At 45.3% G+C, this 288,358-nt stretch overlaps 6 protein-coding genes across 9 annotated transcripts in view; 4 read left to right on the forward strand and 2 right to left on the reverse strand.

Moving 5' to 3' along the window:
- Positions 1-1,147: 1,147 nt before the first annotated feature.
- LOC131266421 (thyrotroph embryonic factor) lies at positions 1,148-124,226 on the forward strand. The gene is made up of 6 exons (XM_058268936.1): positions 1,148-1,362; positions 1,488-2,540; positions 121,931-122,094; positions 123,116-123,350; positions 123,725-123,963; positions 124,035-124,226. The coding sequence occupies exons 2-6, from the start codon at positions 2,438-2,440 to the stop codon at positions 124,119-124,121; spliced, it is 828 nt and encodes a 275-aa protein (XP_058124919.1). The 5' UTR covers positions 1,148-1,362; positions 1,488-2,437; the 3' UTR covers positions 124,122-124,226.
- Positions 124,227-133,999: 9,773 nt separating this feature from the next.
- Positions 134,000-137,904, forward strand: LOC131263056 (uncharacterized). Of its 4 annotated transcripts, XR_009178240.1 has the most exons (6): positions 134,000-134,246; positions 136,008-136,159; positions 136,224-136,300; positions 136,384-136,522; positions 136,586-136,783; positions 136,884-137,005. XR_009178240.1 is itself a non-coding variant. In XM_058265190.1 (4 exons), exons 2-4 carry the CDS (start codon positions 136,914-136,916, stop codon positions 137,599-137,601), a joined length of 540 nt encoding a protein of 179 aa, XP_058121173.1. In that variant the 5' UTR covers positions 134,004-134,246; positions 136,887-136,913; the 3' UTR covers positions 137,602-137,904. The 4 variants fall into 4 exon arrangements, 3 of the variants coding, with proteins under 3 accessions (XP_058121173.1, XP_058121172.1, XP_058121174.1); XM_058265190.1 differs by lacking the exons at positions 136,008-136,159; positions 136,224-136,300; positions 136,384-136,522; positions 136,586-136,783 and adding exons at positions 137,093-137,329; positions 137,408-137,904 and having other exon boundaries at positions 134,004-134,246; positions 136,887-137,022; XM_058265189.1 differs by lacking the exons at positions 136,008-136,159; positions 136,224-136,300; positions 136,384-136,522; positions 136,586-136,783 and adding exons at positions 137,093-137,329; positions 137,408-137,904 and having other exon boundaries at positions 134,005-134,246; positions 136,884-137,022.
- On the forward strand, positions 134,920-135,848 carry LOC131263057 (uncharacterized). The gene is made up of 3 exons (XM_058265193.1): positions 134,920-135,349; positions 135,424-135,500; positions 135,619-135,848. Exons 1-3 carry the CDS (start codon positions 135,238-135,240, stop codon positions 135,769-135,771), a joined length of 342 nt encoding a protein of 113 aa, XP_058121176.1. The 5' UTR covers positions 134,920-135,237; the 3' UTR covers positions 135,772-135,848.
- Positions 137,905-205,984: 68,080 nt separating the features above from the next.
- LOC131266455 (phospholipid-transporting ATPase ABCA3-like) lies at positions 205,985-211,784 on the reverse strand. Its single transcript, XM_058268987.1, has 10 exons — positions 211,565-211,784; positions 211,304-211,503; positions 210,974-211,234; positions 210,602-210,856; positions 210,396-210,528; positions 208,944-210,321; positions 208,771-208,856; positions 208,341-208,705; positions 206,412-208,276; positions 205,985-206,341 (listed from the first exon to the last, which is right to left on the reverse strand). The coding sequence occupies exons 1-10, from the start codon at positions 211,782-211,784 to the stop codon at positions 206,161-206,163; spliced, it is 4,944 nt and encodes a 1,647-aa protein (XP_058124970.1). The 3' UTR covers positions 205,985-206,160.
- Positions 211,785-214,337: 2,553 nt separating this feature from the next.
- On the reverse strand, positions 214,338-219,749 carry LOC131266454 (phospholipid-transporting ATPase ABCA3-like). The gene is made up of 6 exons (XM_058268985.1): positions 218,796-219,749; positions 217,200-218,713; positions 217,067-217,140; positions 216,641-216,993; positions 214,685-216,573; positions 214,338-214,615 (listed from the first exon to the last, which is right to left on the reverse strand). Exons 1-6 carry the CDS (start codon positions 219,747-219,749, stop codon positions 214,435-214,437), a joined length of 4,965 nt encoding a protein of 1,654 aa, XP_058124968.1. The 3' UTR covers positions 214,338-214,434.
- Positions 219,750-246,611: 26,862 nt separating this feature from the next.
- The window catches only part of LOC131265247 (uncharacterized), a 42,145-nt gene continuing 398 nt past the window's right edge, over positions 246,612-288,358 (forward strand). The window contains exons 1-10 of the mRNA XM_058267508.1: positions 246,612-247,252; positions 271,810-271,861; positions 281,472-281,801; positions 283,858-284,080; positions 284,166-284,593; positions 284,681-285,627; positions 285,688-285,850; positions 285,964-286,070; positions 286,157-286,404; positions 287,086-288,358. The exon at positions 287,086-288,358 is cut by the window's right edge and continues 398 nt beyond it. Of these exons, the coding sequence (XP_058123491.1) occupies positions 246,612-247,252; positions 271,810-271,861; positions 281,472-281,801; positions 283,858-284,080; positions 284,166-284,593; positions 284,681-285,627; positions 285,688-285,850; positions 285,964-286,070; positions 286,157-286,404; positions 287,086-288,233 (4,287 nt within the window). The 3' untranslated portion in view covers positions 288,234-288,358. The remainder of the gene's footprint in view (positions 247,253-271,809; positions 271,862-281,471; positions 281,802-283,857; positions 284,081-284,165; positions 284,594-284,680; positions 285,628-285,687; positions 285,851-285,963; positions 286,071-286,156; positions 286,405-287,085) is intronic.

Genomic DNA, 288,358 nt, shown 5'->3' on the forward strand with positions numbered 1-288,358 from the left:
GTGAACGTCACGTGTATGTGTGGTCCTCACTCAAACCGTGGGTACCTCGCGGATCTCCATCTCGCGAGTTCGCGCGCGCGACCTCGCGTTTCTGGTTCTGACGGGTCGTCATTTCGAGTAACACAGTCCCCGGTGGAGCACAGTGCGAGTTCGTTCTCATTTTTCCTTCCAAGCAGGGTGGTTTGGTGTGTCCGTGTGTTCGTGCGTACTTCTCGGTTCGGGCGGATGTGTGCGATTTTCTTTACCACCCCAACCCACCCCGTTTTAGTAGCCCGCGCGAGATAGCAAGAAGTGCAGTGCACGTGAGCATTTTTAACTCACACCAAGGGGGAAAGAAATCCAAAGTGGAAAACTTTTAATTAATCAAGGACTAGGGCGGGAAAAAAACCCATAAAAACGTACAGATAAACATATTGTGATTATTTTCAACAGTTTGATATAATAAATCAGAGAGTAAAATTGCGAGTAAATCAGGAAAGAAAACTGGTGTTGTCCCGTGATCAAAGCAAACACCGAGCGTACCGAAACACTCAGCCTACTTCGAACGCTACAGCTGAACCAAAACTGCTCGTCTCTAGAAAGTGCTCGAAACGGTGCTCGAACGGTGTGTGTCAAAACAAAACGCGCTGGGCGGGAGAAGGATTCTGTGGGAAACTAGGTAGGATTCTGTAGGAAAACTCTTCCCCCGCGAGCATCGGAAAACCCGATGGTGTGAGTGCGTGTGTATGGGAAAGAGAGAGAGAGAAAGAAAGAAAGCGAGAGAGGGAGTGCGAGTGTGAGTGAGAATAGATTTGTCGGTCGGTATCGTGCGCGCGGTTCAGTTGAAGCTCGAGTGCAAAGGCACCAGTAAGCAATAGGCCGCGGCACGGTGTTAAAGGATATTTTTTTCAAAACACCCATCAGATTGGTCGGTTTCGGGAAAAGTCACCTTCTTTCGCATCCACGTTCGTTTGGGTACGCGAAAAAGTGAAAAGTGAAAACGTTGCACGCTAAGGGGAAAAAGGAAGCTTGCAGCAATTGTAAATTGTTGAGTTTTTCCCGGTCGTACTCGTCGTTCGCGAGCCCCGTCGAAGTGACCGCTCACCTGTCCGAAACACCTTTTTCTCAGCCGGCAGCTAAGCCGATCAGATGACACCGGTAAAGGGCTTTTGGGACTGGGAGTACTTCTAGACCAACGGCCAACAGCACCGAACTCCCCGAATTCCCCCATTTTCCGCTCGCGAAAGGAAAGAAAAGTATCCGCGAAAACGGAGCAGGCGTTGCGTGTGTGTGTGTGTCTGTGTACGAACGTGTGTCCTTCGAACAGGCCCAGCCGAATTTATCGTCCGTGTTGCGTTCGCCTTAAGCCACGCTCCGGGAAAGGTATATCTAAGGAAAGGGATGAAAATTAGCGAATAAGAAAACAAACCATCCTCGTGTGCTTACCGATTTGTGTTTGTATTGTTTTTTCTTCTTCTCACCTGCCCTCCCCCCCCAACAACGTTTAGCCGACCGAGGTTGTTACAGTGCGATGGATTATTCGGCCCCGTTGCTCGTCGATCATTCCGGTTGATTGCTGAAACAGTGCTGAATTGTGACGTCCCTGGCGCGTCCCTGTTGATGGTTCGGTTGTGAGCACGCGAATGCGTGTGTTTGTGTCGTGTGTGTTTTGTGTGCTTTGGCTGTGAGCCGGTGCGTATGTGTGTCGGTGAGCGTGCGTGCGTGCGTGCTGGAGAGGAATAGAAATCTCCCTCAACCTCCCCAACTGTAACCCGACGATTGTTGTCCTGCCCCGGAGTGTGAATGTGTCAGTGCCACCACCACCACCACGCACGGCACGCGACTTGAGAATCCACCCGATGTCCCCGAGGGTCCCTGAAGCGCCCCGTCAATGTGCCCGGTACTGCGGCCCCGTGAGGCGTGAGGGTGTGCAGCAAGCAAAAGAAAGCAATATCAAATCAAAAGCTCCACCAGCGGCAAACGTCTGCGATCTGAGATAAGTGAACGGGTCCGGGAAAGCCCCCGAGCGCGGAAGAAAGAAATATAACCGAAGGATAACCCTACGCAAGATTGAAACAAGTGTCCTAGCGCAAACGACGCGCAACCCCCGGAAAACAAGTGCAATACACCGAGAGCAAGTTGGAAAGGAAGCGAAGCAGTTACAAGTTACAAGCGAAAGCAAAAGCAAAAGCAAAAAAAAAATATCATAATTAAGGCACCCGTGTTGAAATAGTTCGTTAAGCGTTCGTTAAAGCCCCGCGCCCGTTTGGCGTTTGTTTGTTAGTAAGTTTTGAGGCCACTCGAAAAAGGTGCGAAAACGGCAGCAAAAATAGAGCTGCCCGTTGTGAAAGCGTCCGACGTCCCGCTGTTCTCGTGGACGCCGCAACAACAGCGCGGGCTACTGGCCACCGCGGAAGCATCACCAGCAGCAGCAGCAGCAGCAACAACGGCAGCAATCATGAGCGATCGGGATCGAGCGTCACCGACGTTGATCGAGACGGGATTAAAGACGCTGATAGGAGGGCGCGATAACAACTATCCGCTGATAAGCGGGACGAATGGTAAGTGTTGCTGGAAAGGCTCGTGCTCTTATTCCTACCAACAACGGAGCAGTGTGGGTCTCTGAATATAGCAGAAAAAATATGTTAAGAGTGATTAAGAAAAAACAAATAAGTGTACTGACTGAGGCTACTGGGCTGATAAGTGCGGGGAAGCAGCCACGATAGATAGGGATTGTTGCATTGCGGTGGTCATTCCTGAACTTTGTGAGGTTATGCGCTCCACGTGGGAATGCTCTTTGGTGTTTTGTGTCTCTCCTAATGGTTTGCAGAAGGCTTATTTATTATCGGGCGTCATAGCAAAGGTGTGAGAGTCGCGGTTCGAGGTTCAAATCCCACTGGTTCTCGTACAAAGCTAGTATCCAGAGAAGGCCATGCTAATATCTTAGTCGCATTTCTTGGTGCTCTTTAGTCGTGAAATTAAATTCAAATCATTCGGTGAAACGTTATACAAAAGTCGTAAAGACATTGATGTGGCTCCCGCTAATTTTACTTCTGGAAAAAAGCTCTACCAGATAATATAGATAATGTTTTGTCACTCTATTTGTTGCGTCTTTTTACCAGTTGAACGCTTGTTGCCTCTGAAGGCAGCGGAAGTGAAAGTGAAAAAGTTTAGTTTAGCAATTCGGAGTTCGGTTTATATTGTCAAAAAAGAGAACAATAATGACAGAGTTTAATCTTGGTTGGTTGTTTAAAAGTTTGTTTTTAAAAATTGTATCAAGCTGGAAACATTTATTCAATAATCAATCTACCAAAAACAATATATGAAATTTTTGGCAGGGGTAATCTATTCAATATTGCTGCCTTTGTAGTCTTGAAGACTCGGGAAGAGTTCTGGTAACGCACCCTTAAGAACTCAAGCATGAAGATGCGTGGTTCAAAGAATATTTATTCTATAATTAAAAGATTCTTTCAATATAACTTAAAACAAGCGGGAACCTCGACAAGCTAGAAGGAAATCGTAGCTCTTAGTTCCTTTCGTTCGGTTCTGAGAAAGTCTTGACTATCATAAACACAATAAACTAACTAACTTTCACCAAGCTTAAATTTATAACTGTACAAAGTGTAGAACATACTTTGAAACACAATCGACTAACCTCTTCGGTGCCATCAATGAACATTTGTTCCCATTTCCCGCTCCAGTTTGGGTGTAGTTTTTCTTTCTGCGTACAACGCCCGACACCGACCTGTTCAAACCGCAATTACGGATAGTACAACCGTTGAGGAAGGATGGATACACACCCCGTACGCATCCCCTTGGCCTCGATTAGCGGGCCATCGAGCGAACCGCCGGTCCTGTCCTCGGGGCAGGACATCCACCGAATTAAGGTTACCGTGGCAAACCGTCGGCCTCGCGTTGCCCGGGTTTTAGACCACCGTAAAAGGTGAGCCCGAGGAATCGATTTCGATCGATCCTGACGCAAGCCAGGGAGTCGTTTTTTTTTTCTTTCCTCTAGTCGAGTCGAGCCGAGTGGACACAAGTGCTTTTTGGAAGATTAATCAATTTTTGCAAATGAAAATTGAAATTTGATCAGTTGGAATGGGTGGAGGGGGATGACGGGGAAGGATGTGACACAACAAATTAGGATAGCTTTTGGGAGGATGATGCGGGTGCGTTATGTTCTAATTTGGGGGCGGCAAGAGCTTAAGCCGAGCGCCATCGAATGCATTTAGTGCTAAAGCATTTCGGATTGGAAATACTTTTTCAATTGGACAAAGGAGTTTTACCAAAAAATGTTGCTGCAACGACAAACTAATATTGCCATCTTTGTACGTAGATTCTGCTCAAACGAATCTGTGATAAATTTCCAATTGATTGGCAATCATTCGGAAATGATTATAAAGCTCCAGCGCTGGATTGAGATCTCGCCGCCACATTTTAAGACGCGCTCCAAATTGAAACGATACTAAAATAATAAATCAGCGCAATTGAAAGCCAAACGGTTCCATCGACGCCGCGCACAATCCGGAGCCGGAAAGTGGCTTGGTGGGTTAGGTTATCTTTATCCCGGTGGTTTAATGTTTCATCTTTTCCAAACTCCCCGGAGAAGAATGATTATTTTCTATCATTTTTAATGGACCCCATTTGCGCCCCGGGAAAATACCACACCCGGGGAAGCGAAAAAGATTCCTCAAGTACCGTCCGGGGTTGGCTTCGGCACGTTCGGATTAAACCGAGGGTGAAGAAAAGCGGAAAAGACTGCAAAATATCAACGAACTGCTTCCGCGAATCAATAAAAGTCGTCTTCTCCGTCGAAAGCCACCGTCTCAGCCGAGCGTTCAACAAGGGCTTGGGGGTTGGCCGCGACTCAAGGGCGCGAGGGCTTACTGTGGGATGACGTGGTGTGTTTGTTTTACGATCTCATCCCGGAGTGTCGATGTTGAGTGGCGAAGTCCCGAGCCTTCCGAGGGGACTCAAGCTGTAACAAGCTGTAAGAAAGTGGCTCCGAAAAAGGGGGTCGGGAGTGGGGAATAAAATGTCGGCAAAGTCACTGCCACGGTTGGAACGGGTGCCAAGGACGATGGAAAATCCTTCGCCCTAAGAGCGAGAGTGTATGTGTGTGTTGGAATGAGTGTTTTTTTTTTCGCAGAGTAAAATCTAGTAACAAGTCCAAACGAAACATCCCGTTGGGATCAATAACAACCCTCCTCTGCTGGAGTGAACCCTCCCGGATTATTTTTTCTTCTCAAGTATTCCATCCCCTAGAATAAACAGCCCCCGCGGATAGTCCGCGATATCAGTCGGGGAAATAAAGAAACGGAAAAACGGAAAAGAACATTCGAAGAAATCCCACAAAATCACCAATCGACTTGCCGCACCAGAAGTGCGAGTGGTGGAGGAGGAGGGGTGTGCTTATCCGAACGATGGCCAACCAACCGTCACAGGGTGACTCCAACCTCAATGGAAACTCCCCGCGGTGGTCAACTACCCCCCAGAATGAACCGGTTTGGACTATTCCGATAATTACCTGTCGTAATCGGTTTCGATAGACAGCCGAACGGACGGGCGGACGGACGACTCGACGGTGGGGAGAGGTGCGGCAGGATTTGTTGTGGGCGGAACTGAATGACCAGACTGGTGGCAGGGACCTGGGGGGAGGGTGGTGAAAATCGATTCTACGAAGCATCGATCGGTAACGAGTACACGATTCCATTCACGATTTCCAGAAGCAGCGCGACGGTTGACCCGTTTTTCTTGCCCGCCCTCTCCTTTGCCCCCTGGTCCCGGACACGGTGTGCAATACAGATGCACAATCGAAATGACACACTGTCATCCTGTGTTCGGTGGGATGTACCAGCTCGGACAATGTCGGTGTAATGTCGAAGCCGAGTGCGTTTGTTCACCGTTTTGTGTGTTCCGTGTTTTGTTCACCTGAGGGGAAAACCTCATCAGGGGGAAGGGGGAGGGGGCGAGGAAGTGATAGCGCTAATAAAGGGTTGTATGCGACAAAATCGCCCGCAGCTCGAGAAATCTCCCACCCTTCCCGGCGGGGGTGGGTCAGTCAGATGGGGGGATGCGTTATGCGAAAGTGTGAGAGAACACAGGGACATCACAGAAGTCAACATCATGCGGGGAACATAACGACCGGGAACGGGAGAACTAGAGCCGGTGGAGGTGCGCAAAAATAATGGATGTGTGGGAAAGCCACCAGGTTGACTTTAGGCACAGTGGGATGTTGTTAGGAGACCAGCTTGCAAGCATAACTTTTTGCGTCCTAAACTTAATTCTAAAGTCATTTTTTTAAATTACAACACATTTTGCATAAGGTTGTGTGAGGTAAACAAAATTAAGTTGATATATTTTATGGAAGGAGGAACCCTGTGTAGACTAAATCCAAGAGTTGGAGATAATTTTTAAAATTCATTAAAATTGAAAACGGCTTTTCCAGATCTCAAATAATAGTGACTTTTTTGCACAAGTTGGTTTTGTAGATGAGGCTTAACTAATGTTTTTTTTTACCATTCTTTTTCATTTTACCATTTTTAAAGATACCTTTTGCCAGTTTAGGATTATCTCATTATAGGATCAATTCCTGGACTTATTTTAATCAGGAATAAACAGTATAACAGTTTGGATGAACGCCAACGACTTTACCGCAATTTGGAGATAAATTTTAAAATTCATTAAAATTGAAAACGGCTTTTGCAGATCTGAAATCGTAACTTTTTTGTACAAGTTGAATTTGTAGATGACGCTTAGCTAATGTATTTTTTACCATTCCAATTAATTTTAAAATATACCCTTTTCTAGTTTAGAATAATCTTATTAAAGGGTCTATTGCCAAACTTATTTTAATCAGGATTAAACAGAACGACACTTTGGATGAACGCCAACGACTTTACCAAATTTGCTACGCAACTCGGTAAATCTCCGTGTATTTTATATTATGAGTTCCAAAGACGACATCGACTGTAGCATATGAAAATAATATGTGTCTTTCCTCCAACGGTCACTCACTCCGTACCGCAGTGCGTTTTCCCTCAGTCGGATGACATTTATGCACGTGCAGGTATCCGTCGGATGCGCTCTCGCATGGCCGGGCAACGCTAATAATGCGCAACGTGTGCGCCATCGCCCTCATATCTCCCTCCCCTTTCTTTTCCTCATCGTTATCATCATCATCATCATCATCATCATTGTGAGACCGGCCGTTCTGGCTGTCGGCACACTGTCTCCTGCTGGCGTATTCCCTCAGAAGAGGGCCACAAAACGGCCATTGCCAACGCCATCATCATCGGGTTAAGCGTAATTACTGTGCACTATCATTATGTCATTTTATTACACAGTCTCCCTCCGCCCCCCGCCACCCCAAAGGGAGCTCCCTCTCGGAAGGAAAAAATGCATCGGATAGCAGATACTCCGGCGCAATAGAAACGACCTCGTTGGCTAAGGGCTGCAACAATTCGCCGGGTGGTGTTTTTTTGTTGCCCACCCTTTTGTTGTGTTGGTGCTGCTCCGAACGAGCGAGCTCGTGATGATGACGGTCGCGTGCTGTGTAATTTCCACCCCAACGCCACCCTTCCACCAGCTTCCGTTGGAGTTTCCTTCTGGTCGATTTGTTTCGCAAACAGAAAACATCGGTCCGCCCGGCCCAAACCGGGGGAGGAGGCCCCGGTGTGTGGGGAGGGGGAAAGGTACGCGTGGGCGTTGGTTATTTTTATCGAAGAGAATTTTCTCATCGTCCCTCCCCCAACCCGCAGCACTCTGTCCCCGGTTCCGCCTCGTTCCGGTGGGGAAAATTCGTAAACATCGCTTAATGTTCCAGTGCACTATCAAATTTTCTTTTACAGTGTCCAATGCAATGGGTGTGGGGGGGGGGGGGGGGGTGAGGCAAATTTTTTTTTCTCTTGGTCCTCTTGCCCTCCGGTGGGCAAAAATCCCATTTGCTCCACTGCACTTCATCCGAAAATGGGGGGCCCAGAGGAGGCGTGTGTTTGCGTGCGTGCAAATGAGACACCCCCGGGTGGTGATGGTGGTGTGCAATTTTACGCTTTGTTTAACAATATCGCACCATCGACCAATCGAAAGGGAGGACGGGGTTGCGGGGGTGAGCATGGGAAAACCCAACCGTCGCTGTGGGTGGGTGTAAATTTGGGATTTGGGGTGTTTTCCGGAGGAAGGCGAAAAGAAACATCCAAACACAGTGGTTTTTAGCTCTCCGAACATGAGCACGCAGGTTTGGATAATACGTTGCGTGTGTTTTTTGTACTGGACTGTTTTACATTTTTCCAGCCTCCGGTTGAGAATTTCCCCCCACGGAGGGGAAAGAGGTTTGTTTGGTAAATTTATCCATCAAAAATCTGCCGCCAATTAGCGCCGAGGGAAACATTGTATTTAGGCCATTTGTTTTACGGTAAAAGATAAAAAAAATGTTTCTGTTAGTGTTTTCTACTTAAATGCCCAAACCAAGCTAGTCAGTTTTTCTCTCAAAAACATCGAATAAGTTGTTCCGCAAGCTAATTTCGCCCGAAACCGTTTTACGCTATCGTTGTACAATGTTGATGGACCAAACGGGCGGCGATCGGAAGAATTTTCAAGTAAGATTTAACGATGCACCAGCAGCAGCATCGTCGGTTGTTTATGAAGTGGGAAGATTGGAATTAGTTTTGGAAAAAGTCCAAACTGCTAACAGCGACGGGGGGGTCCCGTCCATCAGTGCAACCGTCCGTCGCACCGTGAGGGTAGTGAATTTTCAGAGCCGGAGATTATCTTTAGTGCGGGCTATTAGCAGCTGGTGTCAGTTTGAGCGTTATTTCGTGAACAAATGCCGCCCCGTGGATGTGTTGTTTTTGCAAAACGGTTATGCTAGCTGGCGTTTAAATGGGTGCAGTATTTGTTGGTCGTTAAAGTTGGGACGTGTTGTGGAAGCGATGCTGGCCACTGATCACTCCGGTGGTGCACCGAACGATGAGCGAGTTCCTGCTGTTCACACTCGAACAGGGGAAATTTATGGTTCACCCGAAAGTGTACAAAACTATTTTTAACTCCTTGAACTTGCAGAGCACATCAAGCAACATTTTGGTAGAATTTATGAGTTGAATACTTTTATATACTAATTTCTCGTTTCATGATGAAAGTGAGTGATGAAAGCAATTCATCTAAACAGGAGAAATAGAAAGTCAGTAATTGAAACTTGATACAATAACTGACAAACAATTGATTTAGTAAAAATAGGCCCTAGGAAAGACAAAATGGCCAATAAAACAACTTAAAATACTCATGAGTAAAATACCGAAGAACCTCGACTAATATCATATTCCAGTTTCATATTTATTATACCAAAATGTCTACTGATTTAGTTTTCATCAAATCTATTTGTCTTTGTTTAGTTTTATGTAATCCTCTAACTTTTATATGTTTTATCTAATCATCTAACTTTTGTATGTTTTATCTAATCATCTAACTTTGTTAAATTTTTATTTATTTAATCCTCACACCATCGTTATGGTTTCTGAATCTTCTTGATTAGTTTTATCTAAGCATCTAACTTTTGCATGTTTCATCTAATTATCTAACTTGTGCATGTTTTATCTAATCATCTAACCTTTGTATGTTTTACTTAATCATCTTTGTTAATTTTTTATTTATTTTATGCTTACACCATCGTAATGGTTGCTGAAAATTATGTATTTCATACACTAAGGAGAAATGAGTACAAGGCGATAAAATGAGCAGCACTTCCTAAACCGAGCACTGTCTGAGACGAGCACGGTTATGCCAATTGACCTCGTTTCAGGTTCCTGTTTCATTTTCCCTCAGCAGACTATCAGACCAGACAGACAGACTTTCTTCCAGACTGCTCCAAAGCGAGGTGTGGTAAGGAAAGCGAGACGTTCGACAGCCTTTCTTGTTGCACGCGCTGGTTTCCAACGATGGCTCTAGGCACAGTAATGGACACAATAATCGAATCGATTGTCAACGAAGCACTAGGATCGAATCATGGAATGCAAGCCGATGATTGGAAGAGAAACGTTTCAGGGTAGACAATTTGAAGGGTGCTCGAATGGAAGAAAGGCAATAGGACTAGGCTTCTCCAACTCTCCAACTGCGTCGGATTGGGGTTTGTTTGCTCGGTGGTGGGAATTGAGACTCGATTGGTTATCACCGAGATTTAAACACCGTTTCAGATTGACTCACTTTAGGATGTTCCCACGCGGAAAACCGATATCACCGCATGGTCTTCTGCTTTTTCGGACGAATTGTTGAAATATTTACGCTTCTGCAGCCGAGATCTAAACAAACATGGCTGACGCACGGCCCCCGTCGAAGCCGTTCAAAAACTGTTCGGGGCGATGGTGAATGGAGCTGGAACTTCGATCAGGGGCAGCAGATTGATACTTCTACTTCTATCGGTGGAGTAGTCTTTCGCGAGCTTGAAATAGTGGAGCGAACAAAGCAAAGGTCGCCGTGAGCTGATCTAGCGTGCGCGTTCCTTTCGGTTCCTTCGCAACGAGGTCGTCCTACGGGTTTTTCTTTTAACGACTCTCGGCGTGCAAGTGCCGAGATGGTGATATGATGGGGCACGTACGCGATCGGTTGCCTCGCCGCTTATCACTAACGATCCGTGCGCGCAAAACCGCGACCACCGAAGCAATGCGCAGTAGTGGAATAAATTAGAAGAATAAACAGTAAACAGTGCTGAACCGGAAAGTGGCAGCATTTATTGAATACCTTCTAAAAAAATATAAAAAAAAACATGAGAGTATGGATGTTTCTCCATGTTTAACTAAGAACGCGAACGACTTGATAATAAATGCAAAAAAGTGTTCGAGTGCTATTATTTCTATATGTTAAAAGTTATGCGAGTTAAGCGCTGGAGTTAGTTGACAATAGTATGGCTACATACATACCATAACTCCTTGGTATTTTTCCTCCTCCCTTGTCACACTGTCAGCAGTAAGATGCGAAACCCGTTGCCGCGTGCCAGTAGTTTACACCTCCTCGGGGCCCGGCCCGGCTCGGGCTGCGTCCTCCGGATGTGGCGAATGTTACTTAATAATAATTCCGCCGCACGACGTTCGCATGCGCTCCACCGAGATGCTGCGCAGTAACGGACAACGATTGCGCCATACCGCGACCGAGGGGCATGGTCCGGTACGCGAGGATGAAATTATTATCTCATCGTATCTCGTACACAAACAAACGCTCCTCAACGCGAGCTTCTGCTTTTTTCAACGCGGAGGTCCGCTTTTCGAAGCCCTTGAGTGGGGCATTCGCTCTGCATTTGGAGCGCGGATGTGTGAAAAAAGGATGTTGTTTTTCTGGGTTTCTTTCCACCGGTACCACGTGATTCTGCACTTGACACTGAAAGACACGATTGAAATTCCATTGGCGTTCGTGAGCGCGCGGGGGCGTGAATGTGAATGTGAGGCGCGCGAGCGGCCGCGAGACGTTTTACGATCGGAACGTAAACGTGTTTAACAGTCAAACGTGTTGTCGACCGTTCTACAGGCCTTGTGTGTGAGGGGGGGAAAAACCCGTCCAGAAGTCCCCAAAATACCCGTCCCGTGCTCCGTGGCGTGGCCTTACGTGGCGGACAGTTTGATGGGGTCGTTGGCGTTCCCGGTTTTTGGCGGGAGACGTCGGTTGCTGGCCGCGAAGTCGGCGCGTAGCAATAAACCAAACCGATTTTCATCGACCGATGTTTTTCCGTTGGCAAACCCACTCCCTCGGGGCGGACACTAATTAGAAGCAATTCGGCCACAAACGGGGCCGAAACGGGGTTCGCGTCGCAGATTGCGATGCATCTGATTTGGTGATTTATGGTGCAACAAAACATTGTGCCGAATGCGTTACCAGGGACCGCAGTTTAATTGTGTGTTGTGGGGAGAGGCCTTTGATTCGTTTCTTGTGGAATGGAACCGAGCGAGGACGATCTCGAGTTTAGTGTGACATTTAAAATTGAAAAAATCCCGCCTGGACACCTGTTGGATGATGGGGCAAGATTTTTAATCTTTATGCTATCATATTTTGACCGATCATTTCTGTCTGTCTCGGACCAACATGTACTTATGCCTCGCACAATTTTTCAAGCTGTCACAACCGTTTTATCCATACTGCGTTTATTACTTATTTAAGGTGTTCAGTTTCATGTTTACATTATTTTTTTTTTAATGGTTTAAATTACGTTGAGATCTTGATTTATGATCACCGTCCGTGTATATTTTTGATTAAAGTTAAGCTTTGCAAACATGTTTCTTAGGCATGAGAATAGGTTTTTAACTATATCTCACGTCTGGAAACTTCATACTTTTTTAATTAATTACGATTTTCTATCGTCATACATTGGTTTGTTTGTTTGCATTCAGTAATGACATATAAAGTCAACTCGCACGTATAAACAGTCACAACAGAGTTTCTTTTCAGAGAGCGTGGTGAGATGATTTTGATCTTTCTTTTCAACAACAAGAAAACTAATACCATATTTGTCGTTAAAAACAACAAATTTGCTTAGCTTTGGTATCTATGAACTTTTTGATATTTACAGAGCACGGCACCTATAAAATAAACAATAAAGATTTGTAGTTAAAAACCAAATATTTTCAACAGTTGGGGCATACAACTTTCCCAAAAATGTTTAACCGAGGTTGCTAGTATGTTATATTTTCCGAAATTGCTAATTTGAACACTTTCGGCGCTGAAGAGTTAACACATTTTGCGATGGCGAACTCCAACCGCGTTCGGGCACGGTACCAAAACTAACAACATTCCGGCCGTGTTTACTTTCGGCAGTTGGTTTGTCATTTAGCTTCCCTGCTGGTCTTTGATTATTTGATTAGATATTGATGCATTGGTGGGTTTTGCAGCGATGATGATGATGGCATCGAAAACCGGTCGCTCGATGTGAGTTTTATTGATCTAATTTCCAACGCAAACATCCCATGTTTATGAACCTACGAAAGTTGACTAGCTGCTAGTAGGATGTTAACAACTTTTGATCATGTGCTTGTCAGTCATCGGAAACGGTGGAAAGGAGTAAGTTGCGAGGACGATACTTCAATTTATGCTATTTTAATACAAAAGTTGATGAATAGTTTGAAATGGTTCACTTAACGAACAAGTACGCTTGTCATGCCGTTGAAAATAAACCAGTGGTAAAATAATGGAAGCAGCTATATTTATTTTACGTAATAGAATTTCCTGCCGTCACCGGTGGGATTCCCGTTTTTCATGACATTTTGCTTCGAAAGCGACACTTTGTGCGGGAAGTGAACCCGCGTACGGCCGGTACCTTCCGCAAACATTGGCCTCCCTTCTTCCCGGCGCGCTGAGGACAAAGTTAAATTGACTTAATAGTTTTTTCCCGTCGTTTGAAAATAGTCGTACAGCGAGATAGAGATCTTGCGAGAGGGATGGGGTTTGGGATTTTTTCTTCCTCCCCTCCTCGATCCCGCTATATAAATCTTCGCTACACAAATCCGTTACAACAGTCAACAAAGTAGGCGATGGTAGGAGGAAAAACGATTCTACCAGCGGTTGGCTCCGAGCTTCGCTTGGCGACGTTCAGGGAACGGACGCAAACAGTCTAGGAAGTCAGACTTACCCCATGATGGCGCACCTGCCCGAGGTCGTCCGTCCGGGAAAAAGGACGATACATTTGAGCACTCATTTCATCCTTATCTTGACACGAGTTAAGTTAACCAAACTTGTCCGCTTGCTTTCCCCCCATCCCGTTCGAGGGGTACTATCCCCATCTTCCTGTTCGAAATCAGGCGGAAGGCGTCGTCCCAGCTCGTGGTGTGGATTTTAACCGGTAAATAAAGGTAAACCCCTGGCACGGTAAACATTCCCTACGAATATGATGCGAACGATACAGAAACGGGCGAGATTGGAGTAAGGCCAAACGTAACTTTCTTAAGCAGCAGCAGCAGCACCGATAAGCACCGGGTCGAGGAAAATAGTTCAGGTGGAATTTTTAACGTCGTTCTGGATGGCGAAGGGGGAAATGTTCTGGAAGATTCTCTGCCTTTGACGGAGAAAGGCAATGGTTGGGATGGAGGGGGTTGGGATAATGATGGTTTGCTAATCGCATACGGGTACACGAACGAACGAAGACTCAACCATGATGGTAGCATTATGATGTTGCTACTAAATTCGCTCCTTCGCTTCCCTGGTACTTGGGCCACGTTGGTCTCGTTCCTTCCACCACGAGGTTGTTTCTTGCCACTCACCAGTAGTGATGGGTTCTCGAAACCACACCCACCGCCCGGAACCGCTTCCGAGCATCTTTAAACCGGCTCCGATTCCGGCATAGTAAAACTCACGATTCCGTCCGGAACCGTCCGGAGCCGTCCGGAGTAGTGATGAACCTATCGGGTTGGAGCGATCCGTAAGCGACCCGGAGCGGTTCGGGTCGTATTTCTGACTCCAACGACTCCGGGTCGACCAGTAGGTGCAGCTGCCCATGTGCGAGTTCGACCCGTTGGTTCGGGTCAACCCGAACTCGTTGCACCTACGGGTCGGAATCGATTCTTCGAGGGACGGACTCGATTCCGGGTTGATCCGTGAAAGGAATCGTAAGACTCATCACTAGTCCGGAACCGTCCGGAGCCGCCAGTCGGCAGCTGGAGCCGGCTCTGGACGGCTCCGAACGGCTCCGGACGGCTCCGGCTCCAATCGGTTACGGCTGCCGACTAGCGGCTACGGTAGGTTCCGGACGGTTCCTGACGGCTCCGGACGGCTCCGGACGGCTCCGGTTCCGGTCGGTTCCGGCTGCCGACTAGCGGCTCCGGACGGTTCCGGACGGCTCCGACGGCTCCGGACGGCTCCGACGGCTCCAACGGCTCCGGACGGCTCCGACGGCTCCGACGGCTCCGGCAGCCGACTAGCGGCTCCGGACGGTTCCGAGCCGCTTCCGATATTGGTGGAGTTATTCGGAAGCGGTTCCGATTTTTTGTCGAATTTACCCATCACTACTCGCCAGGGAATGTTATTGTGGGTTCAACCGACGCCACCGGAACCGGACGACCCCGTCCACCCCGGGGACGAATGATGGCATTCGTCCTTTTTCGATGAAAGATTGAACGAGCAAAAGGTAGTAGCTACGCTGTTGAGAACGCTATATGCAGCAGGAAGCAGGAGATGATGGCCTCCGAGCGCCAGTTTGTGAGCCCATCCCCCCCCGCCCCGGATGGTTTATTTATTCCTGTGGCTTGTCCGAAGCTGTGTCGACCATACCTTTTTCGTACCCTTCGAAAGCGATGGGCTCAACGGTAGGCTATATTTTTCCCCCTTAGACGCCTGCACTTGGAAAGCTCGTCCCCCCGGTTCTCGGCAGGGAAAGTCTCGAAAGCGAAAGTCAAGAAGGCACATGCCATGCATGCGTGCATAATGTTGCCCTTATTGTTCGCAAACGTAATACATCGACGGGTTCCCGGGGGCCGGTGGCTAGAATAGAAAGCGCTTCATTACGTTCCGGCTCCCACTTCACCCCCGCGCGAGACCGCTTCCCCCGAGATCGTGCGCTTTTCGATTCATTTTCTTTTCGCCCTTTCCGCGTCTTATCTTGGTGCACCGGTGGTTCTGGATGGGTCGAACATTCCACTCGGGGGGATGATCGAGTCCTCCGCCAGCGGACGTGGTCGTGAAAGGTCATCCAACCGTCGTCCGGGATCCGGCTCGGATCGAGCGCCCGATAAGGAACGAGGAAGGTCAGAAACAACGGGAGACTTCGAACTATACTTAACCTGAATATTGTTCGCCCCCCCGTGCCGGCAAACTTTTCCACCCTCGCACCCCTCAGGGAAAACCCGGTTCTTATTCACGAGCCTTTGGGAGTTATTGTTACGTTTCGAAACGAAAAATCAAACCCGAGAGAGAGAGTGAGAGAAAGAGTAATAAAAAAGGAGGATTGTTTGGGAAAACTAAAATCAAGGAAAGATAAAACGAAAAGCAGAAACACTCTATTACACCTGTACGCCTACGGTGTGCTGCATGCACGAATGCAATGACGGTGCACTCGGTGACCCCAGGGACGAGGTGAAACAGAACATCGTCGCGGGATTTGGGGATGTTATACTATTTCCTAGGGTTTTTTGCGCTTTGTATTTCGTCTCAGCCCAGGACGAAAGGCACATTATCCTTCCGATGCTCGTCACGAAGAAAGGAGGCCACAGCCTATGTACACAACGCTGGAACCCAAACTCGCAGGCGGTGGGAAAAAAATATCGAACCGAAAACGTACTCGCCGGTTTCTGTTTTCCCGATTTTTGTTTTTTTTCGTGAGTGACGTTTTTCCGGTGGCAAAACTGGGGTGCAATTCAAAGGAAATGTATTGTAACAAGGGAAGGTGATTTTTCATTCGACGGTGTTTTGCGGAAATCGTAGGTGCACAAAATGGCGAAACGAGCTTGCGAGAGGGAAAATAGGGACATTATGGAGGGTTTTAAAAAATACCCCAACTTTCCCCGTGAAGTACTTTTTTACGATTTCACAGCCAAGATGTTCAAAATAGTGTTTGTTAAAATTAAATGAGTAGAAAAAGCTCCATTAAAAATGTATTTATGATGATAAAGATGCCTTTGCAACATTGGATATTTTTTAAAGAGAACCCGCTTTAAACCCGTTTTAGAATAATTAATGAATGTTTTTCCTTGCTTTCCCTCTGTGAAGCAGGCGTCTTGCAAGGAATCAAATAGTGGGGGTGGAGGAGGAAAAAGAAAACCGTGACAAAGTTGTCACGACTGTTGGGCGGTGGAACAAAGTGAACAGCCAAAAACGGATTCGTCCTCACGGTATTGGTTTGTCCCTGGGCACCACTGTGACACATGACACGAATCTTTGTTTTATTTTTTTGTCACCGACGACGATTGCTCCTCGGCAACAACGGTGGTAACAACACACACAAACCCAACGGTGGCACTACCCCGGATGCCGCCAACACCAACGAGCCTGGGGTAGTGCGAGGACGAAGCGCTGTGATGAGTTGGGCGTGCTTGACGAGTCGAACGAGTCGAGAGGAGAGAGTAGAGGAACTGCAAAAAAAAAAGAAAAAAAAATACAGGAAAAAACAAAGAAAAAAAAACCCCAACCCAACAACGGACTAACACCGTTCCGTGCCGATGTGTTTCGAACGAAAGAAAAAATAGACGTCGACAGAAATCTCCTTTCGAACGGCTTTTGACTGACACATCGACATCGACACGAGGCCGAACGTGTGTATTGTCTCGATTTTTTCCTTCTGCTCCTGTGTAACGGGGGGAGGAAAAACAAAACAATCACCAAATAGGAAAAGAAGCGCCAAACTCACCGCTCAGGGTCCCGAGTTTTCCTTTGCCGGAAACCCGCTTCCCGGTCCCCCGAACCGAGGTCCCATGGACGAGTTTTTAATGGTAAATACAGATTTAAAATTAGCGAATGCAAGCTAATGTGAAAATTGTTACCATTGGTTTTTCGAGAACTTTCGGTCGGATTGGAAAGGAATCGATGCGAACGCCAACAGCCGATGCAGCCACCAAAATCGAACGAAGAAGTGTTGCTCTTCAGAAAAAAAAAAATACAAACACCAATAGAAGTCGTCGGTGTTTGGGTTCTGCGGTTCGTTCCTTGCCAAAGCGGAAGCAAGCCAATACGAGAGATGGGATGGTGGTGTCCCCTCGTGCCAAGGTGCTAATGAGCGTTTTATGAGAAAACATGTTGTCTACACTAATCGACATGAGGAATGTTGACAAAACACGCTCCAGGGCACGGAAATGGCGCTTCGGACGATTGTGGTTTCAACTTATGCTCGTATGGTGTTTTCTGTTGTTTCGTGCAACGAAGAAGTAACGTTTGTGTGACTGGGTTCTGTCCCCTTCTCTTTGATGTTATAAAATCTCTACTAGAAGAGACATTTGGGTGATAGAAATCTAGCATAATTGGTGCAACATTTAGTCTTAACCTAAGTATATCACTTGAATATCATATTATGGGGAAATATTTGAATCTTTGCTAGTCTCTCTGAATATGTCTCTGTAATAATTATGACAATATCTGCTATTGTAAGTTAATTTTAAAAGCAAAGAGTTTATAATAGTGGTTTTTATACGTTCAACCATATAGTGTGTGGTCAAAACTGGTTGAAAAGGTTAAGTTAAAATGGAGTAGTTTAATGCAATCCAATGTCAATAGACGTGCCTTCATCTAACGAGGGTTTTTCCACAAAAATGTTACTAAGCAGTTTCAAAATGTATGCTTTACTGTTTCACGACCAAGGGAAATATTTTTCCCATCTACAAAACTCGTTATTGTTTGTTCAACTATTATCAAAAAGATACTTTTGAAACGAAACATCAAAGAAAACATTATGTCAAAGGCTGAACTATCAAAATTAATTGCTCCAAAACCAAACCATTCGTGCGTTCAACCAACCACAACAACTTAGTATTTGGAAAGTTTATTAGACTTGATGAATTTATTATTTTCTTTTGGAAATGACTACGATCTTTTTTTTAGATTTTTCAGTATGTAATTTTTATCGGAAAGCAAATAAAATAAATTCCGATATAATAATTATACACGTCATTTATTTACTTTTATGGTTCATAAGGAAAAATATTTCCTATGAAATCCAAAAAACCTACACATACTGCTAGGTTTTTCTGATGATATTATCTTATTATTACCACAAATAGCTAAAATATTGTGTTTTTTGCCAATTTTAGTCTTGAATAGCTTATGGTACTGAAAGGGTAAATGGAGCTGCTAAGGAGAAGTGACTACTTGTTGATGAGAATTTTAAAACTAAATGCGATTACTGTGCATGCATTATGTTTCGATTGGTGCATGAACAAATAAAAGATGTTTTTCTCACTTTCCACAGGTTGATGAAATGTGTTTGCACTAAAGACTGGCGAAACTATTCATATGTTTTTTCCCGTTTCTTGAAGAACGTTTAGCTACTCTCGTTCTTTATTTTTCCCCAATTCCGCTCTCACTGGGGCACGATATCACGTTTGTGTCACATCGTTTGTTGATTTAATTACACCTGTCAGCAACCCGCTACCCTCTCCCGTCTTTTTGGGACTTGCATAATCACGATCAGTCCATTCAAAAACCCCCCTTCCGACCCGGTGGCGGACCATTGGTGACGTGCGGGATTCGGTGATAAATGATGAGATTCTTGAGATTTGTTACACGTCTTGCTCGCCCATCCAATCAGAAAGGGCGGGCCGTTCGCACAAATGCCCCCGGTGTAGTAACGGGGCCCGGAAGGCCCGGTCCCCATTTCGTCCGCTTTCGTCGGCAACGGCACAATAATGAACCAGCCAGCGTACGCCTTTTGCGATGACGCTCCGCTTTTACGAGTGCGTAAAAAGAAGCAATAGGGCTTGATTGAGGAATTCTTCTTCCCACTTGTTTGGTGCTCGGTGCAACGGGGCGAGATGCCCGCCCGTTGGGTGTGAGATAAATGTATCATGGGGACACACACACAAGTGTTCGTTGTTTGGCGGAAAGTGTGCGGCATGCTGCGGAAGGAGCAGGGAGTTGTTGTTCAATCAATTTTTAGTATCGTCTAATGGAAGAATTGGAATGCCCTTCGAAGATGGTGGACAACATTTCACGGTCGGAAGGGGGGGTGAGGTGGGTGATTGTCTTATTTGAGTACGCTTCCGGGGTGTTCGTGTGACATGGTTACGGTTTACTTTGGTCGTGCCTAAAATATGGATTCACATGAATCTAATTTAGTTATGGACTGCAAAAAATTTCCCTCCTTCGGGAAGATCCTTTGAACACAAGAAAAACTCATAATTACTGTAGTATTTTCTTTAAAATGCTCACCATTTAAAATCGTCTTCAACAACGACCTTTGAAAATGCAATCAGGTCACAAGTATAGCATTAGTGTGAAGAGCGTTCAAATCTATCCGTTACCGATGTTACAATGGCTTCAACCTGTAATTGACCGCTAAATAGCGCCCGCGATAAGACGTAGCTTAGGTATGACACGATGACGCAAGGACGTGGTGCGGGCAAATAAGAAATGTAATTTTCTCGTTGTGCAAACATGGCGCTTGTCGTGTGTGCAGTGTGGCTTTTTCCTGCTTCCATCATCTTTTTCACACACCACTGGTAATAGGTTTGTTTGCCGATGACTGCTGGAGCTTAATAAAAAAAAAACGGTTTCCGTTTGCATCGGCCTGGAACGCCTTTTAACCCGCTCTCGTATGCTACATTCATACACACATACACACGCATACAGATAAGGACAAATCGTTCTCCCCGCGGAGACAATCAATCCACAATATCAGCCCAGATCTTCTTACGGCGATAAGTGAGTGTCACATAGACCCCCTTTACCAACCCCGCCCTGCCTTCTTGCCACCCTCAGCCTGAGAGGAGACAATTAGCAATAAACTATAATTGATTTATATTTCAAACCATCGCTAGAAGTGGAACACAATCTCCCCTGTCCCGGGTGTGCTTATGCTACTACTATGGGCCACCCCGCAACCCTCCCCAATCATATCTCGCACCGGCACGGCACGGTGGACGGTATTTTGATGGATCGATGCTGGGTGGCGTCCACACCAACCAAGTGGCCCCCGGGACTCGAGTGCAGGCTTTCAGACGCTGCTCGAGTGATTGATAACGACCGATTGGTTGTCGCCCCGGTACAGGCTCGAAAGCCATTTATCAACATTTCACAGGCCCATATTTCTTGCGTGGCGTTTACTTTTCTCGAAGTGCAGTAAATATTGGAGAAATCGGTTTACCTTTTCAATTAATTGTTGCTTCGTTCTGCGGGCTGTGCTATATTTAAGAGCTTGCATGGGTTGGGTGCCATTTGTTTGCTACCTCTTCTCCTTCCTTCTCTCGTCCTCGTAGGACCTCATATCGTTTCTGTTTACCAATGCTTCTATAATATGGATTTTACCTGTACAGGTCGAGAACAAACGTTGTATGGGAGGCTTAGTAAAGTGATAATTGCAGATAGAGGTACTTGTTGTTTGGTATTACTTTCGAGATTGTGAACATGGCAACGATGGATGTAAACACACACAAACTGCTCAAGGAATTGGAAGTACAATTCAATGTAAAAGGCATTGATTTATTTTTTTTATGGCACGACATCCCCTAGTGGGACACCGAAGAGAGTTTCCTTGGTCCGAAAAAGACGGTTATTCCGGAGGGTGCCAGACTCGAATTTCGATCCCACACCTGTGGCATGGTGTTTCCTGGCGCTACCGCTGCGCCATGGGCACCCCCGAGGCATTCATTAGTTGAATATAAGTATAAACAATACGACGCGTTCTAAAAGAGCTTTAAGATCAGCTTGTATCATTGAAAAACATATTTATGAACAACAATTAATGAAAGCATTGTAGTTCAATCTGCAAACTTTGTGTCATGTGAAATATTCTGATGGACCTAAAATGAAGACTGACTTTTATTTATTTTGAGAGGTGTACTAGTATGTTCTATGTTTCATTAGAATAATTATTTGCGACTGTATTTTTCACATATCGTTTGTGCAATAACAAACACAACAAATCAAAACCAGAATTATAGTATTTATTTTGAGTTTTTAATAGTTTAGAGAAAATAAATGAGTAAAGTAGAATCATTTTTTATTTAATATCATTTAAATTTTATTTAAATTAAAAAAAATTATCAGTCCGGTTCGATCTTTTACTAGGTTGACTAAAATAATACCACAAACTCGTTACACGTGATTGATTCGAACCACTTGCTCCATGTTCCTCTCAACCAATTAAGCGAAACTTTCCATACGACCATGGTTCGCTAAGCACTATGAGCAACGAAAGGTCAGAGTTTAGTTAATTCTGACTGCCAGCTGCACATTACGTGTTCTAAACATTGCCACTAGCGATCGCTTTCACGGGTGAAAAGAATTTCTTCCGCTAATTCCTCCGCCGGCGGTGCGATGCAAGAAGAGGTTAAGCATCTACCTCATCCCCATGCGAGCATGGGGTGGCCCAACGACGGCTGTCGATCGTTTTCCCGTGCGCTAGGAATAGAAATCGATGAGGTTGTGGCAGTCAATTGAGGGAAAAAAAAAGCTGACCCAAAGGGTTGGGAAGACGTACGATACGGCAAACTTGTTTGATCGACTTGAAGCAAAGAAAAAGGGCGGTTCGTGATCGCGCGATTTGGGCGTACGCCGAGTTTGATGCCGCAAGATCAGTGGGTGGGGAAGGGGTAGGGGAGGAGGCGGGGTGGCTGATTTTTTTAATCGTTTCGATTGTTTGCTTTTGTAAGATCGAGTAAGATCGATGGACTTGACGGAGTTCCAACTGCTCGCGACTATCATCGAAGGAAATCGACTTTTGGCTAACGGGCGTGTGCTTCCCGCATCCCCCCCCCCCCCTTCCCCCTCTTCGTTCTCAATCATTTTCCCTCCGTTTGGGGTTTCGGTTCGAGAGCGATCGATCGGAAAACGAGCGGCTTGGATGAGTTTAAACTGACTGCTTCGGGTGTATAAATAGTACTGACCTATGTGCGAAGGGATGCTGGATGTATGGGTGATCCATGAGGTGCGGTTACTGGGAGGGCGTGTGGGTGTGCATGTGTGTGTGTGCGCGAATAGATTGAATCATTTGGCGTTCGGTGCCGGCGGTACGGTTCGCTGCAAGCGTTTGATGCAGAGCACTTAACCGTGCATGATGCCATACAGCGTGCGGGAGATGGCCAGTGAAAACCGTGAAAAACCAGATCGAACTCGGTCCCACTTGAGATGGAGACGCCTGGTCGTTGTGGCGCGCCGTGTGGACATACGCAACGCGATGTTGCGATAAACATTTCAACATCGAGCTGGCATCTGCATGGGTTCACCATTTCCACATATTATGCTGCCGAGGTTTTGGAGTTCAACAGTTGGCATGCGTTATTTATGCAATTTCAACCATTTCGTCTTTGAAATGACGGTTAAATTATGATCTTGATGTTGAAAAGCCTTTCAGGGAAGATATTAAGTTTTCAATGGGAAGAAAAATATTCAAACCCAAATAATATTGCAATTTAATTCACTTTAAATGGTCTAAAAAAAGATACCCCAATCAATAAACAAACCGATTTGTAGCCATTTAGATAATTTACTTAAATATTCATTGCTGCTTGAAACAAACCTTCGGTTCGAATGAATCCTTTGGTAAATTAATCTTACTAAAGAAGTATTTGACCGGGAAGTACCTCCGTGACGCACAATAGCATCATCCAATCAAAAGCAACCGGATCAGGCCATCCCGAGGAAAAGGAGCCAAGCTCCGAGGAAACTCTCGTTCGACCTCTCAAACACTTTCGGTTACAAACGATTGTTCGAGACTGAAATTGATTGATTGCTTCCCATCAGTCTCGAGCTCTCGGGAAAGGGAAAAACTCGATCAACTGTAAGTGAGATATCGAACCGGAAAAGCCGCCGACCGTCTTCAGCAGTGTATTCGGCGGAGCGGTATACTTTGTTGTGTATATTTCTCTTGCAGAATTCCTTCCCGCTTTTTTCCGGTTTGCCGGAGGTGAAATCCGCAGACGCTGGTTGAAGTAATAAATAAAACGCTAAATACTTCCAGTTCGAGCGTGTCGTCCAGTTTGGAAAATCCTATCCTTCAATGTCCGGCCCGGGAGAATGGTGCAGTAACACCACCGCACCCGTTGCGGCTTTTACTGCCCCCGTCCATGAACCCCGGACACTGTGGCGAGATGCTCAGGCGCTGAACTGTCAGAAAAATAAATCGAAATGTCATTTCCAATTGCTTGAAACTCTTTTCGTTGCCAGTTTTGTTTGTTTTTCCCTTTTTCCCAAAAAGCATCGGATTTACCGCTTTGCGGGTCTCTCTGGTTGTGAGAAAAAACGTCAAATCGGAGGGCGATCGGAATGTAGGGGGACAAATGTTGCACTAGAAGGAGAGGGCAGAGCAAAGGCATTCGGTAAGAAACCGTCTCGGGGCAGCCATCGGTGGACGTCTTGGAGGATGATTTATGGTTGTTGGCGCATCTTGGGAAAGACATGGCGCTTATCTTCGGATGAGATGCGTCCGGAGATTTCTCCACAAGTGCGTTTAAGAAACTATCCTTCTTACTTTGTGTCATCAGAACCGCGAGGCGTCGGAATACTTCAGTGAAATCAACCAAAATGTTGAATAACAAAGCAACGATCAAATAAACAAAATAAGTTCACAGTCTTTGAAATATCTTCCGAGTTTCTCGGCCAAGAACAAAATTGTTATGTTTAATTCTGCCGTGCAGATGATTTTATGTAATTTACCGTCGACTGTTGTAAAGCCTGGAAAACAAAAAGAGGATAAGAAAGTTAAATTATCCACCACAAACGTTGAAAAGTACAATAAAAGATTACTGCAAGTGAATAAAACCAGTGATTGATGGCTACAATGGAACATGAAGCAAACGAAATTTGTCACAAGAAAACCCCCGCCATTGACGTCATCAAAATGTGCCAGCTGAGCCGATGGCAATGGAAAGTGTTCTGCAAGCGATCAAATTTTCATTCAAATTTGAAGTGAGCAATTTGCAGGAAAATGATATTTATTACTACGACTGTAACCCGATTGTCTTGCGACCGGCATTCAAAATGTCCGTGGCTCAATATTCAGTAGCATTGTCGGCTTCCAACAAATCGATGAATCGATGAACCGTTCCGGATGCCCTTTCGCGACGACTGATCGCTGACTCGCGGACCGACTCCATTACAAATCGATGTAATTTATTGGCAATTATGTGCCATTATTTCATTACAGACACGACGGGGGTTTGGAAAATGTCCCGGACCGGAGGGGGGTTGGCTAACAAACCGTTCGCAACCGTGCCTTTGGTTTGCTTGTCCGTTAGTTTGTTTGCCCGGATTGGGCCCGGTTCGACCATCAATCGGGGGGAATCGTACCGTTCGTTGAAAAGGATAAAATTGAAAGGATTGTAATGTGACTTGTTTAAACCACGGTGGGAGTTTAGTGAGGACGGCAGGGAAATAATCAATGTGATTGAGAGGGTTGAAATTAATGATCCTGATATGGTTTGTGCATTTGAAACCCTCTTCTGTACTGAAAATATACTAGAGATAATTCCGTTAAATAAAGGAAGGCTATCGACAATTTTCTTTCACTTTCTTTCGGGAAAAATCTTTCACTGAACAGTAAACTAGAGTTCTCAAATATTAGGGATGTTGTAAACTACAATTTTATCTATGAAATAGGTCATAAAATTGTGTTGGGGTTGCTTGAAAATTCTCCCTTCGCTCACGTGTTCCATGGGCTTATTTTTGCAGAGGTTAAATGTTTATTACCCAAAATATGTACCCTAATGTTGCCCTCCGATCATGATGCGGGAACTTTAGCATAGCTTCCCTGCAAAAATCCAACCAGAACCTGCATCTCGCAACATGTGAAACTCCCTCACCCAAGAGAGGGGCAAAATGTGTGCGCGGAAGCTTTTGGGGGCAGGAAAATTTATGGCGTTCTTATGTTTGGCTAGCGGCTGATAATGCTGCCATCGTGCGTGGGTGGTTATGCTGCGAGCAGCAGCCGATTATATGTTTCATCACCGCGGTTGCTTACACACCCCCCCATCCGGCGGAGTTCCGGATCCTTTTTGAAGGATCCACGCACGATGCCGCAAGCGAGATGCCAAACGATTACAAATTATCGTACCTATTTGTCGTCTAATTTATCGTGCAGTAGCTAATGAAGCTGTCGTCTTGGCGCTTATCGTGCTTTTCGGGGCGGGCCGTTGTTGGATCAGCGGTTTTATTGGTTTCGAGCGTCGGTTGTTAGTTTGACGGGGAGTGGTCAACTGGTGTATGTTTGCGAGCAGATTTATAACGGGGCCAATTTGGTGGTAAAGCCCTTAATCGCTCATAAGAACGTTTATCATCGATTACATCGAACAATGTCCTTACGTTAATTTGCCTTTCTTTCTCTCTTTTCTTTCAGGTAAGCGTCTATAAAAATACAAAACAATGTTAGAATAATGTGGCAGTTTAAGGTACTGTATAAAATATGTCCCATCAAATGCACAACGTAAAGATTAACACACCACTCGTATGTAATATGTATGCGGTGCTTGACGTGAAGAAGTGGTCACTCAATCTTCCACCAATGCAAATGCCCCTTACCGCCGCTAATAATTGTAGACATCTCGTGCAGCAAGTAAGTGCATTTACTGCCGGCATGGTATGGCGAACAGCTACCGTCAAAGTAAATCCATCATCAGCTTGAAGTGCGAGTGCTAAAAATATAGGAAAACCCATGCTCGCTGCGTACATCAAAAAACCACAAGATGAGGCAGCAGAAACATACATCGTCGCCCTGCGAGCCTCGGTACTGATGCTAATGTGACTTTCCACGGTGAAATTTACCAGACGTGATGCATGAATCATGCAATACCCGGTGGGGGGAGGGAAAAGGGAGGGTCGAGGTGGCCGACGTACCGAAAGCCAAGTGGCTTTGGCCAGCTGCCGTCGTTCGCATGGCCGTCATTATTATTTCCATGCTCTCTCTCTCTCTCCCCTCCCCTCCACCCCATTCAGCCTCCCGCGGGGAGAAAGCTAAAGCGTAACGGAGTCCGTGTCGGTCGGTGCGCCGTTTTTCCTGGTTCGATTTTTCCCCCGCCCCGATTGGGCGCCTGTCAAGTGGTTGTCCGGTCGGTCGGTCGAAGTTGAAGAATGGCACGCGGTTTTTTTTTTGCGAGCGATTTTTCACGGCGCGTTTTTCCTAGCGTCCCCAGGCCCCGTTCAGCTTCCGATCGGCGCCCAAAGTCGGGCAGCGAAAGTATAAATATATCAATGTTGCTGTCATGTTGCCGCTCTGCGGCTTATCCGAATGGCCCGGTGGAATGTTCGGACCCGTCTGTCAGTCACCCGGTGTCGAAAGAATAGTCCGGTGGGTTATTTTTTTTATCTTTCCTTCACTTCTCCGCCTCTAAAACTCTCGCTTGGGTGGTAGTTGTGTCGCCGGTTTCTTGCAAATGGTAGGCAAACATAATAATTGGTTTTCAAATTGGTCATTTGGCAGGATTGATTTGTCACAAAGGGGGTGGGTCGTTAAATGATCTACGATTTCTTTTGGAGTTCGTTTGCGAACGGGGAAAGTCATTAGCGCACATTTCAAGTACATTTTTTACTTTAGACCTTTTCGTTAGCCTTGAATGGGGAATATCAATAGAAAATAAGATATTTAATTGAACATATTTTTAATACCGTTCGTTTTTATTCTGGAAATGACCTCACACTTCGATGCGATCAAGCAATCAACGGTGGTTGAAAGATTTATATTTTCTAATGCTCGAATTCCTTTGCAAAACAAAACACAACCCACACTATGTTAACCCGGGCTGTGTTTGTTGTATTCCATTTGCTCCAGCTTTTCGCAAGTGGGGAAAACCCCGCCGAGGGGCGGGGTTGCTGTGGGGGAGCAAGTTGCTGACAAGTGGATCGCATCCCACCCGATAGTTCTTCACCTTAAGAACTGCACCGGACAGTGGGGTGAAAACGGGAAAAAAAATGGCCCGATTCGTTACGGTGTGAAAAATGAAGTTGTTTGGCGAGGATCGAGCACGATCGTGACCCGTGTTTTCCACACGCCCCCCGCCCACTATTCCGTCTGCCTTTTGCACCTTAAGCCCTCACGAGCGCGCGGGTGTTGGTTTCGTCTCGTTCGCTTCGGCGTGGAAAACGGGTACGCTTCACCTAACGACGACCATGATTTATGATGCGACATTTTTATGCGCTAGCGCTCCGAAGCCCTCAACCAGCGGGTGTTCGGTGTTTTATTTTTTCCTCACGATAAATGCACGGCGGAACGGAGCGCGATCGAGAAGAGGCCGCCATTGGGGATTCGGCGACTTATAATATGTATTTCTAGACCGGAATGAATTTCATTAAAGCTGTCGGTTGCACGTGGCCTGTTCGCGTCAGAAAACTATTCCGATTCCGAACGGTATTCACAAGGCTTTGTGAGGCGGTTTCGAATGACATTGGAAAGGACAACCTATATTAACAACCCTTGAAATTGGTGGGTGTTTGCTTTCCGGAGCTAATGAAATGTTTATTGGTGGTGGGTGGTGGAAATTAGTCCTAGCATAATGAACCGGTGCGTTAAAAAAACGAATGAACAAAACGCACATTCCAAGGTGGTATTATTGCTCCATCGGCTCAAAGTCTTACAGAACCCAATTGGTGCGTGTTCGAAACGAATCGTTCGACGATGGAAAATATTTTGAAAGACAATATTTTCCCTAAACAATTATCTCTCCATTAAACCATCGGAGGAAATGCAGCTGAGCTCTTATTTTTCAGTGCCATGATTGAATTTTCTTTCTTCTCCTTTTTTATGCTCCCCGATGGCCGGAAATCCATTACTGCATCCATTCGCTTTCGGTGGCTTCAGGGCACACGATCGACATTGTGATGAAAACGAATAACATATCCCCAACAATCGGGATTTCCATTAACATTTCTGCAAAACGTGTCTAGCTGAAAAATGGTTGCAAACTCACCGAACAGCTGCTTTTCAATAACCCCGTGCGTGATTGATTGATACTTTTGCAATTTATCCATTCGTCCCAACAATTTCCATCACCAATTGGCAATGATGTGGCGGTTACAATGTTGAAAGCCAAGCCGTGTCGTGTCAGTGGAGCTTACCATCAATTTTCATTAATGTAATTTAACATCTTGCAGTATCGATTCGTTCGTTTTCTTCTTTGGGCGTAAATCCGACCGATCAATTAGACGAAGCTTGCAGCTGCACCAACAAAGTCAGCACACACTGCAGCTCGATGGTTTGGCTGTCGAAACTGTTTTTTGAACGAATGTTGCTTCGGTAAGATTACCAGGGATGTTTTCGTTCAGTTGTATGTGTGCTGGTAAGATGACAAGACGAGTGCAATAATTTAAAACCTTTTTTAAAAATAGGTTCAACCACCGAAACAGGCACGTCGAAATTGTTTCCACTCATCCAACGTTTCATTTTGCGGTTTTCAGAATAAAATAAAAACTTTATGAGCGAAATGAAAACATATCTTTTTAATGCGACATTGTGTGCTATGTCCCTGCAGTTACATCTCTTTTGCCAAGCACAAATTTTCTCATAATGAAAAGGATGTTCCGATGAGGAAGAGAAAACTTTCCATATGCATTTACATTCAATTGTGCTCTCCCTTCGTTCTCTTCATTTAGTTGGATCGCGGCGCTTGAAGAGAAAATTATAATTTCCTTCAAGAAGTTACTCGTCCCAGGGAAAGAGAACGCATTGAGGTCGGGAAATTTGTTGTGATTACATTTGCTTTTGCCGCAATGCCGTTGCCAAATCTGTCGAAGCAGCAATCGGATCGCCGTAAGGAGGAAAATGGGAAAACATTATTCCAAACAGCTAGGCGGGTTTCTTTTTTCTTCTGTAGTACATGGTTCCTCGTCGTCTCCAGGTTTTGCGTCCACGCCGATATACCAACCGTGTACATCCGGAATGCATCAGCTAATGCTCGAAGAATCCCATGGAAGCACGAAGCTTTTTTCCTGTGTTTGATTATTGGGCAGGTTTTTCCTCGCGCAGAATTTTTCCCCCCTGATGATTCGTTTTTTTTTGCCACGTGAGATGCAGCATTTTTCCATCGACGCGGGCTGCATTCGTTTGTTGCACGAGCGGGTGGATGGATCAAAGTGTGTCCTCGGGGGTGCTTGGGGGTTTGGCTGAAAATACTGCTGAGTTATGAAGGTTATTTCTTCACGTCCGAAGCGAACCGGCAAACAGCAGGAAGTGGCGTGGATGTGGCCACCGCTTACGGCTGATGTGGCACAAACAAAAATGTAAACTGTAACACGGCTTTTTGGCGCAAGGCCAGCGATTCGGGATTCGAATGGGGGAAAAAGCTTTTCCCATCCCTTTTCTCGATGCTTCAATCGCTCTTTCTCTCTCTTACTTTGTATTCTTCTACACTACTCCCACCAAACCGATCCACTGCCAACCATCGGCAGCATCGTTATCGTACGTCGATCGGTTCGCAAGCAGGAAAAACGAACTCTCGGGACATGCATTTGAATGGAAGAAACTACAAGCAAAAGCAGTCCGAGCGCAAGCGAGACGGCCAGCGGAAGTATTTGAAATAAAGAAAAACGATCGCCACCACTCCACTCTCAACGAGCAGCTTTTTGGCAACGGTTTCGGGGGGGGGGGAATGCCTTGGAATGCATGCCGGGTCTGGGCCTTCCTTCCCCCCTTTAAGCGCTCCTTACTTTCTCCAGCCTTTTTCGCTCGAAACGTTTACCGGAGATCTCTGCCGGATTGGAGCGAGAGATAAATTCTGTAGCTTGTTATTTTTATTTTGTCGTCTCCTTTCTACCACATCCTACCAGGACGGTGGTGGACACATTTGATTGAATTCCGTGACAACTATCGTGAAGTTTACGGGAACATAAAACCCAATGGCATGAAAGTGGCAAATCGGTTTGGTTTAGATGGTGAGCGCACGAAGGTCGTCGCAAGTGGAGGGGTTTTTATTATTTCGAATGCAAAAGCAATAGCTATGAAGTGGTATTGCGATGGAATATGTAGTTGCCGAAGCAAAATGTTATTTTGAAGATTATCTTGTTTAAAATTTAATTAAGTTATGAACTCGTTGTTGTTCAGGTGTGAAGGAAAAATGTCAATTTACTAGAGTTGTGTAAATCTGATTCACATTCATGAATCCGAATGAATCTCAGCCTTATATCGGATTCATGAATCTTTCGTCGAGAGATGCAAAGTCACCAGCGAAAAATGGGTTGAGGGACCCCCTTTTTTTGTCGCATTATCCACGCCTATGAAAGAATCGGGGAGATTCGTGAAAGATCTATGAAAGATTCATGGAGATTCATTAAGGTTTCGAAAGATTAATTAAGCTTTGAAGATTCGAATTCGCAAAGATTCATGAATCCATCGGAATGAATCTTAGATGATAGATTCATATGAATGAATCTCGCCAAAAGATTCATTAAGCACAACACTACAGTTTACATATTTTATCATAGCATAGTAATATTCGAGTATTTTAAATGCAATACCTAAAATGGTTAAATGAAAGTTAAAAAAAACACATAAAAAAACATAGCAACCAATACCGAGCTAGAAATAGTATTTATAAACGAATTTATGCGGTAATAATGAAATAGTTTTCATTTTCAACAAAAAGGATTTACAGGGTTTCTACTGAGAGCAATCATCTGTCATCGATTAATCATCACCAAACATACGATGTGCTTTAGTTGAACGAGTGGTTAAAGGAATTTTTAACAGCAATGTGAGTGTTTGAAATGCGTTAAGTCTTTCCGCGCAATCCACGAAAGAAGAAAGCAGGCAGGGGCCAAAAACATGTTGTTAACCGAGTGACGTCCTCGCTGATGAATTGCAAATGTCAAACAATGCCTTGCCACGCTCGGTTCTTTAGCCCATTATTTGGGTATAATCATAAAAATACTTTTTATTACATCAAATATCACGGTGTGCGTTCTTGTGTTCGTTCGCTCTTGCACGAACCACCCGTTGTTCACGTGCTGGTACCGTCTTCATTTTTGTTTTTGTACTCGAACTCATATAAATCCTTTATCGCTCGATCGAGAATCGGAGAAATCCCCGCATACAAGCGCAATGTGATGTGCATTGTACATGCCTAAATGGTGCTTTGAATCCTGCGGTCTCCTCGTGGAGCTCGGAGCCGAAGTGCCGATACACTGCCAGTGCGCAGTCAATCAGTCGGGCTTCGAGTCACTTAGTCTCGAGTCTTGCGGCTGAGTCGTCGCTGTTTGCTGGCACTGGTCGCGGTGGAGTGGGTTAAATTTAGCCGCGTTTAAATTTAGTTTAGTGGTATTTTACTTGCAACGTTCAAATTTAGCGCTCCCGCTCGTTACTTTTCCTCCCCCCCGAGCAGCATAGGATCCTTCAGAGTCGGTGATCGGATCTGGACTTGCAGGGGAGAAACTGGCACTGTGGGGACGAAGTGTGTAAGCGGATTGTGTGTATCACTGTCATGAATGATGGAAAACGCACCACATTTTCAGAAGTAAAAATTAATTCATTGCATGCCCACTCTTTGAGATTGGCTCACATTAACACGGCAGGAAATAAGCTTCAGATTTCATTACCCCACCACCAAGCGCTGCCAGGCGCTCAAGGCGCAACAGTGTGTATCCTTTATCGTACGCGGTGGATCAGGCTCTCGGAAAGGCCTTTGCCTTTTTTCTGCTAACGCTCGCAAAAGCCGTCGATAAGATCATATGGCGAAAATGCTTACGTTTCGGAGGAAGCACACCAAAACCAAAATGTGTGTGCCGGTCTACGGCGGGCAGGTCCAGGGGGGTGGGTGGGTGGGCAGCATATTTCCCCAACTGTCGTCATCTCGATCCACGTGATCCACACCGCTTGGTCTGACGTGTTCGCCAACAGCGAGCTCACGCTAACTCGCTAACGCTCGGAAAAGTTCTTCCACCGCGGTCCGGCCGCTTCCTCTAAATGTTCTAAGACGCTCGGAGGAAAAACCAGAGGTGGGGGCGGTGCCGAAGAAAATTGTATATACCATGAACCCTTCATGCTGTCGCTGCTGCCAGCTTCGTCCGGTGCGTGTACGTCATCGGGTTTCGGGTGCGTTGAGGTTCCTTGCGACAAATCCAACCGCTTAAGGGTGGGAAGGTTGGCCAGCGGCAAAACGAGACGTTCGACAACGTCTTCGGTTTGGCTTCTATCCTTCTTTTTCACCCCCAACGCATAAACAAATACACTATCCCTGACTCTTTCTAGCGTTCAGCGACGCAACGAGTGGCGTACGAACGTGGCGAAGAAGCGTTTCTCGACATTTCATTAAGTTGCCGAAAATAAAATCTTTTCTTCGACCGCCACACCGTGTGTCGGTTGTGTCTCCCCTGTCCCCCTCCGGGGCCCCGGGCAGGGAGGCACATTTTCCGAGCGCCGACTAATGGTAGTAACGGTGACGGGTGGCTGCCGCTTTTCCTCCTCCCGACCAACCGGGTAGAATCTCCTTTTGAAACGGGGAAAACGCGCTGCAACCTCCTGGTTGTTCTGGCGGCATCGAGTGGCTGTATTCGATCGATCCGGACAGCGTACAGGTGCACTATGGGTCGATTGTGGTGGAGAGAAAGGAACTTTTTAAAGGCGAAAATGGGTTTCTACAGCAAAGAAAAAACATAGTAAGATGATATTATTTCTTAAACATCATACTTCACTCAGCATTGAAAGAAACTCAAAAAAGTTTACATGAAAATCTATACATTTAAAGAAAATATTAAATAAAGTGACAAGTTGGATAGGTCCACCATGATTTTCAACGAGCATTCGAGGGCAACCTTTTCCATTTTCCGTTTATTTAAATTTAAATTTTCTTGTTATGTCGAAAATGTACCCACATTGGCCGAATGTGCGATCGCAGGAGACAACCATAGGTTTTTACTGGACTTTTCCTACACGTTCGGCACTCGTATTACCTCATGGAACGAGTTGGACCGAACCGAATTGGACCATTAGTGATGCAAAATGTGAGACATTTTCAGCTAGAGCCGGCAACAAGAGCCTGGCCTTTTCCCATCCTCTCAAGTTTTCGCTATATATGTAGGCATGTGTGCGGGTGTTTTTTTTTATTTTTTTCAAGTCTCTTCGTTGTTTTCCGTGCTTCATTCAGCTATCACATTTCTCTGGGATGGCGCTGGTAAAACAATACGGTATGGACTCGGTGGAGCATTCGATTATTTTTAGACTTCATTGAAAAGCAACCGTTTTCTAGGTTCTATATTAAAAGGCACGAAGAGTGTTAAGTACTTCGTCAATTAACAAAATGTTTGGAAATAAGCCAAGTAGTTTTATGGAAATATCAAATCCAATTTTAGTATTATAATTAAAACATACGAGACAATTAAAACAAACGTTTTAATCAAAATATACTGCATAGTTGAAATTGTACTATACATTTTGTATATTTTGACATATTTTGTTTTTCATCATGTTTAACGGAATTCAGCCTGTCTAGCGTTCTGTTCAGCCTATTTTATTTTTTCTCCCATGCAACTAGTCAATGGAGCTGTAACGGGGTAACTAAAAATGTGAACATGGTCAATTTAAATTGCGACAAAAACATGATGACAAATTAACTTAAGGAAACCAGTCACCCAACTGGTTAAGGAAAATGACAAAAAAGGAAACCTAGCTTTGTTATGTATCCATTTTCATATAGGCTCTTGGTTGAATTGTTTTGTGGGGGTTTGAAGATTGCAAAGCATACCTTTTCGATTATTTTTATTTGTTGTTGCAAAGATCGATAAATTATTTGGTATCTACCAATTGTTACAACAATTAACTCCTTCAGATGCTTTTAAAATTAAGAATGATACATTTCTTCAGTTTCGTAAAGTTAAAAAGTGGTCGTCCTAGAACACACGCAAATACAGACTGGATAATACGCATTTGCAAGTTTAAGTTTTGCTTTTGGTGCAATCACGATCAAATTCTGCTATTTAAAAGTCGTCTTTTGGTGTGGAGTTGTACCAATGAATCAACAATTTCCGTAGCATCCGTTCGGAAAACATAATTTGTCATCGAATGCCCGCGCACTGTGCCCAATGGTTTGTAAGCTCCCCCCGAGGACGAGTGTGCTGGAAGTGTGCTCGCAGACGAGCAAAAACGTATTGGTAGTTACATTCGTTTTGGGAAGTTCAACATGAAAGGCAAACATTCTTTAAAGATTTGTTTTTCCTTTTTCGTTCCAAAATGTGAACCGGACTGCTGGTAGGAAGGAGAGAAAACAAACTGCCTGGTGGAACTGAAACATGACACCGAAAGATGCGCCGATCGACAGCTAAACTATATCCATTAAAAAGAAAGTTATGACGATCTCTTTTTGCTCGAAAAGTCAGCTCCGGAGGTTTTTGCACGCCCGCCATGCACCGAATTTCTTCACATGCTCCGTGGGGTTTGACAGTTTTCCAAACTAATTTAAATTGAAAACACATTTTCGTCGCTCGACTATTGGGGATCATGATTTGGGAAGCTGTTCCTGCCCAAGCCGGTTTTTTTTTTCATTTTATCCATACTCTTCACCACGAGCTTCAGTTCGGTTCGAGTAAATTTTGCCATAAACTTGTCTCGTTCGGTGTGTTTTTGCAAACACTTTTTGGTGCCTCAAAGAAGCATGCTCTACGAAGCTGATCGAGAGAAAAACTGATCAGAAGGAAGATAACTCATACAACGAAACAAGCCCTCACGGGTGAGTGTGTGCTTTTGGCAATAAATAACTTTTCCGGCGATAGTGGGAGTGTTCTTTTGCCCGGCTGGAAAGCGATGTCGGAGGATTATTTTATTTTTCCTCTTTAGATCTTCCAAAACGCTGAAAACGAGCCAGATGTTTGCCAAAGACGCCTGCAAGTCTCGGTGTTTGGTAGTTTTTTTTGTTTAGCCTTATGACTTGCCTGGCTTGGGAGCGTAGAAAAATATGTTGGTATATGTCACCTAGCGCTTAAGAAGCATCATCCTTTTTTACAAAACAAACCCGGATAAAAATAAGAAATACCGAGACAGAGGGAAGAAAATTCAACGAGCTCTGACCAAAGATAAACTTTGACAAGCCAGCTCCACCTTTACCGTATAAATTGATACTGTGCCTATGATGTGTTGATCGGGTATCGGAGAAACTATGACGGTCATGTTTTTCGGATAATAATCCTCCGGGAAGATCTATCAGTATAGTTTCTGTCTTCACCTCGGTTTGGCGAGTGGGAGTGGGTTTAATTTAAAGTTGCATGATTTAGGTTTATAAAAGTGAACTTTGACTTTCACTAGGATTGTCGGTGGTTGTTTAGGTTGATATACGTAGCAGGAGGATAATTTATATCAGTGTTTTAAGATCACTTTCTAGCATTGATTTGTTTGTTTTATGATTTTGGGTTTAAACGATTTTATTTTCCTATGAATATTGGATTTGATTTAAGGTTTAAACCTCCAACTTTCAGCTTTTCCAAAACACATACAAATCATAAATAAAACCACTCAAAACGTTTTTGTCTCACAAAAGTACACATTGTGTTTAAGATTTTGGGGAAAACAAGGTGGTTACTCCGAAGGGGATTTATAGGGCGCATTTTATGACAGGAACATTCGAGCACAACAATTTTGATTGTGTCATAAAAATAAATTTACTTTCTTGTGCCTCTCCCTGGACAATGAGAATGTACTGTTCTCCTTTTTTTCCTTTTAGGTATTGTATCGCCAAACTTCACGTGACTACCACAGAAGAACCCCTTATAACCCTTGATCGCCTGTCAGTTCCTCTTTCTTTCGTTCTCTTATCCCGTACCCGATAACCGAGCCAACTTGTGTCAGGCCAAAGGCTTGCTGCAGACATCCTAGAGGCCTTTTTGAATGTAGTTGCAGCTTGTCCGTGGGTTGGGGAGGGAGGAAATCCCACCGCGATTGCACGAAAATGAATCTTGATAATGTCCGACCACAGCAATTTACGAGTCCACCCTTTCGCTCGAGGGGTGCAATGCTGTACGAAAGAACGGGTACGACGCAGATGGTTTTATCGTTCGCCTCGCGTTTGCTTATTTAGCTGGTTCGGTTGTTTTTCTTTCTTGCCTAATTTCACTCCCACGACGGGGGAGTGGGAAAAACAAAAGCCCAAGGAAAAGCACAACGGCCACCACCGAAGTAGGGTTATGTTTTTTGTTTGGGCGTCGTTTTGGTGGCTATTTAGTTCGGTATTAGTGAATGTGAAAACGAGGGGAATACAGAGAATGCCTGCGGTCGCTTAAAGTACGTCGTAAAAATTTACACTACTCACCAGAGAAAATTCGCCAGTTGAAACAATGCTGACAAAATGTAAAACATTTGAAACTGTGGTAGGAAAAAAATGGGGCAACAATTACATTCGTTTTGCGAAAAGTAGTGCACTTTTCCTTTGGCGAACAGGGTTCGATTGCAGATGACTTCGGGAAATCCGAAAGAAATCCTTCGTTTGGCTGAGGAGGAGAAAAAAAAACCACGGCTCGTTTGGTTCGAAAATTGCTTGCATATTGATCTGCTTCCTGATTTCCTCCCCAGCTCGGTTCGGGGTTTCCCCGTCTGCCGACGAACTCCAAACTTCGCAACCGCCGCGCGCCAAATCACCAAAACGTGCGGAATGGAATCGAACTCGAACGGACGTGAGCTTCGGTGCGGATTTGGAAAATTACACGTCTCATTAATTTTTCGTTGCGGCCCCTTCCGCCAAGCCGATGCAGTTCGACCGGAATGTGCAACGGGACGACGACTGCAGCGACATCGGCGTAGGGCAACCGCTAGCTCGGATAATGGCTCTCTTCTGGCCTCTGGTAGACTTTTGGAGCGGGTGGACCGCGGTGTTGTGGTTAAGGACAAGTCGGTATGGCAACGAAAGAAAGGCAAGTAAAATGTACGAATTGAACGAACGTGCCACCGTCCGCTGCAAATGCGAATGGCATTTTTGCGCGCAACGACCCAACCGAACACTTTGTGTTGCTGCAATGCATCAAATTTGCAAACGTATCGAACGAATCGATTACGCTGAAATTTTTGGTAGCCGTTTCGAAAAATCATTGCTTGCTGCAAGATGCCATACTGTATTACTTAGCTGATGGTTAGAACACTTAGTTCCGGCTTATGAGTGTTTCCTTGAAAAGTGTATTTAAATTCAACAACTTTTATGTTAACAAAATGGCTTACAAGTTTTAGTAAATGCTTCATAAAATTCTCCTGTACTGGAGAAGAAAAACAATGATTTTGATTTTCGCTATTAGAGACGATATTTCAATCATTTTACCATGCGATGTTTTGGTTAGGGTTTTCACTTAGGGTAAGTGCTCATACAGTGGTGCTAGTACCAATAGTGGATGTAGTGGAATAAAATTCTAACTCTACGACGAAATAAATAGAATGGAGATATTTGTTCTTCTATGAAATGCTCTTTGATCTTCGGCGGAGTGTTCAAAAGATGAACGATCCCATTCCGTAAAAAATGAAGTCTCCAAAATTAATATTTTCCGAACAGGTTTTACTAATATGCTGGATTTCTTAAGAATTTATCAGGTATGCCATGATTTTCTTAAGGCTATAAATCACTGCAAAATGCATTGTTTTATGAGAGGTCTATGAGGCCAATGCATTGATCTATGACCAAGACAATGCATTAGCCTATGAATATTTTGGTTGTTCTGTTTTAAATATGCTTCAAAAATAAGTCACAGTCAAAATATGTTCAGTCAGTTCCAAGTACTACCACCGCTATAGTAACACGATACTACAACTATAGGAACCATACCACCATTATAGGAGCAACCAACTCGGAAGATATATTCGTTTTTTTTCGTTTATTTTTAAAGGCTTACGGTGAAATAGGTGTTTCCAGAAGAAAAGTCGTGTTCCGATCATAATTGGTACAAATATGTAAAATATTGTGTTCTTAACACTTCTAAATTACATCATATTGTTGGTAACATTACTAAGTGCACCACTATTGGTACCGTTACCCTGCAACTTCTACATTCTTAAATTCAACACAAAAATACTCTTAAAAAATATTTGATATGCTTTAGAAAGTAATCTTTGAATAATTTTTATATAGAAACAAATTTTTGACTATATTAGACAAAAAACTGTTTAACTATCGAATGAAACTTTTATAGTTTATTTTCATATTAACATTGTTAAAGAGAACGTTCTAGTGCCAACAACTCTGTTGGAACCTCCACAAAAATTCTATCGCATACTGCCTACGAGCCGTAGAATCATTTTTCATAGCCCGAGGCGACAGCCGCAATGTGTTCGCTGTGTGTTCATTAATTAATAATTAATATCATTGTTACACATTGTAATAATTGCTCCACCTTATGCTACGGCGCGAAAGTTTCTTCACAGCAAAAAAAAAAAAAACACAAGAGAATATATAACACACGGGGAGCTCCTGGGTTGGCCTATTGTGCGCGTCGCTCTTTTCCCTCCCCCTTCCCAAACACCGGTCGCATAATTTAAGTGGTCCTTTTCGGTGGCGTTCGGTCGAAGCAGCTGCTCGCGGGGCCGTAAAGCTGGGCCAGGATTTTCATAATAAAAATAATAAATTATGCTGCGAGGTGCGACCCCAGGCCGGTCATTCTTTTGGGGCGTTTTGGGGCGTCGACGTGTCGGTTTTCATCGAGATAAGTAAATTTCTACCGGTCAGTTGTGGTTGTACATTTTGCTTTTCTGTGCGCATTTGTTTGTACAGGTTTTTGGCGCTCGAATGTCGAGGAGGTAAACAGCACGAATTTTATCGGTCTTGATGAGATTTTCTTATCGAGAGTGACATTTGCTAAAGGATTTTCGTGAATGAGCAGCAAGGCAATACGCATAATTACACTTATCTCGAATTATGCTTGAAGGTGGACAGATGATCTCCGAGTGGAGAATCATTTTTAATAATTAGCGACCGCTTAATTGGCCAAATGTGTTCCTTCCGTACCGCGTACCACCGCAGACAGGTAAATGGATCTGTCTGGTCGGCCTATGCACCTCATGGTTTCGCAAAGAATATAAATAGAAAATCATTCAAGGTGCGTTCTCTCGTAGGCAACCGCATCTTTCTTCAATTGGACCCATCATTCTCTTTGCAGATATTTTTTTTGCGGTTTTTAAATGCTCCCTTAACCTTTCGATTTGCATCTGCGCTTACGGTTAAGCCCGAATAAACTTCATCCCTCGGCATTAGAGGAATGCTCGATCCACAATGTGAGGCATTTTGCCGTCGCAAGCAAGCCGACATGGTCCATTAAGCCGATTTACATGCTGTTTTGTTGCCTTCTCGGGGCGGAAGATCCATCTGTGTTCCCATCTGCTTGGCGTAAGGTATGCGGTCCTTATCCACGAGTGACATCGAGCGCGTCATATGTTCAGCTGGTTTTATTATTTTTAACCATGCTCGTGACGCGCTTTCTGTGCGAGTGTGGTCGTAAAAAAAACCACTTCTTCCACGAATGATTCTTGAATGAATAAAAAACAACAACTGTCGTACGAAATGAATGAAACAAGTCGTATTTGATTATTCGTGAGCTGCTTCGAACAGATCGTAGAAAAAATAGGAACCTCTTTCGCATCATCGGATTATTGAAATCACGTTCCCTGGCGTGGATCCAAAGCGAGATTCTACTGAATCCATCGAAGGAAAAGCTCAAGGATTTTTCTCTACTAATAATCGAAATTTTTACATTGGACATAATTATTTCACAACAATCTTTCCAAATTATTTACCTAGAGGATTTTCCTCCCCGAAAACCCCCATCGAATGGCGATCATTTAGACGATATTACCCTACAGTTTCTTTCGCCGCTTGGAAAACAACATTTAATTCCGTTTCGCGTTGAGTTTGCTCGACTGTTTTCAATTACAAGTTATAATTTCATTCAATTTTCCCTAAACGTTCACCCGTCATTTACTTCGATAGGCTTCCACCCGGCGCACGATGATGGTAATACTGATACCAACGACGATGACGATGGGTGGTGGTTGGGTATTGATTTTTCTACACCCCATACCACTCCATTTCTTGTCGCATCTAGATCCTTCTTTACCCACGTTTGATACAAAGCAAAAAGGAAAGCGACAGATTCCGGTTTTTATTTTCTTGTCAAGTCAGCAAACATCACTTGGAGCCAAAGCGAAAGGTAGGTGGGTGCGTTCGTCCGCCCGTCCTAATTAGTTAACTTTTAATTTGCAGATAAATTTTGTCTCTGTTAGTTTTACTACTTTCCCGGTGGGAAAGGAAAATGAGAAAGGCAGGAAGAAAAGTAAAGTAAAGCGCGAAAGTAATGGAGACTTGGTAACTTTTTCGACTCTTTGTCGCTAGTTTGGCGTGCATCAGTTCTGATGAGACGGGAAAAAATCGCAAGGAAGCGTGATATCGGATTGGATAGAACCGATGCTGCTGTCTTTTTGTCGTGTCCTTTTTCTTTCCTCTATTTAATCTCCTGCCAACTATAGGTGTAGCTGAAGTGTGAGGTTCGCTTGAGGCTTACTTACTTACAATCACGTCGGGAGTGTGGCAGACGGTTGCCCTGGAGCAGCCGCAGGGAAATCCAATTTCGATTTTGGTTCATTTGCTGCTCCACAAAATTAACATTCGTTTGCCGTTTTATTTTCTCCCCCCCCTTTTTTGCGTGACGCTTTCCCTCTATATCTCTTGGCGCTGTTCGAAGGATCTAGTGATCCGAACATGGCCAGAGGTCCGGTACGAACCTCTCAATATCATCCCATAGACCCGTCGGTTTTCCTAAGAAGATCGTAAAAAGCCGATGTAGGTGAGCCCTTCCGACGTTTTATCCATTGTGATTTTCTATTTCGCACGTTCCCGAAAGTGCGCCGGACAGGGAGGAGAGGACAAAGAGGACCTAACCGTACGCAAAACGGTGGCAAATCGTTGCAGTATTTTGGCGACCGATGGGGGAGGGCCGTGGCATGGAGAGGGCCCTTTTCAACTTCGTGTCAGTTCGGCCTGAGTGCACGCCGAAAAAAGGACACCGTTCCGTAAGGATTAATTAACCGGGCTTATTTTTATTAAATTATCCTTGTATAAAACCAAGCTTATGACCGGATCAGCAATGCCCGGGAGGGGGGCAGACGACGACGTAGAAAAGTGGTCCTCTTCTGTTCTTCCACTGCGGCGGTAGGGCTTTTCCTTGTTTCGCAATGCCGTACCGCAGCTTTCTGCAGTGGCAGCAACAGGGATCCGCCGACCCTCCGATGGGATCGGTGCGATAATGAATCGGAATGAAATGAGTCAGCACCGGAAGCCAGCGCACTTCGGCTGGCGTGAGGGGAAAAGGATGGGCACGGCCGAGGATTCGCGCGGTAATGATTTCGCGGGTGAAAAGTAGGTGAAAAGCGAATGAATGAACAACTCCGGTCTGTGTGGTACGAAACTCCCAAGATTAAATCTGTATGAAGCAGAAAGGGGGCAATATTAGGAGGACGAATAAATTTGGCGTTTCCGTAGATTTGAATAAGCGAAAAACATCTGACCAACCTTCGAATGGAAATAAATCTATTAAAAGCATCTTCTCCTGGAGGAATGGTTGGGAAACTTCAAACACGCGCTATCGTTCTGCACAATTATTCAAACGGGGACTTCTGCAATGGACATGTATATGAAACTGCTGATTAAAAGATCTGATTCCAGATAATACAGCCGTTATCGTTAATTAGCGGTATTGTTGAAATGAAAAATCTTCAAAGCCACAAAGTGAAAAAAAATCAAAGTCACTTCATTCATTCGTGAATTCCATTTCGTTTAAGCAAGAACGACCGTAAAAGCTTGCCAGCAACTTTGCTTTACATACTTCACCTTGAGGAATGTAGTTATGGTTTGGTGTAGTTAATGTTGTCGATTTCCGCTCGAACAATGATGGAAATTTTTATTTTGCGAATGTCATCATGCATCACAACGTACTTGGTACTCGTTGGTTGCTAGAGTTGATCGTTTGTTTTTTCATGCAAACAAGAGGTTATTTGTCATGAAGTCAGACATTCTGCTTAGATTCCCTACGATGATAGCTTATGATTTTTCACGGTCACTGCCTACGAGCATTGGTAGCCTGTTTGTTTGATGGTTTTGACTTGGTTATTTTTCCCCTTTCACCGTTAAATGAAATGACATACGACGCTTAGTTATTGTAACGAGTTTGATTGAATTACCCTAGAAGGCATTGTACTTGTATAGTTTAAGGACGAGTTATTTTATCGATCGACATTGGGGATGTTTCGTTGAACAAATATACTCTAAGTGACGTTTTCGGTAAAAGAAATGTTTATTTTCATGTTGTTCTTGCATATGAACATAAGATTCTACACCAAACAACATACTGGTGTAATTGAATGATTCAATTTCCCAAACAATTGAATTTCCTTATTAGGTTTTAATAGAGTTTCAACAAATGGATTTTTAGTATGTATGAAAAAAAAATGTAGATACCATTCCTGAAATGATGTTGCTCATTTCAACGACGACAAGGATTCGCCTATCGATTGGGCGTATATAGTTGTCGGTCGACACCTTCTTGTCACTATAAAAGAAAAATAAAACACCGCGCGAACCAAAGGGCGGAGAAAAACAATACTAAATCGATGTCAGCATAAATTAGACAAAGCGTCCAAGCGTTTCGGGGACCACAAACGGGCAAAAAGGACACGAACGTGATAGAATGTTTCGCTTCGAATGTTCACCAGCGTTGCGCCATCTCGGCCAGGGGGACAAAAGGAACGCATTTCTTCTCTTACCGCCCTCCCCCTCCCATTGGGGCTGTGGATTGGATTTTCCAGCGCCAACGCCGGAGCGGCGAACAATGTTTAACTTAATGTTTGCCCATCAACGAACAGCCAACCATACCAGAAAAGTGATTGGAGAAAACCAAAACAAAAAAAACAAACTTTGGAAAAGTTATTCGAAAGCGATAGCACCACTATTGAGGGCCATAAAAAGCTAATCAATGGTTTGATATGAGATGGAAAATAGAATGGGGCTCGACATTACGAGCGCGATCATTGCGGAGGAAATTCAGATCGCATGCTGCGCATACTGATGAGAACGGTGCGGTTTTTCCTCCGGGTTTTATGGTTGACTGTGACGGTGTTTTATACTTTATTTCAAAATGGCTTCCGGTACGGCGTGTAGTTACGGGGGTTTTGCAAGGAAAGAAATTAGCCCACGGTCATGTGGTGCACGCTCATTTTATGATGTCACTTTCATGTGGCTCATAAATATTGGCCCCGATGGAAATGTCGAGCTCTTTTTCACAAAGGCACAGTTGACAGACAAATTACAAGATGAATGAAGCGGAAGTGTGTTAGTGTAAGAATTGCTTTAAAATAAAACCACCATGTAAATTCTAGAAAAATATTTACAACTCACTTTTTAAAAAACAATAAAATAATAACAAGTTTTCAAAAACAATAAAACACCAAAGATAAATTGATAAAAATAAAAAAGATGGCTACAATTAAAATATTTTTAACATACCGAAAGTGGTGGATATATGTTTTCCTAATAAATGTTCTTCTCTAACTCACTCGAGCTCATATCTTTTTGCCTCTCGCGCTGTAAACCGACAGCCGGCTCCATGCTCGCCTTTCCAACGGAAATAGATCATCGGTACGGAATGGTGTTTGCCAACCGTGCACCTTCGGTTAGCAGCCTATATCAAATTAAATTATAAATTCGTGGCATCAGCACTCCGTAACGTGGGGCAACCGTCTTCGCAGTCGGACCGGCGTTAAGGGCGGCGATGCCATCGTAGAGTTTTTCCCTTCTTTGACTCCTTCTCTCTCACTGTCGATCGGCCATCGGAAGGTGATGCAGGACGTAGGCAAAATCCCAAACAAACAGACGCGCGAACGAACCGGTCCGCCGGCGCCGTGGATCGTGAAGAAAAGCCGGCTCCGGAAAAGCAAATCCCCTCAAGAAGCGTGAGCATAAGAAACCACCCAAGACGGTCCAGGTTTTTCGGCGTCAGCGAGGTCCTCAAAAAAAAAACAGTGGGGTGGGTGAAAAATAATGATGTTACTAGTTCTAGTTCACTTTTTCGCCGGTCGGGTTCGGGGCTCCGGCATCGAGGGCTTTTGACTGTTTGTCTTCCAACCGACCGGTAGCTGACGACATTCCGGTGGATTGGGATAAAACAACTGGCGTGGCAACGGAGGAAACCAACCAAAATGAACGAGACGAAAACAAACACACTCCGCTTTCGATATGAGAGCAGAAGAAATAGACACGCACACACACAAAATAAATATATCCAAAGGGATGTCGAACGTGGCACACGAACGGATCACAAACGGGAAGTGCTAATTGGAATGTACACATTTTGCCAGTCCTCAACCAATAAAAACCTCTACCAATATTCCTTCCGATGACATTCAACATTCGAACGACGAAGGCCGAGTTAGAAACATGGAAAAGCGTAGGAAAAAAAAACGGAACAAATTATGACTCGTTCCGTCGATCTTCGCCGGGCGTGAGTGCAAGCCTGAACGATCCCCTTTCGGGTGCGTTTCATCGGTAGGAGCAAGATTTCCCGCCAGCGCGCCGAACCAGCAAAGAAACCAAGAAGCAACAGTTCGAGCGATCCGGTGGAAACAACGATCGCATGGCGGAACGAAAAAGTTTGCCACTTAGCCGGGGAATCCAATTTTCACACCTTGGCGAGTCGGTAAACAGTCGGTCACGCGAGCGGTACGGCTGGCGGTACGGCGATGCCGGTTAGATGAAGCGCGGGAGATTCTTCGGCAAAGGTGCGAAGCATAGCAATTGACCGAGCGAATCTTTCGCATGAAGTGCAAGTTGTGCAAGAAGTGGCCCGAGTGCATTGCAATTTCATTATTTATGGCCCCACTGTTCGGGATGCGGTGCATGTTTTTACTCACTTCGAGTGGTGGAACGGAGGCTGCGAAAAAGTTTAACTGGTATGGAATCTTCATTTAGAAAAGAAAATTCTAGTTCCGTTTGGCACGTTTGTTGGTTGTCTTCTGAAATTACCTACAATTTATATAGCGATTTCGCTAGGATTCACGATCTGCTAAGCTGTTTGAGTCGATTTTTAAAAAGTATGTGAAAATAGTGCTATTACATGTTCATGTAATTTTTTTCTAAGAATTGCCCAACAATCATATTTATTTTTTGTGAAACTAATGAGTATCATTAACACGTAGACTGCCAAGCGTTTTTAGCACACTTTTTTAGAACAATATTTTTTAATATAACTTGTTTACATATAACATTCAATAAACCAACGATTTTTGAAGGCTAAGCAAAAACTTAGTTTCCCAAAAAATTGATATAAAATATTAAATTTAATTTTTATGTTGCGTTTTCATTTATTTATGGGTCAAAAACTTTTTAGAACTGATTTTTGCTGTCACCCACTTTTGGGTGACATGACAGTTAACGTGTTAATACTTTTTTTTGTATCGTTTTTTGTGCACTTGTTTCGAAGTTTTCGCCATTTTTAAACGCAAAACAAGCTTTGCATAATTTAGCAAGCACTGGTAAGTGGTTTATATTGGAGCATTAATAGAATGAACCAGTTTTAAATTCATCTCTGAACAATGGCAGCTCACAGTCACTTCCTTTTCCAACGTTTTGTATCCGTTGAAATTCATCAGCTTTTTCTTCGATCCAACATGATGGGCTGGCCTGTTTGCCGCCCATCCATTTTCCAATTTCACTGAACAAACGCGCGACATCCCCGCGGGAGTTGTGAAATGGGCGAAGCGAAAGGAACAAAATCGACATTAAATCGAAAACGTAAATCCTCTACATTTTACTATCCCCCGTACCGTCGTTTGACATATTTCTGCCCGAGTCAGGAGTATCGTTTAAGGCACTTTATAGCTGCCGCCCGCGGGCTCCACTCCCCGATTCCATTTCCCGTGTTCCGAGCACGGATTTGCTCGGTTTTGTCTTTGCGCTCGGCTGGTTGACCGGTTTTGAGGGAAAATCCGAAAAAAATCCGCCGACGTCGTCGTCGTCGACGTCGTTGGGCGCAGTTTGGTTTTAGTTTCGTGGCGCCGCGCGAACGGTGAACCATTCGCTTGAGTTGGGGCAATTTTTCTCGATTGTTGTTGATACGAGGCAATAACAATAAAATTTACATACCGGTCTTCAGGCCCGCGAGCACGGGATTTTCTGTGGAAGTATCAGGGGTGATTGGAAAACAGGGGACTGAGTGATTCCCTTTGACTAGGGTGGGTTGCTTAGTTTGTCGTTTTTCCATTTCTTTTTTATTTCCCTTGAGAAAATTCAAGATTGCATACGAAGAAACTTATTTTACAGTTTTGTATAATCTTAAAGTTTTCCTAAAATATAATTCGCAATTAAAAGGCATGAATAAAATCTAAAGCTACAATTTAATCTTCCTTCATTACCAAGTTGATCTGACCTGTTCTCACTAAAGTAAGACAAAACTTCTGACATTTCTTACTGCATTCGAAAGCAGGGCATTAAATAAGCCATTCCTGTTGACCACAAAATATTCCAGTTTCTTCCACTTGAGACCGAAGATACTTTGCTTGAACGTGCCTTACGACTCTCACAGCAAGTTCAGGGGAAAAAGACCACACGTGGCAAAGTGCCTCAACTTCGAGAGGCAGAACTGCCCCGGAGTAAAAAACCCCCGATTGGGTCGGAACTTCCTGGTCAGCAAGTCGTCCACCGAGGGTGGGCTAACTATTAACAACCCACTTTGATTTTCCAATCTCTTGCCCCACGGGAGACCGAATGGAATGTTTATGACTTCTGATTTCCGGCCGAGGGACGGTAAATAGTTTTCGACCCCTCGACGGACCATCTGATTTTATGGCTATTATATTTCAATTAAACTTTTCCTATCGACCGTATTCGTTTGGATTCTCACAGGAGTTTGCGGATTGGTGGATAAGGATGTGTTTTGGTTGGTGTTTTACGAACCCAGGTGTGTATGTGTACCAGTCTTTCGTATGAAAAACAAGAGTACATTAGAACATCCGTGCATCCTTTGGATTGGTAAATATGAAAGGGTCCCTACGCAGAATCGAAAAAAGGATCACACGCAAGCTTCCGGTCCAATTTCTTCCGCTGCCCTTTTGTGACGTAGGGTTAGTTTTGATTAATATTGATGGTTACCTGCGGTCTTTTTATGTCAAATTTAGGGAGGGTTTTATGACAGGTTCCAAAGCTCTGACCGCAGGCGGAAGCTATGGTATGGGCACTAATGGAAGGAAATGTAATATGAGAGAATTTTTATAGTTTATTTTAGTTTTTATAACAATCTTTATCAATCCCACCTGAAATCAGATAAGAAAAATATTGTTTTCAATGGATTACTTCAGTGTATTGTTTGTGTTATTGGCGTGGTGCATGTTTTTTTGGTATGTTGAATTATTTATACCAAAAGAGAATTTTTTGTTTTGCAAGCCTTGTTGCAACGGGTTAGTTTTAATATCGAATGCTATATCCTTTATAAACTAAAGTTTTCAACTTTAAAAACCATCCGTGTTTGAAGCAAATGTTTAACCCAAATATTTATAAATTGTTTTTATTTTGTTTATTTACAGGTAAGCACGACATTCACAGGGATCAATCAATCGTTATGCAGTATACTTTGACACTTCATTTTTGTGTTTGGTAAGGTAGATATTATTTTAAATCCATTCAAAGTGCAAATCGGACATGAATCATTATCATGTATATAATAATTCGTGAACCGAAAACACAATCGGACGTAATGTGAGTGGACGAAAATAAAAAACAAAACAAGTTTTTCTTTGATCAGTTTCACGTGCCGAGCGTGTTCGTTGGCCAAGGGAAAAGCAAATAGTTTTCCCAGTGGAGGACAACAACCAAGACAACGCGCGACTACCGTCACTGTGCTCATGATATTTGAGGCAAATTTATTGGGGGAGAAGCTATAATGGCGTGTGCGTGTGTGCGCGAGCATCTTCCCTTATTTGCGTCCCATAACATAACGGTCAACAACACGCAGAGGTTGGGAAAGTGTATTAAAAAAGAGCCAAAATAAACCACAATAAACTCCTACTCACTCAAAACGACATTCTAGTAGTGAAGAAGAGATATATAGAGAAAAGGGAAGGACCAGAGAAGCTATAAATCCCGTGGCCAAAATGATCGCCTGAGGCGTGGACGCTACGTGTCACAATGGATGAAAATTAAGTGGTCCGTAAAATTCGTCAGTAGATCTTTACTCAATGAGTGTTTGTGTGTTATTCACCTTGATGAGTTTAGTCTGCTGTTCGATGTCTATCATCATCTTTTTTATTTTTACATTTTGTGGTAGCTGAAGAAAACAACAACACACTATTTTTGTTTCGAAAATCTATTGTTTGTGTTGTTATGTGTACTATTGTTAGTGATCTATACAATTTTGTATTACACTATATCAGAATGAACTCGAAATTGTAATGCTTTGATACTCACCCTTCTTCAGAAATTCATGAGAACAATTTCTAAAACCATACGCCAAGCAGTTTTGAATCCAATCTCATTCGAATCAAGTTGCTTATGCTACCGGTATGAACACACCATCGGCCATTTGTGGCATATCGATGAAATCCTCTCAAAACAGTGCACGTGAAAGGTTTTGTAAATAATCAATGGTATCGGTCAATGGGGAGATACGACGGTACCTTTCTACCTATTTCACCTTTCCATCCTGCAATCTTTTAAATGGATTCGTTTGTTGGTTGGCTGAGATTGGGCAATGGGCGGAAAATCGTTCAAAAGACAATGAATGATGCAAAACTCGTCCAACTGATGAATAATTTCGGCATGGAAACGGGGGAACGTTTATGGGAAAATTGTTTAAAATTTGAATGTGACAGAAGAACAAACCAAATAGCAGAAATGTTCACAACCAAACAAAAATACATTTTGAGATGAATATTTTCAAAATTTTCTAAAAGTTAAATTCCTTCCCGAAGCTACTACGCACACAGCCTCAAACACACACACTCGGTATTCACAATATGGTAGCATGTAAAATCTTGAAAGCACTTCAGTGGAAGCGAAACTTTTCCAACCCGAATGCCTTATCGCTGGAAAGGAAGCCGTGCAGTCTTCCGGGAAACTGGTATCCGTTCAAATATGTAGGTCACATGCAATCATTCTAATACACACCTCCTCTCCCCTCGGAGGAGGCGAGCCAGGCATATCGTTTTCAGCGCCAGTTTTCAAACAGAAAAGCATGAACGACTTTCTCATCCCGAACAGTGCCAATTGTCTATACATCATTTTAATTTTTTATACTTTGGGTTGCGAACATCTCCGAGTGGTGGAAAGATGGCGTAGCGAGGAAAGTGAGTAGAGCGCTTACGATAGTTTCGCATGGAAACATCGATACCGATGCGGGGTGGGCGTGAAAAGAGCCAACAAAAAAAAATTAAGAAAACCCAACCCGAACGAAAGATGAAAGATGGCAAACGTCTCGAGGAAAAATCGCACCCAAAAACCCTGGTTGGCACCAGGCTGGCAAAAGGATTTGTGCTGACTTTTGGGTGCTCCCGGCAATATTTTGCCTGGGATCGGAAGTAAAGACATCCGATTCGCACTTTTCAATCCACCCACGCTTCCGTCGGCGTTATCTCTTCCGGCCCGCAGAAACCCCCCGTAGACGTGGGAAGATATCGCAGAAACTATTGCAAATAAATGGCAAAACGGAGGCAGCGATGGTGGCCGAAAGAAAATACAATTCATATGTGGAATGGATTTCATAGTCACGCGGAAGCACGTGAAGATACGCCGTGTGATATCCCTCGGGTTGGCCGTTTTAGTGGCAACTTTTAACGGTGGATTGAAGCGACGATTGAGCGATTGAATGACGTTCGGATTTCCAAGAAGTGAAGTCTCGGGGTTTGTATAGTTTCATTCATTTTTAACGCCTTAAGAAAAACGTTTTGCGCGTTTTCAATATGCATTATTGGATACTGTTTATCATCTTGAATAATATGACATACTGTAACATGATTGACCAGTTATGCTATCACAAAAATTCTACAAAAATGAAATTTTGATACTAAATTTGTTTTCACCGGATCCTGCAAAACACGACGTTTCGAAACTGAAGTAATACTCAATAATTGCTTGGAGCAAATAATGCTTCATTGGCATACGCTCAGCACCGAAGGAGAGCCACGCACTCTTATTTATTACCTTTCTAAAAACCTATCCACCTTGCCGTGAGAGTACATTCTTATTTTCCCAACGATGTACGATAACGAAAATTTATTTGCCTCTGGGTCGCACTTCGTCTGCGATGAAGTGAGCTCACAACATAAAAGTCGTGCGCGGGCGTTTATGTCCCGATACTTTTGCGGCGGTTTTAAAGCACTCGGTACGGCGAGTGGGGCATGTTTGTTGCCTTCCCAGCTCTGGTGGGCGCTTTTTTGTTAGAGTGCTTTTTCATCTATTCGAAACACTTCATCCGTGAGAAAGTGTGTGCATTTCATTTTGTACTCGGTCGTGAAATTAATGTTTCTTTATTGAATTATCATAACGGGCACATTAGGGGAATTTATATTCGTTAGAGCGTAACGTGTTACGAATTGGACGGTGGTGGTGGTGGTGGTGTTGGTGGTGAGGACCTTCGTATTCGTCCTGTGGGAGCCGTCAGACATCGTTTTTTCCGTCGATGAAGATGTCCTAGGTTCACTCATATGAACCTTAAACAACCTCATACAGTTTGAGAGGTTTACGTACATTTGATTACACGACTAAAAGTTTATATATTTATTACGTTAATAATAATGGTTCTCCAACATATGTTTAAGCCGATACATTGGCACGCTTCATTTGCAAATCATAATGCCGAGCACGTACTACCACCTGAAGCATGCGTTTGTATTTCGCATTCATAATTGTCATGGAAACCGTTACACTCTCGAATTTCCCACACACATTTATGGGATGTGTTTTTGTTTCTCTTTTGACGTCATTTAACCGTAAACAGGAATCGTGCAAGTTAGGGATGAACTTTTGACATCTCTTTTGAGCGCTGGTTTTCGTCTATTTTTGGGCAGCTGAGGCTCTGGGATCCATTTTGCCACCATATTCAATATGTATTCAAATGAAGTAATACCAGAATCGCAAGTATTCACCCACGTACTATTGGAGCTAACACTTTTGCTTCTATTTTTCACTAGATGTAAAGAACAGAAAGGAGTAGTACAAGTCACGCTTCGAAAGCTGACTAGGATTATCTTTCGGGCAGTTTTTAAGTTAAAAAATTCCTCGTTCTAAAATTCGGTGAACCAACCAACCAACCTTCCCACCCCATCTTGATTTGTTATCCTTCTGTCTCCTCCAGTCGACTCGTGTCACCGAACCGCTAGGTTGACAAGGAAACGGGCCGCTCTCCTAACCCGCGACGCTCCATGAATAAATTCTATCTGTTTGACTCGAGAGCTGAATATTAAGCAGTAAGCAAGCAAGCAAGCACCACCGGAGATTCTGTTTTTCTTTTTCCCCTTCCCTTTCGCCGGGCGCACACGCTTGCACCACGAGTTGCAATCTGGTCCATTTGAATACTAATACGCGATATGATGGTTTCCTGGGACTCGCCTTTATTTCATCCAATCTACTGGCTTCCTAGCGGGCTCGTCTCCCACCCACCCCCTGTTCTCCCTCCCCCCGTGAGTCATGATTATGCTGATGATGTTGATGTTGCAGTTGCATCCCCTCTTTGCCATTAGCTCCCGTGCAATCGTTTCAAGATCAGCAGTTTTCTTCGACTCCGTGAGGCAATTGCGCGCGGTTTCAAGTATGACGAAACGTCGGCAATTGTGCTCTGGCGTTACGAAGTGTCGCGTGATGGTGGAAAATTTATGCAACCCCGCACGAGCTGGGAAAGATGAATGTCCCAGCTAGTTTCCTTTTTATTGCACTTGGATACATTGGATGTTTGTAAGAAATACAAGAGCTTTTCATCCATGTATGCTTTTAAAAAACTTGGCTTTTGAGGTATATTGATTGTTTTGAAATGACTTTTTACGACAATGGTAAAAGTAAGTTTTTAGAAATTATTCTGAATTGAATTGAATGAAAAATAAGCAGTGTTATACATTACTTTAAATGTTGAAACCATTATTATATTTGCATTATTTACTATTACGAACAAGTTTTTAGTGGCCAACAAATGCAATTATTGTTGATCGTCAAAGACCGAAGAGTTTTCAATTTAAAAACATTACAATTTGTGTTTTCACTTTGGTTTTGTAAGCTGTCTCAACGGCTTTAGTTTGCTTCATAGATAACTCTTACGATAGCTCGAAGACGTATTTAGTACTTTTGAATAGTCGCCACTTGTTGGCGCCAGACACAAAAAAAGAACTCAAGAAGGTCTCTTCAGAGAACAGAGAATATTGCAATCAGTTGATAAGTTCAGTAAGGAGTGAAAATTTGCCACCACAAACAAATGCGGATAGTTCACCGTCTGAACGATGCATCATAAGCCAGGGACACATACGCACATTAATGTACCCCGATTGCAAATTGACTTTCCCATCGGCAAACGTTGCACAAATTTGGGAACGTGAACATTAGCACGATGTCAACAGTAAAAAGACGGGAGCGAAGCAAAACATAATAATGTATGGAAGAGAAATTTTACGATCGTGATGTCTCGGCTAGTTGTTGCTTCACGTCTACCGAGCAACAACCGTGGAACGTGGTCGACTAAAAACACAAAATGAACCCATCCGGGCACGTACCGTCGTGACAAAAAAAAAAGTGAGTGGCAGAAGGAATCTTTGGAGGAAAACAATCGGGCAAAAACAAAATGTCCCCGAACAAAGGGGAGCAGCAAAGGGGGTCGACAACATCGGCATGCTGATTAGAATCGCTTGGATCAATAAAAAAGATCCCCATCTGCCCGATGCGCCCGGTCGGATGCTGTTGCGGTCGATTTTTCCTCCGAGCTGGTTGCCAACCGGTCCCTCGATTGGTTCGGAAGCGGGACCGACATTAGGACTAAACCGACACCGTTATCCGCCGATCCAAATCATAATCCGTATCCGATCTTCTTCGAGGTTTCCCCGCGGAGAGCAGATCGTTCCGGGCGCACCGAACAACTACTTGTGGCGCGCTGGCGGGAAAGTGTTTTCCACCGTTCCGATGGTGATAGTAGGAGAACGAGAGAGAAAAGAAAGGAAACCATACCACACCAAAGATGTCGACGGAAAGACACCACAAGGGCACATGCGAACGTCGAAGGTCTTTCATACACTTTTTTGCTTCGCTTTTCGCTACATTTCCGTTTTACGAGAATAATTTTCCCCCGTTCCGCTGGCATCGGGGACTGGGAAGGGACGGAGCTGCTCGGGCTTCGTCACATCTCGTACGCTGTCGTTGTAATGGGTATTACGTTACGGTTGTTAGAGATCAACGGTTGGATCATTGGTCGAGTGCGTTCAACTCAAACGAAAAGCACATAAATGTAATGGTTTCTTATTGAAAAGTGGCGAACAAAGGGACGTGGCGGGAAAGGAGAACCGATGTATCGGAGAGCATCATGCTTTCAGCAGAGAGCAGTTTGCTTCCAGAAAAAGAACCACCAGCAACGTTGATCTCCGAGCTGCCGAGCGTTCCTCAAACCAACGAACCGTGGTACGACATCCTTTAAATCCTTTTGCATTTTCCCCTTTTGCTCGCTCCAATCCGATCGGATCCATAAACAGTTCATTGAATCTTTGTGGTGGGGGATTTATCAGGCAGTTACGTTCGTTCGTATTTCGGTCATAAAATGTACGTCCGCGGTGTTGATGTGGAATAGTTTTCCATTCGAAATGGTATGGTTGAAGTTAAGAGATGAGTTTCGCAATGGAAGGTAGTGATACTGTCCAATTTGAAACATTCAACTTTGCTCTCAAGTAGATAAAATATTCTCTTTTGAACAGGATAATAAAAACAGAATGTTTCAAACAGCAACAAAAAAATCTCTCTTTAGCTTTACCGCGCCACGGTTGCGGACGTGCATAGGTGGGAAATCCACTTAAAGCGACCTTTTTTTCGGCTGGGGAAGGTAGAAACAAACAACTATTTGAGTTTACAGTTTCATCGCGGCCGAAAAAAAAAAACACCCGCCCCAAAAGCTGACCATATGGTGCTGGGTGCCGTTACCCGAAATTGTGCTGAGGTTTGCGAATGTAAAAAGTGTAGCACCCTTCACCGGTGCGAAGGGGCGGTGGGGTGGGGGGAGGGCAAGAGTGAAGGGTAAACTATTTGTTTCACCTGGATTGAAATGGTATGCCAGCATCTCTTAGTGCGCCGGGCGGCGATTCTAGTCACGATCTTCCACAAACGTTACGTGAATCTCGGGAGCCGTTGTTGGAAGTTAAAAGACCTCCGTGCTCCCGTGTTCCAAAGGGAGCGCACCTTGGTACGGGACCCTTTTCCATTGGATCTTCAGATTTTGAAAGCGGAATTAAGCGAAGGTCGGTTCATCTCCCGAAGAATGAGAGAAAGAGAGACCATAAGGGTCGGGTAAGATTTATGCCGAATTAAAATTCTGCAGTGGTAATAAGCACGTTTCAATTACACTCATCTCACGCTACTGGCACTGGATGGGGTGGTAGTTATGGAGAGGAGCGCCCTTAGAGGGTGGGACCTATCGACCGAGGTTAGCGTGCGCAAGCGGGACAGAAGCGAGTGCGTCGTTTCCGTCTAATTAAAGTTAAACTGTTCACTTCCGCCGAGGGTTTCGGTCGGGCAGGTCGTGTTCTAGCCGTTGCGCAAGTCCCGTCCCGGGTGGCCGCCGGTTCCCTACGTGCCATTCCCAGGTGGTCGGCAAAGGGAACACCCTGATTGGACGTAAAATCGATTGCTACCGCATGGGAGCTGGCATGTCGTGAAGGCTAACCGAAACGTTCGAAGGGAGTTGTATCGTTCTTGGGTGGGTGGAGTATGGAAGATATGCTAATTGATTTCCACCGTGCTACATTCAAAGATTCAATAAGTGGTGGAAAAAGGGGTGCGCGAAGGAGGTCAGCACACGAAATGCCAGCTTGCCTGCTCTGTTTAGATTCGGTGCCGATGGCCAATTATCATTTTGCCTGCAGCAAAACGAACGAACGCAACTTACCCCAACCTCTCCCGGCCGTACGAACGAATTTTGTAATTGAAGCACAGGAAAGTTTTTCACATACCCATAAACAACACTGGCGCTGGGTCAGTGGGAAAGCCATACAAACACACCTCCTCCTCGGCAACCAGCGTGGGAGGAAAGGGCGTACGATTTTCCGATCGATGGATAATTACCTGTTAGGTTAGCTAATGATCTGTTTCTGCGTCCGTGTGGGTTTTGTTACTCATCCGATCGGGCCGACCTCCTCTGGCCGTGGAAGATGGAAAAAGTTTAATTGAGTTTCACCACGTTCGGTGAACGCTGTCTTCACCTGCACGATGAGAAGGATGTTTGTTGTTCAGATTTTTATACTGCGGTGTTTTTTGCCTGCATTTTCTTCGCATTCTCATTGTTTCCTTGAGGAACGTGATGGTGTTTTTTATCGTTTTGGACTGTTGTTTTGTTTTGGACCTAGCTTGATGAAGTAAGCTAGTTTTTGTAGATTTTATTTATATCTTTTAAATTTAGCTGAATTTAGCGCTTTTCTCGTTTTAATCATGCAATTATATTATAAAATTATCCATTATCCTGTTATTCGACAAAATAACAGTCAATCGTACACAGCACGGACTACGATCGAAAAATATTCGTTCGACGCTCAGTTAAAAATGAAGTATTTACATGAAGTAGACGATTGTTTCTTTTCAAATGAAGTCATTGGTAATCATTTCAATAATTATACAAAATGATAAGAAATTTAAAAAAAAAATACTAATAGGATCCTCAGAAAAGTAATCAACAATCATTTTTAAATAAGAACCCTCAAATGTACGAATTCGTTGAAAATCGTCAAAAACCTCGCGGAGTTCATTTCGTTCATATTCAAAATGGCAAGTAAAATGTACATATTTAAAAGGAGGTGAGTGAAACTTTTTGCCGCGTTTTTTCACTCGATTCGAACGAATTTCTTAGATCTTAGTCCGTGCTGTACACGAATATAAAATGCTACAATATCTGTTTTTATAATATTTTAATGAGATAGTTAATTTGATACAGTTTTGATATGGTAATTTCAGAAAAAGTTGCTAGTTTCTTGCAAAAATCTAAAAAATAACTTATCCCACCAACCTTATAATTTTTTTTTTACATGTTTTGTATGATAATCCTTCGACTGTTATACAAAGAAAAAAAACCTTTTTGTTGCTGTTGCATGTTGTTATTCAACACCGGCATGAATGAACTCTTAACTTTTAATTCATAATTTCATCACACTCTCGTCACGGTGATGCCGTTCCTCCTTCGGGTGTTGGAAAAACTTCCCTGGAAACGCTTCTGACCTCCAGGGGGCGGCAAAATTACCCCCGGGGTAAGGCCACTTCATAATTTGTTTCTTCAACCGAACCGCAAGAAAAGTGTGCCATTCGGCAGTTCGCAAACATTCAAGGGCAGCATTTTTGTTACGTACAGCCCCTTATCTTTCGTGCCCACCGACGATGTGGGAGGCTTCGGCTCTACACTCTGCCCTCATAAAACACTCAGCACGTCATACTTCTCGTTTCCGAAATGCGCCCCCAGGCCCATCTGGTGGATATTTTCACTGGCCCCGGAAATATATCCAGCGAAAAACTCGGCGAAAGTTCCGCCTTCGGGTGGCCGCTTTCAATGCTGTGAAAATTCTTCTTGCTCACGTGACGCCCGGTGTCTTGTTTCGTTTGTTTCCTTTCGTTTTGTGTTTTTTTTTCGGTTGCTTGTTATCATCCAACTCGCTGTGAGATTCGCTTGCGGGTAGGATTTCCTCCGCAAGGAAGGAGCCTAAACAAAAAGGCAGCACGCGTCACCAAATTTCTAAGCAACATAATGAAAGCCGGCGTTGGCGAGTGAAACTTTAGAAATCTTTGCTCCATCTTCCCCATCAAGTTGACAAGTGGCCGTGGAAAGCGGCAAGGAAATGCGACCGCCCCGAACTCTGATACGTCCGGAACACAAAACCGACCAGGCGCCTCCATTGCACCGGGCGTCTCCATTGCGAGCGGGCGTCGAGTTTGAAACAGCTTCCCACAGCACCGGTGCGTTTTTGTATGCCGGGGCTCAGTGGCCGGAAAATCTCGCAGGTTCAAGAGAAAACGTGCTCGCCACCACAATTATGTAGCGTGAGGAAAACGGACTGGTGGCACGGAAACGGGCATACGGACGGCTCCGGGTGAGAAAACAGATACCGGCGATTCAGCAACAGGAAAACCTCGGTTAGGCTCGTCCCATTTTGTAGGTCGTCCGCTTCGCCGAAGGTCTCCATTTGTGTGGGGCAATAAACACGGCGCGCGGACTGGATCTCTCTTCAGTTTCACGCGAGCGGATGTGCGCTGGAGTGCTTTCATTCGACGATTTTGAGCCCACCGGAATGCTGCCACCCCACCGTTGGACTACCCCGAAAGCGAGCGTGAAACCTTCTTTTGCAAGGCGGCGCCAGATGTGAATTCACAACCCGCTACCATTACGACGTTGTACCCTTACGACCATTACACAGTCTTCGCCTTGCGCGGTGAAATTCTACCCCAACCGAACCGGCACCGGGTTTCCGAGCCGTCGAGGGTGGATTTGTTTTCATTTTCCCACGATTTTCCACCCGTAAACCATTCTCGCCGCCGTGAACGAAGGAGTATCATTTTTCAAACCCCAAATTGCGAAACGCAGCATACTTTTAGAAATCCTGTTCATCGTCTTCTTTGCCGATCGTCGTCGTTGTCGTCGTCGTCGTCGTCAGCGTCGTTGAGGATTCACTTGATGGTAATTTCCTCGACAACGTCATCCACTGGGTGGGCCATATTTGTCCTGGTTGGCTTAGTGCGGGTACTATTTATCTCGTTGGAAAGCACCGCAGTTTCCAGCACGGGTGGGGCACTGCAGTGGCTTCATTGTTTTCCGAGAGGGCATAAAGGACCGGCATCGTAATGGATGACTGTATGTGCTCCACTGCAACAAGCTGCACTGGAAGGAAAATCAGCATGAGAAAGCATATTTTTATGCACTCATTTGAATGATATCAGCCACATTATTTTCACAGGCATAACCATGACGGTTTGTAAGGTAATATAAATTCAATATTGTCTGTTTCACTCACCGTATTTAATTTGTTAATTAACATCGTCTAGAATGGAATATTTACACTTGTGTGTAAAATGTGATTTAATTTTATATCTTAATTTATAACAATAATCACGTGATGAAAATCACAATCCGAGCCTCACAGACGTTGCTCGCTGTAAACAACGCGCAGGCTACTCGTGGGTTCATGTTTTTTCACCAGGCAGCTCACGTGGCATGCGAAAGATAGCGTCATTTCACGGACTATACCCGCTGGCGAAAGCACTTCATTTGCAAGCAAGTCGGCAGTCGGAAGCAATAAAAAATTAGATGAAACTTAAAACTGGAACCAAATCCGGTGAGGCGGTAAATTTTATAAGCGGTATCGTAAAACCGAGTAAAAAGTTTATCAGTTCACTCGGGTAAGGGCTGGCGCTGCGCTTTGAAGCACGAGCAAAAACGTAAAATGGGTGTAATTTCTTGCTCCGGGAAGATGTTGATCCGGTTCGTACGGATGTATACAGTTTTAGCCAGTGTGGGTGCGGGCAACAATCAAAATGGATCGTGAAAATATTTTTGGCTTTAGTGCGCAACATTAATGCGAGGTGGATCATTCTAATTAGAATTTGTGTCCTATACACTACGGAATGACGTTGATTCATGTTTATTACACTCTATTAAAATGGTGGAGATTTTTTAGCCAGATGTTTTAGTAGATTGCCTTGTTATTTTTTGGTACTGTATGCAGTTTAGGTCACAAAATCAATCGAATAAAATATCATAATTATTTTATATAAATACGCCAATGAAAAAATCTTTCAAGCTCAAATGAAAATTGTGATAGTTTTAATTAAATTTACAAAGAATAAACTGCGTACGTTTTTACAAAAAAACGAATTATTTTCGAGAAATAAAAAGTAAATACTATCTTGATTAAAAATGTTGTGAAATTTAGTCATACGTTATTCATTTTGTGGACTCAAATACCAACAAGAAAAGTTCATTATAAGCACTTTCAAGCCCATTCGTTTGGCTCGGAGATTATTTTTATTTAGTTTTTGTCACTCTTTTCCATGAAATTCAATTTAAATTCACCAGCTGCTACTAACATTGGCGCAGGTGCATGGAAATAGATCGTTCACACGTCCTTCGTGGCTCTCTATGCTTCTAGGTGAAGCAGAAAAAAAACATAATATCCCTCCAGCACGACGTGCATGAGGAGGTTAATTTTATTGTCATTAATTTAATTAAACTTCACTATTACTCACCCTTACGGGGCTCATGTGTGCTGTAGCATTTGTGCCTGGGATGTCTGGTTGGTGGCTTTTAAAAGCGCGAAAAAAGTATTAAAGCAAGCAGACAAAAAAGATAAATGGTTGGGCGGAAGCTGTGACCTTCGCATTTGGCGGTTATATCCCGCGTGTAAACCAATGTTCGACTACGCCATAGGAAGCGAGTGATGAATATTGTAATTGTGGTTTTCTATGGAGTATACAAGGTGCTCTACAACAGCCATCGAGGTTCTGTTTTATTATCGATGTATTGTAAATGAAATTGTTTGTGGGAAGGTATAATTTGTTTGCAATCAATTAATCGATAAACATTACACATAGAACCGTAATCGAAATAATATGTGCTCCAAGCTATTTTTTCTCTTTTTAATATGTAATCATCGCAAATAATTTTCCCCTTCACCTTTTTATTCGATGATTGTTTCAAAAATGTTCTGGTTAGTAATTAATTTCCAATCAATGGAGACGCCTGGTGGTTCATACAACACATTTAATTTGTTTAATTCTGTGAAGCATTACTTTCGTTGTTTATGTGTATATTTTTACACAAACAGCTTCATCATTATTGCAACCGTCCGGTTGACGGATGTGCTGAAAGAGAAGAGTGTACAATTTTGACGAGCTTCCACCTTTTGCCACCTTGTTGCTATCCCTCCGGCTCGGATTTGCCGACGTCGTCGCGCCGACTGCTGGGTACCTTCTTCGGTAGCATTCGAACTTAAAAATAGTTCCCCCCCTTAACCTCTTCCTCCCCGTTGCGGGAGTGAGCGAAATCGTTCACCGCTGGGTGACATTTGAAAAGTCGATAGTACATTTAAAACGCGTACGAACGAATGCCAACGAATGCGAGAAAAACAAGGAGTAAAAGCAAGGAGAACCATCCTCCAACAAAACTGTCCGTCACCGAAGGCCAGCCCAGAGATCGCGATGGAGCGTAATGAGTGTGTGTTTGTGTGTGTTTGCACGAGAAGAATGTTCACTCACGTGCCGTGAGTCATGAAGGATTTTGGGAAGCATTTGTGGACTAGCTCCTCTTGTTACTGCAGACGGAGGGAAAATGCAGTTGGAAGGTGGGAATATTATTGAAAGGAATATTTCATGTGCTTGTGGTGACATAACTTCCCACCCTCCCCGAACCTAGCAAACCCACCACCGCTGGGCAACAATCGTCTAACGGGTGGTCAACCATTTATCATCATTAATCACGCTTCGTGCTCTAAGCACCGCTTCGGGGTTTTCGCCACAAACCACTCCGATCGAACCATTTGCTCCTTGCCCCCCCCCCCCCCCCACCCCTCGATTTTCCTCTAAGAAGACATCAACTGTAATAAAAGCAACTCGCTGTCACCATAAGCGGCGAGCTTCGAAGTTGCACATTGTATCGCCCCAAAGATTCTCCACTATCGGTTGCAACGGGAAAGGTGATGCTGATGATGATGATGATGCATCGAGAACGTGCAGTCCGGAAGAGGGGGTGTTTCATGGGAACCCCGGGGGTGGCGTGTGCCTCCGATAGCACAGTGTAATTCATTAGGTGTCATAGTGCTGGCATCACGTACCTAAACATAAACACACCTCCAGGAACCGTGTGTTATGTTTACCCTTTCACACGACGCCCGGTTGACCTTTGCGGCCGATCATGGATCAAGAGGCGGCGAAGAGTTGCGGGAAACCTGCCGGTGGCCTAGCGTCGGTTCACCCAGCGTCGGGGCAAGTAATTGGCGATTAATGTCGCACAGCTGTCGCCCGTCGATGGAATGGCGAAACAGAATTTTACACCAGCGAGCGTCGTGAATTGAATCATTTACCGGAGCATTCAACTGTGACGTTTTATATGGCTTTTCATAATAACTTTTGTTATTTATATTCAAATGAATATTTTATTTACTTGTTTTTCGTCTCATGTTTTGGAGTGATTTATGGATCAACTAAAGTGCTTTAAATATGCAACCTTTATTGTAGTGCTCTAAAGTGTTATTAAATTATCCTCCTGCTCGTACGGTAACGGCCATTGCAGTGCGTGTCGCCTTGGGTTAATTTTCCTTTTTCACGTTCACCCAGAGCAGATGTTCTAAACACTGCAGTAACGACCCGTTTCGTGCCGGTAATGGTTCATTAGAACGAGCCAGACCGAAGTTTGTCACTGGGTGGATGCCAATTGAGGGTGAATTTTGTCCACACACAACCCTCGCCTTCCACACACACACTCACTCACATTAGTTACATAGAGGTTTTTTTTCTGACGAACGCCAAAGTAAGCGTGACCCACGACGAGGCGTGCAACCTATCCTTTATCCCGTTTCGTCTGGCGTGTCCAGTGACTATCGCAACAGAACCGGTGAGCCATTGAGTTTGTAAAACTCTTTTCCACCGCACCGATAGCGTTTGCTATTTGTAGCCAAACGCCTTCATTCTATGCGAGATCGTATCGCGAGGTGTTGCTCCATAAAATTGGTCATTTGGGAGCGATAGAAAATTTATATCGCCCTCACGATAGGATCACTCGTTGGTCATCTAGCGTATGAGTGTGTGGCAAAAGGCTCCAGCACGAGGTCCGTCAGTACCCGGATCGAACCACACGCTCGTGAAAGACCGGTTGAACGCATGGGTGGTCGAGAGATAAGCGAAAGTTTTAGATTAAACCTTCATTTATGACCGACCTCAAGCGGGTGCCTCAAATGGGACACAAACTTGAGTGGAGTTACCTTTTTTATGGCCAGTGTTATGCTTTCAATTACTCTCCCAACGGCTTGTTAATGTGTATTGAAACTTATTGAAAGGAAGTTTTGAAACATATTTTTCAAATCATTATTTCAAGACGTCAAATCGCTTTTCAAAAGCGAATCGTTATGATCACGTTTCACGGTAATCCAGAGATGATTAAGTTGTTTATCAAACACTCGTTAACGAAACCTCTGCTAGCGCTGGATATCCTGCTGGAAAGTGTCACAAAAAGTGAACCATGATTAGGGGCTTGCCATGTGTCTCCAACCCGACGTACGAACGCACCTCATACGCGGGTCCCCATTTCCTTGCGTTATCATTTTGTCTCATCGGAAAACATTATTCAACCTCGCTTGATGAATGTGATGGTAAATTCGTCACAGCTTCAAAACTTCCGACTCGATGTGCGGAAAGCAATCTATCTATTTTAGGGGAGAAAAAAAGGAAAAAAGGAATATTTAAGGACATTTTCAAGACACATTGGTCCACCGCAAGCGGATGGTTTAGGATGGCGGAGCGGAGACAGATTGGTCGTGTTTGAGCCTCGCAAATAAGGGTTAAGCATTGACGAAGGTTGGCACTTGGAAAGATTGATTCGTCTTTAAGACGTGTTGATCAATTGATTATCGTGGTAAATTCCTCACCATTTTCCGGGGAGCGGTTTAGAGATTGTTTTAGGTAATTGCCTATGAAACTTTATGATTCAGGGAATTTTAACATATTTTTCCTTTTCCTCCTCATTTCAGGTAAGAGCCTTTGGGTTTGCCGGTGGATAAATTAAAACTTTCTGAGTAAGTTTGGCGAAACAATATAAAAAGAGAAGAGTTTAGAAATGTGGTTATTTTAAAATCAACTGCGTTTTGAAGGTACGAGAATGATATTCACTTACGGTATACACAATATTAAAACAGATCAAAAGTACTTTAAGTTTGGGTAAACATTTACAAAATGATTAAAGTCTGTCCCTTCACGTGCTTGTGAAAACCTATTTGAGTTGTATGTGAGTGGCGAAAAAACCACGAGAAAAAACAATTAGAAGAAAACTGCGACAGCAAAGAAAAACAAACGAACCTTGCTCCACTCGTACGGTAACCTTCAAATCATCACTCACACACGTTAAACTCATGGTTTGTTAGTGAGTTTACTATTGAGTTGGATGAAAATGGAGCATTGACATGCCTTGTTTGCTTTTAGTGCGCCTTATTTGGCGAGTTTTAGTGCATGACCGAGCAAACGAAAACGTGAAGTTTAATCTGGTATTAAATGCAAAAGCTTAAGCGATATTTTTGATAAGTTTCGTTTAATGTGTTTTGAATTGACACAGCTTAAGCCTTTGTACATAGTTGGACGGTGTTTTAACGTCAGTAGTTAAAACATGTTAAAACGTCAAAAAGTATTTGGCTACTTAATTTTACTTCTTTTTAAATTCATCCAGTTTACACCCAGGATTATTTTGCTAAGTTGACAAATTGGCCTATAAACTCAACTCTGAAACTTATAGGAATCGCTCTTCACGTCCTCTCAAAAAGGCATCCTTCTGTGGTTGGGGATTCGCCTTTCTTTCGTCCTGAAGACTGAACAGGGCTGCTGTAGTTGAAGTGTGCCTAAAGCGATGCGCTCTTTTTGAGAGTTTCTGCTGCGATTCCGTACATTCTTGTGTAGAAAATTCTCCATCGAATACTTGCATGTTTCATTTCGCCCTTGGGCCAGGAATAGTAACAACCCGCGGTCGATGTTCCAGCCATACGATTAGCTAGTTCAATCTTAACGGTTTCGAAGGCAACAACGCTAGTAACGCTTGATTATCTTCCATCCTACATAGAATGCATCTGCTAAGTCCCCTTCCCGGCCTTTGGTAGCAGCTGGTGTAACTGTTTAAAATTTCAGCCTTAGCAACAGTCACCAAATGGGTTTACGATTCGCTGCCGTAGGGAATGTTGGTTCTCTGTTCCATTTTGGAAGCAACGGTTGCAAGAAACCCCGCTCGTATTTATAGACAACCGATCGTAAGGCCGTGCAAATTGTGCATCATCCATCAACCGTTGGACCTTCCGTTAGAAATGCGAACCAACATTGTGCGGAATTTGTTGGCACGGACCGCGGACATGTTGACAAATGAGTGGAAGCAGTCGCGAAAAGTTTAAAAACGTGTACTTTAACTGGCACCTTTTCTAAACAACTTCACGGTTTGGTTTTGTTTGAAAACAAAACTAAAGCCTGTCTCATAGTAAATTGAGCCAAAGAAAGCGCGCTACTGTGGCGCCTCTAGTAGCGTCAGCCGGAAACTAATATTTTTAGTAGTATTAGTGAACAGTAACAATCAAGTTGTGCAAGTTTCAGATCTGTACTATTGTTTTTCGCTAAATGCCGTATAATGGAAATTGAACGACCCAAAATAAATCCGCACAAATAACTGGAGCGCCGGTGGACAGATTGGCAAGGCCTGGAATCCATAATAAAAGCAAAGAAAAATTTCAAGTATTTTTCTTTTGTACAGTTATACATAAGGTTTGTTATAAAAGTAGGTTTTTACTTTTTGCGTGTTCCCTGTTCTTAAAAATTCACGTACTTCTTTTTAGCCTATTTTTCGACCTGCCATTATTCCAAGGTTGTCTTGGAGTGGTACTGGACCAATAAGAACACTTGGTACCAAAACCAAATTTCCCAGAGTTTCACCCCATCGAAAAAATCTGGGCAATCACAAAACTTCGTCTTAGACAAAGTGGTGAAACAGTTACAGATGTTCTTGGCAAGAGGAAGTTAACGGAGGTTGCGAAAACGGTGTCCCGATCCATGACATGGGCGTTAATCCAGGAAACAAAAACAAAATACGTGAATTTAAAAGAACAGGGAACACGTAAATAGTAAAAACATATTTTTATAACAAACCTCATATAAAACTGTACGAAAGAAAAATACTTGTCATTTTTCTGTTTTTTATTTTAGTGGGTTCCCGGTATATTCAATTTGCTCATTTGCCTTGGTGCTACAGTATTTTGTGCGGATTTATTTTTGGTCGTTCAATTTCCATTATACGGCATTTAGCGAAAAACAATAGTACAGGTCTGAAACTTTCACAACTTCATTGTTACTATTCACTAATACTACTAAAAATATTAGTTTCCGGCTGACGCTTCTAGAGGCGCCACAGTAGCGCGCTTTCTTTGGCTCAATTTACTATGAGACAGGCTTTAGAATCATTAAAACCGGTTGACTAAAACGAATAATAATGTTATGGAAATTATCAACGTCATGTGACTTATTTTTAATCATCCCTCATAATGCGACTGTCAGTTCATCCATATGCTCTTTGTTTTATGGTTAAGTTAATCTGCTTCTCCCGGTCGTAAAACATATTCCTACTGTCGATAAGTAGGGGGTAAATAAAAACTTATTTGCACTTCACACCGGCAACATATGAATAATAGAGCTTGTTGTTAGTTTACCCTGATTAGTAAATCATTTTATAGTACGGCATTCCATTTGCCAAGTGTTTGTCTACCAGAGTGCTTTGAAGGCATCATTTGTCATCGACCCCGTTTTTTTTATCACACTTCCCTGCAATGCGTTGACACTGCGACATGATGAGCCTCGTTTCCAGCGTCCCCATCTTGGAATGCGTTTTCTAAGCATCAATTTTAAGACGACCAAAAAAAACCGGGTTCCCCAGTGCGTGGTACACAGGCAAAGTGTAGCCCACGGTACCTTCACCTTCGCCGGCGATAAGATTAGATTACATTGCGCACCCGGGACGACGGAGCGACGCGCCTTAACCTTCGCTCGGTGCGTCATGTGAGTGTTTTGGGCCGCGCTTTGGATTTGATAACGAGCTGCACGTTCGCTCGGTGGAATTTGGCAGTTGATTTTATTCGTTTCTCGTTAAATGTGACATTATTTATTTTTTTCAAAGTAAAAATTAGTCTAGAGGAATTCCTTTGCTCGACCAATTCCTTAAATGAGCGACCCTTTATTAAATGGCAGGTGTTTCCTATGCCAAATCTAAACGCTGCCAAGCAAAGTGCTGGTGTCTGGTCAGCTGCAGACTATTTTATCTTTGGCTCACCGAGCGCAACGCGCATGTGACTTAGTTTATGTGGATAAAAACAGGAAGAACCTCGTGACTGTTAAATAAACACGTGGTCACAGTGTTTATTCAACTTACAACTTACTTAGAAAATATAAAAAGGAAAACAATTATATTTTGTTTCAAATATAAAAAAGGGAAATATTAAACTGGCATGTTTGACACATAAAGACAATTCAAACACTTGAAAATAAATCAAGCATAAAATAAATTTGCTGACAACAAAACACTGTCCGTTTTCTGAGCAGACCAATTCGTCGTTTTTCCTACAAAGTCGATTGGTAGAATTGATTTTTTCCCTTCGTTCGATTATAGTTGGATGTTGAACTTGTATGTAACGCAAAACTAACTTCGGTCCGCCTTGTTCGGAAACTCCAGCTTTGCGGTGCGGCACTGCGGCACTCGGTAGTCGGTGCCGGTTCCGGCATGAGTCATCACTAAATGCGCCAAAATACGGCGTAACATCTGGCCGAAAATGTCACTCCGTGCGGACAGGCGGAAAATTCGCCCGTTCATCCTGCGCGGTCCACCAAATATTTCGATGTAATGTCCATGTTCGGGGCGCGAAGGTCGGGGGGGGGCGGGGGTGGTAAACTTCATTACCTTTGAGTCGTGTTCTTTCTAGCTCGTGTGTGTGTGTGTGGATGTGTTTCTTTTTTGTCGTTTTGGGCTTTACGACAGCTATTCCGACCAGTTCCGCAGTGACGTACACGCGGCGTAGGAGTTGGAACGTCCGTCAGTTCGAGCGGAAAGAGAGAAAGAATGCCACGTTCTAGAACTTCCATCGGTGGGTGGGCCGGGAAACTGGGAGCGCCACGTGAAAAGCCGACTATGACGTCATTTGGAGCGAACTTATTCCTGCCTACCGTTGCATTATTGAAACCGTGGTCTGAGTTTCTCCTGGCGTAGGTCCTGCGTCCGTCGAGGCTCGATGGTTTTGCTTGTGTGTGCAGCTTTCGTTCTTACTCATTTCCTCTCCATTGGCAATTTTATTTGATTACAACCGATAGTCGAATCCAACTTGTGCGAGAGTGAGCGAGAAGGCAGGTCGAAAAGAAAAGCGAGAAACAATTTTGTCTCCGAACCTTATTTACATTTACCATCGCACACACACTTTCGGCCACTTTTGAGTGGCTTTTGGGGACCCTTCAAGCGTCGAACTGTAGCAGTGCGCCCCAAAAGGACATCCTGACGTTCGACACGACGGTCCTCTGGGGAAATTTCCTTGACCTTCCGTTACATCGTCCCTTCTGAGGGTTCAAAAAATGATCCGGAATCTCAGCGCCCTGAGGAGCCCTTCCCGGGTTCACCTTTAATCATGTGGTAGTGGGCCGAAGGGTGGAGGCACATATACATAATTTTATGACCTTACCGACATCATAAAAATGCAAATGAAACGACCATGGGCACGTGCGAGCGCAAAGCGAGGGAGAAAAATGTGAGCAAGGATGTCGAAATCATGGAAAAGCGGGAGAAGTACCATCGAGCACAACTGCACGAAAGCCACCATTTATTATTCTCTTTTTGAAAGGGGAACAGCTGAGGCAGAGACTGGCAAGGGAAGACACAGCTTTACGAGAGGCTCGTAAAGTTGTTTTGGTAGCTTGTTTATTTCTTCCCAAGGTGTGTGAGTGTGTTTGCCCGAAGATTTGAGGATTTTTTCCTTATGTTTATGTTTCATTCCGCCCACGCAAACAATATTGCTCCTCGGAAATACAGAGAACGGAGCATGAGTGCCTTAGAAGACTTTAGGCTTTCAGGCAGGTCTGTCTCGAGAGCTTTTATGCCAATCATGATATCCTTTCCAGCGTTATAGTCATCTCAACACCAACACATGCGAATGTGTACCCATTCTCTCTGGGCGTGCGCATTCTGTTCGGCGCTGAGTCCCGCTGGGGAGGCAAAATTCGAGGAGTTGAGTACTTTTTGTTTTGACGTTTGCTTGGAACTGAGACGAGTTTAGTGGAAACTCCCTTAAGCTGGATTTGTATTGTGATTGAAACCCGTTGAGCATCAAGCAATATTTGAACGGTTACAAATTTAACGATTACTGTAAAATTCTACAGTATTTCTAAATTCCCTGTAAGATAGACAACCATTTGTTTCATAGAACGATTTCTATGAATTTGAATTAATATATGTGAATAAGTATATAGAAAAGTTGTAAATGACTCAAAATAAGTTCGTTGAATGAGCAATAGTGGACCAAAATTCAATGCTTGAGGTGAACTATAATTGTTTGTTCGATAACAATATTCCCACAATGAATGGGTTTTAGTTTCGGGAAGCATCGTAACATTTTGTGCAAATTGTGAAGTATATTTTCAAAGTAAGTGAAAGAAATCGAAAAATAAAGTGACAAATGATTTTTTCAATTGTGAATTTCATGTTTGTTGTCATAACATCATTTTATTTAGATTGTTACTTCCAGTCAGTGATCCACTTTGGGATCTCGTTTCAAATTACTTTCAACATGCTTAATCAAGAGATTTGCGCTAATTGAAAAATATAAGAACAAGTAAGAGAAAAGAATCGAAAAATGAAGTGACAAATGATTTTTCCAATTGTGAATTTCATGTTTGTTGTCATAACATCATTCTGAAGAAACAATTTAATTAGATTGTTACTTTCATTCAGTGATCCACTTTGGGATCTCGTTTCAAATTACTTTCAACATGCTTAATCAAGAGATATGCGCTAATTGAGTGGTCAGCTCCTGGAGAAGAAATCTCTTCGCTACACCGGCCTGCACTGGAAGTTCCACTTTGCCTAATTCACAACCCGGTGGTGAAATGTTGATTGTCGTCCACCGCCTAACCTTTGAACGGCTTACGCATGCCCAGCCCGTTGCCGGCGCTGAGTGCGGTGCAAGTCAAACAGCCACAATCTCGCCAAAGGATGCCTCACACCCTGGTGCGAACACGGCGAACCAACGCAGGAACCCACTCGAAGCCCTGGTAACGCGCTTCCTATTTTGCACACATCGCGCTCCAACATCGAGCACCCGACGCGTTGCTAGGGGCGGCCCTCGAGTTTGGAGGCTCGACTTTGACGTCGTTGGGGCTTGGGATGCGAGAATCAGTCAGGTCGATTTTCGTCATCACGCAAGGACTAAGGCGGACGGGCAGTTTTGTTTGTTTGCCGGCGAAGTTTACCGGAAAGATTAGCAGACCCCGGGACCAACCGTTGGCCGACGGGCTGCAGGGAAGCAGCCAACCGCATGTTGTGCGTAGCGAATGGTGCGATGTTTGCGCATCACCACTAGCATCAATGCCAGACGGATGACCGGACAGAGCGTGGAGCATCACGTGAACGGCATCCGTTTCGCCGCCGGCTTATCAGTGACGTGTGATAATTTCGGACATCGGATGACGCCGCCCGGTTTTGCCGGCTCGGGAGTCTCGTTACCTTGGGCACCGGTAGGAGGTCATGATCCGCCGGGGGAAGGAACCCCGGGGGGGTGTACGGGTGTGATTAGAAACCGAAAAGCGTTTACCATTAGAAAAAAATAAACTCCCATATTGCATGGTCATCGCGAGACCTCGAGCGAGATAAGAAAGCGAAAGTGAATGATTGGGGGCTTCGCATTTTAGGTGGACCTGGAAACAATCTCATGAACCATATGGACTAAACAAGCCGAGCATGGGTTGGCAAGCTGAGAATGGAATACTTCGGGAGGGTGGGGTGAGAAGAGGGCTGCAAATCAATCGCAACCGAAAGCAACAAACGGAAGAGATGACTGAAAAATATCGTTTGTTTCATCATCAAAAGCTCTTAGTTTGGGTTCCCTTTATTCATTCATTCCTCCGATCATTGCTAAGTTTCAAAACAAAGTTACAGTAAATTAGCTAGTAAAATTACTAAAATATATTTTTAATTGCACTAGTTTTTTGTTTGTTTTGTGAACGATATTTATAGTTGAAAACATTCACCGCAAATTGTACCTTTTGCCGGTATTTTTATGCAGTTACAATTTTAGTTCCAATAGTCTTAGTAAGTTAGTTTTTAGCTCAGTTTATCAATGAAATAATCAACGGACATGAAATAATGAATGGACAGCATTCTCTATGGCAGCGGACAAATTTATTGAGTACTATATACATTAATATAGTATGATTTTTTTATGAAAATAAGAAGCTAAAGCAATTCACAATTGCTGTTTCACCAAAAATCGATTAGTTTCTTAACGAAAAAAATCTTCCTAACCGTTATGAGCTGTCCTTCTTCCCGCTTATTGATGGTAGGTGTAACTTTATGGAACAAATTGGCTACCTGAATGCGCTGATTCACCCAAGTTTCACCCAGAGCAAGGCTTAGCTGTAAAACCATTGAAATGGCGGGGAGCGGGTCGAAATAATGCAGTTTTTTCGCGTCCCCCGTTTTTTTTTGCTTCCAAACAAGCTACCCCTTCGAAACCGGATAAGGTTGCACTTTTTTTAATTTTATTTTTAACCACATCCGTGTTTCTTCTTGTCATTGCGATTATGTCATAAATCATCTTTCAAGGTGTGCCAGTAAGTCGGTGTGTTTGTTATCGGGGACAGAGTTCGTTGATACCGAACGGGGAAAAACTGAACCGGAATGGAAGAATTAAATTCAGATACTTGTTTCCATATGTGGAAAGGCGGAACTGACTCATTTTTAAATATTCAGCATGAAGCATTTAATTTTAAAATTAAGTTGAAAATATTATTTTTACTCTAACACACACAAATCATAATCACACAACTATAATCAAAAACATAACCAAGGACTGTAATCCAACTTTATATGTTTGAAGAAATATCTCTTAAATAGTTTTCCTCTTTTCACATTTTATCAAACTACTGCTTCACAGCGGTCAGTTTTGCATTCTTATAGTAACTTTCTCGGAAAATAGTGGATCGATATTAGTCGCAGTTGGGACTTCCAAGAAAGCCCCCCCGCCACTAATACAGGAGCCATTTGGGAGGTTCGTTTTTCCTCCGCGGCACATAAATCAAACATACAAATGTTTCCCCTCTTCCAGCCCACTTCAATTCCAAATTGCTCCGCAAGGGCGCTGCCCGATGCCCGACATCGGAAGAGTGTGGCATAAATGCAAAAGATTTTCCTTGTTTTCCCTACCGGTTTACTGCTTTGCCTCCGTGTATCCAGCGCCGGTCGAGGTAAAACTTCTAAACATCAATCTCTCCCTGGAGAGTTGGGAAAAAAGAAACCGTTCGTGGTCGCCTTTTCATTCCCTTTTGTTTCGTCCTTGTTCCTACGCCTTGCGGTCCGTTTCCCGAGCACTGTGCGCCGAATGATTCGATTGAAGTACCATTGAAAGTTTGCTTTCTTGATCCGATTCATCCCATTTTTTTCCCTCTGAAAGAGCATAGAAAACACAGGTATGCTGCTAGCTTCTAGAAACTCGTGTGTAGCGGCTTTTCGACAGGGCATCGATGCCGCCCCAACTCAATCGATGCGATACAAAGTGAACAGAGAAACACATTTCCTTTGACTCGCTCGCGGTGGCGAATGACGTATCACAACTTTCAATCGCAGATCTCAAGGGACAAAGATTCTCTGTGCCGGGCCAGCAATCGTGGAGGCAGGAAAATCACAGAGAAAAGGCGAATCACGTGGCCGGTACATGGGGCCGAAGTTGTGCATTAACACTTTCAACGTGTTTTCAACGTTCGACATACCGACGGACGCACGAACACATTGGCACTAAGCAATTGGTCCTATGTCACGTGGCAAGGCATGATGAATTTTCCTGCATCAAGGACCCGACAGTGGTCCTGTGAAGGAAAAGTTTACTGTGTTTTTGCTTTGTAGAACAGGAGAATAAACTGAAACAGTTCCATGCAAAGAAGCAATCATGGCATTGCCAGAACGGTATCACCGAAAAAGTACAAGCACCTGCTGTAAAACAACCGTTTCTTCCAGTCCTGAACATGTTTGTTGTTTTTTTTATAGCATACATTCATAAAACCGACCGTGTTCGTCATAAATATCAGTTTCCGTAATGTTTTGCACCAGTTCAGATGGAAAACGGTTCGTTTGAAAAGGAAATGCGCGGCAAAATGTGGCGCCATCTAGCGTTATGTTTAACGAACTTTATTGCTTTCGCCAAAATGTATGCAACTTTTGTGCGAAAACCGGTCCACCAACAACCGGTTTACCGATTGAGTACACGGTTTTCCGTTTTTGAAAAAGAAAACCTGTTTCAGAAAAAATTAAAACTGTTTTATTGAAGTAGAAGATCGCATTGTTTTTTTAACGTATTCTAATGAATGAACCATAACTTAATGTTAACATAACATTTAAACACTATCAAACATGTTTAGATCCCTGAGAGTATATTTTATATAAAACATATAATATAAATGGAAATAAAAATATGTTAACTTTTCCAGCGAGTTTTTAAATCGACTATGCAGTAAGAATACTTTTATACGCGTAAATTAGTCTAGTAGTATGAGAAAAACCGCGAATACAATATATTGAATTCTCAAAACTCGAGCAAATCTTTGTTCCAAAATTATTCCCCAAAACACTCCGCCTAGGAATATATTTTAAAATTTCACTTTTCATGCAGTGAACCATACGTCGGTGAGAAGATTCGAGGCGGAAAAGGGTTGCACGGTACTGCTATCTCGTGTTGGACTGCGACAGAGCGACCAAACCGCGTCGTGCACGTGTTCGGCAAACGTGACACGGCTGTCCGTTGACGCGCAAAGGGGCTGCCATGTACAGATGTACGGGGTGTACGTTTCTCATTGCATTTCAGCAAAAAACGAGGTGGAAGATACTCTCGATGAAATGCTGGCGCTGGGGAAGCACAGCTAGAGATTCGATCTGTTGAATGTTGTGGAGTGTTTGTGGGTGTCGGTGTGTTTTTCCGTCCGGATGTGCGAATTGTATTTCCATCCGGCAAACGAGTTTGGGAGCCTTTGTTTCTTTGATTAACCCAAACCTACACCCTTGAAGGAAAAGGGGTTGTCGAACGAGGGCTTCAGGTGAAAACAACATCATTTCCTCACGATTACCCTACGCTTGTGTGATTTTGGACCATTTTTGGAAATTTGTCAAGCAGATTTTTTAATTTTGATAAATGTTTCTTACTTTAAGCGTACCTTTTTGGCACAATTCAAGAAAAGAACAAATTTTTTTTAGGTTTCAGTTACATGAGCCAATGGAATCACGCTTCTCGGTATGGCCTCTCCACGACGTTTGTCACCGGAACGTGTCGATTTGAATTTCAACCGGCGTCGACGCCAATTGTCATTCGAATAGTGATAGAAACAGTGAATCCAGTGTTAATGGAGCGATAGAGATAGAGAGAAAGGCGTGTTGCATTAGTTATGCCATATATGAGAGATGAGCAAATGAATGGGAAGATGCTTATACAGTACACGATCAAATGAAGATGTTCCAGTTTCGGAGTATTGGGGAAAATCCCTACAATTGAAATACTCCCGTTCATCAGAAATTCTCACCCACATGGTTCAGTTAGAGTTTTTCTTGGTCGCCCTTAACCAGTTGTTGGGACTGTTTAAGCAAAAATTAAAGTCTATCTAAAAACCTGATGAATTTTCCACAGCTTCTATGAGAAAAAAGAAAAAAAACATATTGAAAAGAAAACATATGTTGTGAACATGATATGTGTTAAAACAAATTCTATTCAATATACATTTGCAAACTAAATCTACCAAATACTAGAAATAGACAGTACGTAAATTATTTTTATTCGTATTCTGTTTAACTTACTTTAGGACTCTAAATACAAAAAAGGATGTACACTCATAAATTTTGACATTAACTAAGGGATCAACGAATTTAGCACATTTAAGGACTTGAAAAGCAAAACAATTGTTTGATTGACTCTACTTGTTTGAATTTTCACAGAACAAAGATGTAAACACTAATTTTAACATTTTAATTTAAAACGCCAAATAATCTAATAAGAAAACTATTTTCTATTTTACTTTTCAGGTAAGTGTCAACTCTGTGATACGACCCATCAGAAGCTGGTGCCGTTCAGTTTTGTCTTCTGTCGTGAGTACTAAAACCTAACCAATTGTGTTACTGCTAAAGTGAATTTTAATTCTCACCCTTCAGTAGTAAAAAGTGTGTACAGTGTTTGTGTGTCAAAGTGAAATTGTCATTCGTATCCCTTCCTGTCAATCGTTAACGAAACGTCTTGGACGTGAAGTTGCTATTCTTATTTAAAATTTTCATCAACAGTTACTCTACTTTGTGAGCGAAGCCATTAAACATTTTGGCTACCGAACGCTACCCGTTCGAACAAAACATCAAACGTAAAGTTGGAATTTTTGTGGTTCGTACAATTTTGTATCGCCTACAAACAAATTGTTCTTTCAGTTGTCTCAAATGAACGACGAATTGAAGTTGGGGCGCAAATTGTACAAATAACTCAGCTCAACACGGTTGAACCACAATTTTCTTAAATATCGACACGACAAAGGCATCTCGCTGCAATTGAAACCATTTCAAGCTCGTGCAGTTCTGTCGCTTCGCCGTTCCGACGACTTCATTATCTTCGCGAGGTTCAAACATTTTCCTTTCGCCTGCTGCAAGCGTTTCGTATCGCGCAATATGTTTGCATCCTTTCCACGTTGGATCACGCCGTTTGTAGTGAATTAAACAATGTATCATGCCCTTTTTCAAATATGTCAATTTACCACCGCATCGCTCCTTGCGAGATATGCTTTGTGAAAACCGGCGAGCCTAAATTACTCTTCGCTCGAAAGCGGGTTCAATTTTCGTTCCAGGATTTAATCAGCCAGGAATAGCTGCCCGAAGCCGGGGGGGGGCACCCCACCCCCTCTCAGGTGTATTTCCACCGAGAAAAGCCTGCCTGGGTGCTGCCAATTGCAGAATCCGTCCCCACGTCCTATCCACCACCCCATCGCACATCCCCGGCTGTGGAGAGAATAACGGGCAAAAACCGACTCCCCAGCGGGCACGTTGCCGGGAGTGCGTTTCCGTGCGTTCTCTGGCCGATGATGACGGCATGCGGAGGGGAAGGGGGGTGGAAAAAATGAATATAAATTCACCGGCAACAAACACCGGCGACGCCACAAACATTCGCCAACGCGACGCGAGAGAAAAGATGCAACAGATGGGGCGCTGTGGAGGGCGGGTGGCGGGCGCTGGGGTTTGAGAAAACATGGATTGCCACGTGCATTTCGCATATATATATAAACATACTTTCCGATTGTAATATCAGCACACTGTCAGTTGCGCACCAACACCAGCAAACCGGAGCCGTTCGTCATTCGCGTTCGGTTGCGTTCGTTTCCTCCACTCGATGAAGAAAACGCTAGATCGTGTCTTGGTCCGCGTGACACGAACAAACGTTCCGATGGGGGAGGGTATCCCTAACACCGCGGTTCGTTCCTTCCCGTTGCCCTGCCCTTCCCCTTTTTCTGCCCCATGCATTAAACAATTCCACCCGATGGAGGCGGATGGTGGCTGATGGAGCTCGCTTGAAGTGTGCCGTCTAGTCGCGAACGCAAACGCGTCTGACTAACGTGACCCACCGCTCCTGTTCCGCCCCAAACCCTCTTCCGGCTTTCCCTTAGAGAGAGAGATAAATAGAAAGAGAGAGAGGAGGAACATAGATCAACCCGATTCGCGTTCGGCGTCGAGGCGTTCGGTGCCGTGGCCAGCAGTTGAAACCGAGCTTTCGAGGCGCATATAGTTAGTAGGTGGTGTTCGGTCAGTTTTTCTGTGTGTGTGTGCGGACCAAGAATTACCAAGGGGCAGGGTATTACTGGCCAGGACGAACCAACGTACGCCGGGGAAGCCCTGGGAAGGAATAATTTTATTTCCGTCACCTTCCGGTCCCTCGCCGGTGCTTCAACCTTTCAAGCGACGCACGCGGCAAAGTTGCTCGCAAAATGTGCTTCTCCAGAGGGGGGAGGGGCAGGCTAAGGAATCGTTAATTTTGCTAGCCCCCTAGCTTGGGTCACATTTTCACCAGCATGAGCCATGAGGTTTCGTATCCTGGCGTACCGTGCAGCTGCAGACTTTTTCGCCGAGCTGCGTGCCAGGAACGTGCTTTTCCGCCTAGCTGTTCCCCGATCCAAACACACATACACACACACACACACACACCCGTATGAAGCACAGGATAGCCGCTGGAAGAGCAGCGGCTTGGATGCGATCGGCACAGTTTCACTCCGGAAGTGTACGCTGACGGTTGCAGGTTTTTCCTGATCGAGCTCAAATCCTTCTCGAGTGACGCAGTTCATTCTGGCTCTGGTGGCTTGAAGTCGGGTAGTGGTAGAAAAAAAAAAACTGGTAGTCCCCCAGTACCGGTAACCAGTGTGTGTGCGTGTGTGTGGAAATTGTGGGAGGATTTCATGGTTCTCAAAAAATTGATTGAAACAGTGTATTGTGTGTATTTTTCTGTCCGGGGAAAATAGAGGCAACAGGTGAATTGGAGTGAACCGGTTAGGCCGGCACGAAGCCCAAAATCATCCTTCGGTAAACGAGTATAGTTCTCCAACCTTTTCCCCTATCTTCACTTTGTATAATCACAAATAAAAATGATTTTAATTAGTATTAGTTTATTTAAAAATTCGCTGCAATGCATTAATGCAACAGGATAAAAACAAGTAATTTAAAATTTGGAAAAGCTCTTGGAGGCAAGTAGAAAGCTATTTTTCAGAACCCCTTCAGTTCCTTCCACCCGGCGATCCCAAACATCCCGGGTTTTCCACCCTCTTGTGTGTGTTTCCCCTTTTCTGGCGTTTTTGTTCCGTACAATTACAGCTTTTAAAACCATTAGCAAATTCGAGCGTGTTTGAGGCGAACAGACAGTCGGGTCATCCCTTACTAATGCCAAAAAACCCGAAAGGACAAACAGTTCCCGCGGAAAACACATATTTATTGTCGTCCGATTACTCTACTAGTGTGAACGCTTAGTGACAAACGAAACGGTGAAGTGTTAACTGAACAGCAAGGAAATTAGAAAACCAGTGTGTGCATAACATAAACGCAGAGCAGCTGGTCGGAGGGAAATAACATTTTTCCCAAAATACAACCAAGAGTTGGTGAGAAGCCGCTGGGATCGATACCATCGTTTTGGTCTGCGGGGAAGCATCCGGTGTTGAGTGCTGTACCAGCGACGTGGTGTACCGGAAGGCGTGCGGAAAATGAACGGAAGTGATCATCAGGTGTCCTTTTTCTGCCAAAAGTTGCAATCGTGGTGCAACGGGCCAATACTGAGTCCGGTGAATCGCTAATTCGCGCTGAACGAAACGAACCGATAGCGAAAGATTGCCAGCGGAGACCATTTTGTGGAGGATAGTTTCTCAGAACCGTTGTGTGTGTGTGTATTTGTGTGACACAGAAGGAAATGGGAACTGAAGCGGGGTGCGGAAACTACTACAGTGAGCCACCGCCTGGACCGAGTGCGTCCGCAATGGCAGGTTACTACCAGATGTCCTCCGATGAGAGTGGACCGCCACGCAATGAGGCGTCCCTTACGGATGAGGAGCTTGGCCAGTCGACCGTTTCCGTCTCGGACTGCGACACGGATCTGGAGATGCATCAGTCTGGCCAACAGCAGCAGCAGCACCAGCAACGATCACATCAGCATCAGCAGCAACACCATATGCAGCACCAGCATGCACATCAACATCATGGCGACTCGAATGGGCGCACGAACCCTTGGGTTCTTTCACAACAACAGCAGCAGCAACAGCAGCAACAACAGCAGCAGCAACAACAACAGCAGCTCCAAAACCACATCACAAACCTGTCCAATGCTACCGTCTCGGGTGGTTCTACACCCACCGGAGGTCCACCTTCCGGTCCGGGTGATCCGGCTTCCGGTGGCCGCGGATCGAACGGAAACGGTTGGTCCTTTCCCAACTACCAGCGTATGTACAACGACAATACGTACAGCATCGCGGTGGCCGCCGCAGCTGCTGCCAATAACCAGACTCAGCATAATGGTGGCAACTCACAGCAGCAACAAGGGCCACAACAACATCCGCAACATGCGCTGCCGGGCCCATCCCAGCATCATACCCCGGCTCAGCAGCAACAACAGTCACCACAACAACAACCACAGCAGCAGCAGCAGCAGCAGCAGCAGTTGCAGCAACAGCATCAACAACAGCACGTACACCTGAACAACGCTCCCCAACAGCATCAGCAACAGCAACAGCAGCAGCAACAACAACAGCAGCGGCAGCAACAAACCGTGACACAATCTCAGCAGCAGCAGCAGCAGCAGCAACAACATCACCAACATCAGCAACAGCACTCGCTGCAACATCCTTCGAATGGTCTCACGGCAGCGGCGGTAGCGGCCGCAGCAGCAGCCGGCCATCTTGGCAAGCGGTTTTACTATCAAGGTCAGTGGACAACCGTTCCGATGTGTTCCCGAATTTTTGGATCAGTCGAACAACATCGTTCGTTCTGCACAACAGCAGAAATCAAATGGAACAGAAACATGATTGAACAAACTTGAGCCCAGCTTGTTTGCAAGTTTGCGCAGAAAGCTTACAAGTTTGCGCAGCGAGCTTTCATGCCAATTCAAGTACAGGGTGGTTCACAAAACAAGTGCATTGCTTGGCGACGAATTTATTGTTTATTGGAATTGATTGCAATTCTGTATTGTATTTGTATTAGATGACTTTTACAAAAAAAACATAAAGAAATTATTCATGATTTTTAGGAAACTCTAGCCGGATTGATTCAAAGTCCAACTTTCAACACAAATGTTTGAAATATAAGATTTACAAACAGATTGGGAAAGTTCAATCCACAAACTGTCAATTTTACTACATGGCAATAAATGAACCAAATATTGGCTTCAGTGGCCTTTTCCTCATTCGCTTGTGCACATATGTTTGTGTGACCCATTGGAAGGGAAGGAGCAAAGGTTCACAAATCACAGTTAATGAACTGGTCACGCACCAAAAATCCGAGCCTGTCCCAGCTCGGACCGGTTTCCGAACTAATTTGATCTGAATTTCACCACACACACACAAACAGTGCCGAGTGGAGTGGAGTAGGTAGGGGTAGGTAGGGGAAAATAGGTGACCAGGACCTAAAAGCGGAAGCAAGAAGGGAATCTTGGATCGATCGATTCCTGTCCTCAGGGAGTAGCGATACTCCCATCGGGCGAGGGAGGAAGGAATTATAATTTGATTAAATGAAAATGTTGGTAGCTGATCGCGTGAAAAGCACCGAGTTTTACGCCCACCTGTGGTGAGCTAAACGTTTCGGTAATTTGGTTAATCGAATCGTTAAACGTATGGAGCTTAAAAGTCAACCTGTCCCATGAGGTTCTCGAGTGGTGAGGGCGAGCTGACCGACTTTGTGGTTTTTCTGTTCAATATTATTTAATAAAACACTTTTCCTGCCCACTATCAATGAAAATAAGATAAAAATCAAGGCACAGATAGGATGACCACCTTCCGGACTGTCTACAGTTCGAATGCCGTAAATGTTTGTCTTTGCACTGGTTCGAGTACTTTGGCTACCATTGACGTATTGAAACATTTACAGCTATCGTGTTCAACTTATCGGTCATATCGGTATCCCAAAGAGCGGGTCAAGAGCGTAACGAGAAGTGCCACTGAAAGTGATGGTATTGGGTTGCAAAAAGCAATACATAAGTCTATAATTTGTAAGATATAAATATTGAAGGAAAATGCTTGAAATCTACAAAGGAAGAGAAGGATGAACATTAGAATTGTGAACTGAGAAAAACAAATGAATCTTTATGTACACATCTTTCAAATTGCATTTGAAAATTACTCTTTTCCATTTCTTTCATGGAACATCTTGGACAAATCTCAGAAAAAACAGAGTTCTAAGGTTTTTCGGAAAAAGTGAAAAAAAGATAAACGATTCTGCACAGAATCATCTGCTTCTGGATGCATCTTCACGCCTCAAGCGAAGACGAGCGTCGTGATCAACCGGGTGCAAAGGCCCGAGAACGCAATGGAAACGCGGTTGCAGATATAAAAATTTATAAATATGCTAATCAGCGATAAGCAGCGAGCGATCGGATCGGATGCCGGTGCGAGATTGAGCGGAAACGAGCGTCTGCCCGATGAGTAGTGGCGAGTCTATTTGATATTGATTCTAATAGGGGTTTTATGTTTGGGTCAGGCGCAAAGAGGAAGCAAAGAGGAACCGGGATGTTGCACTTGGAGGCAATTGTTTTCAACTCAAAGAAATTACATCTCTCACACACACTGGTACCCTTGCACGCCGATGGCAGCATGCACTTGCCAGCTGGTTGGGTTCGAGAAGAATTTACGGAATTTAACAACCGACGGGTCGTCTGGACCATCCATGCTACCGCTTATACTCGGCCGAGTGTCATCGAAAGGGAGCGAGGGAAAAAGACATCCCTCAAGCATAAAATATACCAGGGGGCTTGGGGAAGTTTGGGAGGAAGACAATCGTGCTCACTCACAATCAAACTAAATATTCTAATGCCACGAATGTGCTAAGTAAGTACGGGTAATAAATGGCCCGAGTGTTTGCCGACGGCGTAGCGCAATAACGATGAATTATTTATCATCTCGGAAGGACGATAGATTGCTGGATCTTGCTGGCTTTTGCACATTAGCTTTAAAATTAATCAAAACTGATCACCGGTGACAGTGGCGACTTAGGACTTTATTTATTAGATTTGATAAAAAAAAACGAATTGTAAAAAATAAAGGAATTTAAATAATCCGATACTCGATGTTGGAAGTAATGTTTTATTAAAACATTTTACTGTTAAAATATGTTTTTTTTTTGAAGACAAAACTAATTCTTTAATTAAATAATCTTTCGCTAGAACTCAAGAATAATTTCACATGATTCTATACCGGATTTCGATCGCCAGGTAAAGGTCAAAGGGTGCGGCCGAAAAGTGCAACAGGCATCCGATGGCAATGCTTCACTAATGCCGTACGTCATTTAAGCCTGTAATGTCGACGGTCTTGCGAAGGGTATTTAAAACCGAGTCCCAATCCTATGGCGTCAACATACAATCGACCAAAGTAAAATCGTTAGGGGCGAACCGCGTGCGGAAAATCGCTTCCGCACGCCAGCAGGAAGCGAACCCGGCCGCTCCGGGAGCATCCCTTTGTGTAGTTCGGTATTTACGCCGTAGGAAGCGCGTTCGAGGGAGGGGAGGACACCGGAGGGAAGTTAATGCGCCTGGGACACCGCTGGACACGTGACGATGGCCACGGTGACCGTGGGAGGCCTTTAAGCCAATTGGCAACAGGATCAACCGAATGGAGGGAAAAACGAGCAACACGGGGAAGGCACGGGGAAGCGAGGAGAGGTAGAATTTGTGACCAATAGAAACCCGGGACACACACACACACGCACGAGCACCTCACTTATGGCACAACAACTCCGATGATAATCCAATTAGCGGAGGAAAATAATAATCAGTTCGAACAATGTTGTTGGGGTGGGGGTTTTCCTGGGGGGTGCAGAGGAGGGGGGAAGGTCGGAAAAAACGGCCCTACCATTTGATGGGCAGCCTTACGGACGATTCACTTCCTGGGTCCCGGTGCGGAGAAAGTCGTCACAGATCGATATGGTAAATATGTTGTGGGTTGTCATGTGGAATTGAAACTCGTTAAATATTTTTCAAATGAAAATCTTCCACTGGCCATATTGGAAACAAATAAATGATAAACCAATTAACGCCCTTCAGAGTGGTTTCCAAGAATAAAAAACGCTAAAAGGACAGTGGTCCAAGTCATATTTGTTTGAAGTTGAAAGTTGAAGCTTTTTTCCTATTTCATAATTAACAAGAACGAACATCAAATAACCATATAGTTCAAAGCAACAGATTAACATAAGCATACTTCTTTTATCCATTAAGCTGTAGAATAAAGTAATTTTATGTTATGTCAGTTTGAACACTTTGATACTTTTATAGGAAAAGAAAACTTTGAAACCCAACTATAATTTTATAATAATTAGACCTTTTTAGACTAAGAAGATTTATCTCTTCGTCATCATTTATTTAAAACAGACATTCAACTTGGTTAATCTAACATGAATAAAACAAATTTAATTCTATTCGAAATTTCAAACACAAAACGTGATTTGTGGCGTATTTTGCGAACAATTTCTACGGTATTCATCCGTGGGCAATTTGTTTATCTTCCATCAAACAACTTGATGATTTATTAGCTCATGATCTATAGAAATCGGATGCCGAAAGTTTCTCTTTCGATTGATCCGGGTGATCCGACATATTTCATTTCTAGCTAATATTAGGATGTTTTTCCTAACCAGGATGATTTTATTCAATTACAACTGAACTATTGTCAATAGAGTTGAGATATTTGACTAATTAAACAAAAGCACAACGAAGTGCGAGTGACAGAAACATCGCGAAAACACTTAGACTAGTTAAACGGAGTGAAAAATAAAAGTAAGGTTCCGTAACAAGCCAAACATTGGAGGTCAATTAAACCGTTTTATCCTTTTCTTGTTCGCGCAAATGGCCTCGCACACACAGCACGTGCCACGCAAATGCTCTCAAACACCTCTCAAATGCCCATCCCCTCCCCCAGCCTCATCCTCTTTCTCTTCGTTCACATCTCCATCCTCTTTTTTCGACAAAAAAAAAATAAAAATAAAGAAACGACCAAACTGGAACCCAAACGTCGCAGACAAACGCGGTGATCTCCCAGACGCTGGAACCCTCCGTGTCTGCCTTTTCGGTGGTGGGCCCGCGATTCGAAACAACTTTCGATTTCGTTTTGTAAAAGTGAAATTTTCGACCATCCGCGCGCGGCCCTTCCCTCTCCCCCGCCAAAAACTCCACCAAACATGGCAGCGGTGAACGAATTTCGGCGGTTTCTCTTTCCTCTTCCTCGGTCGGGTTTTTGGCTGGTTTGAAGCTAGGGCTGTTTTTTCGGCGCTCAGCTGCTTACATTTCGACGCCGACCACGACGTATGATGCTTTTTCATTTACGCTCGCGCGAATTTGGTTTTTGCTTTCCTCTTTCTCACTATGTGCGTGAGTTTTTTTTCCTCGATTTTCCTGTCTGCTTGTTTGTATATACCGGGTGGAGGGTGAGTTCTTTTTACGGAGGCTTTTTTTCGGGAGACTCTGAAATCTCCACCTCGCAGACGCGGGCCGGAAGAGGCCGCGAAAGCGAGCCCACCACAAAGAGAGTGCGCCGAAGCAAAGTTCGCTGGTTCCGCGGCGATTGCACGGCGATGAAGAGATTTTAATTGACTTATTACCTGCGTCCAATCATTGGCCCTCACACCGGTCCGGACAGCGAGACGCTTTTCTTCCCAAAAATTTTCCTCCTTCTCTTGCTTCAGTCTGGCATTTTTCCGGCCCTGTCTCGCCATTTTTCGGCTTCAGTGAGATCCATCGACTGCCTTAAGTTCGGTGTGTATCCAAAGACAATGTTGCGTAGTCTATAGGAACCTTTTCCAACGGTCAAAAATGTCGAATAACCCCCCCGCTGGCTGGTATTTGGGACCTTTGGCCCCTTCTCTCATCTCCTAAACCGACACAAAAATCCATTACAACAGTTGAGGGCGTCCATTCGGCGAGGTCTTCCTTCCCCGCGGTCGGATGTAATTGCCCAAAAGCCACGAGCTCGCCGCGCCGATTCGCGCTGATTGATGACGGATGATCGGATCGATCGGCCATTCACCTCCAGCGCAGCCGAGCCGGAGCGAGGCAAAGAAAGAAAAGCGCCAGCCCAGACCGTACCGTTTCGGTGAGGAAATGATCATTTCCTTCGCACGATTTGATGCGTTTCCGTCCGCGAGCAGGGAGAGGGATGCGAAGGGAGGGTGGTTAAATTGGGGAATCTGCCGGAAAGGTGAGTGAACTGTCTTCGGCTGGACATAGGTTTTCCATTAAATCGAAAATCGTCTCCGTCTGCCGGCACATTCCGTCGGTGTCGGGTTGAGATTTAAAATTAAAGAGTTTCTCATTGTAGCAAACCCGAGAAGAAGAAAATCTATGATATATTTGAAATCTAATTTTTTTCTTTTGGAAAACACACGTGCACTGCGATTTCAATAAAGCTCACAGGAAAGTTTTCCGATAGACATTATTGACAATTCAACTCATAAGTACCGTCTTAAGGATCCTCGTGGAAACTCGCCCAAACCCGAAAAGCACGTTGACGAACCACAAAATCCACGTGTCGAAGGTAAAGCCCTTACTCGGGTGGCTTCCGTTATTTTCCACCGAAACCGTACGAACAGTACCCGATACCATTCACTTTCTTCCGGGCGTGAGCGTTTTGTTTCGCGCAGAGATTGCCCGTTTCTTCGCCCTTCGCCTTCGCAGACGGTAGGAAATCTCAGCCGAAATCGAAAAGAAAAAGGGCCCCTTCGAAACGAGCCCTCCCAGGTAGTACCACAAATCGAGCCCTTCGAGTGGAACTGTGTTGATCTTTATCTTCCCGGCAATAAAGCGCCTGCTTGGATGCTAAGCAACGGTTTCCGTTTGCGATTGCTTTCGAACGATTAATCAATCTCGGAATCGATTCGTTCACTGATTGGGGTGTATCGGTTTTCGAAAGGCTCGGAAACCGGGAACGCATTAGGGGGCCGTTCTTCAGATGAGGTTACTAAGATGCGCCTCAATTACAAACTACGTGCAACGAAAAGAAGTGATGTTTTTATCAAGCAAAGTACAATATTCAAAAGGAATACCAAAAAAAACCACCCATCTTTAGCTGATGTAGCTGAACAAAACAAATCACATATGCGGATGGCACAACCTCTTGGCCCTACCGATGACCCCGTGTGACCAATCTCACACCTCTCCCAGATAAATACCAGCCTGGGGAATGATTTTCCGATTTTATGGCCCTTTTACCCCGCTGGATAAGCAACGTCAATCCAATTACCATCCATCAAACGGCTGAACTCAAAAAAAAAGGCCACCAATACCAGTATCATCCTCACTAGAAAACATCAATCAAAAACTGCTCGCCCGTTCGGAATCCCTTTCGGATGGGATGGGATCAAGAGCTCGCAAAGTGATGATTTGGTACATCATTTGTTCGACATCGATATTGCACTTTGCTATTTTGCCTCTCTCGGTTTTCGGCGGAGTGGATAGAACTTGTCCGGTGACTTCAACGATGGGTTCGAGATGTTATCGGGTGGTGCTTTTTTACGCTCTGCAAACAGTAATTCAAAGACAAACAAAAAACGATGCGTGAAGAGGAAACCCCAGATAACATTCGACAGGGGAAAACATATTTGTAAAGTACTTCACCCGACAGCAAAATTCGTATCGATAGGAAGAAGAACGGTACAAGGCGGAAAAGTCCCATTTCCCTAAAGTCCTACACACACAGCCGGTGCGGAAGTGTACGAAGAAAATGAAACCACCGCTGCGGGGAAGGAAAACAAACCGCAGGCCAAAGAAGGCAAGGTAAAAAAACACCCAACCTAACGCTACAAACGCGCGCGCGGTGGAAGGAACAAGAGAGAAAGCGGTTCGGTTGCGGTTGCGTAACGGCTCAAATGCGTTTTTCGCTCGGTCGGCCGGTTGGCATGAGGAAAATGCCACCCCTAATGGAGGGAACACCGCAGCCACCGTTCGAACGCACGCAACGTGTGGTGGTGTCCACTCTTTGCCTTCGGACGGACGGAAACGGGCGAACGCGGATTAGTTGCGCGGCGAGGAAAATACTGGAAATTTTCACAGCCCTACTGACTGAGAGATGGGTAAGGAAACGGTACAAACGGAATGGGCACAAGGACGCGTGGAAAGGGAAAACTTCATTGGGTGCCTTATGAAGTGGATCATCACCACGTTTGGTGATAGTGTTGTTAAGCCTATAGCCTAGATGCGGAAGGACGAGCGAGCAGAAAGCAGCTGTATTCTAATTAGATTAATTTTAACATTGGCGTCGTGGACAAGGAGTATCTTGTTGTCCAACATATTCTGGTACGTTTTGTAGGAAAAAATCATTTAGTTTTAAGACGTTTTAGAGTACATTTTCAGTTGGTTTTTCGGGTGTTAAATGGATGCATTGTTAATTTTCTTTAATGATCTTACACAGAATCAGAAGTAAAATCAGAAAGCCTTTGAGCTTCATCTGAATCTGGGTGTTCCAAATCAAGGAACTAGTAGAAGTCCTACAGCTTTATCAAACTGATAGAAGACATTCAACCTTAACACAAGAATCCAAATTGGGGTCATTTTGACCCCAACGCAATTTTTGATATTAATATCCCTATAACCCATGAATATATTTTCGATCTTTGAGGCCAATTTATGACGTCAATATTATTTTATTTTTTAAATGTCCCTCAACATACTATCTTTTTAGCGCACACTTTTTTTTTGCATTTCCATTGCCGATTTTGAATAAGTAAAAGCTGAAAAAACTCAATTTCGACCTTTTTAGCTGTACACCGAGATAGCGAAATGATGAAGAAATGCATCGAAAACCCAAAAATGTCAAAAGATATTCAACAAATATACTAAAAAGTAACAGTTTAAGTTATAGTGTTTTATAAATAGGGGTCAAAATGACCCCTAAAAAGCATTCGGACAAGTTTCCAAAGCAATGTATTCTAGTGTTAAACTCCAGCAACTGCCGACTAGACAACTAACAAGTATTACATTTCCACTGATCCACCGGAATTAACGAGTGGAAAGCTGGTAGTAGGGAGGAAGTGACCGCATCACAGTGTTGGTCATTTTAGGTTTTTTACTTCGGGTTCCCAATTCTCCTCTCCCCTTCGATGCCTCGGCGAGAGTGGATTGTGGTAAAATTACGACGGCTTGAAAATACTTACTTCCTCGTAAATCGCTCCCGTCATGGCAATTTGCATTTTCCGAACAGAAGATCATTGGTGGACCTCCACAAAAGAAATGTATTCGCGAGTGGTAAAGAGAGATAGAGAGGATTAGTAGGCTCGGTTTTAGGGGAAAAAAACTTTCATTACACTTACACACACCCAGGGTGAACCTTCCCGGGAATGCCAAGCTGTAGCAAACCGTTTTGAATGCGTCCGATCCTCGAGTCATGGATTCACGAGACGAGCTCAACGGAGAGCAGTGGACGTGTTCAGACGCCAACTCTCGCGTCCGGAGCGTCTCGCGTGGCAAGAAAAAGGCAGCTCCAAACTTACCCTGTTGGGTACCGGAGATGCTGCTTGGAGCCTTTCTCCTTCGCGGCGGCCACTTTCGGTTTCGTTTCGTGTTCGTTTCCGACCGGGGCAGGGTCGGTGCCGGCTATCTCCCTCTCGTGGGAAGGCCATCCATTTCCTTCCCGTGGTTCCCGTGGTTCCGTACGGTTGCCCTTTCATTCGGCAGCTTACCATTATTTTTGTGCATTTTCCAACGGGGTCGTGAGAGTGTCACTGCGCCGTTTCAAAGTGCGCTCCTCCTCCTCCAGTAAATGTCAATGCACAAACACACACGGATCCATCCACGGTCTGGAAGCGATCGATTGCAATCGGGATCGGGAGTGTTTTTTTTTTTGCCGATGCCTCCGAAGGGCATCTGAATGTCGCGCGCGATTGTGGAGGCTAAAGGGTGTGTGCTTTCTTCTGGTGGGGCGTTTTGTTTGGGAATGGTTTGTGCAATTTATTAATTGCCATCATCAAGAGTATCAAGAGTTCAAACTAAGATGTTTAATGGGAATGTCTTATACACATTTGAGTCTCTGGTTAAGAGGAAGATTTAGATGATTTTATTGAAGAAACGACGGTGTTCGAACGAACGAAGAAACGAAAAACCATTAGACGATGCTAATTGAAGTGACAGCCGTTCGGCGAGTCGTACTCCTGACTTCCACCATGCTCCAGCACCAAGCGGCAGCGTTTGATCAATTCTGTTGCGCAAAACATGCAAATGCATCTCGCGCGACCCACGCGTACTCGCGCCGACTCGCCTTTGCTGCAAAAGTGCAGCTGCATTTTGCGGATTTTTATGACTCCCCAAGGGGGAACGGGAGCACCCCCGGGGGGTGTGGTGAGGGGTCCTGCCAACGAATGGTCTCGGCGTCTCGGTGTCTTAAAGCACCGCAGCTACCGTTGCTCGCCTTCGCCACCCCCCCCCCCCCCCCCCTTCCACCCGCGCCGAGATGCATTCGACCGCGAGATCCGCCCGGTTGCCCTTGAACGGCGCTGCTCAGGGGGGCGGCTGTCGCTGTTCGTCGTCCGTGTATCCCTATCCTAGAACTTGATCTTGAAACTGTGCCAGAACCCTCGCACGCACACACACACATTCACAAGCTGACGTTCTGTTCCGCTGCGTTCGGTGTGTTCTTCGCGAGCGCCTTAATTGCGCGCGGCGTCGATCGGTCGCTGCGGTTCCGTTTCGGCCCTATGACACACAGAGGGAGAGGTCCATCCGTCAGTCAGTCAGTCAGTGTGTCGGGTGGGGGGGATTTGCCGCACATACGGTGGAGGCGCATGCATACCAGTGCAACCGATAACGCAGTCACTCGCGCTGTACACAACGCGTGATCGTGTTGATCGTGGAATTATTTCCCGTAGGCGATACAGTACGTTTCAAATAATGCTATGTAATATTGGAAGGGACGTTGCATTAAAGGGTAAATTGATAACACATTTCGGGGATACCTGATTTTAAATCAATAATAATATTTTAGGTGCACTTTTTCTAGCTATCATAAGTGAAAATAGGAATCGATACAAACAACACAAGAAGATCGATATTTTTACGATTATTTTAATGGTAAAAAATCACCATTTTATAGCAAAATTGTCTGTCAATTGAAACTGTATTGATTGATGTTGATGGTGAAATTGCTTACCGACTGTAGTGCAATCAGTACTGACCATTTCCATTCGGTTTCGTTCTTTAAAACATTCGTTTGAGTACGTCGGGAATGTTTTTAAGAAATTTGATACAATTTTCCTTAATTCTTACCTGTCAACAGTTTTGCTTCAACTTATTCTCACACTGCTTAAGGCAATGCAAAATCTATCATCAACTTTTACGAAGCCAATAGTCATTGTAAAATGCTTCTTGGTTGCAATAAGAAATGAAACTAAAACAACTTGTTATGTTGTTGTGATTGATTGGAAAAACAGAGAAAAACAATATTATTTGATTCCTCCTCTATGCGCTAGTCACGATGCACTATTCCACGATCGTTTCAATGGCGGCTCGTCGCCGATCTCATCCCTCACCCCCTTTGCCGACCCTTCAGCTACACTATTTTTCATTTCCGACCCCCTTCAACCCCTACACAAGAAAGGGTAATGAAGCCAAGGGTGGAAAGAAGGGGGAATGTAAATGAAGTCTTCTCTTTTCAGGCACTCCCACCCAAACCCCTCCTCGATCGGTCGTGCATCGATCGTGCGATGGTGTTCGTGAGTTAGGGCAGTGGATAGATAATGGATGCTGTGGAAAAAAAAGCTATAGGGCACTTGTTGGATAAGGGATGAAGCGGTGGACAATGAAGGTACTTGTAAAGCCCCTTCCGATTCCGAGCGATAGTTGTGGGAGTCTTTATCTCTCCATTGGTGTGTGTGTGGTAATTAGTCGATCCACTGTAGCTATCTTCTACACTCTTATTTTCATCTTTGGAATTGCAATAAAAACACCCCGGTAGTTCTTCTATCAACTAAGCAGCTTGTAACAACCCTTGGTTGGTGGATGTGAATGTGTTCGTAAGGGCTGGTGGTCGCTTACTCATCTTCCGCCACTAAGCAAACCGCTTCGATGGTGGTGTGACGGTGTTAGAGCACACCCTTTGGCGTCTTTTTTCTCACCTTTCCACCACCACCCTTTGGTCGGCCACCCCGCATTTCGATTGCAAATAAAAGTATAAATAGATAGCTTGATAGTGCACCTCGAGCGACCTGTTGCGCCGATAAAACGCGACGGTCGCATAGTACACGCCGCTTAGAACGTGCCAGCTTGAATTGCTTGCGATCGGTGGAGAACCGGCTCGAGCTGCTGCCCCCCGGGAGACGCCAAACGGACCGCCGGTTTATGGATGAAGCCCGCGAAACCCCACGTCACACGGTGGGTCAATAAAATTGTAATTTCCTCTACGGGATCGCTCTGAAAGCGGGAGCGATTAACGATCAATAAGCTACATTTATTGATCACATTTCGCGCGGTGATTTAGATGGGTCTGGTCACTCGCTCGGCCAACGATAAACGATGTTCAAAAGTCGCTACTAAAATGGTCAATTTACCTTGCAGGGATTTCTTTGGCTGCTGTTTTAATAACATTATTTGTTTGAATGTGTTTCCGATGCAAACTCAAAGCAATTAATGTTTAAACAGGTTGCTCGTTAATTACCACCTAATAAAATAAAGAAAATCCACCGTTTTTAAGGTAAGGTGTTCCAAGCAATCGCAAAGAAAGGTTTGCAGAAATATATTTCTAGAAGTTTTTGTATCCTACAGTTCATTTTTCCATTACTTTGAACTGCAATTCGTTTTCACATTACTTGGACAATATTCAAAATGGTTGAATTGAAATCATAAATCGAAATTAAATTGAAATCACTATTGTAATTTACTACGAATGAAATGAGAAGTGATTTTACTGATAAATTACATGATATGATTAAAATCAGTTTTATCATTATCCGCAGAAGAAACAAGACCATCAAATCTTCGGCTTGTTCAAGAGTTGTTCTTGAGTTTGCTAATTTGAAGCATGTTTATGTTAAGCGATAGAATTGCCTTTATTATAGCTTCAGAAAAGTTAAATTAAAATGGTTTTATGCTCAAGATTGAAACACAGTTTACCATATTACTTTTCCTCGTTTTTGTCCAATTATTGTTAGACTTGAGAACCACTTATTTAGAGCCTCGCATGTCACGTGGCTTTGTCAGTAATAGAACATCATCCATCTCTTTTGCTAATGGGAGTGTCCTTCCATCGTAATCCCTGGAGCGATGATCCTAGATCAAATGATTTTCTTTACAGTTTTCCTATTCCCATGCTGGGTAGGAATGAGAAAGATTTACCCATCAGTGGAGTACTTCTATTTCCCGCCTCCTCTCCAAGCCCGGTTCAATCCATCGGAATCGGAAAGACTGAAAAACGCCAGCAGCCGATGCGCATGTCCATTCCCTTAGCTTTTCTGTCCATTATCAGTGAAAATTTTCCGCCGATACACCGGGCGGTTTATCTGCGCAGGCGGTGAGGCGCAAAGAACTATACGCGAATCCCGCGTGAGCCGGGAGGGCCCGAACCTTCACACAACCGTCACGAGAACGCCAGTTCCATGCCGTACGCCGAACGATACACGCGCGCACTTCCACGTTTGGACGCAACATCGATTGTCTTTCTAGAGTGGTGCGTCCCGGTTTCGTGCGTGCGTGCCCAATAGTGTGTGTGTGTTTGCGTTAGTGTTGCCTTCCCTTGCGGGTCTTCTTGCATCACGTAATATACCCCACGGGCTAGCAAACGGTGCGCGCCATGTGTGTTACGGATTTTCCTATTGTTTTGCGCTTCTCGTTCCATTCGCTTCCTCCTCTATTACTCGCTCTTCATTTCCTTCCAGTCCCACTCCGCTCCTTCCCCCTTCGGTATACCACCTACCATTTTCTCGAGACATTCCGCTAAAACGCTTCCGGCAGCGCCAGCTTCGATCGTGCCGTTGTGTTTACCATCGGTCTGCATGGTCTCCTGCAACTCTCTGCCCGAGCGGTGGGAGGAGGGAAGAAAGGCGCTTCGTTGAGGGGGTTGGAAAGAAAGTAAAAGTGTTTCGCTGTATCCCGTACTCCGCTTCGGTCCTCTAGCCTCCCGGAAAACACCTTTTTCACCCTGCCGAGTGTGGTGGTGTGCGTTACGGGAGAGCTTTTTTCGGGGCCGAAGGCGCCTCCATTCGGTTCGCTGCCATTTTGCAGAGCCCACGTTGAGCTTTGATTTTCCACCGAGCGGCCAGGGCTGTCCATAAGGGGGTGGGGGGACTGTAAACCCATCACGAGGGTGGGAGAAAACGGTGGCAGCCGGAAAGAGACCACCAACCTGCAACCCTCGTTATACTCTTCCCGTACGCTCGTCGCCTACTTTCACTCGCTATAGGCGCGCGCGCTCGAGTTTCCGAATGCCGCTGACGGTGTGTGTGTGTGTGTACGAGCGGTCGTGTTCACTTCCGCATGGTGAAAGGGGTTGCAGAAATGCGACTGCCAAAACGGGAGAAAAACCGACGATGGCGAAAGAGACCGAAAGAGCCCGAGTTGTGGACTCCGCTTTGGACCGCATCTGCCTCGTGGAAAGGTTCGCCGTCACCGAAAGAGTGAAAGTGATCGGCGAAAAGTGGCCGAACGGAGAGTGAGAGTAACTGCACAAACACACAGCGGGCGAACCCTGGAGTCTCGGGGATTATGCCTTTTTTTTCTTTCCCCCTTGTGCTTTTTGGCTTTTTGGCGGGGGATTCGCGTGACGACGCAGCGACGAACCCCCGAACCGTTCGAAGAAAGCCCCGTTGCGAGCGTTGATGGTGGCCGCGCTGGGCTTACTCTTCGTTCCGAGGTCGATCGTGCGCGATCGCTGTGTCGCTCCGCGTCCGTTTTTTCCCGTGTGTGTAGTGCGTGTCCCGCCCGAATTCTGTCCGCTGCTGCTGCCGCACCCGCGTGTACCCGAACCCGGTTCCGGTTCCACCGCCGAACGTGTGGATGTGGGTTAGTTCCTGGTTCTTGGGAGAACCTCGCGGGAGGTCTACAGAATAAACAGTCTCCTGGAAAAGTTTACTTAGACTCAGTGCTATACTGGGGCCGGGATTTTGGAAGTACCCCCCGTCCAGAGGGACTCGCAATTCTTGTTCAACCCGGTCAATTTATTGCATGCCGCTAGCGAGTGATCGGTAGTATATGCGCCGATGCACTAATTGGGAGCATACTAGCACACCCGATCCCGGGCGTGTGTCTGTGTTTTTCTCGGTCCGTTGCAGCTGGTTGAGTGTCGCATCTATCGGCCCCCGGCAGTACCCGGACTACTCGAGGCGAGTGTTTGCCGCTCTAGGGTTTTAGTGAACAGTGCGCACGCTCGTACCCTCCCAGTGTCGCGCGTCCCGTGGGAAGAGATCCGCGTAGTAGTAGTTCGTGCCGAGCCGAGTTCTGCCTCTAGTAGTCTCTCCACTCCGTTGCGGGATATTCGATACTACACCCCACTCAGTGCACATCTAACATTGGAGCGGTCTAGTCTACCCCCGGGGAGTAGGCCCGTAAAAGTGTACCGTACCCGCGAAACCAGCGCACCGTCACCTTAGAGAATCTCAATCTCGCGCGCGTTGACTTTGTCCAGAATCAGAATCTTCGCAAACGTTCGGTGGTTTTGTGGAGTTTGTGGCACACAACTTTGGCACATGGCCACCGGTGCTCGTGTGAATGGTTAGCGGTTTGTGCGGTGGCATTAGAGAACAGTGCCCCCGTCCCGTCTCCCATCCCCTACCATCTGTTGCAAACGCAAAACAACGCACCCCGCGTGATTGGGAGGGAGCGCTGGGTGGAAGAACGCGACCCGCAACGCATGGGATAGCACGTACAAGGTCAGCACCGGCCCGGCGAGCGGTATCGTCGAGGTTTTTGCATTTACATACGCCAGTTGCAGTGCCGCGAGAACGTAGACCGAAAGCTAAACAAATCCACCACTGAGGGGCGAAAAAAAAGGAAGGAACACGGGCCGCGGTGTGGCGACTCCACTCCAGCTGTGCGGTGGATTGGCGAGTGTTGTCTAGAATCTTGGAAAGCTTGGAAGCACCCGGTCGTGGCGCTTGGTGTGAGTGGAGCTTCCGCTGGAGCCGCTTTTTCCGGAACTGGATCTAATCTGCGATCGGTGCGAAGATCACGGTGATCAGTGAGTTCACTCCTTTGCGGTTACCGTTCAGTTTACTTTTCGGCCTACTCCTGGATAGCGAGGCATTAACCGGTGTCTATATAGTCCAACCGGTGGACAAGAATTTTGTGACTCCGTATTGAGCCGGTTTCCTAATTAGTCCTCCGTGCTAAAAGGTGTCGCGTCCATCTCCAACGGTTTTGTGCAGGCACTCCTCTGCAGTTTGCATCAGCGCCGCGAGGTTCTCAGATGTCTCTGCTCGTGGTTCCGACCGGTCCCGACGTTGCTGCGGTCGTGCCCACCCGCGCCCCCTTCGATCTGTGAAGCGTTCTTCAATCCAATTTCCCTCTCGCCACTCATTTCATCTTTCCTGTTTGTTTTGTTTTTTGTTTCTTTCTTCCTACTTGTAACTTCTTCTACCTGCGTCCCTACAACGCAACATTAGACCAACCCACACAGGCCAAACCCCTCCCCCTTCCTCGCCCTTAACGGTGAGGCACAGTGACAGAGTGAAGAGTGAAGCACGGGACGACCCGAACGACTCGGAAGCCGTCAATTAATATGGCGTGAATTGGTCGCGACGGGTCATAAGAAGGATAGATACAGCGAAAAAAAATTTAAGTCGATGTCTACCGCCATCATGGAGTGGCCGTGTTTGCTATGGTAGTGCTCCAGGTAGTGAATTGTGGCCTGGTGTGTTTCACAACTAGCGTGAGTTTCCCAGTGTGAGGTGTTTTTGGTTTTCCGTTCGATTTGTGCGCGTTGCTTACCCGGAGTTATCGGTGTTGAGAGGGAAGGAAAATTCGTGCATACACCCGCGCCAGGGCAGTGTAAAGAAATTATCCAACCAAGAGCCAGAGGAGGAGGTGACGAAGTACGACGAGGGAAGAAGTCGGAGATAAACGAAGCGAAGGATCACCGGAGAGTCCTCCGACGAGTTTGGTGAAAGCGCACACAAAACAAAACAAGCCCGAGCAGGGCGACCGTGTTGGGAAAGGATAAAACCCCACGAAAAGTGATTGAACGCGGTTCATTGAAAGTGAAAAGTTTTGCGAAAAAGAAAACCAATTCAATCCGCTGAAGCGACTTAAAGTCCGTGGAAGAAACTCTTCCCGTTTTTTTGAAAACCGTTTTGCACAAAGGGGATCAAACTTTGGGTAAAAAAACAAACTCTCTTCGGAGTCCGGAAAGCAACGAAAATGAACATGGAATTCCAACCCTTGCCCCCGGTGTCCACCATGAACATCGGGCCCCCGACGCCGTCCCCATCGCCCCACATTCAGATCCTCTCGAACGGGCCGAACGGCACCGGTGTTGGGGGTGGAGGTGGAGGTGGTGGTGGCGGTGGTGGAGGTGGCCATCCGGGCATGGGAGGCCCCGGGAACGGGGTGCACAGCCAGCTGCTCGGATCGATGCCCCCGCCCAGTATCCTGCCGATCGGGATGCCCCTGCAGCAGGTCGTCCACAACCTGCAGCATCTGACCAACGTTGGCGGGCTGGGCGGAATGGGTGGCAATCCACAGCAGCAACAGCATCAGCAGCAGCAGCAGCAGCAGCAACAACAACACCAACAGCACCAACAGCAGCAGCAGCAGCAACAGCAAACGCACCAGAACCTTCTCACCAGCAACACTCCGGGAGCGAACGGGTTGACCGGGATCCATCATGGAGGCACCGGCAACCTGCCACCCACCTCCCAGCTGCTGCAGGCGATCCATCAGAACACTGCCAATGGCAACAACGGTCCCAACAACAACAACAACAATAACAACAACACCATTAACCTGAACACCAACAACGGCGCGCCGAACGGGAACGGTAACAATAACAACAACACGATCACGCAGTATCAGGTGCAGCAGCTCTGGAGACACCACGCGTATCTAAACGGTAATGTGCTTCGTTTCGGGAGAGGGCTCCATCGTTCGGTATTGGTTTTTGGGAACCATATTCTTCATTGGTCCTTCTTGGATGCACCATTAATAGCGATTACTTTCTGGGGGTTTAAAATCTTCTAAGTGGGAAAAGGGATTTTATACACTCTGGATAACCTCGTCTGGCTCAATAACCATCTGTTATTCTATTTTATATTTACTGTATTGAACATTGAAAAAGTTTCCAAAATAGATTAAACACTCCATGAGATCTTCGTGGACTGATTATCCTCATACTCAAAATGCAATATTTGGTTTGAATTAATTTTGCATACTTCAGTTTGGTTGTCAGGATGTTTAATATGTTGAAAGATGTTGAACATCTGATTTTATGAATATCAGTGTGATGGTCAACAGTGTGGAAAGTTCAGTTTCTAATCCTGCTCCACATTGATTCCTACTCGTTACAAGAAAAAGCGCAGCGGCACTGGATAATGTTCTTCATAATTTCGTAAAAGATTGAGTGAACTCTTCTCTTTTCTGAACTGAACTGAACTTCTTTATTTCCAAATGTTTTGTGATGGTCAAAGAGGAAACAATTTTCAATTTTATACATTTTATGGACAAAACAACGATTTATTTATAACGAATAGTCTAGGTGCAACTTGATTATATTAAATTTTTAATTCGGTTTTTTAAGCATCTTTGACAGATATGTTTAGATAATCTTTGAGAAACCCATTTTTGAGTTGAAAAGCTTTTATAAATTCAATTGATTTGAGTCTAGTATTGTGCATATATTTGAGTAATGACAAAAGTATTGAATATAAACGTTAATATTAACGTCGATATCTGACGAAATTTATCCTCCGGAATTGACTTCAAACGTCGAACGTTCAAACAAACGTGACCTGAACCTTTCGAATCATTTATAAACCACATTACGGCCATATTTCATGACTTTCAAATCCTCTTCCACACATTCCAAACCACATTCCACACCACGCAACCCTCCGCCGGCGGGAACTGGCAACAAATTCTGCAAATTCGCAAAAATTCCGACCCCGCCGACGTCGTTACGGTGCGGAAAAAGTTTCCCTCCATTACGGCCCTAATGTCCCGCGCCGGATCGGCCGGTTCGTTTTCTTTGTCCGGTCCGTTTTAGAACCCGGCGTGGTCAATTTCACCCACGGCGGCCGTTCATCGACGAGGTGCTTTGCTATTAATCAAGCACGGCAAGGGGTCGCCAATCCGTCCTCGTAGGAATGTTTCCGTGTTTTCCGTCCGGTTCGAGGGTTCGTTTCCTAGCGTGCCATCGTTCACCCAGGTCTCCCGGGTCCAAGCTCGATTCGATTGAGCAACCGCCCGGAGCCGCCTTGGGGCGTTTGAAAGAGTGGCGTTGCCAAAATAAAAGCAGCGAAATACAAGCGTCTTGCCCGTGCGACAACATTCAAACCACTTCGGGTTGGTTAGGTCTCCGGGTTACCGGCCAAGGGGGAGGTGGGAGGAAAACTTTCCTTTTCACTTTAGTTCCTCGTCGGTTGTCGTCGTGGTTCAAGGGGTGGTTACCGAAAAAAAAAATCAACACACACCACAAACTGGATGATCGAACGATCGAACGCCGTGCGTCTGGGTGTGTGCGCGTTCATATTTTTGCGCCATAATACGCACCGGCACACACATGTATGCACCCTCCTGGGACCGGTTTTTCGGGCAAAGTTTCGACGCGCGCGCGCTCGCACTTTTAGGGAACGGCAGATTTCCAATCCCAACCCGGGTAGGATCGGTCCCGGACACACACTCCGGGGTTGGTACTTTCTTTAAGCCGAAGCGAAAGATTTAGATTTTATGCAGAAGCGTTAACCAAAGACCGGGAGGGAATTCCCGATTCGACAATTGGACGGTATTCGAAGGGAGAAATAAACTAATAAACGGATAAACGAGTGCACTAGTTTTCCGGCCAGAAGAGTATTGGTACGAAAACTAAAACCTTTTAAGACTTTCCGGATTTAAAAGCACTTGCCCGTGTTCCGCTTCGTTTAACGTTCACCGTCTTCGAAAAAGGAAGCGATTCCGTTTTTTAATGCGGTGCGTTTTTCGTTTTGATAACAAAACAGGGGGTGAAAAAAAGTTTTTTTATTCGCCCAATTCGTCTACCCTCCCCCTCCCCCTCGTGAGGCTTCAAAGATGCCACGATCGCCAGACACGCTTCCATCTTTCTCACTTTCATTTACGCAGCGTGCGTTTCGGGCGAGGGAAATGCGTTGGTTTTGTTCGTCGGTTTTTTGTTTTTTTTTTGAAACTCTATGTACGAGAGGGTTAAATTTTTTTTCTTTTTTTCTCTTTTTTACCTCGCCTGTCTGTGTCGTTTTTGAGACACTCCAGTCTCCAAAGATTAACTCTCCAAAAAACCAGTTTTCCGCACCGTTGCACGATTTCGAATCCGGGCGGGCGCGCGCGCTGACTCCTTCCGGCCGCCGGCGAGGTCGCCGGCCATTTCTCTCCAACCCTTTTTGGCGACCGTGCGTCGCACGTGGGGTTCCATCGGAGATAGGAAAGTTTGTCTGAGCGTGCGTGCGTATTATTTTTTTTTTTACTTCTTTTCCCCAGCCTGCGTCCGTCTGGTTGTGCGTAAATTTTATTGCATTATTTTTCTTTTTCCCTGTTTTCGGCCGCCTGATTTTGGTTAGTTTTTTCTCGCTCTATCGCTAGCCCGACTCCTATTTTTGTCCTTCTCCCTATCACTCTTCTTTTTTGTCTCGGCTGTTGGCTGCTTCAGATCCACCTTCATTTTCTTTTCGTTGCGTTTCTTCCGCGCTGGGGATTTCGACGCTGTTCGGAGAGAGATTTTGATTCGTTTACGCACTTTTTCCTCCTCCTTTCCGAGATGGCCTTTTGCTGGCTTGGCTGTCGCACACCCGGAATCTACCGGTGTGAGCTAATTAATGTTTGAATTAAAAATGATAGAAAGTGAAACCGTTTTTTTGTGTGTATATGTCTGCTTCCTTCATCTCTACCCATGATTAGATGGAGGAATTTTTTCCACTTAATATTTTTTTTACGCTCATTTCTTTCCAATTTTTGTCTATCGAATGGAAGTGTGGGCGAGAAGTTTTTGTAACGTAGAAAAATAAACCTCACGGCTGACATTTCGAGGCTCGATCAGCTGATCGGAGATTCTTCCGGGGTTTCTTATCAACAAAAATGATTTGTTTCCACTGCTTGTTCAATTTGGTGTTCCTCTTCATTTTACCTCTCTCTCTACCTGGTTGGATGAAAAATGGATTCCGAAATGTCAAACCACCCGATGACAGCCATTCGGACGCAACGACACAAGGAACCGCGTCCGGGCCTGAAAAGCGCGGTGAGAAAGTGTGAAGATGCGAAAGAAAATCGATGACCTTCGATCTTCGGACCGAGGAGATCGCCGAGGTCAGCCGGGCCGCGGTGCTGAAGTGCTGGCTCCTTGGCGAAACACATTCCCATAGCCATACTCCTTCGATGAGGCCTTCCGGAAGGTGTTGTCATCGGATGTGCGCCCTCGCACGACGCGGAAGATGCTTTCGATCGGGCCCGCGGCCTTATGGATTATTGATGGGAGAAAGTTTTTCGTGGAGGTCCGTTTCTCTGTCCCAGGAACTGCCACGCAATCGCCGGCCGAAAAGATGGCAAAAATCACGACAACCGCAGGCGCCTTGGAGGAGTTAAATTTTTCCGTTATTATGCTCGTTCGGGTTGCTATTAAATGGACGATACCATAAATGCATCCAGGCGCATAAAAGTGACTGGGTGGAATTAAATCTTAATAAAATTGCAACACTCGTTGGTAGTAAATGTTAACGTCTAATTAATTTATGGCGCACACTTCGAAAAGCTCCTAAAAACCCAAGTTCGCTATGCGTCACCGACCCAATTTAACTGATTCCGGAACCATCTTCCAATCCCACCGCGTGACACAAATTAGTCATTATTGCATGCTTTCCCATTCTCTTACCATCGTACCTTGCCTCATGACTGATTCGCACGTCCTTAGTCACGTAAATCGGTTCAACACGATCCGGTCCACGCAACGGAAACCGATCCGTCCCCGTCTTTCCACCGGTCTGCATATGTTAATCACTTTTTAAGTGATGCACCGACGGTGCGCACTTGCGGTTTTGCATTCCTGGCCACCTCTTTTGGGCACGATTAGAGCCTACATATTTTCTACCTGCCGGTAATTTTGTTATCAACCCTTCGCCACCTTGAGATGAGAACGGTATGCATTCTTTTAACAATTTTAGAAGGTGCTGCTTGAAGAAAACCGGAGTTCCGATCGGAGGAAACAGAACTGGACGGACCCACGGGAGTGCGCGCCGGGAGACAAATTAGTGACCGCTTGTTAAATACCGCCCTCCCATCGCGTTGCATCGTAATTATCATTGTGCCATTCCGTTCCCGGCGCAACTGCACCGCGTTGCGAGTGTATGCGAGTGTGTGTCTTTTGCTTATTGTTTCGTGCGTTCTTGAAACGCTCGCCGCCCCGGTCCCACTCGAGCCTGTCCGCTTGTCGTGTCTTGAGAGGCGAAACAAACCAACGTCAAAGCACAAACAAACGGTCCGGGTTCGCTTTTTTTTTTTGCGCGCAAAAGCCCTTCAAGAGACATCCGAAGCCGACTAAACAACGGAAGGAAAAATAAATAAGCTCGCCTCGGCGTACACGCCAACGAGGAACGACGTTAATCACCCCATACCACCCGCGATGGGGTGGGGTGAGGGGAGGGAGTTGGGCACCAATATCGGGCCCGTTGGCACTTGAAAATCTCACACACCGAACACCGATCGTCGTCGTCTCCCCAAACGTCACCATGTTTCGTGTTTCTTCCTCCTCCCTGGCATGGGAGACTTTTCGCCGTCCCGGGGGGAAGCTAGTTGGGGGAGCTTTTTTCCATAATTTTCCTTCGACCGATTAACAACAACAGAAAAAAAAGGGAGAAGAAAAATAAAACAAACCTTCCCCGTGCACTGCTTCCGTTGCGTGGTGCACTTTTGTTTTCTTATACCATTTCCTCCCAGTGTGTGTCTTTTCCGTGTGCACGGTGCTCATCAACATATGAGGAGGTAAAATACACCAAAAAAAAAAACCCTACCACGACACCCTCAGTCGAAAAACGGTATAAATATTCTCCTCGTCTCGAGCTGTTTTCTCGTCAACATTTTCTTTTCCACTTGCTTGTTGCTAGTTTGTCCCGGCAGCAAAACGTTTTTCAAGTACCGCGGCGGAGGTGTGTATTGTTTTTCGACGAGTTTGTTTTACGTTTTCTGGTCGACTCAACAACAGAGAAAAAAAACATACACACACACACGCATCACAAGTGGAGGAAATGGCGAGGGCCGAGGGCATGGAAATTGCATGCAATGTTGGCTTTTCCCGGGCGCCTCATTTCCACCTTCCCCGAGCGAACACTTCCTGCTGGCGGGAGGAAATGAGCTGAGGTTTTTTTCACTTTTTTTCCTTTCCATCACCTCACCCGACCCTTCCCGGGCCGCCGTGTTGGCCTCGGGCTCGTTACATCATTCGAGGTTCGTCGTCTTGTCGCGGCTGGAAAAGAGTATGTGCGGCGTACGTGCGTGCGTGCGTGCGTGCCGTTTGAGGTACGGTGCTACGGTGGTTTGTTTGCTTGTTTACACGCGGCTTTGAGGTTGGTTTTTACCAAATCTCTTGCCTTCGTACCCACGCGGAGGTGATGGTGCTGGTGAAAGGTGACAATTTTTCAAACACAGAAACACAACTGTCGGAGGGAGGGAGAAATTGGGGAGACCGGAAGTAGCATTTGTGTATTTCTTCTGCGCTTTTCTAGCGAAACAAAAATATTACTGTTGAAATTACCAACTCAATTGAACATTCTTTTAAAACCGTTCGATGTACCATTTTGGTAGCATTTCTAAGAAACACTGAGCTGTTCTTGCAAGATATTAAAACATATACCAAAAACCTCATTCAGATAGTATTCTATTTATTTTCAAAAAAATTTATGTTTATTTCTGAAAACACAAAGAACGAAAAGTCAAGAACGATGCGAAATCGAGAAACGTGATCATTGAGAAAACTCAGAAAAAGAAACGATGTCCCTTTAAAAATGTTCTGAAAGTGCGTGAAGTTTTCCCAGGACGTGCCGAATTTTAAAAAATCAGCTCAGCATAAACTGCAACACCAAAAAGGCTTCATAGCCCATTGTAGAACATTAATAAAGGGACTGATGGCAAAAAAAGGTAACGCTAAGATGATCCTCTGTTTTCGTACGTGAGTTGGGATCACGCACGGTCATGCTAGAGTTTGCGCACGAAATGCTGTTCTACTTGACCAACGAACTTGCAAAAAGAAATGCTTCAAAACATAGCACGTTCGCGTTGAACTGCCAAGCACAACGGAGTAAGGAAAAAGAAATGGCAGTCATGAAAGTAAGAATGATTTTCCCCAGGGCAGCGGAAGACTCGTGTTTATCATTTTGCACTCATCTTTTGTTCACTCCTTCTCTTCATCCGAGCTACTATTACACTACTGCATCCAGTGGACTGAAAGCCTGCTATAGAAAGGGTTCGTCGCTGGAGGACCATTCAGGTCTTTCGTTATTTCTTCCTCGCTCGCCCAAATGAGAACTGCACGATCTGTAAACAAATGCCGCGTTGTTTGCATCCTGTATCGATGCTGACTTCAGGCCTTCTTCCTCCTCCTCCTCTCTCCCTCTGTCCCTCTCTCTTTCACCGCAACGATTGAGTAACGCCATTTCGTCGCTCGTTCCACGGCAAGAAAACCGCGATCGCCACGATGATGGTTTCGATTTCGCCGCGTCGCTGGTCGGGCCGTTTCCACCGATTATCGATGCTTTTTCATCGCCAATCGTGTGCAGCTTCCGCGTTTGCGCTTCGACATTTCGATCCAAACGCCTTGCCTTGCCGAAGCAGCGGATTCTCTCTTTTTCCGGTGGATCATCCAACACCGATTTCCATTCGGCCGTACAGTAGGGGGAACTTATCTTTCGATTAGGAAGCTCCTCAACGCTGCCACGATAAAAGAAGAAATAAATTCACAAAATCAGCAAGTCTCCCGGGATGATTGAATGCATTGGCATGTATTCCGCATGCTCGGTTGTAATTGAACGGAGAATTCGTCTTCTTGCGCACCTCTTTCTTCATCTAGTCTTAATTCGATTGCGGTTTCGCGATAGGGAAGGAAACTATCATCCTTGCCTACTGGGTTGCCGTGCGGAGGGCACGAAGGGCTCGTAAGTCGTGGCACAATCTGCCCGAAACATGCGCCACGGAATTCGTGAATTTGCGATCAAGCGACGAACTTTTCGCGGGAAGCGAACTTTCGCGAAAGGCATCGGGTAAAAGGCCATTGTTTTTAGCGCGAATGTATTTTCAGCAACACACAACAAAAAACAAAGGTTTGGAAAACGGCAATCATTCATCAACATCGTGGGATTGATTATTTGCAGACGATAATTTGAAGCCTATGCCTTTTCCTATCATCGTTCCTCGAGCCTAGAGCCCGCATTGATCGCTTTTTAATGAGTCGTCTTGCGCCAACATGATTGCACGTGCACGCTGGAATGCACAGGACGGAAGGAAATGGTTTTTCGATATCTTCCTAATGGGAAAACTACTTCATTCACGTGTCCCCCTACCGTTCGTCGACATCAGAAAACAACGGACGGTCCTTTTGCTGGGCAACCTGCTCAAATTTCATCACATTTCGGAAATCACCTGAGCGATCGTAAACCGATTCCGGGCACGAAATGGGAACGGTAAAATCAAATTTATGGAACAAACTTTCCCTCGGCGAATGTTGGTAATGGATCCGCTTCTTCCGCCTTCAGCACGCAGCCCCCGATGACTAACCCGAAAGCCGCCTCCCGATTAGGTGCCCCTGAATGGGCGCCCGAGTGCGTCATCCTGTAGGTGATGCAATGTTGATGTAACGAATGAAATGTGAAATTGGTGAAATGTGGTGTTCGCGCAAAAGAATATTTTTCGGCACGAGAAAGCAAGATTGATACCACAATGCTAAGATAAGCGAACTTCTAAAAGCTTAAATGCCACTCACAGAGATTTTTTGGTGTATTTTGCATGACGTGGAAATTTTCTTTTTCATTTTCGATAGCAAAAGCCCCCCAGACAAGGTTTTTCAAACCCTTTCGAGGATCTTTTCCTCATACTTCGCCCGTCGATCGAGCAAAAACCACTTTCAAAAATTACTTTCTTCAGGTTCGGAATGAAAAAAGTCCCCTTGTCGAATGATTTATTTTCCCTCCCGCAGGACCTTTCTCGATTTGCCGTCATCTCGCGTTCCTTTCTGGCGGTCCAGTTGTTCTTTTTCCCGTTGCCGTTCGTTGTTTGTTTTCTTTGCGCTCGCCCGCATGTCTACGTGACCGGAAGAAACGTTTGTGTGGGGTCCGCGGTTTTGTTCCAGTTTTTCTCGCTTTGCATTGGGGCGTGCGCTCGAATGCAGGACGCGCTACGGATCCGGCCCTGGTTCACTTATGCGAAACACTTATCACCTTTCACGTTCGATCGATCGGCTTTCGTCGAACCTACTTTTACCAACACGTCGTTGTCGTCGTTGTCGTCGTTGTCGTCTTCGAACACGAGTTACTTTCGCGGTAGAAAGCGAGAGTTTTGTTTTGCTTTTTCCCTCCACCCTCCCCGGGTTCCTCCAAGATACACACCAGTGCGAGGTGTGTATGGGCAAGACACGAGCATACATGCGATCATGTGTACTCCGGGCTCCATTTTTGATTTTTTTTTTCGCGCACACATCGATCGATCGTTTGTTTGACGATCGATGATGGATCGATGTTACGTGCGTTACGTAACGCGGTGGGGTGGGCTATGAGCGCTAACGGCGGGCGGAAAATAGAAACATCGATGCATGCATGTTTTCCTGTGCGTCGCCAGACACATGGATACGTTGGGCCGTGCCGCATAAATCTACTCCATTGACTGCGGACGTGCGTTCGATGCGGGAACGATTGTGCGGAACGAAAGCCACTTCTTTGACCAAAAGGAAAGAGAAGCGGTGAGGTAGAAAATAAGATACAAAGCGAAAATAAACTAATCAGATCTGTTTGTTTCGCCTTCATTGGGTAGATACCGCAAATTTAGATGTTATGTCATGTTTGTGTTGTGGTCTCATTGTATAAAAACGATTGTTTCCTTTAAAAAGTAATTTCCTCATTCTTTTCAATTGCTTACTAATATTTTTTTAAAGACACAAAACCACATTGGCTAAATCATATCAAATTTGCAGTGAATTATATTTCTTTTGTCTTTCGTGGTAACTAAAATTTTAATCGCAATTTTACTAAAAAGAATATTTTAATCCTGATTTCTGACGAAAGGAAAAGTGCCTCCATAATCACTAATAGGCCAATCATTTTACCACGTCGAAAGGAAAGTGAAACCTCGAATATCCTATTCCGAGAAGGAGAACGTTGTCAGAGCTGACATTATTAAACTACATTTATACCGCAACTAGTTTCATCAGGGATTAAGTTTACCTTCCTTCTAAGCTCGCTTCTCGGAACGGAAAATTTTATACCAAATATGAGAAACATATATCTGACGTCTCCGGAGCCTGCAAAGGGCGTCCGATGCCAGAGATGCAGATGAAGGCAATTTATTTCCCATCATTGTACGGCAACGCACACGCGTCAACATTAATCACACGATGAGACTGGCCGAGCATTTTGTTTTCCTGGTTCTGTCTGTCTTTTTTTTTTCCTGCAACCATTTTCTCGCCAAACCAACCGTTCGTCGCTTCACCGTAGCGCCGCGCGTTGAAGTCTTTCGTAGGGTATCGCTGGCGACGAGTTACGCCTCTTCCGAGCGCACGAAGGAGGAGTATTGTTTCGTCGCTGGGCGCATGCGGCTCGGTCGGTCGGTTGTGTTTATGCTCCACCGCACGCCCACCAATACGGGGCGGAAGGTAGCGAATTTTCCCATTTCCCACCGACCGCTTTCCGACAACGCCCGGGCTTGTGGGCTTTTCTCGCTCGTAGGGCGATTGGGTTGGGTTGATTCGCTTTGGACCTTTTTGTTTCGCTTCACTCTCTCATCTCACTACTTCCGGTCGGTTACGGAAAGGTTATGCGGGGGAAAAAAAGCTTTTCCATGAGAGAAGGAGAAGAAAAACGGGGTTTGAATTCACAGCGAGAGATTCTGCGCCATGCCAGCCATCAGCTTCTTGCAATGAACAAGACAGCAAGAAACATAATTATTGTGCTCATTCAAAGGTGCACAATTTTATCAAAAAAAAAAAAGGCATAAAGCACCCTCCCATTTTGTGACGCAACATGTTTCATTAACGATGATACGAAAAACGGTAAAATACTGATTGCAAACGCAAAGCGATAGAAAAATTATCTCCGCACCGAAAGCGAGGAAAAACAGACGAATAACTCAACCGGTCGGAAAGCTTTTTCATTCGAATCGGGTGAAAATTGAGCTACTGGAAAATGTTATCGAAAAGTGAAACTCGACGCTCTTTTGCGCCGATTCGTTGCGCAATACTGGCTGGAAAAGAAAAGGTTACCATAATATCGCTAATGTCAGGAAGTGAGCGAATAGAAGAAAGAAGAAAAAACTCGACCGAGACTGAGATTAGCAAAGCAGCGCACAAAACGAACCAAACAACGGAAAAGAGGAGGAACGAAACACGGTCGAGCTTCGGGGGAAGATGAGAAAGATGTTAATAAGCTACTTCGGCGGCGCCCGACGGATTCGCATCTGCCGAAGGCCGTCCCGGCGGGGGAAGGAAAAAGTGAAACTTTCTTTCTTAATTAATCGCTACCGCCGCTTTCGGCTGTGATTCATTATCTAACACCTTTATTCCGCGGGCTGTTGTTTTGTTCGTACGGTCCATGTCTTCAAAAGGGGTTTGAGGCAAAAAAAGAAATAGCGCCTACCCGGCGGCAAAGGTAAGGAAAAACCAAATTAGCCTCATCCATAGGGCCTCGGGTTGTTCGGGCAAGAAATTGCTTCTTCTCTTCTCGCTTCCTGGTTTGGTGTTCACGCAGCAGTTTCCACGAGCCGCAAGCCGCGAGAACTGACGCGCATTTTCCTGCGGGCTCTACCTGGGTGAAATTAATTACCGCACCCTTAAGACACATGGAGGATTATGTTACCGCCAGAAGATTCACATCGGGTCGATCGGAAAAACGGGCGTTCCAGGCGACAGTCGTAACGAGTTATGCATTCCGATTGAATTTTCCTTCCAATCGCTCGAAGGATTCCACGGCTTGTCGCCGTAAGCGGGAGCTATTTAAAACATATTCAAACGATTCGCTAAACTTCCGCTGCTTTATGAGGAGACGAGAAACTCCGACCGATTTCGCTTTCCGTTTTCCGCTGGGATGCGGATAGTTTATCGGTTTATTTCCGGGCCTTTAAGATAATGTTGTTTTTGTTTCTCAAAGTTGCTCATCAGGGAGTAAAATGTCACGTTTTCTAACTCATTATTTAATAAGTTCCTCGCTATCGGCGTGTCGAAGGCGGATATGAGTTTATTTCCCCATAAAGGTCGCAAACAAAAAGTAAAGATCTTCCACTGACTGAGCTTCATTATCCGAGTCATATGCAAGTGAATGATTAACAAAGCACAATTTTTGCTGGTGAAAAGTTTGATAACCACCAAGTTTCTTTCGCACATAAATCATAAATTTATTTCTCATTTATATTCGGTTCGAAAATAAACCATCCCCGTCGGTGGTTTTTTCCTTCACCACATCACTCCGGAACTGCACACAGCCTCAAAACCGTACCCGTGCCTTTGTGAGAAGCAATTCACACCTGGTGCACGAAAGTGAAACTAGGAAAAATCATAACAATCGGAAAAATACCCCCCCCTCCACTCTCGACACGCTCCAGAAGATCCGTTCGCACCGGTGGGTTTTCCGTTCGTGTTTTACCTTTGCTTTACTTTTCTTCCTAACGTTACGCAACGAGAGGGTTGGAATAATTATTTCACCGGTTTTCCGAATTCGTTCCGTTTCCGCTTTCTGGCGCGAGACGCATTCTTTGTGTCCACCACTTTCGCTGGTACATTACCGGTTGGAGGTTTTTGCCATTTGGTCAGCTGATTGTTTCTATCTTCGAAGTGATAAAAATGGTTGTTTTGAAACCCGTAAACGATGGAGACACACACTCGTAAAATGTCAAATTTGAAATTCATATCACCGGTCACGAACATTCCCGATAAGCTTTCCATAAATTTACCGCAACCGTTCGGGTGCCTTTTAAAAGTTCCGAAAATTTGTAAAGGTCGCTGCGAGGAAGCTAAAAATAAAGACAAAATGGCTTCCCAAACCCGGAATCCGGCAAGAGGAAAGTGGAGGAAAGTGGGGTGGGTCCCGAGAACGGTTCCGAGACCGGGGTCCGTCTGGACCGGAGATCCTAACACCGTTCCAAAGTGACTTTTGGCTCGCTCTCTGCTTTGAAAACTTTCACCATGTTTGTGTTTTTGTTTTTTATTCCTTCTCGTTTCGTGTTTGCGTGTAACCTACGCCTTCCGTCTGCCCTTGCCATCTGCTGCCGGTCGTCTAGTCAACCTTCGGCGGTATCTTTGGCTTCTTTTTTTTCTCTCGATTCCTGCCCTCCCGGGAACGCACCCATTCGCACCGAATGCGTTTCGGTTTTCGGTCACTCGCAGGGGAGATTAGTATCTAATATGCGCCCGGACGGACCTGATCCCGTCCGGCGGGAGATTTGCCAGACCCAGACCCGGACCCGGACGTGGCAAAGCAGATGACATTCCCTGCCCTGAACACATGCCCGGTTTTCCCCTTTCTTGTGGTGCGATGACAGTTCGATTCCGGTTTACCGCTAAAACCGGTTTACCTTTCGGGTTGAAGGAAGGTGGTGTGACGTTTGCACCAGTGTGTTCGCGCTGAAGACCGATCGACCCCTTCCCGAACGGGGGGTTGTCGGGGGAGAGAAGGTCACCGGGAAAAAAGGGCCCAATTCAGTTTCAGCGCCACCCACGCGAATTCCCGTCGAAGTTTCGCTTTCTCCAGCAGCTTCCCGCGCTGGTTTCGCGCCGCAAAGCCCCCCCTTCGTCGGTCGCTTTCGATGACAATGATGATGCCCGGCAGACATGCGCGCACATGAACCCGCGCCAGTCGAAGGTGTGAAGCGATGGGATTTCGGTTTTATCAAACCATTTTCCCGGACGCCGCAAGAATTGTGGTATTGACAATCGCCGCCGGAAAACCCTAACGGACAGAACGAATCGCTGGTCTCGGAAGGAAGCTTTGCTTTGGAGACGCTGCCGTTGAAGATCACAAGTCGTGCAAATGGCGATCACGATAACGGTCGAATCGTGTCCAACTGCAAACAGCGCTTAGACATTCGTTTCGTTCGTATTTTCTCCTACCGTCCTATCGTCTTCCATTAATTAACAGTTAACAAGCTGACGTGCAGCTGACGGTGACGGCGTCGAGGGGAAGGGAGTGTGGGAACGCCGGGAACACATTTACATCGATCCCGAGAGGAATGCAACCCGGGCGGAAAATGGTAAATTTCAAACGCAAAAGGTTCCGCCGATGAATCTCGAATCGCTTTAGCGCTCGGGAGTGCAAAGTTTAATCCTAACGGCCGGAGTCTAGGCAGTTCTTTCCCGGTGCCGATGCATTTCCGCCGGATGCAGCCGAGGCCGGGGACTCAAACTTTGCCCTTTTCCGAGGCTTAATCGGGTAATCAGGCGAGGTGTATGGGAAAGTTAATGGGAAGTGGTGTTATTCCAATGACAGTGTTATGGCGTGGAACATAAGGTTGACGTTGGAGAAATGGTTAATTAAATCCGCAAGGAACATTCCCGAGTGAGATAAAATTCATTGGGGGTTGGAAAAGTATGCTCGTAATTTGGCTTCATCATAACCTTAAGTCTTTATCCATATAAATAAATATGACAAGTCGAAGGGCAGATGAAAGTATTTACTATAAGATGAAATACAATTGTTCAACACTTTATTGCAAACCTTCCCCCTTCAACAAAGTTTCAATCGTCCACACACGAAGCCTAAGGGATTGGATAATTTATTTCGTATGATAGTGAAATAAAAAACCTCCCACAAGCACAAAAGAACCCCCGGAAGATAAAAACACACACCTCCCGGTTAATGGGGGCTAATGATGTGCCGTAAACATAAAATTCCACTCCCGTGTTGTACGACACTACATATAGGAGGAGGAGGTGGAGGAGCGGGTCGTGGGTGGGAAAGAAAGGGAAAGGATAGAGGTACCAGGAGGGATGTGATCCGATGCAGGTTCATCAGGGAAATGTGAGCTTCGAAAGGTCTTCAAAGCTCGTCTGATCTAATGACAATCAACTTGCTTGATCAAATCATAAGCTTGTTAAGAACTCTTGTTTCTATTTACTTTAAATTGTTGCCAAAGAAACATTTTTTTACTTGCTTGATCAAATCATAAGCTTGTTAAGAACTCTTGTTTCTTTTTACTTTAAACTGTTACCAAAGAAACATTTTTTTACTTGCTTGATCAAATAATAAGCTTGTTAAGAACTCTTGTTTCTACTTCTTTAAATTGTTGCCAAAGAAACATTTTTTTACTTGCTTGATCAGATCATAAGCTTGTTAAGAACTCTTGTTTCTATTTACTTTAAATTGTTGCCAAAGAAACATTTTTTTACTTGCTTGATCAAATCATAAGCTTGTTAAGAACTCTTGTTTCTATTTACTTTAAATTGTTGCCAAAGAAACATTTTTTTACTTGCTTGATCAAATCATAAGCATGTCAAGAACTCTTGTTTCTATTTACCTTAAATTGTTGCCAAAGAAACATTTTTTTACTTGCTTGATCAAATCATAAGCTTGTTAAGAACTCTTGTTTCTATTTACTTTAAATTGTTGCCAAAGAAACATTTTTTTACTTGCTTGATCAAATCATAAGCTTGTCAAGAACTCTTGTTTCTATTTACTTTAAATTGTTGCCAAAGAAACATTTTTTTACTTGGTTGATCAAATCATAAGCTTGTAGAGAACTCTTGTTTCTATTTACTTTAAATTGTTGCCAAAGAAACATTTTTTTACTTGCTTGATCAAATCATAAGCTTGTTAAGAGCTCTTGTTTCTATTTACTTTAAATTGTTGCCAAAGAAACATGTTTTTACTTGCTTGATCAAATCATAAGCTTGTCAAGAACTCTTGTTTCTATTTACTTTAAATTGTTGCCAAAGAAACATGTTTTTACTTGCTTGATCAAATCATAAGCTTGTTAAGAACTCTTGTTTCTATTTACTTTAAATTGTTGCCAAAGAAACATTTTTTTACTTGCTTGATCAAATCATAAGCTTGTCAAGAACTCTTGTTTCTTTTTACTTTAAATTGTTGCCAAAGAAACATTTTTTTACTTGCTTGATCAAATCATAAGCTTGTTAAGAACTCTTGTTTCTTTTTACTTTAAATGGTTGCCAAAGAAACATTTTCTCATTCACTTAGAAAAACATAAACTTACAAATAAGAGCCACTTAAGCCTTCGCTCAAACATAAAAGCATTACATTCTTTGAGCAAAAATCATATTAATAACCCATTTATTGTAACAAATATGTTCCGTGAGGAAAAGGAAAGCAGCCGTGGCGAGCGAACGGACGGCTTTTCCGCCTACTCGTTCACTTTCTTTCCGGGGGACCAGCAATAATACCTGCACCGTACGTACGGAACCATTAACGTCCGAGCGGGCCAAATCGAACCGGGGGGGAACCGGAAAGATTAACTGACGACATTTTACACGAACCGTCTCGACAGTTTGTGTGTGCCGTGTTTTGTGTTGATTTTTGTGTTTCACTTTGGAAACACGAAAGGAAAAAAGAGGGAACCCGAAGGAGGGGGAATACTTCTTGTGGCAAAATGTACGTTTTTCTTCGACAACTGTGTCCGGTGTTGAGTATTAACATCACACAAGTTCTTCCATGTTCATTTAAAGATTCATTGTAAATTATTCCATGGCAATTACGAAACCTTTTCCGAACGTCACTTAATTGCACGAAAGAAATCGTCCAAAGGAAGAACTTTGTAGCCGCTGGAAGTCGTTAACTTATTAAATTAGCAACTACCTCGACTCGTAGGGAAGGAAAATCCATCAGAACGAAAAGAAAATTACCAACCAAACCAAAAGTGAACCGCAACGTCTCGCAATACTATGCAAGGGAAAGAAAGTATTGGTTTGCAAAAACCACCAAAACCGACCACCAGCTTGACCTGATTCCTGCATCCATTCCGGCCGGGGGTGAAGGTGCCCTGACACCGTCGGGATCCTGCCACCCGTTCCCCGGATCCGATTACGGGTGAATGTTGGTTGTTCTGCGTTTCTGCGTTTTCGTTCGCGCGGGGGATCGGCTTTCCCGTGCCCAAAACTACCCCCAAAAAAAGGTACCTTTTTCTTTTTGGTGACAAGCCACGGCGCGGAAGATAATCCTTCGGTGCTTCCGATCGTCTGCACCGCCGACGGTAGGGGGTTTAAATGAACCCGTACCGAGGTACTGCGAGATACAATCCCACAAACCGAAGGGAGCAAACGGAGAAAAACAAAAAAACCTCCAACCGAAGAAGCAAAACTTAAAAAAGAGAAATCGCATCCGGGATCGTTCTTTAGTGCGCAACGAGAGCGAACCGACGGAGAGGGGAAAGAATAACGAGTCGTATTGAAACAAAATATGTGGAACGTCTGGTTTGGCGTTGAAGGCGAAAGGGCTGCCTTCGTTTACTCGAAATCCGCATCCGAGAGCTGACCTCCAGAAAAATGGGAACATGTTGGGAAAGGTTCGTCGGATGACTCGGTCCGGGGGATTGCCGTTGGCATGAATCATAGGCCTGAGACACGCTGTAATCATTCTTGTTGTGTCCTGCATCGGTTCACCGTTGGAGAAAATATATAACCAAAACGTCACAACATTATAGACCGGTGCACATGCCATGCTTATGACTTCATTTTTGGGCCTCTTGCTCCATAAAATAATTAAACCATTAAAAAACGAAAGCAGACACGACTAACGGCGCACGACTTCGGCTGGCCGCTTTTGATCGCCTGATTTGCACAAAGCGCACGCACTTTCACTTCAATCATCGCTCCCGAAATTAGGATAATTCGTGTGTCAAAATCAGCACCGAAGCAAAGTGCGGAAACAACCAAGTGGTAAAGACAAAGCGAACAACCCGTCAAATGTTGTCCGTGGGAGGTAGTAAAAACATCGCTTCTGCATAACCGACGACAAAGAAGAGCAAAACGCAAACCTTCCTCCCTTCCCCATCCGCTCGCCTTAAAAGGTATGATGAATTTATTAAACGCTAAACGGGTGCGTTGAATGCGTGCGCCGGAACAAAGGAAAGAAATGTCACTTTCGCGGTCGGTTTCTGTTCTGTCAGCTGGGAAAAGATCATTAACATAAAGTCCAAAAAAAGAAGAGGCAAAACAAAAAGAAACGACCGAACACCCCAGGCATCCCGAAAATTCCGAAACCCTAACGAGGGTGGGTGGTCAGTTTTCAGAAGCGACCGGAAAAGTGCTTTCGGCAGCGTGACGGCGTCGTTCCGCCATGCGCAAAACTCAGGTGGGGGGTTAGGGAGGGGGGGGGGGGGGGGATTAAAACAACAAAAAAAAAAACGATCCCCCAAAAAGTACGATCGCGACGCCAGACACTAATAAATCAGAATAAATTTGGTTGCATTATTCTTTGGCGAGCGACACAAAGGAGCACGGAAAACTTTCACGCTCACCGGAGGTGGAAATTCCGCACCACCCGCACACCGGGTGGTGGGTGGAATTTTTCCACCGAAACCGTAAGACGCGACACGGAGAAAAGATTGATTGCGCAATCGCGGCCATTTTTCGGCCACTTTCGCTACCGTGTCTCGCGTGCGTCTTTTGTTTTTTTTTTTTTGGTCCAGCCAGTTCCAAAGTCCAACCAACCGATGGCGAGCGATGATAAAAAGCGGGAAAACTTTCCCCGTCGTCGGCGGTGGCGGAGACGTAATGGACATGGTCCGAAAATTAATGCGTGTGAACCGAGCATTAAGACGCACCGGTCCTCCTTTTATTTTCGAACCGAGTTCCCCCTCCCCGTGAACCGCCAAGCAAGGCACAATCCAATCTTGTCCAATCCCTGGGAGGGGCCGGTGCTTTTCGGCAAGGCCAAACTTCATTAACACCGGCGTGCGCAAGTGCCGCGCATAGCTTCCGAGTGAGGAAAACACCCGGCTAGATTAACCGTTTCCAGTCGCTGACGACAGTCTTCCGCAGCTTCCGATTCCGTCTCCGTGTCCAACAACGAACATTCGACGGATCACGCTGCAAGGTGGCCGGAAAGGGGCGCGGAAAATTTGGAATGGATTCGATTCAATTTTAGCGCCGCTTTTACTTTCACCGCGAGGTGCGTCGTCGTCGTCTTGGTGGCCTCTCCGAAGGTGGTCAGCTCGTTTCGGGCGGGCGTGGACGTTTGTGGGAGCGTCAGTTTGGGAAATGCTTTTCCCATGGCAAGGTGTCGCAAGGGGCGGATCGTGAGTTCTTGCTGAGCGCACGAGTGGGGGGCTGCGAGTGACAAATGAATGGTGACAAGGGATCTTTAATCTTTCGTCCGCAGGGAAAGGTGGAAAAAGGCAAATTAGGGTGGGTTTTGGTATTTTTCTCCCGCCCGTCGATGTGAAGGCCGTCGTGCAGTTGACCGGGCAGGGTCCCAACCTGTTCCCTACCTCATGCCATGCTAATTGTAGTGCACGGATAGTTTTGTTTAATTTAAAATGGAATTTCTTGTGGCTGCAAACATTTAAAATTTTGAAAATTTTGAAATTGATCAGTTTTTATATTAAGTGGTTAGTAAGTTTCAATTAATTGCAGAAAGTCGTTATCAATTGTATTATTCTGTATCTATCCAAACTTAAAAAGTTAAATACTGTAATTATAGTTGCAATGTATCTGTTATCTCAGAAAACAACTAAATAGTCGTTTTTAGTAGATGCTTTCATTGGCTTCGAATTTCCATCTAAATTTCACCAAATTTCCTTTACATCGATTTCATCAATTTTCCATCAAATTCTATCAAACCTCCATCAACTATAAAAATTCTATTTCTACAACTTCTCCTCACAAAGTCTTGCCTGCAACTGCCTTATTTCTTTGCTCACCTTTTCCATGTCGTTTTACCAAGCCTTCTTTGATTATATTATTTCTATTATATTAAAAGATACTTTCAATTCTTTAAGTGAAACTTAAACTAAAACTTTTTTAAATACAGTCAAAGTATCTTTAATCACTTTACCATCTGTTCCTTGACTACTCTTACTACCAATGTTTTCAACATAAATGTCAAACTTTACTGTTCATTTCAATAACTAACTGAATCGTAAACCATAATTTATCAAATTTATTACCAGTCGTTTTTTATTCGTCACTAATTTACGCTCAGTTAAGTTTGCACTCGTGTTGCATCTTCATTAGTGGTGCTTTTAACGATCCAAAGAGGGCTGACGGTAATTGGCGAAGCATTCCCTACGCCTAATGTGCTGTACTGTCACACAGAAATGTCACTTCGGGAACCCACCGGACGATGGTTTGGTCTTGGGGCGTTGATCGATGGGGCGACGATCGTGGATAAATATATCCCACATCTAAGGTCCACAAACTCGGGGCCAACTCTGCACGATTAGAACGCTCCAATCCTGTTCGAGCCGACTAATGAAGCGTGGAAGGGTAAAACATGGCCGAGAATGTGGAATGAGTAAAAATAAAATCTGTTTAATTTAATCCCACCCGGCCTAACGAACGAAGGAAATAATCTCCATAAAAATCGCGGGCACAATAAAATGGGAAAATGTGCTCGCGGAACGCTGGTATCAGATTCATTCATTTTCCATACCTTCCCGCTCTAATCCAATAATCCGCCGGCGACAATGGCCCGACGGTGCGAAAGGTGCGATGGTGGAAAACGGCTGGCCAGCTTGCCAGCAAAAATGGTACAACACTTCCGGCAATTATTCCACCGGCCGTCGCTTCATTTGCTTCTGTGCCTGTGCCCTCTTCCGACTGGGCACGGCATAGATTAGATCGTACCGATCCGCCGACCCCGAACCTATGCCCTCCACGACACACACGGACGCCCCCTTTTTCCAGCACACTTTTCCAATCCCCCCCTTGTTCGAACGCTGTTCGCTATTGTCGCGGAACAGATCGGTACGTTTGAATGCGCGAATTCAGCTCAAGGGTGCTGGGCCTTAGAACCGATTCGCATGTTGTTTTTTGCCAGCTTTGTGTCGCAGCTGGGTGTTTAGCGAGCATTTTTCCATTTTCCCCACGCACCAGCAGAAGCACTCGATGCGGTGAATCATAATTTAAACGTCGCTTTTAGATGGAACCGAACCTCATGACAGTGGGACAGAACGCCCCGAGAAGAGAGAGAGAGGCTTTGTTGACGATGACACTGACCTATCGCAAGGTGTAACGGAGGGAGGAACCTCATTTACCGGGTTGATTGATTATGGGAAGGAAAACGTGAGGTCGGATTGGAGTCGTAAGAGCATTTTTAAATTCATGCATGTTCGATTTTAAAAGAAAGAAAAAATACTATTTTGAACTGAATGATAGGATTTGTTTTGAAAATCCGCAATTGAATCTTACTTTCTAAGCAAATCAATTATGAAACAGGGTAAGTTTCTTTGCGATCCATTACCTTGTTGACACAAACAATCATGGCGGACGGGAAGGCAAAGATCCATGGCTTGTCGTGACTGCATTACTTTTATTTACATGATAATGCGCTTATTGGAAATCAATTTTACACCCATTATCCAGCCCCTCCGTGCAACACAACCACACACACACACACGGTGGGTAAACAGTGCAGAAAATTGGCATTGCGACGGAAGAAGGAAATTTGCAACCACTTTTTTCCGGGGCTTTTTCGTCCGAAGCGCTCCGGCGAAGGAAACGATCATATTTAATGCATCACCGGGTGTGGGGGTCTGTGTGTTGTGGCATTCTTCCGCGCAGTTCGAGTTTAAACCACCCCGCAAAGTGTCACCCCTACCTCCGGGTTAGTGAAAAAAACCCATGCCTTTGTTTGCCATTTTTACCCACCAACAACAACTCGGCCCATTAGTATACGAATGGCAAACCGAGATGATTTGCTTCGGGAGTCTTTGGTTTCCTTGGGTTCGCCTCGGAGTTCGGAGTCGGTACTTTTCTCCACACTGCCTGGTAGTAGGAGCCGAGGAAATGCTAAATGCCGGTAATTGCGCATGCAATGGGCGCTTAAGGGCAACCCGGGCTCGTTGCGAAAGTGCAAACAAAAAACCCGAAACGGTTCGTTTGAACGAATTCGAAGGAGGAGGAGGAGGAGGTGTGTAGGGCGGGTGCTAACACATGCTGGGTTTCGGAACGGTGGTGCTCCTGGAATCGCAAATGCATTTGCAAATATTGATGCGACGTAGCATAACAATCGAACAAGTGGCTGCGCCAAGAGGGAGGAATTCAGTAAATAGGAAAGACGATGTTGTTTATTTTATTCCTCCTACGGGTATTTTATCGGTCAAGCAGAGGATAATCTGAGTAGGCGACGAAAACCCCTTTTGTGTGGGGAAATGAAAACTGAAACAAACATAAAAATACAAATCACGCAGATGCACATGCGGTTCCACGACCAGCGCCACAATGTTATGGCCTATTTTCGTGCCTTCGCTTCACCACATTTGGAACATGGAAGTAACATGCTTTTGTGCGTGTTTGTGTATGTGTGTGTACCATTGTATAATTCACATAATTATAATTATGTCTTTCGCAACATTACCGCATGGCGAATGCGCAATTTCCGGTGCGCTCGTTGGAGCCCCGCCGGGTGGGGCGAGTTTTCTATTGCGATTTTTTGCGAATTTCGCCATCTCCACAATTTCGCCAAAGTGTGCCATTTCTAGCGAAAGTGGTTGATATTACTCACGGTGGGGGGGAAAAAAGAGGAAAAAGAGGGAGGCGAAAAGGAAATGTTTGTCACTTTAGAGAGTGGACCAACAAAAATTGAATCGAAATAGTTTTGGAAGAAGAAACAAGACATGACCTTTAACTAACATCTTTTTCGACTTAACACTTTTATTTGAACAGTACACTTTGGTAAAGCAATTTGCAATGCGATGTGTTTTTTTTTTATTATTTAGTATTATGTGTTTAAGTTAGTGTCTTTTTATTGGCCATTTCCTACGACTTGGGGTTGGTTCGTTCAATGAGATTTTATTACCCGGAGCTTATAGCTCCAACCAACCAACATCCAACCGCAATGCAATAGAAACTTCCTATGACGCAACCAGCGGCACATCTTATGACAGCGTGTCTCCAAAGCACTTTCCGGGCGCGCGAAAGAAAGTTTCCCCTCCCCCAGAGGAGACACATCAGATGTCCAACTGGGAAACAGGTTGACACAAACCGATTGATAGTTTTGCGGCTTTATGGACTCACGGACCGGTTTGGGGGGCCGGAGTCGCTGTTGGCCGGTGATGACCGATTTCCCGTTGCCGTCGGAAAAGGGACGGAAATTGATTTTTCCCGCTGCCCGAGCGGAGGTTCATAATCTGTCACATCAATGAGCTCCCGGGATTGCACGATCGAGGAGGAAGAGGTTTTGCACGCGCGATCGGCAACGATCGGCGGGTTTTCCTATTACAGCACTTTCCACAACCCAACCCTTCTCCTCGGTGGGGAGGGATGCTGTGAGCTGGACATATCGTCACCGGACAACAACACACGCTCGTGCGTTGCGCAACACGGGAATCCAAACGGCGTGCTGGACTCATCCGCTGACGGTTGGATGGGATTAAATAAAAAAAAAGCAAACACACAAACACACTCGCACGCGGGAAAACCGGTTCGCGTCTCGTGGCGACTTAATGAGAAAATTTCACTTTCATCCGAAGCCTAGTTTTTCTCGTTGCACCTAGTTTTTTTTCTTTCTTCTTCTCTTCTCCCATCGACTTCTTTTGATGGCACAGTTCCGCTGGGTTTGCTTCCTGCTCGCTCGGAGCATCCGTCGGGAGGATGGAACCACTTTGTCCAGCGACAAGCGTCTTGATTAGACCGTCGGCTTCGAAATGGCAAACCGTTTGGAGAAACCTTTAGCTTTCGATTACGAGTTGTTTATTTATGTGTCAGTCGTGGCAGCGTCATCGGCGCTCGGTTTGGAACGCGCAGAAAGACGATAAATTGTCCCGCGAGAGGAGTGCATTTTCGAGCCATCTTTTTTTTTACACCGTACCATATAAACCTTTTTTGAAACCGTTAGTCAAGATCCTTTTTGGGAATGATTTACTTAACTGCAACTGGTTGGAATGTTTGGGACCTCTTCCGGCTGGTCCAAAAATAACGTGTCTGAGATCGACCAGAATAGTGAGGAGGAAAAATGTATTTTTAATGTGTTTCTCAACGCTGTTAAACTGTGTTAAGTCCTACTTTGAAACATTCTCTGGCTTTACAACAATTTATGCTTTCTGGAGTTCCGTAGAAAAATACTTGGACAGTTTTACACTTAATATTTAAGTATAATTTGTTTGATTTTTGCAAATTGTAAGATTGATAAACCTTGTTTATTGTTTATAACGCGCATTTTTAAAGATTTTTATATTTTTTCTGATAAACAACAGCTAATAAAATGACAAAATGGAAAAAAAACAACTTTAAAAGTATCAATGGTACTGATAACAGGCCATCATTAAGTGATATATTGCTTTGTAGAATTTTTTTAACAACTATGAATTAAAACTACAAAAAACAACATCATATATGAATCATATCAAAACAAACATCTTATGATGTAAGGAATATACGTATTCGTAAACCAAAGTTAAGGAGAAGTATTCAAAAAGTCTTCCTTTTTTACCAATTGAAGAAAAGAAATGTTAATCAACAACCTGTGTAAATAATAATGAAACAAAGAAAAACGTTTTGTAGATCCTGTTTTACCTCGACGATACTGTATTTGATTGGATCGTCCCTCGTTTGCAAAAAGGTATCACATTTCCAATCTGTGGTGGCAAAGTTAATTACCTACGCTTCTCCGAGTTGATATCAACCACCTTAATATTGAGTGGACAAGGAACACTGCCAACCGGCTAATACACAAAGAAGGAAATTAATTAATTTCGATTTGCGGAACGGGTCCGGGGCGGAGTGGAATCGATTATGTAAAAGGATCCGCACAACAAAGCACGCGCCGAGGACCATCGCCGTCTGCCCAGAGACCTAAATTCCGGTGGTGCCGTAGCATTCCTGCGCTTCCTCCTCGGACTACCCCGTTTCGGAGGCCTTAGTAACTCGGTGGCTCAGTTTCTTGCCAGCTTTGCTTGCTTGGTGTGTGCGCGGTTTCCCATCCCGCGTTCAGTGGGTTGACTTTAATTACCATCGTCGGCCCTTCGCTTCCATCATATCGTCGATCCGTTCGATCGGGCCGCGGAGGGGGGTGGGGGATGGAAAAGCGGCCAATCTCTGCACTTCACAAACGCATTATCGCATGCGCACTCTGCGGTGGCACGCCGGGCCATGGTGGGGCATTCCAGTTCCTGCCAACTAGGAAGTGCTCGCGAGCCATAACACAGACAGCCATAACCGCAAAAGCAACCCACCCCGCGCACCACCAAAAACCCCCCGTAACATAATAGTTGCCCCAAACCCCGTTGCTTCCGGCGAGTCCGCTCAAACATTCAACGCATGCGCCGTCTCACGATGTCGACATTTGTGTTGCCGGAGCGTCGTCTACCAAAACCGGCCGCGCGTTTCTATGTTACGTGTCTTTATTTTCCTTTCCACAACACGCGGTGGTGGTGGTGGTGGGAGAAAGTGGCGGCAGACTGGGGTTAAAATTTCACTTTCATTTTCTTCGATGTTTGTTTTCGTTTCTTCGTTCGTTCAAATGGTTTTACCCAACGCTCCCCACCCCTTTTCTCTGAGCGATCCCTTCCGGCATCGTTCCGTTTGGCTTCAGCGACTCGAGTGGGACCGTTCCGTGGCTGAACAATCGGATTACTTCTCGCACGTTCGCTACACACCACCCTTCCCCGTGATAGGGTTGGAAAACAAGGAAATACAAGGCACGAAGCGCATGTGCACGATCGGTACACCTGATACCTCGAGAGCTGGCCATCCTTATGGGGAGGGGGGGCGGGATTTTCCCCCGAGCGTTGCGGAACTATGCCTGGCCAATTCTTAACATATTGACCGATTTGTGTAACCGGAATGATTTTCAAACGACCTACAAACTAACGCCTTTAGACAACGTTAACTCGGAGTCTCCTAACCCGGACACTAATCCAAAGTGCCCGTGTATTTTTATGTGTGTGTGTGTGATCGTTTTTCCTTAATTTCCTTTTTTGTTTGTTTTTTTTTTGCGTTTTCCTCTAACCGACAACCGGAAGAGTTTTGTGGCGTCCACCACGTTTGGCGAACGCGTTATGATTTTCGACAGAAAAATCTATAATTCATAGTAGTCTTTCTATTTTCAGGTAAAACAAGCAATAACAAAGATATCTGCGGCGAGGACAAACACAAAGAGGAGGGCGACCCGTGGAGCGTCGATGCACACTCAGCGTTCCTGGGGCCCAACCTGTGGGATAAAACATTGCCCTACGATTCTGATCTCAAAGTGCATCAGGTGAGTGAGGTGAGCAATCGATCAAACTTCTTTACCTTACTCTATGTTTTTGTCTTGCAAGTAACTGTTTTTAACTGACTGAGTAGATACGTGCTTATGAATCCTATATTACTCTTCCAGAGGGCTTTTGAACATTTCTTTTAGAAAGCTTTCATCTTTATGCCAATGATTTGTTCAACTCATTTTGAAGCCACGATATATTGGATGAAGTAGTTTAATTAGCATTTCTAAAAGTATAAGACTATTGAAAAATAATTGTAGATGTACGTAAAAGTATTTTAATTTGCAATTGTTCTTTGTTTGGTCCAATACTAGTAAGTTTTCAAGTTTTTATTACAATATTTTACTTTTACGGTTAACAAATTGATTTAAACGTAGCACGAAACCAAATTTCAAAATTTCAAAAATTACAAAAACTGTCAGAAAAATATAAAGATTTACGTAGTTTCATTTTAATTTGCAATTGTTCTATGTTTTGTCCAATTCTAGTAAGTTTTCAATCTTTTGTTACAATGTTTTACTGTTATGGTAAACAAATTGATTTAAACGTAGCATCAAACTAAATTTAAAATTTTACATAAACAAAACCTGAATTAATTAAATAGAACAACTTACAAAATTGTATTCATTTCCATAGGGATAATGAATGATCGAATTTATTACATATTCAAAAAGCTTTTAAAAAATTTAAAAGAGAGTAAAAAGTGTGAAATAAATGTGTCAAAAAGCTAATTTAAATTTAAAAGACAATAAAAAGGGTCTGTTTTTCTTCCTTATCAGTTCTGCTTGTGATAGTTGTTTGTTGAAAAATTAATAAAAAGCTACTTTCTAGTTTCGTATTTCTTACAACTTTTAATAAGTAGAACAACTCAAGTAGTTTAGCGTTTGTTAGTTGCTAATACTTAGTAATAGATAACCCCGCCTAACGACGCTAACATACTGAATAATTGCTGAAGAACATTGTCGATCTAACCGTACGCTCTCCTCTACCCTCCGCACCCATGGCCACACCTCGTTGCAGTATGCTGACCTGGACGAGTTTCTCTCGGAAAACGGCATCCCGTACGATGGACTGCCGAGCAGTCATCTGGGCAACTCGACCAGCCTAGCCGGCCAGCGGTCGGACAGCCTCGGCCACTGTGCGGGCCTGTCGCTGTCCGGCCTGAGCCAGGTGACGACGAAGCGCGAACGGTCGCCCTCGCCATCGGATTGCATGAGCCCGGAAACGATGAACCCACCGTCGCCGGCCGATTCAAGTAAGTAGCGTGGCCTCGTACCGATGTCCGTGCCACGGGTCCTGCAACCGAAACGACCGCAGGTCTTTCTATCCTGGTACGGGCATCACCAGGCACGAAGCGAGAACATCTCACATTGCGTATAGCGTCATTGCGTTAGGGTTTTATTTTATGATTTTCTCCCGTGAAGATAGCTTCGCACACCATTTTCCATCCATCCAAAACATTTCATCCACACATCCATCGTCTGAGTCTGAGCTGGACGGCTAACAATCGGACAATCCGGCCAAACACCACCAAACTCACCGCTCACACCGCACCACACGCCCTTTGGTTAATCTTTTTTTAAGGATCATCTCCCTCATTATTGTAAATGTTAGTTTTTGATGTTACAGCGTTCTCGATGTCCTCGACCCGTGACTTCGATCCGCGAACACGCGCCTTCTCGGACGAGGAGCTCAAGCCCCAGCCGATGATCAAGAAGTCCCGCAAACAGTTCGTCCCGGACGAGATGAAGGACGACAAGTACTGGGCGCGCCGTCGAAAGAACAACATGGCGGCGAAGCGTTCCCGTGACGCGCGCCGCATGAAAGAAAACCAAATCGCGCTCCGTGCTGGTTACCTGGAAAAAGAGGTACGGTATCCTTACCTGCGGCCTCTTTGTCGACACCGTGTCTAATCTGCGGGTTTTCTCTCTCTCCGTAGAACATGAACCTACATCGAGAGGTGGAACAGCTGAAGCAGGAAAACATGGAACTTCGGGCCCGCCTTTCCAAGTACCAGGAGGTATAATCGAAGCCTGCTCGGATGAAACCCACGCAACAACTACTTCTACGACCGTCATTTCCGCTACCACTTCTTCTTCTTCGTCTATCCGCCGTGCTGCGGTCGTGTGCAGCACCCGTAACCCTCAGCACCTTTCCCCTTTCCAAGAGGGGAAGGGACCCCGACATCCTGTTCGTCACCCAACGTTACCACCGACCACCGGCAGCATCCGAAACCGAACGGCAGCAGCAGCAGCATCTAGTAGGCAACGCAACGCGATAGTAAACAGGCAGCTTGATACCATAGTAACCGATCGATGCTCAGCATGAACGCGAGAAGGGCGAGTAGGCAGCAGACAGGGACAGAGGGATACAGCAAGGCAGAACCCGGAACAACGCGAGTGGATAACCCCGGTTATATCGAGGCGCGCAGCTAGAAGGCGTTAGAAGGCTATATTAATACGTTGTTTTCTTTCGGTTGTTACTAATATATTACTAGCATATACCATAGGCTTTAGTTGACTAGTTGAAGCGTTGATAGCTAATAGAAGCTCCAAAAAATCACAAAAGAATAAAGGCGAAGGGATGGATGGCAATCCTTGTTCGCTAAACCGAGAGAGCATGTTATAAAACAAAATCACACACAAGAGAGATTTACAAAACATACATCCAAACTACTTCTAGGACATTAAAATAGTAGGTGGAAACACACAAACAAACACAAGTGGTTTGGGCGGCCTCGAAGCGAAGACCCGTGGCAGAACAAAACACGAAACACGAGCGGGGGGAGAAAACCCACGGAGGCCCAACCAAAAAACGATGGTAATTTCTAACGTAAGGTAGATGTGAGTCCTAAGCTAAGCTAGGGAAGAACAAAAATATATAAGACAAAGCGTAGATGTGCGTAATATTTCGGGGGAAAACAAAAGCTTTCCACTACACGGAAGCCACAGTTAGCCACCACAGTTCTGTAAGTCATTCATTTGTTTTATCGTTTCATTTCGGCATCACCGGTTAAAGATCGCATTGTTTAGGGTTGTTATTACTATGTTGCTGATTGTGTGAACTACTAGTTCACTTCGATATGTTTGTATTTCAAAAACAAAAATTTACGAAACAAAAAAAACCAAGAAAGGTTACTCACGAACCGAGATGAGAAATACTCCAGGTGTGGATTAAACAAGAACATTAATTAAAAAACAAACATTTTTGCTACATTAAAAAAAAACAAATTGTAAATTATACTATTCGTGCAATTATAAAAGAAGCTGTAAGGTTTATTAGAAGTGAGGAACAAACAAAAATACAGAGAAGCAAAAAAAAAACCATAAAAGAGAGGCGAATGCTGGTAGGCAGCTTGTTTTCTAGTAATCAATTAGTTGACTTTTGTTACCGTTTTGTTAAAGTTTGATGTCCCAACAACTAGGACCCTTATGTGCTCCGGCTAGGTTGATGGGGAATTGTCTCCCGACGGGGGAACGGTTGACGGAGTTTCACTGTTCGCATTGCAAGCGTGCGCCTTGTGTTGAAGTTGAATAAAAAACACAAACGAATGTAGAAACATCGGAATACAACTGCGAAATCAGACTATAACAAGGACAACGACGATGGCGACGAGATGACGTAGGGCTGTGAGTTTATCAAAAAAGCACATCAACTTCCAGATGGGCCGATGGGGGAAGAAAACTAAACAAACGAAACTAAAAAGAGAAGTAAAAAACCAATCTGTAACACCCCTTTTCCAGGAGTGTCGGCATTAAACTGCAACTAAAGCCTCCGCCTCGAGTGTAAATGGCGGGGGGGAAATGATGTTGTTATCTCTCAACCCGACCACCAACCCAGCCTTATTCCAGGATGGAATGCGTGCGGGAAATGCCTTCGGAAAATCTTCCAACTACTGTCCCCCAACACTCGGTTTGGCCAACGGCGCCAGCGAGCAGTGAGGGACGTGAGAAATGTACAAACGATGCTTCGACCGTATTTCTTCACCTTTGTCTACAACTTTTGAGGTCATGCCTCTTTTTCTTCTCTCTTTCACTCTCTCTCTCTCTCTATTGAACTCGATGAAACTTCACTGATTCTATAGGCAGTTTGATGAGCTGCCCCTTTTTCAAAGCTCCTTTTTCATCAAGGCAATTTGCCAGGAACAGGCTTCTGGTGGTACGAAGGATGGTCCTTTACACACCATCCCCCTCGTACCTGGAGTGTACCCGATGGACACCAAAGGTGTCGTCGGGGAACGTGCAGACGCGTGCAATGCGTGCATGCTAGAACGTACACTGTTGGATAATAATTGTTACCGAGTTATACACTTCATTTTGTTTGATAGCAATCGTTACTGACGACCAACGGTCATGTAGTGTGGTAAATTTAGATAAAAGAATACAAACTAGCAGTGTAGTCAACTGAGAAATATTAGAGCAAATGAGGAAAAACCAGTACAGCGCAAACGCAGAGCAGATGTGAAGAGGTAGCCAAGTAGTGAGAAAGACAAATTATACTAGAGCATAGCAGCAACTCTTAAGCTGGTTGACCTCCGGTGGCCGGCTGATGTATATACGTTCGAGACATTGAAAACCTGTTATTACAACACTACCAAAGTGGTGGTCTGATCACACTGAGTCCCAAAGTTGTCAGGAAGGAGGAGTCCCAACCCCACTCGCCTTCGCCTGTCGCCTGACGTTCAATGCGCGGAACGGTTTGCCAGAATGTTACGGCGTACACTATTTTCCGTTATCTCGTGCGCCTGCTTGCCTTTTATCCCTGATCCTCATCCTGCGCAGCCTTAGCAAGTTCTGCGCGGAGAGTACCTTGTTTGCTGCTCATAAACCGAACCGTGCTGCAACCGTTAATGGTAGGTCACTCGCACACTGAAGGTTTGAATTATCTACGTGTGTTTTTGTTTTTCCCTTTCCCCCTGTTTATGGCAGACAAGTTCGCTTTATTATACTCATCCATGAACCTTCCAAACTTATCATTGTTCGATAAGCGTTGGGATTGTTGCACGTGGTACCACGGCCGGAACGGAAGTGAATGAGAGGAAACGCGGGGCGGAGAAAAGAAAGGAAGAACCGGTATTGCGTCGTGGGAAAGGCTGAGACAAAATAAACAAAACATGCTAAACAAACAAAATAAAAAAAACACATATATATGACGGGACGTGGAAGGAAGTGAAAACAATGAGAGTAAACAATTAGTAGTCTGATTCAATTGTAGTGATAGTAACATTTAGTAAGTGACACAATGCGATAAAATATGTTATTTGATAAGTGGAAGCGATACAAAGCAAAACAAAACAGCGAGTGCATGCGAAACGGAACAAAGGAAAAATTAAAGAAACAAGGCGAAAGGACACTATGCAAAGATCCAAGTCAACAAATGATTGTTGGAAAACATTGAAAAAAAAAAAGAAACGTTATATTCGTCGATACAATTCTTGAAGAATGTAATACAACAGTCCGAGCAGGCGAGATAGCAAAGCATAGAACAAAAAGACGCATCAAAGATAAACCAATACGACGGTGCAGAAGTGAGTGGAGCAAACATTGATAAAAAAACACACACTACTTACGCTGATTGCGGTGGGATTTGTTGAAGTTTGACGTGCTTTTTACGCACACCTGAGTTACCCATTACGTCCTCAAAATCTCTGGCAATGAATGCAAACTGTAAAACAAATAATTATCCCCCTTGACCACATCCGGTTGGGCGCATGGTGGAAATCGAAATTTAGCAGATAATGAGCAGATTTGGCAACCTCATTGGCGATAGTGACGTAGTTTCGTAGTGCATTGCAGAGTAGAGCCAACTGTTGTTAGCGATAGTGAAGCCGCGCGAAAAGTGATAAACGCGATCCTTATCCTTGCCCCTCTCCCTTGGAGATGCAATGCAACATGGGGCGGAAGGCAGAAGGAGTGTCCGGTACCGCACAGAATTTAGTTACCACAAACCGACCTTGTCCGTGTTCGTTCTAAAACGAGCCCATTCGAATCGATTTGGTTTCAGTTTGCAATCGAATTTGGTCTCATTTTACTTTACGCGCACCGGTATTGAACCGACGGGCCAAGCCGTTCGTTGGTTTTCATTAGCCCTTCGGTTAGGGTTTTTTTTTGTTTTGTTTTTGTGAATACTTTTTCTCTCGTTTGTAGCATAATGTTTTCGTTTTTAGATTGTTGATTGTTCGTACCGACATTTGTTTGCGCACCGGTCAGCTATTGTAGCTAAATTGTACAAGTTAGTTACTCGAACTCGATTTTCTACGCTTCACGCACTGATCGTTTGACAGAATGTGGCCCATAAGGCGATTGGTTAGGAAAACTTTAGCAAAAAAAAAAAAAATCACCACCAAACAGAAGGCATCGGTCATCCGGAGTGCACACGACACTAATCACCCGCAGAAGATGAAATCGATCCGAAGAAGATTAAAGCATAAGCACACATTGCACCTAGTTATGACGTCACGTAGTAAAGATTATTAGAAGCAGGCGTACAGGCAAGCAGCATACGCCAAGAAGTGAAGGGTGACAGAAGGCAAAGCAAGAAAAAAGTTGTGTAGAAAACTGTAGAAAGTAAACAAACTAATGGCAAATGGTATAATTTTTGACTCCGTTTTTTTGCTAGCACTTTGTAGGGGAAGCTTTAGCAAGTACGATCGCTTTGGTAATACTCTCGCTCTCTCTCTCTCCTTTTCCTACTCTATCTCTCACTCTATTTCTCTCAGTTTCATTGTTACTTTTTCTTTTATCTATTTCTGTATGTTTTTCTATTTCTATGTTTCCTCTATTTATTTCTTCACTTTCCAAATTCTGGTTTTCGTTCTGTCCTCACTTCTATGACCGTGTTTAGAAACACTAAATTATTTTTGGCTACATTTTTGCCTCATTGTGTTTAACTCAAAACAGGATGCAACCTTTATACTGTTTCGTTCAATTCACGAGTTTCGTTTGTTTTGCACTTTTCCACCCAGAACGCTTCCCTGAGCAACGCGTTTCGGTTCGGTTGTTTTAAGCCCTTTCGTGGATGGAACACTTTACTTACTGTAAATGGTATTTGTATAAGATTTTTTTTTCTTTCCCTTCACCGGTTGTTGTTTTGTTTTGTGAATATTATCGGTTTAGTGTATAGTACTGTTTTTTTTTATTTTCTATTCTCTAATTTTCCATCTTTCCCGATTTCTTTCCGCCACCTTTTTTCGCTCGTTCCTTTTTGTGCCACCTGTTATTACTTGTGGTTGCTTCAACCATAACAACGCTACAAATGTTACAAAACGAATGTGGTTCCGTGAGATATTTCAGTGCGTTACGCCGGTTGAATCGAAGTGACATGAAAGCTTAGCTAAGCTGAATTGCGAAGTAGTAGCACCTGATTGTGACCTGGAGTGTGTGATGCAAATACCAAATCAAGATCAACCGTTCCAAGCGAATGGGCTGCGAGTAGAGTAATAGCTGATCTTTTGCACACAGGAAATGGAAACTGGAAAACCCCAAAAAGGACACCTAATGAAGACAAACCATACGAGCATACCCCCCTCTCTTACTTTGTAAAATTAACAATCGTTTCAAGCTATAGCTCTATACATCTTTCATACCTGGGAAAAGAGTCAAAGAAAGGGAATGAAAGAAACAGAACCTTGTTCTTATTGTCATCATTACGATTATTATTATTATTCTTAATATTAAATTTAATATTATATTATTATTATTATTATTTCTAGTGAATGGTAAACGATTTTTTTTTCGAAAGGAGATCAATAAACTGTAAGCATAGTTAAATGATTCTGTTGTTTTTGTTTTCTTCAAACATTATCTTTTCGTTTCGTATCAATTTTGATGCTTCCTTTTCAGCGATACTTTTTCGGGGTAGTTGTTTCTAAGTTTATTTATTAGTTATCACCAAGGTGACCGTGTTTTTATTTCTTCTTTTTCTATCTCATCAGAGCCATCATGGATCTCGTAGCGCTGAGAAATGCAAAGTAAAAAAAACTCCTACTACAATTATCGAACGGATTACAGGTAGTGCAGACAAGAAGAGAACGAAACAGATACTTATAATCTTAATCCTAGTGGAACCACCAGCAGGTCCCGTTAAGTTGTACGAACCCAGTGCAGCACACTGGGCACAACCCCTCCCCTAGAGATACCCTTCCACGCAAAATTGACACACAGAGACTCACCGAACCTATTATACCTAGAGGATTATATAGAGAGTATACATTATTATATGATAGTCCTTAGCGTTGTAGTGTTTAACAAGTTATACAGCCGTTTATAGCAGAAGTTTGCCATTTGGGATCACCACTTCCATTCACTTGCAAAACAATTTGCTAGACGACGCGCGGACAAGTGAAACGCCAGAACAAGAGTATTGGTGTTGTTTTTTCATCCCCCGTTCGTTCGCACTACTTCTGTAGAAGAAAACCCCATCCTCACTTTGTTTAGGAAAAATAAAAACCACAATTTCACCCAACCACACCCCCAACCTAGACTGCATGCAAACGCTTGCTTGTGCGACGCGGTCCTGACCTTCCCGTCCTCAGAGTTCAATAAAACACTCGTACGAGAAAATAAAAAAAAAAATGTAACGAAACACACGGGACGAATACCCGGGTACGACCCTGAACAATAAGAGAGAACAGTGTTGAAACGATTTTTACAAAATCAAACGCCGTGCTATTATATCGCAAAACAAATGTAAAAATGAATTATTGAATCACGCGACAACCGCAACGATCGCTCGTGGAAAGTAAAACATGTTGACGCAAACGCAGCGGAAGGCAAAATGGTTCAAGCAAAACGATATGTAGCGGTCTGAAGGACAGCAAAACAAACGCTTAAACATGCAACATAAAATAAGATTTAGTTGAAATAAACGATCAAAATGGTGAAATAAAGAAAATAGAAAAACCAAAACACAACGTATCTTACGTATTTGAAAGTTTAATGTAGCACTATGTAGCTGTAGCATTGTAGAGTTCTTAGTAGCGTTATCACCACTACGTCTAGTGTACAAGTCGGTACCTTAGTTGTTTTATTATTTTCACCATTTCATACTTTTGTATTTCGAGGCAACACCTATTTTGGAGACTTACTGAAACTTAGTTGAAATACAAACACTACCGTCCAACTCGAGCTTAGCAGCTTGGAATGGATTTCAATAATATGTAGTTTTCTAGGTATAGCATGATTGGACTGATGATTTCTCGCTTATTTCTTCCATCCCGTATGGGATGAATTCAACTAAAATACTAAAATATCATACATCCGACAAGGGGGCAGCATTTCTTTTGCACGTTCAGCAGGGTAGGTTATAACTGTGTGTTCTATTTGCAGCCTGTTTACAGAAGTAAATGAATAAGAAATAGCCAAAAGTAAACTCCTACAGTTGGTAAAACAAAAGACAACAAATAATTAAGCTGGTACGGAAAAATGTTGTGCAATGGAGCATATGATACTAGAAAGAAACTAGAATTTTTTTTATTTGAAAACATGTACTGAAATCAATTGCAACCATGACAAAAGGAAAATATGCACACAAACTTACTGTTTCATTCAAAGCATGATTTACTAGCACTTCAATCGGCGGAAATTGCGGCAAAAAATCTTATAAACGGTTACTATCTATCATGTCATCATGGATCATGTTTTGCAACAGATTGTGAATATTATTTATCCATAAATGTGAGAAAATAAGAACAATAAAGTGCCTAACATTACGCGGATTTTATGCACGGCATCATGCTGTACTGCTATATTGAGAAATGTTCAATCAAAGCACACGTTTGGTTATGTTAGGAAAAGAAGAAGCTAATTATTCCTATTCAAAAGATATAGGGAACAGCTCGCAGTGCGCTGTGCAAACATCGTTGTAGGCTATGACCTATAAAAGTCATCAAACAACTAAATTATATACAGAAGAATTTTTCACATTTTATTGGAGATTATTTATTTCACTTCTCACATAAATGAACAGAAAATTTAATTTGGTTGTGTGACTGAAAGCAATCATGAAACTGGACATTACGATTGAAAATATGGTTGAGTAGCTTGCAACGGTTGTTGTTTGTTCGGTTATTACAGAAGCATTTTTGTATAAAACGAAATAAATCATTGAACCGACTGACTGTCCAATGGAAATCGTATGAAATACTAATAAATAATGAAATCGTTCAATGTTGTTACATTTCAGCCACCTCATCGACTGAATTTGAACCAAATTGAGTTTCATATTACGCAAAGGATGTACATAAACAACCGGAGTATGCTTATCTGCTACGAGAAACGTAGGTTGATGTAGAGTGGTTGTTCAATGATCAATGTTGTTATAACACGAATCAAAATCGACCCATTCCGCTAAAGCTACTCGATATTATATCGTTTGCGTATGGTATGAATGCTAACCGCAGAAGATCCGGCATACTAGAAAGACTAGCTTATAAATCATTAACCCGATTAGTAAAGGTAGAAGTTATTCACAAGTAATGTAACAAGGAAGAACTAAACACAATTCCACGGAAGAAATCGTGGACTTTAAACAAGGCAGAGAAAATTAATGTGAAAAAGAGACAACAAATAATGATTTTGGGAGAAAATTAAACAGAAAAAAATTACAGCCATTGCTGCACCTTGATAACAAAATGAACTTAAACAATACACAGTAGCTGTGTAAAACAAACAAGATTTATGACGAAAGAAAACTATTGGTCCCGCCATCATACCACAGAATTTCAAAATAAAACCCGTTGTACATTATATTCAATCCCGCCAAAGGGAAAACAAACGCGGGTGACACGCATCACAAGCATACAAATATCTCTATATAGTTTTGTTTTATTTTGTAATGATAGTATCAGAACTATTAACATGATGAAATAAAAAGTAATCGTCGCAAAACGTCTTACTTACTGAACTGATTCAACAACACGCAAGCGGCCTTAGTTTTTTACCGCTCTATCCGAAATAACTGTACTCAAATTGTTAATCGCGTAGCATCCTTTGTCGCAGCATTCGCGTTAAAATTTTTCAAATCCACATTTGGTAATGGAGGCGCCTGGTGGTAGTTGAGATCCTCAGCAATGTGGGGAAGATTGTTAAATTCTTACTCATTAGCTGTATTTTGAGGCGGACAAAAACACGAAATTAGTAAAGCTAAATAGGACGAGAACACTTGAAACAAACTTCATTTCTACACCCTCTATTTTCTATATTTGCGTCAAAACATATGTAGTTTATAGATGGAAAAAATAACTACGTTACGGAAAGACGCTTAAATTATAAATGTTTTGCAAATCAAATAATTATGGTCTCTAATAAAGATTCATCTTTTTCTCTAAACTAAATTTCCCTACCAAAATCTTTTTTTTTTTTCAACTGATTCAATCGTTTCCGGTTTTTTTCTTGAAACTGACAGCATGTGGGAAAATGTTTGACAGTTGGTTGAAATTTTGTTTACCTCTTAAGAGCAGCCAGGGCACAACAATTTGGTATGTTTCATCAAAAGAGCGGCCATTGAGGCGTTCGGAATATTTATTGGGAAGACGTGCGCGTGAGGAAGACCATCACACTTAATTTCACCAATCATAGTAACCAACAGGATCCATATCCAGTGATTTCACACAAAAAAACAGTTTCTATCCGCGAAACCATGGGTACTCTGATTCAAAATTTCTAATTACCTATTTCGTGAGATTTTAGCGAAGATCTCACACATACTGCAAGTATGTTTGTAAACACTTTTTCAACCAACTGTCATAAAAATGTCGGAGTAAAAATAGCATTGACCCGACCTCTCTTTTTACTGATCTTGGTAGAACATAACTGGAATCGTTAAAACCATCTATTGTGAGTCACAAACAGATCACTCGGAGCTTTACAAAACAGTTGTTCGCACCTCCAGCTTGTCAATCTTGATGCTCATCATTTTTCACCAGTTCTCCACAACTGTTTCGTTTTGGATGTTCGTGGACGGATGATTCATTCGTCGTCAAAACAGTAATCTCAATAACAAAGTGCATTATGCTAGCTTTTGTGTGGTGCAGTGTATGATACTCGGGTTGCGTTTCGTAGCCATTATAATATCCTGTATGCAGTACTCCTACTTAGAAGAGGTCCGCACTTGGCCGATTGTTTTGCTGTTCCACCTGTAGGTTTCCGTCCAGGTATGTATGGATTGCTTTTCAAGCTATTGCCGGGCATTAAGTGGTGCTAAGTTGCATTTATTGCTTACTTGCATCTCGAATGCTACGAAGTTTGCGCAGAAATATGTGTTCCGTTCTTTTCTATTGTATCTCTTACTCCATGCCTTACGAGTGTATGCCGTACCGCGGCTAGTTTATTTTTAATCATTTTTCCGAATTCGTCATCCAGCTAAGAATGTGACGTATGTTTATTAATGCCAGCAGTGAGCTCATCAATTGAAACGAACAAAACATTGTGGTGTTGTCCACAGGAAATCAAAACAATTGTTTCGTGCGCAGCTGTGCACTTGCATTTGTTTGGATCATAAACTCACAGCACTGCAGTGTCTGACAGCATAACAACATTTGCTGGCCAGTGTTTTAAAGCTACAGTTGTACAGTTACAGCATTGCGGAAGTAGAAAAGAGTTCAAATTTAAATGTTGGGAAAACATTTATGAGAATGTACCATGTTTTCGTATTCATCCATTTTTAGTTCTATTTCATGACAAGCGACTTCTTTCACAACTTTCGCTTTTACTTCACGTATTTCAACACTGCTTGAGTCTGACAGACGCATGCGCGCAACGTACGTGTAATTTTAGTTTTTCCATTTTTGGGGAGCCAGTTCAAAATAACAAGAAAGAAGAAACAGCTTTGCGTCCACCAGCATTAGTTGTCACTGAACTGAAACTAGCACGTTTAAAGTGTTAAAATCGGCAAAATTCTATTGGTTTTGATAACCATAAAATGATTTTCAAGTGTTCCTAACTGCACCGCTGGAAAGAAGTTCCGTTTTGTTTGTTTGAAGACTCGTCTCCACCGGGGATGGAGTTTATGTACACTTGACAACCCACGGTGGTACGCATGATGCTACTTGCCGTGTCCAACATTGTGATGCTCTAGCATCGGTTCGTGAGTGTGTGTGTTTGCGTGTGTGGTTTTCGTTTTGTTCTTGATCCATCGGAGCGGCCATGTCCACCAACAAACTGCACAAAGTGTTCCTATACAGTTTGGCCATCTCGCTGATAGCCATCTTCATAACTCTGGCGAGCAAAGTGTTTCCCATTGCCAACCTTCCAACAAGTAAGTATGAAGACTTTGCTGCTCCTATCATTGTTATTGTCTCATGCTGTTTTTTTCCTCTCCTCCCCCTGAAGGTACGAACATAATCATAGTGGGCACCTGTCTGGCAAACTTCGCTTCCGTCGTCGCGCTAATTATCGGGATCATCACGGTAGGTAGCGTTTCAAATCGGATCGAAACGCCACAGGTGGTGGCGACCGATCCGATGCTTTTCCTCGTACAGTATTGATCATGTTTTCTTACTGCTTTGATTTTGGTTTTTTTTCCAGCGCCGACCTCGATTGGTGAAGATCGTCAAAATCTTTAGCTACGTACAGCTGGGAGCTATTTTCGTACTAATCTGCCTTGCGGCCGCCCTGCTCTATCTGGTGAAGGTGGACGTGGACCACAGCGTGGAGGCAGTGAAGACACCTAAAACGTGACAAACGTCGTGAGCCTACGATACACCTTAATGATTAGAAAGAGTTTATGTACTTAAGCCAGTGTAATGTTTCCTAGGACAATTTAAATGGTCCTACGTAGGATGGAAGAAAATTTCAATAAACGTGTGATGTGATAATTATTACAAGTTTCGGTTTCTTGGTTAGACTTTTTAACATCTCCTTACCATCCTGCAGTACACCATCGTCAATAGAAGATTTTTTCTTCCCTCTTATAGGATCAACGAGGAGCCTAACATGCCAAAATTTCAACCGCCCCTCGTAGCATGTAGGATACTCTGCGTGTTGATTGCGTTGCTCAATATATTTACGATGTCATTTTTCATTATCAAGCTCAAGATATTGATCATATACACACATGATGAGAGTGGTAAGTACTAGAAAGCTTAGTTCCCAATAAGATACTACTAATCTTCTTGATTTTTTCATTCCAGATCTGTTGGAAAAATTCATACCGCCGTGCGCTGCAAACATTGTGTTAGCGGTGATACTCATCATTGGCATCATTACCGTAATGTTTTGAAAACACAAACCGGAACGAAATTTTATGCTAATCATATGCGTTTTTCCTTCTCCCTTGCGTTTGTGTTACAGAGAGAAATGAAACTCGTGTGGCTGTTTAAAATGTTCTTCTTCGCGCAACTTGCGTTCGCCCTTTTGATGGTGGTCTTTGGTTTTCGACTGTTTGTACAAGAGGAATCTCAAGCGAAGAGGATATTTACTTATTTATTCGGTATGTTTGGGATACATTTAGACAAAAATCTTGTATGTTCTAAAATGCTCTTTCTGCTTTCAGTGGGATGCGGAATTGAGTTGATAATTGTCTCTGCAACACTCGAAGCCATGCGCCAAAAGGCAGCGCAACTACAAGGCACGGTACATTACGTGCCGCAGCCGCAAACAGCCCAAGTTTAGATATTGATCGGATTTTTCGTGTAATAATTTATAAGATCACACATATTTAAGATAAATAAAGCGAATCTTCCTTAATCAAGTTCGTATGAATATGTCATCTCCGGTGTATTTAAATTTCGCGAAAGCAATCCTGACAAACTGCCTTGTGATTGTATGTTCTTTTTTCTGTTTTCTCGTAGAAGTGCCTGTACTGGTGGAACCGATGAACCATGTTGACCAACCGTGCCTACCGACTGCTGACCTACCTGTTCGGCAGCATAAACATATTGTTCGTTCTGGTCATACTAAGCCAAGGAGCCGAGCAATTGCTTGTTGATTGTATGTTCGAAAGAATGAAGCTTTCATTTACAGTATTTCTCAACACTTAATCTTTCTTGTATCTTCCCAGGGCAAACCGCATTGTACCAAATAGTGATACCGTGTGCCTTAAACATCCTCTTCGCCATGTGCTGGATGATCGGGGCGGGCCTTAGAAGACCCGCATTAATAGCAACGTTCAAATACTTTAGCTTTGTACAAATGGCACTGCTCGCCGGAATCATACTCTACGCAGCTTACTACGGCCACAAGGAAGGATTATCGTCTAATTTGATGATCGTGATGTGTCTATTGATATCTTTATTCTGTAAGCTATCAAAATAACGTCATATTTTTTCATAAGCACCCCCAATGACCAAGGCAAATGTTTTCGTTTCTCGCACAGTTCTCTCACTGATGGAGGTCCTCACGGCGATCGGAACGGAACATGCGATAGCGAAGGAACGCGAAATTTTCCGTCTGAGGCCCGGTATTGACATACCGCTAACCTTACAGCGGCACGATATAGCCCGACCACCTGGATCCCCGGTGTCCCAACGGGCGCTCAATCCGAAAGACTATCAGCCGCACTATGTGTAGCGTAGCGATGTAAGAACTACAAATGTCAGCCGTCTTCAACCGGCATAGCCGAAGTCGCAGATGGTGCACTGCACCATCGAAATGCCTTTTGTAAAGTTAATGGAAGCTTTAATCTACCGTACGCCTTTTAAGCAGCTGTATGTTAAAACAATGTGTTGTCCCTCGTGTTAGCAATGAACAATAACTACAGAAACTATACTTCCTGCAAGTCAGCCAAATTACCTCAACTAAAGAGCGTAGCTTATGTCACCGTTGACGATATTAATAAAGCGTGTATAGCAATTGATATTTTAACAAAGTAAAGATTTGAAATGGTTGATTTTGAGAAATTACACAAAGATATCTTTAAAAAGCTTACATTTTTTCAAGTAGAATTTATACATTCATTTTCGTCATCTAAATTCATTGGAAACCTATCATCAACGCCTGCTACAAAACAATATCCTTTTTACATCCTTTCATACAGTCACGTGCTCTTTTACAAAAGCTTTCTTCAAAAAGCTCAATGATTAAGCTGCAAAACGAATCTATCTGAGCTGACGGCATGCTTTTATCTCCTTCATTCTGCGTTTGCTGCAGTTTTGGCGCGCTAATCTTCATCTCTCTCCTCGCCTCGCCTCGTAAAATACGATACGTTTTGAAGTTGTTCAATTAAGCAAAGAGGAAATCACTATCTTTGTCACAAACACCATGAAAGTTGCTGTAACTTTAAAAGCGTGTTTGCTGCTGCTTCAAAGACGGTCGGCTCTCAGGACACGAAACAGGGGCCGTTGCAGGTGTGAGGGTGAGTGGCCCAGGAAAATAAACAACAACCACAGGGCCACGAGTGCCGCCCTTGTATCCTTTCGGCCGGCTGAGTAGGAGCCTTTGGAGCCTTCGGTACAACCCGAAGCTTTAGTATCCGGTGAGCAACTGCCCCAACTAGATGTCTTCCTAAGGGTGTCCCCGTTGACAGGATAACTGTGTGATTGTGTTTTCTTTTTTGTTTAGTTTCAGTGTGCTTTAGTTCCCGTTCTACCGCACCGCGTGCAAAACCCTGTTACCACCAGCAAATTCCTAAACCAGAGAACAAGTTGCCCAGTTCGATAGTGGTGTTCAAACTCGTTGAGGATGGATTTGTTGTTTTAAACAACATACAAAGGTATATCTCGAACGGCTTGGTGACTTCTCAGACTGTATAAACATAACCGAATCAGAATCAATGGTTCTTCGGCGTTTTCGAAATGCGCCATCTCCATCGGATCGAACATCTCGTAGAATATTATGGTACGCCCTTAGCCCAACCCGTCTACAGTCGGCACGCATAGTCTCACAACCGTGTCTATCGCCGGATGCCGCATTCTAGACGCATCCCTTCCAATTCCCTTGGTATGAATAGGGCATGGAAAGACAGCCTGCGGGCCACAGACAAACTCTCTTCTTGTGGCAGACTGCCAGTGAAAAGGAAAACAAACAGCAAAACGTGCCGGCAGAAAAAAGGACTTTTCCTTTCAGTCACTGAACCGTGCCACCCAACGGCGGGGCGGTGGGAGAGCCATTCCGGAGCCGGGAGTTGTGGAAGTGAGTTCACAGGAAAAGGGGTGCCTGCCGGTGAAGCACAGTGATGGTGATTCTGCAGCCCATCCAGAGACACACAACCAGTTAGCGTTTCATCGTTTGGTCGACCGTGATTTGCGAGAAGAGATCTTGCTCGCGTTCGGTGAAAGCGCAGGACACGATTCGTGCCGAATTCGAGGATTGAGTACAATCGGAGCTTTCCAGCGCACGGTTCATCGCTTTGGTGTCGTACTTCGGTTTCGTATTCTCCTGTTTTCCCGTGAGTGTGTGTATGCGTTCTTCTGTTTGAAGATTACATAATTACGCTCGGGTGAGCGCCAACACCAGGCGCTAGCCCACCTTTGGCACAGAAGTGTCCCAACGTTGCTTCCGATCGCGCCAGCTCCAGCCACCATCACAAGAAAAATGTGGAAAACTCACTGACGACAGGACGTGGAAGAACAAAATGGAGCAATAGGAAAAAAAGGGCCACCCTTGTTAACGGTGTGTGCGTTCTCGTTCGGCACACGGTTGGGCGGGGCTGCGACGGAATGAAAAGAGCCCGTTCGTCCTACTCGATGGTCGATGCTGCCGAGATGCGCTCGATCTCCGAAGTTTCAACGGGGCGCGCTATGTGACAGGACGTGTGCTTTTGCGTGGCTTTCCTCGAACTCCCGCGAGGAATTTCGCCAACTAACCTTTTCTTTTCTAGTGCTTGTAGCATCCCCATCATCCCATACTTACCCCGGATTGAACCACGTCCTTACCACGGGTGTCGCGTGTGACGGAGCGCGATGTGGTTTGTCGCAATTTTCCAAACGGGTGGAAAAATCACCTTGTGACACGCACGTGATATACATCGCAGCATCCACTAGGGGGTGGCCAGAACGGGGGCCGGGTGGGTCGCTAGTGAAAGTGAAGTGAATGCACGAGGAGCCACGTGCGAGAGTGGCCCACGAGTGAGCGTGAAAGCAAACGCTCCGTGGCGTGTGCATAATGTGAGTGAGTCCGCACGCGGCGCGTAGTGAAGAAAATCTAGTGTTTCAAGTGGAAAAGTGAAACGTTTAAGCAGCCCAGTGTACAGTTCTGCGAACGGAATGGCAAGAAGAAAAGTACGCCGTGGAACGAAATGTGTTTTTCGACGTGAAAAGCTTTCCACAGCATCCGAGAGCTGCCGAGTTGAGCAACTAATTACGAGTTTGGTTTGTTTGCCGAAGCGGAATATTACCAGAACGCTGAACCATCGTTGCGTTCGTTGACGGAGGTAGGTAAATATACATTTTTTTTCCCCCGAAGCTACCCCGTACGATGTTCGTTCATTAAGGTTCCGTTCATTGCTTTTTCCATTCCGTTTGACCAAACGGTTTTAGCTACGTACAGATTGCGCTCTGTCATTTCGAAAATAAATACAAACACATAGCATGTGCAGGGGGCAGCAGAAATCAGGTCAATGGCACACGATTGCGATTGCAGCACGGGTGCTGGGAAAACTGCACCACCCAACCCACCGAGAGCCATTCGAGGTCAACACGAGCCCGAACGAAGGAGAAGTTCGTAGTTTTCCTCCTGGAAGCCTGCCTGCTGCTAGATGCTCCCGACGTAGTTTACAAGGATCGAATGGGCGGTGGAAAAAAAAGAAGTCCCCAACAAGGGAGCAAGTGAAGGGAAAAAATCCAATTTAGTCAGAACTCCCTTTTCCAAACGGTTCGCTGCTCTTTTCCAGAGTGCGCGTGGTTTTGTGGGAAACAAATCGAGTCGAGTTTGGCACGGGTTTGGAAAAATGGCTCGTCCGAAATGGTTACAGCGTTGGCCAGAACCGTAAGCACCACATTCGGGGAACATCCGAGGCTGTCGGGAACCGGTTGAAGAACCTTTCGCTTGAGGGACCCAATCTCGTCGGGGGAGTTTGAAACGAGCCCTGGATGACCCTAACGAGCACAACTTAGCCGATCCTTGTGACCCACCCGGTTTGATTATCCTACCCCGATAGATGCAACTCGGTCGCAAGGGATCACACACGTACACCAGAAAGATTAGTGCCTGCTAATGTTAGCCTTTTTCCGTTGTGTATGTATTGTTTTTTTCCCTTTCGTTTCATGTTGACTAGCCTCGAGTGCGCGCCTGGAAACGTGTCCTTCCTCACGCGCCTCGTGCCCGGAGGCTCTCGGGATTGGCAGCAAGTGAGCAATGAATCATTGTTTCCCGGCTCGGCTAAAAGGCTCGCCCGGTAGTCACGCTCCCGTACAACGCCTGGCACGTGTGAGTGCGCGGGTGTATGTCGCTGTAACGGGGTGTTAAATGGTCGTCCGGGCGTAAACGTGTCGGTCGTCTGTATTTCCCTCTTTTTTTCCCCACGTCCACACAATAATGGAGGAAAATAGTGACAACGGTGGCTGTTCTTTTTTGTTCCACTCCCATTTTTGTGATTGGGCCATTTTTCTTCCGCAATGTGAGGCTGGATGGATGGCGAGATGATTGCTCCGGTCGGACGCAAGGATGTGGAGCACGAGTCTGGAGAGTTTTCCCGACACACGCGAAAACGTATGTACGTAATGTTTGATTAAGCGATTGTTTGCGATTCTGGCGTAACGGGAAACGTCGAGTTGCGGAAGTAAATTATGAGTTAGATTGAAGACTTCTGGTCGCTGCTTTGGAATGGAAGTTGGATCGACCCCAGCCTGTTATCATCATTTAGACGCGATAGAAGAATGAAAGGAAAATCAGACAGAGGAGAATCGGTTTGATAGCACCGTGTGAACGTATAAAATGTTGGTATAACTCTTGCGCCATTATAGAAGGATATTCAGGGAGGGAAAACTGCCTCCTTTTGCTTATTTAGCAGGATTCCTATAACATTGGACTGTGCTACTTTGAATATATGGAATGGAATCCTTTGAATAGTTGACTATATTTTAGTCAACTGTCCATACAGAGAAGTTTTTCAATTTTTTGAAGTAGTGGTACTCGTAAACATTCTCTTCTCTTCTAAAATATTCAATTGAAACTTCTTGTCGTTGAGCTATTGTGATTGAATAATCAAAATTATAATCCAAAATATACAACCTTTCATCATAATATATTTCCCAGCACTTGGTCATGTGATACGAATGTTTCAAAAATATTCGTTAATTTGTGAAGCGTCAAAACCGGTGCTTACCGAACCTTCCTGGCTGCCAATCAGACAACTAATATCGCCCACCACAGCCCATCACAAGCCGCAGATTGGAGTCGACCAGCAGCGACCAAGGCAAAAAGGCTCATCAGGCATTGGCTGCCGTAAGCAGACAAACGGCTCGGCCATCTAGACTTGCAAAGTACGGCCGAGCCCTGCATTTGTCTACAAACACAGATCTCCCTCGAGTGAAGCTGAAACCCAATTACTGCGGCAAAACGGAACTGTCTGCAGCATATCCTCCCGACCAACGGAGCGGCCTTCCTGGAGTATGCGCCTATGTGGAGCGCCTTTTTGATTGGGACCCGTTGTTGTTCGGGGGCTCGACCTTGCGCAAGTGCAAATTGCATTGGCATTGCGAGTGATTTGTTCATTACACCATGTTTGTTCGCCGGTAAGTCTCGCGTGGCTCGTCATTCTCGGTATCTGGCGGTTACAGTAGCATAGCCGATGCCTTGGATTCCAGTCAGGAATGCTAACTTAGCTAGCAAAATTACGTTTACGTCTTCTCTTTGCGATGGTGAGGTTGTTCGCATTACCATACCAATGGACGCGAGGTTCTCGTTGTAAGGAATTCGGGATGAAGTGCAGAAATGTTCTATGCTGTTAGAAGGTTGATGTTGGAGTATTTTTCTTTCATTCAATCTTTTTATCACAAACAATAACTTCCCATAAATGATTAAGACTTGATAGACAATGACAACGGTCTAGCAAACAAGGGTCTATTTGTTTCTCAATAAAATATTTATCTTTACCATGGCATATTTTAACCCCACTAGCACGATTTAAAGTATTGGCGATGGGAAATTCAGCAAACATCCTATGCAAACACCACAACCGGGTATGACTAAAACGGTTTTGACATATTCCTGCACACAAAGGACCGAAGGTCCCGTTGCTTCATGCTAAGCTGCGGAGAAGTAAGATTAATTTTTCACCAAACCAACAAACCTCGCAGGAGAAATAAAACTTTCTCTTGCCAAAACAAATCCCGACAGCTTCCGGGAGAGACAGTACCCGACCGTGTGGGTCGCATTTGTTCGAGTTTGATTGCAGGGCTTAGCCCGCGAGGATGCCCGTATAGAGCCTCGTGCCCCCCTCCGTGTCCTGCTCCACGTGGCGAGCCTTTTCGGTGGCATTTCATTAAATTTATCTACAATCGGCTTACAGCTTCATTAAGCTACGGACGGGCCGCTCGGCCAAGTACGTTACAACCTCTTTCACTCGTCTCGACTCTCGGGGGGGGGGGTTTGCGAATTGTGTCCGGCTTCGTCCTATGGTTTTAGGGGGCCCCATCTGGTTCTCGGTAACGGTTTGGGGCTATAGAACTTCAAGCATCCGTGGCGTTCTCGGTGGCGCCCGAATGTCATTGTTGGATGATGGACTGAGGTTTTCCCGGGAACCGCAGTAAAGTTCGACCGTGGCTCACTATCTCGACCGGTGCAGCCTGAGTTCGGACGGAAGAAATGAACGCAACCAATGGGGCCGACGGAGATCCCCAATGAGCTTCAAACTATACATTTACAGGAATGGCGTTGGTAGTTAGTAAATACTTTTCATTATTGAGCCAGTTGAGTTAAATAAATGGTTGGTTATTGAAACGTCAACATTGGAAAATGACATTCCATAAACGGTACACAATCGCGCTTTCGTTGGCTGCGTTTCGCAAGTTACGTGAAATTCAACCTATTAAATCTGATGAATCTCTTGACACAACTCCCGGAACAAAGAAAACGCCTATGGCAAATTGAATTACCTTTAGGAATAAAGGTTGATGTTTATTTGGAAAACATCTCCAAACAATAACGGCCGATGACGAACGAGCGCGGACGACAAAATCCCGAGCCCCCATTCGGATCGCGTATCCGGGCTTCTTTGATTTTCCTTTTTCCACTCAAGACCGGGCAAAAGTTTGCTCGCACACAAACGGGAACTTTGCGCTCGAGGAGCTGCTCGGAGTAGGCTGGTTTGCCGCTTTTAAAGTTTTCCGGGCATCAAAGTGACCGCATGCCAGTGGCGTCGAAGCGATCGAAGCGCGCTGGAAATGGATCAGTTTGTTATTCATTGGGGAAAATGATTAAGTTTAATGGCTTCCGGTCGGTCCGTTGCAGAAGGAAAATGGGAGCAGGGGCTAGTGGTGTTCCAAATTCGCCGGAAGATGAACGAACCCCGGAAGTGAACAAGGAAAAGGAAAACTTTGGCCTACTGCGACCAGGACAGCAACCTGCTCCAAAGCATACTAGAGGTGTTTAAATTTGTTTATGTTTATCGATCCGTGCATGCACAACAAGGTGGTCTTTATAGGAGAGTGATGTCGGAATATATTGCACAAAAAAGGACATTTCAAATTATTTTATTGAGGCTAATACTTTGGGGAGATCATTTTGCGGGTAAGTCTAGTATGACCTCATGAAATGTAGTTTTATTTCACAATCATTTGTTTCGTTTGGTTGAACAAAAACTTCTTCTAATTCGAATGTTAATAGACAAATTCCGTTAATATTGATTCAATAAATAAAACATATTTCCATATTACCAGAATGCAGGTAGTTTACCCTCAAAGTAAACATTGTTCTGTGTTGTTACATGTAAAATATTTATGTTTAAAAAAACAAGGCCTTTGCCAATATCGTCCGTTCAGAAAATATTTACCTTTGCGACATTTTTTTTCATTTCCGTTTGCAAATAAAACAGGCGTTTTCCTTGCAGCTCGCAAACGCTGTACACTTTCTCGTTACCATGTCACTTTAAATGAAGCGATTCCATTTTTTCTGACAAAATTTATACAAAAAAAAAATAGAATGGTTGTGATCAGCTTTAAATGCATTTTTGAAGTCATTGGTAAACGTTTTAATACGAAAGCAGCTTATTTAAAATTAACGGAATCATTTTATGCTGTGAACCTGGATTGTTTGTATACTCAAATACTTTTTTTAACAAAGTATTATATTTGCTTATTCAAAACACGCTTCATGTGATGTTGTTTTCACAGCACGCTTGCTAAGCTGACCTTTCCAACGGCGTGGGCTGAGGCTGCGTGACTAAGAACAGGCTAAAGGTTAAATGTTGCGGTTAGAAAAACGCCACCAGGATCTGCCTTCACCCTGTCGTAAGCCTACACACTCGGTTGGTGCTCGGAATAAACATGATATCCCCTTTGCTAATTCGATCGAATTCTGCCACAGCATTTTATTCAACATGCTTCCACTTATAAAACATTCATGCCACCTGTTAAAAGGAAACGAAAGGTTATTCGATTCGTTTTGCAAACCACTATCAATGTCGTTAAATGTTGCATAAACGAAGCCGTTTCAGCAATGTTCATACATTTTAACGATTTCCCTGAACGGATGTCTTTGATGAGCACCCGAACGATTGTGTGGAAATATTTTTAAGGATTAAAGTTTTTCTCTGGCGTGCACCAATCATCCCCATCCGCCGCCTTCGATTGCCCAAGACGCGAGCGCTCCATTTACCGATCGTAATAAGTATCATCGAGCCAAACCTGTCGCCTGAGGGTGTCGCACTTGTAGCACAAGCACATTTTGAAGATGGGCCCCTCCCGATCGGCGATAGGCGAAAAGATTGCTGTTGTAGCAGCCTAAGTGCGCTTGGCTGAGCGCTGTTGAACGTTTCCAGGACGCTGCGGGACCAGTGGCAACAAACAACGCCGTTCCTCGGAAGGGCGTCAGGATTACGATTGGGGAAACGTTCAAAAGAGCTTATTATTGCTTGTTCCAATCGTTTCTCGTTCTGTTCTTTCCGCTGGTGGGCGCGTGTTCATCGAAAACGCCACCCGTGGGAAACCATTATAATAATGATTCGTTCATCAATGTTGTTTGTCAGAATTTTGCCCTTGCCTTTGCGATACTTTTTTTTAAGTTGTTGTGCTTTCAAAATGAAAATCGTTTTAAGTTATTCACAATGCAGATGAATTGCAAGGGGGGTTTTATAATTTTCTCTTCGTAGCAAACGATTGAAAATGTGAAAATTATTCCTTGCGGCTTTAAAACTGTATTGAGAGCCATACGGATATTTTTCAGTATGATTTCGTAAAATAAAGTACTGTTTTTCCTGCTTTTTATAAGTGGGGTTACCCTGTTTGGTTATCTACACTCTGCACAAAACTGTAATGTTGTGCAAACATTAATAAAACAAATATGGAAAATGTATATTTCATGTAGAACGATCATGTAGAAGAATCGATATACCTTACGTAACATATGTTGCTTCTCATGGTGTATCTCTCTTCTTTGTCATTTGCTTGTTAGCAAACTGTTGTGGGGAGGTTTTGAACCAAGTTCAAGATTGAAAAAGAAAACAATGATAATATTTCTTCCCGTTCCATTATACGAGGTCAGCTTCTGTTCTGTGCCAGTCCATTTCAGCAAACCATTAACGGGTGCAATTTATTTCGAATTCAATCGCCCCGTAGAAGCTGTCGGCGACAGCAACATCATGTATTGCTTGAACCACCTCGATCGTTCTCGTAACGGGAAGACTCCAGGACTATAAAACAATTACTGCATCCCATGACTGTTTTCCCGGACCGCATTATTTGCCGTTGCGCACGTTGGGAAAGTTCGGAATGCGTACAGAAAGGCTTTCCTGTGTAGGGGGGAAAGAAAGGGTGTTGCGAAAGTAAGGCGGCTCCCTTACAGGAGATGCTTTGCCGGACGCCGTTTCGTATCGTGGTCCGTATCGGATGACCTTATCGTTTGTAAGCAATTGATTCCGTTCGGAATCGCTCCGTGCTGGAACCAATCGGTCGGAAGTTTTCACCAACAGCAGGATGTATGTTTTGGTGACCGGACCGGGCTTTTGGTTGACCTTTCCTTCGCTTCAGGGTGATATTAAAACTAAGCCGAAACAATATAGTGCGATTGTTGGATAAGCTTCAGATCTCCCTGCGGAAGGTTGGCGGGAGTTGGCGAAGGATGTCCGCCTGTGTTTGGCACTACATTTCTGTACGTCCCATTTCTCTATGAAATATTGAATATGAACATTTCTGCCAGAATGGAATTACAGCTGCCAGCTTCGGGGGGGGTGGAGCCGTCGATCATCGTGGAAAATTAATCAACTTATGGCAACAATCCGCAACAATTCTCGGCAGAACTTTCCCCTGTTGGTTGGAAATTCGGAAGGATTACTTTTGGAAAATGGTTTTCCAACTTTTTATCCTCCCCTCCGGCCGGTGCCAGTGCGGCAAAATGTTCGATGGAAAGCCAGTCTTGTACGAAATATCATCTTCTGTATAATTCATAGTATTTCATAGTCAAAAATGTAGTTGCTGGCATTGTCAGGGAAGCCTTTCTCGCCGTGACAGTGGTTCCGGGGCTGAGCATGAATCCATTATAGACGAGGAACAACTTTTCGAAACGTTGCTACGTCGTTCTCCAATTCACGGAAAAAGCTTAAAGTCATCTTCCAACAGCAACGCAATCTTTTCAACCGGCTAGGATTATAGAAAACTAGCAAAATGGAAGTGGGGCACAGAAGTTTTAATAGGCTGGAATAAAGTATGAAAGAAGAACAACGTCCGGAAAATATACGACTCAAGTTGATCCTTTGCCTTCTGAAGCTTCTTTTGCTCATAGCCGTGGCTGTGTTGTGGTTCCAAAATTTTGACATGTGGTTTAGTGACGGTGTGCAACTCTGTGGCGCATCATTAGCCACCTACTTTTCATTTCTTTTAACCTAAAGTTTCTTTACATGGTGGAGTGATTTGTTCGTGCTCCTACTCTCCTTGGGTTCTCTTCAAATATTTTCTGTTCATTCTATCAGATTTTAATGTTTAAGGAATTTCAAACATTTTTCATATTTATTTATTCAAAATAAGACTTAAGTAAATTCTTCTTCTGCTCTTCTGTTCGATATTCTTTCCACTTTTCACACTTTTTTCTTGTTTTCCCTGAGATCAAAACAAAACATATCCGATCCTCAATTGTCGGCATACCATAATACTTTGAGAACGTTTATAGCTCCTACAATGGACAAAATTGAACAATAGTGTATTAGGAGCCTCTTTTTCTATTGAAGCGAACTTATTTGTGCTACTGACACTATCTTCAACCCGAGCAATTATGTTTCGCGAATAAAAATCCAAAACCGTTCAACTTCGTAATTGAATAATCCGTGTCAATAATTTCGCCGACTAGCTAATTGGTCCGGCAAATGACAATAATCATCGTCCCGGGGCCGATTGATGTCGCACGCGACGAGGACATTGCGGAGAGCCAGGAATGTCCTCGATAGGCGTCTTGTACGGTCTTTAATTGGATTTTATCGATGGTGTTCGATGGAGTGTGTCGGTGGCGAAGCCATGCACCGGCCGGTGACTGATTATGCGCTGCGTTCAATTTCCACCGAACGACGGTGATGGGAAAGCAATCGAGCATCAGCATTTCCGCTCGGCCACCCATCCAGCCGCCCGGTCCAGGGATCCATCTCTGGCGCTGTGCTTTAATTTATTCATGAGCAATCGTGCCCAGATAGGGCACGCTTCCTTGGAACGTCTCAGCTGGCCAGCGTCTTTTTTCACCGATGGTTCCTTGGTGCGCTATCGGTACGAGGATCATACTCGCCTGATAGCACTCGTTTGTGTGTGTGTGTGTCTAAACGGCCACAGGCACATTTGTATGATAAGGCGATTGGTCAGCAGTTGTCGGGCAGCAGATGGGAAGAAAAGCTTGTTTGAGATGATTTTTATTATGCCTGAATTACGAGTCAATCAAAGTGAAGCTCCGATGCTGACTAAATATTTGAAGCACAATTAAACCTAGGCTGAACTGATCGAACCACGTCTAAAGAAAGGTTCATAGCAAAGTTGATTAAATATGCATTAATCTTTTCCATCCTGCTACACAATTGAATTCATTTAATGTATTTCATGTTTACACTACTTCAAATGTTTCATTTATGAAAAGCCCTTTCTCGGAAGGGTAGCGCTTGTGAAATGTATTCGACCGACCACAAAAGGTGAATAAATAAACTCGGAATCGCCACCAGCATTGGAGCTTATATGGAAAGCTCCTTTTCCCTGCGAGTGGTTTTCAAACATTGAACGCTCTTTTCTTCTTCGATGGCAGCATCTGCGTGACTTCGTATTGACGAGACACATTTTCCCTCTTTCTATGGAAAAATTGAATGTAGTAAAAATGTTGTTTACAGTCTTATGGGACGAAAAAAGATTGTAATATTATGTAAATCAATAAGGAAGATGCCCCCGACGGAAGCGTTATTATGATCTGCAAAGGAAGGTGAAGCAAGTACGTGGAGAATCATAGTACTATATAGTATACATAGTACTACATAGTATATTCAAAAGAATTGTTTATCTGGGTTGATCGATTATTGATTCGTTTTATTATTTGCAATAAGCAAAGAAACAGCTGACGTCAATATGTCGACACACGGCATGAGCATTATGTTGATTGTCAATGATTGATCGGAATGAAAATTCGGTTAGCAATTTAACGAGTAGCTTTCCGGTGGGTAGGAAAATGAAAATAAACGTCACCTACCGAAGAGCAAAGATTGATCGGCAGAAAAGTAATTAGAATATGCGCTTCTCTTAATACCTGTTTCAAAGCTAGACGGCTATGTCTAGTCTATGTCGAAAGTGGTTCCCGTTTGTAGCGTTCGTCACAGATCCTTTTTTGCAGTCCAATTGAACCATGCCGAAATTATCCTATCTTTTTGTACGTGCAATAAAGCCACCCATTTTCAATACTCTTATTGCTTGGGTCAACCGAGCGTCATTTATAAAAGGGTCATTGTTTATGGTTCATTTGGTTTCCTTTTTTTCTAACCGTACTTTAGAGAAAATGTTATTAAAATATTTACCTACTATCTACCTTCGCAAAGGTAGAACGCAAATGCTGTAAATTTGTTTATGACGTGTTTTTTACGAGTCATAACATTCCTGACAAAGGTCCTGGTGTTAGGCTGTAATCTACCTGCGTCTGTGGTTTGATCAATATCCAACAATAAAAATCTGTCCTCTGATTGAATGAAGAAGATTGTTTTCTTTTAACATGACATTTTCCACACTCAAACATTCGATCAACGATGGTTGTTTGGAGAAGCTTGAACCTAAAATCTAGAACACAATCAATAACAAATTCCTCGTCGGAGTCTGCAAATTCTCACCTGCAAACAGTTTTTGTGGGTTTTTCGCCTTTTTGCTCCCCCAATCTATGGTTTTGAACACGTTATCTGATGTTGCTTTCCAGGAGGGAGTCTGTTAAAAAGAAAAACAAATAACTGCACATGTAGCGCAACGAAAAACTGATTCAATTTCTCATTACACGTTGCTTTTCTTCCCACGTGCATGTCTGGAAATAGTTTTACCGATGCCGAACTTTTCCTGAATCAGCTTAGTTGCGTGTGTGTATGTGTGTGTTGGAGGGTGTGTTTCATTTCCTTCTCACCCACGAAGGCTTGATTGAGTGCCGAAGGTTGGGTACAGATTTGCTCCCGTTCCAACCGTGCCCCAATTCGGTCCTGTTGTTGCTTGCCGATGGTGCGGAACCTCAGAATTCGTTCGCTGATACTCGACATTCCTGCCGACAACCGGTGAGATGCCGTGTGATGACGAGGACGACGGTGGTGTGGGGGAAAGTTTTGCTAAAACAATTTGGCTGAATAGCTCGGATGGGCTCTCGGGTTGGTTTGGTGGCAGCACGTGATCCGGTAAAAAAGGGAATGGCAAAAAGTATGGCGTAAAAATGGTTCCGAAACAATCCATTGGAATGAAGTGCTCGAGGGTGCTCGAAGGGGAGGCAGGCACAATGTGAAGGTGACGGTGTGACTATATTGAAAGGAAAGTTCTGTGTTTTATAGCCGTCTCTACGGTGGAGTAAATCAGGACAAACCGAAAAGGAGGCTTATCCCGAACAACAGAGCAAAGATGGCGTCGCTTTCATCAGCAGCTTCTACAGTGGAGTAGCTTGAATGGAATGTGCGCCATTTTTTTGGACTTTTAGACTGAAAGATTAATAGTAAAATTTTTGTTCATGAAAGCATTCTAAAAATGTGCTATATTTCCCGTTCAACTGTTTCGCACGATGGAAACATTTTAAAAAAATTGAGTTTTAATATGTGTAAAAACTTCCTAGGTTATGTTTTGACAGCAGCTTACTACCGTTGTATGTGCTTCTGTTTATCCTTCCTGATTCGCGTCGTGAAACAATCGTCCTGGCGGAAGAATCACACAGCCTCGGGGCCAAAACGACTCCAGTTTATGTCCGTGAAGTGCTGCTCTGAAGTGGCACAAAAAAAAGTGACTGAAATTGAAAGGAGAGGAAACCCTCGCACATGATCGAGCGGGACAGAGAATGAGCGCGAAAAATCCAGCCATCACCATTCTTGATCTAGATTCGGTCCTTTGTGCGGTAAAGTTATTTTCCTTCGGATGGAAAAATATTTTAAGAGCTAGCTAGTGTCCATGATGGCGGCGAGTGTACGCTGGATGTGGCGGTGCTTTGCGAATGTTTTCGTGTGCGTTTTTCTACATGGCGCAGGCTTGCAAGGTTAATCCAATTCTTTCCACCGTGAACCATCATTTTCCTCCAAAAAAAGCTCCCGACACGTCCGACAAACCATAGACAACATCCTGAACAAACGCTCCGCTGGAGTCGAGTGCGACGGTTGTGGTCGTCTCATCTCATCTCCGTCTCGTTCCGCAAACGCCTGTTGGTTTTTATCGAATTCTGGTGGACAGGATCGGAAAGTGGAGGGCTTGGCTTTTAGTTTTTCCTAAAAGGAAACTCGATTGCTTTATTTTTGGTCTACGATCGACGGTTCAACGTGCTATCATCTTTCCGGGATTGGCTGGATCAACCAATCAAGGAGCGGTTTTCGCTCGAGTTTGAAAGCATGGAAAACTTTTAAGAGCGTAATTTGGTCTGCCGTGACTTATTCCCCACAAACACTACGATAAAGATTGGTAAAATGAACTATTAATAATATTTCTATAAGGGATTAAACGTCTAATGGTTTCAACAGTTGAATCAGATAATAAAGCAAAGTTTTACCGGCTATATATACCTGGCTTACAGAACCTTATTCCTCAGGGGAATTTCTAACTGTTGCTGGTTTTCTAATGGTATCGATTTCTTTTGAAATTGACTATACGCCGAAACCGAGCAGCCCGTTTTGGACTAGTCAACCAAGGGATACGATGCCGAACGATGTCTGATTGCAAAATTATGTTTTAGCTTAATGGAATTTATTCGTCCCCGCTCGGAACAGAGGAGCGTGTATAAGTGATAGAACCTGAGGTCGCCGTTAAATTTCCGTCAGAAAATGGATCCATAAATTCTTCAGACAGACGCGTAACGTGAAATGGCAGCTAGAAGCTTCTAAAGTGGAGTTTCTGGGAAGCTTTATGTGAGTTTTTGTTGTTGGAAAACGATCTGCAAATGAAAAATGCAAGAGAGAAATGGGTTCAAAATAGCACTCGTTGTTATTGTTTTATAGACTGTTATTTATAAATTTAGTTTTCATCATTAATTTGGGGGTTAGTAGTTGTTTTGCTACGGTGGCACAGTTGGAACATACTTTATCTGATCGACTGTACAAACAGTATCCAAGAATGAATGAATAAGCTAGACTCTAAAAGAGATTACAGGTATTTGGAAAATTGTTTATTTTCGCAATAACATCATTTTTCCAAAAGAGAACATGCCAACGAATTTCAATTCCAAATCGCTAAGACAATGTTTAGACGTTGTTTAGACGTTGTTGAACTGCGCATCGCAGTATGTTTTGTTTGCGGGAAAATGAATGTTTGTTTTTCAATCATTAAATAACAAAATCAAACACTGCCTTATCACATCCACATTTGCACTCCCCTGACACGGTCTGAACAGATTCTGCGTATGTTCCTGGTAATGAGTATGACGAACTTGCACTGCCTAGGCAATGTCCCATCAATCTGATGAAGCCATTTATCATTTCGTCACCACCGAAACCGCTGCAACATTTGTTTGGTACATCCCGATATATCCGAGCCTGGTGCCATTAGAGACAGAAGGACCGCCCGTGGATCGATGGTGCATCGAATCATTAATCAATGCGTGCGTTTGTTGATAAATGAGAGTGGCTGAAGATTTGCATGAGACCGTTAGTCATCCGAGTTTTGTTGTGGTACATCAAAATTATAACGTACCTGTTGTTCACACTGGAACTCATTCATGTTTGTGCAGAACGCATTTATTTACCTCTTCGTTCGTTTTCTAACATTTCGCTTTTCATCTTTTCGATATTTCTTTGCAGATCATTCACCGTAGCACGCATTTTTCATTAAATTTGTGAACATTAAAAAAAAACAGATGGACGTTTCCATCGTTGGTGTGGTATGAAAAATGTTCAAATGGGATCCCTAAAGCGTGTTCGCTGCAATGCACCGCCTTGCATCAGGATCGAACTTTTAGTCAGTTGCCGAGCGAAAGGGCTATAGTTAATGCCGCAACTCGATGGTAACACCCTTAACGACTTTGCAAAGTCCTCCAGGTGAACAAGTTGTCCGTAGGTTGCGGCGTAGATTGTAGGAAGTTTTCAACGGCACTCGAACGGTTTCGGAGCCGGTCCGATGGCAACCATTGCGACCGGTTCCGCCGGATCCCTCGTCGATCCGAACGGACCGGCCGCCGGGCAGAAGCAGCGGAAGAAGGGAAAGTTTCGGGTGAGTAAGTCTTATTGTCAACATTGTACAAGCGGAATTTAAAACAGTAACGTTCGACTGGTGTAGGTGCAGAATGCACTGCTCTGGAGTGGAAGGTACTGTGTACTTTAAGTGCTTAGAAAACTAACACTGGAAGATGCGCTATAAACATATTTAATGGTTCAATCATATTTCACAAAGTAACCAAACGATCCATGTCCATTACGATTTGTTGGAATCAAAACTTTAACATAATCTTATGCGAATTTTCATATTTTGTTTCTTCTTATCAGCTCAAAGAACGTTCCTCATCTTCCGTGCGTGAGAAGTTTATCAATGATCCAGCATACACAGAAGATGTGCGCCATCTGGCACTACCGATGCGCCGCAACAGCGGTCCCGAGCACGATCCGGGCCGCAAGTTCTACATGATACCGAAGAAGAAGTCCAACTCCGTTGGTAAAGACTACTCCCAAGGCACCGGAAGCCTCCGTATTAGTGGCAGCGGTGGTGTTGGTGGTGATGGTGCCGGCGCCGGTACAAGCGACTTTTACACGCTGGACGTGGAAGCGATTCGCCGGGCGGGATTGAATGTCCCGGAGGTTAAACCGAGACGCAAAAAGTACAATCACCACAGTAGCGCCGAGCTGCTGAATCGGCTGCTGAACACGGACGAATCGAGCAGCTCGGACGGTGTGCCGAGGCCGAAAGGACAGAACGCACTGACGCTGGACCGAGGCCGGGGGCGCAGTTTGGATCGGCGCAGCTACACGACAACAGCGGTGCACAAGGAGGACGAGTTCTTCGGTCGGGGAAACGCAATCCAACGGCAGGATCGCGGACGTAGCAGTCGGAACCTTTCGAGACGCCATCAGACCGATCAAGAGGAGGGCATGCCGGCCGGCTCGTCAGGTGATCCATTTCCGGACAGCGCTGGCAAGCCGTTAGGCGACCGTGAGACGGGCAGTGTCAAGGGGGGTCGGTTTCAGATCGGCAAGCGCTTCCTGAAGGGTGAAATAGGCATCAAAAGCTTCAACTACTACCTGCTCAAGGAAGGGCTGAAGTCGTCGAAGAAGAACCTATTGAAGCAACGGTCAGCACCCACCGGGGCGGGCGGGGATACGGTGGACACGCCGATTTCGACACTCCCCGAACCACCACCACCGGCGCCGGTTCCAATGGAGCCGGACTGTCCCGAGTTGGAGGTGAAGCCTTCCGGCAAGGTTGGTCTCGAGCAGGGCGAGGAAAACATCTACGAGGAAATCTACTTCGAGAATCGCCCGAAGCGACCGGTAATGGTGGCACGCGAAGGAAACGACGAGAAGATTCAATTCATCGACTGCGAGCTGTGCGTGCAGCAGTGCGGAAATGCAAACTGCGACGTGTGCCACGGTCACGGCGCGGAACACACCGCACAGCAGCACGAACACCATCACCATCAATTGCAGCAGCAGCGACAGGCGGAACAGAAACAGCAGAACATTTACGAGCAACTCAAGCAGCACGGCTCGGGTGGATCATCCGGAGGCAGTGGACATTCCGCTCACAATTTGCCATCCGTCAAAGCATCCTCCAAATCGCTGGACGCCGACGATCAGCTGTATCAGAGGAAAATGCCACAGCAACACCAGCATAAGCAACTGCCGCAGCCTCCTTCGGCGGGTCACGAACGCGCGGGAAGCGTGGGGAACTTGGTCGGTGACGAAGGATCGCTGTACGGTGCTGGCAACGTCCTTCAGTATCAGTCGTACAATCCAAATAATCCGAACGTGTATAAGCTTGAGACGACACCGGTTGCGTTCAGCTGTGACTATAGCCCTCTCCAGCAGATCTATTACAAACCGCAATCCCAGCCATCACAACAGGACGCAGGTGTTGTAGATCCAGCAACGGCCAGCTCCCGACAGCACATTTACCAAAGGCCGCACCACCCGGGCACGATGTCGTCCGGTTCAGACTACTACCAAGAGTTGAGCCACAAGAAATCCTCCTCGTCAAGCGATTCGTTGCAACAACAGCGTCGAATGCAAGCGAATTCAGGAATCTACTACCAGAGAGCGCCCGGGTCAACGGTGGGTGACGAGAAGTCCTCTGGCCGGGGACCGTCTGGGAGTTCCAATGTAGGTGCAAACATCTATAAGGTGGGTTCGAATGCTTCGATCCTTAGTGAAACATCGGGGAGAAGCGAAGGCTCCTACCGACAATTGCAACATGTGCAGTCACACATCCAACAGCACCAACAGCAGCCACCAATGGTTTCCAGTTCGCCAGCCATAGCGCTGGCTAGTGGACAGCAGAGAGAACTTCCAACCCCCGCACACGGCCAGCATCATCAGCAGCAGCAACAACAGCAGCAGCAAGCCAAACAGCAACCTTACGGTCGCACTGGAGGCAACATGTCCGACTCAAGCCTGGGCGATTCACTGTTCTCGTACTCGGCGAACCGCCGATACTTTGGCAGCTCCGAGAGTTGTCGTTTCGCCTCGGAGAGTTGCCGCCGTTGTAGCGTCGAGGTGGACAAGTGTAGCTTCTCGGATACCTGCCGGTACTCGGACTGTCGTAACTGTGACTGCTCGTCAAGCTATTTTTCATCCGACTTTGACGACACGGGTCACGGTGGGACGCGCGGTAGCAAGGGACGTGTGAACCCTCATGGACAGGAACCTCCGGGATACTATCAGGCACCACCGTACGCGGAGGACTTTATGAAGCATGTCAATGCGGTCAAGCGGGGCAATCACCAGCAGCACCAGCAACAACAGCAGCCGGTGGCGGCAACCACCCACCTGATGGCTGGTGGGAAGATCTACGAGACTCCACCGACGTATGTTGGAATGATGCCGGTAACGGTAGGGGCAAGCGGGTTGCAAAGGGCACGGGAGCCAACGTACGAAACGCTGCGCAATCCACCTTACTCCATGCCGATGGTTGGGTCGACGTACGAAACCACCGCGTCGTCGGGGAGTTTGGCAGGCAGTGGTCGGCTAGCCATCAGCCAAAGCCATGAGGCACTGCTGTCACCGACAAGGCGCAGCCGCTCAAGTCGCAGCACCGACACCGACGGGCAGTACCCGCTGCAGGATCGGCGTTCGCCGGTGTCACATTACTCCCGCATTCGTCGCCCCCACCAGTCGAACACTCTGCCGGCCTCGATGCGCTCCGGAAGAAGGAATCAGCAGCAGGGTGAGTACGACCCGGCAGGATACAGTGTCATACGCGAGGGTCCTACCAGCGGTCGTGCAACAGCCAGCGGTGGCGGTTCCAGCGGTGGTTCAACCCTTCCCAAGTCGTTCAGCTTGCAACAACATTCCCGCAACACTCCGATCATCTCCGGACGCTCTGCTTCGCTTCTCGCCGTGGGACACGAGTACGCCGAAATCAGTAAGCCCAGCGGACGTAAGCCGATTCCGCCACCGATCAGTACCATCCCGAGTACGCGCGAGGCAAGGGCCCGATCGAAGGCGCAAGCGGCGGCCAGTGAACGAGCGCTATCCCCCGCGCAATACGCTCGCACCGGCCAGTCCGGCATTGCCGGTAGCACATCGACTTCCGTGGAACGTAAATCACGCGAACGTACGCCCAAAACCGGTGCGCCAAAACCAAGCCCCACCAAGGACAAGGCACCACCACCGTCGACTGCCGACAAGACTTCCGGCCGGGAATCCTCCACTAATGCTACCGGAGGCGGAAGTACGGCGGGCGCGAAAAGCGGAAAGCCTAAAACGGGCAGCACCCGGCGGAGGGAGTTCGTGAGCTCGCAGCAGCAGCAGCACCGCGCCAAGCGCCGGATGGACGTGAACATCACCGACGACGAGGACGACGATGAGGTGTTCCTGAGCGATAAGGTATACGAGCGGCCGTCGTCTAACAACCGCGCACGTCCGGCAGCGGTAAGTGTTAGCTCACGGAAAATGTCCTTCTGCTTAGTTTTTTTAGGTTTTCGGGGAATGAAATGTGTGACCACGATGGAATGTTCGAGTTTACCACCATGTTCAATTTAACATGTTTATTTTTTGGTTATTTCTACAAGTATGGAAATTGCTGAACGTCAATCTTATTGGATGCTTTTATTTGCAATATTATAAGGTTGATGATCCATCCAGACAAAATTGAAGAATCTAGATATTTTTGATTAAATCTCTAATTCCAATAAGCTGGATTTTTGTTATTTGATAGTTTTCTTTATAGCATTACTAGCTGATTAACCCGATTTCATCCGGGTAGAAAAACAATTCCAAACGGAAGAGTGTTTTCATTCAGTGTCTTGAGTTTTACAATGTTAAGAATGTTGGACGTTTCACACTTGAAAATTGGCTTTCTTATTAGTATGTTGGGTGTAAATCGAATCGATTTTGTGTGATTGAGAATATTTGTAGCAGAAGATAAAAGAAGTCTGAGATGAGATTGAACACTCAAATTCGATTCCATTCGATTTAGTGACCCCAAAAAAACTACGAAAATGATACCCATATTGCTTTTAAACCATTGTTGAGATATAGAGGTAAGATGGTAGCCCCTCTTATCCTTTCCTGTACATGGATGAAATTTTATTAGATGATGGCTACATATTTAAGAAGTACGTGTACCAAATTTTGTAAAACTCCCATCCCATAATTGTTGAATTATTATTATTTTTCTTCATTTTAGGTGTTCGGTGTTCGGGGATAGGGAAAAGTTTTCGGTTCGGGAAAGGGACGGAGGATATTCAAAATCATAAAAAATTAGCTACACTCCAGCCTAGTTTGGTAAAGGTAGACTTATTAGATTTTGCGTTGAATATATGTGATCAGAATTGACGTTTTTTGTTCTGAGAATTGCTATTGTTTTGCTGTAGAGGAGGACGGTAGTGGGAGTCTTAGCTAAGATTGAACATTAAGAGTGAGGCCATTCGATTGAGAGACCACAAATACTGCGAAATTGGTACCCATATTGCATTTTTACTATTTTTAGGGTAGGGGGTAATTTGAGAGCCCCCTTTTTCCCTTGCCTTAGGAGGTTGAAATTTTAATCAAAGCTATGTCTCTTTGTAAGCAGTATGTGTACCAAGTTTGTGACAATCTGTTCAATAATCGTAGAGCTTTTATTGGTTTTCCTTATTTTTGAACGGTTGTTATCCGGGAGGGGTAGGGAGGTATGGGGATATCAACAAACGAAGTCCAAATAATTCTTCCTTGTAAAATTAGCTAATATCCAGCCAAATTTGGCACAAATCGGTCCGTTAGAGTTTGCGTAATGCTGTTGAATACATGATAAGAAATAACGCTCTTCGTTTTGAGAATTGCTATTGTTATGCTGAAGAAGAGGAGGATAGAGGGAGTCTGGGCTAAGATTGAAAATTAAGAGTAAGGCCATTCGATTTAGAGATCATAAATCTTGCGAAATTGATATCCATATTGCATTTTTACCATTTTTGAGGTAGTATGAGAGCCCCCCTTTCCCCTTCCCCTAGATCGATGAAATTTTAAACCATGCTATATCCTTACGAAAGCAGCATGTGTATCAATTTTTATGTAAATCCAATCAGTAATGGTTGAGCTATAATTGTTTTTCATTAATTTTCGAGGGTAGATGCTCGGGAGGGGTAGGGAGGATTGAAGATATCAACAAACGAAGTTCAGATCATTCAATCCTGGAAAATCAGCTACCTTCCTGCCAAGTTTGGTGTAAATCGGCCCGGTAGATTTTGCGTGATGCGAGTGCATACATATATATATACAGACAACGGTGACTTTTATATATAGCATTATGTTTAATGTTAGTAACATATTGTAAGTGCTGTGAGTTTAACCAAGAAATTTAGACGTAGTCCAGATTAGACATGCGTTGCTGGTTTTGCTTGTTCCTTTGTTTTAGAATGTAGAAAGCCGTGTTCCTTTTTGTAGCATTTCTCTATTCCATTAAACATGCTGGAAATGTCTAGAGCTAATGGTTCTCCAAATGGAGCATTTCGTTTGCTTTTCCCGTGGAACCTGTTAAGATAGTGAATTTACACGTACCACTCGCCGAACATAAAAGACTATTTCCAACGGGCCCACGGTCTAGTGCACAATAATCGCCCAATTAGCTTTTCTCTGTCAGTTTCCTTTCCCAAACGATTTCGAATCGTTCTTTCTTGGCCGCTTCTGGGGCAAGATTAAACCGCTAATCAGGATTTACCGGTATCTTCTACGTCATTGCATCCTTTTTCCGTTCCTCAGGAATGCTGCTTTCTGCGGCGTAATGGTCACATTTCCGAGGCAATCCTCGTGCGTGCGTGGACGGTGACGGACAAACATAGTTTTCCCCACTGCTATGATCGGTGTGTCTGTGTGACTATTTCTCGGGACGACACCCGAAGTCCCGCAACTGACCGCAAACTGTCCCCGGGCAATAAAGCGAATTACGTGGGAAAACTTTTCCAATACCGAGGAACCGATCCAAACAGTCCCATTCCGGATGAAGAGAGGCCTCTCGGTCATCGTGTGATCCTGCCGCCACTAAACGTGACCGACAAAAGTACGCGAAAAGACACCCTCAAAGGCGGTTTTTCTGTGGGGCATAGGCGGTCCCACCGATGGGCTGAACAAGCACTGGAAGCAAGCGTCATAATTACTGGCGCTAAATAATTCAGCTAATTAATTGAAAAGATGTTGAACGCCTGCACTGGGACTAGCCCTCCGGGGAGTGCCTTGGGGTCGCCTCGGCAACCGCCAGCGGGAGCGCTGGGGCGGTTGTCTGGAACAAACCGGCAGAGATCCTTCTCATCCTATTTCTTGGAAATGCCATTCAAGGTGCTGTGCGACTCTGTGGAAGTCGAAATGAAAGGTTGGGTATAGGACTTTCTTGAAGGAACAGGACTTACAGCAAACCAAAGTCAACTGATGAAAGACTCTCCGAAGCTTCCGGGCAATGTGTACCGTGGAAGGCACGCGTCATCTCACACTCCAACTTACGTGCAAGTGGTACACGGTGGTTGTTCCTTTTAGTGCGTGAAGGAGCCGCCCGACCATCGGCGACGCCGAAGGAGGGCTAATTTTATTGTGAATATTTAAAGACTGTCTCGTTTCAGCGCCCTACGTTACCCCCCTGGCAGTGCTTTCCCTCCGTTTGGCTTTTGGTGGGACAAAACAGGGCTCCCCACGTTTGCTCACGTGCGGCCGGATAAACGAGCTGGAAGTGGAAGTGCCGGAAGCGGATTCCCCCGCTGCCGAAGCCCTGGCGGTGGCGTCCTCCGCTTGCGTCATAAGCCGATCCCATATGGGGGCCCTAATTATCCGCCCGTGCGAAACCTGTGACATGCGACCTGAGATCACAATCCGCTTAACCAGCCGGCAAGATTTGGAGCATGTTGGCCCGAAGCTAAAAGGAAAGCCATAGCTTCAGGTGCGTCGTTGTTGACTGTGTGCGAGTTTATGTCCCACCGTACCGCGAGTACCGTGCACTGATTGACGAACGGGTGGTGCAAAGAATCGGAAGTTAAGCGTTCCACGAAAACAACCCCATCGTCCTCGGTAGGTTCCGGAGCGCTGAGAACCAGTTTTCCAGCGGCTTTATTTATGGCGTAGCTTTTTAGGCAGCCTGCAGTTGGTTTGTGGCACAGTGTTGTTTATTGCCTGCGGTGAGGATAAATTGTCGAAAGACTCGATGAAAAGGCGACGGTTTAAAGACGGGCAATGAATTGTAGCAAGTTGAACCGAAATATCCTGAACCTCAGGCGGCAAACTTTGGGGTGTACCATAAGGCGTCGTTTCGTGTGGGCCCGAAATGATGATAACATTGATGAACTGAAATGCCACAGGAATATAAACTTATCTTAAATGTTCCTTGATGAAAAGATGTTTTTCTTAGCAATATCCATTATAAAAGATGAGCTTATGGGAAGCGTATTTATTTTCAATAGTGTCGAACAACTTGGTAGATAAGCATTTGAGCCCTATTTTTATTAGTTTATTTTACTTTTCAAATTGCTTTTTCTATTTAGAACCAGCTTCCATTTTTAACTTCTATCTGTCAGGGTGACTATATTTTGATGTCGTTTTATAAACAAGAAGTTGTCTGTGTAACAGAAGAAAATGTTATGAAGCATTACTTTTATCTTGCACCTGGATAAAACTGTGCCTTGAAAAATTGGTTGGAACAAAACAAGTAAGACGTACCCTCAAAAGCGCTAGAGAAGTTCAGGTGCGCTTTTTGTTCGTATTCACTTCTCGCAAGGATAAAGGTCGACGCAGGAAGGTAAAGTTTGCTCACCGAACCACATCCGTCAGGGGCAAGACAAATTTCACGCAATGGAATTGTTCTCTTCTTCCATTGCACGTTTAGCTCCGGCGATCCGCTTATCGCTGATTCCTTGCCCGGATAGCAACGAATCCGATGTCTGGCCGTCCATTGGCCGCCGTCGAAACCCATTTGTCATCGGACGTTGCAGAGGTGCCCACAGGAAAAAAAAGGACAAGCCCCCCCGTCGTTCGCAGCATCCGGGATTAACCCTTAAAGGCACAATGTCGTTTTTAAATTAGTTAAGTCGTTTACACGGCAAGATATTAAAGTTAAAAATTAATGTTGATTGGATAAGCGATTTAAAGTGTGGTTTGAACACATCTCAGAACGTATACTAATAACTAATGAGCGTAGAATGAGGTTGAGCATGTTTTTCACTAAATACACAATCATGGCTATTAAACCTAACTCTCAAAAAAACTTTAGTATTAGAGATTTTGCGCTAGCTTTTACATTATCGCCTGCCTTTAAGAGTTAATAGTGAACAAAAAGTGCGTGACCTTTCCGTTGCGCAAACACTGGCGGGGCGATTTTTCATTTTCCTCGTGTTCTATCGCATTTTCCCTGCATCTACCGGTACGCTTAAGATAATACGCTATAAGGCATTTTTTCGTCGTTATCAGACAACGCCGAATTTATAAAAGCTCGTTTCATACTACCTTTCAGGGGCCTTTTGGTTGATGATTGTGCCCCAAATAGAAAAAAAGCGTTTGCTTTTCTGGTTTCATGCCGAAGATTATCTTGGAGGTGTCTCATTTTCCTAGAAACAATTTTCAATGAATCTTTCTATTACTTTACGTACCACCCAGAGACTGCACGAGGGATTAGAAATTCTTGGCAATCTTCCGACGAGGGAATATGAGCCCCCGTGTGTCGGAAGATCATTAAAACGATTGATACAATCGTTCGAAAAGGAAACTCTAGCCTATTTTCATCAATTGTTTTTGCTCTATATGGAATCGTTTTCTGGAAAATTTGTACAATTTTTGATACCTGTCAACAAACAATGGTTCAAACAGATTTCAATTGCTTTTCATTTTTCGCCACAGTCTTACAAAGAAAATTAATGATAAACAAACATTCCCACGAAAGTCTGCAGCCCTGGAGGTAGGAGTGAGCTGGCACAAGTATATAATAGGAGGAAAGAGGAGTGAATCCTTGAATATGGCAAAGAAAACGTACTTCCCCGAGCTCCGCTGCAAGCCGCTAAAAGCATTCCATCGAAAGGCTGAAAATTAATGAACATGCAAACGGATTCCCACCACCACCGAGTATGGCGAGCTTGGGTTTGTGGGGAAAATGAACGCTGAAGGTGCCTGAGAAGACCGGGCGAATCATCTTACATCCTTTCCCAAGCGAACGATTTAGTCGTTGCTCCGATTTCGGCCCGGTTGGAGCGTTTCATTTGCCAAATAAAAAGGGAGAGATCCAAAAAGATAAAACAAAAAAAACAATACAACGCCCTCAAAAAGGAAAAGAACAAATTCCATACCAGCCCTATTTGCCACCCTATATCTCGGTGGTGAATGAAAATTTTCGCTCCCAACCGAAAGTGGGCACTTTACCGAAAGCTGTGCCTTACGGGGGAAATGAATAAACCATGAGACGCTCGCCGGCGAAAGAGTGGTGGCGAATATTTCGCTCCTTTTACATACATATATATATTTTACAGTTGCGTTGGTTTGCTGCCACACAGCACCACCCGAAGGCGGCGAACGTCTTGACTCGGTTCCAGCAGTCATGTCATTTTTGTTTTCCCAAAGACGCTCGTAAACTTGGCCAAGGGAAGGCGGAAGGATTTCGAAGCATTTTCCTCCCTCTCCTCGAAGCGGCATAGCGGTGGGGGAGGGGAGGGGGGGAGGGATACGTTCGCCATGATGGCCGGGGTGGAGTGGCCTCCGGCTGGCAAAAGAGAACGCGAGAGGGCGTGCTCGTTGTCGTGGTAGCAAGACAGGGATGACGTGTTTACATTTCGATCCGTGGATGGCACCGTGGCATTTGCCTGCCCGAAAACCGGCCCTTTCGGTGCTCTGCTGCCGCACTTGACGGAGATGGATGAGTGCCGAAGTCCTTTTACGGCGCCTCGATGTTTTCACTAGCCTAGTGTGTGTATGTGTGTGGGTGTGTGTGCGTGTCTCTTGGGTGGCGTTATGCAAACGTAGGAACAGGACATGTCGCTTCTCGTGGGGTAAGCAGGCAGAAAGGTGCGAGTCCGAGTCCTTTCAGCGGGTTGCCACATAACCACACTATGATGGGTCAATGCACCCGTGTGCACCGGGGAAGGGACACATGAGGGTCTCTTACTTAATCGGCAGTCGTTCAGATTTTATCACTTGTGCCGAGGGCGAGGAGTCCGGGGACGAAACGGACACGTTGGAAAATGCTGCATAGAGTGTGCATGCGTGATAAGGGGACTCATCAAAGACTTCTTGAGAGATGTTGAAAGAGAATTGACGTTACTTCTTGACCATGTTTGCTACATTGAGTTTGAATCGCGTTTAAGAATTGCGGGAAATAAAACATGAAATTTATTCTTAAATGCAGCTTCTGTTGGACAATTACTTTCAACGGTTGTTATTAAATGTAAAACAAAAAATGGATGCCACTTTCTACCGAGCACCACCTTAACAACTTTTACCCTAGCATAGGCAATAAAAATTAAACTAAAGTACCTACAAATGCATTAACCGTCACTGCCCCCCGTTGGCAGTTGGGCGAAGTTTTCCTTCCATCGCCCTCAAAGAAAACCGCAAAGTTTAAGAATTGCTTTCAAATTGCTGCCGGGAATGGCCGGGAGTTGCAGCCTCGGCCGCTGTCAAGGACGTCCGCCGGGACACACCGTTGTCCTAGCGCGCTACATGGACGAGAACTATCCTCACTCATGCGCCTTACTTCGGTGCACCCCGGTGTGGCCGGAGCTGCCAACAAGACTGTCCCATTCGAAGGAACCCAGGCCGAAAACGGGAAAACTGCATTCCATAAGCACTCCTTCAAGGGTCGTCCAGTAAATGCAATTTTCATACATTTAAGCTGAAGTCCTGTGTCCTGTGACGCATTATTTGAAATGGTTCTTTTGAAGTGATTTTGATCCACCTCTCCATCATTGGAACATCAAAAGGACGATGAGGGGGCCCCCTAGGGGTGAAAGCAAACGGCTTGGGAGAGGCAAAAATAATATGGACATTGAAGCCCATCTCGAGCGGAAATGTTTCCTCAGTATAATTATCACATCGTCACGCCGTTGGCTATCGGGGAGCTAATTACGCCCAAGCAACCTTCCACCAAGGTTGTGGATGCTGCCAGAGGCTGCATTGCATTTGACAAGCGAGTGAGAGAGGATAAGGGTGGACGTAGAATCACAACATTCGATAGTACGCTGGCGGTGAGTCGCTACTGTATGCCCTTGAATATCTAATCCTCTAATAAGGAGGATAGAGAGATCGACCCGTATTTTGTTCAGCGCGCAGTGTACCATCGCTCTGGCGTTACTCTCCGCACACATCTAGTAGCTGTCAGATGGTCGTCGCGTGACCGTTTAGCGAGTAAACTGTTTTCCATTACTAGAAAATCTGCCTGGCTGTTGTGATACCGCTTCGGTAGGAGCCATTCTCTCGCCAACATTTTCTCTCATTCTCATCCGTGCGCTTCTTTTTGCCTCTTTCTTTCGCATCGGGATAAAGGACTGTTCCGTGAAGGAAGGACTAAGGACGGCCGCATCAACCACAGCAACGACCGTGCCACAAACGACGACGACGACAAGCTCGTTAATAGCACCGACGACACAGCAGCACGCCACCGGAGATACCACCGATGGAGGCAGTGTCCAAGCGATGGCCATCACCACCACCGCCACGACGGGCGCACGAAGCTCTGGCGCGCAAGCTTTCGATTTTACGTTACAACCACCAACATCATCGTCGTCGTCGAGCGGCACTCAGCCCCAATCATCGTCATCACCGTCAGCGGTGGCCCCCACGGCGGCCATCCCTGGCGTGAAAACGAAATCAAAACAAAAGCCAGAGCCCAGCGCCGTCGCTACACCGAAGCCGACCGGCGTTCCACCAGCAACAACGACAACGACGGTCGCGACCGGCCCCACTACCCAGCCGAACGAAAGCGAGAGTTTGCGCAAAGCTCGCGGAGCCTGCGAGCAGCCCCAAACGAGTGCCGCGAGTGCCCGCGAGTGTGCGAGCTCCAACGCCGACGACGACGACGATGGTCCAGCATTGGATGCTGCTGGGGCCGCTTGTGCCGGGCAAGCATCTCGGCTCGTTGGGGTCGGCATCTCCGGCAGCAAAACAACAACAATCGCACTCAGTAGCGAACCTGACGTCGCCGGGGAAGCAACGCGTCGTGACGTCGTGCATCGGCCAGTCACCGCTGAGAACAGGTAACACGCTAGGGTAGTGACAAATAGTAAACGTAATAACAAAGCACGCCACACACTTAGCCTTTTGAAAAGTGAACCCGAAAAGAGGAAGGTCGTGAAGGGAAAGGGCTGCGTGAAAAGGGCAGTTGATTGTTTGATTGAGCTTTTCCCGGGGGAGTTTGTTGAGGTGAGCTTTCCTTGGTCCTTGGCAGGTGCATTACCGTGCCTCTACTTAATAATTATTCCACACTCGAACCCAACGTATCGAACAATTTAGTTAACTCAATCATCACAAGTTACTCCACAAGTGTCCATATTAGTTGCGTGTGTAAGGACCGTGTGTCTATACTCCCTCCATTCCCTGTTCTTTACTTCGCCTCACTGCGATCGTGTCCACGGTTCAGCTGACGATCCTTCCCGTCCATTCACTGCGTCCATTCACCTTCCCCGAGTCGTGCTCCGGCGCTTTATGGCGCGACTTTGTACGATCGGTTTTTATTACACCCACATGAGGCCGCGCGCTCTGTGTCAGTTTATTCGGTTCCGTCAGCAACGCACAACCTCTTTCTGCAAAAGCTGTTGGCTGTCGGATGGTTGGTTGGGTCGAAAAAAGGAAAAAAAGGCCACACGGTGTGTTTGTTTTTCGGCGTACATGCGCCCGAAATAAGAGGCTTCTGGTTTTATATCTTGTTTGGTTTACTGATTTGGGGTATGTAGCTGGTTGTTGTTTTTTTTTTGTTGTTGTTGTTTTGTTACCATTACTTTTAGTTGAAGTATGCTTGTTACATTCCTTTTTTGTTCGCAAGCCAACTACATTTTGCGTGATTTTCTCCGCTCACTCGCGAAGGGCGCATTCCGGGTTTCGGGTTATTATGTTCACTCCCAACGGGAACGTTTGCCAGCAACTCATCAAACCGGAAGCCGGGTAAGAAAACGGAAAGGATTTTCACATCGCCCACCACGAACGCAGGATAGTGATCGGCAAACAGGCACAAGGAGCCGGAAAAAGAATCCGTGGTGAAGAGAGTGCACAGTTTATCGTTCCGTTGATCGTTATGGTGATGCTACGAAAGGATATCCGGAAGCCGGGGAGGAAAAATTGTGCAAAATGTTTCAAGTCGTGAATTCCAGCAGAACGGTTCGTCGTGCTCGTGTGCGTATGTGTGTGTGTGTGCGCTATATGAACGTAGTGTGTCAAGATGCTGAGCATTTTCTCCCAAAGGTAGCTCGCACGCCGTAACGTTGTAGTATTTGACTGTCGCGAACAGAAGGTCCACGTGAAGTGTAGAAAAGAAAAAGAGCGTCGTACAAAAGGGAAAATGTTCAAACCATGGAAAATTGTTAATTGTGCGAAAAAATGTGCATAGTCCAGCGTACGCTTCTCCATTAGAGAAGGGGGGGTTTTGTAAAGGTTTTCACCTTTTTCCACTGCCTCCCAGTGCCACACGTTGCGCTGGTCGGAAAAGCCGAACGAATTACAGTTCCTTGTCGACGGTCCCCCCCCCATCCCATCAACATCGCCAAGACGACGACGACGACGACGCAGTTAGTTCCGCAGCAAACAGAGGAAAAGCCCCGGGGAGGCTGCAACAAACTGCAACTGCAAGTGACAAATGCATTTGGGTGCATTCAAGTGCAAGTGCAGTGTGGATGATTGATGTGTTTCCTTTCCACGACCGGCGCAAAAGCCCTTTTGTGAGCCTGGGCGAACACTTTATGGACTTCGGAATTGTTAACTCGTTTTTCTTTCACCTCTTTCCACTGCAGCCCAGCTCGTGTCTCTCGCCTTTTAGCAAACCATTTTGCAACAGGTTTTTTGTCCCCCCCCCGCGTGTCCCATGTCCAAAAGGAAAACCTCTAGCCGGCGGGAATCTTTTACGTGCTTTGCGTTGATGGTTGCGTGGATTCCGCAACCGAGCCGGATGGTTTGAGATGGTGTATGATCGCTCTTTTTATGTTTTTTTGTGCACTTTTGCACTCTATCGTTTCCCCCCCCCCCATCTGCTGCTGCAGCATCATTCTACTGTTTGTGGTCCCGCATTTTCCATCCCTTTTTCCGGCCAGATTCCGTGCCCAGCTTGAAAGGGAATGCCGTTTGCGTTTGCCCAGGGTCATTAGCTGGCCCCCCCCGTATGGGTTAGGATGCCGATTTGTGATGAAAGTGAATTTTTCCCTGCTGGCGATCCGTCGCCGGGTGAACTGTACGCCACATGTGTGAGGTAATGTCGGACGAGAAATGTAGAGAAAAAGAAACATGTCCGTGTGCTTCACCGATAAGGGCATTTGGAGGGAAAAGATTGGAAAGTGACACTCCTTCGTAAAGGGTCTCTTCTGCCGGTTGTAAAATGTTGAGCTCCGAGTTCCAAAGGTTTTCCTTGATTTTTCTCTTCATGATTCAAGTGGTTATGATAAACAACGTTCCATGGCGAAGATGAGTAGTGTTTTAGGATTTGTTTATGCATTTATTCACCAAAGTTTCCTCCAACCGGTATTTTATTATTTGCATTCATTGTTTACCACCAACAGAAGTGAGTTTGCACTCCACTTTCGAACAAAATCGAAGGCGAAAAATCGACAAAACAAACCCGAAATCAACTTGATTAGAGTGGCGGCAGTGAAAAGTGATGAAAAATTGCAACATTTTCCCTACCTCGGTATGATTTGAAAGGGAAAACGTAAATTGAAAAAGGAGAAAACCTCTCGGAAAAAAAGTGAAGTGTACAGTTTTATGAAGAGCTGTGTTTTTGTTTGTTAAGACACGCGGAATAGGAAAACCCGGACCCGGAAGCAATAAGATAGTGTCGATTGGTGAAGAGTAGCGGCGACCATGCAGCTCATATACTCTGGTGTGTTGGTTCAAGTGACTCGAGTGCTAAAAGGCAAAAATCATCAACCACCTACACATGAAAAAGCTGCGCATCCCGACTGGCGATCGACTCAAGGGAAAAACACGAGTTTCTAGTGCTTTTTTCGATCTCGGACGGAGAGTGAAACGCTGACGGAAAAGTGCCCCCGCTAGGTCAGGGTCAAGAGAGTGTTTGGGAAAGTTGTGAGTGTTCTTGAAATCCCCCCGGGAAAGCTTTCGGAACGAAAATCAACAGTACCGCTTTCCGGAGAACAGGGGCGAAACAAAGCCGGTCCCCAAAGAAGGTTTTTCCCGATAGAAGGTTTGATTTCTTATGTTTTTTCTGAAGTAGTCCTTTTCCTTTGTTACGCTTGTTTTCCGTGCTCCCAGTAGGGACTTTAATCTATGTTTTGTTTTTATTTACGCCCTCCCTAATTTATTTCCCATTAACCGTGCAGTCCAGCCGCCCTTTGGGCCAAAGTTAAACGAATCGGAACAGAGTATTCTCTCACTCACTCTCCTCCAAACCCCCATCCTTCCGAGTGTGTCGTCGATTGCTCCGAGCTCGAATTCCTTTCTCTGGCATCCTCTAAATGGATCAAAAAATTACCCTTCTCTAAATGTTCGAGCGGCCGGGGCGATCGAACGGTTTGTGCGAACCCTTGCCGATCCCTTTGAGCTGGTCATATAGAGTAGTAAGCCAAAATCGATCCACGAATCGGCCTTGTCCGCTCAAAACGGACCACGGGCTATGGGTGTTTGAGGGAGGATATTCCTCGAATACGAAATTACATTCCCATTACATCCACTGCTGGTTGCGAACAAGATGGTTCCGTTTAAAATATGCATGGAACAAACGACCTGCCCCCGTGAGCCTCATCCCATTCCTGATCCTCTTTCTCCTACAAACTTTTCGAACCTAGGTTAGATTGGAGTTTGTCCATACGGAATAGCGACCCTGGGCAAATATTGAAATATTTGATCAGGTAAAATTCCTGTTCTACATGTTGCAGAATTGAACAAGGATTTGGTTTTGAGTAGTGTTCAGATTGAGGTTAAGAAGCTACGGAAATTGAAGATGAATTTACTTTTAGATTACCGAATGATATTTAAAGTTGAAATTGAATTAGTTTCCATGGAGGTAAGAGAGTTGAAAAATAGGCTTAACATCTATAATTTTTGGTGCAAACAGAAACGTTGAGAAGTAAGCGAAACTAAACAAACAAACCCTATTGTTACAAATAATTTTCAAACATCCCAAACAAGTTGGAGTGGTAATGTGACATGCAAAAGTCTGGCAATTACACACATTTCCTGCATTTGAAACAAGTCAGTGGAAGCAGCATTTTCCAGACCACAAAACATAACTGCACAATTTTCATCTCTCGTTCCACTGGTTATCAATGAAAGCAGTTTGTTTGAAACCCAGTTCGGAGTGAATTTCGGAGATGTTCACGCTCTTATGGCAATTTGTTGAAAATATTCCGCGAACCGTTCTGCCGAAAAACTTCCGAATCCATGAAGTAGTAGTTCCGAAAAGCTCGTTGAATAATAATTCATTCATACTATTCAATTCTATAAATAGAAGACTACCCTGTAACATTACTCTCCAATACTGCTATAAACTTCGGTTCATTTTCAAAAGGGGCTCATTGTAGAATTATATTTCAAATATAACTTTCGGATATGCTCGTAATCGGCTTTGTGTTGTTCTGATTTGCAAACCAATTTTGTTCAATTTAATCTCGAACCGTCAATACATCGCTGAAAATTACAGCCCAAATTGCGCCAAACATTATATCCTATTCCACTTAATTATTATTTTCCATAAATCATCAATTTGCTCAAGAGCTCTCCCCGGGCTAATCTTGTTTTATGCTGAATAATTCAATTTCCTATCACTCGATGGCCATCGTGCGATCGACGGGCATCATAAGTCCCATTTAATCCTTACCCGGAGCTTTGATTGAAAAATTGGCCCTACATCATTGGCACTCCGCCGAAGATAAAATGCCATTCCCACCGGCAGCAGGGGGGCTTCAATTTCCCACCAATAATCGGCTCCCAGCACTAAACCGTCTCCCGTCGTGATTACGCACGAAACAATCAGGAAGCAAAAGGAGACGTTTTGTAATCGAGGCACGAAACCCGGAGTGCCTTCAAGTTTCCCGACAACAAGACACGCGAGCAAAAGCGTCGACTGGTTTAGGGATGCAAGGTTGGTAACTGGTTTTTCCACCGGGGGAGGCACGGTTGTACGTAATGTATTTCCCTCCCGGGGGTGGGTGGGGCAGATAATGATGATAAGGATTAGCGGCCCGTGGTGGACCCGAGCAAAAGCAGCGCAACGTTTGCGTTCGTCGTTGGGGAATTTCTGCGAAAGCCATTTCAATGCCAGATTCGCATGTGGGTTTTTGTTTCTCGTTCGGCATCGGCTCAACATGATCCCCAGCTGTGTGTGAAGGTCTGGGGCAACGTGGCGCTCAGTTTTTTCCCATACTTATGTGTGTGTGTATGTGAGGTTTTTTTTCATGTACATTACTTTTATGCTCCAATACCCGAGAGGCTCATCCTCGTTTAATCTTCCGCAGCATAGAAGAACAAAAAAACGCACAAGTGGTTCTCCATGCGCCGATCAGTTGCAGATCATCGGTTATTTTCCCGCTGGGTGGAAAAACTTTTCGCTACCCCGTTGGAGTTGCGTGCAGCGCGTTTGAAAACGGACCCTTTGGTTCACACCAGCATCGGGGTGGAACTGGGGTTGGTGAATGGATAAATTAGGTTTTATTTTACCCGTTTTCACTTTATCGCGGCATCACCACCACCATCGGATCGGAGGCGGAAATTAATTGGCCGTATAACTTTAAACTGAACCGGAACGAACGCGCTGAGTAGTTAACTTGAATACGTACGTTCACGAACAATGTAGTACGCACTAAGTAAATCGACTGCTTTGCTCTTTTTCGCAAAAAGATTTTCCCTATAATACATTGCCTTCATGAGCCTTTTTATCTTCGTGAAAATAGATCCCCCGATCTAGTTCTACGGTTGAACCATTCCTATTACATGCCACCGACTAATCGATGGCAGTGGCAGAAGAACAATTTGTAGACGAGATTAAAGATTATTTTTACTTTACCATCCAAAATGCGCTTCTATCCGCCAGTTTCGGAGAACACTCCCCTCCTTGCTGTGGTCGTTAAATAATCGCTCGAGAGGATAGCCGTTTAGATTCACCCACCAGGCACCATAAAGGACGAACGAACGATATGGTTGGCTAGCGAAATTGGATCTAAAATAATCCAATCGATGAGACTTTGCGCAATATTTACCTCGGAGATAATCTTAGAATTATGTAAAGTTTAAACAGTGGTAGCTTAACTGACGCGTGTTGTGGTGTTCGAAACGAAAATCAATCTTTTCCGCTGTTTTACCAAACAGTTTAAAATTGGAGATAGTCAAATTGTCATAAATTGTGTCAGCAATTGTACAAGTTATTTAATATATTGAATTAAGTTGCTTTTCATTGAAAACTTCAGCCAAATCATCCAATTGTCTAAGATTGAAAGTTAATTAGATAACTTACAAGCTGTTTGTGTAACATCAACACTGAATGTAAGCTGATAAATCGTTAAAAGACCGACAATACCATGTGTGGAGTTTATTTGGTATGTTTTATTCATAAAATCTTCAAACGAAGCTGGCTTAAGGCAAAGCTTTAAGATGTATACATCTTAGTAGCACAGCGTAGATAAAGCATGCTCTCGATAGCCTACCAGGTCTTCAACGTTATGATTTCTTTGCAATTCAAAATTATTTTATTTTTGTATTACAAAGCTTTGATTTAATGTTTCACAATGCTTTTTTTTAAACAGAAACAGTAGCCTTATTATCGAAGTGTTTGGATGTATAAACATATATGTTTTCAATGTTTAACAATTTCTAATAATTATCCAAATATTTTGATAACATAACGTTCCAAAGTGAACGTGTAAAACGAACACGGTCGTACGAAACATACAAAAGTTCCCATGTTTATTCAGCGTTCCTTCCACACAAATGCGCAAAACATCGCATTACCAGCGAAGCGACCCGCAAAACAAAACAAAAGCACCTCGTTTACATTCGCGGTATAACTGTTCACCGAAAAACAAAAAAAAGACCATTCGAAATCGGGCCCTCCAGCCCCGTACACGGCCACTTGTACGCCACCGAAAAAGGCAAGCAAATAGGATGATGAGCATGTAGTAGCATAATTTTCCGGTACAGATCAGGGTGGAAAGTTTCATTCAATTTAAAGTATGTCCGCTGTTATTTTCTTATTGCCTCTTCCCGTGTGCTTTTCCCGAAACTTTGTTTCATCTTTATTGTCGGGTGATTAAGGGAGGAAGGGCAACTGTGATTTTCGTGGATGCTGGAAGTGAAATGGACCTAATTTACGTTCCACGTGCTGGTGCGGTCAGTTTTTTTTTCTCTCCTTAACGGTTTGTCTTGGGATTTCGTTTCGGTAGGAAAAGATTATTTACTCTCGGTTTAAGAATTGGTTAGCGGAATATTTGTATATATGGGCAGATATTAAATTAATCTGATACCACCATCTCCAACTTTGTAAAGAAAATCATAATTAAAATCATGAACTATTCATGTGACGGATGGATGAAAGCTCATTTCAGAAGCACCATGTTTTACCTCAGTGTGTTTATTTGTTCGAAAAGAAATCGGCGTCGTTTTTCTTGCTTCGGAATATTGAAGAATAAAAACAGCAACTACTTGAACGCGCCACCAAGCGCCAGTGGTTATCCACTTGATGCTTGAAGATGCTTTCACTTTTCTCGCAACGAGCTTTGCTTCTGCCGATGATGACCAAGGCAGATGGATGGGGTATGATTACATCGACTCCGGCCACAACGAGCGCGCAATATTTCTACCATCCATCCATCCATCAGCTCATCCAACGATGTCTTCGCCCGTGTCCGACCTTGGCCGAGGGAAAAGATTTTTCCACCGACGAAACTCGCACCACCGTTTGCGTCGGGTGGCGGTTTTCCGCGCCCAATCTCGCGCAGGGCCGTAAGATTTATGAACAATTTCGCCGCTTCCTTCCATCAACTTCGACAGTTTCGATATACACGCGCGCGCGAGATTTTCCCTCGCCGGCCGCTTCCGGGCGGCTTGTTTTTCACTTTGATTTTGGCACGTGCTCGTGCGTGTTCGTTGAATCGAAATTAACCAATGCTCCTAGCGCCCTATTTTCTTTATACCAATGCCGATACCCTCCCCGCCATGGCCGTGAGAATGAAGAAAGTACTTCCGAGCAGCTAGAAGAAATGAGAAGAAAAAAAACACCGCGACTGAAACCAATATCGTTCGGGCACGCATCCATTTCGGGCTGAAATGTGTACGGTGGCTTTCTACGCACGGCTCGAGAGAAAAGCGCACTCCAAATCGTCCAAACAAATCTAACCTTGGGAAGGAAGGAGAGAAGAAGAAAAAAACAACCCAAAACGTCTTATTAACAGCCACTCAAAATGAAACCCATTAATCAAATAAACGATCGCGCTTTCTCTCTCCTTCGTGCACACTTCTTCAAGAACGGGATGCTGCTGCTGGCTGTGTGTGGCTATGTTTTGGTGGAAAATTATGTCCACCTTCATGGCCGGCTGGACGGGAAGAAGTAAGGGGAGAGCGGTGGTCTGCTTAGGGCGGCACGACGGACCAATTTCCTCCTTGCACGTGCTTATGTTTGCGGTCAAATTACTTTCAATCATCTTACAAGGGGCGGTTGATTATGGGGTGTAAATTTCCGCCATATTGTCTGCCATCCTTTTTTCACTGCTTTCGTGCCCAATGTTACCTTAAAAAGTCATGGGATCATTTTCAAGGTTACCAATCTCAATCCTGTTTGAATTTTACGTTGAATATTATGGTTACAAAAATAGTTGTCATCTTTAATATCGATAAACAAATCTCATAACTATAAAGTTGTGCAAGAAGTGGATTTTAGTTTTGATGTTATTGTAGTTGTTTTGCGAAACTTTCTAAAGAAAAAGGTCTCGGAAAAATCTCTTCCCGAGCTTAATCCTATGACCCTTTCTAACATCATCCTTTCTTTCCGAGCGTAAACCGAAAGTTTTCACAACTTTGTAGCTCCAATCTCGTAGAGTCCCTTAGTTTAACACCTCTTGGTTTTTTCGGGAGAAATTTGTATTAATTTTTTCTTCCCGTCCGTGGGAAAGTTGTCCGAGTTTCCCGAACATTGCACGCTCGAATGTACACGTGCAAACCTTCATCCGTAAAGAGCGTCCCACGTGGCGTCGGAAAATCGAACGCATCGTTGGGAGTGAAATCTCAAAAGGACTTCCGGTTCCATGGGTCCCCCACCTCCCCCCCAGGCAGGGCCCTCGCCCTCTCCCGCGGGCGCCCGGAAGATGGTCCATAAAAAAGCGAAACAACGCAGCCGTAAAGCGAAGAAGTTTATGTCGATATCCACTTACTACTTACCAGTTGGTCCGATTGGGTTGATCAACCACCTGGGGTGGTTGTAGGTAATGGGGGAAGGAGGGGATAACTTCCGCAAAACACTCGCCCCCCTTCGGACGACAGGCTGGGCTGGAACGGAACCGGTGGTGAAAACTTGTTTGCTTCACTCACTGCTCGACCACAAATCTAACTCAAAACAAGTGTGCCCAGGCTGTGGTGGGAGGAAAGCGATAAGACAGGGGTGTGAAAGAGAGGGTCTAGTGACGAAGTGAAGAAGAAAATTCAAACATGCGCTTCAGCTCCACCCAACTTTGGGTCCTAATTCGGTGTTGCTTACCGTTTAATTTACATCCAACGATTTCCTTACGCTTTTCACCCTCGAATCCGGGGAGGTCATCTTCCCCAACGAGAACATTAAAACCGAGCTCACCGGCAACCGGTGGCAGTTTCCCTGCCATGCATCCGGTTCATTACGGGGAAATGTGCACGTCCGGGAGGGGGTTCGCTTTCCATGAGGTAATGGAGCCCGTAGATGCCACCTTCGCCAGTCATCGTTGCAATTCCAAGTGCATCGTAAATGTGCATTACTTACCGAGGTATGTGCCGGTACGGAAAGCGGGTTGCGTTGAAGTGTTTTCCAAATCCAATCCGGAATGCCGCCTCCGTTGTACAATTCGGTCCGTTTGTCTAATATTAAATTACATCGGGCTCACTCCTTGCACCCGGATGCTGACATCACAGGGTGAGGGGATCAGTTTTGGTGTCACACCGATGTTCATCCCTCGCAAAATGGGAATGTTTAACAGCGCTTGGCAATCTATAAAACAACCACAATGAGTAGTAGTTCTGTACGATCTCGTTGACGACAATGTTGGTTGTGGAAAAGACACTCCTTAATAAAGGGGGATCCGTTTGTGAAAAACGAACACCTGGAAAAACGATACCTATCTTGAAGGGTAGCAGCTAGAACACTGTTGTATTTTGTACGAGCCAGCAGCCAAGGGGAATTCAATTTCATCGAATCGTGTTTTCCATTACAAGCGTTACACTATTTTCTTGCGCAACACATGGTGTTCCCATTTCAAATACCCCAACCTGTTTGTAAAACTCGCAAATGAAAATGTAACTCATGGCAAGCGATTAGAAAAAAAGTATATACTTATTTTGTATTTTCTAAAAGGAGGAGAAGAATAGTAATTGATAGAAAAGTCTCTCTCACAAACATTTACAATCACAGCAAAACATATCAAAATAGTTTTCACAAAGCTCTATTTAGCCAGAAGATTGCATCCTTCAAAGGATTGGTGCGATCGGTAGCTCTCGGGCTCTCAGCGCCCTTAACTGAGGTTCGCCCAAGGCAGCACTCGGAGGAAATAACAACCAGCTTCCATCCAGAATTGCCTCGAAAGTAAACATTTGCGGAAATTGAAATTCCAGCATTCAAGTGTCCTTCATTTCCTGTTGCTTTGCACGCGCGCCATATCATCGGAGGAAGGTTCTTGCACATTCACATCCCTTGCTGGTGGGCAGGGTATTTCCGTGGTGTTTTTTTTAAGCTTTACTTTTGCAGCTAAAGGTCTGGAAAAATGGAGAAAGTGCGATATTAAATACTGGAAAAGTGAAAAAAAATACTGCAAACCCAATAACCCCGTGGCAAAAGTTTATCATTTTCATTGCTTTGGTGGACTGAATTGAATTTCTCATCATTTCTCATCCCATAAACCCGCCCTATCTCTCAGGAGCACCAGAAGGCGCAATCTTTGCGAGTGTACCATTGCCATTGAAAGCCTCAAGATGCATCCGGAGACACACATCCCTTATGGATGCTGCAAGGGCCCATGGAGCGTTCTCGCATCCACGCTTTCGCCGAACAATTTTATCCGCCGTATGTCCTTGAGAAAATCCACCGGCTGAACCGAACCTCACCATAGATGTCGGGGTATCCAAGAAAGCGTGGTTTTTTCCGCCATTCGGTGCCGAAGAATCCTCCGGGGACATCAAATTCCGCTTCATCGGAGGCGCCTCCGGCGGCAAAATGCATCAGCGTAATGCTGCTCGCACCTGCTGGAGGAAATAAATGTCGCCGCCTGTACGTATGATGGCGTATGATGGTCCACCGACACCGTTGCATCTGTGATCCTTCATCTTGTAGAGAGCAAAAAGAAAATACACCCCGGTGTTCTAAGCTTTAACGTGGGCTTAACTCTTGACGGTGAAAAGCCGAGCTGGGCTCAAGGTAGGGAACAACATCCACCACTCTGAAACAAAGCTGAGGAGCGTTCTAGAGGTAGCACCTTTAAAGAAAGGAACAGGAGTGTTCCCAAGGACAGCAGGGTGTCGCAAAACCACAGACTTGACACGTCGGTTGTTGAAACCTTTCAGAATACGGACATTCGAAAAAGCCACCGAACAATGTCACCGTAAGATATAATCCAGTTGCTCTGTTCATTTTAATCTCTGAGTTTCAGTCTCAGAAGAAAGTTTGCGTCGTGGTGATGTTAGCTGGAAGTTAATTTATTTCAGCTTCATAACGAAGAAATGGTTATGATACAACTTTATTTGTCTTTTATGGTTCTAACACTTTCATTTTTACTATAATCTTTGCATTAAACACTCCTTATTGATGCGGTTTAATTACACATTCACCGATTAATGCACTTTACCACTTCATTCGACATGCAAATTATGGCCCCAAAAAGACTGTATTTGAACGGCGCGTTTTATTTCCAGTGCATGTCGGCTTATGTTTAGATATCATGCTATAAAATCAACCCGCTGCATAGTGAAAACTGACTTTTATGAGAGCGCGAAATGCGAAATCGCGGAACCAGTCTCACCCTTACCCGGTCGATCCATTACGCGAGGCGCCTTTCGGAAGGTTCTTGAGTGCCATTAAATAATTACGGCCCGAATCGTCATATCGAAGATGGATGGAAACGGACAGGTTTTGATCATAAAATTTCGATTGCACACTCCTTGATTGGACGTGGAAAAGAGATTCAAACAGCGTGTAATGATGAGTACACTTCGGGTGTCTTTTGCCTTTCGAAGCTAAAAGGGAAAGTGTTGCTAAGGACGGTACTTTCATGGAATTTGTAAATCGATTGCAATTTCAAATCGTCTAGTAGGGTTATATTTCGAGGTGGGATTTCCTTACATATTGTAAAACACTCCTTTAAGGTTGCTAAGAGCACCTCCACGGAACATATTCATCTTGCCATCTCGAATCGACCACTTGTTGCGCCGAACTGCTTGCCTTCAGTTTTTACATAATTAGCTGCGTCCAGTTTAATCAATGCAAGCACCAATCCCTTTCTGCATACGCGAATTCCATCGGACACATGCAGCCGGTTGCAACACATACGCCGACCATTCTCTCCCTCCCTCCCTGCTTGCCCCATGTTAGCCAGAACCGGTAATGGCGTACCCCATAACTGCACGCTGCGTGCAACCGCTTCGACAGTTCATCGGAGACGAAGAACCGATTTTCAAGGCAAACGAGGTGGCATTTCGCAAGCAGGTGGTGCGCACCGGTCCTGTTTCCAAGCGCACTGTCGCATCGTTGATCGTAAAGTGTGTGAGGCTTGATTCCTCGGAGCAAAGATTTTCCATCTTGTTATTGTTGTCTTTTCGGTGAAGTTTCTGACAGCTTCCCAAAACCGGTAGTGGGAAGAACAAGCGAATGTCAAATAATATAGGAACCGGTTCACTTTGGCAACAACGCGCCGGAGAATGGTGCCCTGAAAGGATCAACATGTTCAAACACAGGGGGGAAACAAAGCAGAATAATATTGCGAAAAAGAACATCATCAACCCCCATACTCCCCCCCACACCCCTGCACACCGAGCGCTTCGAATGATCGCGAAACTTCGCCCGTGAGGCGAGGGTTGGCCGAAAATATATGCAAATGAAGTTTTACGACGCGCCAGGGATCCACGCCTCGCGCCGTTGTCTGACACTGTTGGGCGGGATTTTCGGCTGAAGTCGTTCCGCAGCAGATTCGTTCTGATTCCAGAGTGAGAGTGTGCGGCGTCGGCGTCGGCGAGAGGTGTTTGCCATTTTCTTCCTCCCGGCCGGCGAACCGGAAAGCGAAGCTTACACTTGACTTTCCGTTCGCGCGGCCATCATTAGCATCGTGCAGTCGGGGGTGGAAGGGAAGGCCATGGTAATGGCGCAAACGTCGGCTTTTGCTAGCTGGCACGACAAGTTTGACAGAGGCACGTCTCGGAGGAGCAAACAATCGATGGCAACCGTCTATAAATAGGACCTCATTTCCGACCGGCTCTCGGGGGATTGTTGCGGGACAGATTCAGATCCGATTTGCTTGCAAGAACGACACACAGGTATCGAAGGTACACGCATCTCGGAGCTGGAGTTCTGCTCGGATGCAGAACACTCGAACAAAGCACACTTTCGTTAATGAAATCACTACGACTCGCTGGGAAATGATGGCAAACCGAAACAAGACTCCAACGCCCGAATGTATCACTGCAAACGAAGTTTGATTGAAATGAAAATCGGTGTCGGTAAAATGGCCCCACCAACCCCCCATTTAGTATTCTCCTGTTATCCGTCAAGATAAATTGTACCTGGGAGAAACATTAACCTTTCCTATCGCCCTCGAAGTCGGCCCCGAAAAACAAACCACCCCAAAAACATAATTTTAAAACGGACGTGCTGGAAAAACACGTCCTCGGGTGAAACAAAAGCAAATGGAAGAATTAAAAAAGGACATGCAGAAAATAATTTACAGATGTAAAAATAAGTGGAATTGTTTTTGCGCCATTTTTGTTTTTTTCAACAGTAAACTTTTTTAAATGCCCTTTTCAAGGCAGTCCGCAAAATTGGATTAAATGAAACTGTCGGTACGAGCGGGCCGCGTCATTAACTCCCGTTTCGGACCATTTGTCAATGTACGGAATTATCCGGGGCATTTGTTTGCCGAATTCATCATTTTGCAAAGGTTTTTTGTTTGAGCTACATATTTTAATCGATGATTTATCGCAACACAAGGACCAAAAGGGATTGGCAGTGTTTGTAAATTGAAGCGATACGTTTGGGGGTAATTTATACAAAGTGAGGCAATTACCAACACTCAAAAATGCTTTAGGAACCTTTGACATACATCAATTAACTACAAAGTAGAAATACATTTTCTTCCCTTCTGACGAAGTGTTTTATAATTTGTTTTCTTTCTTTTCTTCCTTCCTCTCTAGGTACGTTAAAAAGAGATCAATCTCTTCACCCCCCCCGGACATAGCACGGGCCCATCCGTCATATCGTCGCCGGCGTGAGTACTTTCTTCAGCAAATCGCCTTTAAATTGTGCTCATTTTTAATGCATTACTCGCGAGCATGCCAAACGTCTGCGCAACCGCTAGGCCTACCTGAAGTGGAGGCAAAGAAATGCCAGAAAATACTGACGAACCTCTCCAGCATTTCCGCGATCTGCAGATCTATCGTCCAACCGGTTTTTCCTTTCGTTGCCCCGCGCCAGACCGACCCGACCCGTAGGAGCCGTATTTCTCAAACAAGTTTTTACGACTGCACCGCTTTTTTTCGTATTATTTCGCTCCATTGTTGGTGCCATTTTGCCGTCCTCCGTGTGTCTTACTTTATTTCGCACTTAAGCCACTCCATGTTTAATCAGTTTGATTTACGGCAAGACGATGCCGACGCCTGCAAACTCGGTGGCAAATCGTCAAATTGGAATTGATTGCGCACGTGGCGCAAAAGGTGGTCGCAAACTGTTTTTTGGTTTCTTTATTTTTGGCATAAGCACACACATTTCGACCGTTCACCGAAGCGTTAAGTGTTTAAGCGAGGTGCGATATATACGATTTTCTAGCGCCCGGTCAGTGCGATTCTGGCATGTGCGAAGCCAATCCAATCCATCAACCCATGGGGCCGCCCGATTATAGGCCCCATGAATAAAGAACGCGTTGTGTGAATCGCATTTACACCACAATAAAGGAGAACTTTTGAAAACTGGTTGTTGTTGGTGGTGGTTGAAAGCGACCGAAGATAGGTGCTGCTTTGCTTTATCGTTACAATGTTGCCCAGAAGTACTTTAAAACTTCAACTTCGTTCCATTATGCAGCTTAATGCGAGATAATGCAAATGCGATTGGGTCTATTTTATAATAAATAGGCTATTAGCTTCCTTCCTGATATTTGCCTACATAATGAACCGGTTTCGGTCATCCAGTATCCACCAAAGCCGAACATTGGCGCGATGATGGTCACCTAATCATGCTAATCATGGCAACGGACGTGAGCGAAATAATTATCGCGAAAATTGGCAAGCTCACCGTGAAACACCTTAGTGCCGCATCACCGGATTAAGCGATAAAATGCGGTTTCGGATTGCGAACCATGTAGAAGCAAGGTCGTTGCAAGTGCGAAAATAAATCGACTAACGGCAGCTGTTTCCCCGGAACAGAAGTGCATTTAGCTGTTTCACTCAGAACAGCATTGGTAATCAGTACACACGGTTCGATAATAATAGTAGAAATTTATGTTGGTCTATTGGCCTTCATTGTAATAACAATTTCGTGTGCAAAGAGAGATGTTGCCTCAGTATTTGCTTGGATAACGATAACATATTTTGCAGGATTAATTAGAGCAATGAAATGTGATGAACAGCTATTTATAACATAGAGCTGATGTAATACTTGATTGTACAACCTACTACGATAGCATAACAACGTGGTCAGTAACCAAAATAAACTGGGACTCCATTTGGACCAACTCTGATTCCACTTGGATTAAGTTTACGCAAACAAATCAAAAGATCCTTCAATCAAATCGGAAGACCAAACCCACCAGCATAACAAATCAAGCGCATCTCTACTATCTGGTCAGCGTTGATTTGTCACCGAACCTTCGCTACTCCGTTCACAATCCACTAAAAAATCCCCTAGAGGAGGGCGTCACAACCTTCATCTTGCATTTACTACAGGTTAAACAAATCCTTAGAGACAGGTTCAGCCCCTAGAGACTCAATACTCATTACATCTTCCCTCTTCCTATCATTCGTTAAGGATTCACAAAAAAAGAGGTTGCGTACTTTTTCTGAAGAAACCTACCTTCTTCCTTTGGGAGCACAATCAGTTTGTTCGGCGGAATCGGCGTAATGATTGTAACAAAAATACACCACGAGTAAAAGAAGTCGCCAAAGCTGAAGCAGATAAATCTTCTCCATTACGGCTCGCAAAAGACGATGAACGTTGATCAACAACGGGCTGGCACGTGGGAAATTGGACCTCATAATCAGTAGGATTAAGGGTCGGAAAAAGATAGGCGAAAGTCAGCGATAGAGACATTCGATCGCTTCGAGGAATTTAATGGGAGTGAAGGTTTATTGCAAATCGAGCGAAATTAAAAATGTTTCCCAGAATTATTCATTAAACTTGATTGCATCCTTCAATGTTTTAAGTTGAGCAAGGAGGGAATTTAAAGTAGATCGATTTTGAATCATTTCCTAATTGTTCCGGTGATCTTCATTCTTTGAGGTCTCCAAATATCGTCATGTTGTAAAATGGATCGAGATGTAAAATATTGCAACCTATTGTATCCAAAAAGCAAATGCTGACGATGTGAAGATTGATACACGAACATTCCTCTCGCACGTGTACATAAAATATGAGAATTCCGCTTTTCATTGCTCTGTATCAGCTACCGAGCATTCTTTTTCCAATATAAATAACATATCCTTCATGATGTTTCCTTCAACAATCGATTTTGATAGCGACTTGGAAAGAAATAAACCCCGGTTTGGTGTTGCAACCTACCCTTCACTAAATGGAGCTTTGGGACGTAACACGTAGTGCTGGGAAGCTTGAAGGTAGGAGGAGGAGATGTTGCAGGACACAGGAAGCACTCGATATATTCTCACGACTGATGGTGCCACCGATGGACACGTTCCACCCATTCATGGTATAAAAACGGTGCCTCGTTCGATGGCTCTGTTATGAAACATTTTATCGGCGTTATGGCCTGTTCGGGCTCTTGTGTTTGTGTGTGTATGTCAGCGTGTCTTCTTCCGGCCCGGCTGCTACTAAATCAGGCCAACGGAAGCCGAGACCGAACACTACAAAACGAAACTGATGACACATGTTTATGTCAAATGTAGTGTTTGATTTTATTTATATCCTGTGTTTCCGAGCAGGGCGACGTTTAAGGAAGTCTTTCCCGAGGATTTACTATTTCCGCGGTCGTTGAACTCATTTATTTTGTTGTTTTACCGCCATCAATTGGGTTGGATAAATGAAGAAAAACATAGCAATTAAATTGAAAAATCACTCAATTTTCTTTTCGAATACGCCTTACAATACTTAATACATTCAACATTCATATTTGAAACATTTATGAGAATCCAAACACAGAATTCTGACGAATGGAAAATGTCAAAAGAGTAGACAGCTGGTGACATGGAAACCGTAACGCAAGAAACCAAAAATGTGTAAAGCTCATTTACGATTATGTTTATCCTTTTTATGCTCTGGTTGTCGCTTAATCAAGCAATTGGCATGTGTGTGTGTGTGTTACCTTCCCCAGCTCATGATGACGTGGAAAGCCCCAACCACCATCCCGCTGTAATGAAAAAGCGAAAAGACGATGCTCCGGACAGGTGGGTGTAGTGGTTTTTCTCCGCTTCCTTCCGGCAGCCGCGGGGATTCTGGGAATGTTTATGACTTCATCGAAAAATGGTATCACACCGGTAAAGTGTGCCCCGGTTTTTATTCCTGGTACCGGTTGGAATTGTAAAACATAAACACACAACGAGAAGAGGTGGATCGTTAAAAATGACATAAAACGGTAGAGCTGAACCATAACGGCACGGGCACCGATATGATCGACTGTAAAGAATCACTTTTATGTTCAGGTATCGTCATGCTTACCGACCGAGATGTTCTTGAAAATATCCCCAATTTAAAGTGATTCGTGATTTAAGTAAAATACACTCGAATAGCAGTGAAACAGCATCAAAATTTATTAGAACTTAAATAATTTTGTGTAGAATCAATCAAACGGTTGGCCAAACAACTTTGACAGAGTTATGAATAGGCATTTTTCTTTCATTCATTCAAGTTAGTTGAGAACCAGTAAATTGTTTGCAGCATCGCCGAAAGCAATAATAACGTTTTCAAGCATTCCACAAATTCATCGTTCCGGACGATCCAGAGCTCTATTTCATGGGCCATGTTCCGCCCAGTGAAAAGTCAACCTTCGAACTCCACAACGAAGCCGGCCGGAGACTTTAAAAGTCAATCACTTGCCACAACTTTACCGGTACGTCCTCGACACTTTACCGGAACCAGTGGCGCAGACCGGGACCGGGACGGTCCAACCAGTCCGGAACACCGGCCACGACCGGAGAGCACGAGATCACTTTCGCCCGAATCGCAAAGATAAACACATAAAAGTTTCCCATCGGGAGGATTCTTGCTTCGGCTTTTTCGGGGGGCGGAAAGATAAATAGATGGAAGACCTGTAATGCCCACGACGCAGGGACGCTCTGATAAAGCGGAAAATTGAACTGAGTTGCGTGGAGGGTGTGTAGGCCAACACACGGTGGTCGTTGGTTGAAAAGTTTACCTGTTGAAAGGGACACTTCGACGGACGGAGCTTTTGCAAAACGACAGTATCGGAAAAATCACTTACAACAACGGCGGGGGGGGGGGGGCTCCGATCGGGCCCCGTGCTGATTGAAACTTAATTTTCCAAAGTTGCTCCACGCCGAGCGGGAGTTTTTATCCCCTACAGCTTGGAAAATGTGGCGTTTCGGGGCCGTAAATCTGTGGGTGTAAATCTGTGCCGTATGGCGCGAGTTTTCCACTACGGCCAATCGCAACCGGTTCGGGATTTTACTCCTCATTTTCCTCTAAATCAACGCACGGAAAATGCGACCGGCGATACATATCAAACGGAGCCGGCGTACAAGCACCAACGGGGAAATGGAATGTGCTTGATGAATGTCAATCCCAGGAAATCGTACATCGCATTGCTGGGAGCCCTGACTTTATATGTGTCTTTTTCTTTTTCCTCGCCCTTTTGCCTACCAATCCATCGATGTGGAAAAATCAAGCGGGAGCGATTTGGTTGACGTGAAATTGAAATGAGAAAAGAGAATTCAACCATTCCTCTTGTAAATGATTGTTTTACAGAAGTGATGGAATGAAAAGCCCATTCGCGGAAGAGACAGTGAAATGTAGCAAACGCGCTGGGGTAAAAGGTACTTTTCCGACGAATCCTTTTTCGCACTTCCAAGAACGAAGGCTCCATCTCCTTGCGCCAGCCGTCACGGTGGCTTGATGACAGAACAATGCCCACCTTTTTCCCCGGTGTGGCGAGCAAGAAACAAACGCTCGAGCGAGAAGATTCTCCAAAGAAAGGCGTTGCCACCGCGCATACCACAACATGAAATGGGACCGCTTGGCTAAAGTGAAACCGTTTACAATAAGTGTTACTTTTGCGGAAACATGAGCGGAAACAAACCTGTCCTTAAAAAGTGCGGCGAAGTGCGAAGATGGCTGGCTGAGATTGGAACCGATCCGTGCCGGCGGGAGCGGGCCTTAAGACAAAAAGGGGCCTACGTTCGCCGGAAGGCACTTAGCGCGGAACAAGCTGCAGATAGTCCCTCGAGTGCGGAACTATGCCGTTCGAACGAACTCCCGCGAAAGCGCAACAAAAGTTCACCATATTCCCGTGTCGCTAACCCTTTTCGACAACACCGGGAAGGGAATCACAGGTGCGTTTGGATAAAACTTTTGGAAAAGACTTATCAGATGCTAGTGTGAAGGATCCTATTTTTCCTCTCGTGACACACTCGCGGAAACTTTCCGGAAGCACACCAAGGATGAAGTTATTTTCAGCGTGGAAAGAAAAGGATTTACTCCCTTCGGGCGCTCTGCTAAAATACGAGTACGGAGGCGTACGGATTTTGTTTGCATTCGTGATTGAAAACCCACAAGGCTTCCCTTACGTCATCCCAAAAAGATTCACAAAACCGATATACCTTTCTTTCGGTTGACTTTGCGGATCAATGATAAAGCGGTTGATGATTAGAAAGCTATTAAACAGGGGTAGGGGGGATCTTCATTGTCACATCTTTCGATCGGTGTTTGCTGGAAAGTAATATTCCAAAGAAAAACCAAAAGATGAACTCTTGGTTATCTTGATAATGTGCTCCTGGCAAAGTTTCGTTGAGTTATGCAAAACCCTGCTTCCCGATTAAAGTATTCGAGGAAAACAAGCAAACGTGTTCGATCAAATCTGCCGGGTTGACAGGATTATGCCATACAGGACGGGGATTTCAAAACAACCACACACTTTGCTGGTAAAAGATAGGCAACACCTTGAAGGGAGTCTTTGCATTGAGATTAGTACATGCAAAATCCTTCTACCAACAAAGGAAGATCGTCTTGTCTATGTAGGGATTGTGCTGAGCTAGATGAATATGTAGAACAATAATAATAATGAACGAATTGATAAACGAATGAATGTTGAATGTGAGACAACGGAAAATTAATAATGAAATCAATCGCTAGATAGTTGGCAACGAAAATTAGAAGAGCGATGGCCTACTACTGAACCGCGATGGATCAGCATATGGAAAAAGATGAACAAAGTAGACATTGAAAAACGAAAAGGATTGAACCATCAGTCTTGTGATTGAATTTGATAGTAAAAATGAAACAAGTAGTTGAATTTTAAAGCTGAAATATATTGAAATAGAGAAATAATCCGTAAAATCACGACAGTCAATTGAACGAAAAGCAAAAGTTAAGCAGCGATGAAAAGTGTTTCGTAAATGGTTCACTATCCCTAAATGAACCTTCGTGCTGTAGAAAACCACAAAATAGTTCATGTTCTTAATTAACGCACAATGGGTAAAAATGTTTTACACCTCCGTATAAACGCTTTCCATTCTCTGCTGATACTTCAACGCGAAACCGCAAACGCTATGCACTCCTCTGCACTTTCTTCATTAAGTTAATTATACTGTTGATATTCTTAATTATCCCTCCTGTTGCACAATGGTGTAGTTTTCTGCGCACCATTGCCAACTCCCGGCGGGACCCGAGCAGAATTCCAAATCCGGAGAGAACCTTTCAGCCAGCTTTGCGTGGGTTGAAGTTTGCTACAAATGCCCTCCACCATTCGTTCTACGCAAACAACACGTCCGCAGATCGGTTCGCTTGTGCACAGAATGGTGTGCTCCTCGCATTCTCGTTCGGTAGGTCCCTGGAGGCCAAGAGCAAGATTTTAGTTAGCGGATATTTTAGCAATTAATTATAGTATTTATTGAACAAGGCGCCCTTTACCCGCCCGTAACATGTTTTATGCAGCGCTTTGCCTGCTATTGATGCACTCTACTAAAACACAGATGAACCCCGGGGTCCTTGTGAAACACATTAGCACTTCGTTTCGCCTTTCCACCTCAGCACACACACGCACCCCCGAGAACCCACCATGATGTCGTGCGTACACGAAATTATAATGAGGACATCCAACGCGGCGAAAGCACCATGTCCGGTCGAGTCATTCCAAGGAGATCGAGAACATTCAAGCGCAAGCAAGTTGTTTAGCAGATGTCTGCTAAAACTGTCCCGCACGCGTACGCGTGTATCGTTTGCCGGGATGCTGCCATTAGTTGTCATTTGAAAGTGTCACCTCTCGACCTCCCGAAGCAACGTGTTTCCCCGGGGCGGCTGACAAGGGTGTACAAGGATGTCTAATCGGGATTTTAGGGGGGAAACGCCCTTCCGCACTGAGACAGATGGTGTCCAAACAATGTGTCTTAATTTAAGCCGGGTTTGAGTTGTGTTCAACTCGAGCTTTCGACATTTAAAAAGAACATAGTCCTTTTTTACGCCTTGCTAGCATAGAAATGTTTGATTACTTGCCGGATGTGGGACCCAAAACACTTTCAATAATGACGCGAATTATGTCTCTTTTTGGGATTCGCTTGCGAATGAAATATTTCCACGCTCCCAAAGGAATAGCATCCGGGGAAAATGACTTTCCACGAGGCGTACCAACTCTTATCGCCTCGAACGCAGCCCCCTTAACGACCTTTTACAGAGCACAGGACGACGGGGAAGCTAGCCAAAGGAATATTTTCACATTTCCTTGGCAAGACTGGACAGAAGAGGTCCGTTTTCCTGTTAATTTGCCATCCAGGATGAGCGAACCACTTGAACTTCTCCTTTTTGCTTGTGCTTCTCCAACGAAAATGACCTTATCCCGGGGAAGCAAAGTAAGGTTAAACAGGATGCATGATTAAACGGGTGCGGCGAAGGTCGCCGAACACACCCTTGCCTCGGCTAATGGAGGCCTCGGTTGACATCAAAAATCATTTAGCGAAGAACCTGCGGCCCCCGGGTTCCGGTGTCACGTCCGAACCCGACGGTCAAGCATGCTCTAATCACAAAAACACAACCATCGGAACCTACAGGACATGAACGCCGAACGAGGAAAGACCCGATGTAAAATGTGGATGAAACAAACCCCAAACACTCATCCACCGGACGAATCAGATACAACTTTTTTTCCCCCATCGAAACTTTCCTCAATCCTAATTTAATGCTAACCATCGGTTTGTGTTTGCTTTCGGGACCACCAAAAGCCCGTTTGGTAGGGATTTTCGCATGCGCGTATGGGTGGGAGGGAAAGACATTTACGCCAGCATTAGAACCCGTTACGAACGGGGAGGGTTCGCTTTCCTTTTCCCTTTTGGGACGCTTTTTTCGAGGCGATATTTTATTGCGACAAAACGTTTTACGGCGATGTGAGATTTCAAGCCACATCCTATCACGATCACGGGCCGTTAGAGTCTTGTGGGAAATATGTATGATGAACATTGTTATGAATTCAACGGGTGGAAGTTGGAATGCAAGTCGTTAGGTTGTGTTAAATAATTCAGGACATCAGTATACGCTTGGTTAATTTCCGTCACTTGAGGAGGAAATGTTAATGTTCCAATAAACATTCCAATTTAATTTGCATTACTTATATGTTAACGGAAAGCATCGTAAAACGTGTCTGCATAAAGGTGGTTTTTTCGTTTTGGTCAAACTCACCAATCATGCACCGCGTTGAATTATGAATCTTAATTCCATGGTTTTATTTGTTCATCTTGATTTAGTAGAAGAATCTTGAGGTGGTGAGACAAATCTGTTCTACGTTTTTCCTCCACCCTTTCGCTATCTTTCCTCCAGCTTTCCAGATTTTCCTTACCACCACCTCGCAACTATGCACCAGCGATGATCGCAATCTCGGACGCTAAACCGCGTGAACAAAAACGTGATTTTCCTCCGGTAGCGGTTTCACGGCGAAAAATCCAATCCGCGGCTCGAACGTAAAGCTGGCTACGATGTTGGCGGTTGGTAGAAAATTAATTGCATCGCAAAGGCAATCGGGCGCAAGGGTTAGGAAGCGCGTGGCGATTGTGGTGGAAGGATTGGTTTGGAGGATGGCACAAGAATTTCCCTGATTATGAAACGCTCCCTCGTGGCCTGCTTCGTCGGTTTGTAGAGCATTTGTCTTCTTAATCTTCACCGATTCGGAGGAGGTATAATCATCTTTACGGTTGCGATGGAGACGCCTTTCGCAGCATTCGGTGTTGCCAGGTAACGGCTAGGCTAAACGGAGGCTACACTTCAAGAAAAATCTTGTAACTCATAGCAACTGGGAAACCCCAACATTCTTGTACGATGCTGTGAAAAGGTGTCTGCCTTCTTTTTACTTTAGCTTCGGTCACTAGGTATTTACTCGTAGAATAAAATTGTTGAGCAATTTTCAATGGTTTTGTGTTGTGCTTTATAAAACATTCTTTTCCACCATCAACTCGAACGCTGTCGAACGGGAAACAACGCCCAGCATTCCACTCGATACAACCGTCGGCGGGAATAATAGAACGTGCTTATTAAATTTTACTTAACACAGGAATTTCCCTCCAGACATTCACCACCACCAGCAACGGCTCACGCAAACTTGTGTTTCGCACCAGCCTAACGAACGGAGAACCTCCCCTTCCGGCTAATGCCATTTATGTGCCGATCAATATTTATTGAGCTGATGGCCGGATTGAACTAAGACCTCGTGACGTATAGGCCGTACGTGTGTTCGGAACTGGGCCAGTGTCGATAATCCTTCTGCTTGCAAGATTTATGCAAAGCCCGAACCCGTTAAAACTCTCCGTTTACTCCGTCGTTCGCGCCGGCCGGAAAAGCCGTACGGGAAAATGCAATCTTCGAACGAGGGAACGTCTCTATATATCCCTGTTTCCGTGGCGTGCTTGGATTTCGGGCTAAAAATAATCATCAAACGTGTAACGAGAAACGGGCGAACAAACACACGCGTGGCAACGTGATCCTTTGATTTCACGTCCGAAGCATGTGTGTGTGCGTACGGCAGGCAGGGCAAGTAATGTATTTAAAGCCCCAGGAAGGAATCTTATTACGTTCACGCAATCATAGGACTTTGCGCTTTTCCATCATGAACTCCCGCCTCAAGGGTATTGGGCGGATGCTGGACCGGACCGTGTTGCATCCCGCGCGGATTCTGGCGCTCCCCATTTTCCTCGACCCGAGGTGGTTTATCGTGCTTTATACTTTATGCCTTCCCCTTTGGCCTTCCGGTCGCCGGGAAGCCCAGGACAATGGGTCCAGCGTTCGATGCTGGGGTAATCCACCCGAACCGCCAGTGGTTAATGTTTCGAGGTTAATAAAATTCAATCGATGATGGTTTTGGCTTTAATGGCTACGACTCAATAAACCAACGCATGTAGCGGATCTTCGGATTTGTGGTGGTCTTTGTGTCTTCCTTCCTTTATTTTCCTTTGGGGCTTTCTGCACCCTTGTTTATGGTGGCTTCCATTCTTCTATTTTGTCGTTCAATGTATGGTTTGTTCGTTGGGAATGATTTATAGATCCCGCCATTTTAAGGAAATGAATGAACCAAACAATGCAAATTTCAATGCGGTATTACATAAAACACACACTCCATGCGCAACAAACAATTGGTAAACAATCAAATTATGCTCGTCGCTGTAATTCAAACGTTTCTATAAACATCATTACCCTCCGGTGCCTCACCGAGACAAAGTAACGTCATTAATCTGCTTTGTCAAGTGCGCGCCTCGGCCAGCCGAAGGTGAAAGTGTACCGGGAGCAATTTTTCCAAACCATTACCACCGCCGCCGGCACCTCGAAAGCAGATTACCGTTCCGTTGCCAGAACTGGCAAAGACTGGTGCGCCACGGTTAAAAACGCAAACGGTTTGTGCTGCGATGGAAATGAAAAGCTCACCACTTGTTACGGACACCTCAGGCGAAGCGTAAAGGGGCCTCACGGAGGAAGATGATGAGAAGTGGGAAACAGAGAATCGGAGATCGGTTTTTTCTTTTGGCTTTAGTTGTTTCGCCAACGAACGAAATCCAACAGCTCAATCTCCCACCACAGTGAGCGTCACATTTGGTGGTTTGATTAATAGTGCTCACTTCGGTACGCGGTGAACCGCTCGAAAATGGACGCGGCAGTATGAAAGTACTTTTACTCCCTTTTCGGGTGCGCGAGCTTTCGGGGTGACCGGACACCCCGCCGTATCGAATGAGCGCCGGGCGGGAAGAAGGCCAGCAGTTTAAATTACCACCAACCTGGGGTTAAACTCTCAGACGATGGAAGCGGTGATCGACACCTTTCGCTTGGTTTAAGGGCGACCTGCCAGCTTCCGGCTTAAACATGTGTGGGACACTTGTGTGCACCGTGAACAAGGTACGTAAAATGAATGAACCTTTCCGCCATGCTGCGTCTTTCTCTGGGACGGAAAAATACGTAATCAATGGTGAAGAGGGTGGCCGAACAGAGCCGGTTATGAAACGCTGCTATTTATGACAAAAAGAAAATTTAAACAAAAATTCTTTCGGTTTTTGAAAAAAAACATAACTTCGTATTGGTTTCGCATCAGTTTCCTTTTATACACACTAACTTAAAAAATGAAGCAAACGTTTTCTTTTCGAATCTTCATACAGTTGAAAAAACCAGAGCCAATTCATTTGGAAACAAAACACATTTAAGAAAGAACATGCGCAATTCAAATACACCTTCCGATAAATTTGTGATAATCATTGTTATTCGACAGAATTTAGAGATTTGTTAAAAATAACTCTAACACATCCTCCTTTTTTTTTAAAGGAAATTGAAGCTTTATTATGTTAAAAAAATTTACTAGTGTTGAAATTTTCCTTGGCAGGATGGCAGCTACTAAGAAATTATTGTGTAATGGACTGTTTGTTGCTTTAAAGCTTGAAACACGGAACATACTAATTTATTACTACTTATATTAATCTTAAACAAGTTTATTTACTTATGAAACTAAGTTACGAATCAATTCATGTATTGATAGGAGACATTTAACTCTTGTTGAACACGATTTGTAGGGGTCCTCCAGTGAAGGTTTAACATTATTTTTAGTATGTAATTGAAGTAATTTCATGCAAACACAGCTTGTATCTTTTAATTTTGGTGAAGCCGGCGTACTTTGGGTTGCCAAAAACATACCCGTACTCCTATATAACCAAATTTACCAACCCGTTTCTAAGAGAAAATATGATTAATTTATATTTTTTTATGAGCAAAGTAACGATTCGTTCGCTACGAAAATTTGTAGTGTCGTAAATCATAAACATTAAAACCAGTAATCCAGTTCGCTAAGCAAACGTGTCAACTGGTTCAAGTTATTTAATCCGGTGCAACTCCACCAAGCCGTCTCACATCATCCCCCGCCCTACTCCACCACATGAAATCTTTCCTCGTAATCTGCTCCGACGCCGGCATCCGGAGCCGCGCGTAACCCAGCAGGTGTCGGTTATGCTCGCGATGTTGCGCCCCTCATACATAAATCCACCCCTTTCTCGTACCACCACGTCTGCCCAAAGATTTCCCGGAGACCCGCCTTATGATTGGAGTGACGGAGTGCATTTTCACCTCGTCAGCCTTCCTGCGGAGCCGACCCTCCCACCTTCAGTGGGCAAGATGCCGTTTCGCCGCCAATTCGGTGTTAGCTCACGTGTGCCCGCCGCGCGGAGAACCTGTCCCGCGCAATTAATCAGCAACAGTTTCACTTTCAACCGGCGAGCACCCCCGGTCCAGCCGTGAACTGGATCTGTGCCAAAGATGGAATGTATATTTCGTTCGTCGCGACAGGAAGGACCGTCCCCGTTACGACGGCTTGCGAACGGAAGACTTCTTCCGTTGCCGCGGATGACGAAAATGGTCCGACGGCACGCTGCGGAAGGTGCTCTCGGATGACTTGCCCCCACTTTCTGCGAGGAGATTGTCAAAATGGCAACCCGAGCGGGTGACACAAGGAGGAAACACGACGGGGCACATTGCTGACTAATGTAATCATGCCGCAATCCGGGATGTTCCGAGAGTTGGGTAATTTTTCGAAGACACAAGTGATTGATACGCTCGTCAGTGTCAGCTTTTTGCTTCCCGCATCCCGCACAAACCCGCTCGCATTTTAATGGTATGAGTTTGATAACATGCAGATTCCTCGATTACCACTCCTCATCCCTAACTCGAGCGACATGCACCATGCCCCCCCATACATTCACCGGACGGTAACATCGTTGCCACTGCCGTTGTCATGAAACCGCAACGATGTAAAGTTAATTGCATACCGCAACATGATTTATATTTGTAATTAAAGCACCGCTTGATCGTAGCAGAGCATAAAAGGCTGGGCAGGGCGTGAGTGGAGTATGCATGGAAACTTCCTGGATGTGAAGGAAAAAGTGGAGAAGCTTTTATTTGAATATCGTTTGCACCGTCAATGTACGAGCTCCCATTGTGTGTCATTCATATATTGAACGTTATTACACGTGGGTTTTAATCAATTAAATGTGATCAAACATTGACTTACGATGATGCATAAATGATGGCAACTTTTGTAAGCCTTTTGAAAAGACGTTTCATGAATTTATGTCATATTTATGATCAACGTGAGTTCGAATGTCGTGCTGTGTTTATTTTGAATAATCCCAATAAAAACCTAAATCTGCAAGAATACCTAAAAGCAATTAAATCAATAAATTAAACAAAATTAGGATATCTTAAGACATCTTGAAACTAAAAACGTCTTGAAATGTAAAATCGTATGTTAACCACAAACATATCAAAATCTACTTTTTCATAAAATTGATTTTTAAAACAATGAAAGTATCATCTTGACGTACTTAAACTCGTGTAGATTCTCAGAAAATTCCACACCCCCAAAAACTCATCTCAATCATTTTAATATGAGTCAGTAGAATCCTTCCTTGTTCGCCATCTCTTTTGATTTATTAAAACGAACTTCACTTCGACATATCGAAATATTTGCCTCTTTTTTTCCACATCTCTTGTAATATTTGTATTTTTACCCATTGAGTGCCACTCGAGGAAGGATCACAGAATGCAACGAACATCGCTGCGAGTTGCAGCTGCATCCACTTACGGGATGCATTGGAGCAACTGAATTTCTCTCGTTCTGTTTCATGCGAAAGGACTGTTTTGAAAATACATGACCCGGTGAGTTTATGGATATTTTCCATGGCAAAAAGATCCTTTTTCCGTTTCGATGATTTTTGCTTTTTACAGCGGAAAAGGAAAAGGTTTTCAACAACAACAAACAACAAGTTTGATAGTACTTTGCCAAAACCCTTCATGTGCTGATGTTGTTTTTCACGATTTTTTCAGGAATAGGTTTCGGTTCAAATAATTCAGGGAAGCTTCACATCCACTCGATGACTGCAGATTATTTGATTTAGTTTTACATGGAATAACAGGGTTTCCAAATGTAGCCGAATGAGGAATCGAGTTGAAAACTCATTTCATCATCCGGCATAACTTTACTTTTTTCACCTGAAGTGTTTTTAAGCTCCTTTGAGCAGATTGATGTTATGCCGATACGCTCTAGAGAACACACACTTATCACATAAATTTTCGGTAGAAAGTCACGTCAACACACAGTTCCAGTTTCGTGAAATGCTTTCGTGTAAAGTTTCCTGCCAACAAACAAATATCCCTCGCTCGCCGTCCTGGCGCCTGGGAAGCTCGCTAGAAAAGTTTTCTAAACCCATTTAGATCCTTACACACGTCCCCCAGTGGAACCGACATTAACAGCTCTCATCACCTTTCGCCTTGGCGAAACAATCAACCGACAATTTGCCATGAAAATTAGAAACTTAAACTTGATTAAGTCGTAAATGGCGCCTCACTCGTGTGCGCCTTTGGAGTGGGTGCGCCACATGGTTCGAGAACAGTACACACACACACACACACGCCCGGAAGAAACTGTTCATCAAACGTGAAATGACATCGGGGAGGGCTGGGTGGGCTAAACTGCTTCAGCACACGAACGTAAGGAAGAAATTAATTGATAATTTTCACCTCGTTTGCAGAGCTAATGTTTCTCTTTCGCAGAACACCACTTGTTCCGAGCCCCAAGCGCATCCTTTTTGGGGCGTTTACGCACTCCATCAAGGGGGCGACATCTACAGGCGAGGTTTGGAAAACAAAACAAATTGAACCACCCGCCCTCGAGAAAGCACCGCTCACTCAACAACAGTTCACAAATCATTGGAGCATCGGAGTGCCCGAGGTGCGAGATGGAAGCAGTAATGTGCGATGGTTAAATTTATTACACGCTGCCCGTTTTACCCGGCAAACGGTTCGGAAAAGTCGTCGTCGGTAGCACCGAAAAAGCTCGTGGTCAGCAAATTAACGAGCGAAATGATGGTTGCCTGCTACCGTCGTGTTGAGGAGAAGGCTCATCAAGTCCCCCAGCATACGAGTTAACGGGAATTCTCCAACCGCATTAGGGTAATTAATGCCCGGGGATGTGTGGTCAGCATATGTGCGTTTGTTTGGCCATGTTTGTCCCGGTGGGGGATAATTGCTATCGTAAACATACGCTCGTGTGTGCGTCTGCCATAACCTGTCGTCGACAGAGTGGTATCTTTTTCTAAGCCCCCGTTTCAAAATAATTGCATGTAATATATCCAACTTTAGTGAAGTGAAATTTTGCGCTATCAAACGATCTGTATGTTTATCGTTTGAAAAATGGTATAAGTTTTGCCGCAAAATGTTTCCCACTTTAAGCGCAAGATGTTTCCAGAACTCGATCCCTCGGACTGACGTAAGCTCGTTCGGCAGAAAGCTTGCAACCTGATGATGTTCTTTGCCGAATCAACACACCGCTGTACGGGATTAAACCCAAACTGGAGATGCTTTCGGTTGCCATCAGTTTAATCTGCATATTAATATTTATTATTCTCCATCCACACGCATGCACACACGTAAGCCCAACGGCCGGAGTTTATTCACCCGACCACAAGAGACCAAATTGAAACATCCTCCGCATGCGACAAGAAGATTCGCCGGTGCGATCCCACGCACGGAGGCTGAAGAAGTTTTATTTGACCATCAATCCGGGGACTGTCTTGAGCAAGCAGCAGCAAGCAGAGGGTTCGTGACAGAAACTGGTCCGGGCCATTTTCGGCTGCCAACTGCCATACACCGCCGGAACTGGTTTCGGGCCCCCGCCGTGTATCTGACGTTCCAATCTTGGCCACCGCACCACTTCACTGACGCATCAAACGCCAAATGTACGCAGCATGCCCAACAAGGGGGGGCCGACTTTGGGTGTCTCTGCTGGAGCTGGATTAAAATAAAAAGGGCTCCCCAAGCCCTCGCGAAGGTAACGGATGGAGTTCAATGGAACCGTTCGGTTGTGTAATCGATTTGTGTGTTTGTGAGCTGCTGCTGCTCGGTACGGGAAACCGGCATCTAACGCTTCAGATTTGACTGACAGATGGTCGAACAAGACGTCATGTGTGAGCGGCGGCTCCGTTCAGGGCAATTGCATGCGCCGTTAAAATTCGTGCACCAGCAAACGCGCGCGGCCGTTTCTCCGCACGACGGCAAGCTTTCGGTTGCATGTGGGAAATTTTTGATTGGTTACATCACTGATAGTGTGTTGTACGGGGTGCATTTCATTTTCTAACCCAGTAACGTCAACTTTTGCGAGCGCAACAAAATTGATTGTACTGTGGGTTGTTTATTGCTGGCCTACTTGGACCGCCTAACTTAATTTTGAGTTAAATAGAGTGTTAAGTTAAAGTATTGTTTATAATAGGTGGAATCGCATACGAATTTGTTTAATTTTTAACCATGGCTTAAATTAAGCGATGGTCTATTTTAGCCGCTCGAATTTGGTATCGCGTACAGTTTCAATTGACCATGGTTAAATGTTAAACCATTGGATGCAATTTTGATACAAAGCCTACTTTGCGCTTTGATTACAAACAATTTTAAAATGTTATTCTAAACGTTTTCAAACCAATTTTTAATAAAAAAACAACTTCTTTGTTTTTCTTTATTGTTTAAAATTTTCACTAGTTGTTTTCTTGGCATTGGTACATTTTCATTAACTACAAATGAAAAAATAACAACACGATATGGAAAACACAAACCTGTGAAATCTTTTACCTTGTGTAATTCGAATAAACATTGGCCATTCTGCCATTTGCTTCGGTTTGTGTACAAGTGGTGGGTAATTTTACAACGGGAATTAATGCAAAATAAATCTTTTGCCACTAATTCATGCCACAGAAAATATTCTAGTGGATTTCCATATCGTCGAAAATTATATCGACTGATTCGTATCGAAGCAAGGCATTTGGCTCAACTGGAAACGGCATTCAAATTATAAGAAAATGCTAAAATATATAACGTACATATCTCTCAATTTTCGTTTCCTCTTTTTTTTAGAAAAATTAGATGGAATACAGCGGGGGGTCCGCGACAGCCGAGCGGTAGCGCCGGTTAGAAAATCGGCCCATGAGCGCCGGGGCTCACCACCTCGACGGCGTGGGTTCGTATCCCAACCGAGACCGGACCCTCCCCTGTACGAGAGGACTGACTATCCACGTACGTACAACATGGAAACAAGTCTCGTAAGCCCTTAACGGGCAGGCATGACCAAGAGGTCGTTTACGCCAAGAAGAAGAAGAAGAAGAAGATGGAATACGTCATTTTTTGCCTTCGTTCATACAACCGGATATGGTTCGGTTCGCTGAAGACTGGGAATACCCTATTTGGTTTAGCCCCATAATCCAACCAACTCTGTTTAAAAAAAAAACTCACGTGCTTTCGATTAGCTAATAAATATGAAAAAGATGCACGTTGACTAGTCCTATCCATAGTAACTTAGGTGTTAAATTGCCGAATGTTCTTTAAACACTCGTTTGCCCATCGGCGACATAACCGGTATTTATTTGTGCTTTTATTTTTTTATCAAACCTTTCTCATCCATTCCAATGTTAAAAATGTTTATTGTTGTGCCTAGTTCCACAAAAATATCGACTTCCCTACTGATATTTTACAGTAAAATATCTTGCGTGGAAGATTTGTTTATTAAACAACTACCCCAGACACATCATATAATAAACCATCGTCAGCGCTGAAGTCAGAGCGTATGCGATGCCAGAAACCATGGTTTATTATACTGCTCGAAACTTTTACCCGCAGAATCCTAGGGTGCGTGACAATCGTTTGTTTAGTTTTAAACCATGGTTTAATTTGACACAAATGAATGACAAATGAACGCGGTTCATCCAAAATGAACGCTAGACGGCAGATTAAACCATGGTTAAATAAACAAATCCGTATGCGATTCCACCTAATGTTTTGCTGTCTCTCAAAAGTACGAAAGTATTGATAAATTCAGCTAGTTGCCTTCAATAAATCAAACATGACTCTCTTCTTCCACTTATTTATTAATGTCTTTACAATCGCCAACATTTTTCAACCTAAAGTAGCTCGTTACGAAAAAATATCGCCTAAGAATTGAAAAGAATGGTTAACCTGAATTTCGTTTGATATCTCAATCAACCCCTTCGATGGGTTTGATCAGCAGCTAATAGTTTCCTGATGAACAGTTTCCATGATGAAGAAAAATCGATCAATCCAAATCGACCCAATCAACATGAAAAAGAAAGGCCAACTAGAGAAAAGAGAAAGAGAGAGATAGAGCAAATGCCTTAGGATTACCAAAATTACAAACGATGCGATAACGAAGGAAAGCAGATTACTGTTTGTAGGTGTTTTACAATTACACTTTAAAACCAAACTTTCTTCGTTCTATTTACATTTCAATTTGGATATTTATATGATTGTATAAATCTTTTATTTATAATACGATGGAACATATCCATAGCACATTGTAATGGAGATGGAATACACAATTTTGGCGACGATTAAATTCCTTTCAAAATGTTTTCCCTATGAACGATCACTTGCACAAAGGAAATGGTAGTTCGTTTCTCAGAAAACAAACGATATATCTCCATCGATTTTCGGACGCTTCGCCTCAGCCGCCCAGCATCCGCCCCGTCAAGGTGCTAGTTGGAGAACAAGGTGTCTCGCCACGGCAAGCCGTACACTTGCGAGGGTGTTTTCACTGCCATTGAGGCGTTGCGAGCCGTTTACGTACATCACCACCACCAACACCAACGCCACGGTCGCGTCGGCATTCCAGGTGATCAAGGTTACCATGGCCATCTTGCCATCAATTTCCATAAATAATACGCGTTCATGCCCACACGAATTCACGGCGAAAATGCCTCGAATGGCCTACCGGCCCGCGTGGTTTCCTCTTGTGTCGCACTTCCCGCCCCCCCCCGTTTGGTCATTGTGCGGTAGAAATGCGGGATTGTGTTGGTCGGCCACGGATCGATGGCAACGTACTGGCGACCGCAAACTTTACCCCGCACCAGAAGCCAACCGATTTGCTGAAGAATAAAACCGAAAACAGTTTTCCCAAAAGTCCGCCAGCGTCCGTGAAGGCTCCCTCCAGCTTGGCTTTTTTCTCGCGTGCAATTGTTTTCGGGGAAGCATATTTTCTCCACCTTATCGATTCGCCTGTTCATTGCAAGATTCCTGCACGGAAAGCGCATATCGATCATGTACGAAAACAGGACTGCGATGGTCGTGTTCGAATTTGTTTCGCGTCGAAAAGAAAAATTCAAAATAAAACCACACACAAATAAACAAACAAACAGGACGAGAAGCCGTTCGTTTTTGGGGCGGGTCTGGTGAAATAAATTGAAAATAAATCGCTTTCAGCATTGCTCCGCAAACATGTTTCGATTGTGATTTTATGTTTGAATGGTTTATGTTTAATGGATTTATTTATGATGGCTTTCGTCAAGTTGTTTATCGTTTCGGGCTCGTACGTGTTTACCGTGTGAGTAGTACCCCGTTCGATGGAGCAGGCAAACATTTTGCTCCAAGAATCATTCATGATCTTTTCTGCTCTTTGTTTATGCACATCATACGTGGAGGAATGATTGAATTTAATCAATAAATATTTTAACCATGCAGCATACAATTTGTACTCCCAACTCAGGGAGCCTGTTTGCATGTCAAGTGTGCCATTTTTAATTTCACAGATCAGTGTTTTATGTCAAGAGTGTCCTGCTGAAGGGTTTTGTAAATTAGTTTTCGTTCGATAATAACTACTTCTTATTTTTATAATAAGAAATACGTGAGCTTAACTAAGTTAAACATAATATATTTATTCATCAACCATGTGCCACCAAGTGAGTCCAAAAAGTTGGTTTAATCGGATCAAACGAAAAAGAAAACCGGCAGCACCCTTGACCACACATGCCGCTACCTTCCGCCAATCGGTCCCACGAGGTTTCCCAAAACTATCGATCATTGCAAGCTTCACCTGGAACAACCGGCGCTTGGCAGATAATCTACCGATAATCATCGACGTTAGGTACGAGAAGAAGGTATTTCCACATCGATTGCAGCAGTAATTCAATTGTGGTTGCGGTGGCGCTCGCCAAACGAGTGTATCTTTCGTGGCTTCGGCCGTCCGATTTCGGAAGATTGCATTTTGGGATTAGCCAATTGTGGTTTTGGGCCGCGCGCGCGCGGGTTGCCTTGCCCGATTTTCGAGCCGGCCATTTTGCTCCCAGCGTGCGCTCGGCTAAAGAATGGGCAGCTAATTCAAGAATAACCACCAATGCAATCGGGTGAAAACTGAAACCGATGTTCAGGTTCGTATCGGGAAAGTTAGCGTACCGACAGTGGATTGCGTTGGTGGGAAAACTAAGCGAAAGCCAAAGTGGTAACGCCGTACGGGGATCTATTTTCTGGGCTACATTTTCCAATCAGTCTTTTAATTATCATCCATTGAACTGGTCCACCCTTTCCCCCCCCTCTCGTGGGTCCCCGCCCGCGTCGTTTGATGTTAATCGCATCGGAGGCGAAAAGAAATCTTCTTCAATCACATCCCACCATTTGCCGAGCCATCGATAATCGACCGATTCGGGTTGGCAGCGAACCTCCCGCCACCCAGTTTTGGTGCATCGCCAAAGCGTCAAAAATCTTCCTACCGAGCGGCGGCATCGATTGCGTCCTCGTCCCTGACCGACCGTGCTCGGACGTGCGATGGAAATCGATCGGATCTAATTTCAAAACGAAAAAAAAAATCCCCCCCAAACCATTACCATCGGAAGAGTTCAGAGCATCATGTTTTTTTTACTGTCTCTTTTTATACACACGCACCAAGTAGCCAGAAAAGAGCGCCATCATTACGCGCTCGATAAAGTGCATTTCTCGGTGGTGGTGGTTGCGTTTCGGTAAGTGAGGCTTTCGAGCCTCCGAGGGGAATTGGGTGAGAAAAACATGTCGAATGGCCTTCGGTGGGGCCGAAAATGGTGTGCAAATGGAGTGGTTTGAAAACGTTTTTTTTAATTTTTTTATTTTTGTCTGCTCAACTTGTCGGATGTCTTTCGGAGGGTCAGATGTTTAAGATCGATAGCGCCACCGAGCTGGCAGGGTGATACCTATTTTAGGAGTGCCGGTATGTTTCGGTGGTAGCCGTAACCTTCACTCATTAGCCACCCGAAAGCCTGAAGGACACCCCGAACCGTCAGCCCTTTTCCAGAAGCATTTGATTGAATATGATATTATTTCAAATGTTCATCACAACGAATGTTGCAGTGGACAAATTTATTGTTGTCAACCTTATTGGAAAACGTATGCCAAAAATATAGATAATAAATGTCATCTGCACGAGCAACACCGTCAAATTTAATTCATTGAAGATTTTTCTGTGTTAATTTATGTGTTTTATAATGCTACTGGCTCTGGAATTTCTATCTCAGTTTTCAATCGTAACACCAAAAATGAATTATTTTTCTATTCGACGGTTGGGTGTGCTCTCAACCGATTAGTTTCCTAAATCCAAAAAGAACTTTAAAATATCCTATGTTTGCGCCAATACCCACATTTTTTTGTCAAGTATTTACTCTTTTCAAATTGTAAAGAATCCATGCTTCCAATAGCTGTAACTTTTAGGTTCAAAAGTAGTTTGATGATTGAATACTTCGAACTTTTCGGTACGTTAGAAACTTAAAAAAAAAACTTAAGTTTATTAGTCGCTTGTTAGCAATGATGCTCTATTGAAATAATTTAAAACTAGCCTTATCTGTCTCTTAATATCCAAGGTATTTTGTTGTTCACAAATGTTCAGTGTTATTTCTTCTCATATGACACTGCATAACGGTAAATAGTTCCAAATTCAACTGGGCTAAAATAATTCGTAATGAACCCAAATTAGCCCACGCCTAGAAAACTTTTAGCGCGGGCTGGAATGCCAGTGCTGAACTTGATGACAACGGTTTAACGAAGCTGTCCAAGTCTTCGTGCTGCAAAAATGGTAACTTCCGTGCAAGTGACCTGCGAACCGCATGGCGTGGGAGGCCATGTCTTGTATGCGAAAGGTGAACTCAAAAAACTCATTTACCATACGACAACCGAAAACCGGTCGCGAAAGGCGACACTTGTTCGCCCACACCAGAAAAGTCGCTGCCCGGAACACGCCGTATGCTCCGAACTCCTGATGGTCTTTGATGTGTGTCATACCACCAGCACCGCCACAGCACCATGTATATCACCCCCTGTGGCTCCATACGAAACACAATGCTTGGCCATTCGTTAGAAACGCGTTAAAACTGGCCCTCATGGTCTGTACCCAAATTTGGCATCATGTCTCGAACGCCGCAGTCAGCAAAGCAAGGCAACAAGGTAAGCAGAACACCTCCGCATATAACCACCACCCAGTGGATGCCAGTGCGGATGGCGGAGATTTCGATCTAAGCTGGCCATTTCTCCGGCCGTTTTCGGCTTACCTAATCTGACCACCGTTGTCTGAAGCTCATTAGGTAAAATGTTTAACTCAATTTTTCACCATTTAATAGACCGCAATTAATCTTCAAGCATTCCTCTGGGGAAGACGACCTGAGTTGCTAGCTGTTGCTTTGCGGGTCAAATGTTTTCCTGTAAAATGAATTGTTTGATCATATTTTAATGAAACAATCAAGCTGTTTTGCACCAATCTCAAATGTTATTTACAAAACAATAGCTGAATACTGCACTAAGTAAATGTTTAATTGAAGTCTTCCCTGAACTACATGAATAACGAAACCACAATGTAGCTTTTTCCACAACAAATTTGATTATGAATATTTACTCGATTCTTGTAAATAACAAAAGCACTGCAAAACATTTATATTAATAGTTTCCATTCATCTCCACAATCATCTATTCTAGAAAATGGCTCCGGTTTTTTTCCCCTTCCTAGCAGAACTCTGACCCTCAAGCATAACCGTTTGGTTTGCAGCATCATGATGTCGTTCGGAAAATTGCAACTCCAGATGACGTACAAACATGAAAACATACCACGCGGGGGCATGCTCCCGACAGGTTGCGGTACTGTTTACCATGGAATATGAACGATTATTTGATTGTTTTAAAATCGATTGCCAGAATCGACGCGGCTTCGCTGTTCGCAGCCTCCGCCACCGATGCCCATAATCGTTACTATCAAGTGCCGCCATTGGCAGTGACTGTGAATTCAATATTGATTGAACGACAGCGTTCGTTCGTTGCGCGTTGCACAGCGGAACCATCAGCGGCAAAAATGGGGACAAAGTTTCTTTATTTTTTATTAATCCCACACCATTTCTCTTCAATGTTTCATCCCTCCGCCATTACGTGCGTTCGTGGGCGCGGGACCTTCAGTTTGTTCCATTTTGTAAAAGCCACCACCTGTGGAGCGAAACCATGGCGTGTGGCGGTGGGAAAATCGATCCTCCATCGCCGTTGCTCGGGGGCGGGGGGGGGGGGGGGGGGTGGAATTTGGTAAACTTTTTTTTTTGGCCGGTTGGCTTGATTCATTCTTTTCGCGCACAATTCTTTGCTAATTCTTTTTCCGCATTGTTTTACAGTTTGAAAAGCTGTCGGGAGAGGAACAAAAAAATGGGCAAAATCCTCGCTACCTTCATCCGACCGGGAGTTGGGTTTCGGGGCTTGTGAGAGGGAAACGGTGGCGCGTGTATTGTCAAACTTGATTAATTTCATTTTTGCGCACACTCACGTGTGTGCGGTTGGGCGCGTATTGTTGCTTCGCAGATTAATCACATTCAGGGCCCGACGAGCGGCTTTTCGTTAGCTTGTTAGCAGCTTCCCCGGGGCCGGGCGCCGGAAATGAGATTGTTGCTGTCGGTAGGTCCTCCTTGCCCGTCCCGTTTTCGCGGAAGATCTGTTCGGCAACGACATGATTGATGAAAGCTACTCGCCGAAATGCGTGCGAAATACCCGACCTGTCATCCCTTGCCGTTGCCGAAGGATTAGATTAGCCAGGATAATCGAATGTGGACCGGAAGGTGGTGCAGGAATTATCCTTTCTCTGTATTCGGCGTACATGTTCGCGACGGGTGTCTTCCCGGCGATGTTCGACACCGGCGAGCGGCATTGAATGAATTAAATCTCACACGTGGGATGCTTTCTTGCGTCATTCGTGGTTTCACACCCATGGTCGCTCTTTTCTGTTCCGGTTCTTTTCGCAAGCATTACCAAATTAGCTCCCCAATACTGAGGTATGGCGTGTAAAAGAATACTGTTTATTTTTATCTTTCTGCCCTATATCGTTTCTCATTCACTGATGCGCGTTACAATTAACAAACTTATTTACATTCACTTGCGTGTTTTGAAACTTTTGTTTACAATTTCTACCCAAATCCGTTTGAAATAAACATCACAATATGAACACCAAATGGAGTTATGATAATAACACCCAAACTCTTTGAAGCTGTAAACTCTAGTCAGCATTTCGTTGATATTTGGTGAAAAATAGGAACACCTGCTCGAGTGTCGTCTGGCCAAGCGCATAGTCTTCGATACCCAGCTGAACCTTGGCCGATTCCATCAATCCAAACATGGCGGACCACTTCTGATCGGTACGGGCGATGTGGAATGTTAGCGAGTCTTGGTATTCCTCTCTGTGGAAAGGGTAATATACAGTCAAACCACGTATTAACTTGGTGAACGAGCGCAGGTGTGTGTACTTACCTCAAAACGGAACCTTCAAATCTGCTTGTAACAAATGATTTCACCTGCTCCGCCGCATCCGGCTGGTGACGTTTCGTTTTCACCGTCAGAAGGAAACCTTCGGAAAATTTGTTCTTCAAGTGCTGTGTCGAGCCGAGACATTTGAACTCTCCATTCACCATGATGGCGAGCCGTGTGCAAAGAGCCTCGCACTCTTCCATGCTGTGCGACGTTAGTACGATCGATTTGCCCGAGTTCCTAACCTTACAAATCACGTTCCAAAACTGCCGCTTCGCTCCCGGGTCCATCCCAGTGGTCGGTTCGTCCAGGTACACCACCGAGGGATTGCCCATCAGGGCCAGGGCGGTGCTTAACTTCCTCTTATTGCCTCCACTGTAAGCCTTCGTTCGCTTGTCGAGATGCTTGCCAAAGTTCAACTCCTCCGCCAGGGTTAGTGAAACTCCGTTGATTTCCGAGCGTCGAACTCCCCGCATCAGGGCGTAGATGTAGAGCGTCTCCCGACCGGTCAGCTCCTCCAGCAGTGCGTCGAACTGTGGACAGTAACCGATGTGTTGATGCACACGGTTCATGTCCGTCCGCAGGTTGATTCCATTCACCCAAGCATCCCCGGACGTGATGTTCTCGTCACCGGTCATCATCTTAAAGGTGGACGTTTTGCCGGCCCCGTTGATACCGAGCAGTCCGAAGCACTCGGAGTGTCGCACGCCCACCGACAGTTTGTTGACCGCCACAAACTTTCCGTAGCTTTTGGAAAGATCTTTGAGCACCAGGTTGTAGGAGGAAAGCTCTACGTCGCTGCAAGATGCAACCCTACGTTTCTCGTCCATCACATCCGAGTCCTGCTCGTCCACCTGCCGGTCGTCGCTGACCACCACGCTTACGGTCTTGCGGGAGAAAAACTTCTTGAACAACCGGTAGTCTATGATCAGTATGGCGCTGAAAGCGACCACACCGATGCCGAAGAAGAACAGCAAACTACGATTAATGCCCGTCAACTGATCGAAGGTGAATGCGGAAGTGCCGCAACATTCGGGTACCAGCAGACACTTGAGCTCCTGCGTGCAAAGGGTGATCTGCTCGCAGGCCCGGTCACACAAGGCTTCCCTTCCGCCGACCATGTTCAGTGCGTTCATGCTTTGCGTCAGCACGAAGCTCGGGAAAAACATGAAGAACCATTCGAGTATGTTCGCTACGTTCTCCAGATCGATCCCGTCGAAGCGTAGCAACGACACCGCGGTGAAGAAGATCGTCCCGGACAGCACGTTAAGCAGCATCATCTTCACAAACCCGGTTGCCGGCACGTGGAACATGTAAGCGAACAGGTACGTCACCGGCAGGCTGGCAAACGAGTAAAACAGAAGGACCAAAAACGCTCGTCCGAGCTGGTCAAACGAGGACCAACCGTCCTGCTGGATGATCGCAAGTGTTACGATGTAGAACAGTGACGACACTACAAACACGAGGTAGTCCCAGAGGAAGGAAATGGACCAGAAGAGCGCCACGTTCACACCGCTCACGAACTGTAGCAGCTTGGCGCGCGTTGTGCGCTCCTTGATGTAGAACAGAATGAACAGGGCCGACACGAACGCCATTGCGAAGCCGGTGTTGAACGCGAGCTGGAAGCCGGCATTGGCACCCGTCTCCAGCCGCTGAAGTTGCGTGTCCAACCGATACGGTAGTGGTTTGTTGCTGACCTCCAACTGGCAGGTTGGGCAGACGGACTGAAGCAGCGCTTTATAGATCAAGTGCACGGCGAGCGGGGCGCTATGGTAGGCCTTGTTGTTAAACCAAGCCGTACACTCCGAGCTTCCGATTGTTGCTCCGACCCAGTAGCGTGAGTTAAACGTTGCTATATCCTGGGATGTCTGTAACAAAAAGTATGATGAGAATCTTTGAAACAACTTTAAAACCCCTGAAAAGCCCTCATACCGTATTGAGAATGCTCGTGATCATGTCCTCCTCGATTACGTCCAACCGATGCACGGGTGGTTCATTGCGGAACCGTTCTTTAAACATCTCCCCGACTTGCTGCGCACCAGGGTCACTAACTTCCAGCACCGTAATTGAAGCGGTATACCGATCGAAGTTCATTGGCAGTTCGGGCAGTTCTCTGCCAGCTGACGAGTTAAGATAGATCAGGTACGACATAAGCACGAATAGCACGGGGATTGCAAACTGTAGTGTGAGTGTAATCCAGCTCCGAACGGTCGTAAGACACTTTTTGTAAAACTGTGCGTAGATTTGCTGAAACAATCGCTTCGAACCATCGAGCAGTGGGAGCCCTTCCAGTGAGTCTGTAAAGAGCATAAGTAGAGTGTTATTACATTTTCGTTCCACAACGGCATCTTGTGTTCCTTACAGTTGTCTTCATTCGAATCGATATCGATGTATCCATTTTCTTCCTTGGCTTGCGACTGTTCGGTGGTATGCGAATCACTTCCAGCACTATCGAAATGGAAAGAACGAATGTAATCGATTAGCTCAAAAGGGACACCCGAATGGTTTGCCCAAAACGTCCAACGACAAACCTACCGCAAAAACACTTCCTCCATTGTGGTCAGCGAGATACCATAGCTGGATATTCCACAGGCCCCCATCTGGTCCTCCAGCTCCTCCAGCATCGGCTGGAACACCTTCAGGTAGTCCTCGCGCAACACAAACGACAACTCCGTACCGATGTCCGTTTCGATGCGCACGTCCGGAATGTAGCGTCGCAGTATACCCAGCACCCGCTGCCGCTCACAGTGCGGCTCCTTGACGCAGATCAACCGATAGCCGGCGCCAAGGTTTTTCTTCAGGAAAAACGGTGACCCGATGGCGCGCAGGTTTCCCTCGGCCATGATGGCGATCCGGTCCCCGAGCACGTCCGCCTCGTCCATGAAGTGCGTCGAGAGAATCACCGTCCGGTCGGCCTTCTCCTTCTGTATCAGATCCCACAGGGCGCGCCGGGCGGACGGATCCATGCCGGACGTGGGCTCATCGAGCAGGACCACCCGGGACCCGCCGCAGAGTGCAATCCCGACGCCCAGCTTGCGCTTCATACCACCGGACAGGGTGTGCGATTGGGCGTGCCGCTTATCGGACAGCTCGAGCAGGTTGACGTACTTATCGATTTCGGCTTCGGTCTTCTCCCGGGGGATTCCCTTTAGCTGGGCGAAGAACTTCAAATGCTCCGCCACGGTCAGCTCGTTGAAAAGCACGTTGTGCTGCGGACAGAGTCCCAGCGAGAACCGCACGCCCTCGATGTCCTTCCGGATGTCATACCCGTTGACCAAGGCCGTACCAGACGTTGGCGAGAACATTCCGGTCAGCATGGACATGGTGGTCGTTTTACCGGCCCCATTGTGCCCGAGCAGGACCGTTATCTGACCATCGTACATGTTCAAGTTCAGTCCTTCGACCGCCACCTTTTTGCCGTACACCTTGCGCAAATTCACAATCCGCACGCCGACGCGGTCAATGTCGGGCTCCTGCTCGAAGTAAGGCGATGGGTCGCTCTTGTACGCCTCCCCGACGGAACCGTCCTCGATGCGGTTACGCTTCCAGAAGGCGCGCGTAAAGAGGAAGTTCCACGGCTTTGCCACCCCGAACTCCCCAGGCATTACCTGCTCGAAGTACAGTGCGATGGCCAGGTAGAGGAGCGCATCGACCAGGAACAGGATAATCACCAGTCCGACACTGAAATCGTCGCCCATCGTGGGCGAAGAGAACAGGTTGCTCCACTGCAAACCCTCCTGGTTGCCCTCCAGCCGGATGATGTTCATGATGCCGAACGACATGGCCGTGTTCGAGAGCAGACTGGAGACAATCTTCGTGCCGAGAGCCATCTCGTCGTAGTTCTGCACCGCCACGTTGAACGGAATGGCAAAAAGGAACCACATCAGTCCGGCAATTCCGGCGGCAGTGTTGGCTATAGATTAGAAGTGGTCGATTAGAATGGCAAATTGGGTTACAAATTACTCTGGTAATTTCGCAAATACACACCTTTGTTGAAAAACACACTCATCATGAAGCAGAAACAAATCGTTACCAAAATGTACGTCAGGAAGAAGAACCACAGCACCGACCAGTCGGCGTACTCAATCACAGACAGCTCGGTGTTGGAGGTTAAGTTTGCCTACAAAAACGAATCAAATGAACTGGCTATTCTTTTTTCCCAAACGGTTTCCTTATTGGCTCTACGATCTTACACTTATAAGGAACACCAGCAGGGAAATGGTAATCAGCAAGAGTATCAAACACCGCACGAACCACGCCGTCCAGTGGAGCCAGTTCGGGAGACCCATGATCTTCATCGCTTCCTTCAGTTGCTTCTCCTTCTCGATCGTGATGAACTTGACCGTGTTGATGCAGGTGTAGAAAAATGAGATCAGAATGATCATCGGCAGGAGACGCTCCATCGCCACCAGGACCATATCTTCATAGTACGGTGGATACGGGAAGCGCTGCAAAAAGGAAATCGATGAATCACACCAGTGTTCACACCGATAAGCCATCTTTACAACCCTTGGTGGTGATCGTAAAGCACCAATAACCCATCTTTACAACCCTTGGTGACTCACACTGAGCGCAACGTCGGGTGGCGTATAGCCGGCCTGCTGTCGCCGAATGAAGGTGCGTGATATGGCGGCCTGCAGGGCGAGAAATCCTTCGCGCAGATAGTTTGGACTGCCACCGTCGGACTGGTTCGCGTTCCGTAGACCCTGCACGAACGGAACGATCATGAAGTTTGTGCGCCAGTTGCCGAAGGTCCACCCGGTAAAACGGAGCTCACTGGGAAGGCGCACCGCAAACTGGAGACTTTGGGGCAGTTCGGTACTGTTCTGCATGGTATCGAGGGAAGAAAGTTTTCCATGAAGCATTTCTCAAACACCAGCTGGTATAAAACTCACCGCATAGCTGTCGGGAAACTCTATTCCACCGATGAAGTTGCGTTGCATCAGCAAACTTTCCATTTCCCGAGCGTTTACAACCGGCTCGATCGTTATCTGGCGGATGCCTCGGATCTCCTGCTCGATAGCTTCCTTGAGGAACGCTTGCAGAACATCATTCTGGGGCGAGTAGGCAATGGTGGATGTCACCGGAGGGAACACTGCAACGAGGCTTGGAGTTAGAGTCACTTTATTTGATCACGAGCTGATGTTGAACCTCACATGTGTCAAGACTGGTTAGTGAACCGATGGACAGCCTCTCGAAAATGGTCGGTTCTAGCACTTGTTCCGGGTCGACCAACCCGCGTACGATAATCAGCATCGCGCAGCACAGCACCGGTATCAGGATTTCGAACAGCGTCTGTATGTAGTGCCGCTTCTGGATGATCCAGTTCTTCCACAGGAGCAGCACAAACTTATTCCACCGTGAAGTGGACGCCATGGTTTGAGTCGGTTGATGTGTTGATTCTTTAAATCGAATTTATAGATGGTTTAATTTAATGTTTCCACATCAAGCCAACGTTTAAAACTGCACACGGCCACTCCACAGACTGGACTAAAGAAGCAACTTTACCCCCTGAATGGAAACAAACGAAAGGAATCGCAAAAATGATATTTATCTTTTTCCATCTAATCACCTGCGACGCACACGAAACTGGCCACGTTTCAAGAGATAATTGCCATTTGACCAAATGTTATCGTCAATAACGCACAACCGATTCCGCATTGTTTGGCGATATCAAGTCGATAAGATGGGTTTCATGATTCATCACACATATCATGAAAAGTATTGTGCGGGCGTTAACGCGAGAAAAAGGTTCTTCACACGTCTGTGGTATTTTTCTATATTCAAATCCGAAACACAATAGTCACACACTATAGCCACAAAGAGTTTACACTGTCAATAATAAAGACACAAATTCCAAACAAATTAAATGGACAACTGGAATGGTTTGTAGATTCATCCCACGGTTCGACAGTTTTACGCGCCCGGATACGTCAATGTCGCATGAAATGGCTTCGAATTTTTCGCACCATGAAACCCTTGCCATTGTATGACACTTAAACGACTGATAAAACTCAAAAACAAACACCGTCCTTCGGATTGATGGTAAAGTTAAATCAAAACGATTAATTGGCACGCCAACTGCTCAACTTTTTCATGCCACAAAGCTGATTTAATCTTCACAATTAATTAAAACCGTGGGTACTCAGCATCAACCAAGTATAATCCATGATGATAAGCATATTCTATACAATCATATGCTGAGATTCCACTTGCTGTCCGTTATGTCACAGTATGACCTAGCACAAGGCGAAACAGATTAATTTAGTCACTAACGAAACTTCTTATCGCGTATGAACGCATCTGTTAAACACACAAATGTTGTACACAAATGGTGGCGAATCTTCTCGAAACTTCTTTTTATTACACAACATTTGGCCACAGTTGGGAACTACGCGAAGGGAATAGCTTACAATCTTCAGTACTTTTTGCCATCACCGAAAACGCAAGCACTCCATACGTGAATCACTCGCTGTACGATTCATTTAAGGGACTATTAGGTTTACCTACAAGTTGGACTAAACCTCAACCTGTTCGACGGCGAACGGCTCCAGTTGAATCAGTGCACATGTATACTACACGTTATGACGACGCGCGTGACCACTTCCGCCGCATGCTCGACCTGAACTGATTGCGATTTCAACTTACAATTCGTCACGCTACTGTACGGTCATCCGAGCGTGTGTTTATCAACAAAACACAGACGACAATAGCGCTAACCGGTGCTACTAACACTTGCTACTAATGTCGCCCAGCGCAAGTGGCACTAGACGTACTCGCGGGCATTACTAAGCACTTTTGAAGTGCTCTCCCACGCGAGACGACGCCGGTCAACATCGATGTGTTTGTTTGTGCTGATTGAAAAAACCCCGCGCACTTCGTGACGTCATCCAGCAATACTGGCTGATGGAGTTGAGTGTGTACTTGGATTGTGGGTCCAACGACTACACCACGCCAGCGACCATTAGCACCGGAGGTCACCGTGGAAAAATTGATTTTTCTCGGCCCGAAAAATCGATTCGAACCACCCCCGGGGAAAGCATATCCGTAGGGGTGACCCTTTTGTGGCGTTATCTTTTCAACAGGTGCGATAATTAATATGCTGCTTTTCCTTTTTTTTTACCTCCCCATATTGGTGTGGACAATTTACTACATCGAATTTCAAAGTGGGGGCCACCTGGCTGTGAAATATTCAAGCGAACATAACATTACCCGTTCTGTAGCCCGTATGTTCCACGGGGAGGATGCTCGAGCCAACGCACGTTTATCATTGTCGTAAATTTCTTATCACGAGCCATTTTCAACGTGTTCCTCTGATTGGAACGCACTCGGAAAAGCTCTTAAGTTTATTAATGCCACCCTTATACTAATAGCTGGTTCACACCGTAATAAACTAACACTTCATATAAATTAATGAAACGTACCTTTGTTGAACTATTTTTCGAGCCTAACTTATGAAAAATTATACTTTTTTTCATTTCAGGTAAGCTTCACGCAACATATAATTTGGAGGAACGATTTGTAAGTAGAAAAAACAAATGATGTAGACAAATTTGAGTGATGCACTTTTTGGAATATCAATTGGACGGCCTACTGCATATTTTAAATGGCCTGCTTCATAGTTTAATGTAAACTATACAAATTTGTGTTAGGCCGCGTCCACACGGCATCGTAGCGTAGCGATTTTGACACTCCGTCGTAGTGTCAACTATTTTTTATGGCCGTGGCTAAGGCCTCTCGACCAACATTTACACTACGACGGAGTGTCAAAATCCCTACGCTACTATGCCGTGTGGACGCGGGGTTAGGCTGTAAGCAAGTTGTACTTGTAAGTCGTACTTTGGTGTGCTCTTGTCATCTTGATAAACAACAAATTAGAAATTGAATGTTTGATACATTGGAAAATATTTTTAGAAAATCATTGCCGAAATAATATTTTATTATTCTATGTTTAAAATACATCTATCCTAGATCTTCGTTTACATCTCCGACACATTAAAAAGGTTACTAAGCCTTATCCTACACGTCACTCGGTGACGCGTTGATATTTCGTAAAGAACAGGAACACCTGCTCAAGCGACGTTTGCCCGAGGGCATAGTCCTCAATTTCCAACGATCGTTTCGAGCCTTCCATCAGACCGAACATTTGTGACCATTTCAGATCCGTCACCGGTATGTGGAAGCTCAGTGAATCTTCGTACTCCTCTCTGTGGAAGAAAAAGAAAAAAGGTTAAAGCTACCATGTCGTTTGGGAACAATTCGCCAGCAATACTCACTTTAGTACGGCCCCGGCGAATCGGTTCATCACAAAGTCTTTCACACCCTCTACTCGCTTTTGCTGGGTTGCCTGGTCGCCCCGGGCTACTTTGACCGTGAGCAAAAAGCCTTTGGAAAATTTGTTCTTCAAGTGCTGTGTCGAGCCGAGACACTTGAACTCTCCGTTCACCATGATGGCTAGCCGGGTGCAGAGGGCCTCACACTCTTCCATGCTGTGCGACGTCAGCACGATAGATTTTCCCGCGTTGCGAACCTTACAGATGACGTCCCAGAATTGACGCTTCGCGCCTGGGTCCATACCGGTGGTCGGTTCGTCCAGGTACACCACGGAAGGGTTGCCCATTAACGCCAGGGCAGTGCTGAGTTTTCGTTTGTTACCACCACTGTACGCCTTGGTGGGTTTGTCCAGATGCTTGGCAAAGTTCAACTCCTCGGCCAGCGTGTAGGAAACGTTTTTGATCTCCTTTTCCCTAACACCGCGCAGAAGGGCGAATATGCGTAACGTTTCCCGGCCAGTCAGATCCTCAAGCAGAGCATCAAACTGTGGACAGTAGCCAATGAGCCGATGCGCCTGATTCATGTTCGTGCGCAAGCTGATACCCTTGATCCAAGCATCGCCGGATGAAATCTCCTCATCACCGGTCATCATCTTGAAGGTGGTCGTCTTGCCGGCCCCGTTGATACCGAGCAGTCCGAAGCACTCCGAGTGATCGATCCCGATCGATAGACTGTTGACGGCCTGGAAGTTACCGTAGAACTTAGACACGTCACGCAGCAACAGATTGTGCCCGTCGAGGTCCGCCCGACCGAGATTCTGCACTCTACGCTTTTCCTCCAGCACGTCCGAGTCCTGCTCGGCGTCATCCCCACTGAGAGCGTCCATCGGGGTAGGTTTCTTCCGACGCAACCGCTGAAGCACTCGACGCAACATTCCATACTCCTGTGCGAAGAGCAATCCAAAGCCGATGGCACATAACAACAAGCAAAACAGCAGGTTCCGAATGATTCCAAACTTGCCGAAAGAGAACCACTCCAGATCGCAACAACGCTCCGAAACGGCACACATATTTCCTGCCACGCACAACGGACCCAGCTGCTCGCAGGAGCGCGCACAGGAGCTGGCCGTGCTGGTGGCCTGATTGAGATTGTTCAACCCGTGACTGAGGATGAAATTGGGGAAGAACATAAACAGCCACTCGAGACCTTCCGCGACGTCGCTTAGGTCGATTCCGGGAAACTTCAGCACGTTGACCACGGTGAAGAAGATGGCACCGGAGAGCACGTTTACGAACATCATGCGCACAAACCCGGTGGCCGACACGGTGAAGAGGAACGAGAACAGGTACGTCACGGGCAGTGCGGCTAGGCCAAAGAACAGCAACAGCAGGAAAGCGCGACCAAGTTCGGCGAACGAGGACCATCCTTCCTCCTGGAAGATGGCTACCGTCGCGATGTACACCAGGCTGTTCAACACGAACAAGGTATAGTCCCAGACGAAGGCCAGTCCCCAGAACAGAGGCACGTTGGTGCCACTGACAAACTGCAGTAGCTTGGCGCGGGATGTGCGTTCCTTGATGTAGAACATAATGTAAATAGCGGCCACGAAGGCCATCGCGAAGCCGGTGTTGAACGCGAGCTGGAAGCCAGCGTTCAAGCCCGTGTTGAGCTTCTCCAGCTGCGTCTCCAACCGATACGGTAGCGGTTTATTTATCACATTCAGCCGACACTCGGAACACTCGGCCTGTAGAATGGCGTTGTAGATTAAATTCAACGCCAACGGAGCGGTATGGAAAGCCTTGTTGTTGAACCATCCGACGTATGTGGGTCCACTGGTGATGGACGCCCCGACGAAGTACTGTGTGTTCACAGAGGCAATATCTTCCTTAGCCTGTGGAACAGTAAAAAAGTAAGCATCATTCCAATCCACCGAAAAGATCGTCCTCCATTCACCCTACCTTTCGCACGATGTACTCGGATATGTCTTCGTCAATGGGCACCAAACCACCGTGCGTTTCAAACATACTCTTAAACGCATCGATTCTTGCAACGTTCCCACCCGTCGTCTCCAGTACTGTTATCGCTTTCTCGTAGGAGTCCATCGTTATTTTCAGCTCTGGCAAATCCAATCCAGCGGAAATGCTGCGCGTGATAATGAAGGTGATGCAGACGAACACTATCGGAATGATGAACATTAGGATCAGCTGCTTCCAGGCGCGGATGGTCGAGAGGTACTTCTTCAGCACCTGTGCCTTCACTTGGTTGACCAGAAGCTCCTTGCCGGTGAGCAGTTGAATTCCATCCAAGGCATCTAGAAGTTGAGGTGGAATGAGAACGATAACTAAATTTGTCTAGTTCACAACTAAAAGGCGCTAGTTGCTTACAATCTTGAGTGGAGGTCTCAATAACGGTGCCATTGGTCTGAGTTCCCGTTTCATCAAAGCTATCGCTGCCGGCCCTGAAAAAAAATGGTGATTAGAGCAATACTTTCACTTAACAAATTGAGCTCGCTCTTACTTGAGAAAGACTTCTTCCATCGTGGTCAACGATATTCCGTAGCTAGTGATTCCACAGCTTGCCATCTGCTGCTCGATATCCTCCAGCAGCCGCTGGAACACATCTATATATTCCTCCTTCAGCACCACCGACAACTCCGACCCAATATCGGTATCGATCGTCACATCGGGGATGTACTTTCGCAGGATGCCCAACAACCGTTGGCGATCGCAGCTGGCGTCCTTCACGCAAATCAACCGATACCCAACGCCGAACGTTTTCTTCAGGAAGAACGGTGATCCTAAGGCTTTTAGTTTGCCCTCGGCCATGATCGCAATCCGATCACCGAGCACGTCCGCCTCATCCATGAAGTGCGTCGACAGAAGCATGGTGCGGTTTTGCTTTTCGCGCTGCAACAGGTTCCACAGGGCACGCCGAGCCGATGGATCCATGCCGGAGGTGGGTTCGTCCAGCAACACCACCTTCGAACCACCGCACAGGGCCATCCCGACAGCCAGTTTGCGCTTCATGCCACCGGATAGCGTTTGCGATTGGGCGGTCCGTTTGTCCGTCAGCTCAAGAAGCTTCACATAGCGGTCAATCTCCGCCGGGACTCCATCGCTCGGGACACCCTTGAGGCGGGAGAAAAACTTCAAGTGCTCCTCCACCGTCATTTCGTCGAAGAGCACGTTGTGCTGCGGACAGAGTCCCAGCGAACCGCGTACCCCCTCGATGTCTGTGCGAATGTCGTGCCCATTGATGAGTGCGGTACCGGATGTCGGCGAGAAGACACCGGTCAGCATGGACATGGTGGTGGTTTTGCCGGCACCGTTGTGACCAAGCAGTACCGATATCTGATTCTCATACATCCGCAAGTTCAAGCCATCAACGGCCGCCTTATTTCCCTTGTACACCTTGCGCAGCTGCTTGATCTCTACCCCCGCGTACCCGACCGGATCCTGCTCGATGAAAAGTGAACCACTGGCGGCACTTTGGTCCTCCCTGCTGAACAGTGTGTCACGCGACGGCGTCTGCTTCCGGACCCAGAATTCTTTGGTGAACGGGAAATACCATGGCCGGGCGATACCGAACTCTCCGGGCATCACCTGCTCTACGTACAGCGCGATCAGCAGGTAGATCACCGCGTCCACCAGCAGCATAATGATCACCAAACCCACGTTAAAGCCATCGTCAATCGTGGCCGGCTCGAAGAGATTATACCAACGCAGCCCGGCCGCGGTCGCCTCCAGCCGAACAGTGAGTAGCATCGCCAGCGACATACCGGAGTTGGACATCAGACACATGGCCAGCTTGGCTCCCGTGCCCATCTCGTCGTAGTTCTGCTGGCTCACGTTGAACGGAAGCTGCGTGACGAACCACAGCAAACCGGATATAGCGGCAGCCGTGTTGGCCTTACTAAAGAACACGCTCACCATGAAAGCAAAGCAGATCGTAGTAATACTGAATACGAAAAAGAACACCCAGATCAGCGTCCAGCTGGAGTTTTCAAAGATGGCCGCCGAGCTGAAGGGAACCTGTTCCAAAGGAGGAGAACCAAAGCAGAGTGTGCACATTAAATCCTTTATGAAAAATACTAGAGAAGCACGGAGTACTTACACAGAGCAGTATTGTAATCAACGAGACGGACACGATGAGCAAGATAAGACACTTCACGAACCACGCGGACCAGTGCAGCCAGTTTGATAGGCCCATAATCTTCATGGCCTCTTTCAGCTGTCGTTCCTTCTCGATCGTGATGTACTTAACCGTGTTGATGAAGGTGTAGAAGAAAGATATTACGATGATAAGTGCGAGCAGCTGCTGAAGCGCCTCCAGGATTGCATCGTCGTAATACGGTGGATATGGATACCGCTGTACGTGCACCGTCGGTATGTTCGCCCCCGTCAGCCGGCGGCTTACCACCGCACGCGAGATTGCACCCTGGATGGCAAGGAAGCCTTCTCTGTAGTAACTCGGGGATCCACCATCTTCGTCGTCAGGGTTACGCAAGCGCGGCGAGAACGGAACAACTAGCATATTCGTCATCCAGTTGGAAAACTGAAACTCGTCAACGCGCAATTCAGCCGGAAAGCGTACGGCGAAGGTAATGTTGCTCGGCACCCCGCTCGTCACCGGCCAGGAGGCAAGCGTGTCATCGAACTCCACGCCAGCCAGAAACGTTGATTCTACCAGGAAATTTTCCATTTCCCGGGCACTGTCGAATGAGACGTAACTCATACGCGACTCCGGATCGTTCGCGTTGAGCGATCGGATCGCTTCCTGTACGATCTGTTCCAGCAGATCATTCCGCGGTGAGTAGGCTAGCTTAAAGTCGAACTTCTGAGCTTTAGCCAAATCCCCAAGGTGCGTAACGCGGTCGGTTTCCAGTGGCTGGAAAACGGTATTACGGTCGACGTACTCCGGGTCGACCAGGCCTCGTACGAGCAGCAGTATCGAGCAGCACAGAACCGGTATGAGCACCTCGATCAGCGTCTGGACGTAGTGGCGCTTCTGGAGGATCCAGTTCTTCCACAGGAGCAGCACAAACTTATCCCAATTGCTGGTCGCCATTTTGGGCACCAGGTGTGCGAGCACCAGGAGTGAGGGGGGAGCCTACGTAGCGAAAACAGATACGGAATGCCATTAAGGTTTTGATTTGTTGATGCACACTCTTATCGCGCGAACGTGACGATGACGAACGATGCGTCTTGTGACCGATCGATAATGATCACTGTCTGAAACACTCAAAATACCGATGCTAACTTCGCTTAGTCACAAAATTCACGTGGAGTGTTTGTTCAGGTGAAGACCACCAGAACGTTCTGATAATATTTTGCCCGCTTGGGGCCGATCGGTAATGATCACGGGCTAAAACACTTGAAATTCCGATAGTAACAGAAACGATACCACTTCACTTAGTCACAAAATTCACGTGAAGTGTTTGTTCAGATAAAGACTATGAGAACGTTCTGGTAATACTTCAGTGTACACTGGAGTTAAGGGGGGAAACCCCAGTCTGGCCAATACAAACTAGTACTATCTTGGGTAACCAAGGGAGGGTTTATATACCCATCAAATCCCTTGAAGCGGCTCTTTTGAAACATAGGACACACATTTGAAGGCAACATTCCAACCCTTATCGTAGGGATCCATCATTTCGGTTAGGTAACTTAAACCGAATTTCTAGGTCTTGTGAATTCGTTCACATAACATTGGTCTCGGTTGCGCTACTACCTATGAGAATGAACTACCTACAATGTATGTGTATGGGGATTGTCGCGCTTTCACTCTATTCACCACGTCGTAGGTTCCATCGGAACTCTGTTCATACCATGATCAGAGTTCAGATCAGAGCAATTTTATTCGCACAGAATATTTAAACTCCTAGCTGATCGTCATATCTTCAACTGTTTAACACTCTCCGGTTACTAACCTGTAGGCAACTTGTCACAAATTATTCGCCGCCACGCAGCCGCTAACACCAAATGTCGTCGTCCCGTGCTGAGGAGTAACCGTTCGCCGTGCTCCACCAGCAATAACTAACGGCAGCGGTCGGGCGCACCTTTCTCATATACACACCCCAACGCCACCCGAGGTAACGAAACGTGCTTATCAGTATCAGTTTGCACGATAATCAGCGTGCCGTCTTTTGTCCCGATGGTGTGCTCCAGCATACTGGGCAGGAAATTAGCCCCCTTCCGGTAATCGACAGCTCCACACGCCCATGCTGGAGGGAATTCTCGCGACGGATAAGATAACTGTACGATAGAGCCGGATGGTACCCTCGTGGTGACAAAGTATTGAGTCATATGGCTCCCATTGAGGGTGGTATTAACGCTGGCTAAAAGTTGGGGGGGAAGGGTTTGTCTAGCGTTCCATTGCACAGGTGTAAAACCAAACAAAAACAAAAAGGCGCACGCCACACATCGCCATCGATTGAATCATAAGTGCACCATTCGAGATTTGCGTCGCTTTATCGGGGAGATATCGGCTGCAAGGGGGTCAGTTCTAACTGGTTTGGGGATGGTCCTCGCGCAGATTCGAGAAAAATTCCATACGATAAGACAAATTGGGAGCGATATGAACGAGCATGTGCTTCAATGTTAGTGATTTCTGTCTACCAAAACAAACCAGCGCACAAAAGACGATTGTCATGGTCTTCAGCCGAGTAATTTTGCAAGGTAATGCCGTCTTCATTATTCATTGTCCAAACAGGAAATCCCGTGTATGTCACAGACTCCATGTGACAACGACGTGGGAAAGCTACGCGTATCGCAAAGATAGTCTCTTTGCCAAGTGATTTAAATAAAGCGCATCGTGTCTTTGCTCCTCTTAGAAACCCCGGAATTCGATCAATTTGTAACTCTGGATCAATATAAGCACATTTAAAATGTGTCACCAAGAGTGTGACTCACCGGCCAATAAATGCCGCCCTGCTCAGTAAAATATGTATAAGCTGCGCAGCTTCCGAAACACAAACTCAAACAATAACAGCCGGCCATAAAATGGTAACACATTTAGAACTAATTGCTCATCAAACATGTACGGAGGCTGGGCGTTCAGCTTCCAAGGCAGATGAACTTACGAGCGTATGGCGTAATTTGTGTATCGCGAAATGATGAATATGTTATCCATCCATTGAACCTGTGTTTCGATGAATAGTTTCGAGCCCGCTGAGGAGTGAACACTCTCTCTCGTCCTCCGTTTCGAACCGTTTCGAACCGGTTGTTGCAGCCTGTTGTACAAAATTCAATAACATATGGATAAGTTAGACAAATATTTACTCCAAACCATGGCGCACACACCCCGAATGGCGGGTATTGGGTATAATTATAACCACAGTTGTTGTTTTAGCCTTATCGGTATTGGCACGACAAGCGTGGTGAAATTGATTAGTGAAAGCGAAGCGGTTTTCAAAATGCCCTCCTCTTTCGTTCTAATCCGGTACGATGGATTTTACGTATCATCAGAGGTCAACGAAACATGCTCATCATAGTGTGTGTGTGTTTTTTTTTATTTGGTTTTTAATGGTCCGTTTAATCTAAGCAATAAAAACACCTCCACTTCCAGTGGTTAGGGACCAGTGCAGGATTTATGGCAACTAGGAACAATCGCAACTATCCTCTATTCCTGTTGAACGGCTTTGTTCCGAACCACCGCAACCGTGATGCATCAGTGTGACGCGTGGCACCTACTGCAAATGCATCAATGATGCAGCGCAATTGATTCATCACACGGCGCCACACTCCCCGCGCCCCTCTCTCTCGGCGGGGAAAAGCGGAAGACAAATCCCAACACTGCCCCCAAAAAGCGGAAGCTGCCACCCCGTCCGTAACGAGTGCAGAATGCAATTTTCAATAATAGAATAATCAAACTCTGCACTCCGGCATACCTGGCCTCCTTCGCCCCTGCATTCCGATCCGCGGACGGATCGTTCTCTATCAACATTTGCACGAGCGAACGAACCGGTACCGTTCCGGCGGAAGTGCTTACTGTCAAGCAGAGGTCCGCTGGCGTCGTCCACACACGTGCGCACCTGCGATCGGAAACACGGCCTGTCTGCTTCCGGCGGGCGGAACGCTTCCTGCTTGTACCGGCAGCCGGTGGCCAACGATCGATCGCCGTCCGCCGCCGAATGGTTGCACAAAATGCGATAAGCCACCAGGGAGCGTTCGGCACGAGTGCGCCCATCTGCATGTGTGTGTGCGCACACGCTTTTGTCGATGTGGAGTACATTTCCTCCCGCTTTTCAATGAGGAATGTTTGCACAATTTTCCACTCCTTCTCTTTTTGCTTTATCGTATGTTTGCAAAGTGGAAACCGGGGAAAGCAAGTTCTGCATCGGTTTTGCCACACGAAAAAACCGGGCGACTTTAAACCGACGTTTCCCGTCCGCGCTTGGTGGAAGGGGCGGGAGGTTTAATCGACCGTTCGTGCGGCAACGAAAAACATATCTTTGCTCCTGCGAGGTGTTGAGTGGAACTACTTTGCAGCCAAAATATTGATGCTTCACGCCCTGCTTGTTGCTTTAAAAAAGAACGCAACCTGGATGGAAAACTTTAAAGCTCGGGATGTGCATGAATACCTTTTAATATTCTTCATCGGTGTGTTTGTACGGTTTCCAACGGATGCAACCCCTTTTGTTTGTACGGTGACTCACTTTGGTGTTCGAATTGACCACAAATAATATTTCCACCCAGTGGACTATGAATCATCGCGAATCGACACGTATGCGATACGGTCATGTGGTGATAAGGAATGTTGAAAATTGAAATGATTGCCCCGCGAGGTCTTGTTTGAGCGGAAAAATATTTAAAAAGCACAATATTTAACGGGGATACCATATATTTTCAATCGATATTCGCAAAATTAATCAACAAAAATTCGCATTCTGGCCAGTGTTTAACCGAGTTATGCCACGAAATGGAGTGTGGAATGTTCAATTACTTACATGACATAACAATCAACTAATCAAATATCAGAATATGAAGCGGGCATTCATGAACATTGACAATACTTTTTTAAATATTCGAACATTTACACACACACACACACACACACACACACATATTATTTGCATATGTTTAGTCGGGAGAGGTAACAGATAACGACAGAGTGTGTTTTCAATAGATAATTGCATTATCCGAGCATAATCATATTGATTTTTGATGAACGTCATCACAAAATGGAATTCAAATTTCAAATTTACGTATCCACAAACATATAAAGAAACGCTCCATTTGTTTTTAAATTGTTTTGTTTTGTTTAGTTTGGTTCTCAATCAACCATTTTACGCTAGTTCAAAATAATAAAAAGCAACATATTAATATTAGCAATGTTGACACGTTTTGGCCAGTGCATACCAGTTTTCAAACAATTCCTTTTCTTCTCAATAGCCTTAGCATTCATCAACGTTTGATGGAAGGACGGCAAGCGCCAAAGTTGGCAAATAATTAAATTACTGAAACTGTCTCGTCGCCAGAGGCAAACACGGTGATAACTGATGTGTTTTCGTCGTCCAACGTTCGCGACGAACGTCCGTAGGAGAGAAAGAAGCTCGTAAATAAACAATTATCCATTGCAAAGCTATTAGTAGCACATCCATCATGACAATGAGTATTGATTTTTCCTCTCTGCTGGGTGAATGATAAGAAATTTTCTGCATTTATGAGTCGCAAAAAAGTTTTCCACTTTAAGCTTTAACAGCTCTCCAGTACAATCACACAAGGAGTATTCATTTTTGAGTGGAATCATGGATTAGTTACATTGGTTGGTCCATCCACACGTTCATGATCTTCTTTCTCTCTTGCGCTGTAGTTTTTCTCCCTTCTTGCTTTTCTTTTCGTTCCTTTGTTTGGTTTTTAGTACATAGCTTGTGTTGAAACAATTTATGTAGCACATAAACCACCATCAGATCATTTGTATTCCGTTCATTGATTTTACTGCCCAGACGTCTCCTTCAGTGGTCTATTTTCCCTTCGCTTTACCACCGGAAGTGCGGTAAATATTTATCGACAGCATTATCACGCTTTGCGTTCATTAATTATGGGACGGCGCAACGGGCGGGCATTAATTCGTGCCACCGTTTGCCCCGCGAGCGGGTCAGCTCATTTTCTGCCAGCTCAGCCACGATCGAGAGGTGGTAGTTTGGCTTCGGGAAAATAACGCAAATAAAATGCCGCTCCTTTCAGCTCCGGAAATCCGAGCCATCCGACCATTGTGGGCGACCGCTTTGTTACCGTCGATCGGGACTGTCTTGTTTTCAATCTCACCTTGAACTGGGTGAACTGGGAAGAATAAGTAAAATCTAGTTCCAAAGGCTGAGGAAATACAACGGTCGGAAATTGTTGGCCCACACACACATACAACACAAACAACTTCGGTGCGAATTTCGATAGTTTTCGCTGCGGTAGGCAGCTCTATGGGCCGATAATCGAAATGGGGTCGAACTTAATCAGGTACGTTTCACTTCAGCAACCGGAGATGGAGATGCTGTGCCACAATCCGATTACTGCTTAGTGGGTTGCACTTGTGACCTAAGCTTCCCCCAGCGGAGTGGCTTTGTTTCGGCAATGTTTTCGCAAACTTTTACCGGCTTGTAGGGATTGTGCCTCGGAGGGATTAATCCTGCCAGTACTGGCTCGACAAAATCTCTCGCATAATACCACTCAGGGAACCCGTTTTGCTAAATCGTTTCTTCCAGCGAATTGTTTAACTTCCCTGCACCGAACGTATGCTGACCGTCATCAATCACCAGGCGTCTCCATCGTCGGTCCCTTTTTTCCTGGTAGGATATTATTCGCTCATTCCGTTGCCTTATTGGCATGTTTTTGTAAGATTGTTAAATTTTCCAATACAACTACCAATTCAATCACCGAAACATAAAAATACATTAAAAATGTAAGAAAAATGTTTTCCTTCAAGTATTTTAATAACGTGGTTTTCAAACAAATTTTCAATTAAATTTGATAAAAATTCACCATAATACTAGTAAAATATTCCACAATTTAAATCGTCCATACGAAGGGACATCATCCTGTTGACCGAAACCGGGCTGCTTGTGACAGGAAAATGTATTTATTTACCTTTGCTGCACACTCCAACGCCCTCGATAGGCCCAGGGCAAACAGAGCAGCAGCCTTTCCCGAACCGATCAAGGTGTGCGTCGAGTCTACCATCGAGAACAGAAGGTGGAAAGTTTTCCCGTCGCTTTTGTAAAATATTATCTTAGCTTCATCTAGCTCTATTCAGCCATTCCCAAACCGAACCTATCCTTACCATTGGCTTGCAGCTTTCGGAAAACACCCGGTAGAGATGGCGGCCCATTTTCAGGAAGTTCGGGAAAATGGAAACTCATCCCGTGAGCTCGAAGTCGGCTCGCCAAAATCGATAGTTTCCAGTGAATGGGTTCGAGAAACGGCCATTGTAAGCGACCCAGGCCCGTAAGGTTCGGTTCGATTTGAATCGAAAGTAGGCGTCCTAGTGCTTTCTTCGAAGGCGTTGAAAGGAGATCTAAAGAACCCTCGGTGTCGATGGATGACGTACCGCGCTTGCCCTCCGGCATATCTAAAAGGAAAAAAAGGCTTCGATTAGGTTTTGAATGGGAAATTTCTCTTGGGAAATAATGGAATGGTAAGACGAATGTTCAAAAGAGGAGCAAACAAGAGATAATGGTAAACGTTGAGCTGCATTTAGCAAACTAAAAACTTATTTTCCAAGCTTTATTTCATGCTATGCACAAAACCAATTCATTACGATAAAAGCCTCTCCATGATAGTATACTGAAGATAACCAGTTAGTTTGTATGCCATAGTGCATCAACACAGCATCAAATAAATCCTTCCAACTGATATCCATCATTTCCGAGATACTGTGACGCAGATTAGTTTCTATTGAAATACCATTACTCAGCACTATCAGCATCGGTTGAATGCAACAGTTTCCAGGTTGAATGTGAGGTTGATTTTCCCAGAAACGTATCTTTTATTCCACACCGAGCCTACAAAACAACGTTGTCGTTACATTTGGCCTTTCGGGTGTGAACATATTGATTACATTGTCGGCTGCGTAAACTTTCTCCAGCATCGTTTCCCGAGCGTACTCCGGTGCTCATCTTCAACATTGTAAATTCTCTTGTGGTGAATAAGTTTTAATGATTTCATAACATCTGACTGGCACGTCTGGATACATCGGCGGGGTAGGGTAACTTGTTGGTGTCTTGTCTAACCAAAATTACTCAGCATGAAGATTTAAGGCTGATTAAAATTACAGCACCGTTGTTCAATACGCCGCTTTGGAGGTAATAAATATTCATTGCTGCCAAATGTACGAGCAATTTTAGGGGTAGTTTTGTACTTCAAGAACTCGCAGAACTTATTGATTAAAATACGTGGGACGTTTTCTATTCTGTTGGAAATGTTTTGGAATAATTTTCCACTATTAATCCCACCAATAAAAATTTAGTGCGACATAAAATCCCGTTGGCAAGCATCACAGCATGATGGACGATTATTGCTCATTTTATCTAAGTTCATACATATTTATTTTTTGTATAATAAACACGTCACGCTTTGCAAGCTCGATAAAACCCAATTGGTTATTAATAAATTTTAATTTAAAATTCATTCAAATGAAGCCCCAATAATCGAAAATTGCATTCCACTTGCAGCCAGCGTATCTAAAGTCCTTTTTATGACGCTAACTTTCATGTTTAAAGGCAATGCTTCGATGTGTGCGTTGACCAAGCGACCCCTCATAATAATGTCATAAGTCCTTACGTTGGCGTTTCCGATCTCGGATCGTTTCCGCGCTCCGTGGTGGTGCTTTATAATCCCGCCTTCGCGGCACCATTTTCCCCATCTGCCCCAACTGTCACCGATGGGCTGGTTCGTTCTTTCTGCTCTGTTCTGTGCTGTGCTGTTCTGTTTCAATCCGGCCTCCTATGATCTGGGCAGCAGAAACCGCAAACGTTAGAGAAAAGGAAAATGGAAAACAGCGTTTACGTTCGCAAGCAAAACTGTTCCCATTACGTGGCCCCGCTTAAGAGGTCCCCCGAGAGGATGCGGTCGGGCGTTGGATGCTGGAGTTTTATTTCAACTCGTAAACCGCATGACACTAGCCCGATGCCACACGGTGCCATTCGCCATTCGTTGCCCTGTCGTTTCGGCGGGTTGGACTGCGAATTAACTCATACGCGTCGCCGTGCTCCAATGAACCGTGATTGACTGGCGGGAAATAGGTTTTCCCTTTTTCGGTACTTCCACTTTGCAGCCCTCTCGTGCCTATTCCTCGGGCAGTGCTTTAATGTGACGGTTTCGCGAAACGGAATCAATACAGATTGCGTGGGCCAATTGTAATACTCTTTAAGGTATCAGCTATTCTTTCCCGCTCGAGGCAGAATTCGTATCGAGAAACCGGGTGACGTTCATTACAATGAGCTTTAAAATTGGACAAGAGCAATTTCACACGAGTTAAAGTTAAGATTTGTTGAGAGCTTCAGTACTTTATCACTTATAATCAAAAATTTTAAATTGTTTCAATAAAGTTTTATAAGATATTGCTTCTACAATGTACTGCATTTATTAAATTAACCTATACTGTAGAAATTATACACAGCTAAGAAATCAAGAAAAGGCTCATTCAATTTCGACTTTAGTCATATAAGTCTGAACCTCCGCCTTTCGAGTTTTTTTTCTTCCACACGATCTACGAAAGAGGATTATCTTGGATTACAACTTATTATATTCCCATAGAAAAAAAGCCCATCTGGCAACACCTTCGCGTGTGAAAGACTTCATTCCAAAGTGTTTTTTTCTATAACTAATCTCTTTTTTTACTACTTTCTTCCTGCTCATGGCTTTTCCCTGGCCCAAGTTCGCTCTCGGCTAGGCTTCGGCGTCATCATGAGTGGGATTAGTAATTATGTTCTCGTTTAGTCCGATTTTTTCACAATCAGCCCTCCCACACAACTTTGTGCTCCTCTAATAGCAGTTTGCCTTTTTTTGCCTTGCTTTTTAATTATTGCTGAGTGTTTTCACGCTTAGTTCGTAAGTTCCTCCTTTGCCATGCCAGGTTTCAAACGATTTCGCATGAACAGACTGCGACGCAAACTGGCGTACGGGTTAAAATGGGATAAAATGATGGCACTCTAAAAAGGGAACAATAAAATAAAGGATTTCAATTCTACCAACGTAGAAGAGTCCATCTGTTCAATCACTTCAATCAGCCTGAGAGAACTGCTCCAGTGGACGTTAAAACCTCAGACGACGGCAGCAGACAGATGGGCAGTAACAATTTAACCGTATGGAAGCCATCTGCAGATGCGGCTTTTTGGTGGTACACAAGGGCTTCTCTGGTTCTATCTAACGAACCACCGGATGTTGCTGGTACTGGTTGACCGTGGGAAATATCGCACAGGGCGTAGTAATTAATTTTAACGAGTAATTCCCGCGAAGTAGTTTACAGTTTTATTTCGCGTATTGTGCTAGATGGGTTTTCCAATTGAAACGTTACGATTTACCATTGAGTGTTCATAAAATGCATTCTATACGGTCAAAAGATGCTATACGTCACAAACAGGAGACTCGAAGTTATTGTCCATAGACGGAACTCAATCTAATTCGATAATTCAAACAACTGCTGAATTTAAAAAAATAACTTTTCTTGAAATCTAAAACATAAAAATATCATTCGATAACATAAAAAATACCTACGAAGGGATCACATCAGTAATATTGGTGGATAAGATTCACGTAAATTCGTGGTTTTCCCTTTTTGTAACTCGTTGCATTAGTACCTAGTGCATTAAGTATTTCTTCACTCTAGTTTTAGCTTATGCTTGTGTTTATAACCACAAATCCGGATACGTTTTACACAATTCAAACATGTGAAATTGACTTATACCGTTTGATATGAATGAAATCTGCACGAGATCCCTCTTTGCGATAATCTCCCCAGACCAAAAGCGAAAAATCATTCGTCAACCACTTCTGCATACCAAGGCACCAATCGCTGCAGATTCGCAAAGCTGATGATGACTTCTTTTGCCCTGAAAACCGTTATTAAAAGCAAGTACCCATAAAACCAACATGAGCCGTGAAATTTCCGCTTCGGCTTACCCACGCGCGATTTATGATTAGTACTTAAACAACCAGCAAGCCCGCACATTAAATATCTGGCGACACGAAAGCATTAATCAAACGCAGCCCTATCCGGACTTTCTCGTGCAGCCCACAGGTAGCCCTAATTATGTTATCAAAATCAATCTTCGTTCCGTTCGGACCGCGCACTTCTGCCGTGCCCGGTTTTACGTCCCCCGCGAAAGAGTTATTTAAAATAATGATAAATGATTACCGCGAAAATGTGCTTGTCGCAATGAATCGCCGCCATCGAAGGCTCTTACGTGTTTTGGGTACGGTGCTCGCTTCTGCTCTGGAACGTAAAATGGTTTGAAAAATTGGCCAAACATTAACCGGCGAAAATCGGTGTGCGGTTGCTATGGTCACGAAAGCTCCCCCAAACAACATCCGTGTCACCAAGCAGGCGCGCCTCGGATGGGAGTAATTAGAAAAGTTTATTTCCTCCCGCTGCTTTTCGGTACCTGGGCGTACCATTTTCGTGGGAGTCTTTTCGCTGGTCATCTTCTAAAATAGCAGGTGCTATTCCAGCATTATTTGGTAACGGCATCACCCGGCCATCTGGGAAGACACCCCGGGCCGGGACGAATGGTTGGTTGGTGACAATATCATTTATCATCATTTCTACGCCGACAGGATTTTTTTCCCTTCTTGTTTTGTTATCGCATTTGGGCGTATTGAAATTGGGATAGCATTTTAATCAGTTAAAAAGGCACCAAAATTGTACTGTTCAACAAAATACTACCGGGAAAGCAGTTTAGATGCCGAAATTATGGCCAGCACGGGCAAGGAAAATAGAAAAAAGACCTCAAACGATAACAGCAGAAAAACTCGCATAAATTAGAGCCTACCAACTGACTACGAAATCTACCCGGCTAGGACCTTTTTCCACCCCAATTTTTCACTTTTCCACTATATGCTTCGCAACCCATTTCACGCCCGGTCCAGTCGTAGAAGCCTCTCCGACAAACAAACTTGCTTTTGACGTTCGACGGGAAAACTAATTACCGACGCCTTCTTCACCGAACACGAGAGCGCAACAGTCGCCGTGTTCGCGGAAATGGCCAGCACCCTGCGGCAAGGAACCCACCGTGTTTGGAACGTAACGGACGACAGTGAGGCGCGCAAATAAAAACAGGAGAAAGCTTGGTACGGGTTGGGTGGGGAAGGAAAAAGAAAAATTCGTTTTCCTTCCGTTTGTCCGGGTGCCGAGGTCGAGGAAAAACCATGGGTGGCCGAGCCATGGAAGGGTAGTAAATATTTGCCCGCCGGCCATTCGAACACGTTTTTACGGATCCCGGTACCGAAAAGAAAGAGTAAAAGCTTTTGATGAAAATCGGCATCTCGAGGCGCCCGGTTGTGGAATGGAAAGGGGAAGGAAGCGCACGTGGGTGGAAACAAACGAAAGCACCACGGACAGACTCATAAAACAAAGCTCCCTCACTTACACACTTCCCCTTTGGTCCGGGCTGGGTAGGCTGGGATTCCTTTTCCGCCGGGTTTCAGAATGAGTTTCATTAATTTACAAGAACCTGTCCGCTTGGTGGGTGGCCGGGAGAGTCGGAACATCCGCCACCTCACCGGGATTGGGTTGGGAAAGAGAGCGTCACGAGAAAGATTGCATGGAAATAAACACAGCTGAAGTCGAAAAATTTCTTCCCGTCTCGTGGGCTGCGAGGAAATGGGGGAAAACTCTTTGGCAGCGAACGCTTCCGGCACTGGTCCCGGCACTGGTCCCGGCCCACGAATACAATTGTCGCCACGTCGTCGACAGGGGCAGGGGATGGATGAAGAAGGCGGTGATGCTGGTGTTGGTCAAACAAAAAGTTTCTTCTCTTGCGCAGTGATTCTATTCTCTTAATATTTTTGTTGATTTTTTATTTGTTAGTTGTTTGAGTGGAGAATTAAAATGAATAATTAAAACAATATGCTACGTCAAGCAATTGAGTGAATATAATTACGTTGGCACGTGCCAAATTTAAATTAGGTAAATGATCCCATTGAATTTTACTAAATCATATTTTCTACACTCTCCGAAATAAAAGAACTAACAACAAAACATGTTTCAATCTTACTTTTAATTGATCATTAAAAATGGATTCTCATTGTAACGCCACTTGTTTCATTATTTCGCAGATCAAAGGAACCCAGCCCATCATCGACGGTTGACACTCCATCGACCAGGAGTGAATCTTTGACAGGTCGCAGTGAGCAAGTCAAAGGACGCGAGGACGAAACACCAAATCCTAGCAACGACGGCACCGAGGAAGGACCGCTGCCTTCCGACCAGCCGGAGGATGGAGAACTCGCCAAATTAATTAGCAACGATGAGTGCGACATCATTGACTTCCCGCTGCCGGAGCTTCCCGTGAGCAGCAGGCAGGATCCGACCTCGTCCGACAGTTTCTTCACGGCGACGGACGCCGAAGATGGTGGCGTCGGACCGGCGGACGAAGCACACGAGCTACTAGAAATCGAACAACGAACGAAGGCGCGAAGAGCGAGCAGGCAGGAGGAGGCGCAGCTTGAGAGCGACCCGGCGCAGCAGGACGAGGCGGGCAACATGCACTACCGGACGGCAGCGAACGGTGGTGCCAAGCCGACGTACCTGTTCGGGGAAAATGTCAAAAAGAATGAAATCTTCCTGAACAAGTCCGGCTGGGTGCAGGTGTCCGGGGGGCAACAGGCGATGCCGGCGCGCAGTGGACACGGCGGTCCGTACCAGCTGTCCGGGGATGGGGACCGACCACCCAGCTCCATGACCACTGGTTCCGCGAACGCCAAGGTGACGCGCAGGTACATCGAATACGACGAAAATCGTCACCTGGGGCGGCCGGGGTCGGCGGCGGCCAGCAAGCTAGAAGATCTGATCAACCGTAACGAAACGCGCGGCAAAGGAGGTGGCCGCTCGAGCAGCTTCCAGCAGCAGCAGCAACAGCATCTGCTGCAGAAAGGCGGACGGCAGGACAATGTGACGATACTAAAAATAGACCCTGGATCGGGGGCCGCTTCTTCGGCGGCGGCTCTCGGTAACCGGCCGGCCTGTCTGTCCATAAAGCGTAACCTGGCCGACGGTAGTCCGCCACCCGTGACGCCCATTCTGTCGCCACCGCCAGCGTTTCAGGACTCCCAACAGCAGCAACAGCAGCAGCACCAGTCCAACAAGACACGCCTCGTCGACATCAAACCGGGCACACGGATATTCCTCTCGGTCGTCGATAACGAAAACCACAACCCGAAGGGGATGGTATTTTCGCGAAGTTTCGAGTACGACAGGCGTAATCGCCGACCGCCGGATGAAGACGATCGTGGCGGGTATGGTGGTAGTGGAGCCGGTGGAGGGACGGATGCATTTTCCAAGAGTTTCGAGTACGAGTTCAACCCGTCCGGGTCGGTGGCAAGTTTGCAGAAGCCACAACCGACGGCCCAGCAGCCACTCAAGAGTTCGCTCATACGGCGCAACCGGTCGCCCACGTTCGCCACCCTGACCGGCAATTCGCCGAACTATCTGACCAAGAAGGAGAAACCGCCCCAGCTCAGCTCACCCATCTTTCCCAAGGCCATCCCGGGCAATAGCCTCACGGTAAACCGGGCCACCCTTGGGTACGCCTCCAGCGAGTCGTTGCGGAAGTTCGACAAGAATAAGTCGCTCGATTCGGGAGGTCCGTTGGGAGGTGGTGGTGGCGGCAACATGGGGCACCGATCGAGACGCTCGCAATTTTCGACCAAAGCCAACTCGGCCCCGGGCCTACCGTACGGCTTCCGGGCGGATTCGGTTGGCAATCAACGACTCAACTCCTGTGATAGTGGTGCTAGGTCAGGTAAGTTAAATGGTTTAAGTATCCTTTGATGTTACAATTGACTGTGTTTCTCTCTTTCTCTTTGATTTAGATTATTCGAATGATGATGTTGACGACGACGATGATGACATTAGCGAGGATCAATCGTCTTCGCTTGCCCTCAGCTACAAATCGTCGACTTCCTACATCAACCAGATGAAGGGTCGTGCATCGTTTGCCGGTGGGAGTCCCAACCAGAGTCAAAGTGCGCTACTCTCGGTCGGTTCACCCCACGCTGGCCTTCTCAAATCGCAACGCTCGCTAACGCCCGAGCGATTGTACGACAACAACGACGACTATGGCAGCATGCGCAACCTGAAGAAGCAACGATCTCTGACTCCGGAGAAGCGCTCCCGGACACCGGACGATCGCAGCAAGCGGAAAGGCGACAACGCGCAGGGCAATAACAGCTCCCAGTCCTCGCTGGTGTCGCGCCAAAGCTCGGGCTCGCGCAGCAGCACCCTCGAGCGGCAACGGTACGACGAAGGCTACATGCGCACCAGCAGCCGCAGCTCGTCCAGCTCGAGCTACAGCCGGGACGAGAACATTCCTACGACCAGCCCTAGCTCTACCTATCGGCGCAACCAGCTGCGAGGCAATATGCGACTGCAGCAGCCGGCCACGGTGCTCGGTGGGGACTACAAGATACGCCGGTCACGGTAGGTTCACAATGTGCCCATCGTCGCCTGTAAACTCTGTCTTGCCGTTCGCTTCTATCTTACACCATAGCATCTTCTGTTGCTGCTCTGTAGTGTCGTTTAGTGCTTGGTATCACCCTCCAGACTATCTGCATTCCACTTCACTCATGCTTCTTCCAACACAACAAACTGTTGTGGTACACATTTTCCCATTCGAATATATTTCAGTCTCAAGGATTAATCGGGAGGCTGGCTGATATACGATATGAACTATAACATTCATGAAATCATAATTCAAGAACTCCTAGTAGCAAGCAACCTCATAGACAAATTTTCACCATAAAATCACAACCAGAAAGAACTCACCAGAGAACATCAGGTCACATCATAACTCACGCTAAAAAGCACCACTCATACGCTAACGGATTTCTCTTTATTCCTTCGCCACAAAGCGACTAACTTTGCTTCACTTACAATCCAAAACCTTCAGCAGTAGTGCGTCAAAGAAAACTTTTAAGCCGGTCACTCCACCCCCAAGATCGAGAAAAACGCGTCCGACGTCCAAGGATGGTAAAAGGGAAGGAGGAGCTTTAGCTGTTTAGCTAAACAAACGGGAATCTCTTTCCGATAACGCTACCGACGCATCGCATGATGGAGCCGACATAACCTATTTCTCTAACCTGCACCTAGCTATGAATGTCTCACTCAACGCACCACACCAGCTCGCCGGAAGTCGGCTGAAACTCACACCCGAAATAGTGCAGCTCAAAATTTGGCAGCGACTTCAAAATTATGTTATTTATTCTTGTTCAAATCAAATCACCAAACCCCAACACAGGGGTCATCTGCCTGTGGACTGATGAGGGATGGAACCTAATGAAACAGTTTACGGTCCTTAGGCAGCTTTTAGCGAGTAGTAACACCTAGTCCCATCCGCACATTCTCCGCTTGGCTGAGAGCTCGTTTCTTTAGTTTTAGTTCCTACCGCCCTTTTCGTTCGCCTGCTGGAGCTCTCCAGATAGTAGAGAAAGTTGTTTAGAGAAGGCATGACTTGGCCCGACTTTACAGCTACTTCAGTAGAGTTCCGCGTAGAATCAAACACTCGGTAGAATGCACTAATTTCTGTTCTTTTTTATTTGATCTCTCTCTTTATACCACTCCGTGTCTGGATTTTTGTCGTGCGTTGTGCTTGGACGGACTTCAGATCGCTTCAATTGTCGGAGAGATCGCCCAGTCGCCAGCAAATGCCAGTGCAGCAGATGCCTCACAAAGTAGTCGTTCGCCTAGGTACGGTCACGGCCAAGGAGCGACCCACCTACGCGGCAACAAACGTTCTCGTCGGTGGCCGCAAGCCTCCAGCCCAGCTGCTCAGCCAAGACAGCCTCATGGCAGCGCACATCTACAGCCGCATCTCGCCAAGCAGCACACTGGATCGATTGCGCCGCGAAACGGCTTCGCACACGCTGGACGCGGTGGACAAGAGTAAATCCTTCGACAACAACAACTACGGTCTCGGCTCGACGGCGGGACCTACGGGAGCGGGTCTCCCGTACGAGTCGTACGAGTTCGACAAGAGCAAATCGTTCGACGATAACCTCGGCATCCCACTGGCCGACCGAATGCCGGACAAGCGTACGTACGTGACCAACGAGAAGCGATCCTACTCGCACGATCGCGTCTTCGGCTCGACCGGAACGAACTCCTCGAGCAACGAGTATGCAACGAGCCACTCGTCCACCTCTCGCAACCGATCGCCCCAGACTTCACTCTTCGGTGGCCTGAATCGGCTGTACGAGCCGGAACATCCGTACGAGTTGAGCCGCGTCGCAATGGCACGCTCGCCGGTCATGATGGGAGCAGCGGGGCCGACGTACTCACGGCAAACGGCCAGCCCCCATCCTCGCTCGATGGTATCCCGCGAACGCTCGCCCGTTCCCTGCTACCAAAAACCGACCGACCTTTACCTGATGCGTCAGCAAACGCCCGACTCCGAGTACGACGAGCGGCGGACGCCGGAATACGGTGCCGAGCCGATAGCGACCTTCAAAGAGGCGGAGCTGGTCAAGAAATTCCTCTACGCCACCAAGAACAAGGTGCAGATGCACCGGGAGTCGTCCGCACGGAATGCGGTACAGCCCTCGACCGTTGCCGGGACGCCATCGTCTGGAAGGTATTAGCTAAGCAATCCCGTACTAAAACAAACTCGGTGACTCTCGTCAACCTGCCTGGCGGGGGAGTGTCGCTACAATCTAAAACCCAACATACTAATATAGCACACCCTGGCAGGAGTAGATGCACACTAGAGCAATTCAAATCCAATGAAACATGACATACACTAGCGTTACACAGTTACACCCGGACTTCCCTGCACTTCCCAAAATGGCGCACAACCGGTTGAAGCATACACACGCCTAAATCTTCAATGCTTTCTGGGAGAAGTTGATAGAAAGAGACAAATCTTTGGCTTAACATTTCCTAGCCTTTCGTCAAAAAAGGAGCATGGTGCTGGCAACCAAATCCTGACCGGACGGACAAAAATCAAAAACACTATACAGGGGCATGTAAAATATAACCAAAAGGCGCTTTCCGATCGGACGAAAGTCGATTCGGTCGATGTGTAAAAAACAAATATTAAACCCGGAAAAAGGTCGAAACGCAGCAGCACACATGCACACATACTCCTAGATGATTTCGGAGACTACTGACGCTAATGGATAAGGAATTAAGAGTAGATAATTGATAATTAAGCTAAACTCTATGCTTCACACCAACACCGCACCCCGCTGAAGAAGAGCCTCCGTTGACTCGTTCGCTAATGACAACTTTAAATAACTAAACAACTAATTGCTACTAACAAAAAACAAACCAAACGGTCGTACTGCGTCGTAAAAGCGGCAGTTCATCTGGAAATTGTTCAGTGATCAGTGATCTTCACGCTCGGCTCGGGTAGTTAGACGGGTAACGGTAATCGTTTTCGATACGGGCCGAAACGAATTTATCGAACAATTTTCGTAGCCTAACGTAAACTAGTAGACTGTTCGAAGCAATGATCATCGGGAACGGTTTGGTTTCCTTTGTTTTACTAAATTGTTACATGTTTGCAAATCGGTAATCGCGGTAAATTAAACATATGAAATCCAATCGAAAGTCTGAATGTGCTCAAAATTAACTGGTGAAGTGTAGCTCTAGCTCTAGACATAAGAAGCCGATCGATAATAGTTATAGCAGTATGTTCTGGTACGAATGTAATATCATTGATTAAATTCCCTAAAACAAAAACCATCAAAATCCTAATACTTAACCAACCCTTTAAAACAATTCGCGCGTTTTTTTCGTACGAAAGACAAACTAACAAACAAATCAAACAAAGCACCTAAACTAAACCAAACTCCATCAAAGTAAGCCTGCCACCAAATGGTTGGGGCCAATCGAAAACGCCTTCCCCCTTCGCAGACTTGACACACCCCTTTTGACACCATGACGCTATGTGTGTTTTCTTATATACTTTCAGTTGTACCGCAAGCTCCTGTGACTTTTGGCCACACTGCGGTGTGTCGTCCGCGGGTGCCACTGCGCACGGTAGTGCCCTGCAGGTCGGGGAGGAACAGTCGAAGGAACAGTCGATCGTGCAACAGTTGTCCAAGTCGGGTAGTGAGAACTGTTTGAGCCGGAAGGTAGTGAAGCGTACCGTCGTGCCGAAGGGTGACTGCGTCGGTGGACCGCGTGTCGGGGGTGGTGTGGGTGTTGTGGGCGGCAGTGGGGGTGTCAGTAGTGGCAGTAGCAATAGTAGCAACGGAAGTCACATTAGCAATAGCAATAGCAATGGATCGGCCATCATGTGGCCGAAGACGGCGATACCGAGCGGCACCGGTGAGCATCGGGCGACGGCCTCCGGTCGAGCTTATCCCGTTCCGGTGAAAGCGAACAGCTACGGTGGTGTGAGTAGCTATGGCCAGCAGCATCACTATCAACAGCAGGTGCAGCACCAGCACCAGCAGAGGCAACCACAGCAGCAACACCAGCAGCAACGTGTATTACGCAAGCAGCAAAACTTTGAGTTCTACGATGACGATGGTGCCGGCCCAATGTCCTACCGGATGACGGCCGGTCCGGGTCCGGTAAAGCCTACGCAAGGCCCTTCCGGTGCAAATGGTGCCAATCTGACGGCGGACTACGGCCAGGGTGGTGGTAATAGCAGCATCATCAGCACCATCATAAAGGCAAACTCTATAACGTTTCTCGGCGAACACGAGATGCCAATTACGCGCGACCGTGCGTCAACGGCGGCCAAAGGGAAGGCACCATCCACGAGCCAGCCGGCAGGACCAACGATGTCCTTCGGCGATGGTGGCGGTGGTGCTAGTGGTGGTGGTGGAGTTCTCGCCGGTTCCGCTACGTCGGTAACGGTGAAAGGTAACAATAATTCGTCGATGATACCACCGTCGGCTACGACTACCAGCTGGGCTATGATGACGAACGCGAAGGCCTCAAGATCGAACGGCGGCAGGCAACCGAAACAGCAACTCCCAACGTCCGTAGGCGAACAGCATGGCAAGGCTTGCACTGGCACTGGCATCGAAGCACGCGACGGCCGGACAAGGTAAGAGCGGGGACTTACCACGAGGAAAATCCTTTTTCGACCAACATCATCATTATCACAGGCATCGATAGGGTGAATTTACTTGCTTAACTGATTAAACCGTCCAGAGCTTTTATTCTTTTTTACATCCAATTCCGTTCAGCCTGAATGTAAGCAATGAAAAGATTTCGGTGGTCAGAATTTAACTTAACTCCTTCCTGAACGTCAACTTAAGGAACATGGTACACAAATCATGATCGCTTCAAAAGCTTGCAGGGCAAATAAATATTATGTCTCACCTTCGTCACCAGTCAGACTGAACCGGGGGCAGGAGGGAAATCAAATAAATTCCACAAGGATCAACTTTGGATTCTTCGATCGCTCCCTGCACGAGCCTACGTTTACCGCGTGGGACAAAACAGACGTCGCCTGGCGTTCAATACAATAAACGAGCCACAGCTACCTTGTTTCCTTCCTCCAACCGGGCAATCCTTTCCTAATCAATGTAATGTTACCCATATCAAATTCTACCCTTTCCCTGGGGCGGATTAGCCGCCAAATAGGAAAAAGTACATCACCTTCCAGTCCAGTCCTGCTCTCAGTGTGCAGAAGAAGGGAAACAAATTTGAAATAACATCAAACCCCATATTTGGACCCCGCTTCGACCTCCCCGGGTCGGAGGAATACATAAATTTTCATATGAATTTAAAACGATACGCCAAAAATGTGGTAAATGGTGGGTACAAACGGAGTGGGTGGGAATATGTTATCATTGCCCACAATGGCGTTTTCCTTGTGGCATGGAACGATATGTGGTTTTTATTTTATTTTTTTCCTTCAGCGAAGGAAGATGTTTTCGGCCCCCCTGACGAAATTGTGAATCCTTTATTAACTCAACTCCTCATCCTTATAATTTCACACGCCGGTGGCGACGTGTCACATTGAATTCTTTTACTTTTCCCCATTCCCGTCACCTACCTGCGAGGCACGGTTCGGCGTAGGTTTTCAAGAATGGGAGATACTAGGAGATGAATATTATGATTTGCCTTGACAAGATGATCCATCTTCATCCTCTGTGAGGGGTGAAATATGTTTTTATTTTTAAATAGTCGTCTGCAAGGAGGACACGTGTGCTGTATTTCGTGAAAGAACATTTCTTTCTTTTTTTTGTTGTGTTTTTATTTGAGGCACTCCTACGATTAGGTCAGGATAAACTTTTAATCAATGTTAGTGCACATTACAGGACTGTTTCAGTTAATGTTCCTAAATGCTAAAGATGTGGCCCGCTTGGGGAAAACAAAGTTCCACAGTTCATCACAACTTTTATTCCATTATAAGCCTTGTACAACACTAATTATCTTCATTAAACCGTTTCTCCCTCCCTTGTTCACTTAATCGGGGTGCTTAAATGCAATCACCGTGCCGTATCCTTTAGGCTGTACCCAGCGAAACATCGAACGGCGGCCCCAATTTCGGCGAACGCGATACCGGCGGGTTCCATCAAGCGAAAATTTGAGATGAAACTCAAAAGCCGCTCGCTGCCCAAGTCCTTCATGCGCTACAGGTGAGTGGGTAAATGTAATGCTTCCTTTTTGTGTCGGTTTACACTAGCAGCGCCTGTTTGCGGTACCCGGCCGTTCTCGGTACTCGCCCCCATTCATAAAATCAAGAAAATTGCGACCATGGGCTTTGCAGTTGCTTTACTGTTCATCTCCACATAGCGAACTCTCCTCCGTCGAACTATCGAACTCAGTTCCCGCAACAGCTGGGAAACTCGTAGGAAACTGGTAGGAAACTCTTGACAGCACTAGCAAAGCCCCTTGTTCTGACGTTTAATAACTGACGGATTAAGAAGAAGCGAAGAAGACCGAAATAAATGCGTGTCCACTTAGCGAACTCGGGAAACTCGAAACTCCATACAAGTTTGACAGGAGTTTCACCAGAGTTTCCTATGAGTTCGCTATGTGGAGATGAACAGTTACATTTTCCCTTCTAGTTGCGCTGGTCAGTCGTTGTTGTGTACACTTACTCAGGAGCTTTTATGGTGCACTCTAATTCGTTTACTCTCGATGTCTAATGCGGTTAATCGAATTTCAGCTGCGTTCGGCAGCCTGCTGTCGATAGCAAGCCCTAAACAAACTTGTTCTGGGAAGGAATGGAAAATTCCTCGAAAATTTCGCAGATAAAAAAGGGGCCTGGTAATGATAATTTCATTACGGTTTATTTGGGCTTTCGTTACCAAGAAAAACGAATCGTTTATTCAGTTTACTTATTAAGTTTCATTTTTAAGTTCGTGTGTATCAATTACTTTGATCAATATTACAATAGAATTAAGATATGATAAGAAAAATATGTTTATTCTAACATGTGTCTGAATCCTCTCGCGGTGTTGATACAAAATTCCACAAGTACGAGTCAACCGGCTAAATTTCCGCTCAGCGCTTTCGATGAAAAGCTTATCGCAAACGACACAATTTCAGTAAGCATGGTGGAAAGGAATTTTAGAATACACACCTTATCCCTGAGCAGAAATCATCCGACCGCTTTGACGTTGTGAGCGTTTCCGGTCGATTGACAAGGGTTTCGTTGCGTGCCGTTGATTTATGTGCGTCTAAATTTACGCCATTTTGCCACGGAGAGGAACAGCAAGCAAAATAAAAACATCGTAATCTCACCTGGTTTTCGCAAGCCGTCGTATAAAGGGATGCGTACAGCGAAGTGGCCAGTGATCGGTTTAAATCTGTTTTGCAAATACCCCACGCCAAAAGTGGGTAATAATGACATTAGGGCTGAAATCCTTATAACATTTATCGGTCTATCTGGGGACAACCTTTTCATGGCAAGGATTGATTTACGGTACGTTTTAAGACACATTTCGAAATTCCCAGATGGAAGTTCATGACGTCGAATGATTTATATTAATGGTTTAATAGACCGCAAGGTAAATTTTCCGTGCTAACGAACGAATTGCCAACGAACTTTTCAAAAGTAATAGTTGTTTTTAGCTAGTGTAGATGGAGCTAAAATGTGAATGAAACATTTCAAAACCCTTCACAAGATTACTAGAACGATACAACACCAGTATCGAGGTACCTTGGTCGTTCGGCAAAGCAACCAACTAGTGGTGAGCGCTCCGGAAGCGCACTCACGGCTCTGGACCTGCCTTCGCACGAACGGCTCTAGAGGTAGCTCCGATTTTAGCAGGGAACCAGTTCCAGAGCCGACTCCAAACTAAATGTTGGTAAAATAAAATAAACGTTTTACTGTTTTAATTATATCAATAGTTATGTTAATAATGACATAGTTACCCGTCTCCGGAGCCGTTAGTTCGGAACCAGTTCCGAAGCTGGCTTCAAAATTTATCAGAGTTGGTCCGAATCATTTTGCCCATCACTAAACGCATAGCAACGGTCGAATGTTCGATGTTCGTTTCTGTGCATTTCGTTGTTAGTAAACAAACAGATCGCACGCGCGTCGGTTGATCGGGAATTCGATTACAGTGCTCTCGTGAACCATTGTTGCTTAAAGAAAAAAATAATGTTGGCAATTACTGTTTGCTCATAACCGTAAGTGAAGTGAAAGATGTTCTGGAAGTTGTTATTGTGTGAAACGATGTAGATTGCATCTGGTTTCGGTGTGAGCAGGTTTAGTGCCATGCAGATTGTTTGCATAAATTATCGAGCTAAAAGTGGCAAACGAAAGAGATTAGAGAAGTGATAACCTTCGGACTGGTTCGATGCTAGTTTGGGTGCAAAAGAAGGCTGTTGAATATATTGAACAAGGAGGTAACAGCCTGTTGCATGCTAATAGGTACGGTCACACGAGACGAACCCTGCTCGAATTTGGACGCACGGCGAACCTTTTCTTGAATGTGTTAGTGAATCGAGCAGAGTTCGCGAACCTTTTTCGAGCAGAAAAGGTTCACCGATTTTGGTGGATAGCACGAACCTTTGCCGCGAACCTTTTTGACGTTCCGTTCGATTTCCCCATTTGTTTACAATGCTTACTTTGATTTATTCTTACCAACTATCAATGAAACTACATCAAAGATTCGTTACGTGTGAACGCTAAAAGGTTCGGCGAACCTTTTTTTGGCATTCGTTTGTAATAGTGTGCGAAAGGTTCGCCATCAAAGGTTCGTCTCGTGTGACCGTACCTAATAAGTTCGTTTAAGGATTCTGTTTTTTGCAAAAGCGTGCGTTCCTGACAGTCCGCAGTACGTTTAAACGCTACGTTTCACAGCTTCAGTTCAAAATGGAAAGGACAACGATGTGCGGCTCGGGAACGGTGAAATGGAAGGATCCGGTTTTCATATTTTTTTCAATGCTTTGAGGGCTTGAAAGGAATAGAGAAAGAACCCCTTGCGCCCTTCTCTTTTGCACTTTCTGATCGCTAGCAACAATATAGGGGATCCTTGCGTGTTCGCAAATGGCGAACTAACAGATGGGAGAATAAAAGATCTCGGGAAGAACAAAACCATTCGTCCTCTTTGAAAGAAGGCCTGTGCAGACATCTGTCGAGATTGGCACGAAAGACGATAATCTGTACGCCCGAGAGCTGAAGGAATACTGATCATTTTCGAAGTCCATATTATTTTGAAACCTTTCGAAGGCTCGGTTTTTACGGTTGCTACCAAGTCCGAAGACGTGAGCTGTTAATTGGGACTTTCATTAGCACTCCGATACGTACATCTGTTTATTGGCTAATCAACACAGACCTGTTATTTCGTCCCGGACTGGTTATGCTGGTTTACAAGGCTAACTAGACCCAGATTGTCGGGCACAAAAAATATGATAATGGAATGGACGGAAGCCATACTTAAAAAGATGAATTAAACTTGACACAGATAACTTAATGGAGAAAAATTACATTTTTTTATGATAGTAATTTGAAAACCTCTTTCACGTAAAACATAAAATCCTACGAATATTGCAAAGGCTATCTTGTGGAACCTTCCATACAGTTGTTATTAATAAGAACAGTATTTCTTTTTTATTATACTTGGATTTGTTCGCATGCTTATCAAGCAGACAAATTGGCTGTGATTGAAAAAGAGAAAAACATTTATGTTGATAACGTGCAAGCATCGTGGAAGAGATAACAGAAAAAAACAATCCCATGGCCACTTTTCAAACTTATGTTAAAGTTTATGCTTTCTCGGTTGACACCGCTCGTTTCTAGACAATTATTTGCCAAAGGTGGAAGGACAAACAGCATTTGTTTGGGAGCTTCCAAATGCAGCTGGGCGACTCCCCACGATCAGACATTTCCTGGAACTGCAGCACAAGATCCCCCCCGAGGGATCCCCAAGCAAGATGACTCCACGCATTTATACAGCTCATCGTGTCATCTCTTCATTGTATGTTTTTAGCTTCCTTCTTGGCGATGGGGGACTGCCAATTCTGAGGAAGAGCAACACACGCATCACTGGCGTAAACGGCTTCTTGAGCCCTGGGAAGACACAGGGCATATTTATCTTCTACACATTCCGGCCGACAGACCTCCATCAGTCCTTCGATTGTGTGGTTTGAGATAATATTTGAAGGAACGTTATTAAACGTACGCAGGCACCTTTCTCGGTTCGTTCGCTTTTTAAAACAGCTTGCGTTTACTCTCGAGCCCGGCCCAAGCGACCAGACCAAACCCGCGCGAGGATTAAGGGCATTCGTTAATGTTTCACCTGGCCCTACCGGGCAGGTGCTTTCCAGCGATGTCCTCCATGCGAACCGCTCCGCTTCCCTCCCCACAAGCGAAGGCATTGAACTTTCGTCGTCGGTTTGGAAGGAAGGAGGGAGTCTTACTTCCGAGCGTGGACGGTTTCGTGAGCCGTAGATCGCCGCCACGCGGTCGCTGGATCCGACTGGAAATGGACTGAAACGACGGTGCAAATCGTGACTACTGATTGATGCATTCCGCCTGCACACACACACACACACACACCCGTCAATGGTCCGCGGCGACCCAAATCACGCGATCCGCACGAGAACTCCCGCCAGAACTATCGATCCGTCCCTTCCGGCTCATTTGCCGTCGTCCATTGGCAGGTGCGGTGACCGAGACCCCCCCCCCCCCCTCCCCTCCCTCCCCTCCCCCGAAGTGCACGGCACCAGACCGGGTTGTGGTCTGTACCATTTTTCCGTCCCGTCTTCATTGTTTTGTTACCCCTTTCCGGTGGTCAATAAACAACTCACCGGCGGCACCATTTTCTCTCCGGCATGGCATGCGGTCGAGATGTATGAAGTAAATAATTTACACCCTCCCGGTGTGGTGCACGTTCTGTGTCATGCGAATTTTCCATCGCGTTTCGCAGCCCTTTGTTTCTCTCGTTTTCTTTTTTTTTTTTTGGAAAGGTGGTGCGCTTTTCCAGTGTTACATTTTACTAGTTCAGGTCGTGCTTTTAAGTGTGGCAAAACTTTCTTTCATATATCGGTAAATGGCTAACTCTTCCAATAAATTATCATTATAACGTATTCATGCTGAAAAAAGGGTTTTCTTCTTGTTTCAGTCAATTTAAAATTGTTTTCTCATTTTAAGGCCTCAATTTTCGTTGCATTTACCCCGCTGCAAGTATTTACTTTACACCGAGCACGTAATTATTCCATCGATTACTGTAACCGCGTTTGCGCGCTCCGGAAACGAGTGAGAACGAGCAGCACGGGTTTTCGATCCCGTTTCTGTTTTTTTGTTGGTCCCAGCCCCCTTTAGGCGGTGGGGCGTTCTCATAATTAATGGTGCCAATAATTATCGTATGTCAACCGTGTCCCGTTCGAGCGGCGGGATGCCATGCCGTGGACGTGCGCATTCAAGGAACGTGCACAGGTCCATTCGGTGTTGTGCAGTGTCGATAAAATGTGGGAGCTTCGTACGGAGATGTGTTGTTGCACACTATATGTGTCGGTTGGCTGGAAGTGAAAGTCACGTTGCCTACAATAATCAACCTCAATTTTGAGGTCGTCAAGTTCTGTTTTTAGTACAGAGAGAAGTTATGAATGTAGCAAAAATTAAATCCATCTGTATGTTTTTTCCAAACAACTAAAATCAGGCTTGTTTTACTTCTAAAAAATCGTATATAAAATTTAAAAAACATGCGAGATTGAATAAATATAAGTTCTTTCCAAAATCAAAAGATATCTTTACATAATCTGGGGCAGATCATTAAACAAATGGGGTATAATCACAAAAGGTTTAACCAACACCATTATTTTCTTTGGAAGATGAAAGTATTGAACCCGGAAGAAACGCGTCTCACTAAAGGAGCTCACGTTGACTTACAGTGAATCGCAAAAAATTGTCTTAAAAGTGTCCTATTACATCCAAACCTCGTGTGTTTGTGTGTGTGTGAATCGAGTGCTGCCGATCGATATGAAACCCCCCTGCTTTCCGTTTCCGTCGAGAGCGTTAATGTGAAAATATAATATCATCCATAATCCTTCGCTCCGATCACGGAAAAGTTCGACCGATTCACGAAAGCGTACAGGGCTCTGGGAAAACGATATCGGCCGCCCGTTGTTCGATGACAATCGGTGCCGATACAATCCCCAGAATGTGTGCCCGGTGAGTGTTCGCTGAGGCTGTAAAGATTACGATCGCCAACTTCCTTTCTCTCCTGATCGACCGCGATCAGCATCCGAGAGGAAGCCCAAGGTTTGTGCGGATCAAGTTGCGCATGGAGGAGGAGTGTGTGTGTGAGTGAGTGTGTGTGTGCACTTGGAGAAAATATGGAAACCATTCAAGCCTGCACCATGGTGGATGTGGTACTGTGCCAGCGTCTGCCTGGTGCCGATGGCGAGGAGTCGCCGAAGCACTTTGTCGGGAGAACGCGACGAAGAAGAGTCACGGGTGGAGTGAGTGAAGAAACGGATCCGATCGGTTCGGAGGCAGTGGTGGAGTGTGCGGAATCCATGGAGGATGCGGAAGACGAGACGCTGCAGCAGCGCGAGAAGGAGCCCAAGAAGGAGGATGGCACGGAATCTCAGCTTTATCGCTGCGACTACGAGCAGGTCGCCGGAGTCGAGAAGCAGGTGACAATCCGGATCGATTCCGGTGACGGTGACATGATGCAGGTGGAAGTGGCGGATGGAACGGTTGCGGAAAGCGACCCCGAAGGTGAACCGGTTCCGCTGGACGCCGTTCGCGAGCAGCTGCGTAACTTATCGCCCTCGACAGATGTTGACGAGCTGTCGGTAATTGAGCCGATGGAGACCGTAATCAGCGTCCCTAACGGGCTCCCCGCCGCGGTGGAGAACTGTTGCGAGACGCCCGGGAAAGCACCGGAAACGACGCCAAGAACTGCGGCCGAGATCGCGGGTGATGAAGAGAAGCAACATACAAGCCTTATGGACACCAGCAGACATAGCTGGCATGTCGACAAAGAGACACAAATGTAAGTACCCAGTAAAGGTCGCGTGCTCTGCGTAGGTGGCTCCACTTCACTCCACTACTCTATCCACCGGAAGTGCTTCGAATCTTTGTTCGTTTCTCGTGACATTTTGGAGAACGCTTATTGGATCTATTTGGGCGATACTTTATCGCCGCGTACAGCGCTGTGTTCTGTTTTACTTCTCCACAGGCTCCAAAGTAATAACCACAGCATGATCATAAATCCCAATCACTGGCACAAGCAACAGGCTTCCACAGAGACGGCCTCAAGCTTCCTTCCGCCGATGGAAGATGCTCCAAATTGACCTCTAATATGCGACCATAATTCACACAGTCCCAGGCAGCTTTTTGTGCTCTTCGAGTGATGAGTCTTTCGACACTCGACGATGACTTATTCTGACGTTTATGGGAAACCGAGCGAGGGAAGCAAACAACTTCCCCCCGACAAGTGCATAACTCACGTTCAGCTCTAATGAGTCGTGAACTGATGGATCATTAATATTGTTCAATGGGGGTTTTTTCTCGATCGAACACGTGTTAAGCGATGTTAGTTGTTCCGCAGAGTGTTGGTAATGGATGTAAGAAGGGCTTCTAGTAATGAACGGATTACTTGATTTAATGGATTGTTTTTCAAAAATTAAAATCATGTGTTAAGTAATATGTTTAAGAATGAATTTTATGTTGTACGGTTGAAAAATTCAACATAAAAACGAGGTTGGTAAAAAGACATTCTACGGGTGCATGAAAAGGAATAAAATTGAGAGAAAAATAATGTACAAAGTTGAGCTATTTTTGGCTACTCTTTTTGTTTTTAACTGTCATACGATTACGACAATGCTACAATAAAAACTATAAAATAACGCATCATTTTTTACTCTAAAATGTAAGACTTATGTATGGAATGTTGTGTTGTAACTTGTTGACTTTCTTCTACTAAATGCGAATACACAAACGTATAATGCGTGTAATTGTAAATGTTTTAAATAGTTTTTATTTCGTTGCTTGAATTTGTGACGACATAGTTATTTAAGCTGATTTTTTAAACTTTTATAATCTTGTCAGATTTAGTTTTCTGAAGTATCATCAGTAGAGGAAACTTTGTTGTCTGAAAACTTGTGTTTACCAATTTTTCTGATTCGAACATTATGATTTGGAACCCTTGGAATTTATGTCTGCGAAAGTGTAAGAAGAGATCATTTCCTACCTCGGTGAGATCCATCTTTTAAATTACACGCAATGGTGTAGCCAATACATCATCTCCATGTGGGTTCGCTTCCTACGCCCCGCCTATCCCAACGCAACTAGTGCCATACTATCCGAAACAATCTAAAACAATCAGCACACTTAATGAAGACACGCTCAGCCGCATTTACGCTCACCCCGAATTCGATGCGGCTGAGATGTTTCATCCGTGCCCAAGTCCGGTTCTCTCTGGTCTCATCGCTCAATCCCCTCTTCCTTTAGGTCTTCTTCGTCCTTTTAGTGTTCTATCTTAAGGGAGGAGTAGTTTCCCAACTCCCAGGGGGAGGAGGGAATTTCCCTCGCCGCCTGAGAAGGAAGCTGCCGCGCCAGGCGTTAAGTGAGCGTGACATAAATTTTCTCGTTTATGCTCCGCGCGTCTGGAGCGGAACCGAGCAAACAGCCATGCATTTGCCCACCTCCGTGTCCCCCCTCCCCCCTCCCTTGTGGCGTGTAACTAAGTAACACTTGGACACTTTCTGCCGTGCGTCGTGTGCTCGGGCAACCGGAGACAAAACAATGCCGATGCCGACTAGACCGACGACATTATTATCATCCGCGCCTCCCACCAACTCCCTGAGGCCTAAGTGCGTGTCCGCATCCTCAGGATGGAACAGCTGCTTCACAAGTGATGCCACCTCTTGCGGGCCATGCGAGCAACATAAGACGGTAGATAATGGCGTTACCGAGCAGTCGCAACTGGAAGCCAAGAAGGCCGCTACTTGGCCATATGTAAAAGTGGTTACGGTGTGGTGATGAATCATGTTTCTGCATCCTAGCGGCTCCAATCCTTTGTTCCTTTTTTTCCCCCCACGGCATTCAACCTCTTGGTAGAGGAAAAACAAGGGAAACGCGTGGATCATTTGTTTTAACTGTTTGCTTACGACATCATATAAGAACATGTCTCCGTAACGCAAGAAGAACGAGACGGTTCTGTTGTAAGTCCTAGAACTACGAACATGCCCATCATTTTTACCCATTACGGCCTTATGTCACGTACGCATCATCCGACATTCCTGTATGAAGAACTAAATGAAGTGTCCCTTTATTATTTAGTCTATTACGACAGAGTTGATAACCTGCGTCGGTGTTAATATTTCGCTTTAATTGAAAGTTGCTTTCTACTGTTTCGATTGTAAAGATAGTCTTCAGCATGTATGCCGTTACTTTTATTGATATTCGCAACTCCTCGTCGAGGAACGCTGGTGAAACTGTAGGTCCACAATCTTTATCGGCCACAAAATCCTGCGATCCTTTCTCCTTATCCTCTCTCCCACCACTCACTCCCGCCACTCATCCATGGCGCTGACTTTTGCATGTAATCGGCTTCTCCCGGCGACTTGCAAAACCGCAAGATTTATTTTTATCTCGCTACGCTTATGCTACTGTGTCGTGTTGTGGGCTGCCTGAAATTAATCCTCGCTCATGAATAATGTGCATCGGCGCACCACAACCCGGCGGCGGGTATTGCACTTTCGGATTTGTCCGGTAGCTTTCGACTACTGTCGTCCCGTCCCCCGGGGACGGAGTGTCAACCCGGACCCAAGTAGCGGTGCAAGAGAAGGTAGCACTGTCGCGCCGAATGCAATTGGTTTCTTTCTTTTGGCTCAGAGTGTTTGTTGCTGTTGCCGTTGTACCCTGCATCGGCCGTATGTGGCGGTGTGTGTGTGGTACATGGTTCAGTGGAGGATTAAATTTGCATCAATCATGAGCGCGAGTGAGCACTTTCTTCGCGCCGCGACTACGTGGAGTGAAACCATCATTAGTCCAATAAAAAGCATCCTTTTCCTGATTCGGCCGGACAGCTGAGTCATCTGGCTAGGGAACGGTAGCGTTTAGGTGACGCGTACGTGTTGTTCCGCGAGAGAAATTCCTGTTTATTAGGGTACCATTAGATAAACGGTTCCGAACAATTCTGCGTGCGTAACTGAAAACGCGAGATGAGATCAGCTTCATTTGCGAAAGGGTGTTTAACATGTGGGAAAGAGTAGAATTTTGGTAGAAAAAGAACATTTCAAACACAATCGTTGAGTATTAATTTTAGGCTACCTTCATAAACCTTTAAGTAACATTGTAAGAAGCTGAGCTTTAATCTGGTATAGGTGGTCTTCAGCAGATAACAACATGTACAATTTGGAGCTATCGTTCCACAGTTTAGAATTTTTGGATTCAATACTCATTTTATTAGCGTAGTATTTAGTGAAATAAAACAATAATTAGATGTTAGAGTTACCTTGCGAACTAGTATTATTATAACAGCTTTGAACAATTTGGGCTCCTTTCAGTATTATATGTTTATGTTAATAGCTTCTCTATTACTTTTTATCACCTGGGTATTACTTCTTAGCCGATGGATAGAATAGTTCTAAAACTGCTAGAATATTTATGGGTAAACTTACAATTTTGTTGAACGAGGTATAAATTACATTCCCTTTTTATTTTTAAACGTGATGGAAGGTAAACAGCGTTAATGGAATTTAAAGCGTAATGGAATTGAAATTTCGTAATGAGCCTAGCTCGTTGAATATTAAATTTGAACATACCACAGTCCTTAAGTCCCGAAAAATCGATGAATATTGATGTTATAGTTTTCTAAGCATCTATAGACATAAATGGTTACTAAAGTTGCTTATGGTGCTTCACTTTCAACCTGTAAACCTAGGGCTTTCTGAAATCTGTGAGGTTGCTATCGCGGTATTTAAGAATGACTGCTCCACTATATTGATTACACCACTGTTTTTGGGCCATCAGATTATTTTCACATACTATGAAGTGAGTCAAAAACATAACTACATCTTTTTTTTAAGTCTGTCTTATCAGAACTCAGTTGAATGTTCTTGCAGTTTTTTAATTTAGCCTACCTTTTTAGTAACTAATATCGAAATACCTAACATTTAAACCCAGGAGTGTTGCAAAAATGTGCAATTTATTTTATTTTCTTTAGTTTCTTTTCGGTTCTGCTTTCCCACTTCACTTCACAAACAATCGTTACAATCGCCAAACAAATCGCTCAAACCCTTAACCCTGCCGAGGGTCGGTCGGTACGGAGGAGAACGGCGACGTAAAGTTTTCTCATCAAAAACATTTATTGTCGTTTGCCTTGCCCTCCCCCTCGTTTGACCTCATCCGTGGGCGGTCGAGTAAAAATGGAAAATGTCATTAATTTCAATAATATGCGCAATCAGTGGGGGTCGTCACACACCGGTACGGAAAAACCCATCGAAGCCACTCGACGACCCCGTGAACGTGAAAGGACACTCTCGGGTTGTTGTGGTGTTTTCTTTTCGGTTTGTGTCTTTTTCCCCCCCCCTATCTCTCATGTTCCTCCCCAACAAGAACCTCTCAATCACAGCGACACATTAGCATCGTTACTGGGCCCCCAGCTCTAGTGTGTAGAAGCGGTCCAAAGTGTCCGTGTGCCACTTTTTCCCAACTCTCTGTTCTAGGAAGTGGAAACGGGGAAATGGTCCTTCCTTTAACGTTGTCACATTTTCCATTTTTCCATTTCTTTTTAGATACACTACGAACGAACGGAAGATCGGAAGGGAGGGAGATCTGGAAAGTGGTCTATGCTAGCTGAATGTTTAATGTGGAAACTTTTTCTCACCATTTTCCATTGCTCACTGAACTGGTTGGAAGGGAAAAAGGGAGCGTACGATGGGGATGAACAAATTTATTTACAATGAAGATGTCGCACCATGATGGCACTGCCTACCTCCGGACCTCCTTTCCCCGCCCCTCCCTGATGGGTTGGGGGCCGGGCAATGACCCAAACAGATGGCAGTTTGTGGTAGACTCTGTTTTGCTGCACGCTGTATTACTTTTCCGTTTAAACTGTCCATCATTCTACACCATTCCCCGATGGAGTTTTCTTTCTTCATGCTTGTGCGAATTCTAGCTCAATGCAAAAGCTGTGCTCGTCTGATGGGTTGAGAAATCCCGCTCGCCGTCGGATGCCGTGCCTTCCTTGACAGGTGGAGAGTGCTTTTTCCCTTCTTTTCCTCGATTAGAATTGTGACATCGGCTACGCCTTTCTCTTCACTATGACTCATTCCTCGTTCATGGGATGAAGCTTCATCCTGCAGCATGTCGGCCTCAGGAGTCCGCTATGGCAAGCTGTAATCTATCACGGATTCCACGTCCACACAGGTGACCGGGTAAACGTGACCACTCCATCCATCCCAACCCTCGGCAAACGAAGCCGTCTTGTTTCTCCTTATAAAAATGCAGGAAAATGCATCACCGCTCCGAATTGACCGACGCAAGACTCGGGCCACCTTTCACGCGCGGGTTCTTTCTCCTTGGCCCTCCCTTGTGACCCGTTGCGCCCCCCCTTCTCTCTGGCGAGGCGAGAATTTTCTACCACGCCGACGCCGACGTTCGCTTGACGCGACATCATTCCGAACCGTCAAATTTAACGACCCCGATTTTTATGACGTGATTTATTCCGCGTTCGAGCGCACTCTCCTCGTGTGTCGTTCGTAGTTCGTTACCCGTTCCGTGGTGAAACGTACCTTCCAAGACTTCCCCCCACCGTCCCCTCCTTGTGTCCTCAAAGTCATATACCGGACTGCGTTCGTACGCCTCTAGAATGCATCAGATCATCGGCATGGAAACACCGGTGGATATGGGGCTCGTGCAACCGAACTGGTGGAGAGCGGGACTGCATTCCGATGGCTTTGACGATTTGAAGCTGCGTGTGATCGTTGGAGGGAAGGTTAAGGTAAGACCTTAGTGAGAACCATGGCGTGTTCCTGTAAAGCGACGAAACCGAAGAAACCGGTTGATCTTTATCTGCCTTCCGAGATTGTTATTCGTGTGTTGCCTCCACGGATCTCAGCTGTGTATGATTCACTCGGGCGTTGATAGGTTCGTAGAAGAAACCTGTGTGGTGGAATGAAAAATGGTGGAGAAGTTCTTAATTTTATCATAATTTTTATTCGAGTGGACGATATCAAATTTAAAACTAAATTTTATTTTTTTAAAATTTCCCTTCATAAAACAACGAAAAAAAGGGATCCTTTAAACTTATCAATTGCCAGACTGGACCGAATTCTTACGTCGCGCCGCTTATGACTGTCGTCGCCCTTTACGAAAGGGCCGAAATGACGGCAATGGTGGAACAACGACAAAAAAAGACAAAAAGGAGAACATGCAACTGACTGACGGGAAATTCGAAACCTCCCACAACATCGCAGGGACCTTTTTAGTGGCAACGAACTAGCCCACACACACACACACACACACGCATACACACAGCTGTCTTCCAGTCAAATGTAACTACCATATGAATCGATCGCCACAAAGTTTTCGTGGAACCGAGTAGTAACTTCACTTTTCATCGGTTTCCCACCCATCGGGTTGTTTTTCCGTCCAACAAATCCATATGGTCTCGATGTGGCACTACAACAAACCCTACTCGCATTCATTTGGATCTGGGAGTCGGGAAACCCGTGTGGCTTTTAGTGCCTTATGAATGGCGGCAGCAGCTGGAAAAGTTCTCTTTTGCTTCTGTCCATTTCCACCCGACGCCGGTTGATCTCGTTTCGATAGGATTTTTTTAGGTCGTAGCCCGTGATAGTGTGGGTGGGGGGTTGGTGGGAGAAAAAGGGGGAGTTTGGAAGCGGCACGTGAGAAATGGCGTGCAATCGTTTGTTTGGCTCTGGCTCTGGCGAGATGTTATGAAAGTTAATGCCACCGTTGGATGATGTTGGGTTTCGATTAAATATTCATCATTTTTGTCTTGTCGATCATATGTACACATACACACACACACACACACACACCTTGGATCCGGGTCGAATGAGGGCGGAGAGAACGGTGGCCGTAAGAAACTGAAGGTAGAATGGAGTTAGTTTGGCCGGAGGTTGCATGAATAATCTAAAAGCCCACACGCTTCCTCTTGCGACGATGCTTTTGCTGCTGCTTATCGCACAAATCTGACCCGTCTGTTGACCGAGCTGATCGTACCTCGGATCAACTTTCGTTCTGTAAACGAGACATGAATTTTTAAAATGAAACACGGAAATTTCATCAACGTCCCAGTCGGAATTAAAATATAGTAGCAATTAAAAGTGAAATCAGCTCTTACACACCTTTATTCATTTCCACCGTATTTTACTGTAATGTGGCTCACACTTGGAAAAAGAGTGTAAACAATAACATTTACAATTCAAATTTCAATTCGCTCTTGGATTGAATTATTTGACTTTCCCATAAAATAAATTATATTAAAGGCAAGTGGGGCAAGATGCATTCGATCAATGAACACGAACATAAAACTGTTGATTAGCAAACACTATCACTTAAATGTAATGTAAACCAATAATTAATGTGTTTGTTGATAAATTATAAAATTGTACCCATTTATATGCGGCTGTGTTAGAAATAGAAGAAGGAAAAAAAGTAATCATCTTTCGCTTCTTTGTCCCGGTTCCCACATTTACTTCCGACAATTTTCTATTCGACACCAAATTCGAGATTTCTTGAGCTGCGCTCGTGCTATGCCTGTGTGAGTCTAGGGCGACATAAAGCAGCATAACGCAAGCAAGACCCGTCCCTCGCAGTGTTATTTTCCCAGCAGCCGACAGAGTGAGAAATATCCGTTTCCGGAGTCACCCTGTTCCTTAAGGACGTGTCGTCTCGCCTTCCAGGAATCGCTCGTTTTTATTCCTGCCAAGCGAGCAGATTGTATTACCGTCGGTTAAACATTAAACATTACCAACACCACCACCACCATGTTACAAGTGACACCTTTATGGGAAAGCAATACGATGATGCTCCAAAATGAATGAGCGCCGTTCTGGAGCATATCTTTCAACACGACGTCGGTGGCGGCTTTTCCAATAAATCTTTCCCATCTTCCCGACCCTTTTTCCCTAGAATAACTGCCAGAGGGGGGAAAGCGTCATCAGTCAGTTCGGGGAAAAAGGTACGCCACCCTTCGAAACCGGATCATGCAATACGCCATGCCCTTGATGTTGTTTCCCGGGGCTCTTAGGAAAAACTTCGGAACACGGTGGAAAACACTGTCAAGGCACCGTAAAGGAAGGGCAAGCAATAGAGAAGATTCATTTTTGTTGATTTGGTTACAAGCAGTACATGGAGGAAACCTTTTCCGGATGCGAAGGGCTCAATCTTGGCCCGACTTTTCCACGCCGGGTGTCAAATGACGGGAACCGTGTGTGATTGGGACCGATTCCCTACCATTGAAAACGGTGGTTACACCTTGTCGTGGAAATTGATGTGCGTGTGCATCCACCGGATGTCGGATCTGGTTGCTTCAATCAAATAAGTCAAGGACAATTCGTCGACGGCGAGGAATGTAAATATTTGGCCACGCTTTAATTGCTCTCGCACGAGGTGGGATGGTTCTATACCCCCCCACCCCCCGGCATAAAATGGGACCAATGGTTTTACCGATAAAAAATCGATCCGATCGGGCATTAAGATACACAACCGTTTAACTGCCCAATAAGATACACACTTTAAAGGGGGGTGGGTAGCCATGACGGAAGCGTACCAGTTCGTCCATTATTAATTAATGATCATCACGATCGTCGGCACGGTCGAGCGCAGGCATCACCACTGACGTATGCATAATCATTTTCCTCCTTCCGCGAGTTGCCAGTGCGCGATTTTCCTCCTTCCTGCCTGCCGGGGTTCGAGAAAATGCTGCGTCATAAAACCCGTTATTTACGGCGCTCTTGAACTGTACGGTCTTCGTTTAATTTCTGCCAATGGATTGCCGATTCGCAAGCGCGACAGAATGCGCCTCATAAACTCCCACCCCCTCCCAGAACAGCGTGTTTTGATCCTGGGTACTACATTGTTAACATGTTTTCGCTAACCTGTTTCCTTACAGGGTTTCGATCCATATAATGAAATGTTTCAATGGGTAGAGAGAACATTTCGAAAGCATAGGGGATATTTTCAACTGGTTGAGAGAACTTTGCAATCATATAGGGGAATGTGTCAGACAGCTAGGGGAATTGTGAAAACCCACCGGTTAGAAGAGCAAGCTGTCAACCTCACAAAAGTCCTCGTTTGTTGTTGTTCACGCAAGAAAAGTAAATTAATTACTGTGTATTTTTACTCGTCTTTTAATTTAATTTTAATTTGTGTCTACGATTTTTGCATCAACTAGTTTACATTCGTTCGTTAGCTCCACGGATCGATTGTTTGACCGAACCGTTCGTAACTAGTCGAAAACAAGCTGAAAAATCGGAAAATATTGTTTTATTTTAGTTGAAAACAACTTACAAATATTTTTCAAATATTTAATTATCTAAAGTTATATTATTCCTTGGCATAAAAACGATGAGTTATGTGAAGTTAGCAGCTCCCCTGTATTCGGTGTAATTCGGGTTCATTCCTTCTGGAAGGAACACATGTAGGTTCCGGGTTTTCCGGGAGCAGAGTTCGATTAGTGTTACCTTTTTAACTATTTTTCCCAAACACCTCTCCACGGCGTGAAGTGATCCATCTTGTTGTAGCACGATCCATTTCTGTCACCGTTTCGTGGTAAGCCAACTAACAGTTTGCCATCCGAAAACCGATTTGTATTCGTGTGGTAACATCCTAAACACATCAAATACAACGAAAAGGGCAAAGTGCTCTTTTGGGGAGGAAAGGCCGTTGGTTTTTTTTGGTTGGTTGGTTGTTGTGTGTTTTGTTTATCAGCACATGCTCTTTGCCGGTTCGCCTTATCAACCCTCCGCTGCTGCCGACGAAGCCGATAGACAGAAGACGAAGTTTGGTCAATTTTGTGGGTCACTTGGTTTGTTCACTTGCTTTGCTTGATCCGAACCGGCGCGGAGTGGCAGGCGGAAAAGGGGGGTTTGTCCTACCCAGCAACCCGGAACGATGGTCAGCTAACCCAGTTACAGACCGGGCGCTCGTGCCGGCTGAAGATGGCTAAGCATTAAGGGCGCGCGGACTGCCTTCTGCATGCAACCAGGCTGCATTCATCTCTTCTTAATGGTTTGGCTTTCATCGCGTGCTTGGATCGTGTGCCATCTCTGAGGCGTGAAATTGTTCGCCAAAAATGGCCTGGCCGCACATTGCGTCACTAGATATTAAATAATGTATAAACCGCCAGTGAGTCGTAACCATTTCGCTTTACCATGCGACCATGAATTCGTAACTTTACTGGTACGTGGTTCTTTTTTCCTTCGAGAGGCTGCATGTCTGCGTATAAAACGCACCACTGACACGAAATTGCTATTGACACTTGCTCTCTCAACCTCTTGAGGTTTTGGCAATCTCGGTACATTAGGAAGGTAGCAGCTACGAGGCACTAAGTTTTCACAGGTTATGATTTGCAATTCGGGTGATTTAATTGCACGGGATACTCCGGGGAGTGGGACATGGATCCAGACAGAAGAGGTATCGCTTCGTTTCTCCCCGTTGCATGATGTTACGCGAACTCCCTGCAAGAGCCACTTCGTTCGTTGCGATGCGGTTGGAAGAGCTTTTCGAGGGCTGTTAAGACCCACTTCCGCTCCAACTCCCGCGCCAACTGACAGCCGAAATGGGACGACTTGACAGCTTGACTACGGTGCAGTCCCTCTTTGGCTTCCAAGCGCCATTTAATAATTGCACCTCGAACGAGTAATTAGATCAGCTAGCGGCGCCAGCCACGGTCGGTCGAGTCCTGAAGTTGATTTTAATTTCCCTAGTGTCTGCCTTGGGTTACCGTATCCCCGGCTATATAGCCACCGGATCGAGGTGCTGCAGGGCTGTCGTCATAATGTTCACCACTTTTTGAAGGTGTCTCCTGTTGTACCTCACGGGGAGGAGTGTTCCCTTGAGGTGGCCTGACCGAAGAAGACAAAGTTGTCTTGGCCAACTCGCGATGTGGAGCTGAGCTGTAAATCCGCACGCAATTATCTCACAATTCGCATCAAAAACGGTGTCACAACCTTGCGAACCGTGTCCGCGTATCCTGCACACTGGTCTCGGTACCAAAGTCAGATGTTTCGTGGTTATTTGCTACACAATTGACAGTTTACCTTGAGCGATTTACACCATCGCAAAAAATGATCTTTCTGACGTATCCGCTATGGCTTCCCTTTGTTGAGTTAAAGTTTCCTACCTCCTGTGTATGTTAATGTAACCGTAAACATTTAACAGTAAGTGTGTTCCACCTTGCATTTCATCTCTCAAGGTTTTGCCGACCGGGGATACAATGGAGTCGAGATACCTCGTGCCATCAGTTAGGTATTTAGGGTACAACCATTTAAGTCCACGTTCTTCGATAAACACCACACAGTACCTGTCGCAAAGCGACCCTAACGCATACAGGAAACAGCAACTTCGATAGGCAAGCCCCCGGAATGAACGGTTCGTTCCGGTGTGATGGAACGTAAATTTTCCTTTAGGACCAGACGAACGAACTCCGGTTATATCCGGTACGAGGGGTGCCTACCGCTTTCGGGAGTTTCCCAAATACCTTCAGTTGCAGGTCATTTCATTTATGAACCGTACCAGAGAGGGCAACGTGCTGGGCTTTTCCCAAGCCGACCGGTTGCGTACTTTCCCACGGTTAAGGTGTTCCTAATTTAAGGCTTTATGGTATCAATCCATTTATGCCTCTAAGACTCATATTTTTTTAAACCAATTGCGATGTGTATATTTTTTTGTTTATTGCTTTACTACTCGTTAGTAATTTGAGGGTGGTGTTTGACCGACTTCTCAGTCTGCAAGTTTTCTCATAATTAACTAAACAGCTTGTCGGTTCCGAGAGCCATTCAAAACCAGATGTGTATGGAAATGGTTCCAGTATCACTTGTCATTTCTCTCGTGTTGCGGACGCCTTCACCCTTCGGTGTTCTTTTCTTTCTCGACAGGGCTCTAATTAGAGTTATCACACACCTCGCATCGTTAGCTTACCTGTTATGCTACCAATCCCGGGTTAATTCCTGGAACACAAATTCGCTCTTGGGGATGGTGTCCCGTAAAGGCCAACATTGCCCCGATCGTCCGTCATAATTTAATGCTGTTCGGTGTTACCAGAGACACACTAATTGTAGGCTCGTTGTAGTGGGTTCCCTCGCCTGCCCGTTTTAGGTTTCAATTTAACGACTGATTTAGATCTGTTTCTTTGCGTTTTCCAACCACGCCGCGAGTGCCATTTTCGGATCCGAAGGTTCTACATTGTCTTTTTGCATCCTAAGAGCCGACCCATTGTTCCTGCGCACTGCGATGCTTTTCGATGCCTTCGAGTATCAGTTTTCTGCTGCTGCTGCTGTGTATGCTTTTTTATGTTCGCTAATTTTTTTCCTCGTCAGAACACAAACGGGGAACGGTGCCGTGATTTTTCAGAACCATCCTAACGTCTGCATCATCCGCCATGACGTCGTGAGACAGCAGAAGATGAGTTGTGTGGAGGGAAGGCTCTACCGTAGCGTGTTCGTGTCAAGAGCAGCTTGCCCGTCATAAAACAGAGGCAGACCATCACCATCATCAGCTCATCTCCACCAGCTCGTCGTACTCCTCCGTCCGCTTCCCTTCTCGGTTTGGTTTCTGCCTTTCCTTTCTGCATCGTAACCGTAGATGATGAGGATGATCCAATCCTCACGGCACCATCCGTTCGTACCGTATCCGAGACGGTTTCTATTGCACCGAATTGGCGGAGGATATGGCTTAAGGGAATGAGTGAGAAGAGGATCACTTTTACGGCTCCCTGATCCCGTGGGGAAAAACAGAGCGATTGAAGCCGCTCTTTTGAATCTCCCAATTCCAGGAAAAGGTCTCATTACGAAGGGCGAAGGTTTGCCAAAATGGTTGGCCGAGTTTCGACAGCCGTTCGTTCGTTTCCATTTTCACCAACTCGAGTGATGTATTTCGACGCGATGTTATTCTACCCCGGTTGTGATGTCCAATTGAACTCAGATCTAAATAAATTTGCCTCAGGTGTGGAGAGTTCTTGGCGAGGAATTAAAATGGAAAAAATCGATGATGACACTTCGGTTTCCGCGATCCTCGAAGTGGTTCAAGTGTTCGTCAAAGTTTGAGCTCTGTCTATCCTCCTCGATACTCTTGATTTTGGTATTCTTCAGAAAACAAACCTCCTTCCGAGTTAAAACAAAAACCACCACAAGACATTGCCCCAATGTGTTCCACTTGCGGAAGCTAATGTCATGGTTCTTATGCTTGGAAATTAATAATTTAGGGCATGCCGTGTCCGAACTTTCGAAACTTTGTCCCCTCCCCTCCCTTGCACCGGAGATGGAATAGAAACTTTACGTGATGGTAGAACCTAAAAGAGGCCGAGAACGGCGCGATGGCTTTAAACAACACTACTTCCTGTCTCGACCTTCCTTCGACGCGAGTTTCTATTTTTTGTTCTCCCTTAGTTTCAAAGCCCTAAACGCATCACTGGCCATAGCTGGTCGCTGTAGCGAATGAGTTTCCCTCCGCCTCGGTCGGATTCGTTCTGGTGTCGCTTTGTAGGTGGTATCGAACCTTCACATAGCGCTATAGTTCAGCCAGTTCCTGACCCAAGACGACGACGACGACGACGAGTAGCTCGGCGACATTAACCATAACGACGACGACGCAGCACCGGTGTAACGTCAGAACTACTCGAAGGCTGGTTCTTGTCTTTCCACACACCGTTCGTATCGTTTCTGAAACACGGAAGTGCCGAGAGGGAGGGTAAAAAAAATGGAAGCAGAGGGCACCACGGGTCACCACCGAAAGGTCGACGTGGGTCGACTCCGAAAAAACGGAGATGGGAAAACTGAAGGAACGCGCGAGAGATAGTCATAGTCAAGTGAACCTAAAAACACAAACCGGGTACACAGGAGAACATCTAATCACACCGGAAAAGCCTCATGTCATGACCTCTTGCCACGCAGAAGAGGATGTGAAAGAGAGTGCTTTTAGTATGAGCTGTGAAAGATTTGATGGCCCTCTTCTAGTCCCGCTCCCTTGCAGCCACTGCGAGCAAAGAAGTTCTGCATAATTTATATCCCCATCAGAGGAGCTTCGGGAGATTCTTTCGGAGTTCCAACTGTATCTACCGGGGAGTCTCCTGGCTTGCCCCGTGCGTTTCTTTATGACACTAAAGGGACGCTGCGCTTACCATTACCCACACACGCATCCGGTTATTACTATTGATTTTGAGGCCAATCCTGTGTCTTTGCAAAGGATTGAATCCTTGGAAGCACTTGGTGGCGTTTCCGTTTTACGTTGAATGTATATTACACGAAGCTCTTGTGCGCTCCTGTGTTTATCTTAAAGCTGACAGAGCCTTCGCAGGAACTGCGGTTTTGGTAAACAAAAATCATGAAGGAAAATCCAACGCAAAGGGTAGAAGCGCTAGTGTTTATTTTTATTACTTCCAAATGTCGCATTCCCTGCAAGTAAACAGTGTACACGGTAGGAATTATTATCGCGCAACGGAATACTGCGTATTAATATGGCATTTAGCTTTATTAAAAAATACCCCTCTCGAACATCGGGAGACTTACATTGCTGAACTTTGCCATTTATTCCCCACTAAACCACGTTCAACCTTTCTGAATGTGGGAAGTCCCGAAGCGAAGCGTTTTTAGCTACGACTGTCGATCATCGTCTCGTTGACGTTGGTTTGTTGTGTGCGGAGCTGGTGCGGTATATTTATTCTACCCTGAAGTCGAGTCACCCGGATGTTTGTGCGTACCGAACGATTCCGGGCATCCGGTCGGCGCAAAAAGGAGAAAGCATCGGTCTTCATCCCGCCGTCGTCGTTGTCCATACGTTTGGTGCGGAGGAATAGTTTCCTTCGACATCTTCCCGCCTCAGAACATCCGCTGCTGGTGCGGCGTAAAATGGAAGCAATTTTAATAAACACGACCATTTGCAACCGTTGGGCTATGGTGGCGTTCGATAATTAGAACCGGGTGGAAACAAGGGTTACGGAGAAGATGCTAAAATAAATGCACGCAACGCTTCGGCTAAAAGCGTAAGTCGTTTGGTCGGACAACTTATTCAAACACCACCAAAACCGACGTGATTGAGGGTGGAAAATAGAATAATCACCATCCCATCCCAAAACCCCTCCCTGGACCGTTTCGAATTGTATGTCCAACCAAAGGCAAACCAAAAGGAAGACCTCTAAATGCCGGCCCGGATGCTGTGCGTCTACCCGTGTCTTGGCGGAAGTGTCTCTTCTTTCGCTTGCGGTTGTGTGTTTGAGACGATGGAAAAGTAACAATGTTAAATCAGGGGAAAAAACGGGACATGCATCGGTCGTTCCATCTGGTCTGCACCCGGACGTTGAGGGCCTTTCTGGCCTTCCATCTGTTCGGTGACGTACTATCGATGTACGGGCTAATGTTTACCTCAGAATTTTCCCTACCATATTTATTCCTCCGCCATCGGATAGGAAGTGAACTGGAGTAATTCCGCCGCACCATCGCAATAAAAAAGTACCCAATTTGGAATGGCACACCACACAAACAGTGACAACCAATTTGGTTTGGAATAAATTGACTTTCGATTGAATTTCGAGTGTGCGGTGTCGCAGAGTGTCTTTCTTGTTGCTTCTTTCGGCTTGCGCAAAACCGCCACCTGAGGCGAGATATCTACCCTCAGGGGAGGGAAGAGGGAGTAAAGGGAAACCCACGAGAATCTCCGGTCGCAAGTGTTGTCCTGACAGTTCGGACGAATTGATCGTTGGCGTCAGTTTGCTTTGCTTTGCTTGCTTACTTGCGGTCTTGCGTTGCGCGATCTTCCCAGATGGGTTTACTTTTCGCGGCCGTTGTGCAATCCATCCGAACCTGCAGCGGGCCCCTATCACGAAAGCGGTTGTACTTTGTTTAGTATACAAACTGTCCATCCACCAGGCGGCAGCTTCCAAAACCGGGTGTTCGGAGCCAAAGCCGAACCGCAAAATGAATGCAATTCATTTGATACTTGAGTGAGGGAAGGAAGGGAGAAGGGGTCGGGCTTTGGCTTTGGTATTGTGACGGCGAAAGTGTTGTAATGCGACGCCACGAGTTGCACGTCGATGCACCACCACCGCCCGCCTGGAGGTGTGCGGTTGGTTCGGTGGTCTTCTCCCTTTCGGGTGCATTCGGTTCGGTTGTAGGAACTCGCCGATCCGCCCACATAATCCAGCGGGATCAACAAAATGGGGGGGAAACATTCGCATGCCGAGTTACGAATGGCCCAGCAGTAAGTCTAGGAAACCTTACAATTTCGGCAGGCTCGCGTTTTTTTTTTTTTGCATCACCCGCGTGATCTAATAGGATAGTTCGTTCGCTATGTTTCGTACGCTCCAGCGCTGGATTAATTCCATGCAGCGTGTGCAATCGATTGACGGGACATTACGTGAAGTGTGTGTGTTTCGAATGGAAACGCGGTTTCCGGAAAGATGGATGGGTATATTTAACATCAAGTTATTTTTATTGAAAGTTTTTAAAATTGAATTCCCGCCTAGAACATCTTACCCAGCAAGCATTATCAACTAGTCGACATTCGATTTCGCGCTTCAAATCAAACAATAGGCTGTTTGGACGATTATCCCCATGATGAGTTTGATTTAGAATAATTAAAAATATTCCCATCATAAGACGTGCGCTCCACGTGTAGGGTCTTCAAATAAACATCCTTCGCATCGGCCAGCGTAAAAAAAAAGAGTAAATGAAACAGATTCTCGCAGCTCACGCACGGCTAATAATGATTAATCTCGACATTCCCATCGACCAGGTTCAAACGATGCCGCCTCGTCGTGATCATGAACTTCTCGCGCCCTCGGAAAGCTTCAGCAGTAGCCTCTCTGTCGAAGGCCTCTGAATAAACACAAGTATGACGCTGCATGGGGGGCATCAAACACACATGTGGCTTCGCTTGTCGATCGCCGATTGTATGGTATAAATGTGTATATTGTACAATGTCCAGGGGGTTTGCAGTGTGGGATAGAGAAAAATACGAATTCATTTCAATACATACCTACCTACAATAAATATTTATTTAATAGTTTTAGATTAATAAATTTCAGCTGCTTTTTTTTTAATTTGTCTGTTAGTTACTGAGCATCTATTAATTATTATGTGACACGACATTCCCTATTTGGATAAGGCCTCTCTCCAAAGAGAATAACTGTGACGAAAAGGCGGTAATATTATAGACCGGTGGTCAGCCGTTTGAAATACCGGAGGGTGTCAGACTCGAGATTCGAACCCACACCTGTGGCGTGGTGTTTTCCTCGCGCTACCGCTGTGCCAAGGGAACTTCCCTTAAACTGCGCATCTACTATGGAAATAAATAGGTGCTTTACTACCCATTTTTTTATTTCATTATATATTTTTTTATCTGGTTCGCTTTTGTTATTTCGCATGAAGCGTTTTTAAATATATTGCCAACCCCTGCTTGAGTTGATTTATTTTCCTTTAAGAGTTTATATTAGAGCGTTAGAATTGAAACGTAAATCGTTTTCTTATAATGTACGTAAATGTTTTGTACAACTTTTCGGTGCACCGCGATCCAGTTGACCCTTTCCACTGCCCCTCTTCGGCCTTTGGGGCGCTAGTCGAAAGCCGCACTTCAGATGGGTAGCAATAAAATGTACCGCCGCTCTAACAAGGTTGTAAAATTAGCTTTTTTCCTTAAGCGCTGGCCTAATCCGCGTGTCAGGGCGGCATGTATTCCGTCAAACCCACGGTGGCACGAGGTAGGGACTGAGGAGGTCTTAGTATCAGCGGATCAAAATCGCGAAAAGCCTTGCTAACGAACACACCACCTTTTGCTATCTCTCACGCCGTTAGCTACGTGAAACGAATCAATCGATCATCGATCGAAATCAGCGCGAGCAAAAGGGAGGTGGTGAGACGCGGTCTCGAGCGAGGGAGAGAGGGGGACATATATGTCCACTCGAGATGCGGCAGTTGGCAATCCTCTTCAGATCGTCCAAGGCCCTCCTGCCGGGGTGTGTGCGAAGTGGAGTGGAAAACACAACGCGCATCATGGCATGTTGGTGGTGACCACGGGCTGGACAAGGTTAGGAAAGCGTCCGTTTTCCGTGCCGGTGTCGCTAGTGGCGTAATCGCTAACCAGGTCTTCGGAGCAGTTGGAAGATTTCGCTCCGTTTGCAACTCAGATGGTCAGTGTCTTAAGCGCATAAGCTGATGGCAACCAGTGACAACTGCGGTGTCGAGCAATACACCTCTCAAAGTTTGCACTCGAAAGCGACTCGAAGTTTGCCGATTGTTGTGTAAATTGCATATTTAAGCAGGAATCAATGCTCTACCGTTACTTTTTATCGCCCCATCTTGAGGAAACGAAATCAACCAGCTGAGAAGTGACGGAGGGTTGTTGAAGGAAAGCGAGTTGCTTCGGTCGCTTCTCATCCACGTGGCCGAGCAGAGGGCGGCAAGTTGAAGCAAAAAAAGGGTTAAAAATAACCGAACGAACGCAAGGTCGCCGCGAGCCGACCGAGAGGTGGTGACTAGGAAAAGTCAATAGCCTATGTTTCGTGGACCCGCGTCCTCCGACAGAGAGGTATAAACATAAGGGGGAGGAGTGGGTGGGGGGACACAGCCGAAAGACGCGTAAACACGGACGGAGCGCGCACGGTTGCGTGACATTGTTGTCCGACGGTCGAGGCCTCCCACGGCCCACCAGCCCGGTTTTCTCTTTCCATTCATGTCCGGGGTCCGTCCGGCGCGTGAAGAAGCTTCAGAAAGAAGCGATGATAACAACCCGGGAAATGCAGAGTAGCTGCACAAGCTGGACGAGACGATGGCATAAGGCGCGGGTGCCGAGCACCCTGGCAGAAATCAAACCAAAAAAACCGAATAGGAAAAAGAAAAACCTTTGGCTTTCGTGGTTACGCAACGAAGCCGGCGTCGGGCTCGTTGGGGGCAGCATAAAGCAGTAAACATAATGCTTCGGACGAGCATCGTCGAGCCTTATGCAGTGCCGGCCAGGTTTGGGCTTGTTTGATCCATTTATTTGGGTTTGAAATAGTATTTTGTTTTCCTCCCCCTTCATTGGATCACTAAACAAGCAAAGGTTCAAAGACGCCACCGCTTCTGCCTACAACTTTTCATCTATTTTTCCAACATCCCAATGTGCTACAGGTTTTTCTCCGTATCGGATCGATCCCTGGTTATGCAGCATCATTATTGCCTATCGATTCGTTCTCTTACTTTTACTAAACAAAAAAACACTAAAACATTAACCCCCCGAGCCGGATCCTGCGAACTTTTGTTTGCGAAACAAAATGTGCACAATTTTCCGGTTAAACACTCTTTCTCATAGCAATCTTCTCGCAATTTAGAGTTCAGCGGGTAGTTGAACTAAGTCTTTAACATTTTCACTTACCTCTATCGGCATGTCAGTCTATCGTTCCACTCGTTCATTGACTCGAACTGGAAAATTGAATGTTAAAATAAAGAGGGGGAGGAGGGAGGAAGAAACGCGCCGGAAAAATATTTTCCAATCAATTATGGCTGTCAAATTATGCCCGAAGCGGCTTATACGACGGAAAAGCGTAAAAGCACTCTAGCCAAATGGATTAGGATTAGGCAAAGCAAAAACTAGAGTATGGTGTTTGGAGAGTGTACTTTTCTCTGTCAATGTTTAGTTGTATGCATTTACTTTGCAAATTGTTCTTTTGTTTTTTTTTTGTATTTACTTTACCAATTGTTTTCTAAAGTTGAAAGTTATGTTGACAGTTTAAATTTTATATAGGGTTATTAATCATAACAAGAGACTGTTTTCGCTATTTATTTTTTCCTAAAGCAACAAATATTTTATCTTCTAAGAACGTACGGTTATATCTCGCAAAGAATCAACAAGTGCGGACTGTTTTCCCGCAATCAACACAAATTGATTGATGATCGTCGACACTAACATTCGCTCAACTTCGGGTGACCACCATTAACCCACGGCCTAACGCGGACATTTTGTATGCAACCTACGCGTCACGTCACAAAATTGGGATGATAAATCAACACCACGTGGAAAAAAGGTTTGCCGGCGGTTCGAAGAAACAAGAACCGAAATGAAATGGACCGGAAGCAAAACTTTTTCACCCCACCCAATTTTCCACTGATGTGCGACGCACGCAAAACGCGGTCTCGGCTTCTAAATGGCATGGAAAATGGTTTATAGAAACACGCTCTGTTGGATGGAAATTTGCGTCAAAAGGGAAATGGCTTTGGGGTATAGAATACGTCCCACCAAAAAAAAATAAAGAAAAGGAATCGGTTCCACTCCCGGACATCTGTTACATTGCTCCCAGTTGCCGGTCAATATCTGAGTCAGCGAAGGCCGCAAGATGTTGCCCCTTTATCGAGCGGTTCATGTTGTGATATTTTCCTTTCGTTTCCGATTAATCGCGAAGCCAGGAGGCATGGAGGACCCGAAGTAGAAGTTTCATCTATTTGCTGAATGGAACATTGTACTTTTCTTACTCTTCGCTTGCTCTCACTGAGTTTTGCCTTATTTTAATGTTATCTTTCAATCCACCATCATCTTCCCGTTCGTTCCGATCGCATCGGGAACGGCTTCTGTCCCGGGGCCGTTTTCGTTGTTTTCTGTCCACGTTCCTATTTCACCAGCTTGCAACCGACCATATGTTTTTTTGCCCGGCGGACCGAAACCTCCCTGTTTCCTTCTCCCCCTGGCCGGAAGGAGTTCGATGGTAGCGCAATATTTGATCTTTGCCAGATAACCCCCGAAGAAAGGCCGTTTAAGTGAAACGTATTTTCCGCGTTCGGTGTTTGGTGAAAGGAAGAACGTTGGCGGAGGGGGTGATGCCAGCATCATTACTTTGGGTTATCGACGACGTTTCGATCCGGCGACTGCTGCTAGTCCCGTGTGCGAAGTGCATTTCCACGCTCCAATAGATCACCAAAAGCGCAACCAAAGGCCCCTAATGGGTTTCTGATGCAGAAATGCAGAATTCTTGATAACGACCCTTCCCCCCCTCCCTCCCTCCCCTTTTCCCGCCTCTTTGGAACGGCTTTGGCTGGCAAAAGGTGGGACACGAAACACTCACACATCCCCAACGCGACCGCAAGGGAAAAGTGAAGTCTATTTTTACTAACGACTCTCGTCACCGAGCGGTGCTCGGAACATCTCTCGAGCCGGCAGCTGGGACTTCTGGCGCTACTGGTGCGTGGCATTCCACTGGTAAAGGGTAGAAGTATATTCTATTTCGCGAATGTACGCTGCATCTCGCTGCACTTGGACGGCTCATAACGCTGGGGGAGGTTGAAATGGTTTTGCATCTCTGAAGATGCTGTTCCGTTCTTGCTTCCATATGATCTACATCGACACCCGATCGCATATGAACAACCCAGAGAGACGTATCCAAACAATCAATTCCAACCAAGCGAATAGTCCGTCCGAGCGTCACCATTGGATTTGCGTTATATTTTGCTTTTTAAGGTTAATGCATACATGCTATTTTCGAACCCTCTTCATGTGAGCAGGGGGCAAACACGACCAACCACAGGGTTGTTTTATTTTTTCTCCATTTGCGTGCCCTCTCCTAACGGAAAAATCTTGGCCCAGTTGGGGGAAAAAAAATCCTCCACCCTCTCAGAACGGAACGAGCTTGATGGACATGCGAGCAGAAGAACCAGAAGAAACAACAATCCAACACTGGTGTTTATTTGTGCAGAACACCATTGCAGATGGAGTCGGAAAAGGGTGGTACGAATTAGTACCGGCGCAAATAATTAGCACCCCCCCCCAACTCTGAAATGAGATGGGATTTTGCAAAGCCCGACCAACGCACGGGGAAAATTCGACCACCGAAAGAAGGAAACGCCGAAGAAGGCTGGCCACTCACTGTCTGGCCAAATGTGGGTTGAATGGACGAAGAAAAATCAAAATGGGTAATTTTCGATCGCAGCAGGAATAACCAAAAAAAAAACCAGTTCGAGCAAGGGAAGTGATATTGATCTTCACATTCTGGGGGGAACAATCCATCAGAGAAAGAAATTGTTAAAGATGGAAAACCAACATTCATTCGTAAATAATTTTCTGTTGCTTTTTTTTTAAATCGGTACAGTTTAAGCTCAGGAATATTAATATCAGTTAATATTAGAAATTTCATGCAATATTATTGATAAATAATTACTTATTTGTGAAAGGAATTATTTTTCCACATTTTCTCTATCTTGTCGAAACAAAAACGATCCCCAAAGTACACTTTCTTATGAACATGGTATGTAGAATGTATTTAAAAAAAAGCAAGGACGTTAGGAATACCGAAAACCACAATGTAAAATATATAAAAGTTGTTTGAAATTTTGATCTTTGAACTAAAAATGGGTTTGAACCAAAAATTGACCCGAACTTGGCACGTTTTCCAATATGCGCCACGTGATCGGGAAGCTGATGACGGACGATATGATGATACTACGCTCACCCCAATGGGTCACACGGGTCGCAAAAGGTGGGTGGCGTTGTCTCATCAACATCAACGTCATTTCCATCGCCCTTTTCCAACACGACGCGAATCGCGTGCGACATTATCGTGAGTGAGTTATAATTTATTTTAAACTATTCTATTATTAAATTTACACCTCCTTTTCGCCCAACGTTGCGCGTAACGGCACACAAACTACTACGGCCCGTCCCCATGGAGTGTGTGTTGCTAAAATTAACTTCAATTTGTTGACGTTTCGCACACTTCCATGTTCCCATGTTCGGTTAACCCCGGGTGGAGGCGGCCGAAAGATTCTCGCGATGTTTTGTTGAAATAAGGGCGTGTGTCTCATTCATGGGAATATTTTTTTTTGTTTTTTGTTTGTGTATATTTCCGCCAAATCGTCTCCTCTCCGTTTGTAGGTTAGTTGCCCGTTCGGGACTTTTGGCATCGGTCGTTTTGGCGTCATAAATATTCATACACGATTTTTTACGCGTCCATTCATCGTTTATTTCTATTGCTGTTTTAAGCCCTCGCTCGTCTTTGGATGACTCGTTGTGTTGTTGTGTTATATTTCTCTGAACTGTGTTCCAAGATAGAGACAACACAGTTCGAGTCAGAAAAAGCACATCTTTATGTTCTACAATTAAAATTCCTGTTCGAGAGGGTGGTGGATTGCTTTTGTCGGCAAAAAGGTGGAAACAAATTCCACCGACGCAATAAAGCACCAAAGCACTCCACACCATCTCGTGTGGTCCGATCGAGAGAAATCCTTCCACCCGGCAGTTTCCCTGTAATTTCCCGCATGGGAAAAACCTATCCTGCCTAATGTCTGGGGGAACTGTCGGGTCGGTCGGATCATCCCTTTTGATCGTAATTCGTCGAATGTCCTGCCTTGGTCATTTGATCCCGAGCCGAGTGAGCAGAGAGTTTCCCATCATTTCCCTGCCAGAAGTGGTGTGGACCCTTCGGCGAAGAGACCACCCCGGGTGTTTACGGAAAGACATTAACGGAGGCAGGCCCTCCACTTACACATGCCGGACGCAATCATTCGGTCAAATTAGTGGAATATCTTCCGTCAAAAGCTAAACCCCGGGCTGGTTGCTTGTTTCCATTCACTGCGGCCGGGGGTTGGCTGTAATGGATTTATGCCGTAATAAAACGCCTGCCACCGCAGCACCTTGTTTGATCCGGTGGTCAACCGTCATGTGCGGTTCCTTTGGTGAGCGTTCCGTAGTTTACGGCTCAGTTCTCCGTGCGTTTCCTTTCCTCCGAAAGGGGCGGTCAAGCGAAAGGTGAGCTTCAAGACCAGAACTGTGTCACTTAGCGAGGGGGAAAATCTTCCACCAGAGGGCATGTTTTAGGTACAAAATAAAAGGACCTCTATAACCTGTTGCCGGGATTTCGTTTCGTAGCTCGCAGCAGAGAAATTTAATTTATGAAGTGAGACATGGTCACATCCACTGAGAGCCTTGCTTCAAATTCGAACCTACGTCTCACAGCCGAAAGGTGTTTGTTTTTCAGAAAACGATGCATTTTTTTTCTGATAATGGTGCCGAAAGAGACAAAGAGTATTGGTGGGCTTGACACAGACATATACACGGGTTACAGCACCTACTGGGAAGGACGTACTCGCTCCCTGCTGCGTAATGAACCAACATGCAGCCCAAGTTACCAGGTTTTCTTTCAACCCCCGTAAAGACCTCGTCCTTCGCTCCGTGTGGTCAACAAACCCAACCGGAATGAAGTAGTGTTGGTGGTGGTATCGCCCTGGAAAAATTGTTTCCCTATTTACATCTCATTTTTCTCCGAACGGCGATCGATTCATCACTCGGCGCCCTTAAACGAAGGACTCCTCCTTAGCCTCAAAGACAAAGAATCGTTCAACTCCCAGCGAGCAGTTCAATTAATATCCTTTCTCTCGTCTCTCGTCTTTATCTTTGCAGCAACCCCACGACGGACGATCTGGAGCTGTCGGCTATTTTTACATCGAACTCGGTAAGTAGCGCCAGGGGGAAAAGCTTTAGGATATCGCTAATTAGACACGCCACTTTTGGCGATGTTATCAATTAGGTGCTGGCTGCCAACTCTTAATACCTTGCTAATGAGCTTCATCATTTAAAGGCGGATCTGTGGCGTTAAGTTGTCGATTAACTTCGGGAAACATGGATTGCCTAAAGCTCGAATTTTCGGTTTTTGAAAAACTGCCGCGTAAATGTTGGCTTCTGTATTTTGCAACACCCGGGTATTTTGTCTTTAAAGTCCTCTTTTTTATTGAATTTATAGATTCGAAATCTGCGACATATTTTGTCTTCTGAAGGTTCCACTTTGTTAGTATTACAAGAGTTAATTTCCTCCTTATAGAATTTCAGTGCATTTGGCATCTATATATCTCTTATGCCTTGTCTTTCACCCTGCAAAGCACATCAAACAACACGTGATTGTTCTAAAACGGTATGCATTAACCTCCGCAGGGAGTTTAATTCGTTACTGCAGGAGATGCCTCTGCCCTGAGTCATCTCGGTTATGCCACCACAGCGTTGCATCGGTTGCAATCGGCAACACTTGCTCGCCGGGGGAAACTGCAAAGCTCAAGCTCCCACTCGAGCAGCCTTTTGCGGAAATACCAAAGTCAACGACGACAACAACGTGTTGAGTTGCAACAGAGAAGCTTCATTCAGAGGCCGGACATGTTGCTGTCCGGGGATAGAAATCTGCCGATAATGGATTTCCCTCGTTAGAAGGACATTCCTTTGCATCACGTGCATACTGTCACAAACCAGTACTGGTATGACTCGATCATTCCTTCGGTTGGATGGAAGGGTTTGAGATGAGTTTCTGTTGTATGTAACCCTTTTCTGCACAATTGATTTAATAACTGTCTTGAGTCAAAGTGCCTTCGATTATTTATCGAACAACCGATTAAATTGCACCAAAAAAAGAGAATCTCACAAAAAGAAACCTAACGGAGCTGGTAAAAACTTCCAAAAGCAGATGGCTCCTCGTCGATGGCAACAAAGGAGGCTTCGGTGATCCTTTTTCTGTAGGATCTCTCATACAAACATCGTTAAACACCAACACACAGGGATTTGTTTACTGGTCTCCCTTTCTCGCTCACACCCACAATCCGTTTCGTTTCGCTAGAACAAAACCATCACAGAATCTTCTCTCAAACTCCCATGTTTTTCACAAACTTTTGGTCCATTTCGTCCTCTTTCTTCCCCGTTGATCCTTGTGGTTTTATTGTTTGTTGTTTGTCGCTCTCTCTTTCCCTCTCTCTTTTCCTTCTATTGGTCAATGGTTTGTACTCTTTCGTGCTGCATATGTTGCCAGCTTTTCCTACTCTTTCCTTTCTCGCTGTCTATGCTTCGCCGTTGCCTACAAGGTGCGTCCCTGGGTCGACGAGCATGTGCAGCACCGTTCGGTCGTTGGTCCCTCAGCCTGAGTCTATTGAACTGCTGGCCTCGGTACGCCGTGTAGATGTACCAATTTCGTTTTCCCAGCTTCCAGCCCCGAAAACCACACACCATTCTAGCGGGTTGCATCCGCCAGCTCTTCGGCATTTTTTGCTCTTCTTGTGCATCGACACGCTCTCGTACTCTCCGTTTCTCAGTGTCTCTCCGAGCCAAAGGAATACACGCCGTTGAACTTTGTGCTTTCGTGTGCGGATCAGATCCGGTTCCGGAGGGCCCGGAGAAGCATCGTCACGGTAAAGCGCCACCGTACGCCGCGCGAGAAACACGTGCCTTTCGACAGTGAACCTCCAAGGTGTTATCAACCGTGACGAAAACCCGAAACCAAAAAAACAAAACACATCAAACCGGGAGCCATATCAGAGGACGCATCCGCACATATCAACACCCAAGTGAAATCCCGGAACCGGACATCAACGACCGATTGATTACCGAAAACCCAAATAAAAAAAAAACGCGACTGCATAATCAAACTCCCACCGAAGCGAAGGGCGCCGAAAGCATATACAGCACAAGGGCCCTGAAGTGTCTTCTTCATTAGCTAACGCGAACGCCATGCAAAGTGGAAATGTGACCAGTTTTTTCCCTCGACCAGACACCTTGCTTTAACTCAATCAAGCGGAACTGCATTGATTCAACCGTTTTCGGTACGTTCTGGTGGAAAACATATCCGAGTGATTTGTGCAACTTGCCTTGAGCATAAAAACCTTTTTAAAGTGTGCTTAACTGCTCAATGTTGGTGTAGAATTGCTACAAATATTGGTGAAACGAATGACAGCGAAAAGTTTTCCAAACTCACTTGTAATAATACGAAGAAAACCTTACCGAAAGTGAACAAAAGTGGTGCATTCAGCAAGTGTTCTCTCGTGTCCAACAGTGGTGAGTTGTGAAACTTCAATTTCTGCTTTATTTTGCAATGATATGTTAAGATTTATTACATCGTCCGTTCGATGCAAAGTGTTTCCCGGTGATTCCTTAAAGTTGGTTAGTTCGCAAATAAAGTTCACAGTCTTTCCGATGCACAACAACACCCAAAGGTGGCTGCGATTGGATCGAAAGATGAAGCAGCGCTTGCTGAGACCGGCCTGTTGCTGCTTTCTCGTTTGAATGCACACCTTCCTGTTTGCTGCTTTTAATGCTTTTCTTCAAAATAATACTCCACACAGTTTCTCCAACAACTGGAATGGAACTCCGAATTACCTCCTTCTCCCTCGTTTGGAGAAATAGCTTCACCGTGATTCATAACCCGCGAGAGCAACACCTCGTTCCGACCGGTGATGACCTCGGCCGGTGGGTGGAAAAGGCGAGCGAAGCAAACATCCAGAGTTGGTGAAATTCTAACTCCACCGGTAGATGGATCACTCAATCATCATTACGAACCTCCCGCGCGCGAGGATTGAGAACGAAGCAGAGATCGCACGTCTTTTGTGGAAGAGAAACGTGACGTAGACCAATGCATTTCTCGGCTCACGGCTTAGAGCATCCCTGTACGACGAAAGACACCGAAGAAGAGGTGGAACTACACGGTCCCGTTCTGGAGCCAGCTGTAGGAATATTCCACTGTTGTGTGCTTCCGAATCCGTTTTGCCAAGCGAACCTGATGGTTGACAGCTGGAACGAAACAGATCGAAGGCGCGACGCTCGTCTGAGGTCACAGATCTCGCATGAGACGTGATCCTAAACCCGCGGACTAGTCCTTCCACTCGACATCTGCTCGCTCCTCAATCGAGCGTTGTTGTCGTGCCTTCACGTTTATGGTTTACATCTCAGTCCCTAACCAACCATAAGGCAGGATGTGGAACTTAAGAGGAAGAACTCGAAAATGGAACCCGGTTTCGGGATCCGCAGGTACCTGAGAGTAGCGTGCAGACTACAAGCGTAAGCCCTAAGCAGCAGTGTGCAGGTTGCGGTAGCATTCGATATTTAGGTTATTTAGAATACGTTCCCGCTTGAGGACGGCATATGCTGTATTCGATTTCGTTATCCGCCTTGAGGTTTATGTTTCCAATTCGTTTCTATGCTTTGGTACATCTGCCACGTGGCGGATGGAAAAGAAGCTGGTCTCCGATTACCCACTTGCCGATCGCAAACAAGACACAAGATAAGAACACTCGGACCATGGTCTCGCAGTGCCTTCCGCCATCTTACCATCAGATGCTGGACGATGAAGAAGCCCACGGACGCCGAAGAATGGAAAACCTAAACGTCCGTGACGTAACACTGGAAGCACACATTCAGACACGCGGTTCCGCTCGTTAATGACCTTACCGAAAGGTTTTGTGTTTAATTCCGCTACCATTGTGGTATATCTGTGTTATTATTATCGATTACACCCTACCGGGCGTATCTTCCACTCTACTTTTCCTTTTCACCCACTGGAAGCGCTATTGCGCAACAACAGCGCGTTTTCAATGCTCTTCTCTAATCGTTTCCATGCTGCGCTTTTTCTCTTCGTCGTCCGTTATCATCGGTTTTGTTGTTGCATAAAGTCGCCATCGTCTTGCATCCGCCATCCGATCGAAGTTGGCTTTTCTCTGTGTGCAATCTTCGGTATCCTTCGGTTTGCTATTCTAAACGATACACTGTGGCACATTTCACGCACATTAACCACGCATCAAAGCGTGCGATTATTTTTGTTTCGAGAGTGAACGCGAGTTTTTGGGCATGATGTTGTAAAATGGAGGATATCACGTGGCTGCAATCGAGGGTTTTGTGTAAACGTTTGTGTTGTAAGTTGATTTTTACATTTTTTTAAACGCTACCGGAATATGGTGTACAACAATGTTGCGGAAAAAATCACCTTATCTTGTATAAAGACACATGCATCTGGAGCTGTCATTCACTGGAAGCGACGAATTTAGATGTTTCCGCACTTTTTATGCGACTCGCGATAAAGATCTATTGTTTTGATGTTGGTTGTATTTTCAAAAGCAAGGTCTATACTTTTATTAATTTAACATGAACACGAATTGGGTCTCTGTTATCCTTCACGGTTGTTGATGACCTCGTTTACTATCGGAAAATAAACTTACAGCCTTCATTAGGATATCGTGTTACAAACATCATCGAATTGCTCTTTTAATCTGCTCATCCATGAACCCTTGCCCCGTCAAATCCACCCCGTGGTGTTGATTCCTCCGAGCGACGGACTGGGAAACAAACATCGGCATTTAAAACCAATCGAGAAGTGCCGGTTACGCTCCGGTGGAAAGCGGTTCGATTTTTCCTCGACCCTTCTAATTGGATGGGACCAAGATGATCCTACACCCCGGTAGCCGTACCGGGCTGTAGCTGCTGTGTAAAGTGTGAGTGCAAAATAGTGAAAATTGAATTTCCACTAACGAGCCTCGAGAGAAGAAAAAAAAACACGAACAAGAAATGCCACTCAACTGCAAACACACACACACACATAAGGTGGGAAAACGTGAATTTTCCATCGCTTCAAACGTAAAAGAGGTACCATGTCATGTTGGTAGAGGATTAGGCGGATCAGGTGACGCGGTTGACCGGACGAACTGGGATCGGGTTGAACCTACCTTCTACTTCCGGCTTTGACTCTTTTACTCCGGAAATGGGTTCGGTTTATTTGGGTCTAATTCGATTTGCACAACGTTACGACCGCGAGATCCATGTGACATTCGTGTGCTGGATTGACGGTTGTAGACCACGATGAAATTAGACGCAATTTTACATTTTCCTAATTATTCAGTTAGCCATCCAAGTGGTAAGTTTATGGCTTGTCCTTCTGAATTGAAGTAATGTTTTGTTCCCGAGAATTATTGTGATTTGAATGACAGGATCTCTCGTAAATAGATGACCATAGCAGCGCACTTTAGCTGTCCAGCAAGTTTGTCCTGTCTGCCGTCAGTCTCAGAAGATCTAGATGAGGACTGTTCAAACCTCTTGGCTAGACGCCAGCTGCCAAAACAATCGGACGAACCTGCCAAAATTTTGCGCCCGATTCTCAACGATTGTTTCCGAACCGGTTCGATCCGAGATTGTTTTGTTTTATTCCCACATTCAACAAGTCAAACTGTATGCGCATCGCTTATGTCGTTCGGGCTGGAGTATTTACCGTAGCAATAAATAAATCTCAGCAAGCGCCTCGCACAATCGAACAATCAAGCAACCATCGGCCGATCCATGTCCAGGGGCAACACGGCGGGCGGGAGATAAAAGTGAACCAGATAAGTGTGATGTTGGGGCTGCCAAATATTTACACATCGAACTGTCAATCGTTCGAAGGTGGTGGTACCCGGGGGCCATGCTGAGGTGGCGTGATTAGCAGAACACTATATGGCATTGCGAGGGTTGAAATAACGGCATCTATTATTTTTCGGTAGTGATAGAACACTGACAAACAACAACATCGGCTATGACTAAGGGCGAACAGCCGTCGGTTGTTTACCCAAATCACATGCTCACGATTTATCGGACAGTCTACCGGGGGCAGTGGATGAGTAATAGGAACCGGAAGAAACAATCTCTTTCTCTAAACTTACCCCTTATTGTGAAACGCAACACCTGTAACACTGCTGCTTCCATTCTTTATGTAATTGTTTCACAACCAACATGTGCGTTGTATCCGCAGGACACAATGAGCAATAATTAGTACCTTCTCGGAGCTCATTCTTGAGCCTCAAGCGTACATTAAACTTACCCCGAGGGAGTTTCCTGTGAAGACGCGACGCTTATCTGCCGTAATCTGGTGGACAATCCCGGCTAAGGGCACGGCTTACTGATAGCCGATTAAGATAAAGAAGGTTTTTCGATCGATCGATGTTCCATGTCGATGTTGTCAAGTAAGCCCTTAAGAATGTGTCATAAAAATCTGAACCCTCGTTACGTGCGCAAATTGACGATTTCTGTTTCAAGTACTAACGTGGATTGGTTTTTTCATGGTTGCCCAACAAAATAGTACATTCTATCGATGTTTTGAAGCGATGTCTAGAATTGACGTATATCCGTACCGTGAGTGAGTGGTCCTAGTGGATCACTTGATGAACTTATAGCAACTCGGCTACGTCATCCTTTCACACTCGATCAGAGGATGTTGACGTTCTTATACATTCCTTAGAGTTCTAGAAACATTCTGGTTCTGGAGGTTCAGCGAAGTTCGGTTTTACAAAAGTAATATGATCTAAAACCGCAAAATAAATTTTATCCACTGGAGTGTCTAGACCTATGGTCTATATCACTTGCATCTCCAAGGAATCAACCTATCCTATCCCATATCCGTACACACCTTCGGTTTCTACTACTTCCTAACCGCAAGTTCTACAACTATTGAGGTGATAAATGTATAGATTGTTGAAAAAATGCGCCACCCCTTGCCTGGTGGTGGTATATTACCCCCATGTAAGTATGTGTGTGTGTATGTGCTATCACAAGGCGCAACACTGAAGCACTAATCAGTCCAGCATTCGTAGTCGATGGTGGTGGCCGGCGGGTTTAATGAAACTGATACGGGCCGGCCTCAGCCGCACACGGAGGCAGAGGCCATTTAATTGTTACTGTCCAACATCCCCGCCCCCCTCCCCTCGCTACACAAAGTCCCCACAAGTGGTCGATAAAGCGCGCGCGAGGTTGGTGTTGTTGCGCTCGGACCGTAAAGTGGCCAATCGCGAATCTATCGTCGACCGAGACGCCCGAGTTTTAAACTTCGCTGCCACAGCTTGAACTGTGGCAGTTTTATTGACCATTGGCGTCGTTCGTCGGTGTGCAGCGTGTGCTGTGTGTTGAGTGAAATTATAAACATCGGTTAATGTGAGTTTGCAAAAATATGTCGAATCCGGGGAACATTCATCCCCGGCTGTCCAGTGTGCAGAGGGGGTTGCAAAATTTAAGAAAAAAACAACGTTAAACTAGCACACACAGGCCGTGGTTTCGTGACCACTGTAGACACGGACTGTGGCGCTCGATTAGGGTCAAGTTCATACATCCTCTTCCGCGATTGGCGAACAAAAAGTGGAAGTGAACAACGGGACGTGAACAAGTGGACTGAGAAAGTCAAGCGAAATAAGCGTCCGCGAAACGGAAAGTCTGATAGAAAGTGAAATAAACTGTGGCATAAAAGAAAAATGGCCTTAATAATAAACTGTGCCCAATTTTTGTTTAACTTTACCCGTTCACATTATGGCATCTTATCTAATTAAATGCTGATAAAAGCTGAAATACAAAACTCTTCAGCTCTTTAATTACCATCGTGGTTATAATATTGCAGCGTCTTAAATTCAACAAAGGAACAATCGAGTATCGTTAATTGCTTTATCAAACGGCGTCCGACAATATTGTTGCATCGATTGACGTCGTCGAAAGCATATCAAATAAATTGCTCGCTAGGCTCGCCATGCTTTCCCCGCGTGTCCAACCATCATGGTGATGATGATGGCGTTGGAAGATAAATAAGGAGAAATAATCCCTATCAGTCCCACCGGCGCGCAACCCTCATGAATGTTGAGTTCGGCTCGTTCGAGGTGATTAAATAATAATAGCCCAATTCGGGGACGGCCAAAAGTCACGTGCAAGTAATCGGGCGGCCACGACCCAACCGACACCCCTTTATGATCGATCGCACGTCGATCGATTAGTGCCCGTGACATTTGTCTCGTGCAGAAGATCACCGAATCGGTGTGCATGCTAAAATAAAACGAACCCTCTGGAGGAGTCTCTCCAAAAAGAAGATTTTCCTTCGGGCTTCTATATCATCCCATGCGGGGTAATTAGTTGATAAGAAATGGGCCGGTTTTGGAAGCCATACCGTCGAGCTACTATTTACAGTACCGGCCGTTTGCAATTACAATTGACCATTGCGGAGTAATTTATTGCCACTCGGACGTACGAGTATCATTGTTAAGCCCGCGAAAAGGAAAGAAGCTCTCTGTGTAAGGGTGAATCGAGACTGGGACAACCGCTCTTTATCGCGACAATCTTGGAGAAGGCATCGTATTGAGTTAAGATATAGCAAGTAGCAAGAAAAAAAAGAATTGAACGAAAACAATCTCGTGACCGATTTGGCCCCGGGACGAGTGAGAGCACCAATAAATCATTCTATCCTATCGGTAATCTCTGATCGTCGGTTTCGGCTGAACGCCGATGAGTTGCAGAAACAACCCGGGAAGAATGTATGACAACAAATGGCCAACTGAAGCGCCAGTCCGCTGTCAGCTCTGGATGATTGGTAAACCGGGTGCCCGGTGCAACATCAACCGGAAGAAGACTGTAGTAGTAGTCGTAGTAGTTTGAGGGCAAGAGACTTTGACCAGCAGGGCATAATTTGTTAGATTATCCGATATAAAGCAAAGGCCACCCGCTCCATTGAGAAGTTTTGTAAACCCTTATCAAGTGTACGATAGAGCGGGTTACGACAGATACGCTTCCCCAAAAACATGTAGCAATCCATGTTCCCGCTTATGTCATAAAACCCGTTTCTTGGGAAGCCGTTAAACACTTCCGTACAATTTTCAGGATCTTTATTGATTCCAAAGAATCCCCCCCCTATCACTTATCTATCGTCCTATCTTCGCCGATGACGCCTGGTATCTCCGTATTCTCGTGCCTTCTGCCAACGTTATGATGTTCATACATCGAACACCGATACACTTTCCCTTCCGCGGTCAGTAATCCTTCGCCATCAATCATCTTCGCAAACCTCTGAAGAAAATATTCGCGATAAGAGCGTACAAGCACGAAGAACAGGGAAAAAGGAAAAAGCAACTCCCCTTCCCCAAAAAACGGTGCTCCTCCGAAAAAGTCCCGCACGGTTATCGCGGAAAGTTCCATCTTGTCGAACGCCACAAACGCCAATCAACCGGCGGTAGGTTAGTTGAATTGCGATTTCGCCGCGTATCTTCAGCTCAGTATCGTTTAGAGCGTCCACGGAAAGAGTCTTATCGGGTTGTAGGTTTATACCGGCCTATACCGTGTGTTCGGGTCATACGTACAGTGGATATATTATTTACCCCATCTATTCTATCGATTCAGATGAACCAGTGACATTGTGTAAAGCAAAGCAAGTGTTTGTTGTGAAGTGAAAGTGGAAGCAAGAGTTCTTGTGATTTTCCAACCAATTGATAAGCAAACGCTGGAGTACTGTAGTGTAACCGTCGTAATCGTAAATGGAAACAATCTACCAGAAAAGACAACGGTGTCGTGCAAAGATGTTGCTCAAGAATCGACAATCCTACAGCATCACCCGGCTGCGGCCGGCCAGTACGGTGACGTACCAAAGTAACGCCCTCCAGCGGCAGAAGCTCCGGCTCGGTTACAGTGTGTTGCGTGCGTACGGCGCATATCTCGGATATGGAGACACCGGCCACATACGGCTGCCGGTGGGCGATGGAAGTGAACATTCCGTGCGACCCCAGGAGCAGTACACGTCACGTCGCTACCCGGACGACGATGAGGATTTCCCGATGGCGGAAACTAAGGGCGACCACTGGGATGAGGAGGGACATTACCTAACGGTATGATGGTGGAACAAGTTTCAATCCATTCTGGAACTTCCTCGAATCATCTTCTGAGCGCTTTCATGGCCTTCAATGGGCTGCTCTTGATGTCCATTTGTTGTGTCCAAGTTTGTACATCTTCATGTGTAAAAATAAATCACAACTCATCCACAAACCTTCATCTGGAAACGGTGGCGCTATATGTTTTATTTCTTCCATCCATCATCACACGACAACCTTAATCCCTCTGGTCAATCAAAGCACGGTATTCGGGGAGAGGTATTTACATCCGGCTCCACACCCCGCCCCCTTACTGTTGTAAATATTTTTCTGTGGGCTCGACTTTATTGACGCAATCTGTTGTTGCTACGGTTCGACTTTTGCCAAATAGACATCAGCTCCAGATATGTGTGAATCTCTCGTGGAAAACTTCACCGGTCAGTCGCCCAACGCCTACTGTTGTTTATTTAAGACGGTTTGTCACCCAACAACGTCTACCACGGCTACTGTGATCACGCTATCGATAAAACTTACCGTTTAAACCCGATTTCCGGTATGCAGAAACTTCAGGAAGCGGCGTTCTTTTGTTGAATCACTCACTCTATATCGAACTGCTTATCATTCCGCCTGTTGGTACCAACATTCCACAACTTCTGCAACCCTGCGCACCATCTTTATCGCACAACAGAAGCAAAAGAAAGGTGCAGTGATAGCATCGCAATTGCATCCCGAATCACACAGAGTCCTTACGTCGAGGGTGTTAGAAACGTGGCACCGCTGGGAAAGCGTGCGCAACTGATAACGGTCGTGGACACATCCGCGGGGTCATGCTCGACTTGTAAATTTTACAACGGTAGCAAGCCGGTACTACTGTTTGCTCAAGTGTCCCACGATAAGATCATGTTCGATAGGTAAACTACGCATCGCGGTTAATTGAAGAACACTATCGATGATTGTTATCGGGGCCTTGAGGATCTGGGACGTTTTTTTTTTTCTTTCATATACTTCTGTTTGCCAATTTCACTTTCCATTCGAATACCGCCCTTTGATGAACGCGATGGCACACAGTGGCTAACAGAGTGGACTTTTGATATGACTTTTTTGTACATTTTATTTAAAAAAAATGTTTTGGTAAAGGTAGAAAAGTTTGACTAAGAATCATCCAAATTTTATCTATTTAAAATTTAGAGTTGTCGTCGGCTTGAACATTCATACGAACTTTGAGTTTATAAATGAGCATACGATTTTTGTTGAAATCCATTCAAAACCAACCAAGCCACTTAATTAAAAATATAAGACATTTTTTGTTGATATAAAATTTCCTAAATCTAATATTTGAACGTTTCAAACTATGTTTGTACTAGTTTGTGTAGCCATCAAATCAGAAGAATCTTCTGTGAAAAAGAACTTATAGAAAAGAAAAGAAGTTACATATATAAAGTCACAGCTCATATCAGAGGAGAAAAACTCTATCTAATTTGCCTAACAACCATTCCCCCTTAGAATTAAAAATAAATTGCAGCACGTGGGAACCGTAAGTGATAACCGCACTTCACTTAAAAAGGACCGAAAATACGGGAGGACTATGCGCTTATCGCTTACGCACACGGCGGATGTGATAGCGCAGGTTTTCTGAATTGTCTATTGTTTTCTTTTTGACGGGTCTAAATATAGAAATTGCTGCGAAAATCTTGATCGTTCGACGTATAATCCTCTTGTTGTTGGGAGATGCTGGATCGCAATATTTTTCTCCAGATATAACTGCCCTCGTTATCTGACAGCCAGTCAGAGGTGGAGGTGAAAGTATTGGGACATTTTAACAGCGCAAGGTCGGGTTTCAAACAGCTTATCGGGGATTATTCGAAGAATCTTTATCAATGTGTCGAAATGTAGATCGTAAAATGAGCGGGCACATTTTTCATCACCCGTCTGCTAGCGTTTCCCCATTTCAGGAGTTTCGTCTATCATTACCGGTGGAAGTACCAGATTAAATCGCTATAAAATTCAACCTAACCGGCACTGTTTACATGACTCATCGTTACAATGTTTTTCTATTCCTTTACCATGTGCGCAGCCCCTACAGCTGAGAGCCGTATCTAGTCCGTCACTGTCGGAGGCTCCTATCGAGACGGCCGGAACTGGTGGCAGGAGTAACGATGGTCACGGTCAGCAGTTGAACGGCGGAGCCAACGCCGGCGTCGTCAACGTGGCCACCGTCAATTCCACCGTACGCCAGAACCACCCGGCACAACAAAAAACCGGTGGCCATACCAAAGCATCTCACCATCCCGTGCAAGGTAGGTTCAACTTTCGTGCGGAATACATTTGACCAATAGAAACGCGTAACGAACACACTGTGTCTTTTACTTGTATACTCTTTAGCGTCCGAAAGTGTGCTGCAAAAATTCCGCAAGACGTTCTCGCACTTCAAGACATCCAAAACTAACGCCCAGCAGCAGCAGCAGCAGTCGGCAGGAGTAGTGAACCAACACCTTACGGTATCCACGGAACTGTCAAACGGAAGCACGACGATGAGCGTGGAGGACAAACTGCACCAACAGCAACACTCGGGTCATCAGCAGCAGCAGCAGCCGCAGCAGCAAACAACACACCATCATCGTTTTGGGCCGCTGATCTGGCGCTCGAGCAAGGAACGCCGAAAGACCAAGTCCCACCGGAGGGACAAATGCAACAGCGGTGACTCCGGCATCCAGGTCGAGCTTGACAACGACGCGGACCAGCATCTGCTCCTGCAGCAGCTACACCCGCTCGAGAACCATCCCGAGGGAGTTTCCCCCGGCCGCAATGGGGTAAGCGTTGGTGTATGTTTTTGGTTGGGGCGGGTCGCTGTCAATGAACGTGTTATTAATACGTGAAAATTCTTCTCTTACCCCCAGGACGCATCCCACAATCAGCAGTACTCACCCTCCGGAGTGCCGGTGCGGAGAGCCAACTCGGCCAAAGTGTCCACCAGCAGCTCGGCCAGCATTAGCTCGTCCATTCTCAGGCACAAACTATCACTCAAGAGCAAGGACAAGGAGAACGTGGGAAACATATCGCGGCTGAGTGGGAAATCGCTGAGCCAACCTTCGGGGCTGGACTGTATCGTGGGCACGACGCCGTCGGGTGACCGTGACGTCGATGGTCGACGACGGAGGAGAAGGCAGCATACGCGCACCTCGACCACCGTACCGACCGAGCTGGATCTCAGTGATAGCGAGAGCATCTCATCGCACCCGGATGACGAAGAGGAGGAACATCTGGTGATGACCTGTGCCAGAGGGGATGGAGCGGACGACCGGTTACTCGTCGAGCCGCTGTTTGCCGAGGTGCTGTTCTCATTTCAACCGGGCGGCCCGCAAGAGCTCGGGCTCGAGAAGGGTGCCCTGGTGGAGGTGCTGAAGCGGGAAGCGGGTCCCTGGTGGTGGGGACGGGTGAAGTGCGACGCGATCGTAGCGACGGGCAAAGGTGGTGGTGGTGACCACAGCAGCAAGTCAGCCGAGTGCGGTTGGTTTCCCAAAGACTTCGTGAAGATCCTTCCGACCTACGCCAAACAGAAGCAGATCATCATCATTAACGACGAAAGCAGTAAGCATCCGCCGCAACACCAGCATGGTGGAGAGACGACCGCCGTGAACGAGGATGATGATGGTGGAAGTAGTGCTTCCACGTTGATCGAAGGTGGCTGTGATAGTCGACTGGTGGGGACGTGTGATGCGTCCGTGGTAGGAGGCCAGCAGGAGGGAGGCGCCGCTAGTCAAGACCTAACGAAGGAGAATATCATCAAGGAGCTTCTCGAAACAGAAATCAACTACGTGAAACTGCTCAATTCGCTGTGTATGGGGTAAGGGATATGCGACAGGACTAGATGGACGAACGGTGCTATAGCCTTCCCTCTTTGCAGTTTCATCAAACCATTGCGCGAGCGGGAAGACGTCTTTTCGGTGGAAAGTGTAAACCTAATATTTTCCAACTTGGAGAAGATCTGGCGATTCCAGCAAACGTTTCTCGACGCCCTGCGGCTCGCCGTGCCAAGCAATCGAATTGGTGAAGTGTTCCTGGAATATGTAAGTGTCGAAGTCCTTTCGAGACCTTGAATTATTTCCTTATTGTTGTAGGAAAGCTTTGCTTAAAGTGCTTGCTTCTAATTCGACTCTGTTGTATCACGATTTCCTTACAGCAATCCGCGTTTATGGTGTACTCTTCCTACTGCAACTCCTACCCCAGAGCCCTGATGGAGTTGGAAAACTATGCCAACAATAAGGAAGCTAATCAAATATTGGAAAAGTAAGTGTTTGCTCAGCAAACCCCAATGCTTCTAACGGTCGATGCTAATGACTCTTTTCTTGCCCCCATTCCCTCCCCACTTCCAGTTGTCGCGTGGCGGAGAACCTACCGGAGTTGCCACTGTCGGCGCACCTGTTGGCACCGATCCAGCGGATATGTCGCTACCCGCTGCACCTGAGCGAACTAGTCAAACACTCGCTGACCCGAAAGGAGCTGCTGCCGACGCTGAACCTGCGCAAGTGCACCAAATCCGAGCTGGAAACGATGGACTGCCGGGAGGTGTTCGAGATGGCCCTCTCGGCGATGCGCCGCGTGACGGAGATGGTGAACGAAGGTATGTAGTGTCATCATGTGCATGTTTAGCAAAGGAAAAAAACGATGTCCTCTCCATCTGTCACACAGTAAACTAGAGATTTTATTTTCCTAACCGCGCCATTATGTAACTGCATGCTCTACCGATTTTACGTTCCTTGATTTGCTGCGCTTTGCTTCATCCTCGCACCGGTTTGGTTCAGTGATGGTATATTCTGGATGCGCTTTCCCGTACCGTTTCGGTCTCTATCTTATCCTTGCCGTCAGCCATCGATCGGCTCACGGTCGTGATGGTCGTAATTTTCGTACGTTTATATCGCGTTGAGACCGGAATGTACCGTGCTGGTTTTCCTTCGCTATCCTGTTCGCGTTTCCCGAACGTCGCCGATGCATCGTTGACGCCGGATTTCTTCGCCTTTGTTGTCCGGCCGCTAGTGGTAGCATGCTCCCGGGAGTTACTGGAACTGGCGGAATTTGAGTTTTGCTCCAAATTTTCTTTCTTCACACGCTTTACCATCTTGAATCTCCGGTTCTGTTTTATGCAGTCCAAGACGACGTGTCAATTAACAAATGTCTACTAGGATCTCTTTGCCGGGCATTATCCCTGTTGTTTCGTACCTCTTGCGTTTTTGTTTTGCTATCTCTTTCTTACGTTTGCTTTCCGTTTCGTTTCTACGCCTACTTGATTGGCACACGTTCGCAGGTAAACGGCACAGCGAGTATTTGTCGCGCGTCCAGGCACGGTTCGAAAACTTCCAGGGTCCCTCGATCAACGTGCACAGCACGCGCCTGTTCCTGCAGACCGACGCTATCCGCATGTCGCCCAACCTCTGGAACAACACGTACACGTTGTTCCTGTTCGACCGCCAGCTGATCTACTGCAAAAAGGATCTGCTCAAGCGCACCAACTACATCTACAAGGGGCGCATCTTCCTGGACAACTGCCGCATCCTGAATCTGCCGGATGGCAAGATGTTCGGCGTCACGCTTAAGAACGCCCTCCGGCTGTACTGCGACACGCGCAACAAGTGGTTCGACTTTTGCTTCCGCAGCAGCAGCAGCAAGCTGCGGTTTCTCAACACGCTCTCGTCCGAGCGGCAGTTCTGTGGCGAAAGTTTGTTCGTGTCCGAGCTGGACGGTGGCAGCGGGGCGGCCTCCTGCTTTGACGACGATAATCTGTCCGATCGCGAGTACTTCCCGTACGTGGACGACAGCAAAGAGCTGGAGGGTGGTGGGGACCAAGGCCTGTACGACCAGGTGGATTCGGCGAGCAGCGTTTACCGTGCGTCTGTCGCCAGCAGCAACTCATCGTCCGTTGGTTCGGTCTACGCAAAAGAATCTCTCTGCAAATCCACCCCTCCGATGATGCCACCGATGGTTGTGCCGATGGGTGGCGCCGGTGGGAACACTCTTCCGAAAAAGTCTCGAAAGATGCCCAAGGAGCAGCAGCAGCAGCAACATCAGCAGGTGCTTGCTGCGACGACAGACTACGGTTCAAATTCACTCGGGCGCCGTAAGCTTGGCAATTGGTTCCGCAAGGCAAAGAGCACCAACAGTACGCCCTCCCAGAGTCCCACCCACCATCCGATGGCCATGTCGCTCGCAGCCATCGGCAGCAGTAATAACAATCACTCCGACAGCTCGTCCCAGAGCAGCCTGGTTGGGTCGCAGCAGCGGACGCTGTCCACGCTCGGAAGCAACAGTGCCCTACCCTCGGGGACAGGCATCATCGCCGGTGTCGGCAAAGGTAAACCGTTAAACTCTGACCAAAATCATCCGGCTTCCGTGGTGGAAGCTCCACAATCTCAGTCTCTCCCAACCACCGCAACTTCGGTGGCCACCACTTCCTGAGGGTACGAGAGTACCCTGCTCTAGACAGCTTTCTGCTAGTCGCCTGCCAAGAACCACAATCATCCTGATCATCACCCCACCACCTTCATCATTATCCTGCACATCATCGAGCATAATGGCGCAGT

The sequence above is a fragment of the Anopheles coustani genome, chromosome 2 (assembly GCF_943734705.1).
Source record: "Anopheles coustani chromosome 2, idAnoCousDA_361_x.2, whole genome shotgun sequence".
NCBI classification, from domain to species: domain Eukaryota; kingdom Metazoa; phylum Arthropoda; class Insecta; order Diptera; family Culicidae; genus Anopheles; species Anopheles coustani.

Coding starts and splice junctions, on each gene's coding strand:
- LOC131266421 (XM_058268936.1), top strand. CDS start 2,438: ATGAGCGATCGGGATCGAGCGTCACCGACGTTGATCGAGACGGGATTA. Junction 2,541..121,930: donor GCTGATAAGCGGGACGAATG/GTAAGTGTTGCT, acceptor AATTCATAGTAG/TCTTTCTATTTTCAGGTAAA. Junction 123,964..124,034: donor CTGGTTACCTGGAAAAAGAG/GTACGGTATCCT, acceptor CTCTCTCCGTAG/AACATGAACCTACATCGAGA.
- LOC131263057 (XM_058265193.1), top strand. CDS start 135,238: ATGTCCACCAACAAACTGCACAAAGTGTTCCTATACAGTTTGGCCATC. Junction 135,350..135,423: donor CATTGCCAACCTTCCAACAA/GTAAGTATGAAG, acceptor CTCCCCCTGAAG/GTACGAACATAATCATAGTG. Junction 135,501..135,618: donor TAATTATCGGGATCATCACG/GTAGGTAGCGTT, acceptor TTTTTTTTCCAG/CGCCGACCTCGATTGGTGAA.
- LOC131263056 (XM_058265190.1), top strand. CDS start 136,914: ATGTTGACCAACCGTGCCTACCGACTGCTGACCTACCTGTTCGGCAGC. Junction 137,023..137,092: donor CGAGCAATTGCTTGTTGATT/GTATGTTCGAAA, acceptor GTATCTTCCCAG/GGCAAACCGCATTGTACCAA. Junction 137,330..137,407: donor TCTATTGATATCTTTATTCT/GTAAGCTATCAA, acceptor TTTCTCGCACAG/TTCTCTCACTGATGGAGGTC.
- LOC131266455 (XM_058268987.1), bottom strand. CDS start 211,784: ATGGCGTCCACTTCACGGTGGAATAAGTTTGTGCTGCTCCTGTGGAAG. Junction 210,857..210,973: donor CACCCGACGTTGCGCTCAGT/GTGAGTCACCAA, acceptor TCCTTTTTGCAG/CGCTTCCCGTATCCACCGTA. Junction 210,529..210,601: donor TGCTGGTGTTCCTTATAAGT/GTAAGATCGTAG, acceptor TCGTTTTTGTAG/GCAAACTTAACCTCCAACAC.
- LOC131266454 (XM_058268985.1), bottom strand. CDS start 219,749: ATGGCGACCAGCAATTGGGATAAGTTTGTGCTGCTCCTGTGGAAGAAC. Junction 216,574..216,640: donor CCGAGTACATCGTGCGAAAG/GTAGGGTGAATG, acceptor ACTGTTCCACAG/GCTAAGGAAGATATTGCCTC. Junction 214,616..214,684: donor TTCGCCGGGGCCGTACTAAA/GTGAGTATTGCT, acceptor TTTCTTCCACAG/AGAGGAGTACGAAGATTCAC.